This window comes from Gnatocerus cornutus, chromosome 2 (genome assembly GCF_029298725.1).
Source record: "Gnatocerus cornutus isolate USDA-ARS CGAHR chromosome 2, icGnaCorn1.1, whole genome shotgun sequence".
Lineage (NCBI taxonomy): Eukaryota > Metazoa > Arthropoda > Insecta > Coleoptera > Tenebrionidae > Gnatocerus > Gnatocerus cornutus.
In genome coordinates, this window is record NC_142234.1 from 5,823,108 (window position 1) to 6,068,598 (window position 245,491).

The 245,491-nt window shown below is 35.6% G+C and overlaps 13 protein-coding genes and 1 long non-coding RNA gene across 26 annotated transcripts; 7 read left to right on the top strand and 7 right to left on the bottom strand.

Moving 5' to 3' along the window:
- The first annotated feature begins 11,581 nt into the window (after positions 1-11,581).
- On the top strand, positions 11,582-12,041 carry LOC148178282 (uncharacterized). Its single transcript, XR_015771764.1, has 2 exons — positions 11,582-11,653; positions 11,707-12,041. It is a non-coding gene; the product is annotated as an uncharacterized LOC148178282 (long non-coding RNA).
- Positions 12,042-19,145: 7,104 nt separating this feature from the next.
- Positions 19,146-24,858, top strand: LOC148178283 (uncharacterized). Its single transcript, XM_088050339.1, has 15 exons — positions 19,146-19,596; positions 20,442-20,884; positions 20,988-21,020; positions 21,142-21,159; positions 21,213-21,251; positions 21,312-21,626; positions 21,988-21,995; positions 22,089-22,137; positions 22,192-22,256; positions 22,298-22,375; positions 22,476-22,531; positions 22,645-22,650; positions 22,687-22,763; positions 23,751-23,824; positions 24,008-24,858. Exons 1-15 carry the CDS (start codon positions 19,368-19,370, stop codon positions 24,771-24,773), a joined length of 2,256 nt encoding a protein of 751 aa, XP_087906465.1. The 5' UTR covers positions 19,146-19,367; the 3' UTR covers positions 24,774-24,858.
- Positions 22,589-23,854, top strand: LOC148178284 (uncharacterized). Its single transcript, XM_088050369.1, has one exon. The coding sequence runs from the start codon at positions 22,799-22,801 to the stop codon at positions 23,738-23,740; it is 942 nt and encodes a 313-aa protein (XP_087906495.1). The 5' UTR covers positions 22,589-22,798; the 3' UTR covers positions 23,741-23,854.
- A 9,179-nt stretch (positions 24,859-34,037) lies between the features above and the next one.
- LOC148178285 (F-box only protein 39-like) lies at positions 34,038-35,488 on the bottom strand. The gene is made up of 5 exons (XM_088050374.1): positions 35,320-35,488; positions 35,030-35,276; positions 34,600-34,985; positions 34,396-34,554; positions 34,038-34,342 (listed from the first exon to the last, which is right to left on the bottom strand). The coding sequence occupies exons 1-5, from the start codon at positions 35,486-35,488 to the stop codon at positions 34,038-34,040; spliced, it is 1,266 nt and encodes a 421-aa protein (XP_087906500.1).
- Positions 35,489-35,644: 156 nt separating this feature from the next.
- LOC148178286 (lysosomal alpha-mannosidase-like) lies at positions 35,645-38,935 on the bottom strand. Its single transcript, XM_088030804.1, has 8 exons — positions 38,818-38,935; positions 37,945-38,768; positions 37,660-37,897; positions 37,418-37,614; positions 37,179-37,369; positions 36,626-37,130; positions 35,932-36,580; positions 35,645-35,878 (listed from the first exon to the last, which is right to left on the bottom strand). The coding sequence occupies exons 1-8, from the start codon at positions 38,902-38,904 to the stop codon at positions 35,678-35,680; spliced, it is 2,892 nt and encodes a 963-aa protein (XP_087886930.1). The 5' UTR covers positions 38,905-38,935; the 3' UTR covers positions 35,645-35,677.
- Positions 38,936-41,733: 2,798 nt separating this feature from the next.
- LOC148178287 (lysosomal alpha-mannosidase-like) lies at positions 41,734-46,113 on the bottom strand. Of its 2 annotated transcripts, none has more exons than XM_088050897.1 (8): positions 45,978-46,113; positions 45,154-45,929; positions 43,790-44,027; positions 43,545-43,741; positions 43,304-43,494; positions 42,749-43,256; positions 42,054-42,702; positions 41,734-41,970 (listed from the first exon to the last, which is right to left on the bottom strand). In XM_088050897.1, the coding sequence occupies exons 1-8, from the start codon at positions 46,062-46,064 to the stop codon at positions 41,770-41,772; spliced, it is 2,847 nt and encodes a 948-aa protein (XP_087907023.1). In that variant the 5' UTR covers positions 46,065-46,113; the 3' UTR covers positions 41,734-41,769. The 2 variants fall into 2 exon arrangements, with proteins under 2 accessions (XP_087907023.1, XP_087907022.1); XM_088050896.1 differs by having other exon boundaries at positions 45,106-45,929.
- Positions 46,114-47,778: 1,665 nt separating this feature from the next.
- On the bottom strand, positions 47,779-52,821 carry LOC148178288 (lysosomal alpha-mannosidase-like). Its single transcript, XM_088030273.1, has 10 exons — positions 52,689-52,821; positions 51,952-52,641; positions 51,772-51,905; positions 51,290-51,721; positions 51,051-51,238; positions 50,509-51,001; positions 48,586-48,874; positions 48,394-48,532; positions 48,090-48,346; positions 47,779-48,042 (listed from the first exon to the last, which is right to left on the bottom strand). The coding sequence occupies exons 1-10, from the start codon at positions 52,779-52,781 to the stop codon at positions 47,848-47,850; spliced, it is 2,910 nt and encodes a 969-aa protein (XP_087886399.1). The 5' UTR covers positions 52,782-52,821; the 3' UTR covers positions 47,779-47,847.
- On the bottom strand, positions 49,040-50,023 carry LOC148178289 (m-AAA protease-interacting protein 1, mitochondrial). Its single transcript, XM_088030274.1, has 3 exons — positions 49,579-50,023; positions 49,365-49,529; positions 49,040-49,316 (listed from the first exon to the last, which is right to left on the bottom strand). The coding sequence occupies exons 1-3, from the start codon at positions 49,939-49,941 to the stop codon at positions 49,056-49,058; spliced, it is 789 nt and encodes a 262-aa protein (XP_087886400.1). The 5' UTR covers positions 49,942-50,023; the 3' UTR covers positions 49,040-49,055.
- A 255-nt stretch (positions 52,822-53,076) lies between the features above and the next one.
- On the bottom strand, positions 53,077-56,758 carry LOC148178290 (lysosomal alpha-mannosidase-like). Its single transcript, XM_088029189.1, has 11 exons — positions 56,580-56,758; positions 56,428-56,530; positions 56,323-56,380; positions 55,950-56,128; positions 55,420-55,903; positions 55,134-55,371; positions 54,890-55,086; positions 54,454-54,841; positions 53,681-54,398; positions 53,372-53,631; positions 53,077-53,324 (listed from the first exon to the last, which is right to left on the bottom strand). Exons 1-11 carry the CDS (start codon positions 56,733-56,735, stop codon positions 53,118-53,120), a joined length of 2,988 nt encoding a protein of 995 aa, XP_087885315.1. The 5' UTR covers positions 56,736-56,758; the 3' UTR covers positions 53,077-53,117.
- Positions 56,754-60,357, bottom strand: LOC148178291 (lysosomal alpha-mannosidase-like). The gene is made up of 9 exons (XM_088029190.1): positions 60,129-60,357; positions 59,709-60,079; positions 59,322-59,661; positions 59,142-59,275; positions 58,676-59,095; positions 57,886-58,626; positions 57,586-57,834; positions 57,272-57,536; positions 56,754-57,224 (listed from the first exon to the last, which is right to left on the bottom strand). Exons 1-9 carry the CDS (start codon positions 60,219-60,221, stop codon positions 56,862-56,864), a joined length of 2,976 nt encoding a protein of 991 aa, XP_087885316.1. The 5' UTR covers positions 60,222-60,357; the 3' UTR covers positions 56,754-56,861.
- Positions 60,358-62,194: 1,837 nt separating this feature from the next.
- Positions 62,195-63,088, top strand: LOC148178292 (uncharacterized). The gene is made up of 4 exons (XM_088050398.1): positions 62,195-62,251; positions 62,351-62,431; positions 62,620-62,781; positions 62,828-63,088. The coding sequence occupies exons 1-4, from the start codon at positions 62,195-62,197 to the stop codon at positions 63,086-63,088; spliced, it is 561 nt and encodes a 186-aa protein (XP_087906524.1).
- On the top strand, positions 63,088-68,660 carry LOC148178293 (uncharacterized). Of its 2 annotated transcripts, none has more exons than XM_088029662.1 (2): positions 63,088-63,598; positions 68,085-68,660. In XM_088029662.1, exons 1-2 carry the CDS (start codon positions 63,192-63,194, stop codon positions 68,260-68,262), a joined length of 585 nt encoding a protein of 194 aa, XP_087885788.1. In that variant the 5' UTR covers positions 63,088-63,191; the 3' UTR covers positions 68,263-68,660. The 2 variants fall into 2 exon arrangements, with proteins under 2 accessions (XP_087885788.1, XP_087885787.1); XM_088029661.1 differs by lacking the exon at positions 68,085-68,660 and adding an exon at positions 65,370-65,735.
- Positions 68,661-68,952: 292 nt separating this feature from the next.
- Positions 68,953-170,492, top strand: LOC148178294 (uncharacterized). 10 transcript variants are annotated; one of them, XM_088030951.1, is made up of 27 exons: positions 68,953-69,125; positions 70,457-71,014; positions 89,936-90,037; positions 90,568-91,347; positions 91,416-91,692; positions 91,746-91,906; positions 91,958-92,509; positions 92,564-92,959; positions 93,007-93,193; positions 93,751-93,840; positions 94,016-94,283; positions 94,387-94,404; positions 94,582-94,806; positions 94,857-95,017; positions 95,070-95,281; positions 97,113-97,317; positions 99,047-99,206; positions 100,889-101,371; positions 101,427-102,217; positions 102,312-102,395; positions 149,716-149,784; positions 151,847-160,420; positions 161,612-168,478; positions 168,739-168,792; positions 168,886-168,990; positions 169,446-169,506; positions 169,556-170,492. In XM_088030951.1, the coding sequence occupies exons 2-27, from the start codon at positions 70,499-70,501 to the stop codon at positions 169,632-169,634; spliced, it is 21,477 nt and encodes a 7,158-aa protein (XP_087887077.1). In that variant the 5' UTR covers positions 68,953-69,125; positions 70,457-70,498; the 3' UTR covers positions 169,635-170,492. The 10 variants fall into 10 exon arrangements, with proteins under 10 accessions (XP_087887077.1, XP_087887067.1, XP_087887068.1 ...); XM_088030941.1 differs by lacking the exon at positions 93,751-93,840; XM_088030944.1 differs by lacking the exons at positions 68,953-69,125; positions 70,457-71,014; positions 93,751-93,840 and adding exons at positions 80,440-80,499; positions 80,770-80,900.
- Positions 170,493-173,631: 3,139 nt separating this feature from the next.
- LOC148178295 (junctional adhesion molecule 2A-like) lies at positions 173,632-231,248 on the top strand. Of its 2 annotated transcripts, none has more exons than XM_088029530.1 (7): positions 173,632-173,893; positions 193,423-193,629; positions 198,066-198,280; positions 210,974-211,109; positions 228,859-228,992; positions 230,016-230,277; positions 230,574-231,248. In XM_088029530.1, the coding sequence occupies exons 2-7, from the start codon at positions 193,572-193,574 to the stop codon at positions 230,657-230,659; spliced, it is 891 nt and encodes a 296-aa protein (XP_087885656.1). In that variant the 5' UTR covers positions 173,632-173,893; positions 193,423-193,571; the 3' UTR covers positions 230,660-231,248. The 2 variants fall into 2 exon arrangements, with proteins under 2 accessions (XP_087885656.1, XP_087885657.1); XM_088029531.1 differs by having other exon boundaries at positions 230,016-230,241.
- Positions 231,249-245,491: the final 14,243 nt, after the last annotated feature.

Here is a 245,491-nt window from a genome sequence, read left to right on the forward strand (position 1 = left end):
AAAGTCTCACTTGATGTACACCGGAGACGTATTCATACAGGAGAGCAACCTTTCGGATGCCATTTATGTCAGAAACGTTTTTTTAGGAAGGACACTTTAACTGTACACTTGAAGAGGTGTCAGCCGAAACATGCTTTAGTTACAGTGGAATAAAATTCTTGTATTTTTGCTAAATAAAGCCAAAGTTGTTTAATATTAATTTATTAACTCCTACGTTATTTCTTTTGCTACGGACCGCATCTTCCTCGTTATGGAAAATGTTTTCTAAGCATGAACAACTATTTTTTTTCTTTTTCAGAATGGACCTTAACTACTTACCGACAAATTGTGATGTTAATTCTATGTCCAAAAGCAAAAAACGTAAACCAATCAGGACCAAAACTTGCGGAGAATGCAAACAAACGTTTGAAAAATACAAGATGTTGGTACAACATCGCAAAGAAGCTCATCCTCGTAAAAAATTTCTATGCTCGATTTGTGGTAAACAGTTTGTCAAAAAAGCGAATCTTCTTCTGCACATAGAAATTCACGACGATAATCTTACCTACAATTGCAACATTTGCAATCAGACTTTTCGCACAACTTACCAACTAACAGCTCACCGGTTTCTTCATTCTATTCAAGGCAAAAAGTGTCCACATTGTGATCTAATTTACAATTTTACATCCTCTACAGCATTCTACGAACACCGAAATCTTCATAAAGAAGACTCTTTTGTCTGCAAAATCTGTTCGAAGCAGTTATCAACTCTTGGTAGTTACCGCAAGCACGTGAAACGTCACGAGGGGAGAACGTTTCCATGTACTTTCTGTGAGAGAGTCTTTAAGTCAGCGGAAGGATTAAGACGGCATCGAGACGTAATTCATCTGAAAAAGACTCACATTTGTGAAATTTGTGGTAAAACATTGAGCTCGAGAGCTGCCTTAACTTTGCATCTCAAGAGTCACAGTAGTGATAGACATTATTTCTGCGGAGAGTGCGGAAAAAGTTTTATTTTAAAGAAAAATTTAATGTCTCACATGGCTGGGCATTCTTCGGAAAAATCGTTCAAATGTGAAATTTGCGACAAAAGGTTTAACCTTGTTGGCAATTTGACTCTTCATCAACGGAGAATGCACTTGGATTTTAAACCATACAAGTGTGAATTGTGTGAGAAAAGTTTTGTTCGACAATCTCATCTTAACAGGCATTCGAAACAGGTGCATCAAGGAAAGAAGTCCACTTGAACAGGGTTGAATTTTGAGCTGTTTGACGATTGTAAGGTTTTTGCTTTTTCGAATTTTTAAAATTTTTAGTTTTTCTTTCACATTTATTTCGTTTTAAAAATGTCACAATATTTGTTACGAAATAAAATGAATATCAACATAAATGTTTGTTTTGTTTGTGTTATTTTGTGTTTCTAAAAAAGTGGTGTCATTAAACAAATTATTCAACAACAAAAGTTCCTTTTAAATTTGGTAAGTTTGTATAGTTTTTATTTATTAAATTTAATATATTAAATTTCCAGGTTTTGAAACACTTTGGAGAGTTTGAAAAGTTCCACATTGAAAGCAATGAAAGTTACTTTTAGGAGACATGATTTTTGGTTTCGAAAAATTGCATTAAAATACAGAAGCGAATCACATTATTTGAGCTTAGAATTACAAGGATCTGATTTAACTATAATAATTCGAGTTTTTGCATTTGCTTGTTTTTACACAAAGAAGATAAATAATCCTATAACTAAATTTGTCTCTTTTGGTTTGGAACTTTGTAACTGGGCGCACTTTTTTGTCATTTTCAGCTAATAAACAAAAGTCAGTGAACAGTCACGTAGCCAATCCTGACCTCCATTTCTTTACTTTATGCTTTTTTTTGTTATGAAGATCCAATGAATTGATTCTTTTTGTACGTGTCTTAATTAGTTTCGAAATTATCTAAGAAACAACCGTTAATTAGACATCAGCCAATAATTGAATTTTGTTTGTGGTTTAATTTGATTTCAATCGTATTCTCTATTTGCAATGAAGAGTCGATCTTAAAATATACATATTTTGTTTAATTAGTTTTTTTCTGTTGTAGGAATTTGTAATTGGGCGCTCAGAAGTAAAAACTTTATAAATTTTGTTATTACTGCAGTATTAAAACTACTGCATTTAAAATATTTTTAAATCTTCCTCCAAAAAAAAAAATCCAAAATGCCTCTTTGTGCTGTTGAATTTTTTTAATGCGACACGGTTATTTTTTTTTTTACTTTTTTGTATAAGTATATCTTTAAGATACAAGAATACACTATGTTTGACTTCTGTTAAAAAAAATTCAAAATGGACTTAACAATTTAAGCCGACGACCTACTTTATTAAACTAGAAAAAGCATTTCGTCAGTTTAGTAGTAAAGTTGCGAAGTCCATTTTGAATTTTTTAACAAAGGTTGAGAAATCTTTTTTTCACATATTTGTCATCAAATCTGAGACCGAAAATTTGGTAAAAATAGAATATTTCTAAATTTTTAAATATTAACACATGAAGTATCCAACGCTGTAGCTCTTTGTTTTTCTCTTTATAAAATTGAAAATTCACTTTTTCTGAAAAGAGGATTATTAAAATGTCTTCACGACGAGTCATAACGGCCTCTCTTTTATTAATTTACTTTTTAAAGAAAAGTTTAGTTGGGTAGAAACCAATATTAAGATTTATTTTAATACATTTTAAAATAATGAAATTCTAAAATGTAATTGCAAAGTTGTGTGAAGACAACCCATAAATTTGTTTTTAGGTTCACATTTTGTCACTAATAACATAACTCCGCAGTCAGTGATTAAAAAAAATTAATAGACGTTAAATTAAAATATATTTAAAAAAGAGTCACATGATTCTTTCATTTTTACTAGATTTTTTTTAGTAGTCTGACGCTCTCTTTAAGATTTTAACAATAACATTTAGGTCAACATGTTATATATGTGATTTTATTTTATTATTGATATGTTAATATATGTTAAAAGCTACAACAGCAAGGTAACAACATACAGGATGTTTAAAAAATGGCGAACCAACTAGTCACTTCAAGAATCTTAAGATAAATACTAGTCGTTTTTTTTTTAATTATTTAGTGCTTCGTTATTTACCATATGTAAGATAATGTCATAAAAATTGATAATTTAATAGAATATTATTATACGAGCGTGTTATGACGACCATTATTCTCTTGGTTGATGCAACCCGAGAGAAAAGATACATAACATGCAAGTGTAAAACTATGCTTTACATACGACCATTTACTGAAATAGTTATGCCAAATCATAATGATAGCGTATTTTGTGTAGGACCTACAAAATCAACTGAATTTAAAAATAAAAGTCACTAAATTCTTTGGCGAATTAATTTAATTTTTACATAAAGCAGAACATGGTGCGAACACTTTCAATTTGTATACTTAGTACTTACTTAATATGTGCATTGTTTAAAAGGTATGTTTAAAGGAAATTACACAAAATTTAACTGAATCAAGTGATTATCAAATAATAAATTGACATATTTTTTATGACTTACAGTGCTCTTTTTGAAAAAACATTGGATTATGCCTTTTATTAAATGGATATGGATTTAAGCCAATCACCCGACGAATTATTAAATTAGTTTCAAAGCAAACATATCCCAACTACAATGTTCCCTCCTTTAGAGACGTATAATTTTTTTTGTTTATTTTGTATAAAGTACTGCAAACATTTAACGTTACGGCTTTATTTTTATTGACACAGTTGTGCAACTTGTTAACCACAACAACAAAGATTTAGGCTCAACACAACTTCAACAGGAGATTCTGTAGGTCTTTGACTTAATTATTTCGTTGAAAATAAATGTTTTTTGTTTTTTGCCATACCAATGTTTTGTTCCAGTCATGCTTCCTTAGAAACCTACATCTGTAAAGCTCAGAATACATAATTTATGAAATTGTCTACTTCCAGATTGATGGAAATCCCCATCAAAGTGGAGGCATTCGAAATCCAAATCCGACGCATATTTTGCGAAATCTGCAAAGAAGCATTTCCCAACAGCATATCTTTGCGTCGCCACAACACTGAAGCTCATCGTCTTGGAAAATTCCTTTGTAGCGTCTGTAAGAAACATTTCAAACACCGGTCTAGTCTTAAAAAACACAAAGAACAACAACATAGTCGTGGACTACTCTACTTTTGTAATGTTTGCCAAAAATACCTCAAAACTTCAATTCAGTTACGACAACATCAACGAGATCATTCTAATCCTGATGGAATAACGTGTCCGGAATGTGGTCGCAAGTTTCTTTTTAGTGCTTCCTTTCGTAAACACATGTCTTTGCATAGAAATGGTCCTTTGAAGTGCGAGTTATGTTCGACGAGTTTCAGAGATCGTTCAAAGTTAAAATTCCACATGAAGAAACATGAAGAGAACTATGTTGCTCCAACTTTCACCTGCGAATTCTGCGAGAAAGTCTATTTAGTTGAACAGAACTTGCACCTTCACATTAAGAAAGTACACAGAGGGGAAACAGAGTCGCATGTTTGCGAAACGTGCGGAAAATCCATGGCGTCGAAGCAGAGTTTGATCCACCACCAGTACATTCACATGGGACAGAAACCCTTCGCTTGTCACTTGTGTGAAAAGAGTTTTGCTAAACCTGGACGTCTGACAGATCATATTAGGACTCACAACAACGAAACGCCGTTTAAATGTGAATTCTGTGATAAGAGTTTCCGCATGAAGAAAACTTTGAGATCCCACATGATGACTCTTCACGAAGGAAAGAAACACTTGTGTGCCATTTGCGGGAAGGCGTTGTCTAGTGCTGAAAGTTTGAAAGTACACACTAGAATGCACACTGGGGAGAAGCCGTTTGCATGTCACTACTGTGAGAAGAGTTTTGCTAAAAAAGAACACATGACGGTCCATCTGAGGGTGCACACGAAAGAAAAACCACACGTCTGTAAAATCTGCGGGAAGAGTTACACTCAGGGGACTTCTCTGTCGTTACATGTTCGAGCAGTGCATGAAAGGGACACTCCTCATAAGTGCCAAATTTGTTCCAAGAGCTTTGTTACGAGGAGTTTGTTAAATTTGCACTATAAGTCGCATAAAGGGGTATAGTCATTGTTACTTGTATTGTTAAAGAGTTGTAAATAAATGTTACATCAAGGAGAAATTTCTTACTACCTAACTCCTTTCTCTGTTCTTGTAGATCTTCATGATCATTTTATTGACTCATCTGTTTTCAGGTGGGGATACGACTCTATAAAAATTGAAGAAGATGATGAATGGAAATCTCCAAAGTTACGGCCTGTTTCTAAAAACCGCCAATACAATTGTAAACTTTGCAAAGAAACGTTTTCTTCCTATTTACTCTTACGCAAACACCGCAAAGAGGCGCACAATCCAAAACCTCTAAACTGTCCAGTTTGCAAGAAAATGTTTAAATACGAGTGGACTTTAAACAAACACGTTGAAATTCACAACGACCGGAAAGGTTTTTTTTGTGAGGAATGTGAAGAGAATTTGGAATCCGAAGAGAAATTTCAGGAGCACAAAAAAATTCATAACGCTCCTTCCGGTTTAATCTGTCCTGATTGTAAGAAAGTCTTCGCGTCGCGTTCTTCCTTTAGAAAACACCGTTTGATACATAAAGGAGTACGATTTCCATGCGATGAATGTGGGAAGACTTTCAGTGACCCCAGTACGTTGAAAGTGCACATGAAAAAGCACGAGAAGAATTTTGTACAGCCTAAATTTGCTTGTGATGACTGCGAAAAAGTGTATTCTGTAGAGTACAATTTGAAGAATCACATTGCTAAGTGTCACGAAGGCGAACCTAAATGGCACATTTGTGAAACTTGTGGGCGAAACATGTCTTCTAGAAAGAGTTTGAGGGATCACCAGATGATCCATACTGACGAAAGACCGTATAAATGTGATCAGTGTGAGAAGAGCTTTAGGAGGAAAGAACAACTGACTGATCATAAAAGAACACATACCAAAGAGAAACCCCACGTGTGTGAAATTTGTAATAAAGCTTTTACTATGAGGAAGAACTTGAAGGAACATATTAGCGTGCGCCACGAAGGAAAACGACATTTGTGTGATATTTGCGGTAAAGCAATGGCTTCTACTACTAGTTTGATGAATCATAAGAAAACTCACACGGGGGAAAAACCTTTTGTTTGTAATTTCTGTGGGAAACGATTCACAAAGAAGTATCATTTACAGTGTCATATTAATGTACATACAAGGGAGAAACCGTACGCATGTAAGCTTTGCGATAAGAGATATACTCAAGGTACGTCTTTGCAATTGCATGTACGAGCTGTACATAGTCAGGAAAGACCTTACGTTTGTGATATTTGTAATAGAGGTTTTATAACGAAAACGTTGCTGACAATGCACAAAAAATCGCATTGGTTGAGGGATTATGACCAGTAGGTACAAAACTATTGTTTTTATATAAATAGTTCTTAGAGTTTGATAATCGACCACAGCTGGTAAGTAAAAGTGGTTTTTATTCCTACTCAAAATTTAAACATGGATTGAGGGACCTGATCGCGAAAAACTATACCGGGTGAGTGATAAAAAACCGTTCACACTATATCTTTTTAACTAGATTTAGTTCAATCATAGTATGTAGGTCTAACAATATAGTACAGAGACGGCCAAAATAAAGTCGGACTGTGTCCTAAAGATGTTTTGTAGATTGTGGAAACATTTAAAAGTAAAAGAAAATAAGTAAACTTCTGTATAAGGAGTCTGCAATTGTAAGCATGCATTATTGTCATTTTTTTCTTTTGTTTTTACAATAATTATCATTATGTTTAGTTTAAAAACATGTTTTACACAGCTCAATTTTTGAAAAGACTTGTACTACGTTATTTTGACCGCTACTGTATATTGTATAACTAGTGCTGAAAGTTGGATATTTTACATGAATGTGGTAGTCTTGGGCATGAGTGTGAAATATCCAGTCAGTACGCGCTTAATACTATACTTTTCTGGCCTGCTGTATTACCACAAAATTAAAACTAACTCATTATCAATTAAATACCATAAAAATTCGTATTTTTATAAATATTTGCAATTTTATTGTCAATTAGAATGATACTTAAAATGTAACAACATGGGACATTTTTAAAAATAATCGGACCTTGCTGTTTTATTTCGGATTGTTCGTGTTTATCACTCAAAATATCGAAATCTTGTACAGAACTAATTTTTTCTTCAAAATTATTATTAAATCGATATTCGCCGCACCTGATGAGTCACGTGGAAGCAGAGTTTTTCTACAATTGCAGCAAAATCGAGCTAAATTAGTTAATTTAAGTGACAGTTTTGAAGCGCAGTCAGAAACACACTGAGTTTTTATACAGATTCAACAATTGGAATTTTGTGTCATCGGCACGAATATCACAAAAGACAATGAAAAATCAACGCCTGTCAAAGTGACAAATATTTTTACGCACTCTTATGTTACTTTACGCACTAGTACAATGGCCGCCAAAAAACTATGATACATTTGACAGATATAACAAACATTTAAAATTTTGTAACTTGTAAATTTAGTTTAAGTCAATCATGTCATGGGTCAACTAATTGAATTTGTCACACCTAGTCACAATGAACACATTTTAAACCTGTCAATTTGTCCTAGTTTTTTTTTTGGCAGCTTCTCTCCTAAAAGCCTGTCATTTTTAAATTAAAATGACAATCTCAGCTTTATATAGCGATTGTCGAAAACATTGTTTTAGAACCATTTTATTGTTATTTTTCTCATTTCATTTTTTGAGATATGATTTTTAAGGTCCTTTTTTTAATTATTCTTCAAAAACGTCAAATTCTAAGGCCCCGATTTCATGTTGACTTGCGGCATTGCAAATCGGAGTTGCGCCTTAGCAACCCCAATCAAACTGGTGCTACCTTAACAACTGCGTCAACGCAATTTTGCGCCACTGACTTGAAATCGGGCCCTTAGCATTCTCCAAATTTTTGAGGTTTTTAGGAATCTCTGTAAACTTTAAATCGCTGAGCTTTTTTATCGATTCTTTCAAATCGTTACATTTTTTTAGAACATTTATTTTTTTATTCGCGAATTCTCGAGATTCTCTAAATTTTGTGGATTTATCTGGATTGTTTTGAACCCGATATGTTAGAAGATTTAGATACTTGAGAACTTACTTGGGAACATACAGATTGTTCTAATTTTCTAAGTTTTATTTCTTTGGTAAATTCCTAGATAACTTTAGTTTCTCAATATTTTTTAGATGCTGATTTTCAGTTGCCTGAATGCGATGACATCATTCTTAAGATTTTCACGATGTTCCAGATATTCTAGATGCGGATTCTTTGGATTTTCTAGATTCTCAGTTCTCTGTTTTTTTTTATTAATGTTATTCTTTGGACTTTTTAAAAAAGATAGAAATTCTGCTAGATTTTTGATAAAATCCCTGAGATCCGTTAGATATTTTTTCTTAAATCAATTCGATGCTTTATTGTTGATTTCGTTTATGTCATAATTTATAAAATAATAAGCAGTTTCAAGGTTTTTTATCGCTCATCCTGTATACTATACATATGCATAGTTAATATTGAAAAATGGGATTTATGTGCTGGTCACACGGATTTTTCTATAATCGCAACTATAGTATAATAAAGCAGCCGTTTGCACTACTTTAGGTTAACTTCAGTTTAAATTTAAGAAATTTTGCAAGAAGTTAAATAAATTGAAGTGTTGCAAACGTAATGTTTACTAAGTCTAAATAGCAACCAAAAAGTTTCTTCCGAAATTTGTTGAATGGTTGATAAAATAAACGTACTAGTTAGAAGGCGATTTTAGAAAAATACTTTTTTACTTTTTATAGGAGACTTATTATAGATGTAAAATATGAAAATATTTGGGGATTTTCAATAAATGACCATTTTTAAGATGTGTGTTTTATTGATTTTTGCTATATCTTTCTATTTGTTTAGGTAAAAACTGACGATTATCCTTTCCTTAAATTAATCAAAAATTTTTTTCAGGTTACTCCAACCATCACCTTCACTTAATTTTTAAAAGTTTCATGTGAAAGTTTTTTATAAATTAATGTTGCGTACCCAACGCACATGCATTTTCACGGAAAGCGCCACACTGATTCAGACAGAGATGTGTGGTGGGGATGCGCTAGCCGCCGCCACGAGCAGTGTGTTGTCGGCGGTATGACAGTAATGTACAAGTAAAATAAACTGTAGAAACCAGCACCCGATAATTTGGAAGTTAACCCCACCTGCGTTAACAATTAAGATACCTGCTTGATTCGTTGCCTCATTTTCTCAACATTTAATTCTCTACTTTTATATTTGTTACATTTGTGTATGTATCCACAATTTGTTCTATTTTTCCATTTTATTATACACTGTTTATACATGGAAATATACTTTTCCAGAAAGAGTTTAATAAGTGAAGAAACACTAGAAGGTCTTCACGAAAATGGAAACCGCGTTCATAAAGGACGAAAACAGCGAACGAAAAACAGAGAATGGGTGAGAGTCCGCGAATTTGACTCTCCGCAGGAAGCTGAAAGCTACATCAAAATCCAAACCATGTGGAAGAAATGCTCAACGAAAAAAACGATCGGAGGACACAAAGTGGAATATCGTTGTGTTTATGGTAAATACCGAAAGCAAGAATGTCCTGCTAGGATCTACTTAATGTATCATACAACAAGCTCAAAAGTTACGATGTTTTCAACTGAGCAAGAACACAACAATCACAAAGATTCAATGTTTGGTTTAGAGAACGATATTAAAGTTTTTGTGTCAAAGTTGTACGATATTGGTATCAAAAAACCGAACGCAGTCGTGGGGGCGATAAGAAGAGCGAATTTGAAGCAGCCTGCCAAGGCTAAATTGGTGACTTTCTTAAAGCAGTTGAGGAAGAAGAAATAGTAGGGTGAATCTCTTCAAAGTTAGGCAAAAAAGTTGTTATTTAGTGTTGTTAATTGTTTTCAGTGCATGTGTGCAAGGCTGAGGTTTTTGTAGACTGCAACAAAATTTTGACTGATTATGATGTTTCGAGCGATTCCGTTTTGGTCAATTTCAAATAGTCAGCTAATTCTCTTGTTCATGAACTTATTTTGTAGTTTAAGTGTGAACTTTGTAAAAGACGATCTGCAATAAACTTCTTCGTTGTTGACACTTATTAAATAAATCGCTATGCCAATAAGACATCATTTTAGACATGACTTCAATGAATCAGGTTTGTGTTGTTTGTGGGAAATAAGAAAAAAACAAATTTAATATTTCAATTTGTACGTAATAAAGTTTTAACTGCCAACTTTTTTTTTACTCTGCATTTTCATTTCAACTAACTTTTTGGTAAAGGTAACATTTCGTAATATGATTTTTCTTAATTTACTTATTTTTAGGTCCAGAGAGGTTCCTTTTCCATTTGGTTGCCTTCCGACTATCACGTCTAAACCTTCCCCAGTGTAAGATGCCTGTATTACTATTTCATTCCTTAATCGTTATTTTTTAGGGATGTTATTGGTCCTACATTTGGATGCGACTTGTGCCCTAAAGTATTTTCCACCAAAAAGAAAATGCAGCGTCATCGTCGCCGCCACAACGTTGAACAACATCCTTGTACAACTTGTGGTCGCTCATTTATTTCTATCGTTAGTCTCAACCTCCACATCGATAGATTCCATGTAAAGAAACGAAATTTTTCTTGTAGTCTTTGTACTTATACAGCAAGTACTGATAAAGACATCGAAAGACACTTGATCAAACACACGAAAGATTATCCTCACAAATGTGACGCTTGTACCAAAGGATTCATGTCTTCGACAGCACTAACAGTCCATAAACAGACAAATCATGAGGGTGTCCGCTTTATCTGTGAATTTTGTAAAAAAATCTACAAGGACAAAGCTAACTTCAAACGACACGTTACGAAACATTCCGCTGATAATGTCGGAAACTCGTTTGTGTGTGATGTTTGTACGAAGACTTTTGATGACAGAATAACTTGGAGACGACATTTAAAATCTCATAATTCGAAAAAAGCAGAGATTTGTGATATCTGTGGAAAGGCAGTTAAACGTTTAATTGCTCATAAGAAGATGCATTTTGATGAAAGGAGTTACATTTGTGTTCAGTGCGGGAAATGTTTTCGAGATTCAAGTAATTTGAGGTTGCATATGAGGGTGCACACTGGGGAAAAACCTCATAAGTGTGAGTTCTGTGAGAAGGCCTTTACACAAAGACACAGTTTGAAGTCTCATATTAGGCTTCATACTAAAGAGACATCGCATAGGTGCCAGATATGTGCGAAAGGATTTGTATCGTCAAGCGCGCTAAACAACCATGTCTGCAGAGGAACAAGCAGTTAGAAACTTAATCGGTCAAATTGTTGTAGTTTTCAACCTTAAATTTATAGACTTTCAAATTTACAATAAATATTTTTTTGAATAAATATGATTTTCTATTTGTTTTACCAGCAATTAGCATTTTTAGTTTTATTTTTCATGTATTTTTGACACAAAGTTTTTTAATGATTTTTAGTTCTAGTTGCATTGTTCATTTTTTTTAATTCCTCACATTTTAGGCAGAGAAGTATTTCTTCATACACAGCAAGTTTAGAGGAGAAACCTTCTTTACCGTTGATCAAAACTGAACCGTAAATACTATTCAAAAACAATTTGATTTTATTCTATATGGTCTTTATTTCAGGTCAGATTGTACCCTTAACAACATGTATAAGTGTGGGTTGTGTTCAAGAACGTATGATTCCAAAAAGAAATATCAAACACATACTTATTACCATAAAGCGAAACCAGTCCATTGCGATCTTTGCACCCGCTCATTTGGATCCGCTGCTGCTCTCAAGCTCCATGTTAGAAGAGTCCACGAAAAGAAACGTGATATTCCATGCGATTCTTGTGACTACAAAGGTTGCACAAAAGAGGCTGTAAAAATCCATACGATCCAGGTTCACACCAAAGAATATCCACATAATTGTAAAATTTGCAACAAAGGATTTCTATCAAAAGCAGAGCTCACGCTGCACACAGCCTCAAGACATGAAGCAGTGCGATTTATTTGTGAAATTTGCAAGAGTATTTTCCGAGATAAGTATTACTATAACGTCCATGTCAAGAAACACTCTTTGGAACATAAATTTCATTGTAACCTTTGTCCCAAGAAATACCCCTTAGAAAGGGACTTACGAAAACATTTACAAAATCATAATGACAAAGACCGAAACCGAAAAGTTTGTGACGTTTGCGGAAAAAGCGTTCAACACATGGCTGCTCATAGAAGGATACATGAGGATGTAAAATCTTTTGTTTGCGATCACTGTGGGAAGAGCTTTCGTGACAGCTTCAACTTGCAAATACATTTACGGGTTCACACTGGAGAAAAACCATACAAATGTGAGCTTTGCGGGAAAGCTTTCAGCCAGCGACAAAGCTTAAAAACTCATGTGATGGTTCATACAAAGGAGAAGCCTCATAGCTGCGAAATTTGTACCAAGTCATTTGTCAATAAAGGTGTTTTAAGAAAACACGTGTGCAGAGGTCCTCCGAGCGATTAAAATATGACTTGTGTTACTTTAGGTATGCTCATTGGCTTATAAAATTGTTGTAAACATATTTTGGAATAAAAAATTTGTTGTTTCAGCTTTATCCGAGCTTTATCACTCATTTAATTCGACAGTTTTCTAATTTACAATAAAATCTTTCTGTGACTAATTACAATGGGTTTTTTTCTTTCACTAATGTAACATTTAATTCTGGAACTTTTAATTTTTTTACATCTTTCCTTTTTAGATCCGAAGTTCCTTGTTCTGATTCTTGGCTTTCTGAGACCGATCCTTTGGCGCTCCCATCTCAAGTGTAAGAATACTAAAAACAACAATTTAACGTCTATCTTTTCTGTTTTAGGGATGTTAAAGATGAATATGCGTGCAACACATGTTCAAAAACGTTTGCTGTATATTCGAAGTACCGTCGACACCTTCGGACTCACAACGCCAAAAAAAGTTACAAGTGCAGTGATTGCAATCGTACTTTTGATTCAATTACTACTTTTAAAGTTCACATGAGTAAAAACCATGACAAAAATTTAACGCGGAATGTTTCTTGTACTATATGTGACTATAAAGGCAGTAACAAGTATTATCTGCAAGTACATATGATCACCGTCCATACAAAAGAATATCCGCACAAGTGCGATGTTTGTAACAAAGGATTTTTGTCTAAAGGAGAGTTAGTTCTTCATAAGCAAACACTACACGAAGGAGTTCGATTTTTATGTGAAATTTGCAAGAAGTTTTTCAAAGATAAATACTACTACAACCTACATGTTAAGAAGCATTATTTGGAAAAGAAATTTTCTTGTGATTCTTGTTCTAAGAGTTTTGCTTTCGAAAGAGAGCTACGGAAACATTTGAAAGAACATAGTAGTGATATGCGTCACGTTTGCGATATTTGTGGGAAAAGTATTAGACATATGGCTATTCATAAAAGAAGACATATGAATATAAAACCAGTTGTTTGTGATCACTGTGGAAAACGATTTCCTGAAAATCACAGCCTGCAATTACACTTACGGGTACATACTGGAGAAAAACCATACAAGTGTGAGCTATGTGAAAAATCGTTCACTCAGAGTCATAGTTTGAAATCTCATGTGAGGCTTCATCTGAAAGAAAAACCATTTAATTGTGAAATTTGTACAAAACAATTTGTGACGAAAGGGGCGCTAAAAACACACGCGTGCAAGGGTCCTCCAAGCGATTAGATTGATTTCTTAGTTAGATGTAGTGTTAATTATTTTTTCGCTAAAACAAATGTATTGAATCTTATTATTTGTATTGTATTATCTTAAGTTTTGTAATAAATTTGTACCTCTTTATTTGAAAATTAAAATTTATTTTTACCAACTAATTTATGTTAACTGGGTATTTGTAATACCATTATATTAGAACACTTCTAAAAATTCGCTTTTTAGGACTTCAAGTTTGTCGAAGCAATCCATTCTGGAGACTATTCTAAAGCAACCTAAAGACATCAGCGGATCTTCAGAATTGTAAGTTCCTGACCACGTTTTCTGACTTCATGTTGTTCTAATCAATTTAAGGTCCGACAAAAATCAAAATACTTGTGAAAAGTGTTCAAAATCCTTTCCCACAAGAGATAAATATACAAAACATCTCTACCAACATAAACCTAGAAGATTCCACTGCAAAATTTGCAGTCATGCGTCGATTTCAGCCACTGCCCTAAAAATTCACAACCGACATGTTCATGAAAAGATACGAAATTACTCTTGCAACTTGTGTAGTTACAAAGGCTGCTTTCCTTCCAACGTGAAAAGTCATATGAAAACCGTACATTTAAAACAACATCGATATAAGTGTGACATCTGTGGCAAAGGATTCGGTACCACAAAGACTTTAGAATCGCATAAATTGACCGTGCATGAAGGCATTCGATTTCACTGCGACATCTGTAAAAAAATGTACAAATGCCACGAACACTTTGTAAGACACATGAAAAAACACTCTCCAGAATACAACGCCAAAAATAATTGTGTTTGTGAGCTTTGTTCCAAAGTTTTTGCTGATATAACAGATTTGAAAGTGCATGTTAGGAAGCATGTTAGATTAAGCGATCCAGGGGAAATGTGCGAAATTTGTGGAAAAACGTACAAATACTTAGCGCTTCACATGAAGAGACACCAAAATGAGAAGAATCATGTTTGTGATTATTGTGGTAAAGCTTTTATATGTCGCGCTAATTTAGTAATACATTTGAGAATACACACTGGGGAGAAGCCGTACAAATGTAAATTTTGCGAAAAATCGTTTAATCAGAGACCGCCGTTAAAAATACACATGAGACTTCATACAGGGGAAAGGCCTTATAGCTGTGAAATTTGTAAAAAATCGTTTGTGTCGAAAGGAAGCTTGAATCAGCATGTTTGTAAGGGTTATCCTAGTAAATAATTGTTTATTTTGGTTCACAGAAATATGACCTAACTCTGATGGAAACTGAATTTTAACTTAGTTTTCAATTTAATTAGTTATTATTCTTACTTGACTTGCCATTCAGAACAAGGACAGAGTATTTAGCATTAATGCCATTTTCATTTTTTGTATTTGTTACAAAATTTAAATAAATAAAATGTGAAAAAACTTTATTACTTCTTATGTTTGATGTGATTAAAATTTGATACCGATCTTCATTTTTATTTTATTTTTTTTACTCTCTTCTGTTTATATTTGTTTATAATTTTTGATTAATAGATCATGTGGTAAGTAAATCATAGACATAGGCATAGTAAATAGATTCTAAACAATCTGTGATTTGACAAAATTTTATAATAACACCAAAATTATTAATTTTTAAGTTATTAATTTTTTTCATTTTAGGTTCTGTACGACATTGATTGATCTTTACGCCCCCGATTCGCCTGGATCTTCAGTTTGTTGCCTTTCTCCCCCTTTGTCTCCACTGGGAATTGAAACAATTTGTAAACCATTTAAAACATCTAAAGGCCGGTAAGACTTTTTAAAAGAATTCAAAGGTAAAATTTACATAAATATTTCTCATAGACCTATTATTATAACTCCTATAACGGAACAAGTCAAGACCATAGGTGAGGAGCCCGTGAAACCGCTCTCTTATATGGAAAGACTTAAGGAAGCCCGGAAAGAAGCTAAGCGAAAGTTACACCAACCCAAGAAATATCAATGTGATCGCTGTGGGAAAATTCTCGGCTCATTGTACACCTTAAAACTGCACAACAAAAATCGCCATCCGAAGGAAGCGAAGTGGCTTTGCGACTCATGTGATTATAAAGATTTCACATCTAGGGGACTCCGGAGACATATAATGAGAAACCACAAGCCAGTGACGCGCTATGAGTGTGAAACCTGCGGAAAAACGTTCGGTTTTAAGGGCAATTTAAACCAGCATAGGAAAACACATGTCGACGACCTATTTATTTGTCCTATTTGTCAGAAGAGCTTTAAGTATAAATTGGACTATACTTACCATGTTAAAAAACACTCTCCGGATTACATTAAAAATCAGTGTGTTTGTGAAGTCTGTTCTAAAGTATATGCTGATGCCAGAGACTTGAAACGGCATCTTGTGACACATTTTTCGGCTAAAAAAGAACCACAGGTTTGTGATGAATGTGGAAAGTCTTTCATGAAGTTAAGACATCATAAGAAGCGGTGTCATGAAACTGAAAAGCGATACGTTTGTGAACACTGCGGGAGGGGATTTGCGTATATCGATGATCTTAAGCCGCATGTGAGAAAACATACTGGAGAAAAACCATTTATTTGTGAAGTATGTGGGAAGAACTTTGCTCATTCTAGTGGGTTGAAGGCGCATCGAAATGTTCACATGAAGAAGCCGAAGACCGACAAGGACGAGGGTAAAAAACAGGATAAACAAACATGAATTTTTGTAACAAAAAATGATCTTTGTCTCTTATTTTTTAATAAAGTTTTTGAAGTGAAAGGAGGTACAAGTCTATTTCACCAACTTATCCCGATCTCTTTCACCAACTTATCCCGATCGGTGTTCGCATTCCTAGTTGCACCCTGAGAGCTGATCTAACACTCGGCATATTTGAGAGCTTCTGTCTCTCTTTACTTCTTAAATTGGAAAAGACGAGAGAGAAACACAGTCATATGCTATACGTTCTTGGTTTGCTTTAGCTTCAGTTATCGGATAGAAAGAGATAAAACCATAAACGTACTTCATTTCTTGCTCTGAACGCTTTTATGGTAGATCGGGATAAGTTCGTGAAACAGACTGTAATTAATTCTTTATGTAGTTCTCTTGTAATTGTGATGAAAAAAATCTATGCTTTGTCTCCTTTACACTTTGCAACAACCTTTTTTCAAATTGTTGTGAATTCTTTGTGTAAAACTGTGCTAAAGAAAATGCAGAAGACAAAATTATAGTTTGACTACTTGTAGTTAGTTTATTATTAATAAAATTTGTAGGTTTCATCACACAACTGAAGAATCGCGTCGTCGCCGTAAGAAGCGAAAGAAACGAGTAAAAATGTGTGAACTCTGTGGACGAATTGAGCCACTGGGAGATGAGGAAAGCAAAAGAAAACTGTACGTTTGTCATTTCTGTGCACACAAAGCAAGAGAAGCAGAAAAATGGGACATAATATGTAACAAGAATTATAATCGTTCAAACAAAAAAAAATAGTATTTTGTCAGAATATTCAGTAAGTTCATGAATATGATTACCAAACTAGAAAAAAATATGGCCGTAAATTTTTTTAGGAGTATCATTTATTTGTTACAAAACTAGGTAGCTTTTTAGTTGTTCTAAAAACTATAAAAGTTTAGGACTATCAATAGGTTTAATGATGAATATAAATGTGTATGTACAATAAATTGTTTAATCATTTGTTTTAATAAAGTAGTAACAATTTTGCATCGTTTGTTGTTATTAAAGTAGGTTAGCCCGCATTGTTCTTTGTTGATGTATTAACACAATCCTTTTCAGATCTTTTCTTCTCGTAACTGAGGATTTACCGCCAGCTACAAAAAAACAGACCACTCGTGACAGATCAACAAGAGTTTGCGAGGAATGTGGACGAACTTACAAAACTCTAAACACTCACAAAATGCGTTATCACTCTGCAGAAAGAAGTTTCATGTGTGATTATTGCGGAAAAGCCTTTTGGAGCCCCCAGAACCTGAGCAGACATATACTTATCCATACAGGCGAGAAGCCCTTCATGTGTGAACTTTGTGGAAGAGCTTTTAACCAAAAGACCACTTTACAAGACCACATTGATCGACACGCCGGAATCAAGAAAAAACCAAGAAACAGTAAAAACCACAATTGTCAACTTTGCGGGAAATGTTTTTGGAATCCTTCCCTTCTAAAAATTCATATGCGCGTACACACAGGAGAAAAACCATTTACATGTAAAATTTGCGACAAGTCTTTTTCGCAGGAAGGTGCCATGAAAATGCATATGAGAATTCATACGGAGGATAAACCATTTGTTTGTTCAATTTGTAACAAGTCGTTGTGTAACGATGGGGCTTTGAAATTACATATGAGAATTCACACGGGGGAAAAACCGTACAAATGCGAATTTTGCGACGCGTGTTTTGCGTATAAAGGTGTCTTGATTCTACACCTCAGGATTCATACGAAGGAACGACCTTTCAAGTGTGAGCTGTGCGAGAAGTCTTTTCGGGGCAAAAGTGCGTTAGATAGGCATCATAAGGTCCACACAAAGGAAAAACCGTATAAATGCGAGTTGTGCGAGACTTGTTTTAGTCAGAGCAGTGGTTTAAAGACTCATGTGTTAAATATTCATATGAAGAAGAAAAAACTGGAAACGTCTGAGTAGCTTTGCACTGCTTGTGTAAGAAATAAAGAAAATTGTTTTCTAAATTACTCCTGGATGTGTATCACATATGAAAAACTAAATTGTTGAAAATTTTAATTTTTGTTTAACTGTTTACAACGCTCAACTTTGAATAACTATATTCTGACCCTTGAAATGGAGTTTTTTTTAATAAAAAGCATGAAGCGTCCACTTTTCACAACTAAATTATTTTTATAACAATTTATTAGTGCCTAGGTGTAGATTTTTTGTTTTTTTTTTAGATCGTGCAAATGTACAGGATTTTGTTTTACCTAATAAACTACCAACATTTGTAAGAAGAGTGTTAAAATTATTTTAGTTTTACATTATGGTCACTTGTTAATAAAAATGTTCATTGTTGTGACATTATGACTAATAAAAACGTTTTAGGTCAGAAGACGATGTTAAACCCCCACTAAACAAACCAATTAAACCCAACAGACCGAAGAAAATTTGCAAGCAATGTGGACGGACCTACAAAAATGTAACACGTCACAAAATGACATTCCATTCAGAAAATCGTTTCGTTTGTCACTATTGTGAAAAACAATTTAAGAATCATTATTATCTAACAAGACACTTTCGAATACACACTGGGGAAAACCGATTCAAATGTGAACTTTGTGACAAGTCTTTTAATCAGAACGCTGGCTTACGTCGCCATATAAATTGCCATGTAGGATTAAAGAAGAATTACAAATTCTGTCTATGTGAATTATGCGGAAAAGGTATGTATACTCCTCATTTATTTTGAATACCGCATTTCAAGGTCATAATTTGTGACAGTTGTGGTGCTCTACGACAAATTTAAGAGGATTTATGTGTTGAAAACAATCACGAACATGTCTTTGGGTGTTCCAGTACTCGTTTATGTTCAATTCAAGGGATAAATCTTCTCAAATTGCCCGTAGAGCTCCACAATTTTCACAAATTTTGACCTCGAAATGCGGTATTCGAAATAAATGAGGAGTAGCGCCGCGGTGTTAAAAATCCACATGAGAATACATACGGGGGAAAAACCGTACAAATGCGAATTTTGCGAAGCGTGTTTTGCGTATAAAGGTGGGTTGAATCAACACCTCAGGATTCATACGAAGGAACGACCTTTCAAGTGTGAGCTGTGCGAGAAGTCTTTTCGGAGCAAAACTGCGATAAATAGGCATCATAAGGTCCACACAAAGGAAAAACCGTATAAATGCGAGTTGTGCGAGACTTGTTTTAGTCAGAGGAGTAATTTCAAGACTCATGTGTTAAATATTCACATGAAGAAGAAAAAACTGGAAACGTCTGAGTAGCTTTACACTGCTTGTGTAAGAAATAAAGAAGATTGTTTTCTAAATTTCAGCTGGATGTGTATCACAGCATATGAAAAACTAAAATGTTGAAAATTTTAATTTTTGTTTAACTGTTTAAAACGCTCAACTTTGAATAACTATATTCTGAACCTTGAAATGGAGTTTTTTTTAATAAAAAGCATGAAGCGTCCACTTTTCACAAGTAAATTATTTTTATAACAATTTATTAGTGACTAGGTGTAGATTTTTTGTTCTTTTTTAGATCGTGCAAAATGTACAAGATTTTGTTTTACCTAATAAACTACCAACATTTGTAAGAAGAGTGTTAAAATTATTTTAGTTTTACATTATGGTCACTTGTTAATAAAAATGTTAATTGTTGTGACATTATGTCTAATAATAAACATTTTAGGTCAGAAGACGATGTTAAACCACCACTAAACAAACCAATTAAACCCAACAGACCGAAGAGAATTTGCGAGCAATGTGGACGGACCTACAAAAATGTAACACGTCACAAAATGACATTCCATTCAGAAAATCGTTTCGTTTGTGACTATTGTGAAAAACAATTTAAGAATCATTATCATCTCACAAGACACTTTCGAATACACACTGGGGAAAAACCATTCAAATGTGAACTTTGTGACAAGTCTTTTAATCAGAACACCGGCTTACGTCGCCATATAAATTGCCACGTAGGGTTCAAGCAGGAGTGCGCTAAGAATTATAATTACAAACTCTGTGTTTGTGAATTATGCGGAAAAAGTATGTGTAGCGCCGCGGTGTTAAAAACCCACATGAGAATACATACGGGGGAAAAACCGTACAAGTGTGAATTTTGCGACAAAGCTTTTACTCAACGTAGTGATTGGAGAATACATACTAGAATTCATACGGGGGAGAAACCATACAAGTGTGAAATGTGTGGTAAATGTTTTAATCATAAAAGTGCTTTAACAAGTCATTTGAGAATTCACCGAAATGAAAAATGTCATAAGTGTCAGTATTGCGATAAAGAATTTTCTGACAAAAAAGGTTTAAAGGTGCATGTTCGAATTCATACAGATGAACGACCATACAAATGCGAATTGTGTAATTTGAGTTATAGACAGAACAGGAGTTTAAAAAAACATATTTTAAAAATGCATGCAGAAATGGGATTGGAAACTGGAATTTCATCAGCGCCTTAATTATTATTATTATTATCATTGTCTAAATTTTACTGATTTTGAATAAGGAAGTGTTTTAAGATGCATTTAAATTTATAAAAGTTGTTAATTGTAGTGCATATTTAAAACTGAATTTTGTTATTTACTTGTACTGCTTAAATAAATATATAACTATTATATTAATTTATTTCAGGAAGGAAAAAAAAATTTTTCCAAAACGATAAATCCATCAAAATTGCAAATTACTCCTAAATTGCGATTGGGAACAGTATCTAGTGGAAAATCTGGTATAATAATAATAAATTTCTAAATATTAAAACTCTGGAATATCATTGTGGAGTCTGACAAATACATAGAAGAAAATGCGCCAATGTTTGTTGTACGAGTATCTAAATATTTTAAATTTGAAAATTCAAACACATTACCATATATTGTGTAGGAAATTTATATTTTATACCGACGTAATTCAACAAATTGTGGATTTATTATTTTGATAAAGAGTATTGGTACCTCTTTTGTAAAACATCTAAAGGCTATTTTTTGCAGAAAATTGATTATAGGCGCCAAATTTAAACTGCGGCTTTGTGATTGGCCGTTCAGTAGAGCGAGTTACACAATGCTGATTTTTTTAAAATATTTAAAATATATGTTGGTTTATTATATTCGATTCAATTTTCTTTTAAATACGACCCTGTTTAAGTACCGACCGATCACGGCGGGCGCCTATTTTTATGGTCCCCACTCGCAAGGATTAGTGCTGCCCGGTCCTCTCATAATGTGGCCATAAAATTTACTAGGAGAAAATAAGTGGATAGCGGCAACAGTTCGGAACTAAAATTTTTAGCTCAAAAAATAATCGAGTTAAGACAAAAAACGGTAGCCAATTCTGAAGCTAAACAGAATTTGAAAATCGGTAACTATGGATACATATTATCATTCATTGGTCCGATGAACATAACACTCTCGTTGCCTAGGATATTTTAGTCCATCTCTAGAATAAGCTTCCGGGATTGGTGGTTAATTTTTTATCATTTCTCGAATACCATTAATATTAATCAATTTTTGTTTTGAAATTTACCATCTGTATTGCTGTCGGCACCCTCCCTTGCTTTTAGGGTCACCTGTAGGTCTTGAATCTAGTCATAAAACCTTAAAAAGTTTTTGATCGAATTAGCATTTGACCCTGGGTTTTTTAGGGACTTTGATTCCACTGCAGCCTAATTCCAATCTACCGTAGGTTCAAATTGTTAATATTCACTTTGACAGTTGAGGAGTTATTTTTCAAATCTTAATAAATCCATTTTATCATTTTTAATAAGAGATTAAAAAAGCGATCTTTGATCAACTTTGTTCAAATTTTCCTCAACTATTCTGGCATGACAGGGTAACACAGTGTTTTAGCAACAGGTTTTTCACTGAATAAAGAATACACATCCTTAGATTTACCCGGAAGAATCCCAATTTCCCATCAAACCCAACTGCGGTCAAAATTAGATGTATTGAGTTTTAAATAATATCCTTTATTTTTTTTATTTGAAGTTTTGTTGTCCCCCAGAATTTGACATTTGTCAATTTTGACATGAGATGTGCTGTGTATTTAAAGGTTATGTAATAAATTAGTGCAGGTTTCTAGTGAAGTGAAATTCCCCTCAAATGCGAGTGCTGTTTAAAGACGGTAATAAATTGAATTTCGACACATTGACTTAACTTACATGATCGTCTTTTTTAACTCAAAAACCCAATTTACGTAAGTAACATAGACATTGCAACAGGGATGAGTTAGACGATGAAAATTTTAGAATTTGTGTCCCTAGGGGGACATTTGCAACCTAAACCAACTGTGTTTAAAATTTCTTATGATTTAATTTGGAATCCACGTGAGCAATTTCAGGTGTGTCAAACAAATCAAAGATGGAATGAAGACAAATGTTTAGGTTAATTCCAAAGCATTTTTATGTGTCGTTTGTTTGCATTAGCCTTCGTAGTAATTTCACTTTTTTCAGGTCCTCTTCTCCATTGTCTGTGAAAAGAGAACCATTAGATACCTCTGAAGATTTAAAAATCCTCTTGTCTCCTTCTAGGCAATACTTACTTTCTTGTTCCCAATGCAGTTATGGCACCAACATACCTAGAAACCTTGACAACCACATGATCACTTTACACACCAAAAACTACCACTTGAAATGTGATGTTTGCGACCGTGGTTTTGTTTCCAGCCATCGGCTGAACTATCATCACAAAATAGAGCACGAAAATCTCCGTTTTCCTTGTAAATTCTGCAAGAAAATCTTCAAATACCAAGAATCCTTAAAATACCACATGAAATCCCACAAACCCGACTATACTGCGGACAAAGAAAAAGAACCATGCGTTTGCGAAGTCTGCAACAAAATTCTAGGTTCTAAAATCATCTTCCAAAGTCACATGAAACTCCACACAAATCCCCAATCTTTCGTTTGTGATATTTGCGGTAAAACCTTAACCACGAAAGTGAGTCTCGTGAACCATTGCAAGATCCACACAGGTGAGAAATCCACGTTTAGTTGTGATATTTGTGGAAAATCTGTGACAACTAAACAGAAATTGATGGATCACAAAATGACACACACGGGAGAAAAACCATTTGTTTGTGAATTCTGTGGATGTGGGTTCATTAGGAGAGCCACGTTGACTGAACACTCCAGGACTCATACAAAGGAAAAACCGTTCAAATGTGAGGTTTGTGAGAAGCATTTTGCACAAAGGTCAACGTTGAAGACACATATGTTTTCACATACGGGCAGGAGGCCACATAACTGTGAAAAGTGTGGAAAAGGGTTTATTCGAAGATTTCAGCTGAACAGTCACAAATGTGTGACTTTGGAATGAAGTTTTTTAGGAAATGGAAGAATTGTTTTTAAGTTTGCACTTTATGAAGATATTTTTTTTTGTACTATTACATTTCGTATTGTTGTAAAGTATTTGTTTTAATAAACTCGTTTTTGTTTTGTTATCACATAATAATTTCAGCGTTTCAAAAAATACAAATTAATTCATATTATTTCCCTTTTTCCTGATAATGGAAACTAAAAAGTCTTCACGTTAAATGAAGGATTCTAGTTTGGTTTAGTTTTTTGACTAATAATTTTTTTGCAGGTGTACATTCCTTTGTTCGGTTTGCAACGAGGTATTTGCAACCTACCAAAAAATTTTTGACCACATGACAACTCACAGACCCCAACCTAAAGTCAAATGCGCCAATTGTGACTTTGTCACTTCTTCTAACAAGCTATTGAAAAATCACACCATATCACAACATTTAAAGAATTTCCCCTGTCATTGTAAAACCTGTGGAAAAGGATTTTTTGGAAAAAAGGCCCTCGAAAAGCACCACAAAATCCAACACGAAAATTTGCGTTTCATTTGCCATCATTGCGGCTCAACATTTAAGGACGATGTGTCTTGGAAGGAACATGAAGAGAGGCACAATTCTAGCCCAGCGTCGTACCAATGTAATGTTTGTTTGAAGCAGTTGCGTTCAAAAACAGGTTATTCTCGTCATATGAGAGAACATATCGGTAAAAAGAAGAAAAAGAGTTGCGTTTGTGAGGACTGTGGTAAAGTGTATTCATCGCTTGATAGTTTTCGTGACCACCGGAAGACTCACGCTGGTGTGAAGAACCACGTGTGTGAAACTTGTGGGAAAGCTTTTTACAGACGACAACAATTAATCATACATAACAGAATTCACACGAACGAAAAACCTTACGAATGTTGGGTTTGTGGAAAGAAATTCGCGCAGAAACCGTCTCTTAATGTCCACCTGAAGTATCACACTGGCAACATGCCGCACAAGTGTCATATTTGCCCTCGAGCGTTTGTTTCAAAGTCTTTGTTAAAACGACATAAATGTATGCAATAAAAGTACTAAAACTTCGTTTTTTTTCTTTGCTTTTCATTCGCTTTAATCTTAATTTGCCTCATTGCTATTAAACTTACTAAAAATTTTTTTTTTCAGATCCGACGAGGAGACAGAAATCGTGAAGTACATTTGTAATATATGCGGTCAACCATTCGCGGATAAAAACGAGTTTCTTCGACACCACGTGGATAAAAACAGTCAAGCCTTCAAGTGCTGTAACTGCGCGAAACGTTTCAAAACCATTGCCCTCCTCTATACGCATCTCGAACAACACTCAACCGTTGAAGTGAACGTCAGCGATGGTGAAACCGTAGAAGAAGTTGTGTTAAACGAGCAAGAAATCAGTGACACAAACGAACTGTTGTACATCATCGATGATTCTCAGTGTGTCAACGAAGTGGTCATTGAAGAAGACGAGGTGCTGCAACCAAAATCGAAGAAAGTCGATTATAAAATTGTACAACTCGAACACGGTTATGTTATTCCATCGGCTGTAAACAAGACACCTAAAGAGGTGGTTATATCAAACGGAAAGCAAAAGATTGCGCAGGCTTCCACCAGTAAACTGGTGCCGCAGTCTAAGCCACGGACGCCACAAGCTAAGCGTCGTCACGTAATTCCGGATTTTTCTTCCGCAAACTACGAGTTTGTGAACGCTAATGAGGAAATTGAGATCCCGCATTATAAGTGCGTGCGTTGCGAACAGTTGTTTATTAGTAAGTTTGTCTTCTTTCGCCATATTGAAAAAGGAAAATGTTATATTAATAACTGCGATGCTTGCAGCGCGACTTTTAATAAGAATAGCGATTTTTATTATCACTATTCTACGGAACATACAGATAGAGCTATTTGTAATTTTTGTTTCAAAACTTTTATGTACGAAAAGAATGTTAAGGAACACATGTTGCGACATTTGGACCAGTTTAGACACAGGTGCGATGATTGCAACAAGGGATTCTATACGGTAAGGGAGTATAGAAATCATTATAAGAATAGACATATGGGAATCCGATACAAATGCAATGTTTGCGACAGAAGTTTTGCGGATGAATATTATTATAAACGACACATGGCTACACACGAGCAGGTTGTGGTCTTAGAATAAGATTAATTTTTTTTGCGCTTTTGGGGCTAAATAAAGTCAATTGTTTTGTTTACCTTTCTTAGGTGTACTCCTACACTATTATTAATAATTTGACGAGAAGTTTTTGTTTCGTTTTTCACTTTTTGTGCTCTAATACCTGTCAGAATCAAAATCCACTTAGTGGTGGTTTCGTAAAGTAGGTTTCTAATATACTTGGTATTAAGATTAGGTTAAACACTCCGAATTAATAGCTTTTAAATAGTCTCATCAAAGATTCAATCATAGGCTATCATATTTTATTGCTTTCTAACATTTTCGCATTATTTAGTATTTTATGTTAGTGTATAGAAAATAGAAATTACTTTGCAATGGTAAGACCAAATGTATTTCTTTATGTCACTTAGATGACAGTAAATATGTTCATAGTTTGTGTGTAGAATAATTAATCGAAGTTAAATAGTTTTCTCTAACTTCAATATATGCAGTTGGTAATAGATTTTTTTTAAACTCTTAAATGGTATAATTAGGTTTTGTATAAATTCTTGTAAAATCAACTGTTTAATAAAGATGTACCATTTTACAAATGCTTTTATCAAGACAAGTGTGTTGACTTCTCTGTCTTCAAAATTTTTGGTGAGTATATTTCAAGATATATTGCAATTTTTCTAATTTTTTTTTCTAGATTTCTAGTGCCAACGAATTTTCACTTGTGGTTTTGCAACTATCTTCATACCTACATTGTTTTTTTTTCTAAAACTACCGCATTTCAATAAATAAATGTAGTTTGATTTTCCCGGCGCATCCACCAAAATGATACAATTTCACCTAAATTCCAAAATATCTCTGTCAATAAAATTTCTTTAGTAACGAATGTTTTATATTTATTTCTCCACTTATGGTCCCCAATAAACACAAAATAACACATTTAATTTTAGGTCATGGTGGTTTCCAATGAGTCCAACAAACCAAAAAGACGACAAATACAAACGCTGCCCTCACTGCCCTAAAACGTTTCCAACGAACCGAATTCTCAAACGCCACATGATAGCGCACAGTGATAGACGCCCATTCTCTTGTGATATCTGTTCAAGAACGTTTAAGCGAAAGTATGAAATCAAAAGTCACAAACGTGTTCACGAAGATCCCCTTTCTCTTCAATGCGATCTTTGTGATAGAAAACTGAAATCGAAAGGATCCTTACTAACACACCGAAGGCGACATCTTAAACAGTACGTTAAAGTTTGTCAAATATGTAATATTGGATTCGTTACCAATCAGGAATATAATAATCACATGGGAGCCAGACATGGAACCAGTTCTCACATTTGTGATGTTTGTGGAAGAAGCTGCTATGATAAAGCAGCGCTGCAAAGTCACATGGAAAAGCACGCTGAAGGTTATGAGAACAATAAATTTAAATGTGAATACTGTGATAAGACGTTCCTACAAGAGAAATATTTAAAGCACCACTTTTTGAGGATACATAAAGATGGAGGGCGGAAGTTCATGTGCGATTTGTGCGGGAAGAAAGTTAACTCGAAAACAAGTCTTCGGGATCATTTGATAATGCACTCGGGGTCGAAACCGATAGAGTGTAAAGAATGCGGGAAAGGGTTTGCTTTGAAGACTACCTTGAAAGCGCACTTGAGAACGCATTCCGGGGAGCGACCTTATGGGTGCAAACAGTGTGGAAAAGCGTTTACGCAGAAGACGGCGTTGACGATACATATGAGGTACCACAGCGGAGATCGGCCGTATGCTTGTGATGCTTGTGGTGCCGGATTTGTTAGTAGGGGATTGTTAAATTTACATCTGAAGAATAAGCATCAGAAGGCAAACCTGAAAGGAAAAAAAAAGTGATGTGTGAAATGCAGTTGACTGTACAAACTAGAAGTGCTTATTTGTTTTGTGGGCTTTTGAGTACGATTGATAGAGAGCCATAGTTTAAAAATCTGATGAATTTTCTTGTGGATGACTTGGGAACTTATAATAAACCAAAGCTTTGTAACAGTTTGAACTTGGAAAACTTGGCTTCTGATTCAATAAATGTTTTTGCTGAACCTGTTTTTAGTACAAACCTTTCTTCAATATTGTAACTATTCTTTTAGTAATGATAAGTTTTCAGATCAACAGTTCGTTTACCTAGTGGAATCACTATAAAGATATTGGCACCGTCGAATTCATCTCCAATAAAAAAGGATTCTTCCAAACCAATTCTAAAGAAACCAGCGTCACTTTTTAACCAAAATAGGACGTGTTACTACTGCTCCAAATGCAAGAAAGTCTTTCCTTCTTTCTCCGAACTAACAACTCACGATGCTGGCTGCGAAAAACCCAAACCGCGTCACGTCTGCAAATACTGCGACAAAGTTTTCGCATCAATGGGTGCTCTTAAAACACATCTTCCACGCCACGAAAAAACAGATCATCGCTGCAATGTCTGTGGGAGGGTCTTTAATAATTCTGCATCGAAAGACATGCATAGAAAAATGCACCACACTGAGTTTTTTAGTGAAAGTATTGATGGTGATTACCTTTGTAAGATGTGCGAATTTAAATCAAACGAAAGGAGTTTGATAGTTGACCATGTTCAATTAACACACAGAAAAATCAAGGAATGTTTATGTGATGTATGTGGAAAATGTTTCAGTAACAATAAGCGATTGAAGGCTCATCAGTTGGTGCATCAGAGTGAGAAGTCTTTTGAGTGTCAGCAATGCAAGAAGTGTTTTAAAAGTAAAAGGTCTATGACTCTTCACGTGGAAAGTCTCCATGAGAATCGCCTTTTTATCTGTGAATTATGTGGGCGAAGATTCAAGAGGAAGTATAGTTTGGAGCTTCATCGAAAAGGCCATGAGGGGAGCTAACATTTCTTTAATTTTATTGTTACAACATATAAAACTTGTCGTTTACAATAAACTTTTTAGTTTACTTGCACTTTTCTATTCTTAAGTTCCTTGCACATAATCGCTATATTTCCGAATTCTAATATATTTTTTTTTAGATCTGACTGGGATGACTGCAACGAAATGATAATAATCACACTAACTTCAGATGATTTAAATGAAACTACAGAATTTGTGATAGAAGAGAGTTTAGAATTAGACGAAACGGAAGCAGACAACAATGAAGAAGTCTCTCCAGACTGTACAAGCACAACTGTAAGCAAATTTAGTGACGACGGGAGCACCAAGAGCACCAAAAAAAATGTCAAACTAAGGAAGAAGCATCAACAAACAATCTGCCATGAATGTGGAATTCTAGTAACAACAGCGTACCTCCCCACACACATCTCGGAAATGCATTATTATACTGAGAACGTTCAATCGCCTCATGTCCTTTGCCCTGATTGTGGTATTTTATGCAGAGATCATCGCTCGTACGCTTTACATAAACGAACCCATTTGGTGTCTTGTAAACAGTGTCCTGCTGCGTTCAAATCGCAAGAACAATTAAAGAAACATGCTCTGGTCCATGAAGAGCAACACTACGAGTGTAATAAGTGTGAAGCAACATTTAGCGGTTGCTACGAGTTCATCGTCCACAAAGAAAGTCACGAAGGTACCGGGATTTACGCTTGTGCGAAATGTGACCATACCACTTCAAAATTAGAGTTGTTGAGAAGACATTTGAAGCAGCACGATGGTCCCAAAGTTTACACTTGTGAGGTCTGTGATAAGAAGTTTTTTGTACATGCCATGTTTAAAACTCACATGGAGTTACATAGTGGAGTTAAAAAGTATTCTTGTGAACATTGCCCAAAGACGTTTTCTACGATAAATTATCTTAAAAATCATCGGGAGTTGAATCACCATAAGGAACTTTACGGGTATGATTTAACATATCCGTGTCCAGAATGTAAACGGGTATTTACTTTCGCGAAGAGTTTGAGGCGACACTTGAGCACTATTCATAAGATTGGGGAGAACACCACTGTTTCCTGCTCGATTTGTTTGAAGAAACTTGCTAATAATTACAATCTGAAGGTGCATATGAGGCAACATACTGGGGAGACTCCCAACACGTGTGAAGGCTGTGGAAAAGGATTTGTGACGTATAAATCTTACAAGAAACACGTGTTGAAACATCACCCCGGGATGAGTCCGGTGCTCAAATGCAGGCCAAAATCCGGTCCCAGATCTTTCGTTTAGCGGAACTATTCCAAAGATGATTGTAAATTTTGTTTGTACATAAAAACTGGACCTATTTTTATACTGGAATTGAAAGTTTTGTTCCTGTTTATTACCATAAAACTATGAAAGTTGACTTTTCGCAGTTAAATAAATGATTGTATTTTCCATCCGAGTATTATTTCAGTAGGAAATCTAGTAGCAGCCCATGGCCGTTAAAATTGTGTGCCTCTAATAAAACAGTAATTTTACTAACGCCCTGTATTTGTAGGCTCTCGTCCTTTCACCCAAAAACCCGTTCGAAATGCTACATAAAACAAGAAGAAGATAACGATAACAAGTCTCCTATAACAAGATCTTCTAAAACTCCCTCTACTTGGGTTTGTAAAAAATGTTTTGTTTCATTTCCAACAAGGAAAGCTCGACAGGCTCATAACAAGATTCATAAAACTCAAGAGCGGGACCATCAAACTTACAAGTATGATGACAATTTAGAGTTATATATTTGCAACACTTGCTCGGCTGAATTCCAAGACAAAGAAGAGGTGGAGAATCACATCAAAAAAACTCACATCGAAACGTATTCGTGCGAAGCTTGCAACTGTAAGTTTAGTGATCCGTACAAATATTCTTGCCACATGCAACAACACAACGATAAAGGTTCCTTTGCTTGCCCTATGTGCTCTTATGCGACTAAAAGAAGGAGTTGCATTCTTACCCACATAAATAGGATGCATTACCATAAATTCTATTATTACTGTAATACTTGTGGCAAAGGTTTCAACGATACCGTTCGATTTAAGGAACACGAAAACGAACATTTAGGGATTAAACCCTTCGTATGCGTGGTCTGTACAAAGGCTTTTGTATACTCAAGATACCTTCAGCTGCATCAGATTCGTTACCACACTGTGGGCATAACAGGACAGTTATGTAAAAATCAGTGCTCAGTTTGCTTGAGAATTTTTTCAAGGAATGGAACTTTGGACAGACACATGGTCACCAGACATTCCAATAAGTTGGGACCACGTGTTAAACGACATCTTTGTGATATTTGTGGAAAAGGATTTGCCACCAACTGTAAGATGCAAATTCATTATAGAATACATACTGGGATTAAACCGTACGCTTGCAAGTACTGCACGAAGAGCTTTATTAAAAGAGATTATTTAATTATGCATGAAAGAGTGCATACAGGAGAGAAACCTTACGTTTGTCAGTATTGCGGAAAGTCTTTCAATCAAGGAGCTCCGTTGAGGATCCACGTTCGGGGGCACACAGGGGAGCGACCTTATATTTGCCAGTTTTGTAATTTAGGGTTTATATCTAAGGGATCTCTCAATATGCACCAAAAAGTGTGCAGAGTCGAGTAGAGCTTTGTTATTTTTACATTATAATTGTCCATTTCAGTTATTGTAAATCTAAGTATAAAATAAAAGGACAAGTTTTACATCAAGGGTGTAGTTAATAAGACACTTTTTCTTCATTTTTTACACATGTTGCCCGAAGTTCAAAAGACTACTTAACCAGGTTGGTATTTCTCCCTTGCTCGTGTATTTTTTTTTTGACTAATACAGTTTTTCTTTTTAGTCGCACCACATCAAATACGGAAGAAACTAAGTTTATCAAACGAAAATGGGGTAAAACATGCGATAAATGCCAAATGACTTTTTCCTCATTACGTAACTTCCATGTTCACCAAAAAACCCACAACGAAAACTGTTATAAATACGACCAAAACCTTTATATCTGCAACACTTGTTCAGCCGAGTTCCAAAAAGAAGAAGAAGCCAAAGAACACATTAAAACCCATGAAGCAGTATTTCAATGTAGTGAATGCAAGAACAAGTTTCAGACGTTGTACCACTACGGTGTGCATCTAGCTGACCACAGCGAAGACAACTTATTCAGATGTCCGCAATGTAATAATTACAAGACAAACATACGTACAAACTTACTCATTCACATCAATTGCGTTCATTTCAAGAAGTTTGGTTACGTATGTAAGAAATGTGGCAGAGGATTCAAAAGCCCACAGTTGTTCAAAGAACACGAAAACGAACACTTAGGATTGCGACCGTTTGTTTGCATTGTTTGCAATAGAAATTTTACATATTCAACATCTTTAACGATCCACCAAACGCGGTGTCATTATGTAAGAATTGCCGGCCAACTCCTTCCAAATCAGTGCAGTTTGTGTCGTAAAGTCTTTGGTAAAACAGCCACATTAGAGAAACACCGAGAGGAAAGACACCCAGAAGTGAAGCTTCCTGAGCCTAAGAAGTATTTGTGTGACTTGTGTGGCAAAGGATTTGCGCGGAAAAATAATCTTGACGGCCACTACAGAATACATACAGGAGAGAAACCGTTTGCTTGTTTTGTTTGTTCTAAGATTTTCAGCGACAAGAGCTCTTTGAACGGACACCGAAAGGTTCACACTGGAGTAAAACCATTTACTTGCAAGCAGTGTGGGGAATCTTTCAATAGAAGTCCTCAGTTGACTATACATTTGAGGAAGCACTCGGGAGAACGGCCGTATGTCTGCAGCGTCTGCACCGCTAGTTACACTTCTAGAGGAGCTTTGACCATGCATAAGAAACTCTGTTCATGGAGTATCAAAGCAAAAGAAATAGAATAAAATGTACTTTACGTTGAGTTGCGAATAATGATAAAATTTTATTTTCTATAATTGTTTTTCATAGAGAATAATTCTGTGATGTAAGAGAAGTATACTTTTTCTAATAAAATTCTTAAACCATTGACTCGTTTATGTTATTAACAAAAAAACTACAGGCCACATTACTATTTAGAAACTCTGGAAGGTTTGAAAGAACAATTGAATTAGACAGGTTAGTATTTACATCTCTCTTTTAATTTTTGCTTCATTTTAATTACACTATTTTTCTTTCCAGGCGATTGAAGCGTTGCAGACGTCAGAAAACCGATGTGCTCTACATTCCGCCACAAGACTCGGCCTCGGAGGCTTCCGACAATGATCTTAAACCCCCTAAAATCAAAAGAAAAAAACTTTGGCTGTGCAAGAAGTGCCAACAAACTTTCCCAACATTACGCCTTTTACGTGTTCATAGAAAAACGCACATGATTGACGACACCGAAAAACACACTTACAAGTTTGATCAAATCCAAGATATTTACATCTGTAATACTTGTTCAGCTGAGTATCAAGAAAAAGAAGAAGTTGAAAAACACATGAAAGTTCACGATGAAATGTTTGTGTGTTGTGTTTGTCAGGAGAAGTTCAAAAAAGCGTACAATTACGGTATCCATTTGGCTGTCCATAACGAAGATAAAATGTTTCGGTGTCCTCAATGTAGCTATAAAACAGCGAAGCGCACAAGTTTACTCATTCACATCAATTATGTTCATTTGAAGAAGTTTTATTATGTGTGTAAAGCGTGTGGAAAAGGATTCAACGATGTGCATTTGTTTAAAGAACATGATAATGAACACTTAGGGTTGCGACCATTTGTTTGTGTTGTATGTAACAAGAGTTTTATCTACTCTAGATATTTGCAAACGCATCAAGTGAGGTACCATCGCGTGGGAATTGAGGGACAACTCCTCCCAAATCAGTGTAGTGGTTGTCAGAAAGTTTTTAGTAAACCAACCACTTTAGAAAAACATCTTCGAGAGAAACACTCGGAGGTGAAGCTACCGCACGTTAAGAAACACCTGTGTGACTTATGCGGCAAAGGATTTGCTCAGAAAAATAAACTTGAGATTCACTACAGGGTTCACACTGGAGTAAAACCATACACTTGTAGTTTTTGTGCGAAAAGCTTCACCAAAAAGGACTATTTAGTGATGCATGAAAGAATTCACACCGGAGAAAAACCGTACTCGTGTGAATATTGTGGGAAATGTTTCAGTCAAGGGGCTCCTCTTAGAATACATCGCAGAACACATTCAGGAGAACGACCATATCTTTGTCATGCATGTAACTCCGGTTTTACTTCAAGGGGGGCTTTAAATATCCACACTAAAAATTGTACAGGGAAGCAATAAAATAAATAATTTGAGTATGACGTTTTAATTTAAAATGAAGAAAGAACAAGTAGTGTGATAGTTACGTTTGTTCAACGTAAACTGAACACGCTTGTGCGTCATTTCGTCAATGTCTTCTTTGAGGACCTTGTTAAACACAAGATGTTCAGAGAATGTGTCAGGTGCGATACACAAACACGTCGTGTTCGGGAAGAAGTTCTTGAAATCTCGAGGACTGTATATGAAGCCATTAAAGACGAAATTTTTTAAGTTTGAGCAGCGTCGATACAGCATTAAAAGAACATCGTCGATTATTTCAGTTTCGTTCTTGATATGAAGGTCCATAGTTTCTGAAAACAGTGTTCAGTTCCTCAATTTCAAAAAGGTCACTTTGGATTCATACCGACGGTTCGATAGTAATTGGTGACTAATAAATTTATGATTTTTCGAAAGTTACATCCGCCCCATTTGTCCGAAGGTTTTGGCAGTACAAGCGACAGCGAGACTACTGGTATAGATTGCTTTAAATAAAGCCTCAGCTCACCGTGGTGGTAAATATTTCCTATAAATGTACGTTTAAAGAATTATAAATTTAATTGTAACATACTAATGGTCAGTGTGACTTTGAGGTCGGGACAAGCACTGCACAACAGACACCACTCTTCATCATCAATCACTTGATCATGCCAGGACGTTTCTTTTAACACAATTTCTAGATTTTCCAAGTCTCTGTTTCTGCTAGTCAAAATCGATTCTATCAGTTTACACGACAAAACAAAGTAATCGAGTTTCAAAGTTTTTAAATTAGACAGTTGTTCGATACAACTTCTAAAATAGACCGAATCGAAGGAAGACTGGCAGTAGTAGCAACTACGTGTGTCAAGAGCCGTGATGGAAGTTCTCGAGTTCAAACAGGAACTTAGCACATTCATGTAGTTGGCACTATGCATATTGATGTTGTCGAAAATGATCTTTTTGATATTCACTTGGTTCCTGTAAATTCTCACTTGTGAAAATATTAAATTTGACGGACTTACTTAAGGAATCTTGATAAGTGGTAGGTGACTTTCTGATATGATATAAAGTCAAACCAATTAAAAATCCGCAAGGAATTAATCTGGATGTAGTTATTGTACAGAATAAGAAAGAATCTCACAGCTCTTTTAGTCATCTCTTTATATTTGACAGGAGTACATTTGTGGTTCCTGTGTGGAGCTGCCCACCCAAATTCCAAATTCTTGAGATGTTTACAATAATCTCGAAGTAACAAAATTGTGCTTGGTTCTAAAACTCTGCATCAAAATTGTAAAAAAAGTACTAAATTTACCCATCAAATCTGTGTCTATATGCACGACCATGGTTTTCCATAACAATACATGGTCCAACCCTTCTCGCCACTTTGTGCACACCAAAGAGCAAGAAAGACGGTCCCTTCTTGGTAAGTACAAATATAAGAGAGCGAGTAGCTCCATTGGCATGTTTTCCCAATCTCCCATTTTGTCCGGACCATCGAATAGGGTCTGGCATCCTCTGCTAAATCAACTGGCTATGGGGGCTCACCTAATTTTACGTTAATTTTATCCGTCAAATGCCAAAGCGCTTATCTCTACTTGTCTACATTGATTGACGTTGGTTGCCAGAGAAAAAGAAAACAAGATGAAATGTTTTATTGTATTACATTGTTATTAATTGTAAGTAACTTTTGCCAAGAAGGTGCGGATTTGCATTGGAATTAGAGTCACAGTTAAGTCGCTGACGTCTTGTTTAGGAAACTCGACGTCGTTTTCACTTCCAGGCCAATGCAACCTCTCATTTTCTTCCAGAGGAATGTTACCGGCCAAGGTCGTTTCTTGGAGCTCGTCAATGGTGAAGGCAACAAACAAGTCCTAAAAATTAAAATTTCATTTCCATTCATAATTTAACGAAAGAAGAAATTTACTGAAAGGTCCACTGTTGCTTCTTTAGACAAGTTAGCATCTTCATTTTTTTCCAGAATGTGCTCTAGACGTAGCAAAATAACATCGTCTTTCCACGGTTCAAGAGTCAAAATCTGAACGTTTTCGGGAAGTTCGGATTTGAGGTTGCTAAACTGTTTGTTTTTCAACTGCTCTGAAATGTCTTGGTTTGTGAAGAAGAGCCACGGCTGAAGTACTTTCCGTTGAGCAACATCTCGTTGGATTGCCGCCAAAGATTTTTCACTATTTCCTTCTGTTTTTCCGACCACCAAGTAGTGTTTTCCACGGACCACGATAGGATGATCGTACTCAAATTCATCCAAACCAAATTGGTCATTGTCGCTGATTCTCCTGTGAACCATCATTTCGATTTGTCCCTCATGAATGCTGCCTCCTCCTTGACATCGATCATTTAATACTGCCATTTCAAGTCCTAGTTCTTCGTCTCGGATGACAGACTTGGAAGTTATCGGGTAGTAGTTACCAGAAACGGGTTGCTCATTGCTGTATTCATAATCGGGTCGAGCATATTTTTGTCGTTTAAGCATTTCACGGCCGTTTGAATCGGTGTAAAAAAAGCCATTATTGACCAAATCTGTGGTGAATCGTGTAATTACTTCTTTCCCGCCCTCGCTACAACTCTAATGATTTAACTGGAAATTGTTAAAAATAGCTTACCTAATATCCAAAGGTCCAACTATCCAGTCGAATTCAATATGACTGCTGTCGTCAGTATAAACTTTAACTACTTGTTTTGCATAGTCGCTAAATTCTTGGACTATTCCAACGTAGACGTCTCCTACGATGAAGTCGACTTTAGCTGTTGGTGACACTATTACAGGGTCGATTGTGTCTGGTGTGAAAATGTAAGCTTGAGAACTCCGGCTTTTGTAGTAATAGAATTCTTGCGTTAAGTTAACTGTGACCCCATTCATGTTAACCGAAATTATAAGCCCACTTGTTTCGTCAAGTTCGAATGAAGTGTCTCCATTTCCGATAACAACGGATCTCGGCGCGGGCTTTTTGGGTTTTGCGGCAGCTGTTTTGGTGAAAGTATAAACTTTAAAACCTAGGGCTGGAAGATCGTTAGCCCAAAACACAAGGGAATACGGGGACACTTCTTCAGAAACGATCTGACTAAAGTCCACGAAAGTGGGGTCTACTTGATGCGTTACTTCTTTGCCTGAAAACAAAAAGTTCTATGAGTGGTTTTTGATGATGATGAACATACCGTCAGGATCGACAATCTTCCAGCTTTCGGTATCTACTGGGACGCTAATTGGACTCGATACAACCCGACTCAGAGGATTGTATACTGTTAGCACAAACTGGTCAGATTTTGTTTCCGGACAAAAACTGACATTCGCTAGTAAACACGATTTGAATTGAAAATCAGTCTCCGTACTGCCACTGATGAGATTTCTACACAAAAATTGTTAAACTCATTTTCAGAAAGGATTTAACACTTACGATAACATTGAACTAACTGCACTATTTGTATCAACTATTGCTTTGTACAATAAGCGATGATAGTCATGGGTTACATCAATGAGTTCAGTTCCTGTAATGGCGTCGTGGTGCTGCATCACTCCGATTGCTTCCTTCAGGGAGTTAATATCAGCATTCTCATACGGTTCGTTAGCCACAGCTGCGAGTTGTTTGGCAGCCTTGTCAAAAACTGTTAAAATGAATCAAAATCAGTTGACAATCACCTGTAGAAGATTATTTCCGTCAAAGACAAAACGCTTGGAAGCGGGTCTGGATGTGAAGTATCCCACCACCAAAGAGCCAACCCCATCTGCGTAAGGGAAAAAGTCATCAGTTTTCATTTTCAGTTTATAATCATTGGCCAGAACGTAGTCGTTAACAGCCTTGGTGTAGCATGTGGGTGTTGAATAAAAAAGTTTGATTGGTTTGCCATCCATGTCTTGTGGAAACAGATCAAATCCCCTACAAATCAAATCTAATAAATCGATCATTTGGTATCAGTAACTTACTTGATAAGTCTATCAGTATTGATGTATGACGCCAAAGCAGCTTGGTATCTAAAATCGTCACCCATGGTAACGAGTATGTTGTTCGTAGGGTATTTAGAAGCTTGTTCTCTTACATAATCAGCAAACTCTTCAACTCGTCTTTGATAGTTGTAATCAGGACTTTCCTCATCATCAATAATAGGCTCGTCATTACATACAATATCAAAGCAAAAACCTGAGGGCGCACTATAATGTTTGTATAAAACAGAAGTGAAAAGATCAGAAGCATTGCCCAAACTAGCACTCCCTCTCCAAAGTAAATCACCCGTTTTTGCTTCCATTCTAGTTTCTCTATCTCTGTAGTCCAAACGCGCAAAGAACATACTGTCAAAACCTAAGTGAGCTGAAATTGAAGCTTGTTCGCGACTATGTCCAAACGGATCAATCTGCCAACCAACTTTCGGTCTCGAACACTTTCCCAAACGGTCTTCCAAGTACCTCAACCCTATAGTATACTGGTCAATGGTGAACTGGTAGTTTACACCAGCTTCGTCATTCATGCTCCACGCTCCGTTGATAATCTCAAACTGTCCGTTATTTACCAGATCAATAACATCTTGTTTCACGGAGTCTTTCTGTTGCTCCCACCATTTTTTAAAGAATGCAGTTTCGACTTGGATAAAGCGTCTCTCTGGATTTTGTTTGAGAGCGACAATTACAGAACTTATTACGTTTTGGACGTCTTGGAAATAGTATTGATCGAAAGTCTTTAACCAGCCGACATCGTCGTGAGAATGGGGGACAATGTGAACATTAACAGCGTCCAAATCTTTATCCGGACAAGCCTAAATAAGGTGAGTTTAAAGTTTAAGGATCTGACAAAGGGTAACTTACATCATATCCACAAACTGGCTCCTCATCAAGAGGCTTAGAAGAAACCTTCAGAGCAAGCAAAGAGAACAGTAACACTCTCAACAACATTTTTTGTTGTTATGATCGTGAAGTACTTTGTGAGGTACAATTGTTAGGACTTGTTTATCAACAGCGGGTAAGTGGTTATCATTTGAAGTATTTGTATGATATAAAAACTTGAGCTTTGGATAGCAACAATTTGGTAAAATTAATAATAGACCGGGTTCAGATAGTAACAATAATGGAATTGTGTATGTATTTAGTAGGACCACCTATTAACCGGCCGGCGGATTATCTAGGCCAAGGGACTACATGCAGAGCACAAAAAGTATACCTTATTCAGATGGAATATCTGACTTTTGCAAATCAAATACTATCTTATTGCACTTATTATACAAAAGGCTAAAATAGTGCATTTTTTTCAAATTTTTATTTTTGCTATCTTAAGGGGGACAACCACTGTGACCCCCTAAAAAAAGTGATTTTTGAGAATTTTTTTAAAGAAAGCTGCATGAAATATTTTGTTGAAGTTGAAATTTTCTGATGAAAATATTTAATTCTGCCCGAGTTATTAAGTATCTCCCAAGCCACTAGAAAGCAAAGCCCTCCACTGTTGCAGTGATTGCGGCCTTCGCCATTGTTGAAATAAAAAAAAATAAAAAGATTATTAAACTAGAAGTTACAGTTATATGTATTTCCTCTGGGTTAAACCTCAATAGTGGAAAAAAATTGAAATTTGAGAAAATGGCGGATCTTTGGTAAAAAAAAGTCAAATTTCGCTCGAAAATGTTATGATTTTTGGCACGTCAAAATAAGATTTTTATACGATCGAAAAACTAGAAGTTCATCGTACAGAGCAAGATATACAAAATAAAACAAACAAAATTTCAAGGCGATCGGATGATTTGTTTTTGAGTTACAACTGATGCAAATTTGAAAAATGTAGTTTCGAGAAAAATGCGTTTAAAGATAACTTTATTATAGTTAATAGCTGTAATAGTTTATTTTACTAATAGCTATAACTAAAAAAATATTTAAAATATTTATTTGAAATTTGTGTATGTTATTTTTAAAGATATAGACCAGCGGTCGGGGAACTTTTTTAATCATTACCCCAAAATATTTTTGCGGAAGTTGATATTACCCCATGGCCAAGGGCAAAAAAAACGAAATCGTCTCTTTTTAGCATCTTTCATATTATAGCCCCCATGATAATTTTGAAAAGAAGACAATAACTAAAAATTTTATTTAAACATCATTTATTCAATTTATCAATGTAATACCTAGTAATATATAACAGTAATAATAGTAATATAAGTAATATACAGTTGAAGAAAAAAAAATCGCCCCCACAGAAAATATAAGTAAATGATAATTTCTTGTTATTTTGTAATTCATATGATATTTTTCTTGTATTATTAGACGAAAAAACTAGTTTAAATTTTCTATATAGCCCCCATAAAAAATATTTTTTAATTTAAATTAAAAAAAAAATCGCTTCTCTGACGAAAATGATAGCCCCGATATTTTTTTAAAATCTATTAGCTACAAAATAAATAAAATATATATTATATAATTTTAAATCTTTATTCATAAATAAATAAATGTATAAAACAGATTTATAAAATAGCAAATCAAAAATATATACTTTTTACTCATAAAAGTTTCATTTTTACCCCCAAAAATTTTACCCCGGTTCCCCGACCGCTGATATAGACTATCGAAATATGCAAAAAAAACAAAACGATTTTTTTCAAATTTCAGTGGTTGTGCCCCTTAAGACTGTAGGTATATAAATGACCACAAGGTGAATTTGAAAATACAGTCGACTCCACTTTATTGGGACACATCGGGAAAATGTGTTTTGTCCCTATAATCTATAAACTGGGGACCAGAAAAAACTCAAAGAAAAATATAAAAATTGTCGCAACCGACAAGAGCGTCTAAAAGATTTTCCTCATACCCTTTTTGCAAAAATATGTCTAAACTTCTCTATGCAATGACCAAGATAAACACAGATTAGATTTATCATGATTCTGTTTAATTTTATTTAAGAGTTTTAATTAGTTTTTTAAAAATGCTTAAACCTGAGACCATTTATTCTTCGTGGGGAGTCGTAAATTCTTTTGCTGTTTTGTCCGAATTAAATTTCTAATAAGTGCGATTTTTTTTGAAAAAATAAATAACTTCAATTAACTTAACTGCAATGAACGCTTGGTCTCGGCTTGCCTGGATAATCGAGGTACTTTATTATGAATCGGTGTTTGAAATCTGAAATACGAATCTTTGAACCAAAATTTTGGAAAAGTAAAAGAGTTATACGTATAGCATTTAATCTACAAAAACGTTTTGTGATAATGTGATGAGTATTTATCTTTCAGCAATGAAGTAAATTATGAAATAGGTTATTAGTTCAAGTAGGTATGCTTTATTCTATTTTCTTTCAATATATTTATAAAAACGGAAAGAAATAGTCCTTGATATTTGAGTTATTTTGGACACATTGGCATAAGAAATGGTTTTTTAATAGGAAAACTATCTAATTGAGCTATGTAACACTCTGATATACACGGTACTTAGAATTAGATAAAAAAATAAGACTATGAATAACATTTCGCCAACCCAGCATAACAATGATAATAAAAAGATGTTCCAATGGAGTATGCTGACAATTTATTAAATTGTATTTGTAAACCGTAATGCATTACTCAAGTAAAAAATAAATCTTCGTTAGATGATTCCCTAATAATAATAAAAATAATATTTGTAGCCTTGATACGATTTAAGGAATTTATGAAAATTGACATTACATTTCGGATGATGAAAAATTAGTCACTCTGAAAGTAGAGGTTTTGCACCAAAAATATATTTCAAGAATAAAATCAATTTGTAATCGTTTGAAAACATGTAATTTTTTGTGTTACATTGTTATAATCAGTTGTAAGTAACTTTAGCCAGGAAAGTGCGAATCTGCATTGGAATTAGAGTCACAGTTAAGTCACTGACGTCTTGTTTAGGAAACTCGACATCGTTTTCACTTCCAGGCCATTGCAATCTCTCATTTTCTTCCAAAGGAATGTTGCCAGCCAAAGTCGTCTCTTGAAGTTCGTTAATAGTGAATGCAACAAACAAGTCCTAGAAATGAAAATTTTTAAAATTTATGTCAATTAACACCCTTGAAAATTTTAATAATTAACACACAATAAGAAGAAATTTACCGAAAGGTCCACTGTTGCTTCTTTAGACAAGGTAGCATCTTCATTTTTTTCCAGAATGTGCTCCAGACGTAGCAAAATTACATCGTCTTTCCATGGTTCAAGAGTCAAAATCTGAATGTTTTCGGGAAGCTCGGATTTGAGGTTGCTAAACTGTTTATTTTTCAACTGCTCTGAAATGTCTTGGTTTGTGAAGAAGAGCCACGGTTGAAGTACTTTCCGTTGAGCAACATCTCGTTGGATTGCCGCCAAAGATTTTTCACCATTTCCTTCGGTTTTCCCCGCCACTAAGTAGTGTTTTCCACGAACCACGATGGGATGGTCGTACTCAAATTCATCTAAACCAAATTGGTCAGTGGTGCTTATTCTTCTGTGAACCATCATTTCGATTTCTCCATCATTGATGCTGCTTCCTCCTTGACATCTATCATTTAATACTGCTATCTCAAGTCCCAGTTCTTCGTCTCTGATGACAGCTTTAGAAGTTATCGGGTAGTAGTTTCCAGAAATCGGTTTTTCATTGGTGTATTCATAGTCAGGGCGAGCGTTTCTCTCTCTTTTAAGCATTTCGCGACCATTTGAATCGGTATAGAAAAAGCCATTGTTGACCAAAGTTGTGGTGAATCGCGTTATTACTTCTTTACCTCCGTCGCTACAATTTCAATTATCACAACTAGGAATTACTAAAAACAACTTACCTAATATCCAAAGGTCCAACTATCCAATCGAATTCAATATAACTGCTGTCTTCAGTATAAACTTTAACTACTTGTTTTACCCAATCGCTAAATTCTTGCACGATTCCAACGTAAACATCGCCAACAATAAAATCGATTTTAGGAGTTGATGAGACTATTGTAGCAGGCGCATTATCCTGCGGTGTGAAAACCCAAGCTTGAGAATAACCACTTTTGTAGTGATAAAACGCTTGCGTTAGATTAACTGTGGCCCCATTCATGTTAACCGAAATTATAAGCCCACTTGTTTCGTCAAGTTCGAAGGAAGTGTCTCCGTTTCCGATAACAACGGATCTTGGTGCAGGTTTTTTTGGTTTTACAGTAGCCGTTTTGGTGAAAGTATAAATTTTATAACCGAGAGCTGGAAGATCCTGAGCCCAAAATACGAGAGATAATGGGGACACTTCTTCAGAAACGAGTTGACTAAAGTCCACGAAAGTGGGGTCTACTTGGTGCGTTACTTCTTTGCCTGAAAACAAGAAGTCTATGAGTGGTTTTTGATGATGATGAACGTACCGTCAGGATCGACAATCTTCCAGTTTTCGGTATCTACTGGGACGCTAATTGGACTCGATACAACCCGACTGAGAGGATTGTAAACTGTTAGCACAAACTGGTCGGATTTTGTCTCCGGGCAAAAACTGACATTTGCTAGTAAACACGATTTGAATTGAAAATCAGTCTCCGGACTGCCACTGATGAGATTTCTAGACAAAAATTCTCAAACTCACTTCTTCAGAAAGAAGTTAATACTTACGATAACATTGTATTAACTGCACTATTTGTATCAATCATTGCTTTGTGCAATAAGCGGTGATAGTCATGGGTTACATCAATGAGTTCAGTTCCTGTAATGGCGTCATGGTGCTGCATCACTCCCATTGCTTCCTTCAGCGAATTAATATCAGCATTCTCATACGGTTCGTTAGCCACAGCTGCGAGTTGTTTGGCAGCCTAGTCAAAAGAATATTAAAATAGTTCTAAGTGAACCTGCAACTCCACCTGTAGAAGGTTGTTTCCGTCGAAAACGAAACGTTTGGATGCAGGTCTTGATGTGAAATATCCCACCACCAAAGCATCAACGTTATCCCCATAAGGGAAAAAGTCATCATTTTTCATTTTCAGTTTATAATCATTGGCCAGAACGTAGTCGTTAACAGCCTTGGTGTAACATGTGGGGGTCGAATAAAAAAGTTTGATTGGTTTGCCATCCATGTCTTGTGGAAACAGATCAAATCCCCTACAAATTAAATCTAATGATCGATCAGTTTGTATCAGTAACTTATAATGCATTCACGATCTTTTTAGACCAGAGTAGGCCATGTTTTTTTTTCTTTTTGTTGGCTGCAATAACTGACAGAGGTAGTTTTTTTACTGTCACATCTGACATGTGTCTTTCATTCATGCAAGTTTGCCACTTTTCTGATACTGGAAAAATCGAGTGTTTCCTTTTAATCGTGAAAGTAACAGTTTATAGGCATTATCTTCAAAATATTGCAATAAAATGCTTAAAGTGATTTCGTTTTCGAACAAAAAATGTGCTATTTGCAGTTTCGAAAAGATCGGCCTGATTTAAGACTAGAACAAATGATCTGAGGTGTTACAAATATATTCTTTGAAAGGTACAAAGTCCCGTAGACGTTTGCTTCAAAATATTTTTAGGTGCGGCGTGCAACCGTTTCCAAAGTTCTGGACACCAAAGATGAAAACTTTTGGCTGATTAAGCGGCAACAATTAGAATTTTATGCCGAGAAATCAACACTTTTTAAAATTATTAAGTCTATGAGTTACAAACAGAGAAGTGAACGATCACAAGACTTTATGTAAACAAAAACAATTCAAATTCTAAATTGCTGCACTTTTTAGTTAACGAAATTCGCCAAAGTTTGCTTTTAGTGAGATTCCATAACATAAAACCCTGGGTCAAATGCTAATTAGATCAAATAAACTACTAAAGGTTTTATGACTAGAATCAAGACCTGGCAGAAGTGCTTCTTGAGAATGGTAAACTTTTTGCCATTGGAATATAACAGCAGTAATGTCTTCCATTATTATTAATATTGCATTTGTTGAAAAATAATTTCAAAATTTTAGAAAAAAATTTAAAAAAATTATCAAGTTCTGAATGTTCGGTTCAAACTGGCAACAGAGGAAAGGTTTCAGATACAATTCATAACCAAAAAAAGGTGACAACTCCAATCGACAGAACGAATGTCAATCATTTTCAGGAAACTTTAGCTCACAAAGGTTGACTACCAACCAAGTTACTAGATTTCCATGGCTTGCCGCGGTCTAAAAAGATTGTGAATGCATTATACTTGATAAGTCTATCGGTATTAATATATGACGCCAAGGCAGCTTGGTACCTAAAATCGTCACCCATGGTAACGAGTATGTTGTTTGTAGGATATTTAGAAGCTTGCTCTCTTACGTAATTAGCAAACTCTTCAACTCGTCTTTGGTAGTTGTAGTCAGGGCTTTCCTCATCATCAATAATAGGTTCGTCATTACATTTAATATCAAAGCAAAAACCTGAAGGGGCACTGTAATGTTTGTACAAGACGGAAGTAAAAATATCAGAAGCATTGCCCAAACTAGCACTCCCTCTCCATAGTAAATCACCCGTTTTTGCTTGCATTCTGGTTTCTCTATCTCTGTAGTCCAAACGCGCAAAAAACATACTATCAAAACCTAATTGTGCTGATATTGAAGCCTGTTCACGACTATGTCCGAAGGAATCAATCTGCCAACCAACTTTCGGCCTCGAACATTTCCCCAAACGGTCCTCCAAGTATCTAAGCCCTATAGTATACTGATCAATTGTAGATTGATAGTTAACACCAGCTTCATCATTCATGCTCCACCCTCCGTTAATGATCTCAAATTGCCCGTTATTTACCAAATCAATAACATCTTGTTTGACTGAATTTTTCTGTACTTCCCACCATTTCTTAAAGAATGCAGTTTCGACTTGAATGAAGCGTCTCTCTGGATTTTGTTTGAGAGCGATAACTACAGAACTTATCAGCGTTTGGACATCTTGGAAATAGTATTGATCGAAAGTTTTTTCCCAACCGACATCGTCGTGAGAATGGGGAACAATATGAACATTGACAGCGTCCGGATCTCTGGTTGGACAAGCCTAAATAAGTTGAGGTGAGGATTTAGAATGTGAAAGGGAGTGACTTACAGCATATCCACAACTCGGTTCGTCGTCCAAAGGTTTGGAAATAACCTTCAGAGTAAGCAAAGAGAACAGTAACACTTGCAGCAACATGATTTGTTGTTATGAATGTAGCATACGCTTAGGTACAAGTGTTAGAACATGTTTATCAACAGAGAGTAATTGTGATTTGGAGTGTTTAAAGGATAAAAATTTGAGATTTGGATAGTAACAATGTGATAAAATTAGTAGCAGTCCGGTTTTGGGTAGTAACAATTAGATGTTGAATGAAGTGCAAAACTTTGTATCTATCAACATAATAAAACAAAATAGTTAACAAACTAACTAATAATAACTGATCTAAATCCGATGAACAAAACCGACTTGTGATAATGAAATAAGTATTTATTTGCCAAGTGAAATATGAAATATCCATCAGGCTATTAAATTCGCAAATACGCAAAAAATTGAAGGAAAAACTTTATTGGCAATCAGTTGAAATAATAGCACTAGTCAACAAATTTTTGAAAAATCAATTAGAGTTTTGCTCTATCAGGTTCGCATTCAGAGATATTCTTGGAAAATGTTTTTTTTTTTTAATTCTACAGTACAAAAATTTATGTTATTTTTAATTTATTTTATGCAACATTGAAAAGACTGAGGTCTTGCATCTTAATGTGCTGACAAATGCATTGCAATCTTGATTTGGGAGTCTCCACTGTTCTTACAAAATTGTACAAATTAGGTTTTAATAGCTATTTAGCAAACAATTTGGTTAATAAACGCGATTAATAAATGGAGCGATTTTAACCGGCACGAACGTAGTGCCGAAAAATCATGCATTAATAGAACCCAAAAACAAACAATTACCAGAAAAATAACTTTTCATGCCAACGCAGTCTAAAATAATTTTAGAAAACATCTTGATGAAGAAGAGTTCTTATTCCTTTAGTTTGTTTGTGGGTCAAAAAATTAGAGGAGGAAAATCTTTTAAAAGAAATTGTTTAGAATTTTCTAGGAAACACAAAGAGTAACTATTAAACACAAATACTCGCCAATCTGTTGGAATGTTAACACTCCAGTTTTATTATGGCCACTGAGATCGTTTAGAAAGTGGTGATTTATCGAAAAACTACAATTTTATAGAAATTCAAATTACATTTTCAGAGGATCTTTTAAAGTTAACAAAATGATTGATTTTCTAAAAATCATAGTCTTTGTCATGTAACTTACAAATGACCAAAGATAATAACGTATTTACCACCGCATTAGAAAACAGTGATCTCAACCTTTATTATTGTGACATAACATTACATAATCAAAATACCAACTTTGGAGTTCTATGCAAGAAAGTTGTTAAAAACTGGTTTTAAAGTTTTCATTATTTTTTTTCTTAAATATCTTGGTAAAAACTAACTCTCCCAGCTACTTGTATAGTTTGTGTTGGAAAAGTTATTTAATTATCTTTTAAACGACATATAATAAAGACTAATGTTTTGCAAGTTAAGCAAAAGTGAACACGGTGTAGTAAAAAAACTTATTTTACAAAAGTCTCCTGAAGTCCGACTTATAATAAGGGAGATATTCACTTTACAAATGAGTTTACACTGCTCAAGTACAAATTTCGCCCAAAATTGCAATTTGTACAATCGATCTCTAAACGTAGTTCCCAACAATCATAAAAAACACCTCATTAGTGAATCGCCATATTACGCCAATCTTATGTAATTGATAACGTTTATAACATGCATAAATTACGTAAAAACACAAGAGAATAATAGTTACAAAAATGACGTTTGGGAAATAACTAAATCGAAAACACAATAAAGAAATTTCACGTAAATATTAAAACAGAAAACTTTAGTTACACGTTATGTACATATTAAAACACAAATCATTAGTTAATTTCAATTTTAGCCAAGAACGTCCTAATTTGCATCGGTGTAAGAGTCACCCTCAAGTCTTCAACTTTAGAAGGTGGAACAAATTTATCTGCACCCGGCCATTCCAACCTGACATTCTCTTCAATTAAAATGTTCCCACCCAAAGTCGTTTCCACCAGTTCCGTAATAGCGAAAGTAGTAAACAAGTCCTGAAACAACAAAATAATAAAGTCACACACTAACTTCTCTATTTTACCGAAAGATCGACCGTAACTTCAGATACATTAGGATCTTCATCTTTCTCTAAGATGTTTTCTAAACGTAAAAGAACCACGTTATCGTTCCACGGCTCTAAAGTCAAGATTTGTACGTGATCATCCAAGGGTCTCTTTAAACTGCTGAACTGTAAATTTTTTACACGGTCGGAAATATCCTGATCGGTGACGAAGGTCCACGGACTTAGGAGTTTTCTTTGTGCAACATCTCTTTGAATTGCCGCCAGCGATTTTTCACCTAGAAATTATTGTGAGGACAAATTTTAAGTAACAGGATATAAGTACCGTCTCCAGAACTATTTCCAAGAATTAAGTAATGTTTCCCTCTAATTACTACACCTTGGTCGTATTCTTGATCATTAATACTATCGCCTACATTTCGCAAAGTTCTTTTAAAATCGTTGTGGGGACACGCTCTTTGAATCTGAATAAAAATAACGGATTAGGAAAAATAATTAAATTAGCTTCAAGGTATACCATGATTTCTACTTGTCCATCTTCTAAACTGGTACCACCCTGTGACCGATCGTTTAAAATCGCCAATTCTAAACCCTCTTCTTCGTCTTTTAACACAACTTTGGAAGTGATGGGGTGGTAATTTCCGGCAATTGGCTCCTCATTAGTGTATTCAAAAGTAGGTCGGTAGTTTCGGGTTCGTTTTAGCATTTCTCGTCCATTGGAGTCGGTGTAGAAGTTCCCTTGGGTGTTGAGAGGGGTGGTGAAAACGGAGACAACTTCTTTACCAACTTCTTCTCCAGTTTCATCTCTGTAAATTTTGTTAGAAGAAACTAAATCCAAGAGTTTGTCTAAAAATCACTTTTAAAATCTAGAATATCGTTTACTCTACTGATAAAACGGTGTAAATTCATCTAGATAATTAAAATTTGTTTCTTTGTCTTTAATAATGAAGTGGTTTTAAAAAATTACAAGATTACTAATGAAAATATTTATTCTTGTACTTCATCAATAGGTCTAAAATGATTCAGTAAATTAATGGTCCAATCACTGTCCACCCCTTTTGTAAACTCCTTAATGAACCTATAATTGCAAACTGAAATACGGCTCTGATACTCAGGCAGCATGCCCATATTCAAAGGTGGTTCTTCACCCCTCGCTCTCATTAAAGCCAGCCCTTTAAGAGCATGAAAGACCATTGTGATTTCTACAAATCTTTTCTGATCATTGTCTTCATTAAACATGATTCCAATCTAATAAATCAGATGATTACAATTTGAATACTTTAATAACCAACATACCTGGTATGGAAAACTAAAATATATATCATCAGTGTTTACCGCAATTTGTTCTCTTTGCGACAAAGTCATCAGAGATATTGCTTTCTGCAATGAAGGAATAATATCATTTGTAACAAGACCATTCAGTGCTTTAGTATCCCCTTCTGACATTTTATTAGACACCACCTTAAAACATAACTTTAACTCTTCAGATTTACAGACAAGATGCACAAACCTCTACTGCTTTTTTCGATCCAGTCACAAAATCTGGCAAATGAAACTCTCGATCAAAATATGGCTTAATAATGAATGTAGCCAGAATAAAGTTTTTGACCGATTTAATTACAGAAGGCCATGTTATTTTAGGAAAATCCATTAGAGGTGGTAATTTATTCGATGACGGACCACTTGACGAAGAATCATAACGATAAAAATCAGTTCTAGGAGATTTTGTTGCTAAGTTTGAGGTTATCTTAGGTAATCTACAATATAGCGTTGAACACATCGTGGAGCATTTCTGTATTCGTTTCGTCAAATAAAAGCAATTTGCTAAATTGGTGTTTGTATAGGTACTTCTTAAAATTCGATAGTTTATCATCTTAAATATTTGAACATTTTCAAGAACAACTTAAAGGTTAACCGCACTTGCCGAACATTTCATGATTCCACTGGAGTTGTGAATTACTGATGTCTTTGTCGCAATTGGTGGAGCGCGCTGTCAAATTTTAAAAATTCGCGCAAAGAAGTCTTATTTTGGCTTAAAAAAGTTAAAATTAAAATTTTTTTTTCTTTATTTGCATAATTAAAGAAGAATACAAATGGAGACAAGCAAGGGCGCAGGTATTACGTTAAGTTATTGTTCAATGTTTCAAATAGCACAAAAAATGTGGAATTTTTTATGTTCTTTTATAACGAGCGGCCTTCAGATACTTCAAGTTTACTTTGAACAATATTTGCTTTGTGAATGTATTGTTTATAGTGGAGCCGCCGCTCTGATGAACAATAAACCATTAGAGCCGTATTTTGGTGTTTTATTTCTACCCATTCCTATTCATGAACCTACTCTTGTTTCATTCCCCTCAACAAGTGATTTCCCCAATTAGAAAGATTTTCTCGATTTTTTTAAATTTTAGCCCAGACACGAAAGATCCTTAAATTGACTCACCTGACATCGATAGGCCCCACAATCCATTCAATTTCAATGTAACTACTGTCATCGTCGTAAACTTTAATAATCTGTTTAGCCCAACTCGCAAACTCTTGCAGAACTCCGTGATAAACATCCCCCGAAATTGGAGTAACTTTAACGTCACCTGATGCAACTCTGAATTTTTCATTTACGAGCGGCACAAAAATATAGGCTCCTGAGTAACTACCACTCTTGTAGTAGAACAGATCTTGAGAGACATCCATCGTAACTCCATTCATTGTAACGGACGTTACTAAACCTGTGGAGTCATCAATTTCGAAATTAGTGTCGGAATTTCCATAGATTGTTCGGACAGTTGCACTTTCTGTTGCCTCAAAAGTGTAGACTTTATACCCCAAGGGCGGTAGGTCTGCGGCTACGAAATTAAGAGAGAATGGTGAGGTAGAAACGTCGGTTACGTAGCTGAAGTCTATGATGCTTGGTTCAACTTGATGGGGAACTTTCTTTCCTGGAATTAACTGAGATAAAATAACAGATATAATATGTGGAGATTTTACCATCTGGATCTGTTATTGTCCACATTTCAGAAGTAACTGGGATTTCAATGGGACTTGAAACAATTCGACTCAATGGATTATAAACTGCAGCGAAGAACTTGTTGGAGCGTGAAGGAGGGCATGAACTGATATTTGCCATAAGACACGTTTGGAACTGAAAGTTGTCTGTTGCTCCACTAATTAAGGTACTAAACAAAAAAAAAACACTCCTAACTCATTTTAACATGCACACTTCTTACGACAAAAGCGGGTTGACCACATCATTGGCTTTTTCCAAAGCGGCGTACATCATGCGATGGTAGTCTTTCAAAACAGCTTGTTTTTCAGTTCCGGTAATGGCATCGTGATGTTGAATAACACCCATCGCTTCTTTTAACTCATTAATACCATTCTCATATGGTTGATGAGTAACAGCGGCTATTTGCTTAGCAATTTGTAAAAAGTTGTTTCCTTGGCGCTCAAAACGCTTCGTTGAGGGTCTAGAGGTGTAAAAACCACTCCAGTATCCGTAGCCATCCGTAGCATATGGGAGAAAATCGTCCGTTTTAATGTCTAACTGGTGGTCATTGGCGATGACATAGTCGTGAACAGCTTTGGTGTAACATGAAGGAGTTGAATACAAAACTTTGATGGGTTTGCCTTCGTACGTTTGCGGAAAGAGATTGAAACCTCTAGAAAAACAACAAAATGAACTGGGAACTAGAGCTAGAGTTAGTATTACTCAATAAGTCTATCCATGTTGATGTAGTTGGTGAAAGCAGCTTGGTAACGCACGTCGTCACCCATAGGAACCAAAATATTGTTTGAGGGAAAGTTTGCAGCTTGCTCACGTGCAAAGTCTGCAAATTCGTTCACCTAACAACAACATTAGAATTAATTTCAAGTGTTTTGGCGGTCTTACTCTTCTTTCCAAGTTGTAGTCTGGACTGTCTTCATCTTCGATAATAGGTTCGTCTTGGCAAACTATATCAAAACAGAAACCAGGTGCAAACGCGTAAGTATCCCGATAGAACATGGAAGTGAAGATATAAGTAGAATCCAAATTCTGACTTCCTTTCCACAATAAGTCAGCAGTCTTCTCACTGAGTCTCTTATGTTTATCCCTGTAATCCACCCTCATGAAAAACATGCTATCAAAACCGAGTTGTGCAGAAATAGAAGCTTGCTCTCGGCTATGTCCAAACGTATCAATTTGCCAACCAACTCTGGGTCTACCACAAACACCAAGATTATCTTCCAGGTACCTCAAACCAAGAGTGTACTGATCAATAGTTGATTGGTAATTAACATTAGCTTCATCATTCATACACCATCCACCATTAATAATCTCGAATTGGCCATTGTTGAGCAATCTTACAACATCTTCTTTGATTAAATCGTTTTGTTCGTCCCACCATTTTTTGAAGTATGCCGTTTCAACTTGAATGAAGGTTCGATTTGGGTTCTGTTTCAACGCCCCAATGACTGAGCCGATCACAGTTTGTACGTCTTGAAAATAGTACTGGTCCACAGTTTTGAGCCAACCGAGGTCATCGTGGGAATGGGGAATTAAATGGACGTTAAGAGTATCCAAACTGGCTTCAGGACAAGACTGAAATTTTTATGTTAAAATGTAACGATTTTGAAAGAAGAATTTACCGAATATCCACATAAAGCTTCAGGTTCTATGGGGGTGGGTAGAACTGCTTGTGTTATGAAGACAGTTAAGAGGAGAGTCGCTAGATAACGCATTGTTGTTACTTTACAAATGAAAGCACTGTGCTTGGAAACAACGATTTGTTTCCTTTATCAATGTTATCAATAATCTCGGTTTTTGTTGACAGTATTTATTTTTGTAAAATTTTAACTTTTGAACGTTGTTAGGTTTTGAAGCAGATCCCGGTTTCTACGTACCAAAGCTATGTGTTTGAACTTTGAGTGCCTAAACTATTTCAAGGTTTAAAAACCTGTTTTCAAACATTACTCGTGAATTTTCTAGACTTCCCTGATTGGTTACTTGAATGTGGTTGATTAATAAAAAATTGAGTTTATAATGCAAGTTCTTTATTTTATTAAATTTATAATTCCTTATGTGTAGGTCACTTTCGCCAAGAAAGTGCGGATTTGCATTGGTGCCAAGATAACTGTCAAATCGTCCACATCTCTTCTGTTGCTAGTTTCTTTTTTACCACTGTCGCTTCCAGGCCAGTGCAACCTAACATTTTCTTCTAGTAACATGTTAGCGCCTAGAGTTGTCTCCTTCAGCTCTGTTATGGTGAAAAGAGTAAACAATTCCTGAAATCAATGAATGTATGTGGAGCTTCCCGCTTTAGATGACTTACCGAAACATCTACTGTAACCTCTTTGGAAAGGTTTTCATCTTCGCCTTGTTCTAGAATGTGTTCTAATCTCAGAAGCAACGTTCCATCATCCCACGGTTCTAGAGTCAAAATGTGGACATTGGCAGGGAGTTCTTGTCTTAAACCACTAAACTGTAAAGTTTCAAGGCTCCCTGACACGTCTTTGTTAGTAACGAAAGGCCAAGGGCCTACAGACTTTTGTTGAGCGATATCTCTTTCAATTGCTTTTATAGACCTTTCTCCTGCGAAAACAGACCGTGAGAAGGAAAAAAAGTAAAATGTGATAAATACCGTCTCCTGAAGCAGGCCCAACAACCAAGTAATGTTTTCCACGGACTACAATGCCTTGTCCGAACTCTTGTTCGTCCAAATTTTCTCCGACTCCTCTTCCGTCGTCATGTTGGCACGCTCTATGAATCATCAACTCAACTTCACCGTCATGCAAACTGGTTCCTCCTTCAGATCTGTCGGTAATGATAGCCAACTCAATATCTTTATCTTCGTCTCTGATGGCGATTTTATTGTTAACTGGGTAATAATTTCCGGAAACTGGTTGCTCATTGCTGTAGTCATAGTCAGGGCGATGGTTTCTCGTTCTTTTCAAAATTTCTCGACCATTTGCATCGGTGTAAAATTCTCCGTTTGTTGCCAAAGATGTGGTAAATCTACTGATAACTTCTTTGCCAGATTTGTCACTAATATCGATAGGTCCAATGATCCAGTCAAATTCGATATAAGTTCTGTCAGCGTTGTAGACTTTGATGAATTGTTTCGCCCAGTTATCAAACTCTTGTACGACACCTTGGGAAATGTCCCCTCTCACTAATTTTGTACTAATGGGACCTGGAGCAATCCTTGTAATGTCTTCACCTACTGGAACAAAGATGTAGGCTCCAGAACTGTCTTGACTGGAGTAATAGCCAAAGTCTTGGGTAACGTCCACGGTTACTCCATTCATCGTAACAGACGATAACAATCCGGTTTCTTCACTGATTTCAAAATAGGTGTCCTGAAAAAATAGTTATAACCCTCATAGTCTCGTTCTCAAAGTTACAGAAAATTACCTCGTATCCTATTGAAATACGAGGTGATGGTTTCTTCGGTTGATGCTCCTTACTATTGACTGAAAAACGATAAACTTTGTAGCCCATGGCTGGCACATCTGTAGCTGCAAACTGCAGTGTAGTTTTTGAAGGAGTAGCTTCCTCGACGTAGCTAAAATCAGTCAGAGAGTCATCAATTTGATAGTTAACAACGTTGTCCTCAGGGTCCAGAATATTCCAGTTGGTCTTGTCGTAAATTGGCAGCAAAACATGTGTGGTAGCTTTATGACTCAAGGGGTTGTATACTACGACGGTGAATTGGTCGCCTTGAGTTTGAGAGCACGAACTGACATTGGAGTAGATGCAAGAGTCCAATTCAAAGTTTTCGTCTCCTCCACTGATCAACTTTCTGGAGGAAAATAGGTAGTGACTGTAGTCTGTACACATGGAAACTCACGACAAGATTGTCGATGCAGCATCGTTAGCGTTTGTCATGCCAATGCTCAATAGATAATGATAGTTTTTAGCGACGTGTTGCTTTTCAGTACCGGTGATGGCATCGTGATGCTGCATGACTCCCACGGCTTCTTTCAATGAGTTGATTTGCTCGTTGTCGTACTTTTCTTGTCCGTTTGCGGCTAGTTGTTTCGCGACCTAAAACGACCAATCAATACAAAGGAAGAAGGAATCCTGATTATTACTTGTAAAAGATTGTTGCCTTGGCGCTCGAAATGCTTGGAGGCAGGTCTAGAGGTGAAATATCCAGTCCAGTACGTGTTGGACCCATCAGCATAAGGGAAAAAGTCGTCAGTTTTCAGCTCCAAATTATAACCGTTGGCGTTAACGTAATCGTTAACAGCTTTGGTGTAACACGATGGTGTCGAATACAACAGTTTAATGCGTTTATCGCCCACGGTCTGTTCAAATTGATCAAAACCTCTGAAATTACAATGTTACTTCCTACTTTGTCTGTGCCCAAAGTCTTACTTGATGAGTAAGTCAAGATTCATGTAAGTCGTCATTGCTGCTTTATACCGGAAATCATCCCCCATGGTAACCAAGATATTATTAGTAGGATAACTTTCCGCCTGACTTCTTACAAAATCCCCAAATTCTCCCACTCTACGCTCTAGATTATAATCCGGATCTTCCTCATCATCGACAATGACTTCATCATTGCAAACAATATCGAAACAGAAGCCTGAAGGAGCACTGTAGTGCCTATACAAAACAGAAGTGAAGATGTCCGACGCGTTGCCCAAATTTGCACTTCCTCTCCACAGCAAATCCATACTTTTATCGCCTTGTCGTCGCCCTTTGTCTCTGTAATCCAAGCGGGCGAAGAACATGCTGTCGAAGCCCAAGTTGGCGGAAATAGAGGCCTGTTCGCGACTGTGGCCAAACGGATCGATTTGCCAACCCACTTTTGGGCGAGCACATTGGCCTAGATTGTCTTGAATGTAACGCAGACCTAAAGATCTACAGTTAAAACAGTTCCGGTTTATACAAGTACAAACCGAGAGTGAACTGATCAATGGTCGACTGGTAGTGAACAGCAGCTTCGTCGTTCATGCTCCAAGCGGCGTTGATGAATTCCAGTTGACCATTGTTTACTAGTTGTTGGACAGATTGTTTGACGCGGTCTTTTTGCTGGACCCACCATTTTTTGAAGAAGGCTGTCTCGACTTGGACGAACCTTTAAACAAAACGTTTAATATTGCCTAATTATGAAAATTACGGTGGAGGCACAAGATAAATATTAATTCCTTAAAATAGATAATTCATTGCTTTTAATGACACAACACGAAAAGTATCTCCACTTCATATTTTTTGAACACTCGAGATAACATAAAACTGGATTCGTTACAATTAAATTTAACACTATCTCACCTTCTTTCCGGATTTTGTTTCAAAGCATCGACTACAGAACTAATGACATCCTGCACATCTAAAATTTTTGTAAAAAAAGAGGAACAAATCAATTAACAATAATACCTTGGAAATAGTACTGGTCAGGTGTTTTCAGCCAACCAACATCATCATGGGAGTGCGGTATTATATGAACGTTGAAAGTATCACTTCCGGCTGTCGGACAAGCCTTTAAGAATTCTCTTTAACACGCACAATGAAATATAAGAATTTGGTACCTCATATCCACAGACTGGGTCCTCTTCCACAACAGCTCTGCCTTCAGCGCTCAAAGCACAAAACACGCAAAATAAAAGCACAGCTAACGTCATTTGCACCATTAAATAAGCAATACTTCTGAAGTTTTTTTCACCCGGAGTGGAAGGCAACTTCATATTGAAACACACGTACAGTAAGTCTTATTTATATATCTTTATTATTAAAAGAATACACTTAGCAACACATTGATATCTTTTTATCGGTGAAAGTAATCATCTGAAGTGGTCACACATTGACAACAATCAATTCTTTTGGATTTCAATCACAAACGTTCTAATTTGCATTGGATTCAGGGTTATTTGGTAGTTGTCAAGCGCCTGGATTACCGTGGCCCTTTTATCATATTTCTTCGTTTCTTCAGACTCGAACTGTAACCTCTCATTGTCTACAAGCCACTGGTTAGCTCCCAAAGTTGTTTCTTGAATCGATACAATATTGAAGGGTGTGAACAAATTTTGTAAATCCACTACAGCAGGTTGCGACAAAACGGAGTCTTCTCCTTTTTCCAACACGTGCTCGAGTCGGAGTAAGAAGCTGAAGCCTTTCCAGGGTTCGAGAGTTAAAATTTGGACGTTATCGGGGAGAGCTTTCTTAAGGCCTGAATACTAAAACACACGTTAAAAAGAAAACAGCTATGAAACATCGACTTTACTTTTTTCAAGTATTTCGTATCGTTGTAAGCTGGTGAAATTAGAACCCAAGAATCCAAAATTTTTCTTTGGGCTATATCTCGCTCCTGTGCTGATGTGCTCACTGGCCCAGTCTTGTTAACACGAGGACCTAAAACCAAATAGTGCGAGCCTCTAGCCACCAAACCTTGACCGAAAGCGGTTTCATTGAGAGCTTCGCCGACTCCAAAAGCATCGTCGTGAAGACAGTTGCGATGAACCATGATTTCGATCTCTCCGTCTTTAAGACTGTAAAGAATAAATAAATACGGCGACTAAGAAATTTCTTAGCAAGTACCTGCTGCCTCCTTGTGCCCGGTCAGTAAGAACTGAAAGTTGCAGGTCTTCTTTTTCATCAACTACTGTTATTTTAGATGTAATAGGGTAGTAGTTTCCGGCAACCGGTTCTTGGAGATTGGGAGTCCACGTGGGTCTTGAGTTTAGTTTTCGTTGGAGGAGTTCACGTCCATTGGAGTCGGTGAAAAACGTTGAGTCAGTTTTCAGGTTCGTTGTAAACCGGGTGATTATTTCTTTTCCATTTGGAGTGCTTGAAAGAGAAGTTCGAAACTGGTAGAAAATGGGAAGTTTGTTGACTTACTCATTCGGTATGGGTCCGACAACCCAATCAAATTCCACCAAATTATCTCTTGCATTAATCCGAATAGTTTGACTAACCCAGTCGTTAAAAACTTGCTGTACTTCAGTCACAACTTCCCCTTTGAACACCTTATTGACAACTTTATTAGCAATGGGCGCCGCGTCCTTGCCTGGAATCGGTCTGAAAATATATGCCCCCGAAGACCTATTCGGCGCAACGCGGTTATCTCCAACAAATCCCTCGTAGTACATAAACTCCTGCTTGATATCCAGAGTTCTTCCATTTAAAAGTATATTTTTCAAAAGACCAGTATCGGGATCGAGACTGAATCCAACTTCGCCATTATCAGCTTCTCGAATATCTTCAGCGACACTTATCAAATTCCCCGTTGTCTTTTTAACGGAGTACGATTGAAAACCCAGAGGAGGAACATCAACTGCTTCGAAAATTATTTCTTGAGTGGCATCGCTCTTACGACCGGGGATCTTAAGTATAGCGCTGGGAATAGGAATTATCTGCACCGCCAAATTTTCACCGTCAGGATCAGTTACTTCATATGCTTGCCCTGAGACAGGAAGACGTACAATTTTCGTGACAGGTCGACTTAAAGGATTGTACACAGTCACAACGAAGTTGTCCTGAGTTTCCGTTTCCGGACAAGAACTTATGTTAGCCATCCAACAGGAGTTCATTGGTAAAACAGGACCAGACTCCGTGTTATTTTGCCCAGTAATTATTTCACTAAAAGTTAGGTAAGACAATAGAAAGAAAGAACCGAAAGTGGTCAAACCTAAGAGCTGTGTTGACAATATATTGGCATTCATCGATTCCGGCTTTAAGAAGTCGTGCGTAGTCGTCAGCAACGTGTTGTTTTTCAGTACCAGTAACAGCGTCATGATGCTGCATTACTCCCATTGCTTCTCTAAGAGCGTTTAAGTCAACCCAATCTTCGGGTCCTAAGTCATCCAGAGCGTACAACTGTTTACATACTTGCAAGAAGTTGTTGCCTTGGCGTTCGAAACGTTTTAATGTAGGTCGCGAAGTGAAGTAACCAGTCCAGAAGGAGTTGCCATCAGAAGAGTAAGGGAAGAAGTCGTCCGTTTTTTCTGGGAATTTTTGGTTGGTTTCGTGGACGGCTTTAACGTAACAGGAAGGAGTGGAGTAGATAAGGTTGTATTTAGAGCCGTTTTGTTGTCGCAAGTTGCCGTAACTGCAAAAAAAGTGTTCTTCAAAGTATTTCTTTTTTAGCTACATACTAGATGAGTTTGTCTAGATTCTTGAACCAAGTATGGGCATCCTGGTAGTGAAAATCTTCTCCCATTGTGAGGATGAGGTTGGGGGTGGTGTAGACATTGGACAATTTATCAAGATAAGCAAAGAAATCATCAATCTAAAAAAGATAATTTTTGAGGGTCTCCACTAAAGTAAAATAGTACTTTTCTGTCGATGTTGTAAAGAGGACTTTTTTTCTCATCAACCAGCGGCTCATCATTGCACATAATATCAAAACAGAAACCTGGAGGAGGAGCGTAAGTATTGTACATAACTCCTGTAAAAATGTCGGAGTTATCCAAGCTCGCACTTCCTTTCCATATCATCTCGGCAGTTTTGTTAGAAAACCGTTGTTGTTTATCTTCGTAGTCTATGCGTCCCAATAACAATCCGTCGAAACCCATCTGGGTGAAAATGGACGCCATTTCGCGACTGTGGCCAAAGGGGTCAATTTGCCACCCGATTCTAGGACGACCACAATCACCAAAAGTATCGTTTAACTTCCTAAAAATCACAGTTAACCAACCATGAATGAGGAAGAGTAGACAGACCTAAAACCCCATGTGAATTGATCTACTATTGATTGGTAATGAGCGGTAGCTTCATCATTCATGACCCAACCTCCGCCGATAAACTCTAGTTGTCCGTTTTTGATGAACGTTTTGACTTGGTGTTTGACAAAATCGGCTTGATGGATCCACCACTTCCAGAAAAACGCCGTTTCTACATAAATGAATCTTCTGCTGGGGTCTTTTTTCAGTTCGTCAATGACGGTATCTAGAATGTACTGAACGCCAGCATTTTGTATAGAATTGTTGGCTCCGTAGAAGTACTGGTCCACAGTTTTCAACCAACCGACATCATCATGGGTATGGGGTACAAGATGGACGTTAATAAAACCATCTTTTAATGCGGGGCACGACTAAACGAAGAGAAAGTAGTAGACAAAATACGCTCACGTGATAACTTACTTGGTAGCCACATTGAGGAGGATCTTCTCGAATCGCCGCACTAAAACAATAATCCACACAAAAGAATAACAAAACAAGAGGAAGCACCTTCATTCTGACCTTCTTGAACGGTCAAGACGATTTGCACTGTGAAATATAATCCTAATCAGCTTAGCAACATACTGTTATCGCTGTAATGGAAATATGATAGACGCGATGAGTCTATTCTTGGCTTGGATAAACAAACCACATTGACCATTCCTTCATTGTAAATAATTGATAAAGTTGGTGTATTGTTACGCTACAAAGTACAATGAGGGTCAACATTAATAAAGCAGTTACATGGCGTGATTTTGTATTGAAGCATTGAAAGCGAGATATCGACGCCGGTTTTTTTTTATTAGAATAGGTTTCAGCACGTTTTATGATTTTGTGTTTAGTCAGAATTGTGTTTTATATGTAGTTAAAATGGAATGGGAACTATTCTGCATTAACTAAAACTCCTACTTGGTACTTAAAATTTTAAAGATAAGACAATATACTATCATTAAATTCAATTTATTAAATAAAAATTATTTGAAACCTATACTAAACATTAAGCATAAGCTGAAGAGTTAATTTACATGTAACATTTATGAATTTCTGTTTATTTTAAATGTAAACCAACAAGTACATATTAGTCTCAAAGTTAATATAAAAGAAAAATTCAAAAAATACAAAATTAAGAGAATAAATGTAAAAAAAAGGAATACGAAAAATGTGTGGTTGTAGAGTTCGAAACATTTCAAGTATACATGGTGTCCCAGAACTCGCGAACTACAGACTCTGTCTTGGGCTCTGAAAATGAATCTGTGATCAAAACATTCCCAAACTCATTAGATTTTAAATTGTTCTAGTTCAAAATTTATTAAATTTCTAATTTTTTTTGTAGGTTTAATCCCACAATGAAAGACATAATCGGTGGTCAATTCGTCCTTCACGAGTTTTAGAACATCCTGCATTTAAGCTTAAATTAAAACTAGATTTAAAAAAATCAAAGAGAACAGAGAAAATTCCAGAGCCTCAGAAAAGATAGAAAATCTATTATCTACCACCATGTAATAAAGGAACATTTATATCACTCATTTTAGTTGTACATACATACATGATTGGTCCTCTCCTCTACCTTATGGTTGTTTAATAAGCATTATTATCTACTTGTTGAGTAATGAAAAAAATTTAGTGCACCAGTAAGACCTGGCAAGTTGTAATAAAATTTTGTATTTTTTAATTATTGTGAGCGATCGTAGATAACATCATAAGCGAAATGCCATTGTTAGGTCGTGAGATTTGTATCACTCGCTTATAATTTAGCAATTTTCTCAGTTATAATATATAAATATCTACGTATCTATAAAACGGCATTCAAGAATGCAAACGTTTTAATAGAACCAGAAAACGTTTAAAGATTATAGAAAATATTATAGCTAATAAATAACAAAATCTACAAATTTTGCAAGAAATTTGAAGGAAAAGTATCTAGAGAATTACTAAAATTTAGAAGTACGAAATAGACCTCAGATTAACAACAATAAGAGAAATAGGAATATATAATTTATATGGAGATAAAATTACAAAAAGTGGCAGATAAACACTAAAAGAAGCAAGAAGGGGAATTTTCTTAAATACCACGTACAAAAAATTAAGAAAATTTTACCAGAATATATCGGATGGCAAGAATAAAAGAAAAGTTTGCAGTGATTATATTTGTTTAAACTTTCTAAAATTAGAAAAAGAAGAAAAAAATAAATAAAACTTGCTCGTTTGACCTGGCGCATCCACCATTTTTATAAAACTTTATACTTATTTGTTTCCCGTTGCAAGTGATTTAATTTGAGCATTTCGTTTACAACTTACCAGTTTAATGCACAAAAACTCATGTTCTGACTCAAGAGAATAATGCAAACCGTTTAAGACACCTTTTTTTATGTTTACTTCAATGTCTGGTCACTGTTATAGATGTCCGTGGCTACAGGAACATTCAACTTGTACTTGAACTATTGAATATTGATTTCCTTCGATTGTGATGTTAATCTTGGAAATCTATCATGTCTTTTCATTTCGCTTATAACACGAATGAGATGAAATCGTACAATCCTGTACCTGTACTACTAGAATCTATAAAAATGTTCGTCTAGCCGTAAGGAGTAATGTGTTTGAACCCACAAGCCACAATTGAATTTATCAATTCATGATGCAATCAGGTGTTGAATGTAACCAATTTACAATGTTATTGGCTCACGGCAGGAATAACTAATAAGGCGCAAGTTACAGGGCGAATTCCTGTTATTTATAGAGGAAAAGAACAGCTATAGGAAACGCTATAAAAAAGAGATTAATTAAAAATTACTTTTATTTTTATTGACTTCATTTTATTTAATCCATTGAAATTAACTAATCCGACTTAATCTGGTTGCAAAGCAAATGACTTACTATTTTATATTAGATTAATACGCTGAGTCAGAAGACATAGGGTTTTGTTATTGCTGAATCAGAACATTACCGAGTGTCAAAACCGATAAAAATATCAAATAATCCTGATAAAATTCGTTATATAAAACCATCGACACGTTGTGTTATCTGGCAGAAACAAAATAAACAATTCAAGGTGATGGTGACACCTGGAGCTATTAGAGTGAGTGTAAACATTATTAATTATTTTAAATCATGCATAATGTAAGTTTACAGAAAAAAGTGTGAAAACCTTGACCCCAGAGATCAAAGCGGACAATATCGGAACAATATTATTGATAAACGAACTTTCTCACATCAATAATGCACAAAATCATTTCTTTATGAATATAAGCGAAGCTTTTCAAGGAATTTTCCATCGATACTTCCAGCAACAGGCTAATTTTCCATCACAGTCGTCAGTTGTGTCGACGACAGTACGAAAACTAATCTTATCTTTCAAAGTGATAAAATTACCGACGTGTATGTAAATCAATCCATTGCGCAAACATTGCAGTAACCTGTCACCTAAGAGTGGAACATCATCCATGACTCACCTTGAGATGCCATAGGTTTGATCCATTATAGGATGCCATGTCGAAGGGCAAGGAAACTCACCCGTTACCTGAATCAGAAGATGTCTCACGTGTCCATAGCTACAGGCATAGTTTGCAACCTAAAGGAGTTGCAGAAGGACCAATATTAAGACATACCAAGTCTCACAATTATGGGAAGAAAAAGAAAAAAGTGAAAGTGCCTCCGATACCGGAAGCGGACGCTGAAGTGAATGTTAGCGTTGAAGTGATAAATGAACAAGTGAAGGTGAGTGAAAAAGAAAAACGGAAGAGTAAGGTGTCTAGAAGAAGCAGTCAAGCGAGCAGTAGGCTGGGAATTGACAACGCGGCTTTCGAAATTGACGATGGGGTGAGGATTTCAAGAGCAAATAGCGCTGCTAGCAGCGTTAGGTCGTCACTTAGGGATCCCAGTGTGCACAGTTTATCGTAAGTAATTTTCAGTGTTATTTTAGGAATTTGTAGTTATTTGGATATTTTTTCTGCTTCTTAATTAATTTCATGCGATGCACAGTCACATAGCAGTCCAAAGCAAATTAACATACTTTCATATTTAGTATCGGCATTAATTTAACTCTAAAGTAAATTGAGAAATTTCAGTGGTATTGTTTATAAAGTTAAAACGTGAAGATCAGAACAAGTAAAAAAACGATTTAATTTTACCGCGTGTTTCCATATTCCCACAGGTATGTAGGTACTTGGGAAAGATAAATCAGACATTTGTTGAAATGTGAATTTTGACAACTTTAATCTTATAAATATACTTAATCTTTGTTGTTATGATTAAAAATGTACAATAGAACGTAGACAGGTGTACCTACTGACGATAAAAAGCATCTATATCACGATAAACTGCCGTGTTTAATATTTCATATACTTTGGGGTCGCCAGAGTTCATACTCTATGTGCGCATAGTGAGGGGTCTAAATGATCGCCATTCTTCGAATATAAGACGCATTTTCGGTTCGGAAAATTTGGGTGTATTTCCTAGTATCCAAGAAGAATTTCATAATCAATAAATCGATGAAAATCGAGCCTTAAACTGTTCAAATTAGCATCGGAAACAATTACATTTATTTCATTATTTTGCAGTTAGAAAAAAATTCGAAATTTGGTGTCCCAAAACAGGGGTGGGTGGGATCTTTGTAAGCATCTTATATTCGAAGAATTACGGTATTAAATTTATCATCTTAATTTTACCGCAAATTATCGATTTGAATTATTTTATTTTGTTGCCCCAATTTAAGTAAATAAGAACATGTGACAACATTGTAATGTAGAACATCCTGTAAACTATAAAGTAACATTAAGCTCATAATTAACGGTTGTTTATTAGCACTAAAATAACTACAGACACAATATTGAACTTATTTTTTGAATTTAAATCTGCACTTCTATTGTCAAACTTCCATAGTTTGGAACTTGGCACAAATTCGTTTCTCGTTTCAAAATCATTTCGTGGAGTTTATGGCAAAAGTTGATCCTTTCTGCATTTACTTAAACTTTCTTTCTTAACAAGTTTCCATATCTTATAAAATTAGAAATGACAAAAAGAAGTACATTTTTATTTTGTTTTTACTTGTGTTGGCAATACTGCTCGTTTTCGTACAGTAATAATTTATCTAGCTATAAGAGCAGAATAATCAAAGAAAAATCGACACTGAATTGGCACACTGCCAATGAATTTTGGAACCTAGTAAACATATTCATTTCACAAAGTGAAGAAACAAACGTCGGGAAGTCGCATTCTGTTTTTTATTTTCAAGCGCAGGAAACAATCTGTTTTCTCAACATTGGTCGCTGACATAATAAATAAATGATCCTGTTATCATTATCAGTTTTGTTCCGATATATCTGGAAAAATGCCTAAATTAGCAAATATTTGGAGAGATAACGTTCCGTGCCTATGCTTCTAATTGCATGCACGGGCTAAAAATCATTAGTTTTTAGTTTTATCCATGATCCAGGTATGTTCCTATAAAGTATATCAATGGAGTAAAATCCATTGTCATGATTCAGTTCAAAATTAAATTCTTATTGTTAATACACCCTATATAAATCGATAGACAAATTCAAGCATTTTACTTCCACAACAGATGTAGTTGAATTGCACCGTTTCGTTGCATGTTTTTTATTCACAGTAAGAATAGTTGAAGAGGTGTACAAGTAACGATAAAACTAATTTGCTCTCTTTCCTCAGGGTGATGAGAGAACAATACTGCTGCTGTGCAAGAAGAACACCTTGCGAACGAGTTTTGTTTGCTACAGTCTGCGTTCTCGGATTCCTTGTCATAATTTTAATGGCTGCAGTAATATACGTAGCGTTGAGAGATGATGATTTTGATGATAATGAAAATAATTCGACTATTCCACTTTTTTCAGTATTAGATTTTAATGATTATTCATAATAAAGAGAGAACAATTTTTGTAAAGTTAAAAAATTGAACAAAAAGTATTTCAAACTTGTCCAATTTTATTGACTTGCAGGTGTACATAGGTACTCATAAATTTTTATACAAAGATATGAAATTGTTTTGCAATCGTAAATAGAGTTGTAACTTTATCAGTTTGTTGTTAATTGTGTTCATCCTTGGCTTTTTGTTTAATAGCCGACAGATAACTCCTATTTTGGAACATTCCTAATTATGATTTATGAACTTTTGCATTTGTTGTTTCGGAAGTAAAAGATTATTCAGTAAATAACTTGTGAACAAACAAGTTAAAACCGGTGAAACAAACATCAGATTTTTGTATACAATTACGCATTTTTTCATATAGGCTTTAAACTGTTTCCAACAAAAAAAGAATTTGTGTAAATAGATGCTTTTACCCATTTTCAACTCAAATTTAACGCCTATTTAGAAATAAAATTTTAATGAACATCGGAGCGGTTGCCGAGTTAAATGGGGAAATTGCGATAAGAACAATACAAAAGATTTTGCATAATCTTTAATTTAAAGGTCACGATATTTTCTGTACTTTACTTTACTTTTAATTAATTATTGAACACTTTTACTTGGCAAACAAATTTTGAAAATGCTTTCTGTGCCTATTCCCAATTAATTATTCCTGATAAACGCGTGGTCCCTTCTAAATATCCTTATCTGTTTGATCATAATAGCACCAGATCTGTTAGTTAAATTGTTTTCATTGCTTATTGGATTAATTCCCATAAAATAATTAGCGTTGTACATATTTACATTCCTACGAACGAAGAATCTTCACATTTTGTTAAATACTCCATTTACTTCATTAAAACTAGCCTAAACAATTAAGGAAATCTCCAAAAACTATCCATAAAGTCGATAGGATTGGCAGAATTTGAGGTCTGGTGAAATCTCGTGAAATCGGAATAATTGAATATCAACAATTAAAGAAAATAAACATGAGATTTTGAGAAAATAGAAAAATAAATGATTTTTTTTTTCAGTGGAAACAATAATTACTAAGATATTTTGATTAAGAAGATTCCGAAGTTTTAAAAACAAGCAGCGGACCTAAAAATATAAAAACCTAATTCTAACTAAATTCTCAATTTCGAAAGTTGATCAAGCTCTAATGTTCTCAAATTCGTATTTTCCGTGCAAACGTTCTCAAATTTATTATCCATATTATTACTTATTTTTTTGAATATGTAGGGGAGTAAAATTTTTTGCAGAATTTAAAATTTCTATTTTTACTTTACATTGTTTTGTTTTTGTTCTCTGAGAACTTAAAATTCATTTCTATCTTTACCAAAATTTTTATAAATTTGTAACTCGTTTACTTTCGTTTTGGAAAAAAACACATACATGGTGTTAATTTATAATATAATGTAAAATGTAACAACATTAATAAAGAGCTGTATTTTGAGCGATAGTTGAAGACTACAATATTGAAACTGCTTAAAAATTAAAAAAAAAAAACTGAACGTCTTTAAAAGTAGCTTATAAGCTGGAAATTGATATGGCGAGATTAGTTTGCAACAATACGATAAACAGTGGTAACCAGTTACGTGTTTAGCTAATTTGAATCTTTAATTTTGACTAAATACTTTTTCCGCAAATCAATTATCAGCAATCGTCAAATTAGTTGCGAGATTAACCTAATTTCAATTAAATTCTTGACTAAACCAGTCCTAACTGTTGCTGGGGTCATTTCATTATAAGGTTCTAAGTGATTTTTGTGAGAATTTATTGTTTGTTTTGCGATTTTTTTAAACATTTTCTATCAAGTATAAAAATGTAGTAAAGTTAATGCTTTAACAAGACAAAATGATATTAATATTTATTTTTAAATAAATACTTTATAAATTAAAGAGATGTCATTGATCAATGGTTGTTAAAACCTTAAAGTTCTCAGGTCGCGAATTATTATATGCGCATTCGTCTCAAATAAAAACAAATCTCTGATGATATACGTCCCTTTGTTTATTATCATCAAATTTTTAAGACAATAGAAATAGTAATATCAATTCCGGCATGTTCAGATTGCAGTCCACGATAAGAAGAGGTTTTTGTTTCTTATAATTATTGTCATCGATCTTGAGATATTAACTTTGCCAAGGTAATCTCCAAAATAATTTTATGGATTCGCAAAATCTAAAATTTGAAAAAGCTGATGTGAGGAATGCTTCGAAATTTATTACTAAATCTAAAAAATGTTAAATTTCAAAACAAGTTTTTGTCTGAAGTTAGCGTGCAATACCAAGAAAGAAAGTTCATAAACTGTTTGAGTTATTTAAGCTGAATCTTGTTTTATTAAAGTTTCTTGCTGGGAGCCAAAGTTCTAAACTTTTTCTTTAACGTTTAGCCAGTTTATGTTTTTTATTTTTCACGAAAAAATCGCTTCGTAAATAACACTGCCTAAATCGCAAAACGTAAAAATATTGCATTTTGATTTTTTTGTTTTATTGTTAAATTATTATTTTTTTCAGAGTTGTTCGAGAGCAATATTGCTGCTGCAGTAAATGGACTCCGTGCGAAAGGACTCTCTTTGCAATTGTTGGCGTTTTAGCCTGTATTATAATAATTCTAGTCGTTGTTGTGGCAGTAATTGCTTCTGGAGGAAAAGGACAAACAAAATCCCTGTTTTCAGCTTTCGAAAAAATATAAGCGAATTATCTGTCTTACAAATCAAGTATTTAATTTCCATAAAATGTATTGCTCCGTAGATAAGATGTGATAAGGCTATCAGGGTTTTGAACTTTTAAGTGTTTGAACTTACTTAATTTAGCTGTATTTATTGTGAATGTGATTTATTTGTATTTTTATATTCACTAAAGAATGGACAAGTTTTATATTTTGTAAAGTTGTTCGTTTAGACGTATTAAGTTCCATACAAATATTGTCTTCCATCACGTCATTTTTATACTTGTCGTGTTTTCCTTTTATCAAGAAGATCGACTATGTGACTAAATCAAAATGTACCAATCAACAATCAGATCAGCATGTCATATTTTGATAAATTTATTCTACTTTCTACAATAAATTATGTATATATATCTACCAAACCACGTCTCCTTTATTTTTCCACCATCTTAATAAAGTGTCCCCGAACAAGCTAAGGGTGGTCCCAATTATCATCGGGAATCCCAAAGTGCATCCCAGCTGAAGAAAGAAATATAGAATCACATTTAAAAGCTTTCGTAGGGTTTTATCCCATCGTCATCCCGACACTCTATACTGCTTTTCCTAAAGTTTTGATCATCTGAAACCCAGTATCGATTACGGCGTCTGGGCTGTTGCAAAATCTCAATATTTTATTCCCTGTATGTGGCGACGGCGTTTCTCGACACCACCGCCGAGTCTTTGGTCCAGACTTTTCATCTGTAGGTTTTCCGTCGCGCTGAACGGTCGCATTATAGTCCATTCGGACCCAATAAACGAGTCCAAAAAAGGGTTTAAGTGTTTCTAAGGGAAGCTAGTGTCCCATCGTTGGGTGAAGGCTACGACACTCTAGTCGGTGCTTTTGCTGGGTAAATGTTTGTTGTTTGTTGTGTTGATGTTGGAATGGGGTTGAAAAGAAACAGTAAAAATGCACATGCAGAAGACTGAGCGTTTTTATTTTGTTTGTTGACATTTGCTTTGTATTGAAGGTTGTACTGTATTGGTTGTTTTGGTGCAGATGGCGTTGTTTAATGGCTTAATTCAAAATTTTATTTTGATATCTACACTTGTTTTGGTAGAGTAAACAGAAGAAGGGGTGGTCAAATATAGGTCAATGAAAAAGATCAGATCTTGAGGGCGTCACCAACGAATATTTATACAAACGCTTTCACTTTTCAGTAAATATGACGTGTTTATACAATCGTTTATTGTAATGAGAATTGCCAATCAATTCAATGAAATTACGCCGTTTAATCATTTCGGTTCAAATAATTCTAAATTTTTTGCATACTCAGCTTTTTGATTTAAGCAATTTCTTTAAAGAAACCTTCATCAGCCTTTATCTTCTTAATGACTTTGTAGGTGACTCGAAGTATGTAGGCATGTCCCTGATAATTTCCTCCCTCATAATTTACATTCGATAAATTTCAAGCCAGCGAAACTTGATTACCCACATAATGGAGCGTGAACAATGCACATCTATGTTGTCTCTGTTCCCATTTTCTTCATTGTGAGAATGTTATATTAAGGTGAACGTTAAAAGCCTTGATGTATAACCCAGAAATGAAATTACTGTGTCAACAAAACAGGGCGTAATTAAAAAACGTTTTAATGTTTTAAGTCGTAGATTTTAAAATCACGTTCAAAAATATCGCATTCTAGTAAGTTATCAACCCTATAAGAAAAAGAGGAGTTGGAAATATAGAGTTTAAAAAAAATGGCCCGGCGCATCCACCAATTATCCCTAAATATACACTGGGCAAAAGTTCTAATTTTTTTGTCATTGTAGAACTAATTAAAAAGTAATCTATTAAACAACTAATAAGACGTCATTGGAACTATTAACAGAAAAAGTAAGCAACAATAAAATGTGGCCGTACATTGAAAAATAAAAGAACACATTGGGCAAACTACGCCGTCGCCAAACTAGGACTAAAACATGTAATTTCCCGAAGAAAACATTGTCAATTTGTTCTATTTGTTTTACTAAATAAATTTTTAAGAAAATGGCGTTCGAGACTTGTCCCAGCAAATTTGGGCCGCCACTGTATTAAAGTGAAAGTAGCTTTTACACTTAATAATGAATAAATTCAAACAACCGTTTGACACAAAAAGTGAGGACGTTAAGCTATTAGACAATAAATTCTGCACAATATTAAAGCATTGAAATCAACCTTTTTTCAACTGATCCATTTAACAGCAAAAGAACTAACCATGACAACACCCGCCACCACTTGAAACGATGGCGCAATTCGTAACTCACATCCAACCGACGTTAGTGGAAGCATCCCACCATCACGTACCACACCACCACAAAGAATCGCATTTAAAGGACCATCATCACCATAAGGACCACTATCATCATGAAATTATAGCGGATCATCATCACAAAGACTCCCATCATAAAGATTCCCACCACAAAGATCCACATCACGTGAAGGAATTTCCTGTTTTGCCTCACCCGCACGTGGAACCATCAGCTCATCATGAGCACCAGAATGGTCATGATGTGGATCATAAGTCCAAAAGAGATTCTGGACATTATACGGATTCGCATGGAGTGAGTCATAAGTTCCAGTTACATTTTGTGGATTCCCAGGGGATACACAGGGACTACCATGGACATGGGATTAATAAAGATGGGGAAAAAGAGAAGCATAAGAAGCATCATGAAGATAAATCACCTCATAGAGGAGGAGAGGAGAGACCTGTGCCGCCTCAATTTATAGATCTGCACGGACCCGTCGACAATAAAAGTGTAAGTATTTTTTTTAGAAATCATTGTAATTAAGTAGTAGAAAAAATTATGTACGTTACATATTAATGATTTGCTGGATGAACAACTTGTCAATGTCACCTCCATTTGACATTTATCAAAACCGTGTCACAGAACAAAAAAGCGGAAACTTCCACTTTATGACAAGCTATTCCTCTTCCTACTCCCAACTCCTTTTTTAGTATCGATACCCTTTCGCCTACATTAAAGTTTGCTCTTTTGCCTTCGACTAACCATACAAACTCATGCTATCGGAGAAAAGGTGGCGCCAGATGAGCGTCAGCGTCGCGACGCAAGATCAATATCAAGGCGCCAGCCTGGTTGCTCTTAAGACGGACGGATGCCCATTAAAATGTTTTCTCGTGCGTGTATTTTGACTTAATTATTCTATTCTTTAGAGCAGTAAATGACGCCCGGTAGCTTTATTACCCATAATAAGAATCCCAGAAGTTCTTGTTCTCCTAGGGTTTGACATAAGATAAGCTTGTTCTTAGCTGTATGAAAATCAAGTTGGATGGATGAAGGAATGTCGTGAAGAAATAAACTAGAAGGAACGAAATAAAAAAGCAGTAAAAGCGAAATAGTTTATAGGGACGGCGATTGATAGCCCAATCTGGCTTGTTTGTAGGAAGAAGTTAAATCAAGTTTATGTCTATATTGGGAGGGCTGAAAGAATGAATAAAATGAACAGGGGAAAAGAAGGTGTCAAGTTTTTAGGGAGCAAATATTTCGGTAACTCTAGCTTGTCGCAAAGTCCTAAATAAAAAAGATGTAATCGGTGTGAGTTATAAAATGGTGTTACAATAATTTGTGATCGGTTGGTAGATATTCTAGCCTTGTGTATCTAAATACATTTCTACACTCAAATTTTTGGGCAGGCAACCAACAATACAACTGTACAGTGGCGGTGTCGCGGACGAAAGCATTTTTTCATTGGATCCATGATATACTACTGTCCTGTTTTGTTTTGTTTGTCCCTGGACATTTTTTATACTTCCGAAAATATTTAATTTTTGTTATCAACATGAGTATTCAACAAGCTTTTCGCTTCTACTCACAGAAACTCTGAAAACCTTCAGGCAATTTCAATTCCGATTTTTGTTCAAAAGGTCAAATGTCACTGCTGTAAATGCAAATGGAATTTTAAAAAATGTCGATACGGGCGAAAACCCAATTAACCATATTTCTCCTTTCCACCTCCACTTCCCACTCTTGATTTTATTTCTATCAAGGGTAATCTAATCACTTTTGAAATCCTCGCAACTTTTCTTCCCGACTTTTTTTTAGCCCGGAATCGTTTGCAGTGGAACTTTCACAGCCATCAACATCGATTATCCTGGGCTGCTTCCTGTTGACCTTGAAAATGGGCGTGGTTTATTCCTGGTTCGGCCAATCAGTGGCTTGGATGTTTTCCAGTTGCTTGAAAACGGGCAAATAACCGGAGACGCAATGCGGCCAAACTATGTCGATTTTAGGTTAGGACCAGGACTGCGGATGAGTCCTTCGTTCAGTTCGCTTTTATCCTGCAAAGTCAAACATCCTCGATTGAAATCTGCGCTTTTGTAAATGATGCTCTCGAGAATAGTTTGTATGGAGTTTTGTAAATTCATAGGAAGATAGAGTCCTTGTGGAAGGATGAAAGCCTCGCGATGAACGGGGTCGTGGCGATGAATGATAGCAACAAAAGTCCAATTTCTGTGAGTACAGAGGCAATTTTTTACTTGTTGTGAGGTTGAGTTAATACATTTTGTATGAAGTTTGACGGGGATGTATTGCGGTACGGCTATTACGTTATTGCGGAATCAAAAATTTACATTGAAAAGAGGCTAGTTCTTAATTTATTTATTAAAACTTCAATTTCGGTAAGTTTACGACATCTGGCAAAGCTTTTTTCTATCATAAACTAGACTAACCTATTTTTGAAATAATTAAGTACTAAGTGCGATAGATTAACTTCAGATGGTGTCACTAACTGAGGTCACGTTTGAGGTGGGTGAAATGCCACAAGTCACCATTCTAAAAATAAAAGGTGAAATTTCATTAAAAGTGAAGTTGATGCATGACGCAATTCCCAGCCCTATTTCGGACACTAGATTTACTCCAATTACGCTGAATTGGGAATTCTCCGGATTTAGAATAAGAAATATCCTGTTCTTAGGACTCATCACGACTAAATTAACAGCGACGAGTGAACTATCCCTCGGGATTAAATGTTAGGTACCCGATTTAGCATATTTGGTTAAGTGGAGGTCAGGGAAACGTTCAGAGGAGATTATTAAATTATGCAAGCGTTTGGAATGTATTAAGCTTCGTTACGTAAAAGAGGTGCAAAATCACAGCTTTTAATTTTTTCATGTACGATCAAGTTGTAAAGGAACATTTCTATCGCTCATTTTAGTTATCTAATGAGCTAGGTATATTATTCTTGCTGATTAATGAAACAAAAAGTGTATTAGGTAATATCATACATTCATTATACAACTCATTTTGGTGACATTCGACTTAAAAAAATAAGAACACTGTGCATTTGTAACAAAATTTTGCATTTTTTTAGTCGTGAATTTAACATTCCTTTCAAATATCTATTAGGTTGCGCTTCAAATATTTTAATATGTATTAACGAACTTCTTTAAAAAACCCTGATAGGAGTTGACCTAATTTCTGAGAAATGGAAGTTACGACCACTAGCTTCTACAATCCGCCAGGACATGCATTCTGCTTCTTTCTACAATTCCTGTATAAAGTTGACATTTTGTTTGTCATTTCAATTTCGAAATGTTATTCTTGTAGACACAAGTGCCTGAAAATTACCAAAAAATGCGTAAAAAGTAATCAAACAAGTACGTAAATGTTCAGTGGCTGCCAAAAAAATTAGGACAAATTGACAAGTTTAAAATGTATGCATTGTGACTTGGTGGTATTTAAATTCATTTAGTTGAGGCAATGTAATACACGGAACAACACTGAAAACAAATTTAAACAAAACAAAAGGATGGGTCTGAACATCGGCGATTTTTGGGCCAAACAAAATTATTATTACTATTATTAGTAGAATTACATTGTGGCATTAGCTACGTTTCACGCGCTCGAAATCATAGTTTAAATTGAAGAAATGTTTTAATAAATTGGTTGTATATTATAAAAACACCAAAACTAATGACTTTTGTCAACACTGGTAAGTTTAAATTAAAAGAAAAGTGATAAAATCTTTTTAAAAAACATGTTTTTAACTAGAGACTTAAAATTTTACATGATGTGTTTATTTTAATTGCGTAGCAAAAATGGCCATAAACACCGCAAAATATCTAAGACATTCTTATGGATTATAAAATTCTCTACAAAAAAGTCCGCGATGGACCTACTCCAAAATGCATGGTTTAGGAATAAGAGAAGTGAAAAATATGACATTGTTGCAGAGCCTCTTTTGGATTTCGCGCTGGCTTATCTGCTCAACTAAAAGTGAAAAATCACATTTTTTAACAGGAATGGTCAAAAACATTTTGCCCATAAATTGAATAGCTACATCAATTAAACGAATATTCTAACTAATTTCAGTTTTAAGAGTTTTTTGATCGTTTTTTTTTTAAATTATACTATAGAGATTTGAAGATGTTTAGATATAACACCTAATTATTATTATCATTATAACTGAATTTAGTTTTATAATCTTTATTTTAATGTGGCTTGAGGGCAATAATCAATGTCATAATTACGCCATTTTAAAATTGCTAAAATATGATTCAATGCTTCTAATGCAAGCGCGCGCACAACAAACTATTTTTGCAATTATAACATTGCAGTAGAGTCCAGGGTTAAACCATCATTGGGTTACGAGAAGCATTAAACTGAATCCTACTCTGAACACGAAATGAGTTTTAATTTATGATTGTGGTCTCCTACAATTTTATGTGAAGACAAAGATACTGAACTCAATATACACATATCTATGTTAAAGTCATGTCCTGGCCAGAAAAGAGCGCACAGTCCATTGCTATGCAGGTGAAAAAAAAAACAACATTTTTTAAAATGTTTTTAAAAACATTTTATTATTTCATACAAGGCACAATTTTTGTTTTTTTCTCATTTTGTGTTAAATTATTAAAATACATGGGGTTGCTTATTTTCTCACTAAAATGTTCAACAAGTACAAATAATGAAAAAATTATGGTGACAGATGGGAGAATATAGAAATAGATTTATTCTTCTAAAAGATTGTTAAATAATTAAACCTATTTGATGATCTGATTATTCGGAAGATAAGTGCTAAAAGTCTCAAGTGTCTCAGTGGTTACGTCAGAGTCATTTTAAAAACCTTAAGCCTGGAATAGATTGGAAATAAACTTGCGACACTTCTCGCGGGAGTTTTTGCTTATGTGTTTACACTGTTTGCAATAAATACTACAAGTTTCTCTCGCGAGAATCTGGTGAGTTCTGGCTTTTGCAACTTCTCACTGACCCCTTACATATTTAAAAGTGTTGCGAGCACTTAAGCAAGATCAAAAATGCAGGTATACACTGGAGAAAAAATCGCTCGCGCGAGAACTTCCGCGAGTTCCAGAGAGTCAACTTGCAGAGATTTCTCGTAAGTCTATTTTCGCCTTTAGAGAAGCGAATTTAAATTGTAGTGGGATTCAATTATGAAAAGGCGCTTAAAGTCTCTCGTTTTGCTGATGATCAATATTAACATTTGTAATATCAGGTAAGAAAGACAACTGCTATTTTTTTCATGTTAACAAATAAATAAGAAGCAATTATATTTTCACAATAAATTGTTTGCTAATACATAAATATTATTTCTAATTCTAATCTGGGTGATTTTAGAACAGAGTATTCACAGATAAAACAGCCTACCTTTAGTTACAAATATAATATACAGAGTGATTTTTTAAAAAACGGCAGGCGTTGTAGAATTTTTATTTATGAACCGATTTCAAAATATAAAATGGTATATTAAAACACCGAGTTTCATAAGGCAATTTATTAGGCACGAATCCAATTATAATGGATGGGTGCCTAAATGGCTTTATGAACGAGGTTTTTATATTATTTTTCCTAATTTGTTCTTGTAACAGAGCTATTTTCGCTATTTTCCAATTCGTTTTCAGTGTTAGAATATCCATTTCGATACGGAATGTCAGAATAGCTTTGTTTCCATAGCAACTTGGGAATGTTTAAAGTACAAATTAGGAAAAAAAAGATTAAATGGTTTTTAATTTACTAAACTGATGAATTTATAATATTTCTAAATGTCTTAGAATCTTTTGGGCGATATTCAACTTTCTTATTTTAAATTGGCACCCATATTTTTTTTTACATAATTTGGAAGATATTAATTTTCTTGATGCAGAAATGTGTAATATGTTCTACTTTTACAAAAAATATTTTTAAAAATTTAAAAAAAATAGGGAAAAAAAGTTAATAAAATCTAAATGCATGGTGTCAATTGTGCAATGAAAAAAACGGGATGGCGTTTCAACAGTATTTTAATTAAATTAGGTAGATGTTTTTTCTGATTTGTAATTATTATTGTCTTTTGTTATTAATAATTTCAAAAAAGATTGCCAATCCTTTCTGTTATTTGCTCCTTTTTGACATTACAATAACGATATTGTGTTATTTGACAAAAAGCACCTAGATTTTATTAACTTTTATTACCTAAATTTTTTCATTATTGATATTTTTTTTTTTAATATTTTTTGTAAAAGTAGAACATACTACACATTTTTGAATCAAGAAAATTAATATCTTCAAAATTATGCAAAAAAAAATGGGTGCCAATTTAAAATAAGAAAGTTGAATATCGCCCATAAGATACTAAGACATTTAAAAAAAATCTAAAATCATCAGTTTATAGTAAATTAAAAACCATTTAATTTGTTCTTTAAATTTTTGAAATCGGTTCATAAATAAAAATTCTACAACGCCTGCCGTTTTTTAAAAATCACCCTGTATCATATACTTGAATATTTTTATAGGATTTAGCAGATTTTACTGTTTTTATAAAAATATTTCAGAATTTTTCTTTAGTCGTAAATAGTAGAAATTAAAAACTGTTTACTCCGAAAACCTTCGAAACTTCATTTGCCATGTATCACTCAAATGCATATTATTTTAAGCACAAAATTATAAAGTACTTTTGTGTTTGCTGAACGTATTTTATCTATCAATGAATAAAACGTTGTTACAATTTACAGCATTACCTTGCATGCCGTTGTTATTGTCTATATGTATAATCATTCTATTGCAATTAACAAATAATGTTTGTTGATATAGTCGTATGCGTCGGTTAAATTATGATGTGAAAAGTTATAACAAATCTTATTTCAAAGCAGGATCCATTTATTTATATGAAATCTTTGAAGAGTTCGTTGTTATTAGTTGCGTACGATAGCGCGCGTTCATGGCATATTGGATTAGTCGCACGATACGCGATGTAGGTGATTAACGCTTGGCCCACGGCACGACGAAAAGTGCTCAAAAAAAGCTAATTGTGCTTAATTTTTAGAAAAGCATTTTGGAGACCATTTTGTAAACGATTTTTCTTTACAAATGTGTGTTTATATTTTAGTTTTAGAGTTTGCTTATAGGTGATCTCGAGTTATATCCAAAATCTCACTTTACAAAAAAAATTAATCCGTTGTAAAATCAACAAAAATATTGAAGAGGACCATTTTCTATGTTGAATATGAAGCGTCAGGGAGTATTGTTTATATAATTTAAGGACTGGAAATACTAGATCTCGAGTTATAAATTTTGCGCATTTTTAACCATATTTAAGGTAAAGAAAAAATTCTGATATCGATTTATAGATGTTATTGGTACTTTACTAAGCAAAGGTACATCATTACACAAAATTGATGTAAGAAATAATTATCCAAACCTAAACGAAAGTTCAGAACCAATCTTTCCCGTGCAGCCGTAACTAGAACAAAAATTAAAAATCGACTGCGGATAATGTCTAGATTTCCAAAATTGATAACTGAATGAGTTTTGGCAATTTGAAAATTCTTGATTCTTGCGCTGTAATTTGCCAAACTAGAATGTTTGTAAGACAAGAACTATAAATACTTGAACACTGTTAAGATTTTGACAAAAATTTAGAATTTGGAAAATTGGAATTATTATTCTTATTGATAATGCATTTCTGTATTTTTTCGCCTTCTTAAAAACAGCAACATGCAGTTCAAATTTTTTTAGTAAAAGTTACCATTCGTATTTGTTTAACTTCCAGTCACCTATTAACTGTAAGCATTCTTTGTGTCCATTTTCAACAATTTATCGATAAACTCTACAATATATTGTGCCTAATATTATACGTATAGAAAAGTAACAAATTATGATTACAGACATCAATTTTAAAAATTCAAAATTCGCGCCAAAATGTTTACTGTTCGAAAGGTGTTTCTACAATATGTCCCTACACAAAAACAATATTTTCCATCTTTTCACATTACAAGTGTTATCAAAAACCTCAATGTATTATTAGCACGCTTAACAAACGTCCTTAAAGCTGTGACACTGACAGTGTCAGTGTCTTGAAGCCCGACATTCGGATTTTCAAAGCATACTGGCCATCAATCGACATTTTCGAGTTCGTCCTTGCGCCCACGGACTAATCGTCGCGGCACGGCGCCACCAAATAAAATTCAAAAAAAAATAAAAACGCTACATTATTTAAAATCTACATCTGTCACAACTTTTGATAAAGGTTTCTCTTTCTAATTATGTATAAATATACAATTTTTGGCGGTTTTTTACATTTGTTCAAGTTTTAAAGCCGAAATTAATTTTTGCTCAAACAGCAAAATTGCGTTCAAAATTGAGGAAACTAAAAGATGGGACCATTTTGTACGACTAAATGGTTTTAGTAAACGGTATTACTTGAACATTTTAAGGTTCGGAAATAGTAGATCTCGAGTTACAGTTTAAAATTTTATTCTGTCAAAAACGACAAATCGGCTTGAAAATCGAAAAAACTAAAAGAGGGGACCATTTTGTATGAGTAAAACGAAGTAATGTGTGGTTTCGTTAATTTTTTTTAAAGTGCGGAAATAGTAGATCTCGAGTTATAAATCTTGGGTATTGCGGATGCCGTGTACAAATCACAAGGTAATGTTGAAAATGCAAATTTCTTTTAATATCTATGTAAGACTACATAAACAGTCATTATATAGCCTTTGGAAGTAAAAAAAATTATAACCCAAATCTACCTGGAAGTTCAGACCTAGCCTTTACAAATCTGTCAAATTTTTTTTTTGGCGGCCACTGTATGTCACTTTGACATAAATTAATATTGAAAGCAAGCAATCGTTTTGTAGGGCTATTTATAGATGATTTATCGACTTTTGTTAAATTTCACGCGTATTCGCGCTGATTTCTCAAATTTCAACTCTTGAATCTGCGTAAAAATTCAAAATTTTCGTGATTGAATGCACACCCCAAGTCAAGTGAAGTCTATTAAAAAATTGTCACTTGAAGTATTTATTATTAAATTTTGCATTTTGCTATGATTGTAAAAAAATTTTGTTTCCTGGTCGTGCGAAATGGATGCTACTCACACGACGTGTTGTCTAATAAGACCACGTCTAGTGCGTAAAATGTCACCCTTCAGTTAGTAAATGACACAATTTTAAACAGCGCTCCAGTTGTAAAATTCACTTGTGACAAAAAATCATCTAGATAAAAAAAAGTGTCACTTTTTGTTAGTGGTTATACTAAAAACTGTCATGATCTGTGCAAAGGAAATGCCAAATCTTGTTAAATCATTATTTTAATGCGCATAATGAATCACTTTTACCTCTAGTTTCACAAATATCTATTCTAAAACATGTAAAACTTTTAAGTCAAAAAAGAACCAAAAAAAAAGAAAAAACAAAATTGAATTTCAGTATGAATTAAAAGTTTTTTTTAAAGAATACGTGTTAAGGCTTCAGACAAAGTCAAATAAATTGTTGATTAAGAATGTATTCAAATTTTGTTTTTTTATTGTTTATAAGACAGGAGCAATTTGGATCTCGGAATTTAAGGCATTTTCCCAAAAAGTAATTTTAGTCGGTGCATTCAAATTCCTTAAAGAAAAATGGCACTTCGAAAATAGCCTCAAAATTGGGTAGAGAACAAGTGGCAACTGTCTGAAACAGGTGTCATTTGACGCCTAAATACCATAATAATAATAATTTAATAGTGCCAGAATTCTAGAAACGCCTGCCAAGTACTTCAAAGTGTGCCCCAATTTTCCTAAATCCCCTAAAAGTCGGAATTTCTTCGAAAAAACTATTCATCCGCGTTTATCGCCGGCTATGATGTCAGAGGGATCGTACAGTATGCTCGACTTTTCGTGCCGGTATAGAAATAGACGAAGTTAAACACCGCTAAAAATATATTATATTTGAGTTTTCGCCAGTCTTCCACGCTTCGCATTGCGTCCTAACACGGTCCCGTCATCTCTCCGGGAATAATTCAATTAAGTGCGTAAAATCCAATTAATATTAATTAATTCGCGATCTTGAGCGTGTGCGCAAAGTGCTCATAAATCCACCTTGATAAGCACATAGGGTTACAGTTAGTTTCGCACCCTACTATCGCAAAACATTCCTCTTTAATTAAATAATTTAAATTAAAATTGCCATCCGGCCGGGAGCACCTTTTTAGATCAGATAAACAAATAAAAAGCAACGTGTGGTTCACTTAACTGTAACTCTGTCCTAACTAACTGAATTGGATTTTTCTTTCCTTAGGTGATTATGTGAGGTTATTTCTGCTTGTGAACTTTTACACCTGTTTAAATTTAGTGTTAAGTGCTTAAAAGACTGAAATGTCACAGTTGATTAAGAAGAGATTCCCGTCTATTACCAGCATTGACGTGGGGGTAATGTTTTGTTTTCTGTTTTCATTTTCTTTTAGTGTGCAGCTATTACGGACTATACTTACGCAACGAGCTTTTCGATTTTATAGTATTGATTAAAGCGCAGTATGTACGAATTAAAAATAAACCGATTCGTTGAGCGATCGATTTAAAAACAAACAAAGCCGAATTTTTCGCGCTCTTTTATTAGAACGGGAATTTACGCTAACTCTGAAAACACAGTAGTGAAGCAGAGAAAGCACGTGATGATTTTATTTTCAATACATTACAACCTAAATAAAACTTGTATAAATAGGTGGTGATGGTGAATATCTGATAAAAATATTTAAGTATGACATCATGTCCAACGAATGCAATACCATGGAAGGTGACACTAATTATTTAAATTTATTATATCATAACTGCTATTATAAACGCAACTAATTCGGGTTCATTAAATATTTTTATTGTAAAATTTGGTGGATCCTATCATTTGTAACAAGGTTAAATAAGGCGCGCTACAGGTGGAAGGTCGAGGATTTATTGCCATTGCAGTGCAAAAGTATTTAGATAGGATTTAGTGGTGGAAGCTTCATTTCTTTTGGCTTTTGACCACACAATGTTAATATAAGCCAAAAATATCTTAATGGGAATTTAGATGTGTAATGCTGCTATGTATTATTTAAGTTAGTATAAATATACTCGTACACACTATTGTTTTGCAGGAAGTTTATTTATAGAGCAATTTAGTTTTTTAGTACAGAGTAATCATCATTATATTCAGAAACTTGCTGGGTAATTTATTTATTAATTAAAAAATCCACATTCCACCACAATTATAAATAAAAAGCCTCTTTGACCTATGGAGGCAACACAAAACTATTCTTTTAATTTAGTAAGATTGACAAGAGGTGTCTGACACCAACACTGAAATAGAATCAGAATAGTATAGCTTTCTAAAACAGCAAACTACAAAAATAAATAACACAAGAGAATACAAGAAAATCTAATCCAGAAGCATTTCAGCTTTTAACAGTCGAGTCGTTTAGATAAACACAAGGGCAAATGTCTCTCTTCAGTTACTTATATTGATTTATTCTCATTCACTTTGATCTAGCATGTTTAAAGTTATTTTAGAATTTAATTGAAAATTATAGTGAAGTACAAATTGCACAAAATATTTGTACTACTATTCTTCCGTTCAATTTAACCTTGCAAAGTAGTAAATTGCTCGAGATATCATCGCCTGAGGAAACGCAGTTTTTTAATTTCCAAAACACGTTTTTGCATAAATCTTTTTCAATGTAATACATCATTAAATAGGTTGAAACCTCATCTATCCAATGAGTTAAAAGGGTGACGGTTAGACGTCACGAGATGAATATTGAGTGCTTTTTCTGAAAAAATACTTACTTATGACACAGTGAAGTTTTAGTTTTTATCCACAACTCCTTTATAAAAACTAGACCACTCATCTGACATTATTTGAGTTGAATAATAAAGCTTATTATTCCAATAGTGGTGTAATCCAACAATGCGTTTCTTATTATTCAACTAATGATATAATAAAGCTACATTACATCACTAATTTATTATAGTATAACTCATTTTGATGCCATTCGACTTGTCAAACCTATCAAGTTGTAGTGCAGGTTACAAAACTTGTTTTCAAAAGTGTCATTTTATTAAACGATTTTTGTGCATTATTTTATCCACGACTTTTTACAATTAAGAAAACGCGAAATTTGTGAACAACTTGACAATTTTGACAGATCCACTAAATTTCTTGACAAATCGTAGTGTAATGTAGTTCCATCGCAACACTAGTTTAGTAATGAGCACAACGATTTATTTTCATTACACAAGTGATGAAAAAAGTTTATTACACAAAAAAATGGGTGGTGTAGTAACTCTGTTTTACAACATGTTCGTAGAAAAAAATGCGTTTTCTTAACCGTGAACTGTCGTAGACAAAAAAGTGTACATCACTGGTGTAACTCAATAACCTCGTTGTGGCAAATTCTTCACTCGTAGTTCACTCGTAATGATTGTTTTAACTCACTTGTAATATAAATAACTATTAATTTGAGTGTGGTATTAAATTACTGGCAACGTAGAGTTGAGGTAAATAATAATTATTTACGTGAGTAATAAAATAAGAGTTCACTTTCTAAAGGTGTATTTAGTTGTATTTACAAAAGAGGTCATCAAAGCAAAATTATTATTAGTACATATTACTACACTTTGATGTAATCATTTTCACACAAAGAAAGTATTGGTTTCAACGACGAGAAATTTTCTGGTCGTAAAATAATTTGAATTTGTCTCTTTTGCTTTAGAATTGCGCACTTTTTTTACATGGAATATGCAAAAGTGCTCTTATTTTGTACGGTTTTTGCTATCAACATTCAACAAATTGATGCGCTTTTGCACCAGACTTCGTTAGCTTTTAGACATACATATTTAACCAATAAACATCAGTTTTGGACATCTAATTAATAAATAAAAAGTTACGGTAGAGTTGATTCGTTGGGTGCACTTTTTGCTATTAAATAAACTTGATATAGACAATGCAAGCCAATGGGCGTTGTTTTTTTTGTTTTAATTCGATTTCAGTCACATTTTCCATTTTGTTATGAAGAAATCGTGGATCCTTGAATAAATATTTCTAAAATTTGTCTCTAAAGTTTGAAATTGGGCACGATTAATAAACGTATGAACATGTCAAAAATGTAGTAACCTTGCCAAGTTTTGTTACTCCAGCAATAAAACTACTAAAATTAATACTTTTGCTGTAGAACTTTGTTATTAGTCACAGATAATGTTTTAATATCCACTGATTTCATTGCAGATGTTTCAAAAATTTCGCGTTTTAACAGATTTCAAATCACATTTTTCTTCACACAATTTTGAAAAAAGATTTTCCTAGCAGTGTATAATATAAAGCTTAAGAAAACGATTTCCTTGAATTTAAATAAGATCCCCAAATTAGGCATGTTAAATTTTTATCTAACTTTTCTTATTAAAACTTTGTTCCATTGGGCGACAAATTGGCCCAGTAAAGTAGACTTTGATTATATTTGTCGCGCCAATGTAAGCAGTGCTTACACTAATCCTGATGCATTACATTCTCCTTTTTGCTCTTTGAGGTACTAGCGGAAAAATTCTTTGAGATTACTCTTGCTTTTCTAATATCTACTTTTAGTAGCTTCGTTATTGAAAAAGTTTTTCATCTTAAACTTCCTGTCACCACTTCCAGTAATAACTTGGTCTTAGCAACGACCTCAGTTATTATTCCCTCAAAATGTCTTCCTTCCAACCAACTTTCTTGATCTGTTTCCAACTTACAAGCCCCATCCTCAGGAGACATCACGAATCCACTCTCAAATCTCCAATAATACAATAAACGTCTCAATAAATCCATCCAACGTCTTTCAGTCACTTCCACTGGCGTCAATGTGAAAACACTATCCAGAAGCAAAATTCCAATAAATCAGCACGTCTTGTCATTACTGTTAATTTTTTAATCTTAAACTATGTACTGCTTATATTTAGCAGTGACACAGTGTTTTGGTTTTGTAGAATTTATGGCAGTGTTCCAAAAGTACGAAACGTGCTGCATCGACAAGTCGATTCTATAATCCAATCGAAGATAAATCCAATCACGGTCGGATTAGATTCGATTGATGCGACCTACATTATTGTAATAATCTGCACGACCCTTCTCAAGACAAGTGCGAGTTTGGATCGATTGTGTCTGTGGGGTTGGCGGCACTGTGTCTCAGCTGAGCGACGCGCCGGGTCCACCCCAACATATTATTGATCCGGAATTTTATCTTTGGGTATTATTACGCAAATGTTGTATAATTTATAAATAAAAATGGAACAAATTATTTTCGACAGGAATTGCGTTACGTGGCGATTTAGCTGATGACGATGAGGTATTGATTTGTTTTAAGCAATTGAGATATATATTTTTTGTCAGTATATTTCGTTTATTAATTAAGTTAGTTTTTTTTGTTTCTGATCCAAAATTAACAAAAATATTTTCATGAAGTTGTTAATTAATACAATAATAAATTAGCATCGGACACATGCTCAGAATTGTAAATTAATTAATTAGTCTAATAAAAATTTACATCTAAATAATTACCTAGTTTTACCACGTTTTCGATAAAATATAAAAGATTCATAAGTCTATCATTAAAACTGATATCAAAAACAAGTAACATGGAGAAGACTGAACGATTTAATCACTCGACTTTTTAACTGCTTCTTATGCCTAATGAAATAATTTTCTTCACAAATCAGCCAGAAATATTTTCTTGTCCTACATTATCCCCCAATATTCTTGTGTTCCGTAAACCCAGCTGAAATAATTCGGTCACAAATTAAAGAAAACATGTCTTGCTTATTTAACGTTTTAAATTTATGAACCTATAAGAAAGCGTCTAAATATTATGCTTATATTTCCGCGATTCTTGCCAAATTGCATTAAGCCACAAATGAAGTACAAAGCGTGAACTATTTACAACTCGAAAATTAAAGCGGGCCTCTAGTTAATGTTCTAAAATTGATTTTGTCATAAAATTGTTTTTCAGGAAGAATGGTAAAAAAGGAGCAACTAAAAATATTTGTTATGGTAATAACGAGCTATTTCTGAGACCGGTAAAAATTGTTAAACAAAGTATTTTTGCACGGAGGATTTCTTGCACCCTGTATAACTCCGGTGTCTAGGGGTATAAACAAAACTTTTGCCCTGAAGATATGCTATCAAAACTTCTTTCCGGTCGATAACGGGGTTGCTCCGTGCCATTGGTTTAGTACCCGGAGTCGGCAGTGGCAAAGAACTGGTCATACTATGAATATGAAGCCGCTTACTTAATAGTAAGCGTAAAATTTCGGACAGTTTCTGATTTTTGCTCAACTTGTTAGTAACAGTTCTGTGGTACAAAAGAAAAAAAAATCTATAGTTTTATAGAAGTCAACAAACATCATGGTCACCGAAAATGGTCAGGTAGGGTTTCCATTTATTCTCACCGCTTAATAAAACCTGACATTAATTGCATAATATTTAGGATCATCTAAGGTCTTATTATGGTGGACTGCGGCCATCATATCTTTTTTATGAGTTAATCACTTTGGTATCGCCAATTTATGGCACATAAATAAGCTACTACTGATTTTTAGTATAATTATGAATATTTATGACTCCGTACGTGATAATGAAGGCCATTATTAGAGTCACCCTTTGACACGCGACCAACTGCTTTCTAAAAAGCTCCCTCTCATGACGTCACAAGGCTAGTCTTGTCCTATCCATCAAAAAGCAGTCGTCTTGACAAACTTATCGGTTCTGAACGCTAGTGGATGCGCCGTCGCGACGACTGTATTGACCGATGACGTCATAAGGCGTCGCCAAAATGCCCTCCAAATCTTTTTCACTCCACCACATTCTGTTTGTGCCGGGTGCATAGTGACACATTTGTAGCTGTAGGGGTTCATCTCACCCTAGCATAGACAAGCTTATACGATTATAAGACTGATATTTTCGAAGAATTTTTGAAAATTTACACTGTGATTCGATTTTTCGATATATTTTTGATGTGCATATTGTGTCACCTGTTGAATTGTAAACGAAAGTGTTTCCGATGACTAGTATGGTCGACGAAGGGATTCCCTTTATTCGGCACCTGTTCGGCCTGTGATTATGGCTTCGTGTTTGAAGTTTTTACGGATGGTGAGTCGATCAATTAGGGGCGATACAGAGGGGTGAAGCGAGAACGTGCCGGATATATTATCGGGGGGTATTGATTCACCGGCAGGTTCATGTTTGCTTTGATTGTCTTGTTGTGTGCGTTTCTTTCATTAACTTTCCACGATCATTGTTTGAGCCTCAAAATTTGTAAAAATCGAAATCCAACAAAAGAAACACAGACTTTTGGTTTTGTGTTAGTATTGATGTATGAGGTATTAAGATAACCGAAGTCAAACAAGCATAGATTATGTTTGTAGAACAAAATATGTATGCATTGTGTCTACACTCGTAGTAAAGCTAAGGATGCAATTTTGTATTCATGGAGGTTGACAAAAGAACATTAAAATTCCTTTGGAAGCTTTGCGACGTCTAGTATTGTTGACATAATGTTATGTTCACATGCAAATGTCGAGTAGGGACGTGAAGTAGCAGTTGTGCTACATAATAAGATACAGACAGAACTTCGAAATTTCACCAATTTTCTGATTCGTTTTTTTAATTGTTTCTGAAAATCGCTTTTACTGGAGTTTTTTCGTTACGAAATATTGTACATAGTTACATTTCATCCCCCTGTAAATACTTTCACACCATGTATATTTAAAACAATGGATGCAGGTGTTCTTTATCACTGTAGTTTTGTAATCTATTTTTATCAAAAATTCCGCTACTGCCGACTCTCATGTTTTAAAGGAAAGATGTTTTACACAAGCAGAAAGTAAATATATTTGCAGGTTTAACTTAAACACAATTGAATTGAAATATAATATCATATAACTATACAATTGACAACTTAGAATGTGGCTAAGTGCCAAAAACAAGCATCGAGTTATGTTCGTTTTAGAAAAAAACAGTGTAATGTGACAATAAATTATTGCTCTATTGTCTAAATATTTAAAAAATAGTAATTTTGAAAGCGTAAAAAAACATAGACCCAGTTTACTCAGAAGCTAAATTAAATCTTTAATTTAGAATAAATATTTAACGTGTTAAAGTGACATATGTCCGCAATCAAATGTCAGAAGTCGTCAAATTAGTTGCGAAATTCACTTAATTTCAATTAAATTAATCTTTCGAATTTTTTTAAAAACGTATACTAATTCAAAAGTGCCTCCGCCAAATAAACCAAGACTGGAAAGTTACCGAAGCAATTCCAATAACGAAGATTTATAGCAAGTTTGTTGCTTGCTCATATTTAAATTTGGCTGACTTTTCAAAGGAGTGCTGAACAAATGACAGATTATCAAAATAACTAAGAGTGATGGATCGGGTGATAATGCGAAAGAAACAAATAGCAATTTATTATTAGTAAAATGTATACAACAAGAATAATTTATCTAAACATTACAAAATCTACTTCTTAGGCCCATTGTCTAGTTGTGACCTAAATTCCCGTCGCGTTCACAGTGCTAACTTACTAGTACTTTCACTATCACCCCTGAAAGTAAATTCCTCAAAGTCTTCTTTGAACTTGTAAGTTTTGTATATTATTCCACATTTCTTTCGACCTTAAATTTCACATGAAAATAATTAATATTTTATGTCAAATGTAATCACAACAGTTATAGACCAATATAATGTATTTATAACTAAACTCCTAATAATAATTTCGGAGCGTTATAGTGCAACACAGTGTTATTCTGGGAAAGCTATATTTTTTCAAGTCTTAGCAAACGGATATAGACATATATTCTATAAGATTTATATTCAGACTTGCTGCTGTCTACTCTAGAAAACAAATTGCAACTGCCACTAGATAGGTTCGGCTATCATAAATTACATAATTTTTAAGGATGGATGCGTGTTGGAGAGAATCATAATTAGGACAAATTATCTATTTTAAAATTCTTGGTACGAAAAGGCATTTTTGGATTGTAATAGAAAATGGTGCAGAAGCGATTCGCTGTCAAAAATGTTCTTCTTATAAGTTATTATATTTTATTTAAAAAAGCAAACTTCAAAAGTATACTCTCATTAAACATAGCGCATTTACTCGCTATTTCAGTTTTTAACAGCAACAATAACCATAATAATTATTACTGTCTTTATGGCTTGATTTACAGTCATAATTACTTATACATAACGTTTCCATACAAAATGAATTGTTTGTTAAATGAGGTGTTTTATAATCTCGATATATTAGGTCAGACCATTTCATAATTCCGTGGAGCATAATTTTAGTTGTCCTTCATCGATTTTACATCTACAATTTCCTTTTCTTCTCTTTAATTTGTTTGCCACTATTTATGTTTTATTTTACAGCTATAATTTACATTTCCACACTTGTCGACAAAAAGCAAAAAGGAACATTGTGCGATAAAAAAACTTTTTTTTTGCAAGCCGAAATATGATATTTTATTAATGCACTTTCTTTAGAAATCAGATTAAGCAAAATTTTGCATGCAATAAGTACTTGAGGAATTTATTTCATTTTTAAAGGTTTGAAACACGCTAGATCCTTCACCCTGAAAAATCCACCTCCAACAGTGATAGAGACTTTCTTTAGCCACTGTTATGAGATCGTCATGTGAAGAGTAATATAATTTTAATTATTAGCAATAGGAGAAAAATCGACTTTTATTGCCCGATCAAATTATCCCGTCTCCATCCGAACGTGCGTACACAATAGCACCTCGTTCTGAGAAAATTAAACTATATATCACTGTTTAAACAACATAAATATTCATTTTATGTCTGTCCTGACGTCAGCACCGGTAAAATCACCACCCCCAAAATCAATATTGCCCCCATTCACGCTCACATGGTCTCGTGCGGTTCCACGTGCAATAGAAAAAACTGCACTTTCCTATGCACGAACTTTTACATTATTCAATTTCGAAGGGTGCATAATACATTAAGGGGTCGCGAAATAACCGACTTTCGTGCATATGGTTCACGAAAATTTAATAGCAATAATTATAGCGACGCGGCAGCGGTGTGGTCGATAACAACGATGATTACATTCAAATATTTATCTCATGTTCTAATGTTAGGTTTAGATTTGTGTTTGTTGTTGCGTCGACCTAATTTTTTCAGTTAGAGCGCAGAAGAAAATGTTTGACCTACCTATGAAATGAAAATTTTATCGAGTACTAAAAATAATACGCTAACGTAAATAGATGGGAGTGGCACTTGTGTCTCGAGTGTGTGGTGAATCATTTTTTAAATTCGACGAGAATATGCTAATATAAGAATGGATAATGGATTATGGTGGAGGCAGCTAATTGTCAGTAGATTCCTTAGATTTAGTTAGAATAAGAAAATTGTGAAAATTCTGGTTACTTATATTTCTTTTTTTTTTCAGACTGATGGAAACACGTCTTTTCTACGCGCTGCGCGTAATGGTCAGCTTGAAAAAGTCTTAGAACATTTAGAATCAAATATCGATATTAACACCAGCAACGCAGTAAGTATTTAAGTTAAATTAGAACCTATTAGTTCTTTACTATCCTACTATTCTTAGAGTGCACATGCGTAACCAAGTCATAATTCATGTTAAACTACTGCTAAATTTAAATTGCTTAAGAACATAAAAATTCATGGTAATTAAAGTATGTATGCGCAAAAATTTCATTTGCCGGCATAATGTGATTATTCATAGGTATAATAGCCACTAAAAATTGTTACCTAAAACGATAGTCTAGAAAAATTCAGTTTACGAGCACTCTGTGAGCTTGACGATTAAAATTTACAGCTCGCGACTGTACGTGTAGAAGCTATATTTACATTAAGTATACAATAATTCTGAAAGTTAGAAGAGCTTCCTCAATGGATCTGTAAACCCATCATTAACGCTTACATCAATATGTAACCGTGAAGACTTAAACACTTTCATTTACAGTTGCAAGTTAATTTTCCAACTTGATGTTGAACTGACAGCTCTAAAAGAGTGTTTTGTTTATATTTAAAGCAACTTCACTTTTCTTTTTTTTCCAGAATGGCCTGAACGCCCTACATTTAGCCTCAAAAGACGGTCACGTAGAAATCGTAGAAGAGCTCCTTAAACGCGGTGCTGTTATCGACGCTGCCACAAAAAAGGGCAACACTGCTCTCCACATCGCCTCTCTAGCAGGTCAAGAAGAAGTAGTTAAGCTTCTAGTGACTCATGGCGCTTCCGTCAATGTACAAAGCCAGAATGGCTTCACGCCGTTATACATGGCAGCCCAAGAAAATCACGACAACGTCGTCAAGTACCTGTTGGCCAATGGTGCAAACCAAAGTCTTTCCACAGAAGATGGTTTCACTCCATTGGCGGTGGCCATGCAACAAGGCCACGATAAAGTCGTCACGGTGCTGTTGGAGAACGACACCAGAGGCAAAGTACGATTACCAGCTCTTCATATCGCAGCGAAGAAAGACGACGTCAAAGCTGCCAAGTTACTGTTGGAAAATGAGCATAATCCCGATGTCACGTCCAAATCGGGATTCACACCTTTGCACATCGCTTCTCACTACGGCAATCAGTCGATAGCTAATTTGTTAGTGCAAAAAGGGGCAGATGTTAATTATGCGGCTAAGCATAACATCACGCCGCTACATGTAGCCGCCAAATGGGGGAAGACCAACATGGTGACGGTTTTATTGGAACAAGGAGCTAATATTGAGTCAAAGACAAGAGATGGGTTGACTCCCTTACATTGTGCGGCAAGGAGCGGACATGAGCAGGTTGTGGATATGTTGCTGGAGAAAGGAGCCCCTATTAGTTCAAAGACCAAAGTGAGTAATCAAACCAATAGTTTAAAATTTATTTTATTTAATTTCAACTGCAATTTTTCATTCTTTAGAATGGTTTGGCGCCTCTTCACATGGCCGCTCAAGGAGATCACGTAGACGCTGCCAGAATCCTCCTTTATCACAGAGCACCTGTGGATGAAGTTACGGTGGACTACTTGACTGCTCTTCATGTGGCTGCACATTGTGGCCATGTAAGAGTGGCCAAGTTGCTTTTAGATAGACAAGCCGATGCAAACGCTAGGGCTCTCAATGGCTTTACACCTCTTCACATAGCCTGCAAAAAGAATAGGATCAAAGTCGTTGAGCTGCTCCTCAAACACGGTGCTAGTACGTAAAATCCGTATGAATCACACTACTGTCACTTACGTCATTCTGACTAGGTATCGGTGCTACGACGGAGAGTGGGCTGACTCCTCTTCACGTGGCCAGTTTTATGGGATGCATGAACATTGTCATTTTCTTACTCCAACATGATGCAAAACCAGATGTTCCTACAGTGCGTGGAGAAACACCCCTCCATTTAGCCGCCCGAGCCAACCAGGTACGATCTGAACAAAACGCTTCTTTTTGTGACAGCATTTCATGCTTTTAGACGGATATCATCAGAATTCTCCTACGCAACGGTGCTCAAGTAGATGCCCGCGCTCGCGAACAACAAACTCCACTTCACATCGCTTCTCGTCTTGGGAACGTTGACATTGTTATGCTGCTTCTCCAACACGGTGCCAACGTCGACAATACAACCAAAGACATGTATACTGCTCTTCACATTGCCGCCAAGGAAGGCCAAGACGAAGTAGCTGCAGCTCTGATTGACAACGGAGCGTCGCTTAACGCCACCACCAAGAAGGGATTCACACCTTTGCATCTTGCGGCAAAGTATGGACACTTGAAAGTGGCAAAGTTGCTTCTCCAGAAAGAAGCACCAGTGGATGCGCAAGGCAAAAACGGAGTTACACCTTTGCATGTCGCGTCGCATTACGACCATCAAAATGTCGCGCTGCTCTTACTGGAAAAAGGGGCTTCTCCTTATGCCACTGCCAAGAACGGCCACACGCCGTTGCATATTGCAGCCAAGAAAAACCAAATGGACATTGCCAACACTTTACTCGAGTATGGAGCCAATCCCAACGCGGAGAGCATGGTAACACTGATCCAAATTTCCATGTTTGTGTGTTTTCAATTTTTTTTATTGCAGGCTGGTTTCACTCCTTTGCATCTCAGTGCACAAGAAGGCCACTCCGACATGACGGATCTTCTTATTGAACACAAAGCCGACACGAACCACAGAGCCAGAAATGGACTTACGCCGTTACATCTCTGTGCTCAAGAAGACAAAGTTCCGGTCGCTGAAATCCTTGTCAAAAACGGCGGGGAGGTGGATGCAGCAACTAAAATCGGCTACACTCCTCTTCACATAGCGAGTCACTATGGTCAAATCAACATGGTTCGGTTTCTTCTTTCACATGGTGCAAATGTTAAAGCTAACACTTCTTTGGGTTACACGCCATTGCATCAAGCGGCTCAGCAAGGCCATACCAATATTGTTAACACTCTGTTGGAGAATTCTGCACAACCAAATGCCGTCACTAATGTAAGTTAGTTTTGTGAAGAAATTGTCGATTTATTTGTTTTTTGTAGAGCGGTCAAACACCTTTACACATCGCTGAGAAACTCGGGTACATCACAGTTATTGATACTCTCAAAGTGGTGACTGAAAAGACGTCACCAGCGGACACCTCCACGATCTCTAATGAAGAGAAATATCGTGTGGTTGCACCTGAAGCAATGCAGGAAACTTTCATGTCGGACTCAGAGGAAGAAGGTGGTGAGTACTTTGTGTCCCAAGCTACAGTATGCGGTGTTTGCTATCTCATTAGTGCAAAGTTGGGGAAGAGTTCCAAGTTCAAACACTTGTTGAATTCATCAACTTAGCACCGCTCAAATAGGAGGTCAAACTAGAGACAGCAATAGTCGCTCATAATGTTATTGTAGTTACGATTACCCAAAAGTTCACATCTTTATCAGGTGTTTTATTGATATTCAAATTGCAAAAACTATCCTCAACACATGTCTTTTAATGGGCATGCGCTTTGCTCTTCTGCTTATTCAGTTTAGTAGAATAATGTTAGTGCATGACGTTAGTCATCACAACATTCACATCATTTCATTGCTCATTATCATTCCATGACCATAATCATACAATCATAGCAACATGTCCAAATTTGGAAAAAAATGATAGAGACTAGCGGCCTATAGAACGACAAGTCCAATTTAGCCAGTTTATAGTGACAAGAGGTCAAACCCCGCCGACTGCTTTAATATAAACGCTTTCGTTTGCTTAACACTTTCATTAAAATTTAACAAACTGTTTAATCGTGAAAGCAGGGGAGAATATTTTGGACGGATTCGGTACGGCTCCGCATCAACGACACGTGTACCTCCCCTATTTCAATGGTACAACTTTGCTCACCAGTAAGTCTAGAACTATATTGTTACACATCCACACTGTTCATGACTGTATTCAAAAATTGGGTTTATTTGCAAGCTAACACGCTATTTACTAACTTTCGTTTCTCTTCTTTCTTGACTTGACACAAGAATTGGGGATGTTTGGTAATTCTGGTGGTCATAATGTATTTGTTTTCAGGAGAGGATACTGTTTTGGGAGATCAGACTTACAGGTATTTGACGGCGGATGAAATGAAGAGTTTAGGGGATGATTCACTGCCTATTGACGTGACTAGAGATGAGAGGATAGATTCCAATAAGATTATGTCTAATAATGAGAATATGTTGCCACCTCGTCACATCGAAGATAATATCAGTCCAGAACATGTGCAACAGAATTATGTGGAGTATATCAAAAAGTACACTCCCGATAATGTAGACATAGATAAACATCCAATCAGCATAGGGTGAGTTTATAGACATAAAAGACGTTGTTACGTTTGCATTGACATGTGTTTGTGTGGATTTTTCTTGAGTCTAACTTGATTCTTGTCTTTGCTTTTGCTGCAGGAAGCTTCATTGGAAGAAGTAAGTTTATTGTATATTCTCGTGTAACTCTGGTCGTTCACCTTTCCCTTCCTTTCCTTGTACCCAAAAGGTTCCTCGGCGAAAGAGTATAAACACGACCCTTCCAATTTTTGCACAATCTCGATGTACTTAACAATTCTACCATTATTCTTCGGTACTAACACTCTGTTTTCACAGCTTTTTAGTGTCTTTCCTGGTGGACGCAAGAGGCGGCGCAATGCGTGGGTGTCGTCACTCAGGAGTCCGCGTCATTGTCCCCCCAAGATGTGCCTCAAGCCCTACTAGAATAACATGCAGATACGTTCGCCCTCAAAGAACGCCGCATCCGCCTCCATTGATGGAAGGTGAAGCCTTAGCAAGCAGAGTCCTTGAATTAGGTCCCGTTGGAGCGAAATTCTTAGGGTACAAACATTGCACTGTTCCAGACAAATCAATTAAATTTGAAATTCCAGACCTGTGATTATTGAGGTTCCCCACTTTGCCGCGCTTCGTGGCAAAGAACGAGAAATTGTAATCCTCCGATCGGACAATGGCGAGTCTTGGAAGGAACACACCGTGGAAGCCACCGAAGAAGTTCTCAACGAAGTGCTACATGATAGTTTCGAGGCTGAAGGTTTGTTGAAATTCGACATTGACGACAATTTGCTGACAAACATTTCTTGCAGATCTAAACCAACTAGAGGACATCTCCTCTGGAAGAATAACAAGGATAGTAACCCAAGACTTCCCTCAGTACTTCGCCGTGGTTTCCAGGATACGACAAGAGGTACACGCTATCGGACCAGAAGGTGGCATGGTGTCGAGTACGGTGGTGCCACAAGTGCAAGCGGTGTTCCCACAAGGAGCCCTCACTAAGAAGATTAAAGTTGGACTACAGGTAAATCTCTTCAAGCCACGCAAAGGTGTGCCGAAGGAAAAATTGCGTAAAATCACGGTCAACCACATACCGAAAAAGAAAAGGTGGTCGTTAATATGGTGATCAGGGGAACTTGCTTTGTGTACATATAGAATTTAGAGGTAAAATTTGCCAAAAGATTTGTACCTTTATGAAGAATGATGTTCAATTGATCAGAGAAAAATTGTAGATTTATTACTACGAAGTTTATAGGGAGTCAAAATTTTCTATTTTTCCAAAAAGTACAAATATGGTATAATTGAAAAGCTGATTCGATTGTTAGATAATCTAAACCTTGTGATTCTTATTATTCTAGTCGCTGCTTAAGTTATTCTCTAGTCATAATATTATTTCAGAAATACAATTTCTAGTCAGATGGCCTAAGATACATGTCAACACGAAAGTTGTCTATATTTTAATACTTAGAATAAACGTAAATATACTAGTTAAAGTAAACAAATTAGTTGAACATAGAAAAATTAAAGAAACAATATACGTATACAAGTACCTATGCAAACATATTTACATATCTCTTATAATCTATTCAAAGTCTTACAGTTTACTAAAGTTTTTTAAAGATCCACCAACATATTAATTGATATTTTTGAAGCAGGCAAAAATTAAGTATGTACTTAGTTTTATTGTCTCATAAAAGTATAAATCCAAATTAAGAGTATAAAAAGCGCGCCTTATCATGCCTTTTGAAGTAATTTCAGTTCACTTTTTGGATTCTGGTCACTTTAATAAAGTTTTCAGTAGGTCTCAGCGGTAAAGTTAAGAGGTACCAATTTCAAAGTGAACCACTTTTTTAATGGTGGTGGTCTCTTAAAAAACAACTTATTAGCTTTTATAAGCATATAACATCATATAAGTTATTTTGGTCCATTGAAAACAGTATACAGGCTCGTTGAACAAGTACTTATAACAAATTTCGTATATTATAGTGTGGCTTTAAAAGTCTTCAAACCAAGAAATTTTCAAATTTTGCGAAATTTGCAAAATTTCTGAGCCTTTACAAACTCAAGAGGGGTTGTGACTCTTGTCGATTGCTCGTCCAATTGTCAGGGAGTGCGAAAATGTGTTATCAGCTTTCGTGATGACAACAGTTGGGCGCTATTTAAAAAAAGAACCCAACCAAGATTGGTTATTTCCAAAAACACTGCCAATTAATTTTTTCTAATAGCGCTCTGTATCACTCGATGTTATTGTTTTCGAATGCGACGAACACCTGTAATTTTATAGTTTTAAGTGTATCAAAAGTAGGGATGGGGTCATTCGTATTTGGTTGATCTAAAAGTTCGCAAGTGTTTAATTGGTTGTGCGAATGCCCCTAACATAACTGTTAACATTTCGCATCCTTGCCCGCATTTCTTGTTTCGTTTTTTAATCTCATTTATTTCGTGCTTAATTCTAAGTCATGTCATGTATGTTTTTCTCATTGTCAACTCTCAGTCACTAAACTTGTATACAGTGTGAGTGCCCAATAAAGTTGAGTTAAAACTAACCAAAACTAACTTTTTCATTGGCTCAAACCGAATTTTTGGGCACCCGACGTGTTCAAAAATTCCGCATACAAAGCACGGTTCGAAACCCACCACCATTATTGGGCTCTCAGCTCAACCGCTTCAACACTCCTTCATTTTCTTCATTGTTGTTTGCACTGTTTTGACATTATTTTTTGTGTTATGTTTGCTGTCGAACCTTGCTTTGTCGCATCACCCGATCCTTTTCCTTTTCTTTGAAGGTAAGTGAGCTTGAGCGTTTTAAGATGATAGTTCTTCGGAAGATTCGTCATTGTATTCTCGCATCTTAGGCCCAACCGATAGATCCAGAATTGACTGCCAAACTGCTGGGACACGGAGTTGCCGTTTCGCCGGTTGTCACTGTTGAGCCCAGAAGAAGGAAATTCCACAAGGCCATCACGTTGAGTATGCCGGCGCCACGGGCACATTCGCAAGGGATGATCAATCAGTATTCAGGAAGTGCACCTACTTTACGACTTCTCTGCTCTATAACAGGTACAAATTACCCGATTTTTACTCAGATATACGATTCGACGTGTTTTTTGCTGCCAAAGCTGAGCTCTTAAAAGCTGGCTTTAATCATAGTTCCTTTGGTTTTGTTTGTTTTGTAAATTTGATCAAAATTAGACCTCTGTTGGTCCCGTTATCACCCACTTTAGGTTTTTGGTTCTAGTTATCATTCAAATATGATGTTTTATTGTTGTGTTGTGCCCTATGTATTTTTGTAAATTGTTTTGTCGTTAAGGGGTTGGCAAGCTTCTGTTTTACGGTAGCTATTACGTAGATAGCTGTAAGTAGACTAAAATTTTCATAGATTAGGTCCTGTATTAATTAGATTAGTCTTTATAAGCATGTATGATAAGACGCTTAGATCAGATATCATCCTGTATCATGCCAGTTTTAGAGGGCAATCCTGGAGGTCCAACAACTTATTCCATTCGGGTCATGGTTAGTTTTTTTGTGCGATGTACATATACAGGGTAAAAGTCAACGATTCATTACTCTATAGACCCGGTGCCCTTTATCTAAGTCAAAATTGTACGATGCGTTATTCAAAATTTCAAATACTAGGAGCTCCAGATCCATTGCTCAAACCAATGGGTGTATATCATATACATTATGAGTAAAAGCAAAATTATCGCAAAGAGGGGTGCTGCCGTACCACACGTTTCCCAACATTGAAAAGTTTGCCAGCCTCGTAATTTTTCTAGTTGACGTCATTGTGACGTCGTAAAAACCCCGTTCCCACCATCCTAACAAACGCGTTCAAAAGTGTTTTCGTCATGATGACGTCACAGGTGTCACTTCAAACAGTCAAACTAATGCGCTGATTATTGATATTTCACGCGCGTGTCCAGGGGTGTTTCGGAAAAGATCTCTCAAAGGTAACTAACTATTGTGGGCTGCCCCCCTTTTAGAATGTATATCTATATCTATTTTTTAAAATTTATTTTTGTTTCTGTTTTATAAATCGAAACATTTTTTGTTAGGAATGTGAACGAGGCGAGGGACGTGTACGATTTGGCAACAAAAGAAGTTTTGAATCAGAGATGCAAGTTGGGGAATCGTGCGCATCCACGTCTTTTAAAATTTAAGAACTTTAAAATTTTCTTTTGCCTTTTAGTGGTTAATACTGTTTATTTTTCAATTTTATTTGAGAAATTCACAAAAACACGAATCGCAATTCTCACCTTATATAGATTTGCTGCATTTCATTTTTCTTGGTTACATTTACAACCAATAATTTCCTCTTGATTAACTTTTTTTTGTTTAAATTACCCTCTACATAAAGCGTCAGATCAGTCGTAGAAAAAACAGTATACATAATCTCCAAACACTGTCCGATAAGTTTTATTTAATACCGGAAGTTAGTTGCCACGCGACTGGTCTTTTCTGAAACCGTTCGAATGAATGCTTTGCTTTTTGCCGCTTCCAACCACTGCATTTGCTTCCACTTTTGCCAAGAAATGGTCATAAACCGTCAGGTGCCTGAATGTAAAAAGCTTGTTGCTACTGTATTTTGTCTTGATAATGGTCCATCACGCGAACGAGACGCCGGGATATGCATGCTCTAGTGTTATGTCTTTGTTTACTATCAAATTAATGGGGGCGACTGATGATAGAAACCAAAAAGTCGGAACATGTTCATCCTGATCCGAAATTTTTGGCACTCCCGGAATAACAAGGTCTTGATTGTGGTATAAGTTGGAATTTTAATTTTAAGGGGGTACAACGAGGGCACAATGGGAAGATGTAACGGGGTCCACACCACTCACTTTTGTCAACGATTGCGTATCGTTTACGACAACGGTGTCGGCGAGGTTTTGGCTTATGGATTGTCGAAATGTTGGTGACGCGACGAAAATGGCTACTGAACTTTATAGGTGAGGATTATTCTGTTGATTTTAATATGAACACGACAGATTTACAGATTAAAGAAATCTTAAACTATCGCCACAAATTTAGGTACACTTGTGTAAGTTATGTCTACGTTGTTTTTAACATTGTTGAAGATTTAGTTTTCACGGCGAGGTGAGAAAAAATTATGAGAAAACTCAAGTTTTGAATGAGTGTCAGCACTGTAGTAGTTGCAGTTTTGTTAGTTAAGTTTTATCTTAAGACATTTTCACATTGACAATCATTTTGATCCATAAATTTGAATGTGTTTATCGAATCTACAATAATTATATCAAACATCTTCTTCAAAGGCTTAAATGCATCTAATTTTCGAGTATTATTTGCTATTTTTTACTATGTATTATATCAGTAGTCTCCTGACTACTATTGAAATTAAGAACCGACATGCGTTGTATCCACGACCCACTCCAATTAGAAAATTTTTGTTTACTCAATTAAAGTTGCGAGAATAATGAAAGAAAAATTACAAGAAAGCTCACTATCCACGATTTATATGACATATTTGAACACCCTGTATAAGAAGAAATTTCTTAGTACATTCTGATTTAAGCACTTTTAGGGTTATGCACTTAAAAAACTATTTTTTAATAAAATCATTAGTAAAAAGTTGGAATTATTCACTTACCTATATTCACCTCGAGTCTTCAGTACACTTAGACGTTTTGAGCCCTTTATTCTTCTTCAGAGTTAAATTTCTTTAAATAAATGTCACTAAACAACATCACAACACCATTGACAAGAACCGAATGACGTCATAAATTGTGACGTAAGATGTAATGTTCAATGCACATAAAAAGTGTTCGTGACGATTTACTGATAAGATTAGAATGAACAAGGTCAAGGCCGAGCGCGGTTGAGTCAGGTAATTGACCTGACCTGACCTGACCAACGACGTTCAGTTGTTATAGTTGATAAAGACAAGGTAATAAAAAGAGCCTTTGTAACCTCACTTTTTACTCACTTTGTGCACTGGTCGAAAGCAAAGAATGTTTAATTGAATTAAGTATTGTTAGCAATCACTTGACCAAAAAAATAGTTATTGCCTTTAATTTTTCAAAAACTAGAATTTAAAATTAATTTAATGAATATGCTTAACGAAATTATTAATTCAATTAGGTACCTAATAATAGGCTTTTACGATAAGTTAAATTGATTTTCTGACTTAGATCCAGACGTTTTCTCAATGCTTCATGTATTGCATCACCTGCTTGATAGAGATGTATTCTTTCATCAAGCAGGCGATGCAGAAGTCAGGATCAAGTAAGTTGAGAAATCGTTTCCTAGGAAACAAATAAATTATTACTCAAGTTGTGACTTAAATGGTGGTTTGATACTTTCTAGGAAACTGTGGTACCATTGTTCACCTCTTTTTCACTTGTAGAGCAAGTGCAATATTAGAAGTGACAGGAGTAGAGTCTAATAAGCTGCGTGAATGTTTACACCAGTGGCGTGCAGTTGAAGAAAGACGCTCCGAATCATCTTACAAAAGTGTAAAACTTTTTCTAAAATCCACGCCAATGCCAATGCTGTCACTTCCTATTTTGCACTTACTCTAACAGTAGATCACTCTATAAATACAAATTGGGAAAAATTTAGTTACATCCACTAATTTCTAACGATAAAATTCAATTGTTCTTTTTGCCTCCAGGGAAGCTATCCATGTCCCGTTCATGGCAAAATTTGTCGTGTTCGCCAAACGCGTCGATCCTCTGGAAGCTAGATTACGTGTCTTCTGTATGACTGACGACAAAGAAGACAAGACTCTTGAGCACCAAGAACATTTCACCGAAGTAGCGAAAAGTCGAGATGTTGAGGTGCTCGAGGGTAAACCTCAATACATCGAATTTGCCGGAAACCTCGTACCTATCACTAAGAGTGGCGAGCAGCTGCAGTTTTCATTTAGGGCTTTCAGAGAAAATCGCTTGCCTTTCTCAGTCAGGGTGAAAGACCAGCATGCAGAAGCTGTTAGTAGGTGTCTGTTTATGCGGGAATCAAAGTTACCTAAAGGAGAACCACCTCAACAACCTATTTGTATATTAAACATTGTGCTGCCGGATGATATAGTCGTGGATACCATCTCCTTGACGGATAGTGATTCCGTGAAGAAGATTGAAACCTTTGACTATTATAGGTAAGATTCGATTGTTATCTCTTGATTTTTCTTATTTTTTTTTGTATTTCAATAGGCCTGATCCACGACTGGCAGACATGAGTAATCTCTTAGGCGAAGATTGGGTTCCTTTGGCCGCCCAACTAGGTCTGACCACTTCCGAAATCAACGTAATCAAATCCGAGTACCCCGACAGTGTCGCCAAACAAGCCCAATCAATGTTAAGAATGTGGCTGTCGCAGTCGGGTAACAAAGCGCAAGCCAATACCTTAGAAAGTGCCCTTAGGAGGATAGGAAGGGAGGATATAATACCTCAGTGCCTAAATGTTGATTATCCTCCTCACGGGATCAAGGAACTAGGAAAACAGAGACTGATAAAGAAATTAGAAGAAAACCTTTACGAAAAAGACATCATTAGAGACTCACAAAGCGTCGAGTCGTTCAAAAAAACCGAAGACGAAAAACAAAAGGAAAATTTCGACAAGTATTCAGCAGAGGAGAAAGTTGTAGAGACCTCTGACGAAGAGGACTTTAATAAGAGTGTTACGGAACGACGGCATCAGATCGAGGAACGACTTTCTGTCGATAGAACAGTTCCGGCGTCTTCGCAACGAGTCGAAATTGTCCAGGAAATCACTTCTATCAAACGACAGAGCTTGGTAGAAAACAAAATAGCAGAAGTCGAACAGAAAAGCGGCGGGGAAATTGTTAACGGACAAAAAACCACAATAACATCGAACGAGTTGACTATTTCTCCGGCTGTTGAAAAAATAGTGATAGACGGAGACCGGAGGGATTCGGAGTTACTTGAAGGTGTCACACAGAGGTTTGAGCAGAAGAAGATCACGAAAATAATCTCAACAGAAGGTAAGAGGCTATGTGTAGGTTCTATTCTACTTAAAAAACTGGTAGATCTAGATTAATTTTTTTATTTCCGTTTTATCTATTTTTTACCTTTCAGATCCTAAATCACCAAAAGTATCGAAGACTCCTCCACCGAGTCCTGCCGACTTCATAACCAAAGAACAGGCAGCCTCAATCCAAGGTAAGAATTACGATTTATCCAGACACCTAGCTTGAATTTTTAAGCAGCGCTTATTAGTAGATATTATTGTGCAAGAAATATTCAATTCAGGCCTGACATTTCGAATCAAGGAAATGAAGCCTAGAATATTTCCTGTACAAAATGTGGCATATCAATCATAAGGGTTTTAATCGTATTAAAACGCCTCGCAACGAGGTCGGACAGAAAACTTACTAATGCTAATCTTCTAGGAAAGACATGACGAAATTAATGAAGTTTTTATTTCATAGTTGTTGCAATTTCTAATGTATCAATTTATCACCTCCGGAACGTAATGAGATATAATTAATTCAAATGTGACGATGGGTCGGATCGATAACGTAAAAATGGGACTTTACAGTCCGTGACTACTTTTTGATCCTTGAATATCGTATGGTTTCTAAGTCTATTTAGATCATAATACGGTATCTTGTTTAAGAAATTCTTCAGTTACCCGCGAACGTTCGTGTGAATCGTGTCTATCTAATCATTTTTTTCAGCAGTGGTGAGTATTGCCTTTCTTTAATTTTATCTATAATAACAGACTAACATCATGTATCCTATTGATATGCCACATTAATATGGAGTTTGCAGTTGGTTAAACCAATTTAGAGTTTATGTTCGTAGTAGCGTGAAACTGTTAACGGATATGCTTCTTTTATTTTTTCTTCATCTATAATGATAAATGTTAACGGGAAACAAAACGAAATGTGTTTGTCCTGACCTCACCTAGACCTTTACAATTAATTACCTGATCCTGATCAACGACAATGCGACGATTTTCCACACAACAATCGTCACGTTTTCGTTAACAATACACACTAAAGTAACAAATTTAATACATTACTTGTATGTGCAACAATGCTTTGGTGCAACAAGCTTTTGCCTATTAATAATATCAACGACTAACAAGAAATTAACAACCTTGGACGATTAACAATCATTGGCCCCGACTCTAACAAATATGCAGAAAATAAATCATCAGTGTGGGCGTCAGTGTTTTATTTTTTCGACAAAGTATCCTTTTCATTTTATTGCTTTGAACACACACAAGCTTTCATGCCATGCCTTTGTAAATAGCAATCGCTGCTTCTTTAGTTATGTTACTCTGTTCACTTTAAGTTTGGCCACTGTAGTCTGAGACTATTGTGTCACATCTCATGCCGCATGGCTTTTGGGTTCTAAGGTCCAAACAAAAAACTTCTACTAAAATTGTAATGTTTGGGACGTGTTGATGTGTGAATCTTTAAGAATCCATTAAACAGATATTTTTCAAACAAAATTCACATTGATACAACAAATGTTTGAACAATATCTGTTTGTAATTCATTTAGTTGTATCACTACAGTTTTTAATTACTTTTGTTTATTTTTCCGTTCCGTAAATATGTACAAAAACCTGTATAATACAGCTAAGTGTCATCTGTGTAACCATTTCATACACACTACATCCATTTTTGTTCGAAAATTAACATTACGATCTTTTCAAAATACTGTCGTTTCTTGTCGAATTTAGTATTTTGAATTGAGGTATAAAATCGTCCATAGACATCCTCCTTTTGTCACGCAGTCCGTCCAATTTCTCCTGTATATTGGCTTGGTGAACCATAATGCAAACTCCATGAATCTGATAGGGACTAAAAGTGGTTGTACATATTGTGCATGTTCACTCTCGCTATTTCTCAGTGCCGCGGTTTTGGCTAAATTTCATGACGAGAAATGGTGAGGGTGAAATAAGTTGTGTCGTATTTGGGTCTTTTCGCGGCCTCGGGCTTCGTGTAGCAAAGGCTATACAAAGGTTAGTGATTTTTGGTTAGTTTTGTTTTTTAGTTGGGGAATGATTCGGACTAATTAAATGGAGAGACCATTGTCGGTTTTTGTTTAATTCGTTCCGATCTTCCGTTTGCTAGTTTGGGCATTTTTAACTTGTTACTATATTGTTGGCATCTATGCTTTCGGAATTATGCTGTCTATACGGTCGAAAGACTATAATAACAAAAGTAGAGAGCTTATGGAAATGTGGAATGCCTAGCCGGCTTTATATTATTATTCGACTGTGGTTTCCTACTCCGTCCTAAATCATCTTATCCTTCACTCATCTCATGTTTATTATGTATGGGAGTGGAGGCGGTGCCTCTTGCCATGATTTATTTTCTGAAATTGATACCAAATTTGATAAAAATGAATCCTGTTGCACTTGGGACAAATTAAAACACTGTTTTACCACCGACAACCTCCTTTTATTTTGTTCCTTGCGACAGTAGCTTCGGCGTCGCCACAAGACGACGACGATTCGTTGGACACTGACGGCTTCCGAGAAGATCAATGTCTCCTGGAAACGCCAACTCCAGGAGAAGAAACTTCCATCGAGGGCAAGGACTACTTGTCGAATTGTCGTGCTGGTGATATTGAACTTGAAGAAGTCACTCCATACGACGATATTCGCCAGTATTACCAACACCAAGCGAAATTGTTCGCTGGACCTCGAAAACGCTTAGCTTCAACCGAAGACTTAGACGTCGACGGTTCTAATCCTTCCATTGACAATAATCTGCCTTCCAATCGTGATATTGCTCGTGTACATTTAGAAAGTTATAGAATTATTGAATCCGATCCTGCGTTACGACCAGGCGAATTGAAAATCCTTAAAGGTTTTCCATCGCCTGAAGAGAAAGGTGCTAAAGATTCGAAAAAACCCGAAGACTGGGAACGAAAAGAACGAAAGACTGTTGAGAGACTGCATGGAGGAGGTGGTAAAGGGAAAATACCTCCGACTGAAGAAGAGTTCCGAATTAAAACCACACCTGAGAAGAAAATTGCGGTTGCTTACACTGAAACGAACGAAAGAAACAACGAAGAGTACACGAACCAAGTGAGCAGGAGCACGTCACCACTCACTAACAAAGAAATTGCGCCTACTCCTGATTCTACTCCTAATGTTCCGAAATCCTATCCTACTCCAACTCTAGAACTCGTTATTGGACGTAAAGAAGTCCGAACGAAAGAAGCATCAGCCACTGCCGAAAGTCGTCTAACTTTGTACGGTACTAACGACGTTGAAATATCAATCAAATCACAATCACACATTTCTGTCACCACCACCAGAAGAGACGAATCTGGAGTTGAAACTTCAGAAACTGTAGATGTGGGAGTTTCTAACACTACGGAAAAAAGAGGACGTCCTACAGAAAAATCAGAGTATATCATACCTCCTCCAGCGATAGAAACTGCTCAGAAGAAACGCGAAGAAACTGTGAACTTCAGCGGTACTAAACTAATCTACACCTACGATAATTTGAGCGAAAAAGACGACTCTCAAGCTGGTTCTGTAGGTAGCGAAGACAGTTTTTCCCATCACGTCACAGACACTGGAATTTCTTTAACTCGAGGTACAACCGAAACTATCACAAGTCCTACGTCCAAACCACCCGACGTTTTGCATGGATTGCAGACAACAGGTTTTGTATCAGACACCGCCGTTGATGTGGAATTGGAAGAGTGCGAATGCACAGATGCCGGTTTGAGTCCGATCCAAGCCGATGAAGTTCTTCCTCAAGAACCGTTCTTTGAGGAAGAGGTCCATTTCGTCGACGCAAATACTAGTCCTATTGAATTTCCGGAATCCGCATCAATGGCTTTGTCTCAAGTTGATACATCAGAAGCTGGCACTCTTACCGACCAAATTGACACAAAGGATGCATCAAGTAGTCCTATCAAACCTGAAGAAACTCCACCTTCTATTTCCGACAAAATAAAAGATGAAGAAATTTTAAAAAGTAGGAGAGGTTCTGGGGATGTTAAAGCTAAAGTTAAGTTACTTGAACAAACCATAAAGTCACCATCACATGTGATTAAACGAAAGAAAGATGTCTTAGATTCGGAAGACGAGATCAGTAGTATGAAAGATGAAGATTATCGTGGTTCCAATGAAACATTAGCACAGATTGATGATGACTATGATAAAACTGAAACCGTGTCTGATGACAATGATTTCAAAGCGAAGCAACAAATTTCAACGCACACTAAACAAGTAGGACGAAAAATTGCGGAACTACAGAAAATTTTCTCGGGTTCCAGTGATCTTGAAGATAGCGAAGACGAACAGAAGCGACCTCATAAGCCTATCAAACTCAAAGAAAAACTAGAGGTTGTTGTTAAAGAAGACAAAACAATATCTCAAACTAAACTGGTTGAACTAGAAGTCATTCCAAATGGTCTCGATGTATCCGACAGATCTGACGAAATAGAAACGAAATCAGTAAAAGATAAACGCGCGCTCTTTGAAGAGCTTATCTCTAAATCTCAGGAAGGAACCCCTAAGAAAACTTTATCACATCAAGAGAAAACATATACCGAAAATGAGTTGAGTGAATGTATGCGAAAAATCGAAGAACAAGTCATTATCGACACTAAGCCTTCTCCTCGAAAAATGTCAATTCCGAAAGTAGCTCAAAGTATAAAACAAGAAAAATCTTCAATACCAACAATACCAACTCCTGTTTGTGAACCTCCTTGCGAAAAAGTTGTTGTCGAACATAAAGTTCCATCACCAATTCTACAAGAATCTCTTGCTGAAGTTTCTGAAACGAAAGTTGAGAGTGAAAGCACACTGGCTAAAGAAATGAGTAAAATTTTTGACACGCAAAGTAAAATTCTCGAGAGTATCAGCGATCAAAGTTTGGAAGTGTGTGAAGAACCGTGTATATGTGAATCTGTCTGTCCACCAGAAGAAGAAGAAGAAGAAGTTTCAAGCTCTGATATTCATATCATTAAAGAAGCCTTAGTTGCCAACGCCAAGTTGTTAACAACAATAGCACTACCTCCAGAAGTCTTGGAAAAAGATACAGGGAAATTAGATGAAGTTATGTCACAGGTGGATATTACTGAGGAACTGGAAAAGGAGATTTTGCAACAGCGACAAAAAACTGAACTTGAGTTAAGTAAAAAGGCATTGCAATTAGACACAAAACGTGTGGAAAAATCGAAACGAATAAGCGAGAAACAAGTTGAGAAATTGATGTCTGAAGTATTAGAAGCCACTATACAAATTAGAGCAGAGGTAAAGGAACTGAAACCGGATTTGACTCCTACTCCTGAAGGTCAGTTAATACAAATCATTACTTCAACATCAACTGACCACATTAGAGATTTGGAACAAATTAAAGAAGAAGCTCTCAGGGATGACAATAAATTATCATATGCGTTTGTAAAAAATGGGACTGAGTTCTCTTCTGAGGAAGTGAATGGTTATGCGTCCAGAGTAAATGAAATAACTAAAGAGGAAATTTATCCAAAGGAATCAATAGGATTAAAAAAGAGTTTATTATTTTCAAAAGGAGACGATCAACGACGTGGTGAACATCTCATCGATGAATTTGCAATTAAGTCCGAAAAGTCAACTGAAGACGAAGTAGATTATCCCGAGAAACATAAATTGAAAGACGTTTCTATCGCAAACACAACAATGGAAACTGAGAAACGTATTACTAAAACTCAAGAAGTAAAACAAGTTGAAAAAACAACATTTTCATCATCAGAAGTAGACGAAAGCAGAACAATAACTCAAGCCTCTTCAGTCAGTCGTACCAAAAGCAATGAAGTGGATTCAAAAGCGCCGTCTTTACTAGCACATCCATTAATTAAAACAGATAGACCACCGAAAATACTGTCTCAAATTACGACATTTTCGGGCAGAGTAATTTCACAAGATAAGTCACCAATTTTTGACTCTTCTCAAGTTTGGGCGAAATCGGAGCAATTGGTCAATAGAAATGAATCCCACCATGTTCAAAAATCTATTTCTCAAGTTATCAAAACAGAAGAAATTACCGCAAAAGAAAATGTCGTGAACATCAGAGAAACTGGTATCGACGACAAACTTTCTTCAATGAAGTCTGAAAAATTATCTGAGACTAAAATTAAATCAGAAGCTATTGTTTTTAAAGGAAAATCGTCAATGGAAGAGGAAGCAGTTAAGGATAAGATAAATCTCACTCTAAAAGACAAAACACTGTATCGTGAAAAACTGTCTGAAATTGAAGTTAAACCAGCAGATGTTGTTTCTAAGGATAAGTCTTCATTAAAACATGAAGTTGTCAAAGATGATAAAATTCCTACGCCTAAAGACGAGAAAATTTTATTTACTAAGGACAAAACTCCATCTCCTGAAAAACCGTCTGAAATTGAAATTAAACCAACGGAAGAAGTTGTTTCTAAAGGAAAATCGGCAGTAGACGAGGAAGCGGTTAAACATGATAAACCTCCTACTCCGAAAGACAAAACTTCTTCTCCTGACAAACCATCAGAAATTGAAATTAAACCAGCAAAAGTTGTTTCTAAAGCCAAATCGCGAGTTGAAGAGAAAGCGGTTAAAGATGATAAAATTCCTACTCCGAAAGACAAAACTCCTTCTCTTGAAAAACCATCTGAAATTGAAATTAAATCAGCGGAAGTTGTTTCTAAAGGAAAATTGCCAGTAGAAGAGGAAGCGGTTAAAGATGATAAAATTCCTACTCCGAAAGACAAAACTTCCTCTCCTGAAAAACCATCTGAAATTGAAATTAAATCAGCGGAAGTTGTTTCTAAAGGAAAATCGCCAGTAGAAGAGGAAGCGGTTAAAGATGATAAAATTCCTACTCCAAAAGACAAAACTCCCTCTTCTGAAAAACCATTTGAAATTGAAATTAAATCAGCGGAAGTAGTTTCTAAAGGAAAATCGCCAGTAGAAAAGGAAGCGGTTAAAGATGATAAAATTCCTTCTCCGAAAGACAAAACTCCTTCTCCTGAAAAACCATCTGAAATTGAAATTAAATCAGCGGAAGTTGTTTCTAAAGGAAAATCGCCAGTTGAGGAGAAAGCGGTTAAAGATGATAAAATTCCTACTCCGAAAGACAAAACTCCCTCTCCTGAAAAACCATATGAAATTGAAATTAAACCAGCGAAAGTTGTTTCTAAAGGCAAATCGCCAGTTGAGGAGAAAGCGGTTAAAGATGATAAAATTCCTACTCCGAAAGACAAAACTCCCTCTCCTGAAAAACCATCTGAAATTGAAATTAAACCAGCGGAAGTTGTTTCTAAAGGCAAATCGCCAGTTGAGGAGATAGCGGTTAAAGATGATAAAATTCCTACTCCGAAAGACAAAATTCCTTCTCCTGAAAAACTATCTGAAATTGAAATTAAACCAGCGGAAGTTGTTTCTAAAGGCAAATCGCCAGTTGAGGAGATAGCGGTTAAAGATGATAAAATTCTTACTCTGAAAGACAAAACTCCCTCTCCTGAAAAACCATCTGAAATTGAAATTAAACCAGCGGAAGTTGTTTCTAAAGGCAAATCGCCAGTAGAAGAGGAAGCGGTTAAAGATGATAAAATTCCTACTCCGAAAGACAAAACTCCCTCTCCTGAAAAACCATCTGAAATTGAAATTAAACCAGCGGAAATTGTTTCTAAAGGCAAATCGCCAGTTGAGGAGAAAGCGGTTAAAGATGATAAAATTCCTACTCCGAAAGACAAAACCCCCTCTCTTGAAAAACCATCTGAAATTGAAATTAAACCAGCGGAAGTTGTTTCTAAAGGAAAATCGCCAGTAGAAGAGGAAGCGGTTAAAGATGATAAAATTCCTACTCCGAAAGACAAAACCCCCTCTCTTGAAAAACCATCTGAAATTGAAATTAAACCAGCGGAAGTTGTTTTTAAAGGAAAATTGCCAGTAGAAGAGGAAGCGGTTAAAGATGATAAAATTCCTACTCCGAAAGACAAAACTCCCTCTCTTGAAAAACCATCTGAAATTGAAATTAAACCAGCGGAAGTTGTTTCTAAAGGCAAATCGCCAGTTGAGGAGATAGCGGTTAAAGATGATAAAATTCCTACTCCGAAAGACAAAATTCCTTCTCCTGAAAAACTATCTGAAATTGAAATTAAACCAGCGGAAGTTGTTTCTAAAGGCAAATCGCCAGTTGAGGAGATAGCGGTTAAAGATGATAAAATTCTTACTCTGAAAGACAAAACTCCCTCTCCTGAAAAACCATCTGAAATTGAAATTAAACCAGCGGAAGTTGTTTCTAAAGGCAAATCGCCAGTAGAAGAGGAAGCGGTTAAAGATGATAAAATTCCTACTCCGAAAGACAAAACTCCCTCTCCTGAAAAACCATCTGAAATTGAAATTAAACCAGCGGAAATTGTTTCTAAAGGCAAATCGCCAGTTGAGGAGAAAGCGGTTAAAGATGATAAAATTCCTACTCCGAAAGACAAAACTCCTTCTCCTGAAAAACCATCTGAAATTGAAATTAAACCAGCGGAAGTTGTTTCTAAAGGAAAATCGCCAGTAGAAGAGGAAGCGGTTAAAGATGATAAAATTCCTACTCCGAAAGACAAAACCCCCTCTCTTGAAAAACCATCTGAAATTGAAATTAAACCAGCGGAAGTTGTTTCTAAAGGAAAATCGCCAGTAGAAGAGGAAGCGGTTAAAGATGATAAAATTCCTACTCCGAAAGACAAAACCCCCTCTCTTGAAAAACCATCTGAAATTGAAATTAAACCAGCGGAAGTTGTTTTTAAAGGAAAATTACCAGTAGAAGAGGAAGCGGTTAAAGATGATAAAATTCCTACTCCGAAAGACAAAACTCCCTCTCCTGAAAAACCATCTGAAATTGAAATTAAACCAGCGGAAGTTGTTTCTAAAGGCAAATCGCCAGTTGAGGAGATAGCGGTTAAAGATGATAAAATTCCTACTCCGAAAGACAAAATTCCTTCTCCTGAAAAACTATCTGAAATTGAAATTAAACCAGCGGAAGTTGTTTCTAAAGGCAAATCGCCAGTTGAGGAGATAGCGGTTAAAGATGATAAAATTCTTACTCTGAAAGACAAAACTCCCTCTCCTGAAAAACCATCTGAAATTGAAATTAAACCAGCGGAAGTTGTTTCTAAAGGCAAATCGCCAGTAGAAGAGGAAGCGGTTAAAGATGATAAAATTCCTACTCCGAAAGACAAAACTCCCTCTCCTGAAAAACCATCTGAAATTGAAATTAAACCAGCGGAAATTGTTTCTAAAGGCAAATCGCCAGTTGAGGAGAAAGCGGTTAAAGATGATAAAATTCCTACTCCGAAAGACAAAACTCCCTCTCCTGAAAAACCATCTGAAATTGAAATTAAACCAGCGGAAGTTGTTTCTAAAGGCAAATCGCCAGTTGAGGAGATAGCGGTTAAAGATGATAAAATTCCTACTCCGAAAGACAAAATTCCTTCTCCTGAAAAACTCTCTGAAATTGAAATTAAACCAGCGGAAGTTGTTTCTAAAGGCAAATCGCCAGTTGAGGAGATAGCGGTTAAAGATGATAAAATTCTTACTCTGAAAGACAAAACTCCCTCTCCTGAAAAACCATCTGAAATTGAAATTAAACCAGCGGAAGTTGTTTCTAAAGGCAAATCGCCAGTAGAAGAGGAAGCGGTTAAAGATGATAAAATTCCTACTCCGAAAGACAAAACTCCCTCTCCTGAAAAACCATCTGAAATTGAAATTAAACCAGCGGAAATTGTTTCTAAAGGCAAATCGCCAGTTGAGGAGAAAGCGGTTAAAGATGATAAAATTCCTACTCCGAAAGACAAAACTCCTTCTCCTGAAAAACCATCTGGAATTGAAATTAAACCAGCGGAAGTTGTTTCTAAAGGAAAATCGCCAGTAGAAGAGGAAGCGGTTAAAGATGATAAAATTCCTACTCCGAAAGACAAAACCCCCTCTCTTGAAAAACCATCTGAAATTGAAATTAAACCAGCGGAAGTTGTTTTTAAAGGAAAATTGCCAGTAGAAGAGGAAGCGGTTAAAGATGATAAAATTCCTACTCCGAAAGACAAAACTCCCTCTCCTGAAAAACCATCTGAAATTGAAATTAAATCAGCGGAAGTTGTTTCTAAAGGCAAATCGCCAGTTGAGGAGAAAGCGGTTAAAGATGATAAAATTCCTACTCCGAAAGACAAAACTCCCTCTCCTAAAAAACCATCTGAAATTGAAATTAAACCAGCGGAAGTTGTTTCTAAAGGTAAATCGCCAGTTGAGGAGAAAGCGGTTAAAGATGATAAAATTCCTACTCCGAAAGACAAAACCCCCTCTCCTGAAAAACCATCTGAAATTGAAATTAAATCAGCGGAAGTTGTTTCTAAAGGCAAATCGCCAGTTGAGGAGAAAGCGGTTAAAGATGATAAAATTCCTATTCCGAAAGACAAAACTCCCTCTCCTGAAAAACCATCTGAAATTGAAAGTAAACCAGCGGAAGTTGTTTATAAAGGAAAATCGCCAGTAGAAGAGGAAGCGGTTAAAGATGATAAAATTCCTACTCCGAAAGACAAAACTCCTCCTGAAAAACCATCTGAAATTGAAATTAAACTAGCGGAAGTTGTTTCTAAAGGAAAATCGCCAGTAGAAGAGGAAGCGGTTAAAGATGATAAAATTCCTACTCCGAAAGACAAAACTCCTCCTGAAAAACCATCTGAAATTGAAATTAAACTAGCGGAAGTTGTTTCTAAAGGAAAATCGCCAGTAGAAGAGGAAGCGGTTAAAGATGATAAAATTCCTACTCCGAAAGACAAAACTCCCTCTCCTGAAAAACCATCTGAAATTGAAATTAAATCAGCGGAAGTTGTTTCTAAAGGCAAATCGTCAGTTGAGGAGAAAGCGGTTAAAGATGATAAAATTCCTACTCCGAAAAATAAAACTCCCTCTCCTGAAAAACCATCTGAAATTGAAATTAAATCAGCGGAAGTTGTTTCTAAAGGCAAATCGCCAGTTGAGGAGAAAGCGGTTAAAGATGATAAAATTCCTACTCCGAAAGACAAAACTCCCTCTCCTAAAAAACCATCTGAAATTGAAATTAAACCAGCGGAAGTTGTTTCTAAAGGTAAATCGCCAGTTGAGGAGAAAGCGGTTAAAGATGATAAAATTCCTACTCCGAAAGACAAAACCCCCTCTCCTGAAAAACCATCTGAAATTGAAATTAAATCAGCGGAAGTTGTTTCTAAAGGCAAATCGCCAGTTGAGGAGAAAGCGGTTAAAGATGATAAAATTCCTACTCCGAAAGACAAAACTCCCTCTCCTAAAAAACCATCTGAAATTGAAATTAAACCAGCGGAAGTTGTTTCTAAAGGCAAATCGCCAGTTGAGGAGAAAGCGGTTAAAGATGATAAAATTCCTATTCCGAAAGACAAAACTCCCTCTCCTGAAAAACCATCTGAAATTGAAATTAAACCAGCGGAAGTTGTTTATAAAGGAAAATCGCCAGTAGAAGAGGAAGCGGTTAAAGATGATAAAATTCCTACTCCGAAAGACAAAACTCCTCCTGAAAAACCATCTGAAATTGAAATTAAACTAGCGGAAGTTGTTTCTAAAGGAAAATCGCCAGTAGAAGAGGAAGTGGTTAAAGATGATAAAATTCCTACTCCGAAAGACAAAACTCCCTCTCCTGAAAAACCATCTGAAATTGAAATTAAATCAGCGGAAGTTGTTTCTAAAGGCAAATCGCCAGTTGAGGAGATAGCGGTTAAAGATGATAAAATTCTTACTCCGAAAGACAAAACTCCCTCTCCTGAAAAACCATCTGAAATTGAAATTAAATCAGCGGAAGTAGTTTCTAAAGGAAAATCGCTAGTAGAAGAGGAAGCGGTTAAAGATGATAAAATTCCTACTCCGAAAGACAAAACTCCTCCTGAAAAACCATCTGAAATTGAAATTAAACTAGCGGAAGTTGTTTCTAAAGGAAAATCGCCAGTAGAAGAGGAAGCGGTTAAAGATGATAAAATTCCTACTCCGAAAGACAAAACTCCCTCTCCTGAAAAACCATCTGAAATTGAAATTAAATCAGCGGAAGTTGTTTCTAAAGGCAAATCGTCAGTTGAGGAGAAAGCGGTTAAAGATGATAAAATTCCTACTCCGAAAGACAAAACTCCCTCTCCTGAAAAACCATCTGAAATTGAAATTAAATCAGCGGAAGTTGTTTCTAAAGGCAAATCGCCAGTAGAAGAGGAAGCGGTTAAAGATGATAAAATTCCTACTCCGAAAGACAAAACTCCCTCTCCTGAAAAACCATCTGAAATTGAAATTAAACCAGCAGAAATTGTTTCTAAAGGCAAATCGCCAGTTGAGGAGAAAGCGGTTAAAGATGATAAAATTCCTACTCCGAAAGACAAAACTCCTTCTCCTGAAAAACCATCTGAAATTGAAATTAAACCAGCGGAAGTTGTTTCTAAAGGAAAATCGCCAGTAGAAGAGGAAGCGGTTAAAGATGATAAAATTCCTACTCCGAAAGACAAAACCCCCTCTCTTGAAAAACCATCTGAAATTGAAATTAAACCAGCGGAAGTTGTTTTTAAAGGAAAATCGCCAGTTGAGGAGAAAGCGGTTAAAGATGATAAAATTCCTACTCCGAAAGACAAAACCCCCTCTCCTGAAAAACCATCTGAAATTGAAATTAAATCAGCGGAAGTTGTTTCTAAAGGCAAATCGCCAGTTGAGGAGAAAGCGGTTAAAGATGATAAAATTCCTACTCCGAAAGACAAAACTCCCTCTCCTAAAAAACCATCTGAAATTGAAATTAAACCAGCGGAAGTTGTTTCTAAAGGCAAATCGCCAGTTGAGGAGAAAGCGGTTAAAGATGATAAAATTCCTACTCCGAAAGACAAAACTCCCTCTCCTAAAAAACCATCTGAAATTGAAATTAAACCAGCGGAAGTTGTTTCTAAAGGTAAATCGCCAGTTGAGGAGAAAGCGGTTAAAGATGATAAAATTCCTACTCCGAAAGACAAAACCCCCTCTCCTGAAAAACCATCTGAAATTGAAATTAAATCAGCGGAAGTTGTTTCTAAAGGCAAATCGCCAGTTGAGGAGAAAGCGGTTAAAGATGATAAAATTCCTACTCCGAAAGACAAAACTCCCTCTCCTAAAAAACCATCTGAAATTGAAATTAAACCAGCGGAAGTTGTTTATAAAGGAAAATCGCCAGTAGAAGAGGAAGCGGTTAAAGATGATAAAATTCCTACTCCGAAAGACAAAACTCCCTCTCCTGAAAAACCATCTGAAATTGAAATTAAACCAGCGGAAGTTGTTTATAAAGGAAAATCGCCAGTAGAAGAGGAAGCGGTTAAAGATGATAAAATTCCTACTCCGAAAGACAAAACTCCTCCTGAAAAACCATCTGAAATTGAAATTAAACTAGCGGAAGTTGTTTCTAAAGGAAAATCGCCAGTAGAAGAGGAAGCGGTTAAAGATGATAAAATTCCTACTCCGAAAGACAAAACTCCCTCTCCTGAAAAACCATCTGAAATTGAAATTAAACCAGCGGAAGTTGTTTCTAAAGGCAAATCGCCAGTTGAGGAGAAAGCGGTTAAAGATGATAAAATTCCTACTCCGAAAGACAAAACTCCCTCTCCTGAAAAACCATCTGAAGTTGAAATAAAACCAGCGGAAGTTGTTTCTAAAGGAAAATCGCCAGTAGAAAAGGAAGCGGTTAAAGATGATAAAATTCCTTCTCCGAAAGACAAAACTCCTTCTGAAAAACCATCTGAAATTGAAATTAAATCAGCGGAAGTTGTTTCTAAAGGAAAATCGCCAGTTGAGGAGAAAGCGGTTAAAGATGATAAAATTCCTACTCCGAAAGACAAAACTCCCTCTCCTGAAAAACCATCTGAAATTGAAATTAAATCAGCGGAAGTTGTTTCTAAAGGCAAATCGTCAGTTGAGGAGAAAGCGGTTAAAGATGATAAAATTCCTACTCCGAAAGACAAAACTCCCTCTCCTGAAAAACCATCTGAAATTGAAATTAAATCAGCGGAAGTTGTTTCTAAAGGCAAATCGCCAGTTGAGGAGAAAGCGGTTAAAGATGATAAAATTCCTACTCCGAAAGACAAAACTCCCTCTCCTAAAAAACCATCTGAAATTGAAATTAAACCACCGGAAGTTGTTTCTAAAGGCAAATCGCCAATTGAGGAGAAAGCAGTTAAAGATGATAAAATTTCTACTCTGAAAGACAAAACACCCTTTCCTGAAAAACCATCTGAAATTGAAATTAAACCAGCGGAAGTTGTTTCTAAAGGAAAATCGCCAGTAGAAGAGGAAGCGGTTAACGATGATAAAATTCCTACTCCGAAAGACAAAACTCCCTCTCCTGAAAAACCATCTGAAATTGAAATTAAACCAGCGGAAGTTGTTTCTAAAGGAAAATCGCCAGTAGAAGAGGAAGCGGTTAACGATGATAAAATTCCTACTCCGAAAGACAAAGCTCCCTCTCCTGAAAAACCATCTGAAATTGAAATTAAACCAGCGGAAATTGTTTCTAAAGGCAAATCGCCAGTTGAGGAGAAAGCGGTTAAAGATGATAAAATTCCTACTCCGAAAGACAAAACTCCTTCTCCTGAAAAACCATCTGAAATTGAAATTAAACTAGCGGAAGTTGTTTCTAAAGGCAAATCGCCAGTTGAGGAGAAAGCGGTTAAAGATGATAAAATTCCTACTCCGAAAGACAAAACTCCTTCTCCTGAAAAACCATCTGAAATTGAAATTAAACCAGCTGAAGTTGTTTCTAAAGGAAAATCGCCAGTAGAAGAGGAAGCGGTTAAAGATGATAAAATTCCCACTCCAAAAGACAAAACTTCCTCTCCTGAAAAACCATCTGAAATTGAAATTAAACCAGCGGAAGTTGTTTCTAAAGGCAAATCGCCAGTTGAGGAGAAAGCGGTTAAAGATGATAAAATTCCTACTCCGAAAGACAAAACTCCCTCTCCTGAAAAACCATCTGAAATTGAAATTAAACCAGCGGAAGTTGTTTCTAAAGGCAAATCGCCAGTAGAAGAGGAAGCGGTTAAAGATGATAAAATTCCTACTCCGAAAGACAAAAGTCCTTCTCCTGAAAAACCATCTGAAATTGAAATTAAACCAGCGGAAGTTGTTTCTAAAGGAAAATCGCCAGTAGAAGAGGAAGCGGTAAAAGATGATAAAATTTTTACTCTGAAAGACAAAACTCCCTTTCCTGAAAAATCATCTGAAATTGAAATTAAACCAGCGGAAGTTGTTTCTAAAGGAAAATCGCCAGTAGAAGAGGAAGCGGTTAAAGATGATAAAATTCCTACTCCGAAAGACCAAACTCCCTCTCCTGAAAAACCATCTGAAATTGAAATTAAACCAGCGGAAGTTGTTTCTAAAGGCAAATCGCCAGTTGAGGAGAAAGCGGTTAAAGATGATAAAATTCCTACTCCGAAAGACAAAACTCCCTCTCCTGAAAAACCATCTGAAATTGAAATTAAACCAGCGGAAGTTGTTTCTAAAGGCAAATCGCCAGTTGAGGAGAAAGCGGTTAAAGATGATAAAATTCCTACTCCGAAAGACAAAACTCCTTCTCCTGAAAAACCATCTGAAATTGAAATTAAATCAGCGGAAGTTGTTTCTAAAGGCAAATCGCCATTTGAGGAGAAAGCGGTTAAAGATGATAAAATTCCTACTCTGAAAGACAAAACTCCCTCTCCTGAAAAACTATCTGAAATTGAAATTAAACTAGCGGAAGTTGTTTCCAAAGTCAAATCGCCAGTTGAGGAGAAAGCGGTTAAAGATGAAAAAATTCCTACTCCGAAAGACAAAACTCCTTCTCCTGAAAAACCATCTGAAATTGAAATTAAACCAGCGGAAGTTGTTTCTAAAGGAAAATCACCAGTAGAAGAGGAAGCGGTTAAAGATGATAAAATTCCTACTCTGAAAGACAAAACTCCCTCTCCTGAAAAACCATCTGAAATTGAAATTAAACCAGCGGAAGATGTTTCTAAAGGAAAATCGCCAGTAGAAGAGGAAGCGGTTAAAGATGATAAAATTTCTACTCCGAAAGACAAAACTCCCTCTCTTGAAAAACCATCTGAAATTGAAATTAAATCAGCGGAAGTTGTTTCTAAAGGCAAATCGCCAGTTGAGGAGAAAGCAGTTAAAGATGATAAAATTTCTACTCTGAAAGACAAAACACCCTTTCCTGAAAAACCATCTGAAATTGAAATTAAACCAGCGGAAGTTGTTTCTAAAGGAAAATCGCCAGTAGAAGAGGAAGCGGTTAACGATGATAAAATTACTGCTCCGAAAGACAAAACTCCCTCTCTTGAAAAACCATCTGAAATTGAAATTAAATCAGCGGAAGTTGTTTCTAAAGGCAAATCGCCAGTTGAGGAGAAAGCAGTTAAAGATGATAAAATTTCTACTCTGAAAGACAAAACACCCTTTCCTGAAAAACCATCTGAAATTGAAATTAAACCAGCGGAAGTTGTTTCTAAAGGAAAATCGCCAGTAGAAGAGGAAGCGGTTAACGATGATAAAATTCCTACTCCGAAAGACAAAACTCCCTCTCCTGAAAAACCATCTGAAATTGAAATTAAACCAGCGGAAGTTGTTTCTAAAGGAAAATCGCCAGTAGAAGAGGAAGCGGTTAACGATGATAAAATTCCTACTCCGAAAGACAAAGCTCCCTCTCCTGAAAAACCATCTGAAATTGAAATTAAACCAGCGGAAATTGTTTCTAAAGGCAAATCGCCAGTTGAGGAGAAAGCGGTTAAAGATGATAAAATTCCTACTCCGAAAGACAAAACTCCTTCTCCTGAAAAACCATCTGAAATTGAAATTAAACTAGCGGAAGTTGTTTCTAAAGGCAAATCGCCAGTTGAGGAGAAAGCGGTTAATGATGATAAAATTCCTACTCCGAAAGACAAAACTCCTTCTCCTGAAAAACCATCTGAAATTGAAATTAAACCAGCTGAAGTTGTTTCTAAAGGAAAATCGCCAGTAGAAGAGGAAGCGGTTCAAGATGATAAAATTTCTACTCTGAAAGACAAAACTCTCTCTTCTGAAAAACCATCTGAAATTGAAATTAAATCAGCGGAAGTTGTTTCTAAAGGCAAATCGCCAGTTGAGGAGAAAGCTGTTAAAGATGATAAAATTCTTACTCCGAAAGACAAAACTCCTTCTCCTGAAAAACCATCTGAAATTGAAATTAAACCAGCGGAAGTTGTTTCTAAAGGAAAATCGCCAGTAGAAGAGGAAGCGGTTAAAGATGATAAAATTTCTACTCTGAAAGACAAAACTCCCTTTCCTGAAAAATCATCTGAAATTGAAATTAAACCAGCGGAAGTTGTTTCTAAAGGCAAATCGCCAGTTGAGGAGAAAGCGGTTAAAGATGATAAAATTCCTACTCCGAAAGACAAAACTCCCTCTCCTGAAAAACCATCTGAAATTGAAATTAAACCAGCGGAAGTTGTTTCTAAAGGCAAATCGCCAGTTGAGGAGAAAGCGGTTAAAGATGATAAAATTCCTACTCCGAAAGACAAAACTCCCTCTCCTGAAAAACCATCTGAAATTGAAATTAAACCAGCGGAAGTTGTTTCTAAAGGCAAATCGCCAGTTGAGGAGAAAGCGGTTAAAGATGATAAAATTCCTACTCCGAAAGACAAAACTCCCTCTCCTGAAAAACCATCTGAAATTGAAATTAAACCAGCGGAAGTTGTTTCTAAAGGCAAATCGCCAGTAGAAGAGGAAGCGGTTAAAGATGATAAAATTCCTACTCCGAAAGACAAAACTCCTTCTCCTGAAAAACCATCTGAAATTGAAATTAAACCAGCGGAAGTTGTTTCTAAAGGAAAATCGCCAGTAGAAGAGGAAGCGGTAAAAGATGATAAAATTTCTACTCTGAAAGACAAAACTCCCTTTCCTGAAAAATCATCTGAAATTGAAATTAAACCAGCGGAAGTTGTTTCTAAAGGAAAATCGCCAGTAGAAGAGGAAGCGGTTAAAGATGATAAAATTCCTACTCCGAAAGACAAAACTCCCTCTCCTGAAAAACCATCTGAAATTGAAATTAAACCAGCGGAAGTTGTTTCTAAAGGCAAATCGCCAGTTGAGGAGAAAGCGGTTAAAGATGATAAAATTCCTACTCCGAAAGACAAAACTCCTTCTCCTGAAAAACCATCTGAAATTGAAATTAAACCAGCGGAAGTTGTTTCTAAAGGAAAATCGCCAGTAGAAGAGGAAGCGGTTAAAGATGATAAAATTTCTATTCTGAAAGACAAAACTCCCTCTCCTGAAAAATCATCTGAAATTGAAATTAAATCAGCGGAAGTTGTTTCTAAAGGAAAATCGCCAGTTGAGGAGAAAGCGGTTAAAGATGATAAAATTCCTACTCCGAAAGACAAAACTCCCTCTTCTGAAAAACCATCTGAAATTGAAATTAAACTAGCGGAAGTTGTTTCTAAAGGAAAATCGCCAGTTGAGGAGAAAGCGGTTAAAGATGATAAAATTCCTACTCCGAAAGACAAAACTCCCTTTCCTGAAAAACCATCTGAAATTGAAATTAAACCAGCGGAAGTTGTTTCTAAAGGCAAATCGCCAGTTGAGGAGAAAGCGGTTAAAGATGAAAAAATTCCTACTCTGAAAGACAAAACTCCCTCTCCTGAAAAACCATCTGAAATTGAAATTAAATCAGCGGAAGTTGTTTCTAATGGAAAATCACCAGTAGAAGAGGAAGCGGTTAAAGATGATAAAATTCCTACTCCGAAAGACAAAACTCCTTCTCCTGAAAAACCATCTGAAATTGAAATTAAATCAGCGGAAGTTGTTTCTAAAGGCAAATCGCCATTTGAGGAGAAAGCGGTTAAAGATGATAAAATTCCTACTCTGAAAGACAAAACTCCCTCTCCTGAAAAACCATCTGAAATTGAAATTAAACTAGCGGAAGTTGTTTCTAAAGTCAAATCGCCAGTTGAGGAGAAAGCGGTTAAAGATGAAAAAATTCCTACTCCGAAAGACAAAACTCCTTCTCCTGAAAAACCATCTGAAATTGAAATTAAACCAGCGGAAGTTGTTTCTAAAGGAAAATCACCAGTAGAAGAGGAAGCGGTTAAAGATAAAATTCCTACTCCGAAAGACAAAACTCCCTCTCCTGAAAAACCATCTGAAATTGAAATTAAACCAGCGGAAGATGTTTCTAAAGGAAAATCGCCAGTAGAAGAGGAAGCGGTTAAAGATGATAAAATTTCTACTCTGAAAGACAAAACTCCCTCTCCTGAAAAATCATCTGAAATTAAAATTAAACCAGCGGAAGTTGTTTCTAAAGGAAAATCGCCAGTTGAAGAGGAAGCGCTTAAAGATGATAAAATTCCTACTCCGAAAGACAAAACTCCCTCTCCTGAAAAACCATCTGAAATTGAAATTAAACCAGCGGAAGTTGTTTCTAGAGGCAAATCGCTAGTTGAGAAAGCGGTTAAAGATGATAAAATTTCTACTCCGAAAGACAAAACTCCCTTTCCTGAAAAACCATCTGAAATTGAAATTAAATCAGCGGAAGTTGTTTCTAAAGGCAAATCGCCAGTTGAGGAGAAAGCGGTTAAAGATGTTAAAATTCCTACTCCGAAAGACAAAACTCCCTCTCCTGAAAAACCATCTGAAATTGAAATTAAATCAGCGGAAGTTGTTTCTAAAGGCAAATCGCCAGTTGAGGAGAAAGCGGTTAAAGATGATAAAATTCCTACTCCGAAAGACAAAACTCCCTCTCCTGAAAAACCATCTGAAATTGAAATTAAATCAGCGGAAGTTGTTTCTAAAGGCAAATCGCCAGTTGAGGAAAAAGCGGTTAAAGATGATAAAATTCCTACTCCGAAAGACAAAACTCCCTCTCCTGAAAAACCATCTGAAAATGAAATTAAATCAGCGGAAGTTGTTTCTAAAGGCAAATCGCCAGTTGAGGAGAAAGCGGTTAAAGATGATAAAATTCCTACTCTGAAAGACAAATCTCCCTCTCCTGAAAAACCATCTGAAATTGAAATTAAACCAGCGGAAGTTGTTTCTAAAGGCAAATCGCCAGTTGAGGAGAAAGCGGTTAAATATGATAAAATTTCTACTCCGAAAGACAAAACTCCCTCTCCTGAAAAACCATCTGAAATTGAAATTAAACCAGCGGAAGTTGTTTCTAAAATAAAAACGCCAGCAGAAGAGGAAGCGGTTAAAGATGATAAAATTCATACTCCGAAAGACAAAACTCCTTTTCGTGAAAAACCATCTGAAATTGAAATTAAACCAGCGGAAGTTGTTTCTAAAGGAAAATCGCAAGTTGAAGAGGAAGCGGTTAAAGATGATAAAATTCCTACTCCGAAAGACAAAACTCCCTCTCCTGAAAAACCATCTGAAATTGAAATTAAACCAGCGGAAGTTGTTTCTAAAGGCAAATCGCCAGTTGAGGAGAAAGCGGTTAAAGATGATAAAATTCCTACTCCGAAAGACAAAACTCCCTCTCCTGAAAATCCATCTGAAATTGAAATTAAACCAGCGGAAGTTGTTTCTAAAGGAAAATCGCCAGTAGAAGAGGAAGCGGTTAAAGATGATAAAATTCCTACTCCGAAAGACAAAACTCCCTCTCCTGAAAAACCATCTGACATTGAAATTAAACCAGCGGAAGTTGTTTCTAAAGGCAAATCGCCAGTTGAGGAGAAAGCGGTTAAAGATGATAAAATTCCTACTCCGAAAGACAAAACTCCCTCTACTGAAAAACCATCTGAAATTGAAATTAAACCAGCGGAAGTTGTTTCTAAAGGAAAATCGCCAGTAGAAGAGGAAGCGGTTAAAGATGATAAAATTTCTACTCTGAAAGACAAAACTCCCTCTTCTGAAAAACCATCTGAAATTGAAATTAAACCAGCGGAAGTTGTTTGTAAAGGCAAATCGCCAGTTGAGGAGAAAGCGGTTAAAGATGATAAAATTCCTACTCCGAAAGACAAAACTCCCTCTACTGAAAAACCATCTGAAATTGAAATTAAACCAGCGGAAGTTGTTTCTAAAGGAAAATCGCCAGTAGAAGAGGAAGCGGTTAAAGATGATAAAATTTCTACTCTGAAAGACAAAACTCCCTCTTCTGAAAAACCATCTGAAATTGAAATTAAACCAGCGGAAGTTGTGTGTAAAGGCAAATCGCCAGTTGAGGAGAAAGCGGTTAAAGATGATAAAATTCCTACTCCGAAAGACAAAACTCCCTCTCCTGAAAAACCATCTGAAATTGAAATTAAACCAGCGGAAGTTGTTTCTCAAGGCAAATCGCCAGTTGAGGAGAAAGCGGTTAAAGATGATAAAATTCCTACTCCGAAAGACAAAACTCCCTCTCCTGAAAAACCATCTGAAATTAAACCAGCGGAAGTTGTTTCTAAAGGAAAATCGCCAGTAGAAGAGGAAGCGGTTAAAGATGATAAAATTCCTACTCCGAAAGACAAAACTCCCTGTCCTGAAAAACCATCTGAAATTGAAATTAAACCAGCGGAAGTTGTTTCTAAAGGAAAATCGCCAGTAGAAGAGAAAGCCGTTAAAGATGATAAAATTCCTATTCCGAAAGACAAAACTCCCTCTCCTATAAAACCATCTGAAATTGAATATAAACCAGCGGAAGTTGTTTCTAAAGGAAAATTGCCAGTAGAAGAGGAAGCGGTTAAAGATGATAAAATTCCTACTCCGAAAGACAAAACTCCCTCTCCTGAAAAACCATCTGAAATTGAAATTAAACCAGCGGAAGTTGTTTCTAAAGGCAAATCGCCAGTTGAGGAGAAAGCGGTTAAAGATGATAAAATTCCTACTCCGAAAGACAAAACTCCCTATCCTGAAAAACCATCTGAAATTGAAATTAAACCAGCGGAAGTTGTTTCTAAAGGCAAATCGCCAGTTGAGGAGAAAGCGGTTAAAGATGATAAAATTCCTACTCCGAAAGACAAAACTCCCTCTCCTGAAAAACTATCTGAAATTGAAATTAAACCAGCGGAAGTTGTTTCTAAAGGCAAATCGCCAGTTGAGGAGAAAGCGGTTAAAGATGATAAAATTCCTACTCCGAAAGACAAAACTCCCTCTCCTGAAAAACCATCTGAAGTTGAAATAAAACCAGCGGAAGTTGTTTCTAAAGGAAAATCGCCAGTAGAAGAGGAAGCGGTTAAAGATGATAGAACTCCTACTCCGAAAGACAAAACTCCTTCTCCTGAAAAACCATCTGAAATTAAAGTTAAACCAGCGGAAGTTGTTTCTAAAGGCAAATCGCCAGTTGAGGAGAAAGCGGGTAAAGAAGATAAAATTCCTACTCCGAAAGACAAAACTCCCTCTCCTGAAAAACCATCTGAAATTGAAATTAAACCAGCGGAAGTTGTTTCTAAAGGAAAATCGCCAGTAGAAGAGGAAGCGGTTAAAGATGATAAAATTCCCACTCCGAAAGACAAAACTCCCTCTCCTGAAAAACCATCTGAAATTGAAATTAAACCAGCGGAAGTTGTTTCTAAAGGAAAGTCGCCAGTAGAAGAGGAAGCGGTTAAAGATGATAAAATTCCTACTCCGAAAGACAAAACTCCCTCTCCTGAAAAACCATCTGAAATTGAAATTAAACCAGCGGAAGTTGTTTGTAAAGGCAAACCGCCAGTTGAGGAGAAAGCGGTTAAAGATGATAAAATTACTACTCCGAAAGACAAAACTCCCTCTCCTGAAAAACCATCTGAAATTGAAATTAAACCAGCGGAAGTTGTTTCTAAAGGAAAATCGCCAGTAGAAGAGGAAGCGGTTAAAGATGATAAAATTCCTACTCCGAAAGACAAAACTCCCTCTCCTGAAAAACCATCTGAAATTGAAATTAGACCAGCGGAAGTTGTTTCTAAAGGAAAGTCGCCAGTAGAAGAGGAAGCGGTTAAAGATGATAAAATTCCTACTCCGAAAGACAAAACTCCCTCTCCTGAAAAACCATCTGAAGTTGAAATTAAACCAGCGGAAGTTGTTTCTAAAGGAAAATCGCCAGTAGAAGAGGAAGCGGTTAAAGATGATAAAATTCCTATTCCGAAAAACAAAACTCCCTCTTCTGAAAAACCATCTGAAATTGAAATTAAACCAGCGGAAGTTGTTTGTAAAGGCAAATCGCCAGTTGAGGAGAAAGCGGTTAAAGATGATAAAATTCCTACTCCGAAAGACAAAACTCCCTCTCCTGAAAAACCATCTGAAATTGAAATTAAACCAGCGGAAGTTGTTTCTAAAATAAAATCGCCAGCAGAAGAGGAAGCGGTTAAAGATGATAAAATTCATACTCCGAAAGACAAAACTCCTTCTCCTGAAAAACCATCTGAAATTGAAATTAAACCAGCGGAAGTTGTTTCTAAAGGAAAATCGCAAGTAGAAGAGGAAGCGGTTAAAGATGATAAAATTCCTACTCCGAAAGACAAAACTCCCTGTCCTGAAAAACCATCTGAAATTGAAATTAAACCAGCGGAAGTTGTTTCTAAAGGCAAATCGCCAGTTGAGGAGAAAGCGGTTAAAGATGATAAAATTCCTACTCCGAAAGACAAAACTCCCTCTCCTGAAAAACCATCTGAAATTGAAATTAAACCAGCGGAAGTTGTTTCTAAAGGAAAATCGCAAGTAGAAGAGGAAGCGGTTAAGGATGATAAAATTCCTACTCCGAAAGACAAAACTCCCTCTCCTGAAAAACCATCTGAAATTGAAATTAAACCAGCGGAAGTTGTTTCTAAAGGAAAATCGCCAGTAGAAGAGGAAGCGGTTAAAGATGATAAAATTCATACTCCGAAAGACAAAACTCCTTCTCCTGAAAAACCATCTGAAATTGAAATTAAACCAGCGGAAGTTGTTTGTAAAGGCAAACCGCCAGTTGAGGAGAAAGCGGTTAAAGATGATAAAATTCCTACTCCGAAAGACAAAACTCCCTCTCCTGAAAAACCATCTGAAATTGAAATTAAACCAGCGGAAGTTGTTTCTAAAGGCAAATCGCCAGTTGAGGAGAAAGCGGTTAAAGATGATAAAATTCCTACTCCGAAAGACAAAACTCCCTCTCCTGAAAAACCATCTGAAGTTGAAATAAAACCAGCGGAAGTTGTTTCTAAAGGAAAATCGCCAGTAGAAGAGGAAGCGGTTAAAGATGATAAAATTCCTACTCCGAAAGACAAAACTGCCTCTCCTAAAAAACCATCTGAAATTGAAATTAAACCAGCGGAAGTTGTTTCTAAAGGAAAATCGCCAGTAGAAGAGGAAACGGTTAAAGATGATAGAACTCCTACTCCGAAAGACAAAACTCCTTCTCCTGAAAAACCATCTGAAATTAAAGTTAAACCAGCGGAAGTTGTTTCTAAATGCAAATCGCCAGTTGAGGAGAAAGCGGGTAAAGAAGATAAAATTCCTACTCCGAAAGGCAAAACTCCTTTTCCTGAAAAACCATCTGAAGTTGAAATTAAACCAGCGGAAGTTGTTTCTAAAGGAAAATCGCCAGTAGAAGAGGAAGCGGTTAAAGATGATAAAATTCCCACTCCGAAAGACAAAACTCCCTCTCCTGAAAAACCATCTGAAATTGAAATTAAACCAGCGGAAGTTGTTTCTAAAGGAAAATCGCCAGTAGAAGAGGAAGCGGTTAAAGATGATAAAATTCCTACTCGGGAAGACAAAACTCCTTCTCCTGAAAAACCATCTGAAATTGAAATTAAACCAGCGGAAGTTGTTTCTAAAGGAAAATCGCCAGTAGAAGAGGAAGCGGTTAAAGATGATAAAATTCCTACTCCGGAAGACAAAACTCCCTCTCCTGAAAAACCATCTGAAATTGAAATTAAACCAGCGGAAGTTGTTTCTAAAGGAAAATCGCCAGTAGAAGAGGAAGCGGTTAAAGATGATAAAATTCCTACTCCGAAAGACAAAACTCCCTCTCCTGAAAAACCATCTGAAATTGAAATTAAACCAGCGGAAGTTGTTTCTAAAGGAAAATCGCCAGTAGAAGAGGAAGCAGTTAAAGATGATAAAATTTCTACTCTGAAAGACAAAACTCCCTCTTCTGAAAAACCATCTGAAATTGAAATTAAACCAGCGGAAGTTGTTTCTAAAGGCAAATCGCCAGTTGAGGAGAAAGCGGTTAAAGATGATAAAATTCCTACTCCGAAAGACAAAACTCCCTCTCCTGAAAAACCATCTGAAATTGAAATTAAACCAGCGGAAGTTGTTTCCAAAGGCAAATCGCCAGTTGAGGAGAAAGCGGTTAAAGATGATAAAATTCTTACTCCGAAAGACAAAACTCCCTCTCCTGAAAAACCATCTGAAGTTGAAATTAAACCAGCGGAAGTTGTTTCTAAAGGCAAATCGCCAGTTGAGGAGAAAGCGGTTAAAGATGATAAAATTCCTACTCCGAAAGACAAAACTCCCTCTCCTGAAAAACCATCTGAAATTGAAATTAAACCAACGGAAGTTGTTTCTAAAGGCAAATCGCCAGTTGAGGAGAAAGCGGTTAAAGATGATAAAATTCCTACTCCGAAAGACAAAACTCCCTCTCCTGAAAAACCATCTGAAATTGAAATTAAACCAGCGGAAGTTGTTTCTAAAGGCAAATCGCCAGTTGAGGAGAAAGCGGTTAAAGATGATAAAATTCCTACTCCGAAAGACAAAACTCCCTCTTCTGAAAAACCATCTGAAATTGAAATTAAACCAGCGGAAGTTGTTTCTAAAGGCAAATCGCCAGTTGAGGAGAAAGCGGGTAAAGATGATAAAATTCCTACTCCGAAAGACAAAACTCCCTCTCCTGAAAAACCATCTGAAATTGAAATTAAACCAGCGGAAGTTGTTTCCAAAGGCAAATCGCCAGTTGAGGAGAAAGCGGTTAAAGATGATAAAATTCCTACTCCGAAAGACAAAACTCCCTCTCCTGAAAAACCATCTGAAGTTGAAATTAAACCAGCGGAAGTTGTTTCTAAAGGAAAATCGCCAGTAGAAGAGGATGCGGTTAAAGATGATAAAATTCCTACTCCGAAAGACAAAACTCCCTCTCCTGAAAAACCATCTGAAGTTGAAATTAAACCAGCGGAAGTTGTTTCTAAAGGAAAATCGCCAGTAGAAGAGGAAGCGGTTAAAGATGATAAAATTCCTACTCCGAAAGACAAAACTCCCTCTCCTAAAAAACCATCTGAAATTGAAATTAAACCAGCGGAAGTTGTTTCTAAAGGAAAATCGCCAGTAGAAGAGGAAGCGGTTAAAGATGATAAAATTCCTACTCCGAAAGACAAAACTCCCTCTCCTGAAAAACCATCTGAAATTGAAATTAAACCAGCGGAAGTTGTTTCTAAAGGCAAATCGCCAGTTGAGGAGAAAGCGGTTAAAGGTGATATAATTCCTACTCCGAAAGACAAAACTCCCTCTTCTGAAAAACCATCTGAAATTGAAATTAAACCAGCGGAAGTTGTTTCTAAAGGAAAATCGCAAGTAGAAGAGGAAGCGGTTAAAGATGATAAAATTCCTACTCCGAAAGACAAAACTCCCTCTCCTGAAAAACCATCTGAAATTGAAATTAAACCAGCGGAAGTTGTTTCTAAAGGCAAATCGCCAGTTGAGGAGAAAGCGGTTAAAGGTGATATAATTCCTACTCCGAAAGACAAAACTCCCTCTCCTGAAAAACCATCTGAAATTGAAATTAAACCAGCGGAAGTTGTTTCTAAAGGAAAATCGCCAGTAGAAGAGGAAGCGGTTAAAGATGATAAAATTCCTACTCCGAAAGACAAAACTCCCTCTCCTGAAAAACCATCTGAAATTGAAATTAAACCAGCGGAAGTTGTTTCTAAAGGCAAATCGCCAGTTGAGGAGAAAGCGGTTAAAGATGATAAAATTCCTACTCCGAAAGACAAAACTCCCTCTCCTGAAAAACCATCTGAAATTGAAATTAAACCAGCGGAAGTTGTTTCTAAAGGAAAATCGCCAGTAGAAGAGAAAGCCGTTAAAGATGATAAAATTCCTATTCCGAAAGACAAAATTCCCTCTCCTGAAAAACCATCTGAAATTGAAATTAAACCAGCGGAAGTTGTTTCTAAAGGAAAATCGCAAGTAGAAGAGGAAGCGGTTAAAGATGATAAAATTCCTACTCCGAAAGACAAAATTCCCTCTCCTGAAAAACCATTTGAAATTGAAATTAAACCAGCGGAAGTTGTTTCTAAAGGCAAATCGCCAGTTGAAGAGAAAGCGGTTAAAGATGATAAAATTCCTACTCCGAAAGACAAAACTCCCTCTCCTGAAAAACCATCTGAAATTGAAATTAAACCAGCGGAAGTTGTTTCTAAAGGCAAATCGCCAGTTGAGGAGAAAGCGGTTAAAGATGATAAAATTCCTACTCCGAAAGACAAAACTCCCTCTTCTGAAAAACCATCTGAAGTTGAAATTAAACCAGCGGAAGTTGTTTCTAAAGGAAAATCGCCAGTAGAAGAGGAAGCGGTTAAAGATGATAAAATTTCTACTCCGAAAGACAAAACTCCCTCTCCTGAAAAACCATCTGAAATTGAAATTAAACCAGCGGAAGTTGTTTCTAAAGGAAAATCGCCAGTAGAAGAGAAAGCCGTTAAAGATGATAAAATTCCTATTCCGAAAGACAAAACTCCCTTTCCTGAAAAATCATCTGAAATTGAAATTAAACCAGCGGAAGTTGTTTCTAAAGGAAAATCGCCAGTAGAAGAGGAAGCGGTTAAAGATGATAAAATTCCTACTCCGAAAGACAAAACTCCCTCTCCTGAAAAACCATCTGAAATTGAAATTAAACCAGCGGAAGTTGTTTCTAAAGGCAAATCGCCAGTTGAGGAGAAAGCGGTTAAAGATGATAAAATTCCTACTCCGAAAGGCAAAACTCCCTCTACTGAAAAACCATCTGAAATTGAAATTCAACCAGCGGAAGTTGTTTCTAAAGGAAATTCGCCAGTAGAAGAGAAAGCCGTTAAAGATGATAAAATTCCTATTCCGAAAGACAAAACTCCCTCTCCTGAAAAACCATCTGAAATTGAATCTAAACCAGCGGAAGTTGTTTCTAAAGGAAAATCGCCAGTAGAAGAGGAAGCGGTTAAAGATGATAAAATTCCTACTCCGAAAGACAAAACTCCCTCTCCTGAAAAACCATCTGAAATTGAAATTAAACCAGCGGAAGTTGTTTCTAAAGGAAAATCGCCAGTAGAAGAGGAAGCGGTTAAAGATGATAAAATTCCTACTCCGAAAGACAAAACTCCCTCTCCTGAAAAACCATCTGAAATTGAAATTAAACCAGCGGAAGTTGTTTCTAAAGGCAAATCGCCAGTTGAGGAGAAAGCGGTTAAAGATGATAAAATTCCTACTCCGATAGACAAATCTCCCTCTCCTGAAAAACCATCTGAAATTGAGATTAAACCAGCGGAAGTTGTTTCTAAAGGCAAATCGCCAGTTGAGGAGAAAGCGGTTAAAGATGAAAAAATTCCTACTCCGAAAGACAAAACTCCCTCTCCTGAAAAACCATCTGAAATTGAAATTAAACCAGCGGAAGTTGTTTCTAAAGGCAAATCGCCAGTTGAGGAGAAAGCGGTTAAAGATGATAAAATTCCTACTCCGAAAGACAAAACTCCCTCTCCTGAAAAACCATCTGAAATTGAATCTAAACCAGCGGAAGTTGTTTCTAAAGGAAAATCGCCAGTAGAAGAGGAAGCGGTTAAAGATGAAAAAATTCCTACTCCGAAAGACAAAACTCCCTCTCCTGAAAAACCATCTGAAATTGAAATTAAACCAGCGGAAGTTGTTTCTAAAGGAAAATCGCCAGTAGAAGAGGAAGCGGTTAAAGATGATAAAATTCCTATTCCGAAAGACAAAACTCCCTCTCCTGAAAAACCATCTGAAATTGAATATAAACCAGCGGAAGTTGTTTCTAAAGGAAAATCGCCAGTAGAAGAGGAAGCGGTTAAAGATGATAAAATTCCTACTCCGAAAGACAAAACTCCCTCTCCTGAAAAACCATCTGAAATTGAAATTAAACCAGCGGAAGTTGTTTCTAAAGGAAAATCGCCAGTCGAAGTGGAAGCGGTTAAAGATGATAAAATTCCTACTCCGAAAGACAAAACTCCCTCTCCTGAAAAACCATCTGAAATTGAAATTAAACCAGCGGAAGTTGTTTCTAAAGGCAAATCGCCAGTTGAGGAGAAAGCGGTTAAAGATGATAAAATTCCTACTCCGAAAGACAAAACTCCCTCTCCTGAAAAACCATCTGAAATTGAAATTAAACCAGCGGAAGTTGTTTCTAAAGGCAAATCGCCAGTTGAGAGGAAAGCGGTTAAAGATGATAAAATTCCTACTCCGAAAGACAAAACTCCCTCTCCTGAAAAACCATCTGAAGTTGAAATTAAACCAGCGGAAGTTGTTTCTAAAGGAAAATCGCCAATAGAAGAGGATGCGGTTAAAGATGATAAAATTCCTACTCCGAAAGACAAAACTCCCTCTCCTAAAAAACCATCTGAAATTGAAATTAAACCAGCGGAAGTTGTTTCTAAAGGAAAATCGCCAGTAGAAGAGGAAGCGGTTAAAGATGATAAAATTCCTACTCCGAAAGACAAAACTCCCTCTCCTAAAAAACCATCTGAAATTGAAATTAAACCAGCGGAAGTTGTTTCTAAAGGAAAATCGCCAGTAGAAGAGAAAGCCGTTAAAGATGATAAAATTCCTATTCCGAAAGACAAAACTCCCTCTCCTGAAAAACCATCTGAAATTGAATCTAAACCAGCGGAAGTTGTTTCTAAAGGAAAATCGCCAGTAGAAGAGGAAGCGGTTAAAGATGATAAAATTCCTATTCCGAAAGACAAAACTCCCTCTCCTGAAAAACCATCTGAAATTGAATATAAACCAGCGGAAGTTGTTTCTAAAGGAAAATCGCCAGTAGAAGAGGAAGCGGTTAAAGATGATAAAATTCCTACTCCGAAAGACAAAACTCCCTCTCCTGAAAAACCATCTGAAATTGAAATTAAACCAGCGGAAGTTGTTTCTAAAGGAAAATCGCCAGTAGAAGAGAAAGCCGTTAAAGATGATAAAATTCCTATTCCGAAAGACAAAACTCCCTCTCCTGAAAAACCATCTGAAATTGAATATAAACCAGCGGAAGTTGTTTCTAAAGGAAAATCGCCAGTAGAAGAAGAAGCGGTTAAAGATGATAAAATTCCTACTCCGAAAGACAAAACTCCCTCTCCTGAAAAACCATCTGAAATTGAAATTAAACCAGCGGAAGTTGTTTCTAAAGGCAAATCGCCAGTTGAGGAGAAAGCGGTTAAAGATGATAAAATTCCTACTCCGAAAGACAAAACTCCCTCTCCTGAAAAACCATCTGAAATTGAAATTAAACCAGCGGAAGTTGTTTCTAAAGGCAAATCGCCAGTTGAGGAGAAAGCGGTTAAAGATGATAAAATTCCTACTCCGAAAGACAAAACTCCCTCTCCTGAAAAACCATCTGAAGTTGAAATTAAACCAGCGAAAGTTGTTTCTAATGGAAAATCGCCAATAGAAGAGGATGCGGTTAAAGATGATAAAATTCCTACTCCGAAAGACAAAACTCCCTCTCCTAAAAAACCATCTGAAATTGAAATTAAACCAGCGGAAGTTGTTTCTAAAGGAAAATCGCCAGTAGAAGAGGAAGCGGTTAAAGATGATAAAATTCCTACTCCGAAAGACAAAACTCCCTCTCCTAAAAAACCATCTGAAATTGAAATGAAACCAGCGGAAGTTGTTTCTAAAGGAAAATCGCCAGTAGAAGAGAAAGCCGTTAAAGATGATAAAATTCCTATTCCGAAAGACAAAACTCCCTCTCCTGAAAAACCATCTGAAATTGAATCTAAACCAGCGGAAGTTGTTTCTAAAGGAAAATCGCCAGTAGAAGAGGAAGCGGTTAAAGATGATAAAATTCCTACTCCGAAAGACAAAACTCCCTCTCCTGAAAAACCATCTGAAATTGAAATTAAACCTGCGGAAGTTGTTTCTAAAGGAAAATCGCCAGTAGAAGAGGAAGCGGTTAAAGATGATAAAATTCCTACTCCGAAAGACAAAACTCCCTCTCCTGAAAAACCATCTGAAATTGAAATTAAACCAGCGGAAGTTGTTTCTAAAGGAAAATCGCCAGTAGAAGAGGAAGCGGTTAAAGATGATAAAATTCCTACTCCGAAAGACAAAACTCCCTCTCCTAAAAAACCATCTGAAATTGAAATTAAACCAGCGGAAGTTGTTTCTAAAGGAAAATCGCCAGTAGAAGAGAAAGCCGTTAAAGATGATAAAATTCCTATTCCGAAAGACAAAACTCCCTCTCCTGAAAAACCATCTGAAATTGAATCTAAACCAGCGGAAGTTGTTTCTAAAGGAAAATCGCCAGTAGAAGAGGAAGCGGTTAAAGATGATAAAATTCCTATTCCGAAAGACAAAACTCCCTCTCCTGAAAAACCATCTGAAATTGAATATAAACCAGCGGAAGTTGTTTCTAAAGGAAAATCGCCAGTAGAAGAGGAAGCGGTTAAAGATGATAAAATTCCTACTCCGAAAGACAAAACTCCCTCTCCTGAAAAACCATCTGAAATTGAAATTAAACCAGCGGAAGTTGTTTCTAAAGGAAAATCGCCAGTAGAAGAGAAAGCCGTTAAAGATGATAAAATTCCTATTCCGAAAGACAAAACTCCTCCTCCTGAAAAACCATCTGAAATTGAATATAAACCAGCGGAAGTTGTTTCTAAAGGAAAATCGCCAGTAGAAGAAGAAGCGGTTAAAGATGATAAAATTCCTACTCCGAAAGACAAAACTCCCTCTCCTGAAAAACCATCTGAAATTGAAATTAAACCAGCGGAAGTTGTTTCTAAAGGCAAATCGCCAGTTGAGGAGAAAGCGGTTAAAGATGATAAAATTCCTACTCCGAAAGACAAAACTCCCTCTCCTGAAAAACCATCTGAAATTGAAATTAAACCAGCGGAAGTTGTTTCTAAAGGCAAATCGCCAGTTGAGGAGAAAGCGGTTAAAGATGATAAAATTCCTACTCCGAAAGACAAAACTCCCTCTCCTGAAAAACCATCTGAAGTTGAAATTAAACCAGCGAAAGTTGTTTCTAAAGGAAAATCGCCAATAGAAGAGGATGCGGTTAAAGATGATAAAATTCCTACTCCGAAAGACAAAACTCCCTCTCCTAAAAAACCATCTGAAATTGAAATTAAACCAGCGGAAGTTGTTTCTAAAGGAAAATCGCCAGTAGAAGAGGAAGCGGTTAAAGATGATAAAATTCCTACTCCGAAAGACAAAACTCCCTCTCCTAAAAAACCATCTGAAATTGAAATGAAACCAGCGGAAGTTGTTTCTAAAGGAAAATCGCCAGTAGAAGAGAAAGCCGTTAAAGATGATAAAATTCCTATTCCGAAAGACAAAACTCCCTCTCCTAAAAAACCATCTGAAATTGAATCTAAACCAGCGGAAGTTGTTTCTAAAGGAAAATCGCCAGTAGAAGAGGAAGCGGTTAAAGATGATAAAATTCCTACTCCGAAAGACAAAACTCCCTCTCCTGAAAAACCATCTGAAATTGAAATTAAACCAGCGGAAGTTGTTTCTAAAGGAAAATCGCCAGTAGAAGAGAAAGCCGTTAAAGATGATAAAATTCCTATTCCGAAAGACAAAACTCCCTCTCCTGAAAAACCATCTGAAATTGAATATAAACCAGCGGAAGTTGTTTCTAAAGGAAAATCGCCAGTAGAAGAGGAAGCGGTTAAAGATGATAAAATTCCTACTCCGAAAGACAAAACTCCCTCTCCTGAAAAACCATCTGAAATTGAAATTAAACCAGCGGAAGTTGTTTCTAAAGGAAAATCGCCAGTAGAAGAGAAAGCCGTTAAAGATGATAAAATTCCTATTCCGAAAGACAAAACTCCCTCTCCTGAAAAACCATCTGAAATTGAATATAAACCAGCGGAAGTTGTTTCTAAAGGAAAATCGCCAGTAGAAGAGGAAGCGGTTAAAGATGATAAAATTCCTACTCCGAAAGACAAAACTCCCTCTCCTGAAAAACCATCTGAAATTGAAATTAAACCAGCGGAAGTTGTTTCTAAAGGAAAATCGCCAGTAGAAGAGGAAGCGGTTAAAGATGATAAAATTCCTACTCCGAAAGACAAAACTCCCTCTCCTGAAAAACCATCTGAAATTGAAATTAAACCAGCGGAAGTTGTTTCTAAAGGCAAATCGCCAGTTGAGGAGAAAGCGGTTAAAGATGATAAAATTCCTACTCCGAAAGACAAAACTCCCTCTTCTGAAAAACCATCTGAAGTTGAAATTAAACCAGCGGAAGTTGTTTCTAAAGGAAAGTCGCCAGTAGAAGAGGAAGCGGTTAAAGATGATAAAATTTCTACTCCGAAAGACAAAACTCCCTCTCCTGAAAAACCATCTGAAATTGAAATTAAACCAGCGGAAGTTGTTTCTAACGGAAAATCGCCAGTAGAAGAGAAAGCCGTTAAAGATGATAAAATTCCTATTCCGAAAGACACAACTCCCTCTCCTGAAAAACCATCTGAAATTGAATATAAACCAGCGGAAGTTGTTTCTAAAGGCAAATCGCCAGTTGAGGAGAAAGCGGTTAAAGATGATAAAATTCCTACTCCGAAAGACAAAACTCCCTCTCCTGAAAAACCATCTGAAATTGAAATTAAACCAGCGGAAGTTGTTTCTAAAGGCAAATCGCCAGTTCAGGAGAAAGCGGTTAAAGATGATAAAATTCCTACTCCGAAAGACAAATCTCCCTCTCCTGAAAAACCATCTGAAATTGAGATTAAACCAGCGGAAGTTGTTTCTAAAGGCAAATCGCCAGTTGAGGAGAAAGCGGTTAAAGATGATAAAATTCCTACTCCGAAAGACAAAACTCCCTCTTCTGAAAAACCATCTGAAGTTGAAATTAAACCAGCGGAAGTTGTTTCTAAAGGAAAGTCGCCAGTAGAAGAGGAAGCGGTTAAAGATGATAAAATTTCTACTCCGAAAGACAAAACTCCCTCTCCTGAAAAACCATCTGAAATTGAAATTAAACCAGCGGAAGTTGTTTCTAACGGAAAATCGCCAGTAGAAGAGAAAGCCGTTAAAGATGATAAAATTCCTATTCCGAAAGACACAACTCCCTCTCCTGAAAAACCATCTGAAATTGAATATAAACCAGCGGAAGTTGTTTCTAAAGGAAAATCGCCAGTAGAAGAGGAAGCGGTTAAAGATGATAAAATTCCTACTCCGAAAGACAAAACTCCCTCTCCTGAAAAACCATCTGAAATTGAAATTAAACCAGCGGAAGTTGTTTCTAAAGACAAATCGCCAGTTGAGGAGAAAGCGGTTAAAGATGATAAAATTCCTACTCCGAAAAACAAAACTCCCTCTCCTGAAAAACCATCTGAAGTTGAAATTAAACCAGCGGAAGTTGTTTCTAAAGGAAAATCGCCAGTAGAAGAGGAAGCGGTTAAAGATGATAAAATTCCTACTCCGAAAGACAAAACTTCCTCTCCTGAAAAACCATCTGAAATTGAAATTAAACCAGCGGAAGTTGTTTCTAAAGACAAATCGCCAGTTGAGGAGAAAGCGGTTAAAGATGATAAAATTCCTACTCCGAAAGACAAAACTCCCTCTCCTGAAAAACCATCTGAAGTTGAAATTAAACCAGCGGAAGTTGTTTCTAAAGGAAAATCGCCAGTAGAAGAGGAAGCGGTTAAAGATGATAAAATTCCTACTCCGAATGACAAAACTCCCTCTCCTGAAAAACCATCTGAAATTGAAATTAAACCAGCGGAAGTTGTTTCTAAAGACAAATCGCCAGTTGAGGAGAAAGCGGTTAAAGATGATAAAATTCCTACTCCGAAAGACAAAACTCCCTCTCCTGAAAAACCATCTGAAGTTGAAATTAAACCAGCGGAAGTTGTTTCTAAAGGAAAATCGCCAGTAGAAGAGGAAGCGGTTAAAGATGATAAAATTCCTACTCCGAAAGACAAAACTCCCTCTCCTGAAAAACCATCTGAAATTGAAATTAAACCAGCGGAAGTTGTTTCTAAAGGAAAATCGCCAGTAGAAGAGAAAGCCGTTAAAGATGATAAAATTCCTATTCCGAAAGACAAAACTCCCTCTCCTGAAAAACCATCTGAAATTGAATATAAACCAGCGGAAGTTGTTTCTAAAGGAAAATCGCCAGTAGAAGAGGAAGCGGTTAAAGATGATAAAATTCCTACTCCGAAAGACAAAACTCCCTCTCCTGAAAAACCATCTGAAATTGAAATTAAACCAGCGGAAGTTGTTTCTAAAGACAAATCGCCAGTTGAGGAGAAAGCGGTTAAAGATGATAAAATTCCTACTCCGAAAGACAAAACTCCCTCTCCTGAAAAACCATCTGAAGTTGAAATTAAACCAGCGGAAGTTGTTTCTAAAGGAAAATCGCCAGTAGAAGAGGAAGCGGTTAAAGATGATAAAATTCCTACTCCGAAAGACAAAACTCCCTCTCCTAAAAAACCATCTGAAATTGAAATTAAACCAGCGGAAGTTGTTTCTAAAGGAAAATCGCCAGTAGAAGAGGAAACGGTTAAAGATGATAGAACTCCTACTCCGAAAGACAAAACTCCTTCTCCTGAAAAACCATCTGAAATTAAAGTTAAACCAGCGGAAGTTGTTTCTAAAGGCAAATCGCCAGTTGAGGAGAAAGCGGGTAAAGAAGATAAAATTCCTACTCCGAAAGGCAAAACTCCTTCTCCTGAAAAACCATCTGAAGTTGAAATTAAACCAGCGGAAGTTGTTTCTAAAGGAAAATCGCCAGTAGAAGAGGAAGCGGTTAAAGATGATAAAATTCCCACTCCAAAAGACAAAACTTCCTCTCCTGAAAAACCATCTGAAATTGAAATTAAACCAGCGGAAGTTGTTTCTAAAGGAAAATCGCCAGTAGAAGAGGAAGCGGTTAAAGATGATAAAATTCCTACTCCGAAAGACAAAACTCCCTCTCCTGAAAAACCATCTGAAATTGAAATTAAACCAGCGGAAGTTGTTTCTAAAGGAAAATCGCCAGTAGAAGAGAAAGCCGTTAAAGATGATAAAATTCCTATTCCGAAAGACAAAACTCCCTCTCCTGAAAAACCATCTGAAATTGAATATAAACCAGCGGAAGTTGTTTCTAAAGGAAAATCGCCAGTAGAAGAGGAAGCGGTTAAAGATGATAAAATTCTTACTCCGAAAGACAAAACTCCCTCTCCTGAAAAACCATCTGAAATTGAAATTAAACCAGCGGAAGTTGTTTCTAAAGGAAAATCGCCAGTAGAAGAGGAAGCGGTTAAAGATGATAAAATTCCTACTCCGAAAGACAAAACTCCCTCTCCTGAAAAACCATCTGAAATTGAAATTAAACCAGCGGAAGTTGTTTCTAAAGGCAAATCGCCAGTTCAGGAGAAAGCGGTTAAAGATGATAAAATTCCTACTCCGAAAGACAAATCTCCCTCTCCTGAAAAACCATCTGAAATTGAGATTAAACCAGCGGAAGTTGTTTCTAAAGGCAAATCGCCAGTTGAGGAGAAAGCGGTTAAAGATGATAAAATTCCTACTCCGAAAGACAAAACTCCCTCTCCTGAAAAACCATCTGAAATTGAAATTAAACCAGCGGAAGTTGTTTCTAAAGGCAAATCGCCAGTTGAGGAGAAAGCGGTTAAAGATGATAAAATTCCTACTCCGAAAGACAAAACTCCCTCTTCTGAAAAACCATCTGAAGTTGAAATTAAACCAGCGGAAGTTGTTTCTAAAGGAAAGTCGCCAGTAGAAGAGGAAGCGGTTAAAGATGATAAAATTTCTACTCCGAAAGACAAAACTCCCTCTCCTGAAAAACCATCTGAAATTGAAATTAAACCAGCGGAAGTTGTTTCTAACGGAAAATCGCCAGTAGAAGAGAAAGCCGTTAAAGATGATAAAATTCCTATTCCGAAAGACAAAACTCCCTCTCCTGAAAAACCATCTGAAATTGAATATAAACCAGCGGAAGTTGTTTCTAAAGGAAAATCGCCAGTAGAAGAGGAAGCGGTTAAAGATGATAAAATTCCTACTCCGAAAGACAAAACTCCCTCTCTTGAAAAACCATCTGAAGTTGAAATTAAACCAGCGGAAGTTGTTTCTAAAGGAAAATCACCAGTAGAAGAGGAAGCGGTTAAAGATGATAAAATTCCTACTCCGAAAGACAAAACTCCCTCTCCTGAAAAACCATCTGAAATTGAAATTAAACCAGCGGAAGTTGTTTCTAAAGACAAATCGCCAGTTGAGGAGAAAGCGGTTAAAGATGATAAAATTCCTACTCCGAAAGACAAAACTCCCTCTCCTGAAAAACCATCTGAAGTTGAAATTAAACCAGCGGAAGTTGTTTCTAAAGGAAAATCGCCAGTAGAAGAGGAAGCGGTTAAAGATGATAAAATTCCTACTCCGAAAGACAAAACTTCCTCTCCTGAGAAACCATCTGAAGTTGAAATTAAACCAGCGGAAGTTGTTTCTAAAGGAAAATCGCCAGTAGAAGAGGAAGCGGTTAAAGATGATAAAATTCCTACTCCGAAAGACAAAACTCCCTCTCCTAAAAAACCATCTGAAATTGAAATTAAACCAGCGGAAGTTGTTTCTAAAGGAAAGTCGCCAGTAGAAGAGGAAACGGTTAAAGATGATAGAACTCCTACTCCGAAAGACAAAACTCCTTCTCCTGAAAAACCATCTGAAATTAAAGTTAAACCAGCGGAAGTTGTTTCTAAAGGCAAATCGCCAGTTGAGGAGAAAGCGGGTAAAGAAGATAAAATTCCTACTCCGAAAGGCAAAACTCCTTCTCCTGAAAAACCATCTGAAGTTGAAATTAAACCAGCGGAAGTTGTTTCTAAAGGAAAATCGCCAGTAGAAGAGGAAGCGGTTAAAGATGATAAAATTCCCACTCCAAAAGACAAAACTTCCTCTCCTGAAAAACCATCTGAAATTGAAATTAAACCAGCGGAAGTTGTTTCTAAAGGCAAATCGCCAGTTGAGGAGAAAGCGGTTAAAGGTGATAAAATTCCTACTCCGAAAGACAAAACTCCCTCTCCTGAAAAACCATCTGAAATTGAAATTAAACCAGCGGAAGTTGTTTCTAAACGAAAATCGTCAGTGGAAGAGGAAGCGGTTAAAGATGATAAAATTCCTACTCCGAAAGAGAAAACTCCCTCTCTTGAAAAACCATCTGAAATTGAAATTAAACCAGCGGAATTTGTTTCTAAAGGAAAATCGCCAGTGGAAGAGGAAGCGGTTAAAGATGATAAAATTCCTACTCCGAAAGACAAAATTCCCTCTCCTGAAAAACCATCTGAAGTTGAAATTAAACCAGCGGAAGTTGTTTCTAAAGGAAAATCGCCAGTAGAAGAGGAAGCGGTTAAAGATGATAAAATTCCCACTCCAAAAGACAAAACTTCCTCTCCTGAAAAACCATCTGAAATTGAAATTAAACCAGCGGAAGTTGTTTCTAAAGGCAAATCGCCAGTTGAGGAGAAAGCGGTTAAAGGTGATAAAATTCCTACTCCGAAAGACAAAACTCCCTCTCCTGAAAAACCATCTGAAATTGAAATTAAACCAGCGGAAGTTGTTTCTAAACGAAAATCGTCAGTGGAAGAGGAAGCGGTTAAAGATGATAAAATTCCTACTCCGAAAGAGAAAACTCCCTCTCTTGAAAAACCATCTGAAATTGAAATTAAACCAGCGGAATTTGTTTCTAAAGGAAAATCGCCAGTGGAAGAGGAAGCGGTTAAAGATGATAAAATTCCTACTCCGAAAGACAAAATTCCCTCTCCTGAAAAACCATCTGAAATTGAAATTAAACCAGCGGAAGTTGTTTCTAAAGGAAAATCGCCAGTAGAAGAGGAAGCGGTTAAAGATGCTAAAATTCCTACTCCGAAAGACAAAATTCCCTGTCCTGAAAAACCATCTGAAATTGAAATTAAACCTGCGGAAGTTGTTTCTAAAGGAAAATCGCCAGTAGAAGAGGAAACGGTTAAAGATGATAAAATTCCTACTCCGAAAGACAAAACTCCCTCTCCTGAAAAACCATCTGAAATTAAATTTAAACCAGCGGATGTTGTTTCTACAGGCAAATCGCCAGTTGAAAAGAAAGCGGTTGAAGATGATAAAATTAATACTCCGAAAGACAAAACTCCCTCTGTTACAAAACCATCTGAAATTGAAATTAAACCAGCGGAAGTTGTTTCTAAAGGCAAATCGCCAGTTGAGGAGAAAGCGGTTAAAGATGATAAAATTCCTACTCCGAAAGACAAAACTCCCTCTTCTGAAAAACCATCTGAAGTTGAAATTAAAGCAGCGGAAGTTGTTTCTAAAGGAAAGTCGCCAGTAGAAGAGGAAGCGGTTAAAGATGATAAAATTTCTACTCCGAAAGACAAAACTCCCTCTCCTGAAAAACCATCTGAAATTGAAATTAAACCAGCGGAAGTTGTTTCTAACGGAAAATCGCCAGTAGAAGAGAAAGCCGTTAAAGATGATAAAATTCCTATTCCGAAAGACAAAACTCCCTCTCCTGAAAAACCATCTGAAATTGAATATAAACCAGCGGAAGTTGTTTCTAAAGGAAAATCGCCAGTAGAAGAGGAAGCGGTTAAAGATGATAAAATTCCTACTCCGAAAGACAAAACTCCCTCTCTTGAAAAACCATCTGAAGTTGAAATTAAACCAGCGGAAGTTGTTTCTAAAGGAAAATCACCAGTAGAAGAGGAAGCGGTTAAAGATGATAAAATTCCTACTCCGAAAGACAAAACTCCCTCTCCTGAAAAACCATCTGAAATTGAAATTAAACCAGCGGAAGTTGTTTCTAAAGACAAATCGCCAGTTGAGGAGAAAGCGGTTAAAGATGATAAACTTCCTACTCCGAAAGACAAAACTCCCTCTCCTGAAAAACCATCTGAAGTTGAAATTAAACCAGCGGAAGTTGTTTCTAAAGGAAAATCGCCAGTAGAAGAGGAAGCGGTTAAAGATGATAAAATTCCTACTCCGAAAGACAAAACTTCCTCTCCTGAGAAACCATCTGAAGTTGAAATTAAACCAGCGGAAGTTGTTTCTAAAGGAAAATCGCCAGTAGAAGAGGAAGCGGTTAAAGATGATAAAATTCCTACTCCGAAAGACAAAACTCCCTCTCCTAAAAAACCATCTGAAATTGAAATTAAACCAGCGGAAGTTGTTTCTAAAGGAAAGTCGCCAGTAGAAGAGGAAACGGTTAAAGATGATAGAACTCCTACTCCGAAAGACAAAACTCCTTCTCCTGAAAAACCATCTGAAATTAAAGTTAAACCAGCGGAAGTTGTTTCTAAAGGCAAATCGCCAGTTGAGGAGAAAGCGGGTAAAGAAGATAAAATTCCTACTCCGAAAGGCAAAACTCCTTCTCCTGAAAAACCATCTGAAGTTGAAATTAAACCAGCGGAAGTTGTTTCTAAAGGAAAATCGCCAGTAGAAGAGGAAGCGGTTAAAGATGATAAATTTCCCACTCCAAAAGACAAAACTTCCTCTCCTGAAAAACCATCTGAAATTGAAATTAAACCAGCGGAAGTTGTTTCTAAAGGCAAATCGCCAGTTGAGGAGAAAGCGGTTAAAGGTGATAAAATTCCTACTCCGAAAGACAAAACTCCCTCTCCTGAAAAACCATCTGAAATTGAAATTAAACCAGCGGAAGTTGTTTCTAAACGAAAATCGTCAGTGGAAGAGGAAGCGGTTAAAGATGATAAAATTCCTACTCCGAAAGAGAAAACTCCCTCTCTTGAAAAACCATCTGAAATTGAAATTAAACCAGCGGAATTTGTTTCTAAAGGAAAATCGCCAGTGGAAGAGGAAGCGGTTAAAGATGATAAAATTCCTACTCCGAAAGACAAAATTCCCTCTCCTGAAAAACCATCTGAAGTTGAAATTAAACCAGCGGAAGTTGTTTCTAAAGGAAAATCGCCAGTAGAAGAGGAAGCGGTTAAAGATGATAAAATTCCCACTCCAAAAGACAAAACTTCCTCTCCTGAAAAACCATCTGAAATTGAAATTAAACCAGCGGAAGTTGTTTCTAAAGGCAAATCGCCAGTTGAGGAGAAAGCGGTTAAAGGTGATAAAATTCCTACTCCGAAAGACAAAACTCCCTCTCCTGAAAAACCATCTGAAATTGAAATTAAACCAGCGGAAGTTGTTTCTAAACGAAAATCGTCAGTGGAAGAGGAAGCGGTTAAAGATGATAAAATTCCTACTCCGAAAGAGAAAACTCCCTCTCTTGAAAAACCATCTGAAATTGAAATTAAACCAGCGGAATTTGTTTTTAAAGGAAAATCGCCAGTGGAAGAGGAAGCGGTTAAAGATGATAAAATTCCTACTCCGAAAGACAAAATTCCCTCTCCTGAAAAACCATCTGAAATTGAAATTAAACCAGCGGAAGTTGTTTCTAAAGGAAAATCGCCAGTAGAAGAGGAAGCGGTTAAAGATGCTAAAATTCCTACTCCGAAAGACAAAATTCCCTGTCCTGAAAAACCATCTGAAATTGAAATTAAACCTGCGGAAGTTGTTTCTAAAGGAAAATCGCCAGTAGAAGAGGAAACGGTTAAAGATGATAAAATTCCTACTCCGAAAGACAAAACTCCCTCTCCTGAAAAACCATCTGAAATTAAATTTAAACCAGCGGATGTTGTTTCTACAGGCAAATCGCCAGTTGAAAAGAAAGCGGTTGAAGATGATAAAATTAATACTCCGAAAGACAAAACTCCCTCTGTTACAAAACCATCTGAAATTGAAATTAAACCAGCGGAAGTTGTTTCTGAAGGAAAATCGCCAGTAGAAGAGGAAGCGGTTAAAGATGATAAAATTTCTACTCTGAAAGACAAAACTTTCTCTCCTACAAAACCATCTGAAATGGAAATGATTCCAGCGGAAGTTGTTGCCAAAGAAAAATCGCCAGGTAAAGAAGCAGCAACTAAGGATCATCAAATGTTTACTCTTAAAGACAAGACTCTTTCGCATGAAAAGTCGGTAAAAATTCAAATTGAAACAAGAGATGTTTTTTCTAAACAAAAATCGCTAGTGGAAGTGAAAGATGTTGTGGATGATAAAATTTCCACTTTTACAGACAAACCTCTGTATCATCAGAAACCATCGGAAATTGAAATTAAACCAACAGAAGTTATTTCTAGAGAAGAATTGTCAATTGCAGAGCAAAAGGTAAAGGATGACATAATTTCTTCACCAAGAGAGACCAAAGATAAGTCTTCGCTGGAATCTTCGCTTGAAAAGAAAGCAACCAAAGATGAGAAAGTTTGTAGTCCAAAAGTGGAATCTCAAGGACAATTAGTTGGAACAGAAAACATTCACATTAAAAAAGTTGTTGCGGATTCTAGAATTTCATTGCAAGAAGATAAAAACGCCACTCAGATAAAAGTGATGTGTGAAGAAACGATCGTTAGTGAAAGTTCTGAATTAGAAATCGATCAATCAGAATTATCTCACGAAACTATCGTCAAACAGGCAGTTTTCTCCATGAAAGACAAAACTTTTCCTCATAGAAAATCGTCTGGAATTGAAGTTGAATTGTCCGATGAAGTTTTTAAAAAAGAATCACAGTTGAAACAGAAAGAAAGTCCTTCCACTGAAAACCCATCTGAAAAGAAAATCGAACCAACGCATTTTCTATCTAAAGCAGAGGATGACAAGATTTTTTCACTTAAAGATTCTCCTGAAGAAATCGATTCTTTATCTAAGGACACAAAGACCTTCCACGGAGAGCAATCCAAAACAGAGCTTGCAGAAAACTTATCAATTGCCTCAGAAATTTTGGCTGCAGACGAGGAAACATATGAAACCTCGTCATCGTTATTAGCCCAGTCATTGTCACAAACATTGAGCAAAGAATTTGCCGTTAAACATTTTAAATCTCGAGTTCAAGGGATTCAGGAAATGCCAGAACCATTATCCAGATCAGATTTTATTTCACCCAATTTGTCCGAAGAAAAGTTACAACCAGAAACAGTATCTTCATCCAGGGCTTCCATAGTAGATACCGACTCGGAATCCTCAAATCTCTCATCCTTTGTTGGCCAAAAATCGATCATTACCGAAAAGGAAATTTCTTTTGTATCCGGAGTTTTTGATTCTACCTCATGCGTAACTGAAGTTCCTACACCACCAATGGACGTCCCCCAAAAAGGTATTGATCCTTTGGAAGTAGAGAGTATGCTTCCCAAACCTTTTGTACCTGATAGTAAATTAGAAGCTATTGCTGTGACTGCCACTAGTCAGCTAGATTATGATAGTACTTATTCTTCTTATTACCACAAGAAGGTCGATTTTTCTCACGATAGTGCGGCTATAGACGACTACATTACGTCCGACGAAGTTTCATATCTAAGTTCTGGCCTACATAGCGACTCTGCAAAATTCTCCGAAACTGATGCAGAGTTAGTGTTCTCTGAAACCGACTCGTCAGTTAGAATCGACACAAGTTCTATGCATGAAACCAAACAAACCAGAACTGACTCTTATCCATCTTCCGCACCGGAAGTACCACACACTGAAAAAGAACCAATTGTAGTAATGACCGACGATATAATTGAAATAACTTTGCAAAATGGATTTGATTCAACTGAAACTGATCGTAAACACGCAACATCTACAGAAGAACGCAAATCACGATCAAGAGAGAAAACCAAAGGTAAAACTGAAACGACCAAGACTTTTAAATCTAAAAAGAGAGTAACCAAAGCTAGCCCAAAACTCAAGTCTTTTAAGACAGAAAGCGACGCGGACGTAAGTTCCGATGACGATAAATTTGTTAGGAAGACAAGAGTTACAAAGACCAGTACTGTTTCGTCCAAGAAACAGCAAACTTCAGGTATTCCAAAGCTAGTTAAGCAAACTCCTCCTCCAACAGCGGAGGCCACCAAATCCACGCACTCATATCTAAAGAAGAAGTCAAAAGAATCAGAAACTACTCCTGTTCGTACCGTCCGGAAGTACGACAGCAGAGTGCATGGTTACATGCAGTCGACTTTGTCACGTGACATGAAAATTGACAAGCAAACTAAAGAGAAGGATTCATTTTTGCAAAAAGGCACTAAAAACAAAAAGGAGATGGATAAATTTAACGAAAACTTAAAGAGCAGTCTTAAGTCCAAGACTGAAAGTCGGAAATCTGAGATGACACAATCACAGAAGCATGCATATCAACGCACTACCATTTCTTCTGAAAGAAAGAATATCGGTTCTAGAGAAGGAACACCGGTGAAAACTAAAGCACCAAAACCTGAAGACGTGAAAGGTTCTCCAAAACGAAAGGAACCAAAAAGTAGTCCCATTGACAGCAATAAGTATATCGAAACTAAAAAAAAAACTAAGTCGCACTCTGTCGATAACAAAACCACATTACAAAAAACTGAGGTGATATTCATTAGAGATAGTCCCAAACAAAGTGCTTCCCCAACAAAACTTAAACGAACAGTAATTATCGAACAAAGCAAAAAAGAGAAAATTCCGGATGTTATGGAGTCTGAGAAAGTCGTTCAGTTCTCCGATCGTATTCGTAGCCAATCTGTAATACCTCCAAGTTGCCAGGAATTAATCTCTAAAGACAGCAAAAGTATAAGTCCCTCGTCATTACCAGGCAGTCCAATCCGCGTTCGTTCCGCCAACGGTGGCACCAAAGTCATGACATCCGAAGTTTTTACTCGCACACAAAACCACACAGGTTCTATTGAGGTAATTTATCGCCAACCGTACGAGAATCTGCGAAAACTTGCCAACGCTTTAAAAAACGAGACGGAAATGTCGTTGATCGACACCACTGATTCAAGCCTTTCCGAATCTGTTGCTTTACCAAGTTCCCCTTCCGATCACGATGTAAGTTCGGACGCCAATGGCCGTTTTCGATCGGTCTCTCCGATGTCTCCGAGGAAAAGGAAGAGCCTTGAATCGATCCATGAGTCGGATCTTCGTGTTTCTGATATAATTCCATGTACTGAAATAGTTGAGGAAGACGCTTGTGCGATTCCAAGACAACTGGTTATGTCGCAGTACCAAGAAATGGGGCCAAGCGCTGAGGAGCGCCTTTCACCCATTTTGGACGTCAGAGTCGTTTCACCGTCGAGGATCAAATATCAGTTTGATTATGAGGATAAAGGCGATGAGGATGATACAAGATCAGGTACCGCAACTTTTGTGTTGCCTGACACTAAAGCGATGTCATCCCACAGCATGGCTTTCCGAATAGAGACACGTAAAGAGGTACAAAACCTTTCAGTTTAGCCGCATTCTTAGATTTACTTGTACTTTATAGCTTGCGAAAATGCCCAAACTAGTACTTTAGTAACTTAGTGTAGATTAGATTTAGTATTGGTCTATTTCCATTGGTCGCTCAGGACGGTAAGTATTATTGCGCAACTCAAAAGGATACATGATGTGCGACAACAAGCAATTACAAGAATTTTTCTTACGCAGGATTCCATCATCCGAAAAGATTATCTCGATCTCAAAGATTACCTATTCTACGAAAAGCTAACAAAGTCGGACAGCTATCTTTCCATAATCTTCGAAGAAGTCAACACCGAATAAAACATGTCTGAAGGACGCGCTATTCCTCAAATTGCGATAACACCATCATCGAGCGATTTCAACTTATCAGCCAACAATTTAATAGACCCTCTAACTGATGTAGAAGACCTGGAAGAGACCAACACCAATAAAATCAAATCAAAATTAAAGATCAAAATAAGAGACGACGGCGGTACCACCGACGTCGAAGACCTAGAAGGTTCAGATTTAGAAGATGACACAAAGATTCCCTGTGTATCCTTAAATGATCTTCATCTGGATAACTGCAACTTTCAAGAAAACGCTGCTGGTTCTTCCGGTCATTTGCTTCAAAGTTACAAAATTAAAGGGCAAAAATTTTTAGTTGCTTCACCGGAGAATGAAGGCCTCACTGATGTCGAAAATATTGCCACCGATGAAGAAATTGAGTGCGACGAAATTCCAGACGTTGATGTAGATTTGGACGATTACCAACCTGACCATGTAGACATTTCTAACGGATTACGACAAAATCTAGAATTTCCGGTGGCGGACGCTGATCAATTAACAGACGTAGAATCGGTTCCTTCCGATTCGGAGCAAAAACCTTCAGCTAGAAGAGTAAAAACAAAGAAGCGAAAAGTTCGAAACTGCATTAAATCTAAAGATGTTCATTTTGCTGGAGGGTTTAAATACTGGTCAGGCATGAAAAAATCCACGTCAAATCCAATTTGTTTGAATCAACAGAGCGCTTGGTCTGGCTTTGATTCTGATGGCGATGTCGAAGATGAAAAAAATGTCATGAATCTCCCATTTTATAAACAAAAAAATAAAAAAACTACCAATGCTGATGATGTTAAACGTGGACACGCCGTTAAGTTTGTGGGAATTAGAAAGGATTCTCTCGACACAGAAACTGATTTTGAATCTTTGGATGACAATATAGATGAAGTGTACGTTTTGGAAATACCGCTGCCACCTCCTGTTCGCACTGCTGTTGTTTTAAGCGAAAATAAGTCGATAGTACCGACCACCAGAATTTTACCTCTTGACGAAACAGCTGACTCTGATCTGGACGACAATGATGGTGGGGCTACAGATATAGAATGCTTTGCTGGTGACGATGATGGTTTGTTAGTTACCGAAACGTACGTTCGTGGACCTACTCCTGATGTTTTTCATTATGAAAACAGCAATACCATCTATGAAGAAAACCAACTTACTTTTCCGAAACAAAATGCTGAACCAGTCACAGATACTGAGGATTTAGTAACTGATGATCGTTCCAGACGTTCTAAAAAACCAAAGAACAAGACATTGTCTGTTGACGCTAGAAACGAGTCTGCACTGACTGACACAGAAGATTTTTACTTCAGTGATTCTAATAAGTCTCCTTTGAAGCGACAGAATGTTGTAAGTAGTATGGATGAGCATTCGATCATTCCTTCGTATATGAAAGAAATGACTGCTACTACTATTTCTTCAAAGGATTCCGATGGTACTTCTAGATCAAAAAATCTCTTAAACGTTATGAAGTCAAACGTTGCAGCTGCTAGTCCTAATGTAACTGACGTTGAAGACATTGCGGCTTCAGCTGACGAAGATGTGTATGAAGACGTGGATGCGTCTAATGAGTTTTCGCAACATCTGGAACAGCAAAGGTCTTCGAGGGTTCACATAGAAAGCACTAAAAAGCTGGATTTTGATTCTCCCCAGGAAGTTATGTATTTAAAAGGTGGTGCTTATTATCAAAACCATACAGATGTTGAAGATATTTCGGATGATGACGAACTTGATGGCAGAGGTAAAACTGTAGCCAAAGGTTGAGGTATTTGCTTTTTCTTTGCTTTAGACAATATCGCTATGTGGTGGTGCCCAGGTAAGGTAACTGCATGCTAGCTTTTGGGTATTAGATTCTGTTAAGAAGTGGGTTACTAAGATTGCTCTTTTTTTCTAGAATGGGATGTCTCAAAGAAGTCAGCACCACAAGCGGAAGCACCGGTCCCACAGGACGCAGAGCAGCAAGGTAAGAACTTAGATGATAACAAAGCACAATTGTTGCACTTATCAGAACTTAAGAAACAGTTGTGCTAAATTGCGGGTTTGTCAATCTCAACAAGCAGGTATTCAATAACGCGGATAGGGTCATTTCCATTCATTCATTTTGTTTACTAACAAGTATTTATTAATTTTCTTTCATTTACAAGCCAAGGGATGCTTTATGTGCAGTACTAATAAAAGAGATAACAAACTTAACACACGGCTTAATCATAATAGATTCAAGAAAAATGCTTATCTGACTTTTTAGATGGTAGGTGAGCTTCCACGAGATTAAGTGGCAACTGTTATTTTACGTTTGCATTCTAACACGGAGTTCTTTTATAGTCGAGCTTGTAATGCATGCGCATGGCTAATAAATGCACATTTGCATCTTGACGCTTTAGTGAGCTAATCGTTCTAAGCCAGCAACGCCAGCTTTTCGGGTGTGTTTTATTTATTTATCATTCATTGTCATTGAAGCAGGTAATAAAACGAAACGTAAGCAGTCAACAATATTCTTACTTCGATGCCAGGTTAATGCATTTTTTTCTTTGTTGAAGCAACACCCAACTATGTAACATACGAAAGCGTCCTATTGAGACCGGATCGTGAATTACCTCCCCCACCTTCCACTTCCTACAAAGAGATCGACGAAATGCTCGAGAAAATGCTAGTAGAAGTAGAAAAACAAGAAAAGTTGTTTAGTTTAGATTTAGACGTCCTTGAACCAAACGATGACTCCTTTGTCAACACCTTAGAATTAGTACCGGAAACCGACGCTTTAATCGAAATTCCCATCAAAAAGTCGCAGTTGTTTGAAAGTGTCCAAGAAATTCAAATCGATGACGATGACGACCTCGAACCGCTATCAAACTTTTTGCTCACTTGCGCAAAAGTCGCGTCGAATGAATCGTTGACGGAAGACGATGATTACGAACCCGTGGAATACAACGCGTTAACTCACGTGTACCAACGCTTTGATTCGTACCCGGAAAATGAGGTTTGGTTGGAAGGAACTTACAGAAATTTAAGTATCGTACCTGAAGAAGACGAGGACGAGAGTGCGAGTTTATTAAGTAGCAGTCACTCCCACTATCGTACTCACAGTACTTCCTCCAATCAGTACTCTCTTTATGACCCGGTGCAATTTCCCGTCCAAAGTGACTCCAGCGATTCTGATTCAAGCGATGATTCGGATTTAGACGACGAACCTGAGAAGCACGAGAGTATCGTTAAAGCCGAGGTTAAACTTTTGGTACGAACGTCTGAAGGTGGTAAAGAAGCAATAGAGATCAGATCCGTACGCGAATTTCTTGAAAATCCTCCAGAGCAATCGAAAATACCAGAAACTAAAAAAAAGTTGCACCTAGGTGAAAAGATCAACAGTCTTAAAAATAAGTTCACCAGCATTGTCGACCGTGGTAAGCGCAATTTAAGTCTAAAACCGAGCGAAAGTCAGTCGTGTGAAGATTTGTTAACCGATGATAAAAAGCCGTCGTTCACTTTCCAACAACTCTTTGTAAAAACACCTGAGCCTCTTGAAGACAGTTTGCAAGATTCGAAACGTTTCGGGAGTCGAACTGAACTAATCGCGAGTTCCAAAGAACGGTTTCCTCTAGTTTATAATCCCGATGTGGCGTTACCTGACGAAGACGTGATTAAAGAAATTCGAAATGTCGATCTTTACGCCAACATTCCTTTCTATCCTTGTTATAATCGTAGTGATGCTAGTCAGTACGGTTTTAAGAATGTAACCTCTCCTCATACGAATGTTTTCACCGAAACCACCTCTTCTCCGTTTAATGAGAACGATCAGATCCCGAGGGCGTATTGTGATTGGTTGGACAGTAATAGCGGAGGTAAAATCCGAGTGGTGTAACATACCAAACTCATCCGCATGGTGTTGACAGTTTTGATGTAGTTTAGTCTTTTTTGATTTCACTAATCGCGCATTAACCTTGCTGCAGTAAGGATATTACGAATTTTTGTTTATAAGGTTATAAATTAATGGTAGTTAGGATAGCTTGTTGGGAATTGCATGTTTGCAGGATTATCAACCACGACCGAACGTTTAGTAGCTAGTAACGAAGAAACATTGCTAGACAAACCTTTAGGCCAGCAGCTTACTGGTTTATCTGACATTGACGATCATTTAGCAACCGATATCAAAACCGTATGCGAACAAACTAACGCTTTCATCCAATCTGAGTCACAACCCGAACCATTCGACGCGCTTGCCGATAAATACAGTAGAAAAGAACCGATAAACGAGAAAAAAGCCGATGATAACAAAAACAATATGAACGAAAAGAAGAAAGCCAAAAAGGGTTTCTTTGGTTCGATAAAGACATTCGTGGAAAGATCCTTTGAGTCTGACTCTGAATCTGAGAAATCTCCGAAAAAAACTAAAAAACCTAAAAAGGATAAGAAAAAGAAGAAAGCGGAAGGCACTTCCGGGGATGAATCATTTCTACCACCTAGAAAACCTAAGTTGCCTACCCCACCATTGGAACCGAGCGATATTGACACTATTCCTTTTGCTGAAGCTACAGTCTCTGACTTACCACCAGCATACAAACCACCTGGCGTGCCATTAGAACACCAAATTCCTGTCACAGATTTAGACGCCGATTTTGAAATTGAAGTTAAACCACCGGTAGAAGACAAACCTATTATTTCAGTTAAAGATACAAAAGAGGATGTTAAACCAACAGTGCCTGACAAGGAAAAAGGAAAATCGAAAGAAAAACCAAAGGAGAAAGAAAAGAAGAAAACCAAAACAAAAACAGTAATTTCAGAAGAAGTCACCAAGACTATTCAACCTTTAGTCATAGAAGCCGAAGAATTTTCGATCGTTGTCGACCCTACTAAGAAAGAATCCCCTAAAAAGTCCAAAGAAACATTCACAATTAACATCGATGAAACCATCGATCAGAAAGAAAAGGAAATTCTGGAAAAATCTCCCATTTTATCTGAAGAAATAATCATGAAACCCATTGCAGCAATTGAAATGAAATCCGACATTCCCATCAGACCACCGCGGATCAAAGACCACGTTTACGAAGACATCATGGAACCTGTTACCATCACAATTCCTCAAGATCAGGTCAAGGAGATCACTACAAACTTGATTGCAAATGAAATCAATTTTGGTGGTTGGTCCGATCTGCCCAAGACCGACGAGAAAGTTGAAGAAGTTCAGAAAGAAATTGTTGAAAAACAAGATAAAGAAGTGCTCAAAGAAAAACCCGCAAAATCTGACGACACTGAAAGTAAAAAGAAAGAAGAAAAGAAAGGTAGCTTCTTTGGACTCTTCAAGAAAAGAGATTCAAAGAAGGAAGAAGAAGCTCCTACGGAAATTGTAGAGAAAGTTGAGGTTGTTAAAACAACAGTTTCTGAAGAGGTTCTGAAAGATATGAGGCAATCCCAAGAATTCTTGGCCGACGAAGTCGAAAATTATCACGATGTTCGTCCAGTTGTAGCAGTCGAGACAGTTGCAGCGGTCACAGCACCACCACCATCTGAACCTGAGGTTGAAGAACCGAAGGCCCAGTCTGAAGGCTTCTTCGGTTTATTTAAGAAAGCAAAGAAAGAAGATAAGGTTCCCAGCGACAAAAAAGAAAGTGAGAAAAAATCTAAGAAGGAGGACAAAGAAAAGAAGGTGGCTGTTCTGTTGTCAGAGGAAGTTCTGAAGAATATTTTAGATTCAAAACGGTTTTTGGAAGGCGAAGTCCAAAACTACAACGACGTCAGACCTACTAAATTCGAACAAATCGAAAAACTATTGTCGCCCATCGACATTGTTCCAGTTGCTAAAGTCATTGATTTAGAAGAAGCATCTTCACTGAAATCCAGCGATGACAAAAAAGAAGCTTCGCCGAAACGGATAGACGATAAAAGAGAAGCATCCCCAAAACCGTCACCAGGATTCTTTGGGCTTTTCAAAAAATCAAAGAAGGATGAAACGGACGCTGCTCAAACTAAGCCGGTTCTTTCCGATGAAGTTATCAAAGACATTAAAGACACTGACGAATTTTTAGTTGCAGAAATTGAAAAATATGAAGACGTAAAACCAACTGAAGGGGAAAAACCAAAAGAAACAGCTGAAGATATTAAAATCACTGTAGAGACTACAGAAGGCCAGTCAGCTGGTTTCTTTGGATTCTTTAAGAAATCGAAGAAGGAGGAAGAACCAACAAAAGCGCCATTATCAGAGGAGACACTTAAAGACATGTCTGACACCACACAATTTTTAACCGACGAAGTTCAAAATTATCATGATGTCCGGCCTGGTCAAGAAACTGTGATTGAAGAAGAAAAGGTGACAGAATCTGCCGAACAACCTTCTGGTTTCTTTGGTTTATTCAAAAAAGCCAAAAAGGAAGAAGAAAAGGTCGTCTCGGAAGTGAAACAAGAAGTTGCAGAAGCCGTTAATGAAACAATCGTAATCGAGGAAAAAACTGAAGCATTAGTCAAAGCTGAAGAAGAAAAAATGAAAAAAGCAGTAGAAGAGGTGAGGGAATCATCGCCAAAACCAGCGGCGGGTTTCTTCGGTCTCTTCAAAAAATCGAAGAAAGACGAAGAAGAAACAATTCCAACAAAACCGCCTCTTTCAGATTCTGTCGTAAAGGAAATGGATGACACAAAACAGTTTTTGTCAACTGAAGTTGATAATTACGAGGATGTGAAACCCGAAAAGTTTGAAGTAATTCAAGAAGAAAAAGTTAAAACAGTCGAAGCATCACCGAAGTCATCAAGAGGTGTGTTCGGTATGTTCAAAAAATCGAAAAAAGAAGACGACGAACCAACTGAACCTTCACTTCCTGTAACTATTATAAAAGAAGTTGATGAGACCATACAAAATTTGAAGGATTCTACGGAGAAAGAGGAACAGCAAGTCGTTGAGAGTGAAAAAAGTACAAAACCTTTAAAAGACGGTATTGAATCTTCTCCAAAATCTTCGCGGGGTCTTTTTGGCATTTTTAAGAAGACTAAACGAGAATCAGAAGAAGAAACGGAAGTAAAACCTGCTCCTAGTACTGTTGTGGAAGATATGAAAAACACCTCATCTTTCTTAACAGGTGAAGTTGAAAAATATCATGACGTTAAACCTGAGAAATTTGAAGCCGTACAAGAAGAAAAAGTTACTTCAGTTGTTGAAGAAGTAGTAGAAGCTTCACCAAAAACATCGCGAGGTCTCTTCGGAATATTCAAAAAATCGAAGAAAGAGGATTCAATTGATGGCCCATCTGTAATATCAGAAGAAGTACAGAAAGAAATGATTGAAACTGACAACTTTTTGTCTGTTGAAATTGAAAATTATGAAGACGTAAAAGACGCGAAGGAAGAACCAAAGCCTCCAAGCGAAGAAGTAACGGAACCTCCTGCAAAACCATCGAAAAGTCTCTTCGGTATGTTTAAAAAATCCAAAACGAAAGATGAAACCGAAGAACTCGTAGCAGAAACTAAAGAAGTCGTAACTAATGATGTTGTTGAAGTGGTAGAGTCTCTTGAAGAAGAGAAACAAAAATTATCTGATGAAAAAACTGATCTTCAGGCTAAAGCATCGCGTGGTATTTTCGGCATTTTCAAATCACCACGGAAAGAGAAGGAGGAAACTACTGAAACAAAAATTGTTTTGACTGAAGAAACAGTACAAAACATGGCCGACAGTGACCGCTTTTTAACAGAAGAAGTTGAAAATTATCACGACGTTAAAACTTTCGTGGAAGAGAAGAAAATTGTGGAAGACAAGAAAATCGTCGAGGAAGCTAGAGAACAGTCACCAAGACCAACAAGTGGCATATTCAGCATTTTTAAGAAGTCAAAGAAAGAAGAATCAGACGTATCGGATACAGAAGCACCTACAGAAGTAAAGCAAAAAGACCTAGAAGAACTAAAACAAGTTCAGGTAGCTGAATTACCGATTCCGGATGAAGGTAAAATTTTATCGCCAGAAGCACTAGAAACAAAGACGGAAACTACGGAAGTAAAAGGAGGTTTTCTGTCCAAGTTTAAGAAGACCAAAAAGAAGCCGAGTTTGGCAGACACTCAACTCTCAGAAGAAGTACAAAAGAGTTTGGATGAAACAAAAGCTTTCTTATCAACAGAAGTAGAAAACTATGAAGATGAAAAACCAGTGGTAACAGAAAAAGAGAAAAAAGATGAAAAAACAGTTACGTTTGATGTAACTAAATCTAAGATGGTTCTAGAAGGTCAACTACCTGAGCCAGAAGTGGCAGAGGTTGTTGATGTTGTTAAAACTGAGATTACTGACGTGGTGAAAGAAGTTGATGAAGAACTAAAAGAAGCGGGCGATGTGGTGTTACACGAAGCAATCGAAATACATGTTGTGGAACAATCCGATATTGATGCCAAGAAAGAAAAAGATAAACAGACCAAAGAGAAGAAAGGTTTCTTTCAAAGATTCGGGAAAAAGTCGAAATCACAAGAGACATCACTTGATGAGACCAGAGGCAGATCGGAAGATGAAGGGGAAGTTTCCCCAAAGAAACAAAAACGAAGAAAGAGCAGCAGCCCGTTCAAGTTCTTTGAAAAAATGAAGAAAAGTGAGGAAGAGGTACCGAAAGAGATCGAAACAGTTATTTTACCAAAAGTCGAAGACGAGGTAAAAGAAGAAATCAAGGATGACTTGTTAGCGGTTGAATTTGAACAAGAACCAGCGATGGACTTGAGTAAAGAAGTTCTTAGCAGCTTAGACAAAAAGATGGAAGCTTTGAAAAGCAAATACACTCCAGAAGTGCAACAACAAATTAACGATTGTCGTGATTTTCTATTTATAGAAGTTGACAACTATGATAATTCCAAACCAGTTGTTGTAACGGATATTGATACCGGAATTACGACAGACGCTAGCAAAGCTATAGACGACATAATTGATAAAGCCGCTAAAGCTGTCGAGGAAACAAGAAGTCTTGTTGATGAAGTTAAAACAGAAGCCACGGAGGAAGCAACTAAAGTCGCTACGCCAATTGAAGAAACAACTCGAAAAGCAGCGAAAAAAGCTGAGAAGAAATCAGGAGGATTCTTTTCCAAGCTAGGCAACCTTATTTCTGGATCCGCTGATGAAGCTAAAAATGAATTGAAGGAAGCAAAGAAAAGCGCGGAAAAAGCAGCTGAAAAAACTGCCGAATCTACTGGAAAAATGGTAGACACTACAGTAAAAAGTGCTGACGAGAGTGTAGACAAAATCAAGAAAAAAGTGGAAGATACACAAAAAGTTGCTAGCGATAAAGTTGACGAGACCAAAGAACAAACAAAGAAAGAAGTTGATGAAGCAAAAGTTGGTATTACGGAACTGAAAGAATCTTTATTGGATGTAACTGCCAAAGCTGGAGAAAGAATCGACAGTATTAAAATCAGCACGAGTAGCAAAACACAAGGTGCTATAACAGTAGTACAAAAAGCAAAAGAGAGTGTAGAGAAAAAAGTTGATGATGTCGTAAAAGAAGTCGAATCTACGCATGATAAAACTAAATCGGAAATCCTTAAAAGTAAAGATCAAATTTTAGATGCAGCACAAGAAACTAAACGCAAATCTGAAGACGCTATTAAATCAGTTGTTGATGAAACTGTTGCAGCGAAACAACAAAGTGATCAAAAACTCTCAGAAGTGAAAAGTGGCGTCGAAACAACAGCTCAAAAAGGAAAAGAAACTGCCACGGAAATTGTTGGAAAAACAGTAGAAAAGATCAATGATTTAGGAAAAGCAAAAGACGATGCAATTGAGTCAATTTCTCAAAAAGCAGATCTCGCAAAAAGCGATGTAACGGACAAAATACAAGATGTGAAAAAAGAAGTTACAGTTCACTTCCAAGAAAGTGTTGATGCAACAAAGGAAAAAGGTAAAGAACAGGTAGACCGCTTAACCGAAGCCAAAGAAGATGTTGCAAGGAAACTGGACGGTGTGTCCGAAGCACTCACTGGTGAAGTAATTAAGAGCAAAGACACATTAATTGGAGGTTTAGCTGATGCGAAAAAAGGCTTAGAAGAGTCGGTGCAACAAAAAGTCGAAGAAGTTAAGAAAGTTAAAGATAGTGCTGCTACTGAAGCAACAACTAAAATAGACGACATTAAAGGAACAGTCACATCTAAAGTTGAGGAGAGCGTGACATTAAAAGAAACAATTAAAGACGCAACCCAACAGAAGGTAACACAATTTAGCGAAGGGACATCACAACAAATTGATAAAGTGTCCTCAATGAAAAAAGATACTGATGATTTTCTTAAAAATAAAGTCGAAAAAGTAAGTGAAACCAAGGAAGGTATTAAATCTGCTGTTGCAGCTAAAGTGGATGATATAACTTTCGCCGCTTCACAAAAAGCGAATGAACTTCAACAGACGGCACAAGATGCTGCTAAACAAAAACAAGAAGAAGTACAAAAATTTGTTTCGACAAAAATTGAAGATGTTAAACAAACCAAAGCAGCTGTTCAAACAGAAGCAGTGAAGAAATCAGAAGAACTAGTTAAAACCGCTTCTCATAAACTTGATGACTCCAAAGCAAAGATAGAAGAAACAATTACTCAAAAAAGGGAAGACGTTTCTAGAATTCAGGAAAATTTTCTTGACAGCTTAACTGGATTGAAATCGGACTTTGAAAAATCTGCCCAAGAAAAAGTTGAACAAACCAGAAAAGCAAAGGAGGACGTTATAAGTGTAACCACGTCCAAAGTTGATGAACTAAGCAAAACAACGTCAAAGAAAATCGATGATTTGGAAAGCACGAAAAAGACTTTTGTGACTAGCGTAGAACAAAAAGTTGATGACTTACGTAAATCCGAAGTGAAGTACAAAGAAACTGTTACAACCAAAGTGGATAAACTAAAAGAAACAGTCACTCAAAAAATCGATGGGGCCGCGAAATTAAAGCAGGATGTTAAAGTTGCAACAGAGCAAAAAATTAGTGAAGTTACGAAAGCAGCCGCACAAAAGACTAAAGATTCTGAGGATTTGATTAAAGCAAAAAAAGCTGAAGTCAGTAAAATTAAAGACGATATTAAGACAATCGCTGTGACGAAAGTTGATGATGTTACCACTGCTGCTGCACAAAAAGTTGATGAAATACAAAAAGCAAAGGAAAAAGTACAAGACACTACAAAGCAAAGTCAAGAAGGATTGACGAAATTAATTTCTGAAAAAACTGAAGATCTGAAGCAAGCTAAAACTGCTTTAGAGGCGGAAGCTGCTAAAAAGTCACAAGAGGTTATTAAAACAGGTTCACAGAAAGGTAAAGAAATGAAGGAAAAGGTGGAAGAAACTGTTTCACAAAAAATTCTGGACGTAAGCAGTGCGGCTCATGGAAAAATCGACGATCTTATTTCAAAAAAGGGAAATTTTGAAGATGCAACTAAGAAAAAAACAGAAGAACTGACACAATTAACACACGATGTGAAAAAATCTGCTGAAACAGAAGCAGGTAAGGTTACTCAAGCATGTACTGAAGAAGTGGAAGAAATTGTAAAAACAAAAGATGCGGTAGGAGCGGAACTCCATCATCAGACTAAAAGTGCTAAAGAAACATTAGTAAAGAAGACGACAAAATTTAGTGAACCTACAAGTCAGAAAGCTGACGAATTTGTTAAAGAATTAGGAACTTTGAAAATCAGTACTAGTGAAAAAAAGGACCAACTTTTACAAGACGCATCTCAGAAAATGGACTCTTCTAAGGGAAAGGTGGATGAGGCTGTTAAATCAGCTGGGAAAAAAGTGGATGATGGGGCAAAAACAGTCGCTTTCAAAACGGCAGAACTTGACGATCAGCTTACGAAACTAGCCTCTTCATTGGACCAGTTGGCGGACCCCATTAAAGGACAAGTTGAAAAAGTAAAATCGTACGTGACCTCCCCAACCATGGCACGAAGGGCAGAATCGCAGAGAATTTCACGTGATGAACGACCTGCAGTTCGCGAAGTTAGGAGTCCACAAGTGGACGATGAAGAGACCGAGGCACTTTACACAGTTACAGAACCCGAAGATGTGGAACATCTTAAGCGTAAACCTCTTTTTCATATAGAGTCTGAAGACGATGATTCATTGGATTCATCGAGAGTAAAAGAGCGAAGAGATAGTGTCAAATCTAATGTTTTAGAGACTTTGTCAGAAAATAAGCTTGACAATCTTCTGAGTGACTTGGAAACTCAGTTGGTGAAGGATTTAGAAGAATCGGTAACAGATGGTGGTCAGAAAGTTACTGTTGAGTTAACAAAAGCAGAAAGCGAATTGGAAACAATGAAGAAAGACTCGCAAGCCGACGTCGATCAAATTGAACAAAAATTACGTGACTTGGACAAAGCGTTAGATTCATTAGAACAAGCGTCCGATCCTAAGCTCGAGAAAAAGCTGCATAGGGTCGAACGTAAGTTTGAACGGATGGCTTCTGAAGTAATGGACAAAGACGGGACCGGAGTGTCGCCGACTGAAGTCGAAGCGCGTCGTGAGCACGAGTTTCAAAGACTGGTCTCTCAGCTAAGCACTGAAGAGGTGTCAGACTTCCAGAAAGAGTACAGTCATTTGTGGGATGAGACCACGTTCTCAAAAAGCGACGATTGGGACTCAAAAACCCCCGACAGTCAAGCTGACGTGCAGGAACTTCCTCAAGGTAGATGTTAAATTGATGTCAGCTTAATTCAAAATCAGTTTTCAAAAATCCTATTCTTCCTTCTCTCACACAATTGTCATCACTCACGCCATTTTGTTGTTCAATCACGACGAGAAGCATGCATTTTAGCTAACTCATCTAAAATCAAACCGTTTCGAACTTCCATCTCACAAACATATCGGGGCCTATTTTAGTGAGGTTCGATTTCATTGTTTCGATTCCCCGTAGGTGAGGTCGTTTACATGGGACCCGTCACATTAAATAAAGATAACTTAATTAACAAAGCTGGCGTCGAAGTCGATGTTATTCCAATTATGAGGAGTCCTTGTCATACCCCTAAACCCACCAAGAAAAATAAACGAGCTAAGTCCGCGATGGATTTCTATGAAGGAAGTAGTCCCCCGAAAGAGTTCGACAGGGGTAGTCTTCCCGACTTAAAAAGAACCTCCCTCAAAGGCTCCCTAATCAGCACTATCATTCAACTCAACCCCGACAGATTCCTGTACGGTAGTACTACCTCTTTACGGAGTACCGCGTCTTCAAGTTCGGACCTGTCCAGAGGCGAAGTCATGAACGCCGTCCTCGACTGGCTCGATAAATCAAATCGCACAAGTGAATCGTTAGTTGATACGGCCAGTCTTGCTAGCTCAGACTCGAATATATCTCAGATGAGCGCCAAAACTAATCCAGGCGTACCCACCATACTCATTACTAAAGGATCCGGCAAAAAGCGGTCGAAATCGAAAGGAAAAAGCGAACGGCGAGGTATGCAGAGGGTGGGGGCGCACGAAGTACGGTAGACCCGGCGGAAGCGGGGCCCGATATGTTTGAACTTAGAGTTTGCATGGTTAGATGTTCAAGGTGATCCCAACCACTTCACTTTTAGTTTCATCACAGTGAGTTTGGATTGCCTTGTATCCAGACGGTTTTGGCAAAGTGTCACGCCTGAGCACAAGCATCTTTGGCTTCCACATGTTTATTTTTTGTTTTGTTTCGTTAGTCTGTCTTTCATTTTTAGTTGTGTTTTTTGAGTTTATTCAACCGAGCAATGGCTAAACGGTAAGTGCGTACGACCCCAGTAAAGTCGGAACAATACCTGCCTGTCAGTGTGACCAAAAAATAATCAACCGTACTAGTACTATACCTCTTTGTATTGCTAGTCCCCGCTAACATCTAACCGCCTCTTTTTAGAAACCACCTGCGCGCCAACACTAACCGAAGACTTAAAAACAATACCCCAACCCAAACCCCGCTTTGCCAAAGAAACACCTCTACAATTTAACGAAGAACGCCAACCTAAACTAGAAAAACAAATTTCGCCTGTTAGAGACGACTTACTCGACGAAGAAGAATCGGCCCCGGAGACTTATTCCGACAAAAAGAAGTTCTGGGAAAATGTCACAAAAGACAAACGAATGAGTTTAAATGAAGGTCCAACGCAGGAAAAAGACGTACCACAGAAGAGGGCTTCGGTGCACGAAGTTCCTGTTCCGAAGCCTCGTTCTCAAGTACAAGTCTCATCTATTAGTGAGTCTAAAGTGACTGAAGAACCAGAATTGAAAATTATGTCGGAATATCAAGCCTCCTTTCAACCGCCCAGCGAACGCAAGTCCAAAACTCCGCCCAAAGTCGAATCCGACAAAGAAAGTAGTGATTCAGATTCTGAAGTTCTGGGGAGTGGTAACAACGATAACGCTGGTTACATTTCGGACAGCGGAGATGTGGAACACTACATTTCCGATTCGGAGATTGAAGACCGCGTTCCGCAGATTAGAGAACGGCAGATGAGTGTTTTCGCACCACCTGTAGCAGCCGGGCGCAAAAGCATCTACGAAAGATCCGCTTCGTTGCCCACAGAAGACTTGTACGAAGTGTCAGCACGTAGTATCAAACTACGCAAGCAGTACTACGAAGAACAGATCAAAAAGGAGATGATCGAGGAACAACTGACTAGCGAAATAGAAGAAGAACCATCTCCTGAACGAAAAACATTGATTAGTTCTTTGGTACAACAGTTGAGTGAAGAGAAAGTGTCCGTCAGAGACATAGCGAGATCCTTTGATGAAGCAACGAAAAAGGAAGTTTCTTTCGAAAACGACTTCCAAACGCACAAACCCGAAACGACCATAGCGCACATTGAGGATCAAACACCGATTTCACAACAATTCCAAGAAACGCACAAAGAAATCGATGGGGATTCTCAAACAAAACGTTCCTCGTTAGGTTCGGAACAAAGTTCGTCGTCTGATGTAGATAAGGTGACGAGGACCGGTAGTTCCTCTAAACCAGACTCCATGGAAGTCCACGTCGACAAAAGCGAAATCGAGGATTCGGAAAAACTTGCTGAACTAGATCAAGACGCTACTGATGTAGAAACAAAGTCTTTAGATTCTCTAAACATTGCAGAAATCTCACCCAAATCGTCGACATTTCAAGATGACCACATTCCAGAAATTACAGTGACACTATCCGGAAAACAAAGACGAATAAGTGAAGAAAGCGACGAATACGCACCTAAAGCAGAGAAAAAAACTGAACTTGATTCCCCCATTAACGTTCCTGAAGAGCACGTTGAAGACACAGTTTGGGAAGTTTCGGTTCAATCACAACCAGAAGCCCACTTTGACAAAGTAACATCGTTTGATTCAGCGACTGTCGAAAAAATCGAAAGAGACGAAGATTTGAGTCTAAGCACCAGAGACGAATCAGATTTAGGCTCAGAGATTCATCAAGACCACTCAGACTCTTACTCAGACAAAATTAAGTCAGAAAGTCATAGCGATATCGAAAGAATCATCATGGATAGCCTTCAACACCAAAAAGTCGATCCCATTGAAGCAAAAGCCATCGCAAGCGCGTTAATTGAAGAAATCGAAGCTGAAATTCACCGTCGAGAATGCTCACCACCCAGCGCTTCAACGGGGGACGTTTCCGATTACTTAAAATATTTAGCTGAAACGAAAGGACTGGATGAAAGAGAAGTCGAGCTAGTCGAATCGGTTCTAGCAAGACGCCAACGCGAACTCGCTAAATTGTCACGTGGTGATACTCAAGCTTCGAGTATTGAGATCACGGATGAAGATTTGAGATACAGTGGCACCGAAGTGGACACGACACATCTTCTTGAGCAGCAGATCAGCCAGCTCAAAGCTGAAAAGTTTGAAGATCTGAAGTCAATGAATTTTCTTGATAAAATTGATGAGAAACACGCTGAAGAGTCACACCAAAGCAAAGATTACGAGACATATGGAAGTGGCGTCACGACGGCAGTAAAATCAGAAATACACACGAAGACATTCGAAAGTATTAAAGGTGAGAAATCCGAGGCTAAAGACGTTATATTTGAGGAAGATGAAACAATCTCAGAGTCTGCAACTCATGAAAGTGAAGAGTTAGAAACACAAATTGAAGTTGTCACAACGGAAGCTTTACACAAAAAATCTGATGAGAAGGACACCGATGAGTATAGAAAAACTAGTGTCGACGTTAGTAAAGAACGAGCGGTTGATGTCACTACGAAAAGAACCGACGTAGAAGCGGAAGATTCACACAGAACAACATCAGAAGACGCTAGACGCCAAAGTGACGTCACAAAATCAGTAACTAAACATCAAATTGATGTGGCTGAGAAGTCACCCACTGAAGAAGTTAAATTAACTGGTCAAATCACCACTGAGGATTACGCGTCTACTGAAGAAAGCACGAAGAAAGAGCTTAAAAGCGAAGTGAAGCAGATTGAAGGTGGCGCCTTTGAGAAAGCTGAAGCTAAAGAGAAGTCACATACAAAGGTTGTACAGAAGGAATCATTGGACAAAGCGACTGAGGAGAAGCGCACACATGAAAATGAAGATAGTATAATAAAACAGAGTACAATTAGCAGTAGAGTGACATCAACAGATGTCATTCGAGAGTCTTCAACGGTCACTAAAGTTACGGAAAAAGTGGAAGTTCTGGATTTAGACCAACCTTTACTAGTAAGCGATTTAGAAGAAGTTAAAACAATCGACAGACATGAAGAAATCAAACGCACGTCGAGTAGCGAATCAAAATCTAGCATAGAATCGGGAAAATCACCAGAAGACCAATTCTCGACTTGTTCTTCAGGACGTAAAGGTGACTCAGATTCGTCTAAAGTAGCGGAGAAACCGGAAGTTTTAATGAGAAAAGCCTCGTCACTACAGAAAGCTGATCGCAAATCAGGAATTGAGTTCGAAGCGTATTCGAGTTCGGGTGAAAGTCACTATCATAGTTTTGAGCTAGATAGTGGAAAAAGTCGACCGTGTTCATCCGACGTTGAAGGAATGGTAGCAGCTGGTTCTTCGGAATATGAGAGTGCTTTAACCTCCCAAGACTACTCCTCTAGGTCACACATCACATCGACCGAATACCACACGGCAGTGAGTAGTCTAAGCTCCAAAGAAAGCATGAAAAGTTTGGATAGTGAAAGCTCTGGACATTTAGGCAGTGTAGAAGTTTCCGAACTGTCAGAAACTTTGGTGCCTTCGACCAGCGATGCGGATGGAGATATCTTAGATACAGCGGATCACCTAGATGACGTAGGATGGAACGATGAACTCATAGATGAACCGTCTGACACTCAATCAAAAATGAAACGATCACACGAAATGACATTCCAACCTGAACCCAAAATTCTAACAGTGGAATCACCTCAGACTGAGGAGCTAGATAAGAAGTTTACCAGCATGGACGACGGCAGTATCGTTAGTATGAGTTTATCAAGTACTTCAGGCACTACGGAACCTCGAACAGTAATTGAATTGTCCAGAGCCGATTCGGAGAAACTTGAAGGTGGAAGCATGTCCGTTTCCGGTATTTCCGATCAATTAAGTATTGAGGGTAGTTGTGACAGTTTAGTTTTCCATCAGACTACACCTCTCACCACCACCGAAATGGGCACTTCAACCGGGCAGATTGAGAGCAACTTGCAAATCGAATCCATCACGTTTACAACTTCAGTCGTCACTGAAAGTGGCATCAGAAACGTTAGCACTCAAGTCACATCAGAAAGTCACAGTCCTGAGGAAGAGCGGGCTAAGAAAGTCGAAGAACCACAACCTAACGGAAAATGTCCATCCGAAGTCAAAAAGAAAAGTCATAGACGACAAGAAAGCACAAGTTCTTTTGTCCCACCAGTTTTACCGAGTTTTGACCAAAAATTTCAATCTGACTTAACGGAGAGCGATAAGTACACTGCGGAATTAAGCTTCAAAGAAGTGATTAGTGACGAAAAGAAAGACATTGATGAACGCGAAAGAGAAGAGAGTTACGAAACTGAAGCGGACCAAGGTTTCCATCGCGATGTTCGAGAAGGTAAATACCAGGAAACTGAAGAGGAAATTAAAGACGATACTCCTGAATTCAGTTCGGAGACTCAAGCCAGCGTTGGAGAGCTAGAACAAGAGTACTCCTCTGCTCTTGCCCGAGCACAGGAGGTGAGAAAGAAATCAGAAACATCTCCTGATTTACATATCCATAAAGAACCATTAGAGAAACGTGATTCTCACGGTAAATCCAGCAGTACCTCGAGTGAGAAGTCAAGTTTTGAAGAAGCGGAAGCGGAAGCTGCTTTTAACATGGTCGCCCATGTTTCACCAGCGCACAAAATTAAACAAATTTGTCCTATTCTTGAGGACGAAGACGCAGAAAAACATGAATTAGAAACAAGAGAAAGAGCACAAAAGGAGTACGAAAAGCGACGTTCGCAAGTGAGGGACCAAAGTCCTGGATCTATTCCAGATATCAAAGTGACACAACACATGACTCCATTAGTTGATCGCAATTTCCGGTATCCAGACCTGGAGTTGGAAGAACAAGAACGAGCCAAAGAAAAGGAGAAAGAGAGCGAAACACAAAAATCTACTCCTCAGACACCGTCAAGCAAAAGCTCGGAAGACACAGACCAAGGTCGCGAGTACGTTCTCGAAGATTCTGGCATTTCCATTCCAGAAGAAACGACAACGGAGTCTAAAAGTACAGTTATCGAACAGACAGTGAAAGAAGAAGCTGATAAAGACACCGATTCCCCTAACAGCGATTCATTTGAAATGTTAGAAAAGCCAGATTTAATCGATGATTTTGTTGTAATAGAAGAAGTGGCGAAAGAAGCACATGAGTTTGATTCTGAAGGTAAAAGCGTCAGTATTCAATCAAAAAGTACTGGTCAAAAACAGCGCTCAAAGAAACATGACGAAGAAGTGGAAGCTTATTTGACAAGATCAGCACCTACACCTTTAACTAAAATGACAGAAGTGAAATACTATCCTGATGGGTCATCTAGTGAAGAACTAGGTTTTGATTTCGAAGACAGTCCTCCTGTTAACCCCGAAGCCGCTGCGAGTAACTATGAACAAGAACTTGAAGCTAACAAGAAATGGATCGAGCAACAATTTCAGGGTGACCAAGCGGCGAAGCTCGCGGCAGGATATGATTACGAGGTTGATTTTGAACGAGGACCTCTTGAAGATATCAAAGAGGAAGACATCAATGACTTTGATCCTTCAAGCAGAATAGGTAGTTTAGGTTCACAAAAAGAATCAGGAGGTAGCTTAGGAAGTGTTAAAGATTCGTACTCGAGCACACCGGAATACGACGTGCTAGCTGGTCGAAAATATTTTACTAGATCTGGAGAACATGACGACATTTCGATGTCTAGTCTTCAGGAGTTTGAGAACTTGGAACGCGCAATGTCGTTGGAGACGAAACGGTACCACCAAGGGTCCCAGGATTCTTCAAGTAACGGTAGCTTCAAGACACGCTACAATGCGAGTAAATCTGGTCAAGGAGACGATGTTTCTGTTAGCTCTCTCAAAGAGTTTGAAGGACTAGAAATGGCGTGCATTGCCGCGCACAAAGTCGAAACTAAAGCGAAAGAGGAAGAAGCCATGTTGGCGCAAATCGATGAAGGACAAGAAAGCATAGCGTCGGAATCTGAAAGTTGTGAGACTGTCTCTAGAACAGACAAAAAAATTATCCCAGATTCCGATGAAGAAGACTACGAAAAACGAATGTTTGAGATTGATGAGATCATAAAACAGGCCCAAAGTAATGTTGAGAGATTCATTGACTTGAAAGAAGGTGACAAAACGGAATCTTTGGGTCGTGGAGATTCCATAGAAGAGGTTGCAAAAGTTCCAGATTTGGATCTTGATGCTCCGCTTGTCAAGTCGACTGTTAAAGTTCAATGGAAAGAAAACGAAGACGTCATGATTACTTCTACTGATTCTATCGATGGCAAAGAAGAAAAAGAAAGCCAGCATGACAGTACAGATAGTCTTGATCAAAAAACTTGTGCCGATATAATGACTGCTAGTACCGATTCTATTGAATTCCAAGCGAAAAAGACGGAACCGGAACCTATCAATTTATTGAGTGATAGTATTGAAATTAAAGACGAAGCTTGCGGTATGATCAGCAGCGACTCTCTTGAACTAGCAACAAAACATTCTGAAACAATGTTAGAAAGCACCGATAGTTTAATGGACCCAACGAGTTCAACAGCAACTCATGCAACGTATCAATACGAAACGGATTCTGTTTTCTCCGGAAGTTTCACAAGTGGAGGATCCAACACGATGGTATCTTCAACTGACACAATCGATCCAGTTCAAGTAGACATTGCAGCAGCTGCTCGCAAAGTTTGGTTCGACGAAGATGCAGGCAGCAGTCGAAGGTTTACCACTGAGTACATTCAAGAAGCAGGGAAACCTTACGTGACTGAAGTCATAGAACCAAGTGAAGACGACGCATATTCTCATACGATACACAGAAGGGTGGAACTTCCACCTGAGGTCAAAAAAATCACTTTCTATGGAAGTGATGCTGACCAACAACTAAAACAATTTATAGAAGATTTCAACGAAGGCGAGCACGTCGAGGAAGTACAGGAAGTTGACGCTTCCGGTAATGTACACACCCGAAGAGTCGTACAAAGGCGGTTTATCGTCAAAGGAGAGGATGGACGAGAACCCGAGGAACTAATACAGAAAACTGTAGCTAGCAAAACTAACCAACTAACTTCATATCCCAAAGAAACGACAGGTTTGTGTTTCTCAGCATTTAATGTTTGATTTGATTTCTTCTTTTCAGTTTTTATCTTTTTTACAAGCGTATTGCACTTTAGGTTAAGCTTACGTTCTTTCACTTCACTTGATGGAAATTTTTTTACTTTGTAGAGGTAAGTCGTCACTTTGTTTTGATGAGTTTGCATGCCATTTTACATTGCACGGACTTTCTTTCTACTGACTTTGATGTCACCGTTTTGGTTCATCACAGTACTTAATGTTATTTTATTTTCTTAGGTGAGGAGTCCACTTTTGCAGCTACAGGCGGTTCCAAGGATTCTTCATTCAAAGGTAAATGAATAGACTTTGACTTGGTTGTTCACGTCCTTGATCCTATCCAATTAGTGTAGACAAACTTCCACACTTGACTTTTTTCTGGTTTAGCTCAAGGAATCCGCAGAAGACAGCTTCGTTATGAGATCAGTGTCGATGATCAAATCGAAGTGGATCCTCGAGAACACGACTGGCGTTTTAATTTACCCGAACATGGTAGTGATGGTTTTCATTTATTTATATTTTTTATTACATTTTTATGTATATAAACACTGAAATTTCATCAAGTTGATGTTTGCCCATCGTGCAGCATCTGGCTTTCTTTTGCACTTAACACAAGAGGGACAGGAATAGTCCTCGCACTTCACAATGTAGAAGCTACGATGCCACACGATTTTCCACATTTTTCATTCTACTTACGATGTATATATTTTGATGTTTTCGGCTAATGGCTACGTTGTATGCATATTGTGAATGTAAAGTTAAACGTTAACAATTGACAAAGGTTTTTGCCTCGTCGTTGTTTGTTTTTCTAACTGCTATTCTATTTCAGATTTTGGACACATTTTCTGACGCAGTGCACTGTTTAAACATACTTTTTGTACATATTTAGCATGAATTTAAATATGTTGTCTTTATTTCACAAAGTTTTATTCTTTTTTTTCTTCCAGCTGAAGGCGAAGAGTCTGCGACAAGTGGTCAGCAAACTGACAAGACATCATCCCAGCAGAAGTAAGTATTTATTGCGAAAGGTTCTATTACTTACTTTGGTAATTTCCAGATCGGTCACAGACCAGCATCAGCTTTCTGAAGAAATGAAAGAGCTCCTCAAAGAACTGGAAAAGGAAAGCAAGCAATAAAGTGCGATTCCTCGCCATCGATGTGAAAAAATGCTACCCCCATAATGTTCAACAGACATATCTCGATATTTGACGAATTAAATGAACAAAACGCAATATGAACAATACAGATTCTTTGGCTTTCGCATTAAAAAATGTTATACTATTCCTATGCTTGCTCTAGAAGTGAGTGATTTAAAAAAAAGTTTAGTTTTCGCTCAAAATGTTTATTTCATCAATGGTCCATGAATTTATCGATACAAAAAGCATCCTGCCTGAAATTTTGAACACTTTTACCGGATCGTGCAGGTTCCGGTGTTATTTTCGATGTGCAATTATTTTCTACCCTTTGCCATTTTACACTGATTCGAAATATTACAATTACGATTGCAGGCTCGTAAGTGCAATATTTCCAACAAAATTAGCAATGATGTACTTATTTTAATATTGATAGGATTAATAAGCGGGTGATTTCGTTTCATCTGGAGTAACAGTATCTTGCAATTTGATGCTATTTTATAATTTATCGCTGTTGTTTTTGTTTTCATTGTATACAATTTGTTAAATATTGCAAGTTAATGTTACTGTATTTATTAAGAGGCATATTTGTATAAAACGAACGAACAAAGAAAGGAGAAAGCAAATTTAGATTTGGAATTTACTTAATAGGATTTCATTAATTAGCTTAACCTGAATTTGCGGTTGTAAGGTCACATTTTTCTACTTGTTCCAATGTGGGGTTTGTGGTTTACCCTCATCGTTAATACGATAAGGAACACTGGAAACTTGTCGGACCGTCACTATTATAATTTATCTCAATGTGAATTACATATATAACCTGTGTATCAGATTACAAAATAATAAAGCTTTCAACAAAAATTTTTACGATTATTTAAGGCAAGAGTGTGTAGCTGTCAGCAAAATTAATGACAACGAATGACCAAACGCAGAAAAATACAAAAGATATGCAAGACGAAGATCCCAATGAAGATGATGATGACGCTCCCAAACTTCATCATGCTATTAAAGCTGAGTGCTTAATTGGGCTGCCAAAGTCGGAACAACAAAATGATAAGGACGATGGTAATAATGATAAGGAAACGAAGAAAGAACACTCAAAATAGCTAAAGAACGTTTATTCTGTATGGTAATAAATTATTTACAAAGCTTATCTACAGCTTGATTGACATTTCTTGAAAATGGCTAAACTGAAATGTGAAAATGGCGCAACAAACGTAACACAACATTACTGCCAATCTGACTGCGCATCTACCATTTTCAAAATTTTTTTATTATGGCACAAAGCCGATATGTAGAAGAGCTAAATCTTATTAAAAACTGACAAAAAAGCGTTTACCTAACAAAGAATTTTGGAATAGAATACATTTGAAACGGTTCATTAACAGATCTAAACTGCTAGAATAATTCATATTTTATAATAATTATATGCGTTAATAACAAAATGCCTTCTTCGTTGTCAGTGGTAAATTGTGCAGGCAAATCCATCTTTTAAAAAAATGATCAGTCGAACAATACCGGCGCTTTAGCAAAGAGCATTATCATGTAAATGTCACATAGAGCACCGATTAAATTCGTCTTAGAAAAGTCCGGAATTTTCCCGGGCATTTGATTTCATTGAAGAAAACGAACTAAAGTTTCAGATGACTGAACTTCTACTGAAATAGCAGGCTGATATATTGTCCGCATACATTACGAAGCAAAAAAGAGGTCAGCTTTTTGTGAGCAAAAGAAATCACGGTTTTGGATGTTTCCGTTTTTATTTGCTACTGATTCGAGGAGTTTTTACTACCTCATGTTTGGTTAGTTCATTATCTAATTAATTTATTAATAAAGGAAGTACTCTTTGACGTGTTATACCTATTTTGCGATAAGTTAAACTAGTTTTGTTTTTTTTCCAGTTTAAATTAAGAAATTAGCTGTCATAATGATCAACAGGGACATGCAAAGTTCTTTTTAAGACTATTTGTGGATGCAAAGGTGCGAGAATGATTTATTGTTTGGGGCTATTTTATCGTAGTAATTACTGTTTTTATACCAATTCCTAGGAAAGTGTACTTTACAAAGTTTGCGTTATAATAATACTTTGTTGCCTTATAAATTACAAACATGGCAGCTATGAAAACGACGCCAAAAATCTGATGAACAAATCTACGCAGCGGTAACTCATTTTCTCTTTGAAAATTATAAATTCTTGAGTAACACGTCGCGTCGTGTCAATTAAGATTTTTTTTAATTCTCTCCTTTTATCCTCCGCAAAGTTTGGACATGTTTTATTATTTACTGAGATTTTTTAGGTCATTGAAATGAAAACGGAAATTTATATTACAGTGGCGGCCATAACAATGTGGTACAAGTCTGTGTAAAACAAGCATTGATGCATGCTTACAGTTGTAGACTACGAGCACTTATTCACTAGTTTGCTTATTTTCTTTTAAATGCATTCTCTATTTCCAAAACATCTTTATACAAGGTGTTTATAAATGTTTCTAGCATCAAGGATGGCTCTGGAATTCCTGCTATGCACTCTTTTGCCGCTTTGTTTTCTTAGTGAATATAACTATCTTGAAAATTATTTATAATGTTACTTACTTACTTAAGACGTGTTATGACGTTTCAGTTACAGTTTTGTGTCCTAGTTTTTGATTTTCAGGTTTTAAACCACAAGTAGAACAGTTTATTTCTCAAAACTTACTTTGCTTCATGTTTGAGGTTGAACTGAAAATGTCAGTCGAAAAATCGAAACCCACATTTGTAATAAGCGGCAAATTTTTTGACATTTTATATCACCCTTGATGCTAGAAACATTTATAAACACTTTGTATTGTAGGCACAGCCTACACCTTTTTGGTAAATAATTTTTAAGGGCTTATTATTGGTAGTTATGATAACGTCCTATTAACAGTTCAATAGTTTAATTTTTGGCCTGGATTACAATATCGTTCTAAAGCTTTGGTCGTCACTGTATGTTAAAAACTACGCAAAAAATGAAAGACGTAAGTGCTATAATGAGCCACTAGCTATCACTTTCAATTATTTGGGAATAATTATGAATAGAACTGTCGCTAATTGAAGAAACGATTTAGAATCCTTAGGTCTTTGGTACAACAAATGTCTCTAAAGTCACAGATATAATTTTTAAAACTCAACAGGTGGTTTAACATTAATTTAATGAATTATGAAGACAATTTTATCCAAGGCTTTGATCGTCAAAGCTGGTTAGCTACTTAAAAAAGATTAGCACTTTTCACGTTTCGTCATTTAGATAATTCAAATTTAGTTTAATTATTTATCTTCACGTAATCAAAAATTTTATGAATACAACAAAATACATTGTCAATGTGTATTACAAATAATACATAAATGATATTTTATATATGACAATATTAATAAATCGTGTTGTACTGGACAGTGTATTATTTGCTTTTGTTTTTGCAATTTACTAAGTTTTGTAATTTGAGGTTTCAATTTAATGAAACCTGTATGAAAAATGTGTTTTCACGTTAACTTTCTTTCATGCATTGATATCCACCTTGAAATTTGCTAAAATTGATTGCAATTTTTCGTCAAAACCTCCCCTTTTATTCAATCGAACATGCAAGCGCCACCACAATCGCATGTCGTCCTGTCCCAGCTTTATTAGCCCAATGAATTCGATAACATCCTCTGGCGTAATTTGAATTTTAATAAACGCGAGCCGTCGGCGGCGCGTCATTCGGCCCTTTACCGCCGCCACCACCCCCTGAATTAATCCAAACCCCAAAAACACGAAACGAAACCACAAACGTAAGGCAAAATACAGACAAGAAAGCATTATATTTAAATGAACTATATTTCATAATGATATACACGCACCTCGAGGCAAATCAGTGCGCATGTGCCTTAATCTGTTGTCAGACACAAGAACTCCGGGTAACAAACTCCGGGTTCTGCAGTTTAGCGCGGGACGTTGAAAGTACGACGACGCCCGGAATTTACCGGAGCACACGCGGATTCGCGCGGGACCGGAACCGGTCGAAAAGTGACAGTTTATGTGGTGTTCTGGTGAAAGTGGGGAGATGTACAGCGGAAGACTTGGAATTTTTTTTTGAAGGTAGACAGTGACTTTTTGGTTTTGATTTTTTTTTTCGGAAAGTTTCAAACTGGAAAAGTGGCGCCATCTTTAATTTAGACTTTAATATGTGACGAGTGGGTACTAGTTTGGTTTAGTAGGGGTCTGCGACTCGTTATGGCCATTAGATTGAGGGTGTTGAATAATGAGGGTATGTTATTAGATGAGACGAGGGTGTAATTACTGAAATTAATTAAGGAAGGACAACTTTAATTTCTAATATTTTAACTAAGTAGGTTCTTACCTTGCAAATTTTAGAGTTGAAAACAAAATTCTGTATCAGTAATTTAATATAGGTGAAGCTTAATTTGTTTAAACTTTGGTTTTTCGAATTTGTTTGTTTTTGATTTTTGCATCTCTAATTAGTTCATCTGTTGAATTCGAATAAACCAATGTTTAATGGTATATCAACATCATTAGTGTATGAATAATTAATTAAACAAAGATTGAAATTATTTGCCTTAGCGAAATTTGCGCATTGTAGACACTAATAAACTGACTTTTTTCGTAACAACTATTTCACCTTTTCAGGCAGGATATTGAAACTGACACTTAAGGACATAGTTACCGTTGTTAAAAATTTGACAATAGACCACAAAAACAAATGTCAAAAGTGTCATAAATTTGACAATATTTTTTTTTTAAGAATTCCGTTGTGCATAAAACGTTGTTCGCACCTTTGACTGAAAGAGCGATACCGCCCTTGGATGAATTATTCAACTTTCATCTCCAGGCGTAATTTACCGATCTTTTTCGATCGTCTATACGCTCTATAATAACAATTTTTTTGTTTCAACTTGAAATAAGTAGGTATGTTCCTATTTATTATTGAAAATACAGAAGTAACCTAACTGCAAGTAAATTCAATTTTATTTAATCCAGAAGTACCTTCCTATTAGTTTTTCAAAAGTTTCTAAGGAGCACTCTCAAAGATTTGCTCTTTGAAAGTTGATTTCATTATAATAAAACCATGACTCTTTTCATCGTGTGCACCGAATGTTAACATCTTCCATAAATCGCTTTGATTCGCAAAAAGTCTGTTCTTTACGATGACATAAAATTGATGTACGGTGGTAAAATTTAAAATTTGTTTAAAAAATAGTGGTACTTTGTTGGCGACAGAAGCTCAGATAATTTAAGTCTCAATAAATTCAGAAATTTTATGTAAAATACCACGTTAACGTTTTACTGATCCATCAGCTTAGTGAATGTTAAAAATTTAAACTGCATTTATAAAGCCAGTAAAATTCAGATTGCTGGGATTTGAGGAATGCATCAGAATAAAAGGAATGAAAAAAGCTTAGAGAGAAAATAAAATATACTTGAATTTAGAATGTTCGTTTTATTTATGTTAAGCACTCGAGACTAACGAACTCTCAATTCTCAATTCTGAAGTCAAAAACTCCGCGTTCGTTGTGTTATAGTGTCGAGCTAATAAAAGCGACATACGGAAATCAATAACTAAATTATTTATCAAATCAACAGATGTCGGTTATTTTGTTATCTATTATACATAAACAAGTCGTTATCAAGTAGGAGTATTTCTTAATAAAGTTATATTGTGTAATAAATGTTCTCACAATTGCTACATTATGTTTCCAATTAGTTTTACAGTCTTAATGCCAGATTAGCATTAAAATATTAATTCCAACAAGCATATCAGTTATACAGGTGTCTCAGAACTCGCTAATGACTCGTTAATGACAGATTTTGTCTTTCATTGTGAGGTGGATGTGTAAAAAAATTCTAAACTTGTTAGATTTTAAATTAGAGCAATTTAAAAATGTCTAATCACAAACTTTTCTTTTTGCAACAAATTTAGGTTGTACAGTAAAAGCCAAAATAAAGAGGTAAAGTCCATTTTTTTTTAAGAAAAACCCTAACGTCGCAATTTTCCCCTGCATTACAACCGACAACGTTGCCTAGGGAGATTTTTGGTGAGAAAATAGTTAAATTTATATAAAAATAGTTAAAATAGTCAAATTTTTGACATTTCTGAAAATTAGGCAGTGTTTCCGTTAAAAACGTTTCTTTTACTCCTCATTTATTTTGAATACCGCATTTCAAGGTCATAATTTGTGAAAATTGTGGAGCTCTATGGCAAATTTGAGAAGATTTATGCATTGGATTGAACATAAACGAGTACTTGAACATCCAAAAACCCGTTTGTGATTCAATTCAATACATAAATCCTCTCAAGTTTGCCGTAGAGCTCCACAATTTTCACAAATTATGACCTTGAAATGCGGTATTCAAAATAAATAAGGAGTACAGCCTGTTGGATTGCAAATTAAAGGATTTAATAGTGAAAAGACTCGGCACAGCCTGAAAGGCCGTTTTGTGTAATCAAATTGTCAATTAGGCAGCTAACCTGTTTGATTTTATCACCAAAAAGTCACCATCGACGACGTTGCCGGTTGTAAAGTGCTGGGAGAGTGCGGTGTTGGTGGTTTTTTAATAAAAAAACGGATATTACAGCTGTTAAACGACATTGTAATTCGAGCCAAAAATTAAACTGTTATAGTTATTAACGACATAAGGCCGATATTAAGCATTTAACAGGCAAGGAGATGTTTGTAAAGCCAAGGCGTCAGCCGCGGCGTATAAAATCTCCGCGCCTGTTAAATGCAATATCGGCCGAATGTTGTTCAACGTTTTTCGTAATAGGTGTCCTAAGAAAAACATTTTAAAAGTGAAATTTTTGACAACGTAAATCAGCGTAAATAAAAATTCATTAAATCAAGTCATTACGTCCGGACTTCATGGTAACAGAATTTGTTATTTTCAAACAACGTGCCAATTTTCATCAAAAAAGTTTTCTGTGGCATAAAAATGCAAAGAAATTGATCTACGGTAAGCATTCCTGACGAAATTCTTGCACAAGCTTTAACAGCGAGTCAAGCTTTGTTACCAGCGAAGATACCAAAAGGAATATAAAGATTTTGTCTCATGGCGGAAAAGCAAGAAAGTAGAGGGCACAAACGAAGAAGTTGTATTGGCGTATTACTCAAATGTGTCTACTAAATTTTCTCCAAACAGTTTGTGGTCAAAATTCTGGATGCTCAAAATTTGTTTGAAAGTAAACGAAAATCTTGATATTTCCGGGTAAGGATCAAAGTGAAAACATACGCATCACTATTTTTAGTGTTTTTGTCTAGGTATGGAAGTTATTTACCTTGCTCAAAAGAAACTCTGAAGGCTACAAACCAAAAAAAGCTGCAGTTTTGGATGCAGAGCAAGTAACTAAATTTCTACTGGAAGCTCCAGACAAAGTGTTTCTATTGGAAAAAGTTAGAATTAGAAATTGTGCAAGAAATAGTTCAATTATTTAAGTTTCTATGTAATTTAATTTCCAATAAAATTTGATAATTTGGTGTTTTTGACACTACTTAACAGGTCCTTGGCCTGATAAATGAATTTAACGGCCGTGGCTGTTTAAACTAAATTTAACGGCCGTGGCTGTTAAAGCTAACTTAACAAGACAGAAAACAGTACTGATAAATCGATTTAACATACACCTATTACGAAAAACTACTAATAGGACGTTACCATAACTACCATTAAAATGGCACTTAATAATTATTTTTAACCTACAAGGGGTAATCTTTGCCTACAATGTAAAGGCGAATGCATTTAAAAGTAAAAGAAAATATTAAAACCAGTGTATACCTAAGTAGTTTACAATGCTTTTATTGTTTTAATGTTATTGTTACAATAATTATTTGAAAGCCTACTTTGAAAGCCTGTTTAACACAGCTTGATTTTAGAAAAAATCTGGTCCAAGACTGTATGTACCACTTGATTTTGTTCGTCACTGTAACTAGCAATGTATCTTCAAATATTTATTATTTAGATCTAGTTGAAAGTCTGACTTACTTCGCAACATTTTTCACTATTTTTATTATTTGTTAGAAGTCGGGCTAGAAATGTCTACTCATTAGAAGACGAAACAGTATTAAAAAGGACGAACATTTCACGATTAATTAAGCTCTTGCAAATTGAAAATTATTTTGACTAGTGTGACAGTTAAGCCGTCAATTTTATAATGTGTTAAGAAAATGGGGTCTGATTGTATTCCGTAATTCGACAAATTGGCTGGAGTTAAACCAAATTTTCAAAATTCCAGCAAAAAATGTTTGTAATTGTTAAATTTTGAATTGCTCTAATTTAAAATTTAATGAGTTTAGATTTTTTTGCAAATTTACTCTCAAAATAAATTTGTGGTTAACGTATCTTTTAAAAGTTCTGGGACTTATTATATGTACAGAGTGTTCATTTTTTCTGTTCACGCCTAACTTTTTTGCGAAAGCAACACATTGTACGTTCCACAAACTACTTTAACTTACTTTTTGTATACATAATAATTAAAGCAAACACAGCAATGATTATGGAAAAAGTTGTGACAATTGAAACAATAAAATGTTTAATGATCAATTTTTCGAATTCCGAAAAATAGAACATTCTGTTGACAATGGGTAAGTGTCTGTTCGCATGTAGAGCAGGTAAATCAAACCTTAACAAAAAATACAATAATTTGAATAATTTAAAAAAAAATTAAAAGGCGAACTAGAACAACGCCGGAGAATGAAGTTGCTCCAACTAAAATTATAGCAGATAATCCCTACGTGAGTCAAAGGCAGTTGAGATTAGTCCGGGTTTGGTCTTCAATATCTGAAAGATATTTATTTTATCTATACCTTGTAATAAAAGCTTTTGACAATATAATATTAGTCTCGGATTATAAAGTTTTGTAAATTTGTGTGAGGCTGATTATTTGGTCTTCCTTCTCATTTTTGTCATTAGTGGGATCTCTTGCAATGATCGCTCATTAAAAACAAATATTTCCAGTAATTTCCAGTATGTCTGAATGGATCAAACCTTGAGCTAAAATTTTATAATTCTTTCAAGCCGGGGCCAATTCTGTACGTCGCCTCACTATCAACTTGGACACTCGACTGTAATTCTCCGCGCGAATTCAATTCGAGAAAAACTAGTTACGAAATATTTTACCCCACTGAGATAGGGCTTGCTGCCACTTAAAATAAAGTTTCATTTTGACATTTCGTTTCATTTCATTAGTGTTGACTACAATTAACATTTCAGGTTGTCTGCAAACTGTCATAATAAACGTATCATAATGTCGCAGACACAACTTCAGACAAAATTTCATAGTTGGCTAGACAACTAATTAAAATGAACACGGTATAAATTCTAATTAATTTAGCCCTACTTTAGAAAAAATCTTTAATTCTATTTTTAAAAAGCAATAAGCTAAAGCTCCACTAAAACCACGTAAAATCCGAACTAGACTATTTACGCCACTGGCTGTTTGGGTCTTGACCCGACTTTACTAGTCTAGTGTTAGGCGTTTTAAGGCTTATGCAGCATGTGTATGCAACCCTGTGTACAAAATAAACACTTGTTCATTCAAAGAAGAGCAAGTTTATGTTAGGTTCATTACCGTGTATAAACTGTATCGATTAAGAGAACACAAGTTATGCTTTTAAAATTATGGGGCTTTAGACATGAGAAAACATCCACGTTTTGTTTTACGGTTTTTTCGTTGTCACTTAAATCATGTGTCGTACGAGAAGCTTGTCACTTTCCAAAGTAAGAGTAATTTTTAATTCTCCCTGCGTTGTCCCAAATTCCTTTCATGAAATGAACGACTCGTCATAAACAATATTCTTTTATTCGTTGCATAGAATATGAGAAAAGAAATGAGTCTTAAAAATAGTACAAACACATTATAACAAATGTAGGAAGACAGGAACACAAGCAAATGTTATTAATTCAGTGAACTTTTCGAGGGTCAATTCTGAGAATGGTGCGTTTTTTTTAGTTTATTTTTAGCAAAAAGAAAGTATTCCGCTTCCTGGTTGGAACAAGTGTTATGTAAATGTTCGACATAAATCAGTACTCAGTTAGGCGAAATGCACATTTTTCAATAATGAAATTAGTATGGGCTTTTCTATACGATGAAAGCGCTCGGGGACCTCAAGCGATTCAAATGAGCCGCTTGATACATTCTTGAAAACTTTTTTCTTCTAGCGGACTTCCTTCGACATAAATCAACTTGAGCTTATTTTTAGAGACCATATTAAAAATTCAGGAAGTTGTTCCATTAAGTTTAAAGAAAACATGTTATAAATTATTTTATATTTAAGGGTACGCTTTATAAAATGCCGTCAGGATAGAATAAAGAACGTTGGAGGACGCGACTGCTTTACTAATTGCTGAGGACCTTAATTCTAGACATAAATCATGGAAAAAAAGGCTGACGGACCAATTAAAAATTAATTGAGGTGTGTCGTTTTAGTTGTGGCACCGGCAGCTTTTACCGAGAAAATCTACATTGAAATGGATTTTTTTTAATCTTGGTCCGATGTTTATTACGGGTTTATCAAAGGACAGTACGTGTATTACTTCCGAACGACAAAAGATCAAAGATCCTTAATCTAACTGAGCTTACTTTCTTACGGGTCTCGATTGGGTTACCAGAGGACCCTTCATTGGTTATGGAGATTTCCTAGTCCTGTTTACAGAGAAAGAATACCACAGGTTTAAAATAACTAGTGCCAGCAATATTTTGTTCTTTTGCTGAAAAAACATTGTAAAATAGAATTACTACCTAGTTAGCATCAACAATTATTATGTTGGGATATCTTTCGTAATTTTAACTTCAGACCATCACTTTAACAAAATGTTAGAGCCAGTTTGTTATGTTTGCATTTCATTAATATTTCCTATTCATGCCATTCATATTTCAACGAATACATGTTGTCGCGATTACAAAACATAAAGGTGTATGCTCTAATTCTAATAAAGTTAGCTAAATTTTCAGCGCCAGGTATAATTAAAACTGTTTGAGTACGTAGAATGAAATTATATATTTCAGTTGTATGAATAGGAATACTGTAGTCAACAACACAACCCACTCAACTTCTACAAATTTGTCTTATTTTTAACAATTCTAGTTTCATTCTAAAGCGCGACTAACCTGAAAATTGAAGCAGAATTGTTATTGTTGTGCTCATTTTAAATTTTCCCCAATGTAAACTCAGAAGCAAATTCAACAGTGCGCTTGCATAATTGCTGCAGTCCGATAATGTTTTTATAGTTAAATAACTCTGTAGACTTTCTACCACAACAAGTTTCAGTTATTTATGGAATCGCAGAGTTTATTAAATTTTCAGACAGTTTTTACACTCATCCGGAACATAAAAACTAAAAACAACGTTTGTGGTTCTCTATTAATGATACTTTACTGATTGCATAGTTTTATTTCCGATTCGTTTGATAGTGTCAATTGGTGAACCATTAGCAGTATGCTATAGCCGAATGAATGAACGCTAGTAAATTGTAATAATTTTATGCTTACGATTAAAGCTATGTTATATTTATTTGACCATTCCTTGGTTCTACCCTCTCAGTTAAACTGGTGATAAAATAATATGGGCGTTCAACTAAGCCATTAGAGTTCAAGCTAAATTTTTATGAATTCTTTGGAAAGCATTACCAAATGGGTGTGATTAAAAAAAATTTGAACATTATATACAGGATGAAACCATATTCAACTTTATTTTTTCAAATTCAATTATAGGTACTTTCGTATAGATCATGTAGAAAACTTCTCAAGTAGGTATACTAGGAATATTTTATATCAGAAAACTAACATTTCTAATAACTGAAGCGTTGAATCTTTAGCAGTTTGGTTTAGCTTAACCCGCCACGTAAATTCGACCTACAATATTTAGCTCGTTTGGTGTAAGTGTTCAGGGAGGTCGACTTGTAATGTTTACGTGATGTCACATATTCGAATAGACTGACCTAAGTACTACAAGTCGACCGAACTGGAAGTTTACACCACTAAATGTTGTAGGTCCAATTTAGTATTCACGCGGCGGATTTAGTGCCCGATATAAACGAAGCCAATGAATTCACTTACGTTTCATTAAGTTCTAAAGTTTAGATACCTGTTATTTCTATTATTCAAAAAATTTGGTTTCAAGATTTTTAAACAGACTTTTAGGATCTTAATTCCTAAATTAATTTTTGAGGCGACCTTAACAAAAATTGAAGTTTTAGTTCTCGAAAAGCTATATAGTTTATACAAATTGTAAAGCTACAGATGGCGAAATTACAAATGTAAATAAAGATAATATAAACTTTTCTGAAGTATCTATAAATATTAACAATTATTCAAATGTTATAAATGATTATATCAATAAATCATAAATAAAAATTATTAAACTTGTGAATTTAATATAATCGACTAAAAAATCTTGTGTCTCATGGCCAAAAAGTGCTATTTTGCCCTTACCTTCTTGTTGGTCACTAAAATAAGACTCGGCCAAAAAAGAAAACTTTTTGGCTTTGGTACACAAATAACTATTTTATACAGTTTTGAATTTTGATTCTGAATGGACATTTTGGTCATTTTCTGGATTCTAAAAAAGTTACTTTTAAACTTAGATATAGATATTAGTTCTGAGTTTCAAGATTTTTTTCCATTACCAATATAGTAAGCAGTGAAGAATTAGTTAGGTATTCATTAAACAGGGTGTTATTTAAATGACTACAAACATTTTAACTATTTAAAGAACTTTTTCGTTTCTTGAATTGTAAATCACACTTTTCTGGCAATGGTAACTCTACTTTTGCGTTGTCGGTGCTGAAAGCTGCAGCAGTGCGGCAAAAATGACAGCTTAGACTGACTGTTCAAGGGCATATAAAAGGAAAACAAGCTTACCACAACAAAGGTTATACACTAAAGTATTTTTTAGGCAAATTGATTCCTAATTTAAAATAATTTTTCCTCCTTTAAAAACAAAATAAAAATTAATTTTATTAGTTGCGTCATACAGGGTGATTTTTTTAAAACGGCAGGCGTTGTAGAATTTTTATTTATGAACCGATTTCAAAAATTTAAAAAACAAATTAAATGGTTTTTAATTTACTATAAACTGATGATTTTAAAATTTTTCTAAATGTCTTAGTTTCTGTTGGGCGATACTCAACTTTCTTATTTTAAATTGGAACCCATATTTTTTTTTTCATAATTTGGAAGATATTAATTTTCTTGATTCAGAAATGTGCAATATGTTCTAATTTTACCAAAAATATTTTAAAAAAAATTATCAAAATTGAAAAAAAATAAGCAATAAAATTTAGGTGCATGGTGTCAAATAAAAGAATGCCGTTATTGTAATGTCAAAAAGCAGCAAATAACAGAAAGAATCGGCATTTTTTTTGAAATTATTAATAACAAAAAACAATAATAATAATTACAAATCAGAAAAAACAACTACCTAATTTAATTAAAATACTGTTGAAACGCCATCCCGTTTTTTTCATTGCACAATTGACACCTACGAGAAATGCATTGTGCATTGTAAGGTGTAGCCCCATCTTGTTGAAAGAAAACTTGTTCTTTCTGTTATTTGCTGCTTTTTGACATTACAATATCGATATTATGTTATTTGACACCACGCACCTAGATTTTATTAACTTTTATTGCCTAAATTTTTTCATTTTTGATATTTTTTTTTAAATATTTTTTGTAAAAGTAGAACATATTACACATTTCTGAATCAAGAAAATTAATATCTTCTAAAATGTGAAAAAAAAATGGGTGTCAATTTAAAATAAGAAAGTTGAGTATCGCCCAAAAGATACTAAGACATTTAGAAAAATTTTAAAATCATCAGTTTATAGTAAATTAAAAACCATTTAATTTGTTTTTAAAATTTTTGAAATCGGTTCATAAATAAAAATTCTACAACGCCTGCCGTTTTAAAAAAATCACCCTGTATATAGGACATTCGAAAATTACATGTTTTGTTTTATATTATGGTTTATCAGCCAAAAAGCTTTTAATTAATCTTGCACTGTAAGGTTTTTACCTCTCTCTAGCAAATGCAACTATTTCTTAATACATAAAAACATAAAAGTGTGGAAAATTTTACCTGAAAAGAAGTTCATTTTATTGTAAAATTTAGAATATCTTATTAAAACAAGGTAGAAGCCATTTCCATTTTACTTTAAATTGTTTCAGACTGAACTGTGTTTCAATATCTATTCAAAATCAGCAAAACTTGTTTAAACTTAAACAACTTTATCTAATGAAATTGCTTTCATCCTTTTAAGTTTTTAAAGATGATCGGACAAAAGCTTGAAAACAAAAGCCACGATTTACAGAAAGACATCCTTAAAATCAACACCAAAGGATATGTAGCAATTTTTAACGCACTGGGTTATATTATCCGTTGAATTATTCAGTTGAAAAAACCTAATTATATGGATTATAAACAAGCAGCATTTTACATTGTTTAAACATTTTTTTGCCGTAATTGTATCTCAGTCTAGAGATTTTTTGCTTTGAAAAGTTTTACCATTTTACGTCAAAAATTCCGTTATTATATTTATGATAAACATCGTAAACATGAGCAAACCTCATTACAAAATATTGTTTTTTTATTAAAACAGAGCTTGGAGTCTTTTAATTTTATCCTGAGACGGAATACCAAAGAAGGTTTTATGACAACAAATGAGACGTTTAATGCACTGTTGAGAGGCAAAAAAACTAGCAATAACTTGGTCTATTCAAAATCCATTTGTCTCCATTTATCAAGCTCCTCAACTTGAAATCGTCGGCATTTCCTTATTAATCCATCTCAACAACCGCCTCACTACTAGTTTCCCACAGATGATGCAATTATTACTGTAATCCTTTCGCGCTGTTTCATTGCAAGCACTCGACTCATTATTGCAAATATTGCAATTTCGTCGGAGTTTCTCTATAGCGGACTTAATAAAACCCGTTTATTGGACCAATTTAAAACCCGACTTGGAAATTAGAGGTCTATAAAGTCCAAACACCGGTCGAATGCACAGACGGCCATCACAATGCAAGCGCCATTGTCGTAGAACACTTCAAACTCTGTGTTGTGGTGTTTTACCGTAATTAAAGCAATCCCGTCTTTGTTAATGATTGGCGCTAATTTTAATTGCAGATGGATTTACTGGTGGATACTATGTTGGGGGTGTTTTTACTGTGGAGGGCTTGTTTGAGGATTTAGTGGCTTATTGATGGAGCGAACTTGTTTGTGGCTTTATTTATATTTTTTCACCGGATTCGTAATCCAAAAAATAAATAATCCGGATTGTGTTCGGAAAAAACAAAAGTCTATATTACGAACCTAGACACCAATCTCGGTAAAGAATTCCAGTCACGGGTTCAAGAAACGTGACGTCACCCTCTTTATATCATTCCTGTTAGAAATGAAACTGTGAAGTTTTAGACCAATCGATGATGGGATTATATCAAGCTGTAACACAAAACGGAACCAAAGTGTTATACAATGTTTTAATCAAATTTAAATTAAAAATTAAACTGTCGGAAAAACTAACACAGCTAGCTACCCCGAAATATTTATTTGCAAAGCCATAAAAAACGAGCAGAAATAAAATGGAATTACAATTTGAAACGGCCAGGAAGCAGCGGATGTAGATTAAAATGGGTAGTTGCAACGTGAAAGCGATTCACATGTGAGTTATTTAATGGCAGGTATAGAATTTTATTTCGACATTTCGGATTTTGCACCAAACAAACCGCACGCGTTTGTGCAGACATATTATAGAGTGTCGTGTGCAGTAAAATCGTGGTTCTGGGGGTGGCAGCGTGTTTATGGGTTCAACGTTTTGGTGTGAATATTTATCCGATACAATTATAGACTGAATCTTGAAAATGACGACGCTTTCAACCCACCGCAAATTCTATATTAAAATTCTCCTGCTCATTCAAACGAAAACGTAACAATTTAAGGTTTTACCGAACGTTCCAAAGCTTGTACAAACAAAATAGCATTTTCCTTTAAATATTGAATGTCATCTGGAGAGACAAAGAGGCGCTTTATATCATATTAATCCGAAGTTTGCATTATAAATATCTTTGGAAGAACAAAGTCTCGATTATTGACCAGCTCAAAAGTCTTCCGTAACAAAAACCACCGCGGAAAATTTCTAAAGTTGTTTATAACTCTCCTTTTGTTTTGACGGAACTGAATTAAGTCCCAGTACTCGTTCACGCTCCGAATAGAAAACGGTTTAAATCAGTTAATTAAAATGTTTTAAACACAACATCGTGTAAGCAAATTCGCGACGAAAGTAGAAAGAGCGATAAAGACGTGCGTTTTGTAATAATCTGACAGAGCTTGGCACAAATCCTCAAAATATTAGAATATGAGCATTTGGGGATTACACAGGAAGGCGGCGTTTGAGAGGTTTGTCCAGCATGGAGATCAAAAGTTTGAATTTAATAGGATTCATTTCTCTTAACGGAATATTAAATTAGAAAGTTGAGGTCGCGGACTTGACATCTTTTTAATTTTTTGGTACTATGTTCATTTTTTAGTTTTACATAATTTACATAAAATTAGTCAGTAGGTATATTAAAAACTGTTTTATTACAACACGAGTTCATTTCCAAAGACAAGAATACTGCTCTTCAGTTTCATAAAACGAGTTTTTATGCTATTTTTTCTGATTTGCACATTAAATACATTTTTTTTTAACTTGTGACGTTGCAATGGTAACAAAGCTATTAACGCATTTAATGTGGAAATGGTTATTAACACATTTAAAACAAATGCGGAAGTTATATTAAAACACCGATTTTCATATGGCAAGTTTTAAGGCACGAATCCAAACTTTGCCGCTCGTTATATAATGGATGAGTGCCTTAATGGCCTTATTAACGAGGTTTTTATACTATTTTTCCTAATTTGCTCTTGTAACAGAGCTATTTTCGCGATTTCCGCATATGTTTTCAATGCTATAATATCCCATTTCGACACAGAATGCTATAATAGCTTTGTTTACGTAGGTAGCAACGTATGTTTAAAATACAATTTTGTCTTTATTCGTTTTCATTTCTCATTTTGTTTATATTTTTTGTTATGAATTTTAATATTTAATTTTTTCATTATCATGCAGAGTGTCAAATTTTGAGGTTTTGAAACTTTTAGTTTCCTAAATTTTCAGTTTTCTTCTTCTTTTGATGTAAAGTGGACTTATTATAATTAAGTTTCTATGATTACAGATTTGCATGTTTCACAATACTTCTAAGTAAATTAGCTAAGTTTGGGGCTCAAAAATAAAACTAGAAGCAGTGGAGAAAAGACATGAGCTTCAATTTTCCATCCCTGGTTTTGAAATAACTGGTAATTAATAACAAACTTCACTTTCGGGAAATTCACGTCTTTCTATTCATTTTTCAAAAGAAATTAAAGTTGGGATTTGCAACAAAAGATCGATAATGTCACAGCGTCCTGCATTGTCTCGGAAAAACTGAAAAAATATGCAAATCAAGGCATTTCGTTTTTAGCTTTTTTGTTCAAACTAGATAGGTATAGTTTCCGTTTTCGCCGCACCTCTTCACCACTACAATTTGTGCGTCTTTGCTGTTTGTTGTCTAATTAAGCCGTCAAAGCCGATCCCCCAATTCAATCTACACATCTATAATAGATCAGGCAGCGTAACAGTTGCAAGTTATAATTAACTGGTGTGTTGTTTGGGAGCAGAACATCCCTTAGCAACAAAAGTGGCACGCATGATGGCTGTTACACAGTAATTTCCTCGAAACTATTATGTCATCGCCATTAATTTAAATAAGGACATAAAATCCAAATGCGTTCAGCTTGAAGTCACAGCAGGGTTGCAAAAACATGGCTGCAGTTTGAATGAAAAAATTTGAAGGGATGAGATACGTGGTAGGGTGTTTACACGTCTCGTTTGTGCGCTAATTTCGCTTGGCAATCTGATTTCGATTGCTTCATTCGGAACGGTCGTTACCTGCAAGTGCTATTGTCGAGGTGGGTAATAAATGTTAATAAGGGGTGAAGTGGTGTAATGGGTGGAGCTGTTTACGGGACTGAGGTTTGGGGAATGGTAAATAGCTGCTTAAATTTGAATAGTTTACTTGAATGATTTTTGGGGATGATTATACTGCTTTGTTGTCTATTTATTCGTCCATTAGCTAGATCTAAATTTCTAATATGCTATAATTTATCACGATGAGTAAAGTGAAAATACGACTTCCACAATTTACGTTAAAATTTTCCTCACTTTAAAACCTTAAATCGTCCGTTTTGGCGGATGACAAAAAGTTGTTTAAATATTTCCTGAGCTCATTTTCTTCTTTTTATTGGTCTGGGTCTTGTAAAGTATCCATTAGCACTAAACCTAAAATTTCCATCTCGACTACATCTTGCCTTAGAACATTAACCAAACCGAGCATTTTCGAGATATATTCGGTGAACCAGAGACTTCTTGCTTTTTTCTCGGTTGTCTACAAACAGGCCCGAGCACTCAAATATGTAAAATAACCTGCTGGCTCCGGAGGCGGCTCACAAATTCGCTTAATTATTCTTCGGCGGAGCATCAGTCAAGGGAAAGTTGCCTTGGCAAATTACCACTAAAAGCTCATGTTACACTGCTCCGTAAATATGATATAAAGTCATATCCGCAGCTTGGTAGTTTAAGAAGCATGTTAATTAATTTTGTATAAGATTAGCATGGCTTGTCTTCCTCTCAACTTCAGGAGATCCGTTAAGGAGATTTTTGAGAGAGTCAACTCTTTAAAACGCCTTTTTTAGAACCCACAATTCTAAAACAAGTCGATATCTCTGGCTTCTGATTATGCTAATTTTCGTGTTTGTTACACTGTTTGTCGATTGAGTGAAAAATCGAACAATAGAGAGCCGATAATGGCGCCTTGAAGTGTAATCTGATTGGTAAGTATGAGGAACAAAGCCCGTTTTTAACATTGATGGTCGATGAATGGATACTAATCAAATTAGTGATGGCACGTGGTGGTTACCGTTAGAGCTAATGAGGCGGTTGCTGTAAATTACGTTGTTTGTGTTATGATTGTTATGAATTGTCATTTTTAATTAAAAATCATTGCGTGAGTTGAAAACCAAATAATAGAAACGTGATTGTGGTGACAGTTTAAAGCAAATATTTGAGAAAATCCTTAATTGCGGATTTATTACAGTAAACAAATGTAGAGAAAATCGGTAATAAATGAATTTGAAACGCATTCAATAGGTTTTAATTAAATCAGTTAAATAATAATTATTAGGCAGATTGTTTTTTTAATTTTTATCTACAATCGGTGGCAAGGAGTGGAGGTTTTATGAGCAAATTTTGATTTAAAAAATAACCGATTGGTCTAACCTACCCATTGCACATTTTTTGTGTAGATACCACAAATCAGCTGTCAAATTTTATTTGTTTTAACATTTGATAATTTCTAATTAAGTAATTTTTTTATAAATTGGAAATACAGAATAGATAAAACATTGTAAGAAACACGTTTAAAAACTCTCTTTATAGCTGTTTAAAACACTCATAAAATTATGTTTTAAACCAGCCACTTACGCAATAAAGCATGGCTTTAAAGTGAACTTTAAATAACTATTATTGTTTGTTTATCTACGATCTTTTAAAAGCAAGGAAAATGAAATAGGTGTACTTTCCAGATATAACCGTCTCGACTCGCCACAGCGCAACCATCATTTTTACCCAATCTTAAGAGCGTCTATCTGATCTAAGACATCAAAATTTTAAAATATCCCAGCTTTTAACGGAAAAGGTGGAAAATGTGAGACGGCTTATTATAATTACCTCTAAACCGAAATGTGTATTTCATTAATTGAATTTTAAGTGTAGAAAATTGATGAAAAATCGAAAGCTAAAAAATCTAGAGTGAAGCGATATTAAACATTGTATGAAAAAAACTTTTAAAAAATTTAAAAAATGAAGGAATTTAAAAAAACTAATAAGTTGAGAAATTATTCAAAAAATGACTCAGAAAACAGGTTGAGGTGGTAGAGAATAACATTTTTTAATTAAATAAAATGTATTATACTCGAATAAAATTCAATATTTTATCCAAAGTTGCAATGAAAAGATTAAAAAAAGTGACAGCAGTAACAAATTTATTAGCATTTAATAAACCATCGTTATTGTCATAGAAATGTGACTTGACTTAATACTTCTAGAAAGTTTTTCTTTTCAAGAGAGGGTAGTTTTAAATAAATGTGAAAGTCAATTTTATTAACACATTTTGGATAGTAGATGTTTATTATAATCGAGTATAATACAAAATTTTATCCAAAGCTGTCCACTGACAAATTTTATCATTTAGAAAACCATGCTTGCGTTGTTATTATGGAAATATGATATAACATTTTTTTATACCTCTAGAGAGTCATAGGGTACTTTATCTCAAATGACTTATTTTAAACTTATTTTGCAATTAAACATATTTTTCCATTTTTCATACTTAAACTCTCATATTCTAAGGCTAACTCAAAAAGCTTTTCATTAAAAATTTACGCTGATAAAAGCTTTTATTTGCTTTTACGCGTCGATTTTATTGACAGTTTTTCACGAACTAAAATACAGAGACTCTGAAACATTATTATCATCCAAAGGATGAATCATCACTCGAAAATCGATAAGTGCAGCTTCAGTTTACTGCAACAATTTTTGATTGACATCCACGTGGCAAAAATTATCACATTGTATCCATATGGAACAAATCCCCGATGCGACTTTTAACTCACAATTTCTGGCACATCTTTCACGTATTGCTCATATATTTTATAAATTTAATAAAAGTGGAAGCACGTTTTCATAAATCTAAAGTAATAACTTTTTGAGAGTTACGACTTCATTGATTATTTAAAATACACTGGACTGTTTGCTTTGATACTTTATTGCCATAAACTTTCTTCAACTCATATATTATTTACAGGAACGATGTGACACACTTTGAAAATTTGGATATCTTAGATACAATTTATACAGTAAAATGTTACACAATTTTTTTTACTTGTTTAACTTTCATTTTATCGATTCCTTCAAGTTCCACAAAGTTTGTGAATTTCATATACAGAAAGGAGATGAAAAAGTTAGGTGTTAGGCTTGCTTCACTCAGGATTAGGCAAGACTATTTATAAAGAAAAATAAAAATAAATCTTGTGAAACAAAAACTTATATAATTGTTTAGAACTTCGAAATACTTTATAAACCAAAGTTTGGTTGTGGAATTTGGGAATAAATATTCAATTTATAATTTACGCCTCAATTTATTTTTTGAATTATTGATCGAAGTTGCGTTAACTTTTAACAAACATTTTGCCAGCGCATGCTTCAAAATAATTACTGTTTTAATATCCTTCACGGAACCAAGAACGAGCATTCAGGTGAATTCACAGATCGATTTTTCATGCAGTTCCGTATAATTATTTTGTTGAAATTAATTTTTTATGATAAACCGCAAATACTCATAACACTTGATTAAAGATATAAAAAACTGACTTACTTTATGTGGCTTGCTTTAGTCTTGAACAAAAAAGTAAATGCACCAAACCCAGACGAAAAGTATAGATTTATCTAGACTTTACTACATATGTTTGCCCATAAAAAAGCTATAAAACAGTGTTATAAAATTTTGACGAGAATGCAGACAAACAGTGGACCATTACAACATCCCAGCATCATTTCCTGTAATCTTCAATAACGAAATTAATTAAATGTAAAAACGAGACTTTGTTTGCTCAATTATAATTCTTCCAATCTGATCAGCTAATGTGTTTTTCGCTTTGTTAATTAATCATTTAAAATTCACCAGCTTTGATCCATTACTATCCATTTCACGCAAGTAGCATTCATTTCAAATTTTCCATTCCACGAAAACCACAGTATGGCTAATACGTGCCAAAAAAACCGCATTTATTCCTTTAAACACGACAACGCATATTTGCATCCCTCCTCCGAAAAGAGCGGAGAAAACGGCAGCGTGACACCCTAGGGTGTAATTACAAGTCTTGTCATTATTAATTTCAACCCCACCGAATTCGACCCTGGGTTGACGGCTCACCCTTATTCTATCTGGGAGAAAATTGCCCTACACTTCCGGCACATTTTGATTACAAAAATTCGGGAGGTGGTAAAAACAATCGGGAGGATTTTTTATGTTGTTCCAACCGGTTTTTTGAATACTGGAATAACGATGTTATGGTAATTCGACATTGCGCTCATGCAAATGAATGATGATGGCCGAAGATCGCCTTAAATAAATACCAGGGGTTCGGAATAGAAGGGTTGAAACGGACGTATTCTAATTGTACGCTAGTTTCGACGGGGTGTTTGTTCAATAAATATAAAGAAAACGTGGCGTGAAATGAGGGAATAATTACGCGACGATTTTGCGTTGAACTTGTTCTTTTAGCTGCTACAAATACAGTTTAATTTATTTAAAAATTTTTGATGTGGGGCAGGAAGGGGGCATATTAATTTTTTCGTTTGAATTAGGGTCGAACGAATTCTACTGAAATGACACATTAGTTGATATATTATTTATATAATGCATTAAGCTGAAAATAAAACATTAGATGTGTACTGAAACGGGTGGACAGACATTAATAGCATAAAAAATGTATGTGTTAGTAGCAAATGCACTTTTGTACAACTTTAGAGCTCTATAAACATAGAATTATTTTTACTTGTTTGTGTTGTTGAAACGTGCGGAATATTTATAGTAGTATTATAGCGACAATCTATGTTTATTATCAAGTCTAAATGTCTCTTTTCTCTAAATTCATTGATTTTAATCAAAATTATGAAGAGATTTTATGTAAGTATGTAGGAGTATTATATTGTGTAAATCTGAAAAGCTCAACTATGCAATTAATGGAATTTTAATAGAAAGCGTGAAGTAGATATTTACAATTAACTTTGTGATGAAATAAACTTCAAACTGCACGTAGTTTAGCGTATGGAATTTAAATTAATTATACGTACAAAATAACAATTAATTACGCGGATAAATTTAGCGAAGGTTACATTTTTGTCGGGTTAAAAGTTAAATTTATATTGTTTGTTTTAAAAGTGGTCTATCATGTTTCGTATTTTACAAAACATTCCTTTTCTATAATGTATGGTTTAAGGTTGATGCAATCCCACTCCCTAAAAGAACAAAAAGTGGATTTACAAATACACAAATGTGTAATTTATTTTTAATTTTGTGTTAAGCGAATTGTTCAAATGTACTAATTTGCTACAAAAAGAGTTATTGTGTGCGAATATGAAAACGTTTTACATAAATTTAGTGTATTATTTATAACATTACCGTGTTTAATAAACAAAATGCGGAAATGTTTAAAAACAGATTTTCCCGGCGCATCCACCATTTCAACAGTCAGACAAGTCAGAAAAATTCGTAATCAATATAGTGAGGTTTTTTGGACTATTGGTGTTTCTGGTTTACACCAATCGAAGTAATGTAAATGAAACACTCCGATCCAATTATGCAAATTTTTGCTTGAATCTGCAGCTTCTCCAACTTGATCAGATAGCATACTGCATTATAGAAACCTACGGATTTATCTCTAGTTCTGTCTTGTTAATCCATGATCGATACCTCTGCAGTAAAACGAGATCCATTTACCTTAAACAAAGAGTACAAATCTTCCAACACTGCATGAGTAGATGGAAAAGCTCCGCAACAAGGATGTGCTTAGTTTAAACTAACTTTTCCACTAGGAACTTTGTTATTTAATAAGAACTCTCGTCTGTTCTAAAATCAATAATTTCTTTTTTTTGCAGGAAGAATTTTAAACTGTCATCTCCCACCAAGTCCGCCATCATTTTAAACGCCCTTGATGGAATTTTTCGTGGCTCAAGTCAATAAAAGCCGATTAATCTCAATTACGAGAGAAAAAATTGATGATGTGAAAGGGGTGTAACAGCCGACAATGGGCTTGACGCTTGTGAGGTTGTCTCTGAATCTGCTCCTGTGGGGGCTGATCCATGGTGAGTATTTGAGATTAAAAGGAAACAACCCAAACTGTTATTTTATCTCGAAATTGGAAGTTTTATCGCGAGCTCGATTTTGATCAATTAATAGGACACTGACGCGAAGACTTTTGCCCTTTTTATCACAGGCGAGATTCATCGTGGTAGTAAGATAATCTCGCATTTTCTCTAGCAAGCGGGGTTATTACTCAGATTTTTTCTCTCGTGTGTCTTGTTTCGTTTAAAACGCTTATTTTATTCATTTATTCCGAAACCATAAAAACGTGGAACGAGAAGCGTAAATTAACATCACTGATGACTATAAAAATAACGGTAATTGCGCCAGATTCTGGGTAAACGACCAATGAAATATGTTGCTTTAAGGGAAAGGTGGCTCGTAAATTTAGATTTTTTGACATTGAAATAATTTATGCATGTTGGTATCATGGAAAGTGTAGTACAGCGTTCAGAATTTAATTAAATGGTATTGGTGGGTACCCATACGGGTTTTTGTTCTAATGAAAAATAGATGCTATGAGAAATTATTTATGTCTTAGCAGCTGGATCGATTCTATACGACCTGGACGAATATACGTTTTTATTTTTTGTTTATTATTTATAAAGTCTTATTTAGAATTATAGTTGATCGCCATTCATAAATCTTTTCAATAGCACAATACGCTAAGCCACTTACTGTTATATTGCTGTAATTCTGCAGGCCAAATTGAGGCACACCAAGCACAGTTAAGTGTGCTATTTATACCAAACGTAATTACAGAATCGAACTGTCCAAATTTCAAATAACCAAATATTTTATTGCATCACGCTTCGTTTTCAGCTTCTCACGGCTGTTTCTGAATGCGTAATCTACTTTTTCTAAAGAAAAGCTTCCTCAAATTTCCGCTAAATTAATTCAAATTCACTTTTACAAGCAATTTGACTTAATCCAAAGACGTAAGTACCTATAACTTAAATCCGAAAATTCCCCAGAAGCATTGTTCGTTAAACCGATTAAAACCTTAATCTAATTTAATATCATTTCACATGTTAAGTCATTCGATTTACCCAATTAGTTGCTCTTTGATGATTAGAGCGGTCAGAGGGCTAAAGACGTTTATGAAAGGTTTCTAAGGTATTCCGAACGCAGCAAATTGATTCTTTAATGCCGTCGTTCAACTAACAATCTTGTTTCTTAAGATTTTTCAAATTCTTTTGTGGATAATAAAGTCTAATAATACAATAAACTACTCAAAATTACTTCAGCAACTAAGAATAAGCAACAACCAAAAATGGTGGAGGCGCCGGGCAAATTTTTAAACTTCAAAACAGTAGGTATTGTTTTGTGATTTAAATAGAGTTATGGAATAAACGGGTTAGTTTAGATATGACTTACAAAAGGTATAAAGCCTCGTGTAGGTAATATCTAATAATCCAATTATGCCATACAATGGATTATCCAATATCTCGCAATTTTTACCTAATAACAGTGACGATAAATGCAATAAGAAATTTGTCAATGTTTAAAGCACATAGTATTTTACATTATAACCCTCAAGGTTATACTTGTAGAAGAGAAATTTAATTTCACAGTCTGGCAGCAGAGGGCGTAATGATATGTTTTCAAGTAAATTTCGGTTGCTTAATCCAAAATTTACAAAAATTTTTTAATTGACATGAGAAAGCTTTTTGACTTGAATTTAATTTAATTCTTGTTTTTTTAGACTTGCTGCAATTTGCCCGTGTAGTAAACTCCTATAAACTTGTGTCACATCATCTTGTTTAACACTCTGTAACTTCTTCAAACTTCGTTGGAAACGCCAGCAACAAATTTTATTCATGAATGCACCATGTTCTTACCGCAAGGATGTTGAGTCTGCGCCGCCCTTTTAGGTCCATTATAACTAGATGAAAAGCGCCAAAACATCTCTCTGTTCGTCTATTATTGTTTCGAAAACGTCGCGATGTTTCCATATTTCGCTTGAACGTTTCGAACCGTTAAAACCGAGTATCGTGTAATGGGCCAACGTTAAGAAAGAAACATTAGGTAAAATTTGCCAACGAATAAACAGAGGTATAATGCAAGGGAAGCGGTTAATTGTTAGGAAGAACGCTTTTCAAGACTTGTGCTTTTGAGGGCGCAATTACGTGAAATGGCTTAAGTTGGAATGACTTAGGGAAATTTCTACAGGCGCAAACACAACACATTTGTATATATTCGGAGGCCTCTAATTTATCCGAAATTATTGTTATTAGCGTGTAGCGAGGTGTAACGGCTCTAGAACTCGCTGAATTTTTAGGTAAGATGGTGCGTAAATCGGGTTTTTAGGGCGGAAGTTACGCAGGGAAGTGGTAGTACTATAATTTAGAATGAAAGCGACCGTGTTGTAAAATGCTTGAGCATTAAGCTAAATCTCAAAGAGGCTTTCAGACTGATTCTTTGATGTTAAGGCTTACCTTCAGTATTGTGGATCATAATTGTCACATATAAAGGATAAAGCATTTAATACGAGAATTTATTTTATGTCTCTCGTTTAATCTTGTAAATTACTACCAAATGGGCTTAAACATTAGTTTGCGAGTTAAAAGGAAGAAGTTCAGCACGGTGACGAAAATTGTTTTGGCGGTGACTGAAAAACGAAAAATATGTATGCTAACTTATGACCTAATTTATGCATCTTACTACAAAACATGCAACAAGTTCTAAAATATACAAAAATATTCAATTTAATTTTAACATTATTCAGAGATTTCTTGTCTAAATAGGACTATTTCAACCGGTTTAAAACGGCTTTACATTATTTAAACTTTATAATTAGAGTTCGGTTTATGTTTTGTTAAATTCTCTGATCAAATAAATTTTAAATTACATGACAATCTGCAAATCTAAACGTAAATTTAGACTCTCAATAAAATATGAATAACTTTCAAACTGAGGTCATTGAAATTTTGAATGTACAGAAACTTTTAAAGTCCAAAAACCTGTCAAAATTTTTAAAATTTTGTTTAAAGCCAGTTAAAGCAATTTTTTCTTTTTTTGGTAGAGAAATAATAAAAAAATTAATTAAATTCTGGGTATAAAATGCATCTTGTGCCAGCGACTTTAAAATTAAGTTTTAAAGTGATAACGTATTCAGGTCAAAGTATAGATCCTGAAGTTCCAATAATAGCCACACTCGGGCCCATGAAAGACTTATTCAGTATAGGAGATTTTTAATTAACTCAAAGCTTACATTTGGAATATTTATGGTATTTTTTACCGAAAAAATGGAAAATGTTACAACAAAAATAATATGCTATTGCGACTTTGTTTTCTCCAAAGGAGCAAAAAATGAGAGGATCTATTGTGCCAAATTAAAAACACATTGTCACAATTAATTTAGCGGACTTGTGTTATGTTTATTACTACATTTAACCCAAATGACTCCAAAACATCAATTTTTTAACCACATTAATTGGGATTCAACAAATTTTTAAATGAAAATAGATTATACAAGAACAAAATCAGCACCATGTTTGATTTTAGTGATCAAAGTCTATAACAGTTGATTTTAACCAAAAGACAAATAAATGTAATTTTTTGTAACTACATTACAGCGGGTACAAGTTTATCAATGAAATTCAATTTGATCCAACTGACTGAATTTGTTGTGCAGCATCTTTAGAAATAGCTAAAAACTTCAGATCCAGATTTTTCTTTTGATTTTTCTGAGACTACTTACCTATTTTAAAATCTAAATGCCAAATTTATATTATTCTTTCGTTTAGATTTTTAGTTTTGGAAGATTTTTGTATTCCTGTTATGTAGGTAATTCTTTAAATTTGGTGAACTGTTTTTAACTATTTTAATCTGCAATAGATATGCAGAATATAAAATATGACGTCAATCCGTTCGACACGCAAATATTCAAAATAATATTTTAATCTTGCACGCATGTGCATGTGATTAAAAAAATAGCCTAAAAATAATTTAAAATGGGACTACAGTAGAACCTTGCTAATCCGACCCCTACAGTACCAAGGAGTAGGGCGGAACGGCCAAAGGTCGGATTACCCGGAGATTCAATAAAGAACTTATTTTTCATAGTTAAAAGTAAATTATGTATCACAAGTTATACATTAACATTAAAAAAAATGTTATCTTCTCGTCGTCTTATTACCCGGAGAGTCGATCTAGCGGAAGGGATTAAAGCGAAGTTCCACTGTATAGAAGTACAAATTTTTTATATAATTAATTTTGACGAATGACAATCTTCCTTGTTTTGCATCTTATTTTCGGACCAGAAAAGGGAATCGCAAAATATCCACCAAATTAAGAAAAATCCAAGTTTCCAATTTAATTACAAAATTGAGCTACGCATTATTTTATAAATCTGGATTAGACCGGTAAGAAGTAGAAAGCAAAAGCTTTAAATTTAATAAAAAAGGTTCAAAATTAATGTGCTTATTTTTTTCAGCTGTTGCAGCCAACGGTGGTCTAAAATGGGTGCGTGTGAACGTCCCTCAATATCGCGTGCCTGGTGAAACGGCCCTACTACAGTGCGACTACGATTTAGGCAATGACACTTTATACGCCGTAAAATGGTACAAAGATCATGAAGAATTCTTCAAATTTGTACCAAAAGCCCGACCACAAGCTACTTCATATCCGGTTGATGGCGCCAGAGTCGATGTAAGTTTCACAATTCCGTCCATATTTTATTCAATTTCGGGCTCATTTGTATGTAAATTTATATAGGGGCAATGAAAGCAAACACCATTATGCACTAAAATTGATCAAAGCCAAATTGATTCTATTTTGAGTTAACAGGTTTTAAAATAAAACAATTTTTTTCATTTGTATTGAAGGTGTATTTGTTTCATGTGTAATTCAAACTGAATTATTCCTCAATTCGTTATTTTAATTGGGATTGAATAAATATAATGGATGTAATCCGAATATAAAACGAGTGTTTTGTAGTGGCTGTGTAGTGATTAGTGTCATTATTATCGAACAACAATTACGGGAATCAATATTTTTGTCTATGAGTAGAGTATTTTTTTATATTTCACTCACAGACAATAGAAGTGTAGCGATTTGTTGAGCTAGATAGAAAAACATTATTAATGTCGTTGTCAATATTTTTTAACAAATAACATGTTTTGTGGGACAAGTTTTACGACGTTTTTGACCAACGAAAATTAGTATTCAATAATTCAACGGAAATTTTAGCTTCAAAGAGTACTATTTTCATTACATACTTTTATTGAGAATTAGTGCTCTAAACAACAATCATGACTTTATAATCCATAATGCGATAATTTCGATGAAACGGCCCAATTACAGGAAAATTTATTTATACAAATCCATTTCAAATGTGTTTTACTAATCCATAGCATAAGTAATTTGTATAATTGTATAATTAACCTCTATAAAGAGCCACAATTTGCGCTTATTAACCATTTTTGACAATATTGAAACCGATTTTACAGTTTTAGCTGTTTGTATTACCTTTAATTTCTATAAAACGTTTATTTTGAAGTAACACGTGCTCTAAAAAATTCAATAGTATTAGTATCGATTTTTTACACTAATTGTAGTTTAAAAAATTGATTAGCTCTAGTAATTACCTAGGTATGAATTGGAGTTTAAGTTCCTGCTCAATAGAAAAGCCGTGCATCGTGGTATTAAATAATCACTTCGTGAATGAATTTTTTAGGAAATATTGACGTGGGTCGTCAAGGTGAGGATTAAAAATTTAGCGAACGATATCTTTAAATTTGATGACGAATATGTGATGTACAGAACCTAATTCTACATTTGCTCAAATTGTTAAAAAAATTGCGAAACTATAAGAGTTTAAATATAACAAGAGCAAAGCAAATAATACACTTTTGAATATTTTATTTAAATTTTAACGAAATTGTCGTGTCGCCTTACATTCATTATCTAAAATTAATAGTAAAATAAATCACTCTGTGATATTTCCCTTTGAATCAAACTGACAAACTCAAATATATTTGTCACGTAGTGATTACGTGGTCATTCCAACTCCCTCTCCGATTAACAGTTCCTTTCGTGCCATCCGTAAATAACAATTACGAACAAACTGTTACAATTTGTTCGATAGTTGCTCGAATGATCTGGATTACCGTCGAAATTTACCGATTTAGTTGTTCAGACATGGAAATGCGGTTTAGCAACAGACGTTTTACCATCTTCCTCCCTCGAGGACTATCCGAAAGTCTGAGTAGCTGTCATCGAAACTTACGTCTCAGTCTTCGACAACGTGACAGGGAAAAATATTCGTCGCAAATCGATCGGGGGGAGTTTTACGAGTTTAAAAGGGGATGAATTGTGGAAAACTAGGTGGTATAGGGTGGGCGGAAATTGCTGAACGCGATGTAAAATCTATTTTATAAGGCTATTGGTTTGCCAAGTTGTAAAGTTTTAATAGAAGGACGATGAGCCAAGTGCATGGCGAAATGTACAATTTAGACGGGGCAGGTCAGCGTACTGTCATAAAGTTTACTACTGCAATTCTTTCAATGTTTTTAAAAAATGGAGGCGGTTTACAAAATTGATAACTACAGTAGCGCAATAAAATTGATCCATGTTGCTGTCATAGGTGAAAATATAGCACCAAGCAAAAATGGTGAATGCGCCGGATTTGTTATTCCGAAATTTAATGAAAGCTTTTCATAAAATAGAATCATTCTCTTGCAGATTTTATTGATCGGGACAAAAGCTCAAGAATTCTCTAAATATTGACATGAAAGCGTCGACGAGTCAAACCTGGGCTGGGGTGCAATTCTTGAGTTCATACGAAGCAATTAAGCAATTAACTTAGCTTTTAATGTGGAAACAATAGAATAGAAGGAGAAACCATATTTAGAACGCAAATTACACAAAAAAAATCTATTTTAGATTTTCTCTATTCTCAGAGTCTCTTATTAGTGCTTTACACTATTTCCTATAACAACTTGAGACTGAGAGCCTGAAAATGTTCTAATACCTTAAGATTGCAAAACTGATGAAATAAATTCAGTAATCTTAAAATTTTCTCATCTCGATAACTTAGAAATTTGTACTGAAGTAGTGAAAACAGAATTGTCTTCTAATTCTGAATCCAAAGGCCGTTTTGCTCTATCAAGTCAGGGCTCAAAAACGTTATTAAATCAAGATTGTTTTTAAGTACACCGCGTCCTCTTATGTTTTTTTTTCAATTTTTTAACAACTTACAAAATCTTGAAACTTTGTAATACATAATTGAAAAGGTAATTAAATTATATACGATTTCCAACAAACTGCAAAAGTCGTCGGTAGAGGCAGGTATTGTCACGATACTTGAGCCAAATTTATGAGATTTTTAAAAACGTAGATAGATTTCTGCATGAACTCTTAAATTAGAATTCTGAATTTTACTGTAATACGACTTCGTAAAAGTTGAAATCTTTGCTTTCTAATGAGGTATAAAATTACCATTTAGAAGGGAATTCGTCCCCTAAACTTTGCACTAGACAATTCGTTCCTCATCACTTTGTCCCCCGGTGAATTCGTCTCCGGCTTTTTCGTCTCCCGGTGAATTTGTCTCCGGCTTTTTCGTCTCCCGGTCAATTTGCCTCCGGCTTTTTCGTGTCCCGGTCAATTTGGCTCTGTCAATTTGCACCCAATTCGTTCCGGTGTGATCTTTGATAATAAATAAAAAAAAATAAGATGTTATTTTAACTAAAATTGACAACTGTTACACTTCTAGTATTCATTTTATTTAATTTTAAAGATCAAATACAATAGAATTGTCACTGGTATATAATAGTTATTTATGTACCAAGTCAGTAAAATGATTCTTCATTGAACGAGTCTAAATTGCGAACCCAGTGAGCGTAGCGAGCGAAGTAAGTAACAGATGAATCCAATGAATTAATGAATTTTAAAAAATTGAGACGTTATAACGTGTTGCATTTTATTGTGAGAGTTACTTTCATTATAAAGTATAGGACCACATTAACAAAGGAGAAAACTCTTTAGATAAATCGAAAAAATACGCCAATAAAACGTTTTCACTGTATTTTGTCATTCGATGTTTCTTACACGACTCCAAAAATATATCATTCTGGCGATTGTATTTAGTTGGTCTAATAATAGTAGGAGACAAATTTTCAAGGGGACCAATTAACTAGGAACGAACTAACTAAGGAAGCAATTATTTTTTTATTACTTTTATTTCTCTTAGCTTTTCTTTATTTCGCATTTAAATAATAAAAATACAAATTGTTTTTTTCTAAGAAATACCAACGAATTACAAGAATTTTTAGTTAAACTTGAAGACAAACTATTACTGAGGAGACCGCAATGCATTGTCCTTTTGAGAATTAACGTTTTTTTTTAAGAAAATACCAATCTATACCAATTAGCGAGATTCTACTGTATTTAAAAATTTTAGAATAATATGTGAAAATATGCTTGAAAACCTGAGAAACTTCAGCTGATTCAAGGAGAAAAGTTGATTTGAAAGTTGGCTAAACAATTAGGTATAAAATAAGAACGCAAAAAATTGCCCTTAGGATGTCTTTCAGCTTGCCTACGTTCGATTTTGCATTCCAAAGTCACCTGATCTTGGGTTCACTTTACATCAGCCCTGAATTACTTAATTAAAGACATAGTTTACCAGTTTTCCCATCTCTGTTGTTGCTAACTATTTGGTATTTGATCGCCCTTGACCTTTTTGGGAGCGAAGGCAACAGCTCAGGTGAAAATAGGGAGAACTAAATAATGACGTGAACATTTTATTCAAATGTATTGAACTCCTATAGCTGCTTTATAAAAAGACATAAATAACCTTCACATTTTACTTGTCAGTCTTTTCAAAATTTTCACCTCTTTATTGTCGAACGTCCGTCTATTACATTTTCCAATTCCGAAGCCAATCGCATTTTCTTCTGCCAAATGCGTGCAGGTAATAATAGACACTTTGACGCGTGAGTTGTCACGTGAAAATGGACGTGTTCTAATGGCCAGAATAGGAAATATGGGTATCCTGGGAAAAAAGATGAGTGTTTTAGACGCGTGGTCTCTTTTATACAAGAAAAACTCGCTTTTACAGCACGAAATAAGTATCACACAGATGGGTCTTAAAAATTTAATTCACGCGTGGGGTTTTTGCATTTGAGACTTGTTGCTGACGCGCACAAATTAAAAAAAAAAAGGTAAAAGCACCGCTGAGATCTCTCGTCTGTTTGTTGTATTTCTCTCCAATATTTTCGCTCCGTATTGATATGTCAAACGTCAAGCTTCAAACTAACCAGTGGCACATTTCGGTTTAGATTGGGATCATAAATAAGGCGTCAAAGTTGTGTCATCACCAACTTTTCGTTGTTGGCGGTGACACGAATCGATTGAATTAGAGCTTTCTTAACTCTGGTCACATTTTCGCGATCAGGACAAATTATTATCATGGTAAAGTAGAGAACAAGGTTGCAATTCTTTAGTCGTGGATGAAATTCTGATAAATTCGGAGGCGACAAAGAATAATCGGCTCTCATTCATTATTCCGAAAGCAACTAATTTGTTTACGAACGTTGAAAGTACGTGTCGGCGGGAGGCTACAAGTTAACAGAATAATTATACATAATTTATACAAGGCGAAAAATAAAAAATGAACACGTCAGTGTGATTACTGTGGGATGGACCTGGTTTAAAATATGGAGCTTTTTCGTGACAAGAGGGTGAATGTAAAGTGTCAGAGGCGGGACTCGTAACTATGTTATTAAAAAACGGGGAATTTAGTCAACGCGGATATCTACTAAATGTTTTGAAATTTTGACTCCATTTTCAGTGCTACACGTACAAATATTAATTAAGATTTTCCCGTTTTACTGCTTGCATTTAATTAAGTAAGTTCGTGTCGAAGATCATACATGGGGGTAATTTCCGTTCTTTTATTATCCTTTTATGACGAACACTAATTTTAATAATTACAGACAATAAAGAAATGAAAATGAAATAACAATTTTAGTTTGTAAGATAATTTGGAATGAGCGAGCATTGCACGAACAATGCATTATTAGAGTTTATTACAAGAGCGAATTGTATCGCTTTTCTATTAATAACTCTGCAGGTTTCTATTAATATTAAATGATACAAATGATTGTAATGATTACCGTCTGTACTGAACATCTTTTGGAGTTAATTTACAATTATGGACTCATATTGCTTTGCATTGAGCAAGATATTCTTGGATCAACTTTTGAAACAACATGTAAAATTTATTGTCACATCTACGTAATCAACAATATGGTTGACATAAATAGATATTTGTGACATAATGTCGAGTAAAATAAATTAAATTAGTAGATGGCACCATTTATACGGATACATGTCCTATATTGCAGTACATTTCACTAAATTAAAAAGGTTTCTAGTTGAAAATCATATATCACACATTTTGAAATCACCAGTTTCGTTATTGCATATACAGTTGTTATTTTCTATGAAAATAGTTGCGAACTACTGTGATGTTTACTCAAAATATGCAATGCATTTTGGTGATAAATCCATAATAATAAATGTAAACAATTGTGTAAAAAATTATATTGGCCACGAATGATTAAAGAGAGCCCTAAAATGTTAAATGAATAAACCTACTAAAAATGATTATAAATTATACAAGGTGGCCACTTAAGACTTCCGAGCTTCATCAATATCTTTCGTTGTTGTAAATGGATTTTAATAAAATTTAAAACAATATTTTGTAATACGTGCGGCTTAATTTGGCGTAATGAAACTACGCTATAGTTTCAAAAAATTGAGCCTTACTACTCTTAAGAAGTAAAATTTGGTGGAAAAAGTTGATGCACTGAAAAAAACAAATAATTAATTCCCACACTATTTGTTACTTCCGAATGTATACACAGTCTAAATGAGCCTTTTCGGCGATAAATTGTACTCATGGATATTCCGTGGTCAATTGCTCTTATCCTACAGTTTGTGTTGGTCCTGAAGTACACTTTGTGTTAAGAGGCGTTCTTTGCGATTACCAGTCATTCTAAGACGTCTACTGCCTCCACGACGGGTTTTTCCTCTTGCCAGTCCCTCCACATGAGTCTGACTGTTGCATGTGGTCGATTCATACGTCTACCAATTTCTCGGAAAGTTAAACCGCCCTCGAACATGCCAATAATTCGACCTCGTTCAAAAGACTTAAGTTGTTGAAAATGTGCTCGTCTTTGAACTCGTGTCATTTTTCATGACACTGTCTATAAAACCCAGCCCACTGAAGATAAGAACTAATATAATAAACGACAAAAAAATGGTAAAAAAATCATGTCTACAGGTGAACATACACATAATATTATAGTTCAGCCACGTTCGTCTGAGCCACCATAAAATCATAAACATTTGCGGGCGACCGCAACGGGACAGCTCGTGGTATTTTTAGATTTACGATGACGACCAGACAGCTGGCCTGTTTGGGGATGATTCTTATATTGCAGGGTGCTTTGGTAAATAAAGATCAGGTAGATATTTTAAATATTTGCAGATTGGGTTGTAATAAAAATTCTGTATTATACAAATGAAAATTTAATCCTCCACCTCGTTTTCGCTATCGTCACTTTCATCGTTTACATGTACAATAATTTCAGGAAATTGTGCTTCTGACAGATAACTATTTTCTATATTAACAATATGGTTGACGCAACTTTTCCAAAGTAAACTATCTAATTTTTTACATTTGGCCCTAATTAGGTCAACGAACTAAGTAAAGTTGTAACGCAAAGATACGAAAATGTAAAAGTTTAGTGGGGGATAGCACCCCGAATTAATTTGAATGTAACGAGCATTTCCACCACTGATTTAACTTTCATTCCCTAGTATTTTTTTAAATGACATTTAACGGTCCTTAATTATCTACTTTGGGTTTATGTATGTACCTGAACATCTCGGTACCTTATAAGCATAAGAGTCAATCTCAAATTTTTGTCAAAAATGAGTTAAATAACGTTATTTATTACTCTTTACGTTTTCTTTAAGACAGAGAAAAATAATCCCCATTAGATAAAAAACAAACGATTTTAGGTTTCTATAATAAAGGAACTAAGCTACCGCATCATGTTAGAAGCTTAAAGCCAACTCTTTGGAGTTTTTTTTACTCAACTGCTCCAAATTTATTCAAGGTAATGCAACCATGTTGTTAATATAAAAAATAGTTATCTGTCAGAAGCACAATTTCCTGAAATTATTGTACATGTAAACGATGAAAGTGACGATAGCGAAAGCGAGGTGGAGGATTAAATTTTCATTTGTATAATACAGAATTTTTATTACAACCCAATCTGCAAATATTTAAAATATCTACCTGATCTTTATTTACCAAAGCACCCTGCAATATAAGAATCATCCCCAAACAGGCCAGCTGTCTGGTCGTCATCGTAAATCTGAAAATACCACGAGCTGTCCCGTTGCGGTCGCCCGCAAATGTTTATGATTTTATGGTGGCTCAGACGAACGTGGCTGAACTATATAAGTAGAATTTCTTTCAGAGGGGGTCATTCACGAAAACTGATTTGCAAACACTTACCGGGATTGCAAGTTGCAATATCCTTACAATGACTTATCGGAACATTTGCAATGGAATTCACAAACCGATTGCAAAGTATCAGCACCTTAACGAAAATTTATCTGCTAGACCACGCCTATAAATTACCAAACCAATCACCTAAATCTTAGCCTACATTGCAAATTTAAAATTATTAATATTGTTATGAGAAATGTAAAAGTAATGTCAAATTATTTTGATATTAAAGTGTGTTGCTTTCCTGTTATGTTATACAAGATGGGTAAAGGTATCAAAACCGATGAAGAAAAAATCTGTCTACGTATTTTTCCGGATCTCTAGATGGTTTCTGTAGACATACATGAATGTAGTCAATAGCTCCACATTAGGGAACCACAGCAAAGTCTCCCGTTTTGGCCAATTGCATAAAATTGCTGTTTAATGTTAACGATGCTTTCGTTGTCTTCAGGAAATTTAATAAACTGTGGTGCAGTTTCTATAAGGAAATCAACGACACCTCGAATGATCCTACCTGTCGAAGCTTGAGAGATCTGGATTGTATTGCCTACTAACTTTGAAATCCTCCACTGGCCAAAAATTCTAAGGCGACATAAAGTTGTGTATCAACACTAAAGGCTTTGGCCCGTTTTGATTTTCTGATTACACGGTTTCCAATTAATTCTTTAATTTACAAAAAAGTTTTTCTCGTTATTCTCGTACTTTGAAATAATGTCAGATCTCTTCTATTTTGAATTCTTTATTTAAAGCCATTTTTTCTTTGTCTTTGCTACTGCTATTAAAAATTTCTGCTACCACTGCTGCACAAAGAGCCATTTTGTACTACAAGTATTGGTAGTAAACGTGAAATTAGTTTTGCTGCATACATTTGTCCCATACTTACATCGACAATTATATTTTTCATAAAGTAGTAATTCTTCAAAATAAAGTTGCGGGAACCAAACGTGTGCCGCAAATTACAGATGCTTACCGAGAAATTACAAATATTTACAAATTTTAGATAATTAGGTTTAACGATAATTAGAGCCTGTTATTGGTAGCCATGGTTTTTCCATTTGCAAACTGAACAAGAATTACCTTATCTGACTTGGTAACTTGCAACTGCTTACCCGACCTTATCAAGTTTTGTGAATGACCCCCAGAGATAATAGATTGTCATTAAAATTTATTCATTTAGGGGAAGACCGGGTAAGTGGAACCACCTGGGCAAAAGTAACCACGACTATTTTATTAAAACCACATATCGTGGGGAGATGGCGTGAGTATCAGTTATTAAACTAATGGTGGACCATCGTTTGAAACCTGAAGTTCTAAGGTATGTCGAAAAAATTGGAATATTTGGAATTGGAATATATTGGTTTGGAATACTAGGTATTCGTTAGTTTATAAGCTGATTATCAAAACAACTGTGATTCTGCAAAGTTGGCAATGCTTGTGTCTGTTTAATGATTCAGTTGGTATTATAACCTTCAACTTTCATCGCGCCAAACAGTTGGTTTCAAAATAAATCTTTTACATAAAATAATCTGTATCTTTCGGGCAAAAAGAATTGGGCAAAAGGAATCATGGTTTCTTTTGCTCAAAATTTTATAAAACTTTTGTTTCATTCTATAATTTGTTATAGATGGTTTTTAACTATAAAAGAAAAACAAAATCGGGCTAGATACTACATGGTCAGAAGAGGCAATGGCTCGTGCTAAACAATTAATATCTCAAGGAAAACTGAGTATTAGAAAAGCAGCAGAAAATTTTTATATTCCATATCCCACTCTTAGAAAACATTATCAGAAAGGTTTGTCTTCAAAAATATTAGGGCGCTTTAGACCAGTTTTTTCGGCAGATATTGATCGAGAACTTGTTAACTATATCAAAAAACTTTATGAACGATTTTATGGACTAACAAAAGAAGATTTATGTGAGTTAGCTTTCCAATTTGCCGAGAAGAATAATTTAACACATCCGTTTCAAAACGGAAAAGCCGGAGACCAATGGTATGAAAAAACATAAAAACGAACTAAGTTTACGGGAACCAGAACCAACAAGTATTGCTCGAGCTGCTGGGTTCAATCGTCCTCAAGTTAAGCTATTTTTTAAAAATTTAAAAACAGTCATGGAAAAGTACAAAATCCGACTAGAAATTGTCCATAATGTGAACGAATCACTTATACATACGTCTGGAACTAAGCCCTCAAAAAATAATTTTTTTTGTACTTTAAACTTTTATATATTGTTACAGTTATCCCGGTTTCTTTTACCCGTACCTTTGGGCAAAAGGGACCAAATGCAGGAGTTCAAATTTTATTTTTTTATATATTTTTTTTGTATTTCTTTAATATATCAATATATATTTTTGTGTTTATAAAATTATAACCTTCAATTAAAAAAAAAATTAAGTCTCTATTCCCAAAATTGTGCGAAATACAAATTTTTAAAATAAAGTGGTTCCACTTACCCGATCTTCCCCTATTTGTCTTAAGACATCAACCCTTGCACTGAATTTAGATGTTCTATGGCTACTTCTTCAGGGTGGTTTAATTTTTTTGAAGCTCAGTGTATTTCACCGTTAAAAATGCAATTTTTGCAGCCTTTTTAATGGGTAAATATATTCTGAATATTATTATCATGTTAAGTATAAAAATTTCATTCGTCTACCAAAAAATGTCTGGATCCTTGTTTCTGTTTAAGAGAATTAGTCGTTTTTGCCATTAAAATAGTTTGTTATTTGCTTGAAAAATTTTTGTAATTATATTTTTGAAATGACAAATGAAAGTTGATTTTGTGCACTTCTGCTGATCCTACTTTTGGCAAGTTTGAATTTTTACATATTCTGACGGTTCCGATATCAATTCATTCAAATAATTTGCATAAAATCGAAATAACAAACCACCTTCCTTTTCTTGAGATCTGTTAGCCCGTTCTTGTTATTGCTTTACAAGATTAAATTTAACTTTACATGATTTAAATCTAAATGAAGGCACATAAAATGAATTGTTTAAAGAAAATGGCGTCGCTTACAATGCCTACACAATCTTAATCTCTTCGGTTATCTTGCTTTTACATTTCTTCAAAATGCGTTTTTAAATAACAAAGATATTGGACTGAAAAGTTGGGTCATCTAGTCCGCGCTATAAAATCCATAATTTGAAAGATACAAAAATGAACTTTAGCGGATGAATGTAGTTGCAAATTCTACATGTTATTGTTACAATGTTATTGCTTAAAATAGAGCGTCGCGACGCAAATGTTCGTAATCTATACAATTTTTTGCAAGAAAGCGCCCACACGGAGCCCTCTATTTTTTTTTCAGACACACTGTTATAAAACACTTGGAGATTGGCTTGTGGCTTACCATAAATTTAAGCTCAAAGCTAAAAGGATTTTGACGAATTAATAAATAATTCGATACAAAATTTTTAATTCACATATCAATATCATCATTATGTTTTTGATTATAAAAGAAACATAGCAGATAATATTTGCTATTGTTGGGTAACCCTGTATAAGCTCTGTAACTATTTTTTAATCAAGTTTGTCTCACCGCAGATTTAAAAGAAATCATAGTTTCTTATAATTTATAATATTAGCTTGATAATAATTTTTACATTGGTCATTGTTCCGAATTAGAAATAGAGTAAAAACCAATATTTTTTCCACTTCTGTCTACAACTTCAGAACGGTTCCAGGTCTAGTATTTTGGGATGTCGTTATAACGCACGATTAAATCTTGTAGAGGATCGCTGGAAGAATGCATGTTATTGTGGAAACAACATTGTTTTTGTTACATGTGAATACATAGATTTCATAAATATGTATGTATTTATAAAATTCCATTAACGAAACATTTATATTTAAACGTCGTGTCATATGCTAAATATAATTTATGACATTTGACGGTGATGTGGATCCTCGGATACATGAAAAATGCATCGTTGAAATATGGCGGCGAAAGTTACACTGAAATGGCGTCGCAAATATCGCTCATTAGAGGGTTAAATGAGCAGAACATTCCAATGAAGGGAAATAAAGTGTATAAGCTTCAGGCTTAGAGTAAATAATTAATAACGAGACTCATGCAAGCTATTGTCTCGGCTTAATGGATTATGGAAACAAAGACCACGGCTAATATGGAAAATGGCCTACTCCGAATAGTGTCTGCTTACAGAAAACATAGTTACCGAGCGGGTTTACTTTTAATATAGAATTAACCGAGACTTCAGAAAATTCCATTATCCTGTAGGTCGCAAGGTCGCGAAGTGAATTTGGCGGAGCGAAACTTTACAAGCTTTAGAAGGGATTACGAATTCTTTATAGAATAGCGGGAATTTTTAATTGATTTATCGATTTAGACATAATATATTTAGGATGAATTAATCGGGTTCTGATTTATCAGGGTTCATAGGCAACATAGGTCGGATTCATAAATAATTTCGTGTGCGTGCACAGAGTCTTTACAAGCCTGTGAATATGACTTGATTGTTTCCGACAACAAAGATTTTACAATGTTGAGTTAATAACAAAGACACAAAAAGTAATAATTTCATTAACGAACTTGGTATACAATATCCAGATCATTCGCTGTTTCATGTCGGATTAAGAATTCTTTTGTATGTTTTTTGTTATTCACTAATTAATTCGTCGACGTTTCTCAACCAGAAGATTAATGAATGAGATAATCTTGTACTTTTTGAAAAAAGTAATAATCGGGTTGGATGAAAGAAGTAACTCCGTCCACATCTCTATATTTTTCCAGGATGATGGATGGCACATAATCTTTCCGATTTTGTGTATTTATTTTATTCTTTTTAATCTTTCAGATGTCCAAGTCAGACAGCAGGAAAGTGGTCCTTCATCCTGTCAGCTGGAAGACAAGCGGTTTATATAGATGTGAAGTCTCCGCGGAAGCGCCATCTTTCTCTTCGGCTCAAAGCGAATCTCGAATGGAAGTTGTCTGTAAGTAAAAGAAATTTATTTGATCGAATCTGCATAGTTTTTACTTGCTCGTTATTCACTTAAATACCCCACACCCTCTTCCTCTGCCTAGAAAAACCTCTTTAGGTATCGGTTTTTCAAGGAGCTGTTCAATTTTTCCGTTGAAATTTGAAGAATCTTTTTATAATCCTTTGTAATGACGTTTTCTAGAAGCACTCGTCACCGCGCTACAAAATGCCGATTTCGCTCCACTTGTAACGTTTGCTCCTCTGTTTGCTTTAATACCGCAAGTTGGTTCTTCGCACCTCGCGAAGCAAATTGGCACGTGTTTATGGGTGATTGGCCACGATCTGACATTCTTTGAGCATTTCTCGACCGGAAGTGATTCGCCCTACATCCGGACGTTGATTTAAAGCGTCATTATGAGCGCATTTATTTTCCAGCGAACGAAACAGCCTAACATTTGCTACAGCTTTATGCTAAACGATTTCGATCGATGCCACTCGCTCTATGAATTTGATATGAATGGTGGTAGGATTACAAAGCGGCTGATTTTCGAGCTGATGATGTCCTATCGACGCCACTGACGTGCTTCGCAAAAGGCGATATTAGTTTTCCTGAAAAAATATAGATCAACCACGATATGCTTAGTGGTTGCGTCATTGTTGTGAAACTTAACAAACGACCAAATTGAAGGATACCACATGTTATTCATGGTTTTCGTTTCATCGTTAGCTATTTTTGCGTTCGGCGGTGTTGTATAATGCTGTCTTGAGGATAAAAGTAAGGAAGCAAATCATAATGGGCATTGTTAGGGTGGTGTAATTGGAAAGTTCGAAATCAATATTTGAATCTTAGTTGTTGATAATTCCTGCTGCATTTGCTATGCACGATGGCGCATACTTTCGGTTAGTTGCAGCTTCGGTTTATCGATGAAGATAGTTCGGATAGTTAATTTTAATGTATTCATTAAAAGGCTGCATCTTGCATATTACAAGCGTTAAGACGCAAATAACGGCTTCTACTTAACCGCTTAAAGCTCGTAGAAATATTATGATTAATAATCCAACTTAAAAATAATTAATTTTTTAAACGTGTCTAACAAAACTTTATATTTCCTGCAGATTATTTTTTGTAGGCGCCAAACTCAACAGAGCAAGTTACACAGTGCAATTCCTGCGGGATGTCAAACAAGAACTGTCACATTTGCCAAATTGTCACCAAATTATAGGAGCATTCGCAATAAACTGACGACTTCTAAAATTGCTTTTTTGTAAATCGGTAAATTCTCTGCAGAAAAAAGATCTCACGCAGCAGGCTAGTTTTGATTTTAATAAAAATGGCTCAACGTAGAAAATCATTTACAATTAAAGAAAAAGCTGCAATCATTTGAAGACAAAATTATAGATTTTGTAGCAAATTAAATTTATTATGAAATCTAGATGATTAACGATGTCCTGAAATGTCATGTTTTATATTGTTATAAATTTTTTGTTATGAATATGTATTCTTTAACTTTTATAAATTAGTTTCCGTTGTCAAAGGACTTTTTGAAATATATTTTATATTTTATTTTGTCGTATGTTTTTTGAGAATGATATTTTTTATTACATTAACAAATTTTTTTTTTTTGCCAATTTTTATACAAGTTTGCTTTTTACAACGTTTGCTTAATGTGATCATATTTTCATTCCCCTTCGCCGTCATTATAACCGCATTTTAGTGTATTAACTTTGACTCCCTGCAAATAGATTTTGGAAATTTATAAAACATATTAGCTAAAGAAATAGCGTTCTAATAATTCATGAGAAAACAATTTGGTTTCAGGCTTTGAATTTTCAGGTGTTGGATTTGGAGACAAAACTTTACATTAAATTGAAAAATGGTGGAGGCGCCGGGTTCTGCTGGTAAACTCCAAAATGGAAATTAATAATTAAAAAACGAATAAAATCTTACTTTATGTATGCATAGTAATTATTGCAAAATATCTAATAAATATCTAAGATACTTATTAGATATTTTGCAACGGAAACGGTTAGAGAGGTCGCTTCATTATGTGGTTTCCTCTCAAAGTCAGAAGAAAGCGCGCTCTTGAGGGCGAGTTACTCCAAAAAAGATATTATAAAATGTCGAATAAAACAAGTATAGGTAACTTTTGTTTGGAGAACTCCATGACTCCATGAAATTAATGACAAATCCCGAGGAGTTTATTTTCGCGAAACTCCCAGTATATGTTAATTTACATCCGCCGAGCTAGCAGATATTTCTCCACTAAACTTCATATGGGAAGCTGAATGGACTGAAAACTGTCCCACTTGCCTGAAATGGAACTTCTAATCAACATTTTACATCTTCCACGAGTTCTGGAACTTTCCCCGTCCTCTAGAGATCGAGACTAGAAATACGGAGCTGCATGGGAGACCGTACAAAGATCTATTCTTTCCGAAATACTCTCTGGCACATCCAGTAAAGTAGAAAATTACGGCCCCGTTACCTGCATTAATAATACTTTTATAGCCCGATGCCTGGATCAGAATTCGGTTTATTGCATTGTTTACGATACACAGTGTGTATAAAAGTTGATCTTGTTGTCGGCTTATGATGATGGCGCCGTTTATTTTTCATAAAGTCCGCAAACATTACTCTTGTCCTGATTTTGTTCTGTTTTTTTTTTCCTCTCCAAGACCATCGTAAAGAGATGCTAATCCTACTCGAGCGGACTATGGCGAGTAAATTCTTCGTAAGACGTCGATTACAAGCTGGCTACGGTCCCTCAACGGGTGTCGTAAACATGTTGATGACGTCACATAAGCCATAAACTACACGAGCACAAGCGAAATTGCGCCCTAAAAACGGCATTTTCTTCGACGTTTAATGACCAGCAAATGAAAACATAAATTAGTAAAGCGGATGGTTTGACATGGTGTTTATGACTTCGACAGGCGTGGACGGGAATGAACGGGACAGTTTTGGGCTTGCCGGAGTCATAAAAAGCACCAAAATTCAATTGCGAAGGATGTTAAAGTGGGTAAAGATTTATCGCTTTGTAGCGAGAATATTGTCTGAGCTGCAGCAATGCTCTCGACAACAAAATCGTCAAAACTTGTAACCTCATACTAAAATGTTTGTTGTCGACAACCGCGTTCATTGGTACTCTTCAGGTACTTTTGAAAACAAACAACTGAACGAAACCGTGCGTTTGTTGTTCCTTTTACACATGGAAATTGATCTGTTCCGAGCGTTCGGGTTAAAGAAGCTTTTGAAGTCTTGCGCTTTGAGCTTTTTTAACTTTAGAGCTTTGTGAATAGTAATAGAACTTGTGTTTTGGAAGCTTAAGCGAGCACGTCAAGTGATTCGTTTATAAGAAGGATTATTCAATGTCAGACTCATCTCTGAACTGAAACTCTAAACAATATCAGAGATGGATGCACAGTTAGGTTGGCTTAAGTTGCACCGAGGATTTGGGAGCTTGCAATCTGTCAGACGGACGAAATTAGGCGATGAGTCTAAGTTGAGGGATGATTGAATGGGAGGACGAAACTGATGTTGCGTCATTGTTGTAACGACAGATTAATGCGAGGGATGGAGAAGAAACGCTTTGAGGGTGTTAAATGATTAACAGGTATAGAGAGATTGCCATGCATATGGACTGAGAGTGACAAATTCTTTCAAGGCGAGAGAGACAGAGACTTTAGAAAAATCCAATCTTCCGTATATTCCAAATTCAACAAAAAGAATGCTCTATAATAAAATGAAGCTTTCAATTTGTACCATCCAACACAAGAAACACCGGAAGCTACTCTTAGTTTTCTCTGGTAAAAATAGTGGAGACGACGGCTTTTCGTTTAAATTCTAACACAGACAAAAATACTGTTTTACTACTTTTTCTAAAACTAAATTAAAACAATCAAAGCGTCCAAATTCTGTAATGTGTGTGCATAATTTTCCGACACTTGTCAGAGTTCTTTATGGTATTTGAAATGGGGTTAAGAGTCCGTCCCATATATTTCCATAAGTTTTACGGCCGCGCAATCATTTTTATGACGATCATAAATCAAATCTTGTCGCATCTATGGTCAATTTTTGTACGTACGCAATACATCAAGACGTCTTCGACGTAAATACGCCACAACGTTAGTCTCAATAAGTCCTGAAGTATGGTGATCCTTTTATGGTCGTAAAAGCGAGCGATATTTCTAAAATGTACTTGATCCGGCACTTTAAACCAGGCCTCCAGAGATCGCGCCAACAATTTGACATATAATCAATGGCACATCGAGAGGAACGCTTTTGGAAAACTTCCAGAATTAGTGTGACAATAATTGTTAATTAGATTAGAGACGCTTTTTGTAATATAGTAACAAAAAAGAAACACTTACTATTAAAATTAAAACAAGCTTAAATATTCTTGCAAAGTATGGCTCCTAAACATTATCTATTTTGCATGAGCATATGGGAACGACAGTTTGTAATTAGATTGTTATTTTTTAATTAGTTGGAAAATTTGTTTCCTGCTTTTCCAGGCTAGTACACTAAATAGAAAATGTTTAATTAGTATTTAGAACTACTCACTTTTTGTATAAAAATAAAATGTAATTTAGAGATCATTTAAATCCATGTTGGTGGGTGTTTCTACATTAAGTAGTAAATAATTGCGATCAGAGATAGGAGTATTTAAGTACATTTTAAACACAACAAAGGCCATTTTATGTATACAGAGTGTTTGATAAAAATCGCTGCAAACTTTAGCGCCTAGTTTTGAAAAGTAGCAACAATAGGTGAGCATTATATACATTTGCTTTTTTATGAATTTAACAATGTATAACACCTTAATACAACTTTTAAAATTGTCTTCAAGAAATAAATTTAAACTAAAATATACTTTAATTAAAAATTTAACCAAATCTATTTGGTGGTGTTTTCTAAACAATGAATAATAATAATACATAATTTTTGAATAATCAAAATCAAACAAAAATTGTAAGTTATTATTAAACAGACGGTTTATCATACTGATAACGTTTTTGAACATTAAGTTTGAATGCACAAATCTCTCTGGCGTGTTCATCCATGTTCGCTGAAATTGATAATACCTAATTAGCTAAACTACATTCAAACACATGTAATATTGCAATTTTGTTAATTACACCTTCTTAGATAAAAATAAGGCAGTTAAATAGTTTATAATTAAAATTTTCAAATTCATTTTTGTTGCTCCCATGGCATACTTTCAAACGTTATAAAAATTTTAATATTTTAAGGTATAACGTATGTAATTATGGCGTAGAGGTGGTTGGGTATCATTTAAAATTAAAAATAAACATTACACGGGCCGTTTTACCTTTTCCCCAGTCAGTTGGAGCTTTGGGAGAGCTTTGATAAAAATGTCTCTTTCCTCTGGCGGGTCATATTTTCTTATGTAGTTTACTCAATGATGGAAGATTTATTCATGGCTTAATTGTAATTGTTAAACAACGTGCGAAAATATTAAAATATTAAAATTATACATACTTTGGTTTTTTTAGTTATTGAAAAATTTACCTTGAAATGTTTCTCTCCTTGATGTTTTTAGTTGTGTAAACATATTTTTAATTTTTATGTAAATTGACACTAATGTAACGTAAAAACCTTTCAGTAGAAACATGTCAGTGTCGACGTCATATTTTTTTATGGTAACAGATTTAATTCATTCTTGTGGCGTTTGATAGACAAAAAAATTCTCTAGACTATTTAATGACCAAATTTTAATAGACTTAATGTAGGTATACAGGGTGATGAAAAAAAGGTGCTCATGGGTGGAAGTACTATGTCCTTTTTAGTTAAACCATCTCAGAAATCAAAGCAAAATTAATTTAAACCCATTCCTTTTCACAATATGAATTTTTTTCAAAAGAAAAACTTGGCAATGCTGCTCAATCCTTTCTAATAAAATTTAGATTTGACAGTCTCCGTGACTAAGCAACTAATACTTAGAGCTTTACAATGTTGTAACAGAAGAAGAAATAGCATTTTTAAACAATTAAGAAACTTGGTTTAAAGCACTTTTTATTCTTCTTTTACACAGGATATCATTAACTGTAAAAAAATGTGATCTCCAACAATAAAATTGTTTTAAAAAAATGTATCCAAAAAGAGTGTGATTGTTTAAAAAAAAAAGCTTCTATCTTAATTAAAAAAGCACAAATTTTGTTTTGATTTTTAATTTTGGACTCAGGAAAGAAATAGCTGCAACATGATAGGTAGGTAGAATGGGCGTCTTTTTTTCATCACCTGTATATACCACGTACGTATAAGTTCTTACTCTAAAGTTCCGTTACACGACGCTTATCAAAATTAGATCAAAAAGTGGTACAGCTTTTTTTCTCTATCAAACGCCATAAAAATAAATAAAATTGGTTGAGGAATAACAAAGTTACGGGTAGGAAAAAATATCAAATTTTCAATTTTTAAACCGCTCTTAAACCCGTAGGTAATTTGAGATTAAAAAATACATTTGGATTAGTGAGAAAACGCGTCCTGTTGTTTAAATTAATGAGGTAAGATTCAAATCGGTGAATTAAAAATTTGACGTCTGTTTAATTTAGAATTTGTTGAGATATCGATATGTGCAATAACGTTGGAATAAAATAAAATCACCTTAATTATTATTAAGGAATTTAATTGAAAAAAAAACATTGTTCATATTCGAATTATTTAACAATTATTTAGCCCGCTTTTCGGATCAAAGGTTGAATTTAGCTGGAATTACTCTATTGCATTTTATCGCGAATTTTTAGAGCTTTTGATGATTTTTTTTATACAGGTATCATTTGCAAAACTGCGAGGTGCTACGTGAATAATGTATCAATATGTTACAATATAAACAAAAATTCGAGAGGATTTCCATCAGGTTTAACAACGCTACTGAAATTACAATTTAGATTTTTTATTGGATTATCTAGATTTTGTTTTTGTCAAACATATGCTCGTCTTAATGTTGAAACGTCCAGATAATTTAAAGCTTGAACAGATTTATTTGGAACATCCAACCCGAAAGCGGCGGGAACTTTCTTGGTTCGAAGGGTCCGGTGCTTTGTGTCCGATCACTTATCGAAGGGTTTGCCTGAAGTAATTTGTGGAGTGTGAGCAGTTGCGGCGGCTCCCTGGCCACAACATGTTCGCAGAGTCGGGGGCTGTGATTTCGGATCAGAAGGTATTAAACCGTGAGATTATAGTTTGTTTTTTTGACCGGTAAATTTCTAACTTTTGCTGGCGGGAGTAAAATTTTCCACTTTTCCTTTCTACGGTTTTTGCCGCAGCTCGAAACCGAATCAAGCAATTAAACCCTTTTCCGATTTTCGTTTGCGCTCAATCTCGGCGTTATTGCCGCAAATGATTTCCATGAATCCCGAAAATCCACTACAAACACGATATCATTCGCCCAAATCCTCCAGGCAATTACCTCCCCACCCTAAAAACAATTAATCGCTTCTTTTGTAACCGAATGTACAGAGAGAACAACGGCGCGCACTTTCGAGACTTGTAATAAAACAGTCTGCTTTATTGTGGTCATTTGATAAGTGCGATAAGTATGACAAGCACGCAACAATTTAAAATACATCGTCGATTTTCTTTGTCTTGCTCACGTGCAGCGACTATAGCGGAGGTACGGTTTCGTGTGTTGATTGCGTTTTGTTTAAGGCGGCCATTATTAACCTTGGGAATGACCGATCATTCCATTTTGTGTCTCGTATCTAACAACATGCGACCATGCTAGATCTTGGCTTGCCCGCCCAGATATATTAATTTATGGCGACAGAGGGCTGGTAATACAGAGGCGGAACGACAAAAAGGGACCCTTTGTTTTGCCCCATTAACAGAATATACCTAACTATTAGTGTAATTATGGTGGATGCGCCGGCAACTGCCCCATTAACCGCATCACCTAATTTTGATACCCCAAATTAAATTCCCGCATCCACTGCAGCGTCTTCTCTAAAAATTGCTTCGTTAAAATTTTGGTGGATGCGCCAGGCAAATTGCTCCATCCGAACTTATCAGAACGTTTATTAATTCTTATTCGAATCGCATCGTTCAGTTTGCTCTTTTTGTAATTAGCTTTTATAGACTGTTGCAAGGACAATAAATAATGTCGACTCCATTCCTCGTCTTTAATTTTGTCGAGCCACCCTTAATCGATAAAATGATTTCCGCCGGTGCAACCCTCCCCAAGTACCTCCAACTTCGTTCCATCATTGTATTCGGTGCACGTTTCCGCCCGGAAAAAAAGAAATACATTCTATAAAATGCGGCAATTTATTACCGAAACGCACTTCTAATAGCCATTCATGGTCGAATAAGTAAACCCATATATAGTTCGCTCGTCAAAAAGAAAAGAGAAGTTTCAATAGACCGCCACTCTTCAGTGAACATACGAAAAATTACCCTGTAGCGATCAAATAATCGATCAAATTACTCCCCCAGTCACTCTCAAGCAACAGTTCTTCTATACTAAAATGTAATAGTTTTAAATGAAAAGACGTTTCTTTTAATTACAAGACTAGTCTTTTATTGGAAATGTTTTAGATGAAAGTAAAAAATGTATAATAGAGAACTGCCAGTGCTCGCAAAAATCTCATAAGCAAGTAAAGAAATAAAGTAAAAGCACTCCAATCAAACTAATTTTTCTATACATAGCGCTGTATCCAGAGAAAAATTTCACCATCAAAGACGGGCGTTTTTACGTCTAATAAAATTACAACCGTGTCTATTTTACGTCGTCTGCCCGTTTTCGTCGTAAATAAGATCGATTTATTATCATTTTATGTGTGTCCTGTCTTCTAAATAAACTTTATTGTTATCGACTGCCGACAAGGTTTCTACAATAAAATATGACTTAGTTTTAGAAAATGACTTAATTTACTCTCCCTGTTGACATAATTTCAGTAGAACATTCACGATTTGGGTGTCAGCATTAACTTCTTTTTAATACGTGTAATTTGTGTAGAAATGGCGTGTACAATCCCCATTTTACTCGATAGTCGACCATTAAGGGCGCAATAATGTCAAAACGTGGTTTTTAATTTGATTAAAACCTAAACCAAAATTTGAGTAATTTGCTCGATGGATTCGTTGTGTCTGCTGCTTCTAATTTTTCCGACAATGAATATTTTATTTCATACATTGCTGATAATCGCCTTGTTTATATAACGGTGGATCGGAAATTACCGTGTCATTACATAAATTCCAGTAGAGTATTATTTTCTCTTCCGCTTTCTCCTTGGGTCATTTTTCGTTGGAAATCCACGAAATTCCGTGTCGATAATTCGATTAAGACCACGACCTTCGGTCCTAAATCACTTTCCCTCCAAAAAAGAAAAAAATTTCCACCCTAACAGGGTAGCACGTCTGAAATATAAATATCGAACGTCATTTAGAATATAGAAAGAAAAATAAAACACATTCGTTCTGGCGTGAATTATAGCTAAAAACTCGCTGGAAGCCGTTCTTGGGTAATTCAGCTGAATCGCATATCAGCCATTTCGAATCGAATAATGTGTCTCTTGTATCCAGTATTCCTGTTCAACTCCCCACTGGAATACTATTTATTACATTATCAATGTGTGCACGTTCAGACTTACCTTCTCCAGAACGTTTGGATATTCCAGAGAAATTATCGGCTGCTGTGATGGTTATTTAATTGGCTTTGCTGAAACAGAGGGTTGCTAGTGTTGTTTTTCGCTGTTTCGGCAAAGAATAGAATTAATTTTATTGCGATTATCGCGTGGAAAGTTGTATTTAAGTCAACCGCTTTGTACTGTATTAGTGGAAAAAAGGTGCATGCAAAACTAGCACTTTACACCAATCGTTAAAAGAGAATAAAATGGGTATAAATATGTATAAACAACATGCGGTGTTCTTGTTGACTGTTTTATTTATGATCAATGAAATTTCATGGCGGCGGAATAGAACAATTACAAAGAAAACCACGCATTTTCCTGCTATTAGTAATTCCGGCAGTAAAAAATAAGCTTTTAAGCTTAATAAAACTAGAAATCAATGAGACGTGTTCTTCGCAGTTATTCCAAAACTTTTCAACTCAATGAACCGAGAAAGCGAAACTCAGCAATTCACCTACATGAAAATGCATGCACAAAGGAGGTATTATAGTACGAACTAGTTTTGGTTTAACCACGGTCTATCTAATCAGTTCTGCAGACAGAAAATGGTTTGGGGTCAAATCCAAATTAGTTTCTATTAAACTTTGAGTATGTACATACACCTATATATTCCAGGAAATACATTGCAACGTTAACTCATAGTAATGACACAACATGTAAACATGCTGATTAAGACATGACTTAAAAATATCGTTAATGCACTAGCAGGATTTTAAAGTGACACATAAAATTTTTTGAAATTGAGCAGCTTTATGTTGGCTATAAATAACGTTTATGTTCCCATATTTTATTAAAGACATAATGATAACTATCTGGAATACGGTTATAGTTTTGTATCTGAGCAGGATTTCAGCACAGATTATGTAATTTATGAGCGTTGTGATGGGATTTTAAAGGTTTCATAAAATAGTATTAAAACTTAAAATAATGGAAAAGCGTCATTTGATTTGACATTTAATTTGATTATCCAGAAGAAAAACTCATTTTTAACGATTAACAACAAAGTTCGTTGAAACGTGTAATTTCATTTAAAGAGTTTATCCGCTACGGTAAAATTTTAAACAAGACCTGAACGTACATTCAGACATTTTATTAACTTTTGTTGTGTTTGTTTTTTTTACCTTTTGAGTAATCTTTAATGGAGCTGACAGTTTTTTAAAAATAAAGACGTTTTTAATATGAATATCAATATTAAGTCACGAAGCCTTGATTACCTTAAATGTGAACTACCATCAAACTTGAATAAACTTCGTGGAAGTGGAAACTTGAAAGTAGCTAATGTTCGTAACTACATGGTCGAACTCATCAGTTTCACGTTTTATGAGCTGGATTTTAATAATTAATGTCTTTCTAGATTAATAAATTTAGATGGAACATATTCGTTTGGTATCGTACTTGCTTTATAAAACTCGGATATGTTTGATAAAACAATTATCACTCATTGTAATAAAAGTTTGATTATTTTGTAGAAATTTAATTCTATTGGGATATGATTTAAAACAATTTTTCGATCAATAATATTAAAATGATGGGAACTTTTACATGCAGTCACACATGTCGATCTATAAAAATGTATAATATAGAAGGATCTTTTAGTAGAGATGTAAAACGACTCCCTTGTTATTAAATTAATACTACGTAATTATTCGCTAGAATTTGTCACCTGAAAGATAGTTGTAAATTCAAATCAAAATAAAATAACTTTCTGATGTAAATATAAAACAGGAAAATTTTAATACAAATTTGTGCAATAAGAGCGTCTGTTAATACATTCAGCATTGGGTTTTAGCGTAGTTTTATTTTTTTGCAACTTGAGTAACGGAAACCACTTGTATGTTCTTTATACGTACTCATTAACATATTTACACAGCTTATTTTCTTTATATTGTGCACGTAAACTGGCACGTAAAAGCACAGCACAATTTTTCATCAAATCATTTATGTGCATGCTAAATTACTAAAATCATTCCAAACACTAAAAGTTTTAGTGGTCAGCTTGCCCACTTTTTGGAGACAAAACATTGAAATTTTTAATTTGATTATTCGGCTTTTACACGGAGTATCTGCATCCAAAAAAACTTCAAACTGCATTGGTTTTTATTTACCCGAGTTTAAAAAAGTTATAATTTCTCTTCAATAACAATGCACAAAAAGTATTGCTCAACAGTTTAATTTTTTTTTGCTAATTTGACACCTATGAAATGCTTTAACGCATATAAAGAGTTATCTGCAGGTTTGGAGACGTGTATCTAACAGAAACTGAGATATTGAATCTTCTATTATACATATACATCGTACAAGACGGATTCTGTACCAGAAACATCAATGGACTACAGTTGTGTTGTATTTCTAGCTGCTAATTTAACACCATCACTATTAGATACGCTGCCACAAGCACCAGAAGACATAAGTGGTGATCACCTGACACAGGGGACATTCGAGTCATATAGAGTTAATGCATATTATTGTAGTTAATACTAATTATAAGCTGGAGCCTTATTATGCACTGTTCCGCAAAATTAACGTAAAATCAATTTATCCAAAATGCACTAATAAAGTAGTACTGTATTCACTCATTTTAGACAAATAAAGTACTCTTTTACTCTCTAAACACTTAAAAGAAAATTATGCCACATTTCCATGACAACAATGCAAGATGGCTTTCTAAACGCTAAAAATTTGTCACTGCTGTCACTTCTGACAATTCTTTTAATGCCTTAATTGCAACCAACAGAGGTTTTGGATAAACTCTAGTATTATATTCGAGTGTAAGGACAAATTATTCACTCCAAAAATCTTATTAACTGGTTTTTGTCGTGAATAATTTGCGTCCTCACACTTTTATATAATAAATATCTATAAGTCATTTTAAAATGGCTTTGAAAAAATTAGTGACAATTCACCCCAACTTAACAGGACTTTTTTTGGCATAGCGTTTATACGACAATACGAAAATGCAAATTAAAGTGATGCAGTAGCATTCCGCAATCCTTGCAGAACTAACAATTGCATTAATTGATTTGCCGCAAATGTGACAAAAAATCGATAAAAAGTCTTTAATTTAATTGGCTGTATGCCACGAAGAATATTAACTATTATTCTGTATTAGAAGAGGTAAAACAGTCGAAGCCAACTGGTTAAAATCACAACAATATCCGGTTTAATTTTTGGAATTTAAAAAAAAATAATTTAAATTTTCAAAATCGCATTAGTAGACACGGATTAGGGACTAGTTCAATAAAAAAATTGTTAAAAGAAAATAAATTTTCAAATTTTGTGTGAATTTTGCGGTGCATTGTATTAATTAGCTAATAATACTATTTTATCGCTGACCGTCAATAGAGTCATGCATTTACCATAGTGATTTTCGGAGGTAAACAATCACTTTATTTCACTGTAAAATCAAGCATTTTACCTGTCGCTAATATATTTATTAGCATTGCCATTACTGTATGACATTAACAGAAATTGTTTCAATCGCTGTCACTTCAACCACGCCAATAAAATGTCTTCATTGAACTCGTTTGTTACTTACCTCGCTCGCTACACTCACTCGTTCAATAAAGAATCATTTTACTGACTTGGGACATAAATAACTATTAGTTTAGTTATAAATTCACCATATTTTAAACATTTTAATTAAAAAAAAAAGTGGAAAGTAGAAAATAGCAGATTACTCAACTGTGAGATAAGTTTAATTTTAGATACGGGTGGACTGTCTATAATGCAAAATTTTATTACAACTTGCACTAAATTTTTTTGACAAGTTGATACTACCAAAATGAGTATAATAAAAAATCAATTAATGCATTGCATACCTTAAAATTTTGGGAAATGTGTTTTTAAATCTGACAAAAAATCACCACGTAATCTTATATCTTGTAGTTTACATTATTAATGAAGCTCTTGTTTTAAAAGTCAGAGTTGAACATAAAATATCGCTATAAAAACAACAAATACACACTTCTATCAGACCTTTAGCTTTAAAATTTTTAAAAGCACTTTTTTAATAAAGTTTGTATTTAATATTGCATATTTGAAAATGTTCTTATCAAATAAAATTAATAAAAATGTTTTTGTGATTTTCACGTCTTGCACACACTCGACCAAATCGCTTAAGATTGCCTTGTACTTTACACATTTGACATGAAAGAGAATATTTAAGACTACAAAAAGGGCTTTTATCTTTCAACACAATGATCATTTTATATATATTCGGTTCTATGACAGATTTAAAATCGGCCAATGACAATTTCGTTTCTAATCCCTTTCGGCTTTTTACAATACAATCCTAAATCAATACTTTATATAAAGCTCCCCATCGTCCGATTATAACATGAAAATAAAAGCACGTTTTAAACTCTGTCGTAAAGTAATTCACGCTTCACCTGACAAAAAATTCAATAGACAATTAGCGAAACTACGTTCTGTACAACGAACCGTAAGCTTTTCAACGTTGATGTTTTATGATACTTACAGAGTGTATCAGAACTCGCCAAAGATCCGTTAACCACATATTCTGTCGTGCAGTTTGAGAGTGAATTGCAAAAAGAAAGTTTCTGAACATGTCAAGCTTAATTATTATCGATATAAAAATATTATATTCTATAGTTTTTACATTTTGCACTAAGTGACAGAGTTATTACTAATAACCATTTGATAACATCACTAATTTAATCATGCACCAAACTTTCGCGAAAAGCTCATTGCGAAAGCTCGTTCACATGCAGCTTTTTGGCTACGCCGGCCGTCGAGCCGCATTACCGTTTGTTTCTCGTCTTTTCGGCGCTTGTACCGTGTATAATTAATTAATAAAAAATCAACGTTAAATTAATAATACTTTGTGTAGGACGTAGTTTCACTAATTGTCTAATTGATATACTTTGCACATTTTTGCGAAATCTTTTTCTTATTTTAATGTGTATACGTGCACAACGAATTCAATTTGTACAAAAAAAAACTTAAGGCATCAACGTGAAAAAACTACGGTACGTTGTACGGAACGTAGTTTGGCTAATTGTCTTTAACTCAGAATAAAATTATTTGTTTGTCGCATCTAGTGTAAACTAAATTACCTCCGGTAAATTTATTATCGATACTTTGTAAGTCGCAGTCTCTATTGCTATTGTTAGAGTTGAATAAAGTAATTACGGAAGCTTAGATACACCTAGACTTGCTCGCTCTTTACTCCTATTCAATATTTATTCAGGGAGTACTACTGAATAATGGAAAAGTGGCTCAGAGGAATGGGCATCTTAATTAAGGAGAGACATGCTAAGAGCGAATCGCTTCTGGGTGACATAAGAGTGGAGGATGTAAAGAAATATAATTGCTGTTTGTCTGTTTGTCTTCTATTTCGTTCCACTTTTGTTAAGTGACTGAAATTGGTCGTGCATACCTACAAAAAATGATACCGTGGTTCCAGGAAACCAAAGCAAACAAAACGTATTGATTTCAGCATATACAAATATTATTAGAGAGACAGTGAGCAAATCATACTGTTTTTCGAGTAAACAATTCAAACTTAGTTACTGTACTTTGTTTGTTAAATGGAAAACAAAATACGAGCTTGCTAGGGAAACTAAATAAGAATGATTTAATAAACGGATTCAAGAATGCGAAAATAAAAGTAAAAGTACGAAAAATTAACGCCTGACAAGAACACTGGCGGCTTCTTAAATTTTAAAGTCTGTTAATTACCTGAAAACTTATAAACCACAAAACAGAAAATTTCTTAATAAAGAACCCTAACTAAAATTTTCAGTTTTCAAGAAGTTTAAATTACTAAGTAGTCCAAGTAGCTAGTAAAACTTCTGTTCGTTCGTGAATTTAATTTTTAAACTAACATATCAAATTTGTTCCTGATTTTGCTGCCACGTTCCGATTTCCATCCCATCAATGGTTTTCGGTTGTTTGTTATTTTTAATGAACGTCATCTCAAAGTTTTACAATTTCCTATTAGAAAAAGGATCAAGTTTTCTAAAACTTATGCTGTGATCTCGTCTGCATATAATGTTATTCAAGTTTTCATCTACATGTAATATCGTAGAAGAATATCAAATAAAATACTCTTATGCATTCATTTCCAGCCGTTCTCATTCCCCATTCTTTAAACTTTAAATATTTAAAGAAAATTTCAGCTCGGTACGCCCGAATAATTTTTTAACAAACAATAAAACAAAAAGCGGACGACTCGGCATACCTCCATAAACCAGAATCGGCGGAATTTAAATAATTTTAATATTAAATCAGCATTCTTCTTCTCCATTGCGTCCGTTTCCACGCCATAATTTTTTTATCTCACGTTGGATTAACAATAAACCTTTCTCATTAGTTTGTGTTAGTACTCCGATAACAATTTCCGTGAATCCATTACTTTTATAATGCCCACTGGTAAAAATGCACTCATCTGCTAATGCACCCTTTACCGAGGTCATAAAGACTGATTTCCAGCGACACACGTCTCCGATAGTAACACGGAATTTTTCGTTGTAGGGTGATTTTATCTGTCTTTTCATAGGTTTGCTTAAAATGCAAATGGTTTTTACTCGGTCGAAATTAGAGCCCTATTTGAATGTTATATCCGCAGCACCATACACAAAGAAAAGGATTTATTTTTATTGCCTTATTGCCTGAGCTAGTTTCATTTGCCGTAAAAAGTGGACAAATCGAGGAAATATCGGTTGGTTTACATGCGCATGTATAAGCAAACAGATCTGCGTAGGTACAACATGACGTTTCGCGTGTGGACGCCACTGGACTGATCGAACGCTTGTGCACCAACCCATGTCATGGAAATGAAGCAGTAGAAAAAAATCATAACGGTGTGGTTAACGATGGCTTAAAATTGATGGGCGGCTCGCATGTGTCTCTTCAGATCTTGATTGCGGTAGTGGCTAATAAATCTAAATTGTGGGGTGTCTGGACGATTGAAATATCATGATAGAGACTAAGAAATAAGTACGCCAGGATTTAACAGGGCAGAAGATTAAGCAGTATTACGGAAAGCTCGCTTCTTGTAAACATGCACATAGTTTTAGGAAAACTACAAGAGTTTAAGTACTTCAAGTACCTATTAAAACAAACTCTTAAAAAAGGCTTGAAAAAGTGAACGCTCCACGGGGCTGAAAATCGACCGTGTTTTATGAAAAGATAAAAGGACCGCCTAAGAAAAATCGAAATTACCAGGGAAACCAAATTTTGAGCCATTTAATTCATTCTAAAAACATGCATGCTGTGAAACCTTTCGGTTGTATCTTGTCACTCAAAGTGCTAATCCTGTCTTTGTTACTGGTGCTTGTATGTCTCCTATTTGACTAACAATGTTGTATTTTCTCCAGGCTGCAAGATTTATATTGTCATAAACGTAGGATGATTTCTTTGCGTGCGTTCTGAAAATTTGTGGCAAATATCCCCACGGAAGTGTACATTTCTTCTACTCGTAGTTAATGAACCACAGTGTTAAACGTAACGACGACAAATAACATTATTAAATTAGTATAATATTAAAAAAAAATAAGCAAAAAGAACAAAACGTTACTTCTAAAAGGAGTGTAAGTTACAAAACGTCCGAAAGTACAGTTTAAAACGATTTATGAAGCGGCAAGGAGTACAGAAAGTGTATTTAAATGTTGTTCTTTTCTGAAAATGTAATTATTGCTTCACTTGTTGATTTATTACTTAAGTTCTACCATCTGTTTTAGAAGAAATTATTCAATGTCGAGAATAATTTTTAGTTGTCCCGGCGCATTCACCATTTTTACACTTTCCTTTTTTTTTAAATTCGCCTAAATGTTTTTAAATGGTCGCATTTTTGTTATTTATCATTAAAATTGAAGTAAGATCTTTTACTGATCATATTGGAAATTGATCTTTGTAGTGCCACAAACAAATAAACCCATTGAACGTCTTCGGAGACTTCTAAGATGATACTGGTAACAATGAATGCTCGAGACAAATTTAAAATTGATTAGATAGCAACCAACTTATTAAAAAGAAGGAAAGAAAATCGCATCACATAATAACTCGTCTCTGTACTTCCATCAGCTAACATTATTAAAAATGGCGGATCCGCTTATTGAACCGTGACTGTTATTTCTTTTTTGTTTCAGCGTTTCCTCAAGAGGACCCGATCATTACTGGGGTCGAGATGCAATACCAGATCGGCGACGAGATCACTCTCAACTGTACTTCAGGAAAGAGCCATCCGGCTTCCATACTTCACTGGTACATCAACGAACAACAGGTACAATATAAAAGCACTTGAAACGTGAATGGGGATAACTAAATAAACATCAATATATCAAGAAGCAACATTGTTGCCAAGAGATACCAGTCTTTATCCCGCCTTCTCGTCGTCGAATTACCGGGGAAACGGTTTCGTAATTTGTGAGCTTCTCAAAATCCCAAATCGGGAAATTGGCATGCTTTTTATACCTGTTTAGGTGGGCGAAATTGATCGGAAAATGCGGTTGAACTTACGCCAATTAGATAGAAATAACTTTGGGTTTAGCATCTAGATTGGAATTTGAGCTGAGATAAAAAAACGTCTAATTGCAGTCTGTGGTCGGAACTTCTTCATGCATCTCATTTTACTTGTTGAAAGACATGGTTTTCCCGATATCGCGCCCAAGTTTACCATAATCGTGTTTAGCATAGTTAAAGGTGCGATGAGATGGGAATTTGATGGAAATCATGTTTTAGCGCCACTTGTGCTCGAATTTCAGTCTTTGTGTTTGAGAGCAATCGATAACTTTCCTGCTGGTCAAGCATCTGCAAGCTTGCGAGAAATGTCCGCGTAAATTCTCCTGAAAAATAAATGCCCTAACCTGAAGTTTCATGTTGCTGCAAGGTTAACATTTCTTATGTAGCGACTTGAATTGTAGCTCTAGAACTGCGTACATTATTAAATATACACGTAAATCTTTTATAATTAAAATAAAACGAGTTTTACACCCACGTAACAATAAAAGTGTTAAAATTAAAAATAGTACAGTTCCGATAGCGATTCTGCGTGAAGAATTAGAATAAGCACGCACAAGACGAATGGTTCAGTGAAAGGAGTTCTGATATATCTTACAAGTTATGTGTTAGTTTAACATGTGGGTAAAGTACAGCGCGGTTTGAATTTACATGAACAAATATAGAATCACACTTATCTAAATTACTCGTGTTAAAATAATTAACATGCAAATGAAGAAAAGAATGGTTTTTTCTAACGTCACTTTGGTGGATGCGCCACAATTTTTGAAACGTTTTGTTTTCTTAGGTGACGAGTCAGGGCGCTCTGATTCGTTATTCTCCCATCCACCACCGCCAGGGTTTGATAACAACGACCCTCGGTCTGCGGTTCACCCTCAGCAGCCGCCACTTCCAGGGTGGTTCCATGAAAGTGAAGTGTATGGCGTCTGTGTCACCGTCACTTTGGCGTACAGATAGAGAGAGTGTGGTGCAGAATTTACCCATCAAGGACATGCGAGAGGCTCTTCTTCTCGGTGAGTGGACCACCTTCATCCAATCCCCGTGGCATGGTGTGTATCACGCTAAAATATCCTCACAAAAAATTAATATAACCCGAGTAATCAGAGAATGAAGTTATCAGACTGCGACGAAATTTGAAGCTATTTTTAGTAATCTATTTTTCAATAAACTGAACTAACTTTTTAATTATCAACAGCTGTGAACAAAATTTCAGGAAATATTTTATTTACAACGCTGTGCAGGTTTTGTCGGGTTGTATTAGTAATATTTCGAAGTTGTGTTCATGAATCGTTAATTCCTGTAGAGTTGAAATTGTTCCAGTTGTAACAAGTTGTTTTTGTTGCAGTGAAAAGTTCAACGACTCGATCATCTAAGTGGTCTCTTCCCCGTTTGGTGACTGTCCTCTTCATCACAATTTTTGCCCTGACGTAATGTGATAAATTTCTAAAAAGTGAGTGTTACACCCTCAAGATGTCATAAAAGGGAATCCCCTAATAATAACGTGCGGTGATTAACAGCCCCGTAAAGCAGTGATAAAACAAGGGTGGTGTAATAAACTCGTCATTGGATATAATAAAATCTGAAATGACCCCAGTCTTCATCCGCCTCCTCAGAATCAAAAGTAGCATTTATTCTGATCCGAGTGTACCATAGGGCATAGGCGTGCGTCAGACCTTAATTGTGTCCATGACTGTACGTTTTTGTAATGTGATAATTTTTTTTATGTACACTAGTGTATTGACGCTTTCCGCTGTTAAAACTTTCATTGCGGTCTGAATTATGTATGTGAGGGATGAATTTATGACATTTCTTTTCATCCCTTAATGTTGACGTTTATTGACTCTATGCTTTTGCACGATGTAAATATCTGACATAGGCTATATACATACAATCAATCATTTTTTAATAATTAAGCAAAAATTATATTTATTTTCCATCATCCATTGTATAAAGAAACATATTTTTATCGTTTACTAACGATTACAGAATATTACAATAAAAATAAAGTGTGACTTGAATGTTATCCGATTTTTCTTTCACCTCCACTTTATTCATTTTTAATGTTTAACGACACCTCATTTGCTGTAAAAGGGGTTTTATAGTTTAGACTAAAGGGGCTTTATTAATTTTTAATTAATTGTTGAAAGTTTTATTATCCTTCTAAAAACAGTCGGATACACCCAACAAATTATTAATAAAGGACCGAAAAGGTAAGTTCCTTCTTTATATTGTGTTACGAGACAATTTCATTCATTTACTTCTTAATTTATTTAAACGGACACGTAGACGCGCCGCTTCTAAATGACTGAAAAGAAGATAAAAAATTCATGATTTATCGATATACCCACTAATATAGACGCATTAAATTTTGTAAGAATATACTCACTACTACTAAATTATATATAAGATTAAAGAGCTTTTCTCCCACAAAGTTTGGTTTAGCATAAAATGAAAGTTCATGTATTTTAATTAAGTGTCCACTTGAAAGTACAATTCAGCGATCAAAATGATGGATGTGCCACTTCATTTTTATCCATGATAGTAGTTTAATTACTTTTCAATCTAAAATTCCAGCAGGCGATGATTTTTGCACGCCATCCTCTCACTCAAAAATTCTGTTTACTAACTCTGGTTTTAATGTTTGTATTCAATCTAAAAATTTAAATCCTGCAAGCCGCAAATTCCTGGATTTTCTCTCGGAGTGGAGAAAATATCTCTAGATCTCATGTTGTAACAAAATTTTCTTGAAAAGAAGTTCCCTCTCTTTCAGAGCTACAAACTCGCCGCTACTTACAAGTCTACCATGCAATTTATCGTCGTAAATAGCTCGCCGCCGCACTCCCCAAACATACGTCTCCTTACCAAACCCGCCCATTATTAAATGTCTGATATTATTTGCTTTCGAGATAAGCGGCAAGTGGATTGAATTTTAAACAGGAAGCAGTTTTACCCATAAACTAGCAACGAAGTGGATTTAAATTACTATTATCACGGTAAACATGCCGAAGAACGGAATCCCGTGCAAACTCAGAGAATGACTCCACTAATAATATTCATAAACTTGTAAATTCTACTTAAGTAGGCGTATTGAAATGTTGACAGCGTTACGAAGTCTGTATTTTGGCGCCTCAAGGTGTGATTTTTGAAAAACACGCGCATAAATAAATTTCGGTAGCTGAGAATTTAATCGCGTATGCGAAACTGTTTGCATCAAATTTAAGCAGTCTTTCATGCAAAAATACGAGTGCTGTCATCTCCAAACTCCTTATTGTATGGAAATTTAGAATGTCAGATTTCCACTGTATTGTCTGGTTCTTAATTCCAAAACAAAACTAAGAAATGAAGAAACCTCAAGTGAAAAGACGGAACAATGAGGAGTCGCTTTAAATTGTTATATTATATACGACAAACAAAACAAATTGAAGCCATTCGAGAAGGCAAACTGCATTTAATTTGTTTTTAGACAGTGGAGTTCGGAGTCATTTGAATGCATTCGTTAGGTGATTTCAAAGAAGATAGGGCCATTTATTATCAACCGAATCTGAGAAAAAGCTTCCAAGGTAAGTTTTGAGTAAAAGCGTTATTTTAGGACAGCAACTAAATTCGCATGTTCTGGAAATAGATTGGCCTGAATTAAAATTAATACAATCAATAGCGCATACAGAAATAAATCTCCTCTAAGCATTTTTAAGCTTTAATTTCAAGCTGTCCTAAAAGCAATTTTCACTGCTGTAATGAATATCTGTCATTTAGTTTAAAATAAACAGAGCAGACTTATTTCTACCATTGAAATTTAGTTAAACTTTAATATCCATCATACTGTCATACATTTGAATGCAAGGATAAATAGATTTTCATCTCTTCCTTGTTTATCCGAAGTTTGATTAGTAACTTGAAACATCCGGAGACACAACTTTTCCGGTTGCTTCGTTGCATTTGATTTGAGTTCAGATACAATGTATTAGTATGAGTATAGTTACATTTAAGTTTATAGAATCAATCTCGTTGATTTGAACCAAACTTGGATTGGTTTGTTGCTTTTATATATTGATATTTTAGACCGACTCTTTAATCAGAAAATATAACACAAAAATGTAAACAATGTAATATCAAAATTTTTAAGTCTTTAATATACTGCATGCATGGAGAAAATTCCAAGAAAATTTCTGAACGATCTAATAGAGACAAGCTAATACTTTGTAGATGCGAGAGAGCATTTTCTATTCCATTAAATGAAGATCAATTTTTTAATACTCTAGACTTCGATAACTTCAGCTGCAGCAAGTAAATAATACTTAGAATCTCTTTTAGTTTTACTTGGGTTTATTTGGTTCAAGTTCCCGGAACGCTAGAATTAATTGAAAGAGATTTATTACGAGAGGCTTTTGAACGAGAAATTATAATGTATTTTGAAAGTATGTTAGTTCATAAGCAAGACTACCTTTTCTATAAAGTGCAGTCGCAGCCACTAGAACTAAATTAATTTAATTAGCAAATCTTCTAAAAGATTCTCCCGCCGAAACTTGTATTGCTCAACAACCCTAATCCAGTAACTCGTCTTGTTTGTGCATCATACAAACCGCAAACAGCACGTTTCCTCCATTGTCATAAGCCACAAATCCTACAACTTGTCGAGAAAAGTGTCTATGTCTGGTACATCTTTCATCTCCAATTAAGTTAATCCACAAAGTGGTGCAACTTTGCATTTCGCACATGCACAATGCAATATTAATGCTGGCAAGTAGTTTGTAATCTGTGTGTGTGGCATCCCTGCTTACATATATCCAAGTTTGCGACAAGCCAAGTCTGCAGGTTATTATTACCATAATAAATGAATCAATTCGCAAGTACGGCAAAAGCACAACATACTTGAGGCTAAAACTCTGTTGATGTTGGAAGTTCTTGTTGTTCGAAACAAACCACCTGTGCAGGAGTTTTCGAATGCGCCATCTACGCCCTTTTTGCGGCTTCTACACAAAGGTAAATTAACCGGAGCAAGTTCTATTGAGAATCTGCCAGAATGAGGGTTTCCCTGTTTTTAAATATTAACCAAATTTTCGCAAGGCTTGCCTCAGGCTCGCTCTACGAATATATTTAAACCGATAAAATATTTAACTAGGAGAAAGATCAATCGGGGATTTCATGAAAAACGACTAACTTTAGCCTTGCTCATTCATTCATGTTGCTATTTGTGTTAAATTCGAATTAAATAAATTAACTACTGTAGAATATTGGATAACGTTTGCTACGCTGTAATTATTAATTTTGTCATAACTAGTGCAAATAATTTAATTAGATCTGCCGACTTAATGAAATTTTTAATTATGCCCTCGCTTTAGTTCTCCGACTATTTATAAAAACATTAATCGAAAACAGATTGCTTTAATTAATATTCCAACTGCGAAGTTGCTTAAATAGTTTTTGCCCGAGAAAGTGTAAATAAAAATTAGTTCAAAGCGTACATCGCGTAAAAATTTCAAGCACGTATTTAGGGACAGTAATAAATTAAAAAGGGCGCTTCTGACCAATACGGTTCAGTACACATGTGCAACAGTACGAATTTAAAAGCGCTACTTTTCCACAAATAAAAACAAAATGGAAAATGCAGATTCGGGAGTTTCAAATAACTGAAAACAACTGTTTAAAAATTAATTTTCCTGTAATTTAGAAAATTAGGGAAATATGTGTGACTATGCCTTTATAAAGTTGAAACTAGTTCACTTTGTAATTTAGTTTAATCTTAATTCTCTTTCAGCAAATAGTTTCGAATCCCAACATGTCGATACCTTTGCCGGTTAAAAATTAATTTAATTTCGAAATTTGTCAAGCTCTGATGCGGTGAATGGGGTGAAATTCGAGCGACGAACGAACGAATAAACCATCCACATCAAGTCAGAGACTATGTTACTGGTTGATATCTCGAATTCCTGCAATACGTTTCCATCGCAAAGCTCAACATAAAGCACTTTTCCCGACGTTTGAAAGCACAGCTTTGCAATCAAATTAACACGAAAACAACAAAAACCGAATGTATATAAAACCGGAATGTTCCTGTTCACTCGACTGATATTTATTACGCTTCAAGATAACATTGTCAAAGGATACAGACTTGAGTTGTAATTTTCACATAACATGTTACCTGTGAAATGTGGTCAAACAACAAGAGATAACGCTTCATAAATACACAGTCAGGTTAATGACGACGTTTTTCAAGTTTAGATTTCCAAAGATAAAATCTGAAACATTGTAATTATCCGCAAATTTTAAAGGCCTTATTTCCGTAGCACGGCTCAAATCTTTTATTAATAATTTCGTGTTGATGTTCTGCGATTTGCTCCAGCTTTATCTCGTCGAAATATATAAAAAAGATCATTAGGAAGCGGCGAAAGACGAGCATAAAACCGGCGAAAAGAGGCCCAGTATTTAAATTGAAAGCCACAAAACGAAATTTTTGTGACACAATTGAGCACTAAACGAGCACAAAAGGACGACGTAAAAAGCTTGGAGCGGTTCGGAAACCGAGACGACAATTTATGAAGTTTCCTATTTACGACTGTATTCTTAACTAGACAAACACGCGACAAAATACACCATTCAGAAATATGGTGCGCTGTTTTTACCGGCTTCAACTCCAGGGAATTTATTCAGATTAAAAACTACTCATAATTCACGCTTCTAATCTTAAATGCGTGACAATGTAACTTCTTCGACTTTGTTTCGTTTTTTTTTCTTGAAAAGTATTCAAGGTTCGACTAATTTATTCTCAGATGTATCCCGACCTTTATTCAAATAAGATCCGAATTGACATACATTCAAATATAAGTGAAATAAAAGGAGCCCATTTCCATAAGAATAAAGCAAATAAACGCATCTAACTCAGCGTTATTCGAAATTCCTTGGCCAGCGTTTTCTGCCACCCCGACCACCCACGGCGGCTTCTTTTACATTTTCGACAAATTTTATTCGTTTCGTATTCCTCACGTAACCAATTTCGCTTGCGTTTTTATACCTGCGAGTGTTTGATGACGAATTCAACCAGATGAATAAATATTACAAACGGAGATACTTGAAATATTTAAGCAAATATGCATTAAAACGGTATTACAGGAAATAGAGTCTATCAAGGATGATTAGTATTTCAACCAGCGATAACCCTAGATAATATCCACGATTTCAGCGGGATGAGAGCAACGGCTTGTTCAAACAAAAATAATTAGGTGCATGTAATGATCTACTATTTTGCAAAAGAAAACAACACAATTTTAGGTCTATAGGTAAAATAGGCTCGCTAGATTAAACTTTGATGATGCTTTCACAACAACAACCCCAAAATTCCGATGTTAATTAGCGATGTTAATCTTTTAGTCCAACTACATTAACATCACCCTTAACTTTTCCCCGGTTATTTGTAATCAACGCTTCCAAAATAATAAGGAAAATTTTCGAACAAATGTCGTAGTGTCATTTCCCCTTCGCTAATCCCCGTTTTCATCTTCCCTGCACGAACCACTCCATTCCATCCCTCGCTCAGTATAATAAATGATAATCAGATCATGTACAGACTTTGTGGTGGAAAACTTGTTTAAGTTCCCTTTTAAAAGTGACCACATTGTATATCACGACGTAATAATTATAATGGTATTAGGGGCAGCGCACATAATTTACGATGCGCTCTCAGCTTCACAAAATTATAAACTCCATTATTTGACTGATCGATAAAACATGTCGTTGAATAAAACATATTTTTACGGTGAATGTGGAATAGGAAGTTTGATTAAATTTTTTTACATGGTTTGTAAATTTATTTGTTGCCACTATTTAATTTTGAATAATTAATACTAAAATAAAATATTTTGGGGAGGGTAGAGGAAATTACCGCGACAAAATCAGTTAGATTATATCGTTTATGAGTGCTTTTGAAATTATTCTGACAGTTATTCATAATAAATTATGCATTCTATTATGTTGAATCAATACTTCTATACACTTTCCCTGACGTAACACTTATTGTTGTAATATTAACCCTGAAACAACAAATTTATGAATAATATGATACATGGACACTTGATCGGGAAGGTTAAAACTTGACACAAAATCGATTTCAGAAAACAAATTTTGCAACTTGTGATGGTGTGTTGTGTATACTTTCGTTTTATTTGTACCTCAGCAAATTTTATATTTGTTAGAGATGCAAACACAGATTTTTCTTACCTCAGTCCAGTTAAGTAACATCGTAGTGCACGGTGAAGTCAAAAAGTGCCGCTTTTTGGTGATCGTGAGCTCTGCTAATGTAAGAAACGTCAACTATTAAAATTTGACAGTGTTGACAGTTGCTTCAAATCTTGTTGCATGTTTTTGAAATGGATCGAACCCTTCTTCCGAGTTCGTGAACTTGAACTCAGAAATTGATTCTTCCCACACTTTACTTTCGTGCGTAATCTCTAATTAAAATACTTCACCTCAAAATTTGACGCTGTAAAATTATTCACTATTTGAGATAAGTGGCAAATCGTGGAGATAAAATCAAGTCTTTGTTTTCTAGAGCACACTGTATGAACCCTGCATGAACACTAAGTTGTTTTCTCATCTTAAAGGCCTAATTGAGAGCAACAAAAATGCACATTATTAGCACAAATGAAATTGGAGCATTACAGTGGTGTTGCTGATATGTAATTTAGTATTACATGTAATTTGAACCGATTGACTTAATATCAAATAATTATTGAATTACAGTCAACACTGTCGAAGCCATAACGAAGTGAATATACCAGTATTGGGTAAATTTGGATGTGATGTGATTGAAAATTCCACTTTATGTTGTCACAAAATTTGGTTATTGTGTATTTGAGCAGCTGGTATAATCAGCGTGAAATTTAAATTTAATTTGGGGCGTCATGAGAATAAAATTAAAAATTCACTCAGCGAACGTTTTTATTTTGTTGTTCTACGAAAAAGCGTATGATCACGCCGCGATCTCTTCAGAACACACGTCAACAGATCTTTGTGGAGATAATTCCATGTCATGCAGTTCGATAATTGCCGCCCCTCAGCCGATAAAAACGCAGAAATTATGAACCGGACGTGGCCATCAATTTCTGCGATTAGACTGTAGGACATTAGCTCCGCACGCGACTGTACAATTTCGTCTTATCTCCATTTATCTAGTCCCCATAAAAATATGTTCCATAAAAACAAAGCGAAATGCACTGACCACCGAGCTAAACCTCCTATTTATTTTTTATGGCTGTTAAAACACGGATCAAGCCAGCTTTACCCCCATACGTTGGCAGTAACAGACAATTTGACGTAATAGAGATTGATCGGCACATAATGCAGACGTTTCAGTCCAAAAAAAAATTTTATCAAACGAAATAAAACGATTTATCATACCATACCTAGCTCATAGAAATCAGATTAATCTCTTGATAGATTTTATTGTTGTATTTACACTTGTGTCGGCGACTGGTAGCGACGAATTACTGTCAAAAAGTTGATTTAGAAATTTTGTTGGTGGTATTAAAAAAAAGCGCTGTAAACAGTTTTGGGCTAGCATAGATAGGGATTAGGCTGGCTCGATAAAGGCCGGAATAAACCGATTTTCCTTGATTGCGATTCCGTGTTTATTTGAGCGATTCGGTAGTGATTTTCTTATGAAGGGTGGCGCTGAGGCTTTGAGGACACTGCACCCGAGCCAATGAGATTCACTGATTTCAGGTTTGAAATAAAAGGACGATTGGAAAGTATATACTTAAAAATTTAACGGTTTAGCTAATTGAGGCTATAAAAGCGGGCCATAAAGAACGGAATAATAACTTAATGAAATGCAATCAGGAATATAACACTTACTAAAGTGGAATTAAAAAAAGGAACATCGAAATGGAATGGTTGAGAACCTTATTCAGAATTTATATTTGATTGCTTAATAATGTCATTACTTTCGCCTAAATACAAGCTTTCCCACATAAGCTTTTATTTACACTGCAGTCCACAAGACAGTTTCGGCACATTAGATATTGAACTGCTCTGAATTTGGCTGTCCACATAATACCACGAGTTGTCAGTCGAACGGATATCTGAAAATTACCATAATTGTTGCATTACGGATATGTTCTATAATGCATATCCACGTTTTTGGCAGTAGACAGACATGTAATGTCATTTTCTTGTTGCAATAGTGAGCTTTTGGGCACCAAAAATAGATATCGATGGAATCAAACGTCAACGCAAATGACGTGATGACAATGAAACTAATTTAACTCAAACTGCAAGAAATAAATAGTAGATTAAAAAACGATGAGCTTCACAAAACTCGAATTAAAACACGAGTCTGTTTTCAAGACGAGTGCTCAAAAAGTTTTGAATTATGCTATTAGATATTAATTATTATAATAAAATTATAAAAAATGAATTATTCTATGGTAACGAAACTCTTAACAATGCGGAAATGGTTTATTAACGCATTTAAAACCAATTTATTAAACCCCAAATTACGAAGAATGTACAGGACGTTACAGAACAAAGACATTTTAAATTGTTACTTTTTTGGCAGCTTTATTACGTTTTCAAGATTTTAATCCTTGAAATAAAAACGAGCAGATTCATCTTTTACAAAACCAATAACGAGACTTGTATAACTTGTATTGATGTTTACAGAAACCACAAGAACTTTTAAACGGTTTAGAAAAGAGTGCAGTATTTTACAATTACCTCGTTTTACTAGGAATTGCCTTCGCTCACTGCAACTAATTACATTTTTCAATCCATCTAAAACGTAAAGTCAACCATTAATTCCGCATTAGGTTTATTGCAATGGATTAAAAATTTATATCTACTTATAATCGGTAGAAAGTGGAAGAGTGGAAACTTTGTAACAAAATTTACAAAAATATAAACATTGTTTATGCATTATTATATATATTTTTTTATTCGGTGTTGGCTTTGAAAAAAGTGTCATGTCGGAACTTACATCTACTGTGAAATTTTGAACGTTTGATAACGAAAATACGCAGTTCGTTCAAAATGCATGGAATTAATGCAGCCCATATCAATGCAAAATATGCAACAGGACGTTATAGAATTTTTTGACTTTTAATTTATGGATTTTGGGAATACATTCTCTTTGTTTCTATTATTTATGTACCCCCGGAGTTCAGAGTAAAATACCTCCGATTTTTATAATTTTATAGGGAGTTTTAAGATTTACAAATTTAACGTTCCTTGTTGTGATAAAGGTTGCTTTCCATTTAACTCCCTCTAAGCGTCTAGAGTAATCTGACTTTTGCCGCACCGCAGTGCAGCTTTTCAGAACTATCAATTTAAATGTATAGTATAAATATACAGTATAGATTAAATTTGTAATCATTTAGATACAATATCTGTCAGTCTACCTCTCGTGATTTTGATGTCATCGACACTTCGGTTATCTGCTCAATAGTTCGCTAATTATCCTTCACGTGCAGCGTCAATACTCGCTTCCTCATTTCCATTCTCTAAACTCTTGTGAAATGTTAACACCTGCCTCCGGGAGACACCTAAATAATTCACCCCGTCACCATCTCCACCGCAATTAGTCTTGTCACTACAACGTCATCGGTGCCCAAAATCGCGAATTATCACAAATCTCCGCCACAAATCTCCTCGATTAATTACCGAAATGGCGTCGACCGTTTCCTGTCGGTTTTATTAGCATTTTTCCGCAATTATGCTTGCCGTGCGTGATATGATTTCACATGAATGAGCTGAATAATTGATTTGGAGCAGATGTTCGTTTACCCATGAATTTAGTCGAGCTGTACTGTATTGTGTATTTTGTCACCGATTATAACGTGTAAGCTGGGAGCTATTTGTGTGCACCGTGTGCTCTTGATGAGAAAATTAGGGGCTGATGCGATGTCACGGAACTATCAATAATAATTTTAACGTTAACTCCATTAAGACTTGGGTGTCAACTTGGTGTTGTGCACATTACGCACCGAATAAACACTACATAACATTCAACTAATGTGTTCGGTAATGCAGACAACTTCGAAGCACCGTCTCGAAATTGGAATTGTCTGTGAAAGCGCAAGGAAACAAACGATTTGTGCATTGATTGCAAGTTACACATCATTGTGCTTTTCGAACACTCGGTACACAAAATCTGTCACGAGAAATATAGCGACACAAATAAATAACAAAACAATATCTAAATTAAAAATGTCTCGCTGAAAAACAAATTAATGTAGCTATCCAATCAAAACTTTTATTTTATTTGAATTTAAAAATATTTTTTTAAAGGATAATCCGTGGGCTTTGTAAAAATTAATCAGAAACTACGTATTAAGGTCAAATATTTGTTTTTTTTATGTGCTTGAAGTTGAATTATGAAACCTGGAAGATACCGCGCATTTTCATCGGTTATTTGCTAATTGAATCGTGGGTGCGTTCAGAAATCCCCAGCGCCTCCTCCAATAATAATGGTTCAAAGAAAGCAAAGCGACACGGCGAAAGTTTTATTGGCCCGATATAGGATGAAAAATGTAAATTCGGCTATAAGCGGACAAGCCATGCGACTAAAGGAAATGAAAATGTCCTTCATTTATCAACGGAATTAAAATTAAAGATTCGAGCCGCTGAAACGCATTACATCACCGGGAGGCGCGAGAACATCAAAAAGCTCACCCTATCTCGGCACGACCGTGCCCAAATGAAAGCTTTACATACCTGATTATGAGCTTTTTTATATGCACATTTTCAACCGGAATTCACTTGCAATTTTCATGTCTTCATTCGCACGCTGATTTTTAATCAGAGAGGGTGTGATCAACGAAAGCCTCTTATCTAATTAACCGAGGGCCAAATAAATCGGGATTTTTTTTCAAGGGTTGACAGGTGAGGGAGACAAGAGACAGAAAATCCCGCGGGCGACAGTGGATGGGGAACAAACGCTGTCAACAAGTTCGAAAAAAAAACTCTACATATATCGAATTCCTCTTGGCGGAGGGGTTGGGAAATCGACAGAGAATGTGGGTTTGAGATCGATTACGCAAATAATTGTGCACAGGTTGGAATTGGGTGTTCGTGATTGGAAGCTGCAGATCCATCTAAAAACACAAAATTCTTAAAATTTCAGAAAACTGAGCAATTCTATAATAGATATTTATGTTACTAGTGGGATAGAGGCAAGATTATAATTACAAGTGTGAGCACAAGTATTATAAGCCCCCTATTAAATTAGTCTACTTTTTTACTTCAAAATAAAAATTGCAAAATTAGAAATTGAAGTAATAAGGTAATTAAGACCATGGTTTATTTGTAAACCATCTTTCGAATTGTAAATTTTAATTGTGCCAATTTAAGATAGCTATCCACTATTAAAACAACAATGAATATTAATATTATAAAACTAGTTATATAATGAACGTTGTTGTACGACTCAAAACCAAATGAGCATTTCATTAATAAGTCATAGATAAAAATGTTTTAAACGTTTAATATTTCATTTTTATCAGCTAAACGGCATTCCGCGAAGCTCTTCGATTTTGTAAAGTTAAAAAAATTGCCCAGATCTCGAAATTTATGCACATACGCAAATGCCGGCCGGTAAAAAACCAATTTAAATATGAATGACCAATCTGGTCAGATGCAGCAATTTTTCAAGTGACAAGTACCGAAGCTTCATGCATTTACATTAAATTAGGTGAAAGATATTTCTCCGTGCAATTCAATTTAACTTTTTCCAATAAATTCCGAGTACATAACTCAAAAATGGTTTTATGTTTTATTACAATTCTTCCAAGAGAAATCCCACTAATTCTTTTTCAAAGCTGCCAATCGAAAGATGTTCAATTTCAATTATTGGAATGTTATTGTACGCTGTTGTTGTAAAACTACAAGTATTTCAATGAATAAGGTGGTGGGTGTGGGGGATGAAGCAAATGTAACTAGGGTTGGTTAACTAGAGCGTGTTCGATGCAGTGTTTGAATAAAGTTAAGAGTCGGAGCTGGAATACAATCGGAATTGAAAAAATAAAAGAGGGAATTGCGGAGGAAAAGTTTGAATGGTGCCGGCGCAGGTCGCCACTGACTGTTATTTTATTGTACTGTTATCAACTCGATGTAATTTACACATTTACGTCTATGCATGTAATTTTCGCTTGCGTTCGACAAATTTTCTCAATTTGAAGCGAAGCATTTTGCTCCGATAACACACGTAGGTACATTCTTTTTATTGTCTGCGTCAGTTCGAGCAAATCGTTCATAAAATAATATAAATTTTACCAAAAAAATTAACACAAACCTCATCCCATCTTTATTTTCCGCTTTTTGATTCGATCGATTAATGTATGTTTTTAGAAAGTATTTTTTGCTCACAATAATTAAAAAATCGTGGCTCCCCTTTTGGCGGTGGTGTAGCGTGAGCGGCTTAAGCCTCAGCACGGAGGAAGTAGTTATTGAATAAAAGCCGCGGTTTTTAGCGCAGACAGAAGCTCTTTTAAATTATATTAAAGCTCTCCACAGTCGCACCTAATTCTACAAAGCCTGGCTTGATTTCATTTCCTTATTTTATTTACGATCCAGGGGATTGTTTGCTCATCGCTCGCCACCAATGTTATTCTAATTCGCGTGTGCGACATGATAGAAATTCTGAATTTGCCAAGTTTGGGGGAAACTAGGTTTAGAAAATATTGTGATGCGGAGCAAAGTTGCAGTTTCAAAATTACATAAAATGAAGAACGTGATAATGCTTCTGTCGGAATTTTTATATACGTATTGTATAAAACAAACAGCTTCTGTGTATGTTTGCGCTATACCGAGTATTCAGAGTTTTGGATACCACCGAAGAGAGTCATGTAGATAAACACGCGCATAGATAGAATTTTATTTTTGGCTAAAGTTGCGATTTTTTACCTTATTGGCATTAAAGTTATTAATTATTATAAGTTCTGATAGCACTTTTAACTGCTGATTTGACGATATCATTATTAAAAGCGAGTAAAACTGTAAATAAAACATCCAATTTGTATACTCCACTTGATACGACGCCACTGCCACAGCTAAAAGTGGCAAACAGCTGATTTGAGCGCCTACGCATTATGAAATTTGTTGGTCCTACAACATTGTCCAGCCTTAGAAAAATTACTAACGCGCAAGGAAAGCCTGATTCCCCTAGATTCAGTCAGTTTGCTGTGCACACCAGTGGCGTAGAGCATGAAATAAAACTGCGTTTACTTCAAAATGGCAATGTAATTTTAGTAATCTTTTTCATTTAACACTTTTTGTGCGTTGTAATTATAATAATTTTGTTTCTCGCACATCTTATGCTTTATCGAGAACGAAATTTTTAGACATGTAGTATTAAGATCCTTCTAACACGCCGTCACTGCCGATTTTTGAATTGGCGTCTAATTTGGAACCATTGCGCATGCACCTAGTGCTTTTTCTAAGACTGGACATGCTGTAGGTATCAGTTTGTTTAGCTACATTTAATTTGGACTTGCTACACCTTAAAGAAATGTTAAAATTCAGAATACGATCAGTTGGACGTTGAAAGCCATATTATACAGAATGTTCCAAGCTTGCTGCAAAAAATTACAAAGAATGATTAACTGTGTTAATGTTAACCGAAATTTCCAATTAGATTTTCATTTTGTTAGTTCATTTTAATTAGGCAGAACTTTAGTCAAGGTAACCACTTGCAACATTCAGCGTAATCATGGATTCAAAAACTGAAAATCAATAAAAAAATTCTAAAAATAATTTTGTTTAAAATAGCAAATGTAGGTTTTTAGAATGAAATTCGTTTAAGGGTTATTGACGCAATTTAAAATAATTTGTTTCTAATTTTATCTACAAATTGCTGATTTAAAATAACACTGTTCCAACTGCAAAAAAATACCTAGTTAAATGAAAAAGTATTTAAACTGATAAATAACGCCCATACAGGTGGTCAAAAAGGTACGGACCACCTTGAAGGAGATTAATTAGAAAATCATCTAGAATTCTAAAAAGAATGTTTAAAAAAATTTAACACACTCTCAGAAAATAAAATGAGGAGAATAAGCAACCTTGCAGAACTGAGCACTCAATAATTTAAATTTCTAGTATTCAAAGCCATGTCATGGTGTTGTTGTGTTGTTGTTGTTGGTCGGATAAGTTCCTGAATGAACAATGTAACTATGGTTTCACTGATCGACATTGATCGACATTGTTCATTCGAAAATTTTCAGAAATTGTTTACAAGACAACATAGATTTCTGTTGTCTATGGCATCGCCCGATAATA

Coding starts and splice junctions, on each gene's coding strand:
- LOC148178283 (XM_088050339.1), top strand. CDS start 19,368: ATGAGGAGTAGCGCCGCGGTGTTAAAAATCCACATGAGAATACATACG. Junction 22,257..22,297: donor AACTATTCTGGCATGACAGG/GTAACACAGTGT, acceptor CACTGAATAAAG/AATACACATCCTTAGATTTA. Junction 22,376..22,475: donor GTCAAAATTAGATGTATTGA/GTTTTAAATAAT, acceptor GTGTATTTAAAG/GTTATGTAATAAATTAGTGC.
- LOC148178284 (XM_088050369.1), top strand. CDS start 22,799: ATGTTTAGGTTAATTCCAAAGCATTTTTATGTGTCGTTTGTTTGCATT.
- LOC148178285 (XM_088050374.1), bottom strand. CDS start 35,488: ATGGGAGATTGGGAAAACATGCCAATGGAGCTACTCGCTCTCTTATAT. Junction 35,277..35,319: donor TATAGACACAGATTTGATGG/GTAAATTTAGTA, acceptor GCAGAGTTTTAG/AACCAAGCACAATTTTGTTA. Junction 34,343..34,395: donor CAATTACTATCGAACCGTCG/GTATGAATCCAA, acceptor CACTGTTTTCAG/AAACTATGGACCTTCATATC.
- LOC148178286 (XM_088030804.1), bottom strand. CDS start 38,904: ATGTTGTTGAGAGTGTTACTGTTCTCTTTGCTTGCTCTGAAGGTTTCT. Junction 38,769..38,817: donor AGCCAGTTTGTGGATATGAT/GTAAGTTACCCT, acceptor CACCTTATTTAG/GCTTGTCCGGATAAAGATTT. Junction 37,898..37,944: donor AATACTGATAGACTTATCAA/GTAAGTTACTGA, acceptor TTTGATTTGTAG/GGGATTTGATCTGTTTCCAC.
- LOC148178287 (XM_088050896.1), bottom strand. CDS start 46,064: ATGTTGCTGCAAGTGTTACTGTTCTCTTTGCTTACTCTGAAGGTTATT. Junction 43,742..43,789: donor ACGGAAACAACCTTCTACAG/GTGGAGTTGCAG, acceptor TCTTTTGACTAG/GCTGCCAAACAACTCGCAGC. Junction 43,257..43,303: donor GAAGATTGTCGATCCTGACG/GTACGTTCATCA, acceptor TCTTGTTTTCAG/GCAAAGAAGTAACGCACCAA.
- LOC148178289 (XM_088030274.1), bottom strand. CDS start 49,941: ATGATAAACTATCGAATTTTAAGAAGTACCTATACAAACACCAATTTA. Junction 49,530..49,578: donor GATCGAAAAAAGCAGTAGAG/GTTTGTGCATCT, acceptor TTATGTTTTAAG/GTGGTGTCTAATAAAATGTC. Junction 49,317..49,364: donor ATTTTAGTTTTCCATACCAG/GTATGTTGGTTA, acceptor CTGATTTATTAG/ATTGGAATCATGTTTAATGA.
- LOC148178288 (XM_088030273.1), bottom strand. CDS start 52,781: ATGCGTTATCTAGCGACTCTCCTCTTAACTGTCTTCATAACACAAGCA. Junction 52,642..52,688: donor AAGCTTTATGTGGATATTCG/GTAAATTCTTCT, acceptor TAAAAATTTCAG/TCTTGTCCTGAAGCCAGTTT. Junction 48,347..48,393: donor TGGAAATAGTTCTGGAGACG/GTACTTATATCC, acceptor AATAATTTCTAG/GTGAAAAATCGCTGGCGGCA.
- LOC148178290 (XM_088029189.1), bottom strand. CDS start 56,735: ATGAAGTTGCCTTCCACTCCGGGTGAAAAAAACTTCAGAAGTATTGCT. Junction 55,372..55,419: donor AATCTTGACTTACTCATCAA/GTAAGACTTTGG, acceptor TTGTAATTTCAG/AGGTTTTGATCAATTTGAAC. Junction 55,087..55,133: donor AAGGCAACAATCTTTTACAA/GTAATAATCAGG, acceptor TGGTCGTTTTAG/GTCGCGAAACAACTAGCCGC.
- LOC148178291 (XM_088029190.1), bottom strand. CDS start 60,221: ATGAAGGTGCTTCCTCTTGTTTTGTTATTCTTTTGTGTGGATTATTGT. Junction 59,276..59,321: donor TTTACAACATCGACAGAAAA/GTACTATTTTAC, acceptor TATCTTTTTTAG/ATTGATGATTTCTTTGCTTA. Junction 58,627..58,675: donor ATTGTCAACACAGCTCTTAG/GTTTGACCACTT, acceptor CCTAACTTTTAG/TGAAATAATTACTGGGCAAA.
- LOC148178292 (XM_088050398.1), top strand. CDS start 62,195: ATGTCTTTTCATTTCGCTTATAACACGAATGAGATGAAATCGTACAAT. Junction 62,252..62,350: donor AATCGTACAATCCTGTACCT/GTACTACTAGAA, acceptor TGATGCAATCAG/GTGTTGAATGTAACCAATTT. Junction 62,782..62,827: donor TGACACCTGGAGCTATTAGA/GTGAGTGTAAAC, acceptor GCATAATGTAAG/TTTACAGAAAAAAGTGTGAA.
- LOC148178293 (XM_088029661.1), top strand. CDS start 63,192: ATGTCGAAGGGCAAGGAAACTCACCCGTTACCTGAATCAGAAGATGTC. Junction 63,599..65,369: donor CCCAGTGTGCACAGTTTATC/GTAAGTAATTTT, acceptor CTCTTTCCTCAG/GGTGATGAGAGAACAATACT.
- LOC148178294 (XM_088030951.1), top strand. CDS start 70,499: ATGGCGCAATTCGTAACTCACATCCAACCGACGTTAGTGGAAGCATCC. Junction 71,015..89,935: donor GACCCGTCGACAATAAAAGT/GTAAGTATTTTT, acceptor TTTTTTTTTCAG/ACTGATGGAAACACGTCTTT. Junction 97,318..99,046: donor ACTTCTCTGCTCTATAACAG/GTACAAATTACC, acceptor TTTAATTTTAAG/GGGGTACAACGAGGGCACAA.
- LOC148178295 (XM_088029530.1), top strand. CDS start 193,572: ATGGGCTTGACGCTTGTGAGGTTGTCTCTGAATCTGCTCCTGTGGGGG. Junction 211,110..228,858: donor ATCTCGAATGGAAGTTGTCT/GTAAGTAAAAGA, acceptor TTTTTGTTTCAG/CGTTTCCTCAAGAGGACCCG. Junction 228,993..230,015: donor GGTACATCAACGAACAACAG/GTACAATATAAA, acceptor TTGTTTTCTTAG/GTGACGAGTCAGGGCGCTCT.